At 44.8% G+C, this 227,500-nt stretch overlaps 2 protein-coding genes across 3 annotated transcripts in view; both read left to right on the top strand.

Annotated features, from left to right (window-relative positions):
• The first annotated feature begins 16,272 nt into the window (after window positions 1–16,272).
• Window positions 16,273–141,350, top strand: LOC137635552 (delta(3,5)-Delta(2,4)-dienoyl-CoA isomerase, mitochondrial-like). 2 transcript variants are annotated; one of them, XM_068368024.1, is made up of 8 exons: window positions 16,273–16,389; window positions 17,445–17,607; window positions 47,639–47,828; window positions 48,177–48,393; window positions 117,527–117,653; window positions 126,878–127,031; window positions 140,062–140,188; window positions 140,283–141,348. In XM_068368024.1, exons 3-8 carry the CDS (start codon window positions 47,647–47,649, stop codon window positions 140,382–140,384), a joined length of 909 nt encoding a protein of 302 aa, XP_068224125.1. In that variant the 5' UTR covers window positions 16,273–16,389; window positions 17,445–17,607; window positions 47,639–47,646; the 3' UTR covers window positions 140,385–141,348. The 2 variants fall into 2 exon arrangements, with proteins under 2 accessions (XP_068224125.1, XP_068224124.1); XM_068368023.1 differs by lacking the exon at window positions 17,445–17,607 and having other exon boundaries at window positions 16,303–16,389; window positions 140,283–141,350.
• Window positions 141,351–158,121: 16,771 nt separating this feature from the next.
• LOC137635551 (zinc finger protein 271-like) overlaps window positions 158,122–227,500 on the top strand; it is a 121,680-nt gene continuing 52,301 nt past the window's right edge. The window contains exons 1-3 of the mRNA XM_068368021.1: window positions 158,122–158,148; window positions 158,506–158,552; window positions 178,493–180,198. Of these exons, the coding sequence (XP_068224122.1) occupies window positions 178,662–180,198 (1,537 nt within the window). The 5' untranslated portion in view covers window positions 158,122–158,148; window positions 158,506–158,552; window positions 178,493–178,661. The remainder of the gene's footprint in view (window positions 158,149–158,505; window positions 158,553–178,492; window positions 180,199–227,500) is intronic.

Below are 227,500 nucleotides of genomic sequence, written 5' to 3'. Positions count from 1 at the left end.
ACACTATTTTATCTAATTTCTCTTTCTCTAGTTTTGTTAAAGTTTTTATAGTTTATATAGGAAATATTTATTTCAATGTTACTGTTCTTAAAATATTTTATTTTTCCTTGTTTCCTTTCCTCACTGGGCTATTTTCCTTGTTGAAGCCTTTGGGCTTATAGCATCCTGCTTTTCCAACTAGGGTTGTAGCTTAGGAAGTAATAATAATAATAATAATAATAATAATAATAATAATAATAATAATAATAAAAGAGTAAAAATTGACGAGAACCTGCTTTTTTGCCAGTGGTCAACCATTAAAACCATCCTCAATCAACAAATAAAGAACAAACGTCATGAGTGGATGACCAAGATGTGTCATGAAAGATGGTTTTCCATCCTTCAGCAGTTAGACTTCCAGGAACAGTATTCTGAGATATCAATTTATGTGAATATCTATCCAGTATTCCTGTTCATAATACAACTGTGGAGCGTGACTATTCTATGATGACTGCTCAATGGACAGATGAGAAGAATAAGTTAGATGTGTCAACTATAGAAGCTATTTTACAGTCTAAATGGAACATAAATTGCCATTGCAAAGAATTTTACAGACTTGCTTTTCATATGAAAAAGTTTATTTGTTTCATAAATACTGATTACAACTTTTCCAATTTAGTCTCGTTTTCTATAGTTTCTTGTAATATTCATTAAATATTAATTTTCCTAGTTTTGTTTCTTCATGTCCCATTAGAATGCTTGATGTTTTTTATACGTCTCTAGATTTTTATATGTTGATCTTACAATGATCTTGAGTAGTTACCCCCTTCATGACCCCATATATAAACATCTCACAGACTAAACGAAGTTTCAAATACGACAAACAAAGATAAAGACAATGAAATAGATTAAAAAGAGGAGCAACTCGAATAGTTACACAAGAATAAATATAAATCTATGAAAACGTTAATGTTCATGTATGTTACAATGATGTGCGTATGTTTATATATATATATATATGTATATATATATATATATATATATATATATATATATATATATATATATATATATATATATATATATATATATATATATATATATATATATATATATATGAGAGAGAGAGAGAGAGAGAGAGAGGAGAGAGAGAGAGGAGAGAGAGAGAGAGAGAGAGAGAGAGAGAGAGAGAATGCAGCATAAAGTAGGAACGAAAAGTCACTTGCAAAACACATACTACGTAGTGAGCCAAGGTGCCCCCTGGAGGTGGGGAAGGGAGGGGGAAGGGAGGGGCTTTTGTTGTTGCTGGGGAAATCCGGGACATCCAAATAGTGTATATCGGTACAGGAGTCACAATCTGACCTCTCTATTAAATTTTGTATTTATTAAGATACCATTTTTTGAAAAAGTCATTTATTTCTGATCATAGAAAGTGGTAATAAATATAATCAAAATTTCATCGGCATACGTCTAGGTACTTTCATCACTTATATATATATATATATATATATATATATATATATATATATATATATATATATATATATATATACTGTATATATATATATATATATATATATATATATATATATATATATATATATATATATATATATATATATTATATATATATAAAGTGGGGATACCTTAACGTGATGAGAGAGTTTGTGTATCGCCATGATCAGCAAAGCTGTATTAGTCAGGGCCACCCATACTAGGTTGATTTGCTGTAAGCGACCAGACTATAGTCTCCCACCATCACCAGTCTTTAGTGGCTTTCGTGCTGATGAAAACTTACCAAACCCCAGATATGAATAAGGACATATCTGAGGCATTTGTCCTGCAGTGGACTACAAATGGCTGCATTGGTTTTTGTTTATATATATATATATATGTGTATATATATATATATATATATATATATATATATATATATATATATATATTATATATATACATGTATATATACAGTATGTGTCGAAAAGGGAAATGATGTATGATCTTAAATTTTCAAAGAAAAAATTTCTCCAGTAATTTTAAAGTTAATTTTTTCGTCTTGACCCCTTTGGATATTCAAACTGAAAATCATATTCGAAAATATCCCAAACATATATTAATAAAGTTTCTCTTATTTCACAAAATTCACGAAAGAATAAGAAAGAATTAGATTGAAGGATCTAAATAAAGATATTCCCAAAGAAACACATCTTAAGAAATATGTTTGCAATCCTGTTCATCTTAGTCAAGATTATCCTGTAGGAAACTCTGAGATCCTTCATGTGACTTTGTCATCCTATTGTCCTTTGCCACAAATAATACCCAACAAGAATCTCATCATCATTGATCATTTTCTTATTCTGTATCGAAAACATAAACCCAACGAACAGGACTTTTCACTCATCTCTCGTTATTTCTTATTTAGTCAATAAAAGGTATCTTCGACTGCCATTCTCTGGGGACTGACGTCTGTCCATTGTCAGTAATACATCTTCTATGTGAGTTATGAAAATGATTATTCATTTCTTTCATCTTTCTGTTGAGAGATGGCGTCAAAACTGTTTCAGAAAGTTTTTAAGATTGATCACAATGAAAAGAAAAAAATCTCTTTTAAGACAGATTGGCTTTCAATATATAGAATGGAAGGGTACTTGAGCAAGTACTAAAACTAATGACAATAGTTAATCAATGTCTTACCACCTCTCTCTCTCTCTCTCTCTCTCTCTCTCTCTCTCTCTCTCTCTCTCTCTCTCTCTCTCTGAAACTGCCGCCAGAAGCAATGTTCTCTGGAACATGGCTGAGGAGAAGAGTTTCGTTTCGGACCTGCAAAGAGAGAGAGAGAGAGAGAGAGAGAGAGAGAGAGAGAGAGAGAGAGAGCGATTTGACAAGTCAAAAACGTAGTCTTTTTCTTTACAGAAGAAGATTAATTTAAATATGTGATATAATAAACAAAACAAAAAATAAAAAAATGCAGAACAAAATAAGAAAAGGAATAAGGATGAGTAAAAGCGATCTCTTGTTACTCTATGGACATGAGTCATGGTATGACAATGAAACAATCTCCAATAGATTTAGTAGATTTGAGAACAAGGCCCTCAGAAGGATATTGAGAGTTAAATGGCAGGACAGGATTAGAAATGAAACTATAAGAGAGATTACTCGAGTACCATATGTGGATGAGATCATGATGAGGGGTAGATGGAGATGGTTTTGGTCATGCTCTTCGCACTCCCCAAGAGAGATTAGTTCACCAAATGTTTAACTGGGCTCCACAAGGCACTAGAAGAACTGGAAGACCCAGGCTTACATGGCTTATGACTATAAAGCGTGAAGTAGGAGATGATGAATGGAGAAGAATTGAATTAAAAGCTCAAGACAGAGACGACTGGCGAAATCTAACCGAGTCCTTTTGCGTCAATAGGCGTAGGAGGAGATGATGATGATGATCTCTTTAGACTTTGAGTAGGCCTACCACACGATGTAGGAGCGAAGAAGGTAAAATAGTTTTAATATGCAAAACAAAAGAAGAAGAAGAAGAAGAAGAAAAAGCAGCAAAGCAAAACAAAAGAAGAACAACTCCAACAAGGAATCGAAGTCTTTATAGGAAGGTTTCTTCTTCGGTTTCCATGGGAGTAAGCCAAGAAAGCCGTTGGGTGGGTGGGGGGGGGAATGGCTCTGCCGGGACACGTCTACCGGACAATTGCATCAAATGTACGAACATTTCTATTATTCGTATTTGTATTCTTTTGACGTGAAATGAATCAAGGTTTCATCGTATCATGATCGCTCTGATAAAAACTAATAACAATTTCAAGATGAGATGCAACATCTTTATACATTTGGAAACTGGAAAGGAACAAAATTAGGATAGTGAAAGGAAGATGTCAAATTTCATCCAATGAAACCTGAATGATATATATATATATATATATATATATATATATATATATATATATATATATATATATATATATATATATATATATATCTTAATGATCATTTCTGTGCAGATCTGGTATCATTATCATTACTTGCTAAGCTAAAACCCTAGTTGGAAAAGCAGCATGCTATAAGCCCAAGGACTCCAACAAGGAAAATAGCCTAGTGAGGAAAGGATACAAAGAAAAATAAAATTCTTAAGAAAAGTACCAACATTAGAATAGATATCTCCTATATAAACTATAAAAACTTTAACTAAACAAGAGAGAGAAAAACAAGACTGAACAGCGTGCCCGAGTGTACCCTCAAGCAAGAGAACTCTAACCCAAGACAATGGAAGACCATGGTACAGAGACTATGGCACTACCTAAGACTAGAGAATAATGGTTTGATTTTGGAGTGTCCTTTTCCTAGAAGAGCTGTTGACCATAGCTAAAGAGCCTCTTCTACCCTTACTAAGAAGAAAGTGGCCACTGAACAATTACTGTGCAGTAGTTAACCCCTTGGGAGAAGAAGAATTGTTAGGTAATCTGAGTGTTGTCAGGTGTATGAGGACAGAGGAAAATCTGTAAAGAATATGCCAGACTATTCTCTGTATGTGTAGGCACAGGGAAAATGAACCGTAACCAGAGAGAAGGATCCAATGTAGTAATGTCTGGCCAGTCAAAAAACCCCATAACTCTCTAGTGGTAGGATCTCAACGGGTGGCTGTTGTCCTGGCCAAACTACTACCTACTTAGACTCTTTCTATCTTGGATTGGTACTTCACACTTTAGAATCCAAAAGATGATGGAGGATTTGAATAGGGAAAGCGGAAATGTAGGAATGAAAATTGATCCAAGTAAAACTGAGATAATGTTCAATGAAAATTCAGTGAGACAACAAACGAGGGTTATGGATGAGCATCCAGAGATCGTTAATGAATATACATACTTAGGACAGACAGCAAGTGTTTCCCCAGGACACGAGACCGAAAATAAAAGTTGGATAAGCAGGAAATGGAGAGCTTTTGGTAAATAAGACGAAAACATAGAAATTGTCTTTACAGAAGATTAAATCGAAAATAAAATGAAATAAACTTGAAAAGAAAAAAAAAAGGCAAAACAAAATAAGATAAAGAATAAAGATGAGTATTCCCCGTAGATGGAACAGATGTTGCCATTAACAATTTAGGCCCAAGATCTGATTAGGCCTACCACACGACGTAGGGGCGAATAAGGAAGAGGAGAAAGTAGCCCTAATGTTAATAGGAACTGATTATGTGTCAACATTAACAAGAAGAATAGGCAATGCAAAACAAAAGAAGAAGAAGAAGAAGAAGAAAATTAGGAAGGATTCCTCTTCTTCAGTCTCCAGGGGTGTAGACCGAGACAAAGATGAGGGAGGGAGGTGTGGGCCGCCTGGTCAAGGCCGTCTCGAATACAGTCCTGGTCTGTTGGTCAGTGGGTGAGTGGGGGAAGGAGTCGGCATGAGTAAGTCGATTGATTATAAGGAATGAATGTGGTTCTTTACTTGAAATTTTTGACAGATTTATTTCCATTTTTCCACTGTTATTGTTTGCAACTCTCTAAGCTATGGGTTTCTTCCGAACTGTCTTATCAAAGAGGGATGTCTCTGATTCAATAGTAAGTAGCAAGGGGAAAAGTGTGTGAATACCAAAGTAATTTTGTAAACAGTTCAGTAATCTTTTCATCCTTATAAAAGAGGCTGATATACCGTGACCAACACCACATGAACAATATAATGTAATTGTAATGATTAAAACAATAAATATAGTGATTCCCCTACTATTATAGTTAGGAACATATCTGGCTCTCTTGATGGCGTGCTTTTTCTTCATCAACATTTGGAAAGGAAAACACTCACTTTCGGTCCAGTTCGTTAATTTCCTTTGCAGTTTGGCGTACAGCACATGAAAGGAATCAGCCTGGATTCCAAAAACAGTCAAATCTTCTGGAATAACAGCAGAAAACTTTGAAGAAATCGAGCGAGACCCCTCGACTCACAGCCTATGGTAGCTGTGTGAAAGCAGTGCTCGTATCACGTGGACCTTTCTAACCCCCAAATGACCCGGCCTTCACTAGAGACTGTAAAAAAAAAAGGGGGGGGGAATTTACATCTATCCAATTCTGAACAATAAACATATCGGTGTTGTTGTGTAGGTAGAAACCATAACATTGTTTTCTTTTCTATTTTTTGAAGAAAATCAAAGTTACATCAGTCATTTTCTTTTCCGGATCTGGGTTGACTTTCTCTCAGGTTATCCAATTGGAAACAGGAAGCAAGTCCTTTATACTCTTGGTCTTTTGTGGAGATTAATGTTGCTTACTTGATTTTATTTTTATTACATAGGAAAACTTATTAATAATTAACAAGTATCAATATTAGTTCAAGACGATTATTTTGTGCATGTTAGCATCACATAAAAATGAGTGCAAGATTCTTATCTTACTGTAGATCTGGAGGAAGTTTTTTTTTTTCTTTTTTGCCTGTGAAAGTTATAATAGTATTTTTTTTCGATTTTCGATGATGCTTAAAAGTGAAAGCACCTCTTATCAGCATCTTTATTTTCTATTATGTAATTTTTTTTTTAATTTTCTTTTTCGAAAGTTTTATAATGGAGAAGATTTTTTAATTGCAAGTCCTTTTGACAATTTCTTAAACTGATATATTATATAATGGTAAAACAACTTAAGAAAGTTGTCTGTGGAATGCATAAGTAAAAATAGAAAGGGAAGATAAAAAGCTAACACTTTCAACATGGATTAATAACAAAATAATAGCAAATGATCTCCATGTACATCTAAATTTGATCCTGATTGACATAAGATATCGAGTATCTATTAGCAAAAAAATGTCAGACGCGATTGTTTCTCTCTTTCAAATGTTAATATGATTTGTGATAAAGATAAATGGATTAAACGTTGGGAATATGTTTAGAGCTAATTCGATGTGGAAATATGGTTTTGGATTTCTTGGTCTATTAAATGTTTTTCTTGAGCTTCAGTTCGAAAGGTTGCCATATGGGTTTCGCGTTTCTGTACACGGTACGAAGGCCTCAAGCCGATGACCCTGGACTTGGTAGAGGGAGACAGCTACGGCTATCTAATCCTGCCCAGAAGGTTCAAAATCCTGTAAGATACCCTAGGCATCGAGAGAGAGAGAGAGAGAGAGAGAGAGAGAGAGAGAGAGAGAGAGAGAGAGAGAGAGAGAGAGAGAGAGAGAGAGAGAAGTTTCACGATTTTATTAAGAGACTAAACAAGACAAAGACATAGAAATTGTCTTTAAAGAAGAAGAAACAGAATATACAATGAAATAAACTTAAAAAGAGAACTAAAAAAGGCAAAACAAAATAAGATAAGGAATATGGATGAGTATTCCCCGTAGATGGAACAAATATTACCATTAACAAATTAGGCCCAAGATCTGATTAGGCCTAACACACGACGTAGGGGCGAATAAGGAAGAGGAGAAAGTAGCTCTAATATTAATAGGAATTGATTATGTGTCAACAATAACAAGAGGAAGAGACAAAGCAAAACATTAGAAGAAGAAGAAGAATAAGTCGAAGGAATCGAAGAATAGGAAGGATTCCTCTTCTTCAGTTTCCAGGGAAAAGGAGAGGTGGGGGAGGTGTGGGCAGCCTGGCGGAGTTCATCAACACCTGGGGACTTATAGCAGACAATTGCTTCGTATTTACGAACAATTTAGCGTGAGATGGGCTCTGATCCCGAGGTCGTTAAGGGAATCAAGACATTAATGTATCAAAAATATATGGCTTATTTTAATATGAAAAACACGTCTAAATGTGCAAAAATTTATCATATATATATATATATATATATATATATATATATATATATATATATATATATATATATATGCGTAAAAATGACAGGAAAACGTAATGCTCAGATATATATATATATATATATATATATATATATATATATATATATATATATATATATATATATATATATATATATATATATATATACATAGACACACGCATGCACAAGGAACAATATGCAACACGGATACGAGAGCAAACTATATTCGAGAACATTCTCACAAGTAAGAAAAAGAAATGAACGTAGGCAAGATATAGAATGAGAATGACAGATAATAGATAGACATTAAGAACAATAACAAATTGGGTGCCTAGAGATTGCAAAAGAACCAGGGGAAGGAAGAGAAGTTGATGGATTGACGAGCTAAGAAAACTTGAGGGTATGGACTGGCATAGAGAGACCATAAACAAAATTGCGTCCTCCCAAATGGGAAAAGGAACTGACTCTCAGAAATGTCTATAATTGTAAAATGCAAAGACTTTTTATTCGGTTTTAAATAATAATTGCTGAAGTCAGCGAAAATCAGTTAGATTCAAATGGTGATAATTACTTCAGACGAATTGAAATCACTTCTCCAACGATTTCAAAGTAACAATAAATATATTATCATTTCCAAAAAGGCCTGGAGTTTGCATCCCAGAATCATGTGCTTGTGGTGTGAGATTTACTCCTTATTCACTGCAGGCAATAAAAGCACTTGTAACCATGACTCTAATTTCCTTGAAATCACAAACGGACAAGAGGAAGAATACCAAATCAGTGCTTTTAGAACAACGATAGAAATGATTGCCGAAACGTGGACTAATTTCTTGTCTGCAAACAGATCTCGGCTTTCCTGATAAAACCAACAGTTTATCTTTAGACTGGAATAATTATCTTGTATATAAGATGGTAATATTGATCAGTTTCTGATAAGCCAGACGTTCAAAGAAATTCGGAAATAATATCAACGGTGCAACAAGAAAAGAACGACATTGGAAAAAGGTTTGTTTTTTCTTCGAACAATATTTGAAATGAACACCCCCCCTCTCTCTCTCTCTCTCTCTCTCTCTCTCTCTCTCTCTCTCTCTCTCTCTCTCTCTCTCTCTCTCTCTCTCTCTCTCTCTCATGTTTTATTTTAATTTTCCTGAACTTTTCTTCACTGAATTTCTTTACAAACTAACAGAAGACCTTAATTTTTCAAAATTTTGAAATTTATATCTTTATAATTTTTTTTTTTATCAAAATCAAACTTTGATAAAATCTACGGATAATTTACTGAATATTTCACTAAGTTTTATCCAAACATTCCTTTTCATTTTTTTACCATGTGTTCTTGCTAAAAAGTCAGCTGATTTTTATTTCACCAATTGATATTTGCAATGTAACTTTAATATATAGTGTTTTAAAGGCAAACAGAGAATTATTGGAATAGAATATCTGATAATGCAAATTTTTAAGATTCATTTACTACATATCCTATAAAATAAACATTTATTATTATTATTATTATTATTATTATTATTATTATTATTATTATTATTAGCTAAGCTACAACCTAGTTGGAAAAGCAAGATGCTATAAGCCCAGGGGCCCAAACAGGGAAAATAGCCCAGTGAGGAAAGGAAAAAATGAAAAATAAAATATTTTAAGAACAGTAACAACATGAAAATAAATATTTCCTTTATAAACTATAAAAACTTTAACAAAACAGGAGGAAAAGAAACTAGATATAACAGTGTGCCCGAGTGTACCCTCAAGCAAGAGAACTCTAACCCAAGACAGTGGAATACCATGGTAATAAGGTTATAGCCCTATCCAAGACTAGAGAACAATGGTTTGATTTTGGAGTGTCCCTCTCCTAGAAGAGCTGCTTACCATAGCTAAAGAGTCACTTCTACCCTTAACAAGAGAAAAGTAGCCACTGAACAATTAAAGTGCAGTAGTTAACCCTTTGGGTGAAGAGGAATTGTTTGGTAATCTCAGTGTTGTCAGGTGTATGAGGACAGAGGAGAATGTGTAAAGAATAGGCCAGACTATTCAGTGTATATGTAGGCAAAGGGAAAGTGAACCGTGACCAGAGAGAAGGATCCAATGAAATACTGCCTGGCCAGTCAAAAGACGCCATAACTCTCTAGCGGTAGTATCTCAGCGGGTGGCTGGTGCTCTGGGGATAATCCTAAAGATTATACAATAGGTATGTTATAAGCAAGTTAATATGTGCAATTTTAGTTGTTTTAACTGTCAGTAAGGGCTCGGCCACACCGAGCGCGATGAGTGTCGCGGTAGAGGCATGACTCTGGCGGCAGGCCAGCGACACACCTCTCTTGCCTCCTCACTCCCAGCAGTCAAAGATAGCCTTCCTCGCAAACATGACACGATGATGTTTAGAGAGAAATTATTTCTGAATGAAAATCTTTATTTTAAACTGAACAATATATTATACAAGAGTCTGGATTTACGATTTTAATAAACAGAGAAGGGAAAATAAGTTAGTTTTAAAATTAATGTTGCCAGTTTCGTTTGTATGACGACAGATTTAATGAATATCTGCGTATTACACAAGTTTTTTCATTCCAGAATTAACTAGCATTTGCGTAAGATATATTGTTTAAAGGTACATACGATTCTTTTTACATTTGAAATTTCTCTACTTCATCTTTTAGATTTGTGTATATATATATATATATATATATATATATATATATATATATATATATATATATATATATATATATATATATATATATATATATATAATATATATATATATATATATATATATATATATATATATATATGTATATATGTATATATATATATATATATATATATATATATATATATATATATTTATATATATATGTATATATATATATATATATATATATATATATATATATATATATATATATATATATATATATAACTAAATGGTGATTAAATAGATTGCAAAGCACAAAAAGGCGTAGGCCTACCCACTATTTTATCATCATCCATTTGCAGTTTATTGCCATAACTTCCATTTATTTCATTTATTTTTGTTCTCCGAAACACCTCCCAATAAATTGTTGATTAGTTGTGGCAGGAAACTAAAAACTGAAAGCGTACCCCTTCAGGAACTGATGAAAAATGGCGTAATCTTGGGTGAAGACGCTCGGAACTGCCGCGGTTTTTTAAATCATGGAACATAGCTTGGCGGCAGATGCAGCGGTTTCAGGCTTCTCGCGCCTCCTATCTGGCCAGATAGTAGGTTGGCCAGGGCACAAGCCACTCGTTGAGATACTACCACTAGAGAGTTATGGGGTCCTTTGATTAGCCAGACAGTACTACATTGGATCCTTCTCTCTAGTTATGGTTCATTTTCCCTTTGCCTACACATACACTGAATAGTCTGGCATATTCTTTACATACTCTCCTCTATCCTCATACACCTGACAACACTGAGATTACCAAACAATTCTTCTTCTCTCAAGGGGTTAACTACTGCACAGTAATTGGTCAGCGGCCACTTTCCTCTTAGTAAGGGTAGAAGGGACTCTTTAGCTATGGTCAGCAGCTCTTCTAGGAGAAGGACACTCCAAAGTCAAACCATTGTTCTCTAGTCTTGGGCAGTGCCATAGCCCCTGTACCATGGTCTTCCACTGTCTTGGGTTAGAGTTCTCTTGCTTGAGGGTACACTTGGGCACACTAGTCAATCTTATTTCACTTCCTCTTGTTTTGTTAAGTTTTTATAGTTTATATAGGATATTTTTATTCTAATGTTACTGATCTTGAAATATTTTATTTTTCCTCGTTCCCTTTCCTCACTGGGCTATTTTCCCTGTTGGAGCCCCTGGGCTTATAGCATTTTGTTTTTCCAACTAGGGTTGTGGCTTAGCAATTAATAATAATAATAATAATAATAATAATAATAATAATAATTAGGTTTCAATTTGCCACGGGAACCTCTTCCCTCTAACCTCGCTGCTGGTCGCGTTCGGTGTGGCCGAAGCCTTTAACGATGAAAAGCCTTTTCATCGTTGAGGGACAACAAACATTTGGAAGTATTTTGTTTGACCGTATATTTATTTCTTTTATTTATTCCACATATCATTTGTTTATTTGGGTATTAGAATGTATTAAGTTTCCATAATCTATTTTATTTTTTCTTAAATTTAAATGTCACAGAAGAAAAAGTAATGTTAGGTAAACTAAATAAAACAAACAACAACGAGCCGAATGCTTCTTCTTCTTCTTCTTCTTATTATTATTATTATTATCATTATAATTATTATTAATATTAATTGCTAAGCCCCAACCCTAGTTGGAAAAGCAGAATTCTATAAGCCCAGGGGCTCCAACAGGGAAAATAGCCCAGTGAGGAAAGGAAACAAGGAAAAATAAAATATCTTAAGGAGAGTAACAACATTAAAATAAATATCTCCTATATAAACTATAAAAACTTTGACAAAACAAGAGGAAAAAATAAAGGATAGAATAGTGTGCTCGAGTGTACCTTCAGCAAGAGAACTCTAACCCAAGACAGTGGAAGACCATGGTACAGAGGCTATGGCACTACCCAAGAATAGAGAATAATGGTTTGATTTTGGAGTGTCCTTCTCCTAGAAGAGCTCCTTACCATAGCTAAAGAGCCTCTTCTACCCTCACCAAGAGCAAAATAGCCACTGAACAATTACAGTGTAGTAGTTAACCCCTTGGATGAAGAAAAATTGTTTAGCAATCTCAGTGTTGTCAGGTGTATGAGGACAGAGGAGAATCTGTAAAGAATAGGTCAGACTATTCGGCGTATGTGTAGGCAAAGAGAAAGAACCGTAACCAGAGAGAAGGATCCAATGTAGCACTGTCTGGCCAGTCAAAGGACCCCATAACTCTATGGTGGTAGTATTACCAACAAAGGAAAAGAAAGAAAAGAGATTAGAGCACAATTGAAGAATTGTCCAGTAAGTATAGTTAAGGAGTCGGTTCATAAGCTAAGTATCTGGGAGAATAGTACACAGAGAAAGGAAAGAAAGAAGTGCACGATAATAAGAAACTCAAAAGGGTCACGTAATTGGTCAAAGGAATATGTAAATAAGGAGACAAAGAGAGTAGGAAAAATATAATTGAAAGTCAGAAAAAAATATATGGAATAATGGTTGTACAAAATTTGCTGATATAGAAACCTGGATTGAAATAAGAGATAAAGAAATGAAATATATAGAAAACTTACAATGCAGAATAATAACAAATATGTATGAACAACCGTCAACTGGGCTGCTTCATACTGCTTCATAGTAGAAACAGTGATATGGCTCGCAGGGTCTTGCAGAAAGAACATAAAAGATTAATTCTCTCCCATAATAACATCATAAACTGATGGAAAGAGAGAGAGAGAGAGAGAGAGAGAGAGAGAGAGAGAGAGAGAGAGAGAGAGAGAGAGAGAGAGAGAGAGAGAGAGAGAGAGAGATGACACCAGAAGGAGAGAGAGACCGAGTAGTCAGAGAGATAATTGTGGGTCAGTTGAAGAACCCCTAATGGAAAGTGTTGGAGTAGCAGAATTGAAGATATTCGTTGTAAATATAAAATGAAAATTGGAGAATTGATAAATTGTGGGAAAAAAGACCTTGAAAAAAATTAAGGAAATAATTATGGAAAAATAGAGGAAACTATTGAGAAGAATAAGATATATAGAAGAGAGTGGCTCACAACCTTCTATTATACAAATGGATATGGATAAGACAATACCAATAATAAAAGAAAAAGGTTAAAAATGTTCAAAATAAAAGCAAATTTCAGGGGTAGGCTATAGGCATAGAGTATGTATTTGACCTGTGCAAAGTATAAAGAGATAACAAAGAACGTATCTTTTCATAGTAAAAATTAGGAAGACTAAAAGAACATGTTGTGAATTCTTAGCAGAAAGCTGACACAATACATGATAATAAATTACAAACTTCGGTTTTCAATTAGGAATATTACTTGAAATACTATTCTTATTGGTGTTTAGTCACCAATTATGGGTGATTTTTTTATCAACCATAAATTTCTGTATTTAAGAAGCTGTTTAGCCTTTTTTTATATAATTTATTACTTAGATAACCTTTGTAAACATATAGAACCATTGAATTTTATAATTGATATAAAAAAATTAATCAAAACCTGAAAACTACCGATTCATTTAACTGAACAATCTTAAACACGAGTTTATTTATATATGTAAAAGTTTAAAATGGGAGTTATTTAACTGATAAAAAGCTTGAATATGCACAAAAGCACGATTTTATTGTAGTGTATGTGATAAGATATCAAGAAACTTACTTTTACTTTTACTTTTATGGGTTTATTTCTCGCCCTCCATCAGACACTAAAGGTCTGTTCAGGCGGGCCTTGGTGTGTGAAAAAATAATTTCTTTCCAGTTAATATTTTGCTCTGTATCGTTATCAGTTATTTCACTAACATTTGTATTCAGGCTTAATAGTTTTCAGGTCACTATTATAACACTTTCTAAAAAGATAAGTTTTCAGGTTTTTCTTGAAAGCTGCCACATTATTGCTATTCTTGACATCGAATGGAAGGTCGTTAAAGAGTCTCGGCGCAGCATAACTGAACGTTCGCCTCCTATTGCATGATTCACACTAATTTCGAATAGTCTATGTGGGTCATCAGCATGTCTAACTCTTACAGCGGCGCTGGTAGCTTCAGGGTAGAGGACCAAGCAATCACGAAGATATTTAGGCTTATCACTTGTTAGTGCTTTGTGAGTCAACAAGCAAATTTTAAATTCAATTCTAGCCTTAACAGGTAACCAATGTAGATCGATCAATGCAGGAGTTATTCTCTCCCTTAGTTTAATGCCTTTTATCAGTCTAGCCGCCCGGTTTTGCACATTTTGAAGCTTTCTTAGTAGTGTATTGGGCAATTTGTAGTACAGAGAATTGCAATAATCAAGCCTTGATATTACGTGACTCATCACTAAAATTTTTGTACTGCCCTCTGTTAAATATTTTCTAATAAATGCTATGTTTCTCAGGTGATAGTTACACACTTTCACTGTGTTCACAATTTGGTCCCTCATTGACAAATTACAATCTATCAGTACACCCAAATTTTTCATAACAGGCACAATCCCAACATCAGCATCACCAATTTTTATACTTTGAATTAACTGGTAATTCTTCAAAGACACCTTTGTGCCAAAAAACATACATTCTGTTTTATCATCATTTAATTTGAGCTTTTTCCTCTGCATCCATGTTTTTATTTCAGTCATTATCTCATCAATTTTCTTCCCTGTATCTTGTGTTGTTGAAATTGAGAGGTAAAACTGAGTATCATCTGCATATAGTTTAAAGCCCACGTTTTGTTTTTTCAAGATGTGTGATAGCTTGATAGTATATATGTTAAACAAGATAGGGCACAGAACACTACCCTGTAGTACACCTTCATAAGAATTCTCTCATTGGATCGGTTTCCAGAAACTTCTACAACAGTCTTCCTATTCACTAAGTAACTTCGCATAAATTTCAGTGCTTCCTCGGTCACTCCAATAGACTTTAAGTCGTCAAGTACGTACTCGTGCACAATAGTGTCAAAAGCAGCACTAAGATCTAACATAATCAAAATTCCACACTTTCCCTCATCAAGAGGTAGTTTCCCTCATCAAGAGGTAGTTTCTGTAGAATGATTAGCTCTGTAGGCCGACTGATTTTCCGGGAATACCTCTAACTCATCAATATGCACCCATAATTGCTCACTTATGACTTTTTTTTAATAAGCTTTGACATGTAGGATAAATTTGAAATGGTACAATTTAATTACAATAAAATTTAGATATTGGCAAGGAAAGATCCAATAAAATCTATCGAAGTCTACCATAAAAACGTTTTCTTTAAATGAATCGAAATGTCAAGATACACTGTCAGACGTACGATAAAATATAGTTTCAAAATTCCTTGATAAATAAATAAATATCAGATTTTATTGATGTAAAATTAATAGAATCTGTCTATTTAACTTTTTATTATCGAGGTTTATCATAAACCGTTTTCTTTAAATAAATCGAAATGTCAAGAATTTATTGTCAGACGTACGATAACAAATAGTTTCATAATCCTTAATAGATAAATATCAGATTTTATATATGTAAAATTAATAGAATATGGGTATTTCACATTTTATATAAGAATAAATATTACTGAAAATGATTCTATACAAAGTTTCGTTCATGAGGTTTGACATTGTACGACAACTTCTCATTTTTTTCAAGCCACTGCCGAGTAGGGGTGCTATCGTACGATAATTATTATACATGTACGACTATTTTAGGTCCGGTATGGTGTACGATACATACCTTAGGTATATACATATATGTGTGTGTTTTTAATTAAACAATTATAAAAAAATATTTTGAAATAAGTTAATCATGTAACTCCTTAATGTTGAAAGTGTGTACGATAAATTTGGTTGAAAAACGACAATTTAATGCTTGTGTACGATAATCCAGTGGAAATATTCTGGAAAGCTGGCAATCCTGCTGCTGCTGCCGAGTGCCAAATGTAAACAAACAATCTATCATGCTGGACAAATCGAATCTCCGCCAAGTTAATTCTTCGATTTTTCGTAAATTCTTCGTCAATTCCACCTTTATTATCCACAAAAGTAAGTTTATATCACAAATGAATCTCTTTTATTGTTGTTTATGATTCCGTAATTATGTTTTCTAATGTACAAGTTCAATTTATGACAGGACCGGCTGAAGCCCTTACAGTGACCCTAAGCAAGATTGGATCTATGGCGTCCATTGGTCCACAACAGCACCTGTGCTTAGTTATTACGTTTGCTTGATCATTTCATGCAATGTAAAGGCACGACTAACCGAATGGAGGTTGCTAATTCCTAAAATGGTACAGAATTCAATTTTCAATTTAAACTTCAACTGCCTACTTTATGCCTTATTGGGTTGTTATTGTAGTTTAGTACAATATTATTTAGGACATTGGAACTTGCATAATCTAATAGATATCTCTAAATACAGTTTTTTGAACCCCATGGCCTACTGTCGGCAGCCACTGTTAATGGAGATACAGAATTTAATAAAGAAAAGTATTTGATTTATTAAATTGAACATTTAGGTTTTATTTTACATTAACACAATTTTCCCAAAACTATTTCAGTAATTTCAAGCAAATTTTAATCAATAATTATTATGACGTTCATTTAAACTGATAACCATGAATCGCTGGGTTATGATTATCGAGGGAATCAAATTAACTTGTATAATTCATAACCCCGAAATACTAGCCCACGAGCTGATGCCGGTAGCAATACGTTCCGCCTGCCAGAACATTTGAGCAATGAGGTCATGTTTAATCACTAGCAAAGCGAGCTTGCATCAGAGAAAAAGCGGTAAAATTGGAGTTATGGACGTGACAACATTTTGATCATATAATTTTTCCTGTAGTAAATACTGAAATGTGCTTTCACTGGAATTGATCTGAATTTCAACAGCAAATAAACTGAAAACCCATTAGACAGTCTTAGACCGCGGATATTTTTTAGATGATATCGATTAAAAATTTTACTCTGAAGATAGATATTCATTATGCATATACATAGATCTGGTATGTGTTTAGATGCATTACTGTATTTTCGACATTGTATGTTATTGATAAGTGTACTGTATTACGCACTGATATTCCATTTGACAATTTCAGGACCTTTTGCCACGACATCGAAGATGTACGACGCCATATGCAAAGCTCTAGGCACGTCACGTTTTGACGCCTCAGGTCAGATGGGAGGCGGATGCATCAATGAGGGGACGTCTATGAGGTGGAGGACACAAAGGTCTCTGTGAAGAGAAGCTTCAATGAAAAGGTACAGCATTTTAAGTACCTTTACCCCTTCACATAAATCCTATAGTTCATGGAAAAGGTATTTCATCCTTATCACAGTTTTAAATATTTAACTTAGCCGGTGAATATATAATAGCTGCAACTCTGTTGCTCGACAGACACATACATAAAAAACTCGCGAGCGATCGCTATGCAGGTTGCGGGTGTGCCCACCAGCGCCAACTGTCGGCCAGATACCACTCTCGGATGTAAACAAAACCTTCAATTTCTTCTCTGTCGACGTGTCGAAAAGACGTACTTTTACTCGCTGTTGAACCTGGAGTTTTTCCCATCATATTTGGTGAAGTACTTTAATTTGGTTTGAGCTTTCGCAGTACAGGTGTTTTTCTTCAAATAAATCCTTGAACTCGTTTTTGGATAGATTTAATTTTTGATGACAAAGAGAGTATGGACTTTCTTTGACTCTTAAATGGCCGACCCTTCCCTTAGACGGAAGTGTGTTTAGGCTTTTAGCAATTATCTTATCACGTTATAAATTAATTATAGATTTTCCTCTATATACTTTATATCTCACCGCCTTTATTAGGCCTCTTCGATTAACTTTCCATTTATAATAAACATAAAAATAAATTTTAATGATTTGTTTATATGCGACCTTTCCTGAGAGTAGGCGGTCCTAACTTGGAAACCGAAGTTAAACAACGTTGAGCCCTTTCAATCGTAAATAGCTTTTAAAGAGCTAATGATTTAAAACTTTTTAAATGAATATTTTTTAATAGATATTTTATGAAAGATTTTCTTTGAATAGTCTTCGTACTGTTTCAAAGATGAACTAACGTTTAGTTTATTTATGCTACGCAGTTTGCGCTCTATCGTTACGATAGAGAGAGAGAGTATCACGGTTTCACTTTGCAGAAAGAGTAAATTGATTCTGACGTTTTGTTCATTCTTCTTTCAAAGCTTAAATGTTTTAAATTCTATTTTAAAGGAACTTTTTAATTGAAAAACCTTTCAGTTTTTTCCTTTGGTCAAATAACATGTTTTTTTGACGAAACGTAAGTGGGCTCTTCTCTTAGGTGCGAAATCAAGAGAGAGAGAGAGAGAAAGATAGAGACGGAGGGAGAGAGAGGAGAGAAAACGTTCCGTTCAAGCGGGTAACGTTCTCGAGTTACTCTCGTCCCTAGTCTCTGTACGGGGAGAAAGGATAAAACGTTTTTAGTTTTTTATTCTCGTCCCCAGGCAATGTACGGTGAGAGATTGAAAACGTAGTTTTGAATGAACTAGTGTTTAGTCTCTTCCCCAGCCACTGAATTTTTTATCTTAAAATATGTTTACTGTTTTTTGCTGGTATTAATGTGCTTGCATTATACGACTGATTTCGCAATTACTACCTTTTGATGAGGGTAGAATTGCGTGCTTCAGGTAGAAATCAGTAAAAGTTTCGATTTCGGTGAAATAAGTGCAAAACAGAAAATCGTAGTGATAAAGTGATATTGCGCAAAGTGTTATCAGTGTTGCGACCGAGGGTTCGTCTGTTCGTGCCTGTCGTTCGCCTAGTCCGGGACCTCTTGCAACCTCCCAAGCCCAGGGGAGAAGTAATGTCGTACGACTTATGGGTTCGAGAGGCCTTGATCAGCGAACAGACGTTCCCTCTATGGTATCGGGTGTATCTTACCAAGATCACCCCTACCATAAGGCGAGAGAGACGATTTTCTCCTCGTCATCCGAAGGCTTTTCGCATAAGAAACCTGAAACAAGGTTTCGAGGCCCTTAAGCGAAAGTCAGTCCTTTCAGGACGGGTCCAGCGTCCTGGTTGTAGCCATTAGGACAGCTCTGACCCTATGCAGTCATCGGAAGACTGCTCGCCGCCTAACAAAAGCGTAACACAGACTCCGAGAGTCTTTTTGTTGGCAAGGTTTTGCGGTCACAGACGTTACCCTCGTCTCTTACCGCAGCCATTTCCGTTGATCCTAAATGGGTTGTACGGCAAGACATGCAGAATAAGCTTGCCTCCCTTATGGAAGACTATTCTGCCGATAAGTCCGTTGAGCCTAGCCGTTTATCTCATCGAGATCCTGGCTTTCAGCCACCCTAACGATCCTTTGTGCGTCCTGTTGACGTTGGCGTAGCTAAGTCACGTCAGTCAGGTTGTTTAGAACCACACTCGATGCGGTCTCGTGTGGATTTTCAGCCACATTTGGACGTTAGGCCACTTGCTGATGCTCCTGTTGACGTTCAGGACGTTCGCTAACAATCGGAGTTGACTTGTTTTGACGCTGAGCGTCAACCTCCGCATTCTAGAGTTGTTTTGACTGCTCAGTCTAGGCGGTCAAAGCAGTCTCGAGTGGACGCTGTGCGTCCTCACGCACCTGTTGTTGTTGACAGTTCACAGACTGTCAAGCAGTTACATGACGTTGCGTCCTGGTCTCTCGCACCTGTTGTTGTTGACAGTTCACAGACTGTCAAGCAGTTACATGACGTTGCGTCCTGGTCCGCTACTAATGCACCAGTGCGTGTGGACTCTGCTTGTAAAGCATTGCCACCACGGTAGGTCTCTCCCTTGCTTAAGACTCAGCTATTATCGGACAAGGTTCCTTCAGATGAGGAAGTTGCTGTTCCCCCTCCTACTGATATTCCCTTGAGGACTCTGTCAGACGGAGAGGAGCCTAAAGCTGCTTAGCCCTCTATGGACTTTAAATAAATCATGCTGATTTTTAAGGATCTTTGTCCGGATCTTTTTGTAACTGCTGCTCCTCGTTCGCCTAAACGTCAGAGCTTACACTAGGCCTAGCTACTTCGAAGCCGTTGTTTTATAAGCTAGTGCTCTCTCGCTCTCCAAGAGAGCTTTACGTTTGCTAGGCGACTGGTTTATCACCAGGAGGAGTTTGGGGGATACAGCCTTTGCTTTCCCTTCTTTTAAACTGGCTTATAGAGCGAGAGTCTGATATGACACGAGAGAAGTTCTCGGCTTGGGAGTTCCTGCCTCTGCCCAGATAGACTTCTCAAACCTCATAGACTCTCCCTGGCGCCTGGCCATGAGACGCTCCAAGATTTTACAGGTCAACTTCACAGCTGTTTTCGAGCCTTTGAAGTTTTGCTGTACAATTATGTCATGCATAAACAAGGCTTTCAGGGATGGCTCCAATGATCTGACAGCCACGTTCTCTGCAGGAACAAGTCCCTCAGGAATGGCTCCATGATTTGGCAGCCATGTTCACTGCAGGAGTACGTAAGAGGCAAGTGCGCTCAATGTGTTCATTGTCAAGACAAACTTCACGATGAAGTCTTCCAGGCTGTCTTGACAGCATTTATGGAAGGCGACTGGATGGTCTCTCTCGACCTTCAGGAGACATACTTCCACATTCCTATACACCCGGATTCCCAACCGTTTCTGAGGTTTGATTACAGGAATGTGGGGTACCAGTTTCGAGCTATCGGGGATCCGAGCCTCCCTGTACTTGGACGACTGGCTTTTCAGAGCATCGTCCAGCCTTCACTGTCTGCAGGATCTACATTGGACGTTGAGTCTGGCCAGGGAGTTGGGACTTGTGGTCAACCTAAAAGTCCCAACTGATCCCATCCCAGATTATTCTATTTTTGGGGATGGAGATTCGCAGTCAAGCCCTGCTCGAAGTCCAACTAATGCTGAAAAGAAAACGTTTATTCAGTCAGGAGTTGGAACAGTCTCGTAGGGACTCTCTCATCCCTGGAGCAGTTTGTCTCACTAGGGAGACTACCCCTTCTGCCTCTCCGGTTCCATCTAGCCTCTCACTGGAACTAGGACAAGACATTAGAGACGGTATCATTCCCAGTCTCCGAACCAATAAAGGCATGCCTGAAATGGTGGGACAGCAATATCAGTCTGAGAGAGGGACTTTCCCTAGCAGTCAAGAATCCAAACCACGTGTTGTCCTCAGACGCGTCGGGTTTGGGTTGGGTGCGACCCTGGACGGTCGGGAATGCGCTGGTCTGTGGACCTCAAGTCAGAAGAGCATGCACATCAACGGCAAGGAGCTATTAGCAGTCCACTTGGCCTTGATGATATTAGGAAGCGTCTTCGAAACTAAGTGGTAGAGGTCAACTCAGACAACACCACAACTTTGGCGTACATCTCCAAGCAAGGAGGCACACACTCCTTCACGCTGCTCGAGATCGCAAGGGACCTTCTCTTATGGTCTAGAATTCGAGGCATCTCCCTGTTGACGAGATTCATCCAGGGGGACTTGAACGTCTTGGCAGACTGTCTCAGTCGGAGGGGTCAGGTGATACCCACGGAATGGACCCTCCACAAGGACGTGGGCAAGAGTCTTTGGGCTTCTTGGGGTCAACCAACCATAGACCTCTTTGCCTCCTCGTTGACCAAAAGGTTACCAATCTTTTGCTCTCCAGTCCTAGATACAGAAGCAATCTACATAGACGCGTTTCTACTGGATTGGTCTTTTATGGACTTATATGCATTCCCACCATTCAAGATAGTCAACAAGGTACTGCAGAAGTTCGCCTCTCACGGAGGGACAAGGTTGACGTTGGTTGCTACCCTCTGGCCCGCGAGAGAGTGGTTCACCGAGGTACTTCAATGGCTGGTAGACTTTCCAAGAAGTCTTCCTCTAAGGGTAGATCTGTTACGTCAGCCCCACGTAAAGAATGTCCTTCAAAGCCTCCCCGCTCTTCGTCTGACTTCCTTCACACTATCGAAAGACTCTCAAGAGCTAGAGGTTTTTCGAAGGAGGCAGTCAGTGCGATTGCAAGAGCTAGGAGAGCTTCTACCATTAGAGTATACCAGTCGAAGTGGGAAGTCTTTCGAGACTGGTGCAAGTCAGCATCTGTGTCCTCGTCCAGTACCTCTGTAGCCCAAATCGCAGATTTTCTTTTACATCTGAGAAAGGTTCGCTCCCTTTCAGCTCCCACGATTAAGGGCTACAGGAGCATGTTGGCTTCGGTCTTTCGACATGGAGGCTTAGATCTTTCCAACAATAAAGATCTCCAAGATCTCCTTAAGTCTTTCGAGACCTCTAAGGAACGTCGTTTGGCAACTCCTGGATGGAACTTAGACGTGGTCCTAAGGTTCCTCATGTCAGACAGGTTTGAGCCATTACATTCAGCCTCCCTGAAGGATCTCACCCTCAAGACACTTTTCCTAGTGTGCTTGGCTTCGGCTAAAATGGTCAGTGAACTTCATGCCTTCAGTAAGAACATCGGCTTTTCTACAGAAAAAAGCCACTTGTTCACTTCAACTTGGTTTCCTGGCCAAAAATGAACTGCCTTCTCGTCCTTGGCCTAAATCTTTTGATATTCCTTGCTTATCAGAGATCGTAGGCAACGAACTGGAAAGAGTATTATGTCCTGTTAGAGCTCTTAAGTTCGATTTAGCTCGTACTAAGTCATTACGAGGGAAATCTGAGGCATTATGGTGCTCAGTTAAGAAACCTTCATTGCCTATGTCAAAGAATTCTTTGTCATATTTTATCAGATTTTTTTAATACGAGAAGCTCATTCTCACTTGAATGAGAAAGACCGATGTTTGCTTAAGGTTAAGACGCACGAAGTTAGAGATATAGCAACCTCCGTGGCCTTCAAGCAAAATAAATCTCTGCAAAGTATTATGGACGTGACTTCTTGGAGAAACAAGTCAGTGTTCGCGTCATTTTACTTAAAAGATGTCCAGACTCTTTACGAGGACTGCTACACACTGGGTCCATTCGTTGCAGCGAGTGCAGTAGTGGGTGAGGGTTCTACCACTACACTTCCCTAATTCCAATATCCTTTTAATCTGTCTTGAAATGTTTTTAATATTGTTTTATGGGTTGTTCGGAAGGCTAAGAAGCCTTTCGCATCCTGATTGATTTGGCGGGTGGTCAAAGTCATTTCTTGAGAGCGCCCAGATTAGGGGTTTGATGAGGTCCTGTTGTATGGGTTGCAGCCCTTGATACTTCAGCTCCTGGGAGTCTGTCAGCATCCTAAGAGGATCGCTGGGCTCCGTGAGGAAGACAGACTTACAAGGCAGAGTAATCGTCTAAGTCAACTTCCTCACCAGGTACCTATTTATTTTGGTTTTGTTATATTGATAACTGCCAAAATGAAAAAACTCTTAGCTTATACGCTGTAAACATAATTAACTCTGGTCTCTACCCACCTCCTTGGGTGTGAATCAGCTATTATATATTCACCGGCTAAGTTAAATATTTAAAAATGATATTTTAATTATAAAATAAATTTTTGAATATACTTACCCGGTGAATATATAAATTAAATGACCCTCCCTTCCTCCCCAATAGAGACGCAGTGGGATGAGAAGAAATTGAAGGTTTTGTTTACATCCGAGAGTGGTATCTGGCCGACAGTTGGCGCTGGTGGGCACACCCGCAACCTGCATAGCGATCGCTCGCGAGTTTTTTATGTATGTGTCTGTCGAGCAACAGAGTTGCAGCTATTATATATTCACCGGGTAAGTATATTCAAAAATTTATTTTATAATTAAAATATCATTTTTATAAAAAAATCAGTTGTTCTGTCACTAAATACAAACCCTCCGCTATTTATAGGGGATATTACTTTCGGCGAAGCTGAAAGATGAGTCGTGATAATTTTAGCCAGGGAAAACCACCCCAACCACTAGTTAGTGGTAGGGGTAGCTGGCTAACGTGCTCACTCACACACCTTTGCTGAGCAACCACTTTGCTTTCTGGCTCGGTAGCAGACGGACGTTGCTGCTCTCTCCCTAGTCACTCCGGCCCCTAGCTTTTCCGGCTCCGGTCACTCCGGCCTCCCCCGCGTTCGACCCAGGTCACTCCGGCCTCCCTGGAGTGTGAAAAGTTAGCAATATATATTGTTTGGTTGTTTGAGTGTGTGTGTGTGTGTTTATATATCCATATATGTAATTATACTTGTTTACAACTTTTATTGTACATTTATTATGTCCACGGAGGCTAGATAAGAAAAATAAGAACAAGAGAGGTCTGGTAAAAGGTGGGTCAAGTCACAGTCACAACAACCTGACATTCTCTCTCTCTCTCTCTCTCTCTCTCTCTCTCTCTCTCTCTCTCTCTCTCTTTTCCTCCGTATTAATAAATATTAATAATGATGATAACGATTATGATAGAGGTAAAAATTTACTACTACTAGTAGTAGTATTAGTACACAGTAGTAGTATGATTTACTACTACTACGTATACATAGATATTTTAGTATCAGTAGGCTGCCTGATTTTTGTTTTTGTTTTTGTTTACTTAGACGCATACTTTTGTATACAGAAATATTTTAGTATCGGTAGGCTGCCTGATTTTTTTTTCACTTAGACGCATACTTTTGTATACAGTTAATTTTTCATATAATTTAAACTATTATATCGTACTATATTATCTCATTTTATGTAATGTTAATAGCAATGTATTAAAAAAGTAAAGAGAAGGCCAAACTAATTTGTTACTATATTATCAGAGCTTTGAACTAGGAAGGCGAGACGTTTACATCACGCTAAAGCCAGTCAGTGCTCCCATGTTGTGGTCAGGGTGTGGTGAGCCTTGTTTGGTTATTTCTGTTATTATATATTCTTTCTAGATTACATAGTATTATGTAGTTATTGCATATGTGTATGACTATACTGCATAATTATTTAATAAAAGAGAAAGTCTGTTGTTATATATTCTTTCTAGATAACATAGTATAATTAGTGGGCCGGAGTGACTAGGGTGATAGGCCGGAGTGACTAGGGAGGTAGGCTGTAGTGACTAGGGTTGGGGGCCGCAGTGACTGAGGACCGGAGTGACTGTAAACCATACTTTTATGCTTTTACTTTTCCAACTGTGTGTAGACCTTGTTCCATGCATACCTGTCCTGGTCCCAAAGGCCGCTCTTACAGTACCATTATATCCTCCCTTGAGACGGGACCCCACAGCCTGGTCCCGGCTTGCTGGGACCATCAGTGTGATCGGGACAACACCTGTGATGAGTGTAGGGAGTGGTCTGCCTCCCAGTGGGAGAGATATGGGCGTAGGAAAAGGAAGTCAAAGGGAGATTCTTCGCCTTCAGGGTCTTCCTCAAAGTCGAAGAAGTCTTGGACTCCTTTTTTGACTACTCGATCTCATCCTGAATCTGCTCCTCTGCCGGTCCTCACTGGGGAACGGCTGATTTGCAGTGCAGCCCTGTTAACTCTAGGTCAACCTTGTGGACCAAAGGATGGTACTGTTTCTCCTAGCATTTCAGTCCTGCCCCATCCCCACGGAGCGCCTAATCTCTTTCTGATTTGTCAGTGTTTTGGCCATCTTTGGGCGTTGATGGTCCCCCTTTGAAGGAAGTTCTGTTTGAACTCTTTTAGTTTGGGGGGATGAGGGGAAGCGCACTCCAACTCTCTCGGAGGTGGAGCCTTCCGCCAGTCTGACTTTTGGTCTCCTGTGGCTGAAGCCGAAGACTATACTTCTCCTCCGGGGGCGGAGGGAGAGCAAGGTCCTAGGCATGTTCCTCCTTTGGGAGTACTGTATATCTCTCTCTTCTGCGAGAGAGGGTAATTCGTGACCAGCATGTGGATTATGCCTATACTTCTCCCGCTAGTTCTGGGGGAAACCATAGTCCTAGGCGCAGTTCTCCTTCGGGAGGACTTTTCTCTCCTTTGAGAGACCAGGCTTGTGAGCAGAGTCCTCCCCTGAGGAATCTGCTTGACGTTCCCCTTCGGGGGTCTGTCAAGTGAAGGAGTCTTTGACCCTTCGCCACCCCATGTGTGCTCCTCCCCCTGACATAATGAGATGCCTGTTTGAACCTTCATGTTCTTGTCTTGTGATTCCTTCTGGTTCTTATGACGGTTACACTGAGCCTCTGGGCTCCTGAATCCCGGGCTTTTGGGTTCTCGTTACGCCGAGCCTTCTGGCTCGCAGGACTCCCGTTACGATGAGCCTTCGGGTTTCGTAACCTGGAGCTTTCTAGCTCCTGTCTTGATGAGCCTTCGGGCTCTCATAACATTGGTCTCCAGGGACCTTATCACGCAGAACTCGCGGGTTTTCATGACATGGGTTTTTGCAACCCAGAATCTCTGGGTTCTCGTCGCACGGAACCTCTTGGTTCTCGTGCCCGTGAGCTTTCTTGCTCTTGTGACATTGGACTTTTGGGCTCTCGTCATGTTGAACCTTGGGGTTCTCGTGACTTATAGCCTTCAGGCTCGTGTGTCGCGGAGCCTTTGCGCTCTTGCTATGACGACCCCCACGGATCTCATTACCAGACGTTTTTCAGCCAAGAGAGATCGTATCCCTGTTCAGGAAATCCCTCTCTCCAGACGAGATGCCGCTTACCACAAACCAGGAGAAGGTTGCGAAGTATGCCATGCAGGCTACTTCATAGCTGGACCTTTGGTTGGGATCTGTGGGCCACTTGATCAGGTCTCAGGACTGGTCTTGTGAGTCCACAAGGAGGTTGATGGAAACCTTCCTCTTGTCTGGCATCAGAACGATTAAGTTCCTCTCCCACCTGTGGGCGAATACCATCCTCAAGAGATGGGATTCGATCATTGAGAAGTTCCATTGATAGCTCCCACGGCTGAGGTTTCTAGGCTGAAAAGCTCATCTTTTGAGGGGAGTTCTCTTTTCGAACCAGTAGACGTTGAGCTGGTGGTGGAAGTCCAACCAGACCAGGACTCCTTCCTCCAAAATGCCTTGACATCACGGCCGTACCAACCTTTGTCCCAGAAGAAACAGTCTTCTTCCAAACCGCAGATGAATGGGGCTAGGATCCCAAGACAGCAGGGCCGTAATGTGTCTAATAATTCCTTTCAAGGTAACAGTAGAGTTTCCAAGTCCTCCCGTGGAGGTAGAGGGAACGGGATCTGGCAGAGGCCAATCCTGCTAGGACCAGCAGTCCTCCCACCTATCCACATCCTTGGGGGATGCCTGCAAAGTTGTTTGCTAAGGTGGCTGTAGCTTGTGGCCGAACCCTTGACAGTCAATGTGATTCGTTCAAGGTATCACATCCCGTTCATTGGATCTCTCCCTCTACTGACTTGGGATCCAGTCCCAATGAGCTCCTATGTGAAGGGGTCCGCAAAAATACTGGCCCTTCGGGCTGAAGTCCAGACCATGTTGGATAATGGTGCTCTCCAAGAGGTCTTCAGCGGGTCTCTAGGCTTCTTCAGTCGACTCTTTCTTGTGATAAAGGTATCTGGAGGCTGGAGAGGAGACCAGTCATCGACCTCTCAGCCATGAACAAGTTTGACAGTCAAACTTCGTTGTAGATGGAGACAACCGACACGGTCAGACAAGGGATAAGACATCAGGACTTCATGTGTACACTGGATCTTAAGGACGCATACTTCCAGATCCCAGTCCATCTGTCTTCCAGGAAATATATAAGAATCATGCTCAATCAGAAACAAGACCAGTTTAAGGTGCTGTGTTTTGGTCTTTCCTTGGCACCTCAGGTCTTTTTTAGGGTGTTTGACTTATTGTTATCTTGGGCTCACAGAACCGGCATCCATCTTATATAAGATATCCAAACGACTGGCTGATTCTAGCAGACTCGGTGGCGACCCTTGTTCAACAACAAGACAAACTTCCAAGGCTTTGCCAAGATCTGGGGATCATGGTAAACCTCAAGAAGTCTCATCTGCTACCCTCTCAAAGACTGGTATACCTGGGCATGATAATAGACACCAAATGGCACAAAGTATTTCCATCAGACGAAAGAATTCAGATGCTGATGAAGGTAGCACGGCCCTTCCTCAGACGAGAAGAGCTACCAGCGCAGAGCTAGTTAAGTCTTTTAGGCCACCTATTATCTCTGTCCTGTCTTGTACCCAACAGTCTCCTCAAAATGCGATCCCCCAGTAGCGACTCAAGTCTCAATGGAATCAGGCCTCCGATTCCCTGGACACCTTAGTTCGTCTAGGATCAGAGGTACAGACGGACCTCTGGTGGGGGTTGGCAGGAGAGAGCCTCTGCAAGGTGGTCGATCTTCTCGCCCCTCTCCCGAAATTGATGCTCTTTTCAGATGCATCAAAAGGAGGGTGGGGGTCCACTTGATGCACCACACCATCTCCGGCCAGTGGTCCGAATCAGAAAGATACCAGCATATAAATCTCTTGGGAGATGAGGGCAGCCCCCCTTGCCCTCCAACTGTTCCACCAGTTTCTTGCGGGTCTCTCCGTGGTGTTGACGAGCGACAAAACCACGGTAGTAGCTTACCTAAACCAGCAAAACTGTACCTTTTCGCTGCCCCTGTGCCATTTAGCAATAGAGATCCTCGGATTGCTCGCTTCTTTCCAGGCACGAGGAATGTGCTTGCAGACAATCTAAGCAGAGCGACTCAGATAGTGGGCTCCGAGTGGTCTTTGAATCGTCTAGTAGCCAACAAAGTCCTGACTTTGTGCGGTTCCCCCTACTGTGGACCTGTTCAGGACTGTCCTGAATTTCAGTCTCCCACTCTACTTTTTCCCAACCCTGGACCCCCAGGTTCTCTGGCGAGATACATTCCAGCAACAGTGGGCCAGCATCGATGTGTACTTATTTCCCTCCTGCTGACTAATGAGAAAAGTCCTTAACCAAGTCAGGATAAGCTAATATCTTCGCTATGGCATCACACAGAGGGGTTCTTAGACATTCTGCAGCTCTGTCCGAGGGAACTTCCTCCACGACATGATCTACTCAAACAGCAACATGCCAACACCTTCTACAGAGCCATAGCATTGCTTCGACTTCATGCCTGGAGACTGTCCGGCATCTCCTCTCTCAGAGAGGGTTTTTGTAACGAGTTGCAGAAAGGATGTTTAGACACCTCAGATGCTCTTCAGTGTTAGTCTACCAGGCTAAGTGCTGTGTTTTCTGTGGGTAGTGTCGTGGAAGGGGTATCACTCCCCTCGATGCCTCTATTCTAACAATAGCGGAGTTCCTTTTACACCTTTGGGAAGAAATGCTTCTCTCGGCTACGGTAGTCAAAAGCTACCGCTTAGCATTAGGTCTCACCTTTAAATTGAAAGGAATAGATATTTCCTCCTTGTTGGAACTTTCTCTACTCACAGCCTTGAGATTACTTGTCCCCAGTCAGAAGTTAGACTGCCTCCTTGGAACGTGGTTTTTGTCCTTCAGTCCCTGAACGGTGCCTCCTACAAACCATTACGGCAGGCAGCAGATCGCCACCTTTCCTTAAAGACGGTGCTCCTACTTGCTTTGGCCTCAGTCAAGTGAGTCTGTGAACTGCATGGTCTATTATACAACATTTCCCATTCAAGGGGATGGGGAGAAGTAATACTCAGCGTTGTCCCCGAGTTCATTGTTAACACTCAAAATCCTGGGGTATTAGATCCTAGATTCAGTCCCTTTAGGATCGAGAGTCTCTTTTCTGTTAATGAAGATCCAGACCAACTGGTACTTTGCCCAGTAAGGAGTCTGAGGTGTGTCAGCAATGTTTGTCAGCATGGGAAAGGTCAAGAGAAGGGTCACAAAGAATACAATTTCTTCTTGGGTTCGCAGGGTCCTTGACCTTACACTTAGTCCTGACCCTCCTCTGACCCAGAGCTCATGACATTGGAGGCATTGAAATGTCCCTGGCGTTCAAAAAGAGCTACTCTGTGGCGCAAGTACTGCAAGGGGGCGTGTGGAAGTGTCAGACGACCTTCACCGCCCACTTCCTGGAAGATGTACCCAACAGGAACATGGATATGTTTTCCATTGGTCCTGTAGTGGCTGCACAAATGGACTAAATACCTCAAGCTCCTTGATGGACAAGTAGCAGAGGGTTGAGGGCTGAAGTTACCTGGGTTAGTCTGGGAGGAATGAGTAGAATGAATTGCGCCTTTCTTTCCTTCATCTTTTCCCCCTCTGGGGAATCAGCACCAAGGTACTCAGCACAGCTGACCTCACCTCTCTGTAGGTAAGTTCCGTTTCCCTTGTGTAACCCAAGTATAGGAATGATAATACTTGTTGCGTCCCCAATACCTCTTGCGGGGGTGGCCATTGGGTAGTCTCAATACTCTCAGATTCCTATGACTCGAGATCCTATAACTAGACCAGCCACATTGCTAGTATCACAAACACAGCTTGCGCAGGCTGCTAATAGTGCAGAGCACAAATATTTTAGCGAGGGCAGGGTCCTTACTTCCTACGATCTATATAGTATGGGAGAGAAGCCCAGGTCAAGTGCCGAAAGCCTGTTGGTACAGATTTCTCCCTCGTGAGAGGTAAGTCATCTCCTATAAATAGTGGAGGGCTTGTATTTAGTGATGGAACTAATGACAAATTTGAAAGTAATTTGTATTTTTCCTAACGATGCTTGCCTTGTCTCCGAAGAAGTCGTGCCAGAAAGCAAAGTGGTTGCTCAGCCCAGGTGTGTGAGTGAGCGGGGTAGCCGGCTACCCCTCACCCCTCCCACTAACTAGCGGTTGGGGTAGTTATACCTCGCTGAAATTTTCATGGCTCGTCTTTCAGCTTCACCAAAAGTAATATCCCCTATAAATAGCTCCAGGTTTGTATCATGAGGAAAACTACAAATTACTTTCAAATTTGACATTTCAATGGTTTTTATATGGTATTTTTGGGCTAGGCCATGTCGTCCTGATGGAAGGTTCCTTTAGGTAGCTTTCTAAGGGATATTTGCTACAGTGATACTCCCAGAGAATTAACCATAGGTCTCCAGAATTCTAACTCCTGGCGCGAGTATCCTTAATATATCTTTAAGGGTATCGCATAATATCAGGGGATGTATTTTTTTTTCATACGACGCATAGCAATCTTCACCCCGAATAGGTTTAACTCTTTGAGGGGGAAGAGTGGCGAATGAAAAGGGAGCCGTTATCAAGGTACCCGGTGGACCTCCTCTCCGTACTACTACGGCCCATCATTCCTTTAAACTGTAGCATTTAAGCTAAGTGTGCTCCCACGCTTCTCTCGGTGTTTGTTACTGTTTTCGGAATATTATCATGATCTTTCCTGTGTATAATTTTAAGGCTCCCTTCTCACAGTTTAATTCGTATAATTTAAGTGTGTTTGGTGGAGCATAGCCGACACCGGAGGCGGCCATTTTGAGACCGCTGTCGCACGTCATAAATGCATTTTTTGTTCCGTGACTGATATACAAACCACGCTATTTAATATTGGTTATTACTTTCGGCGTAGCTGAAATGACGAGCCATTAGAATTTTAACGAGGGTTTACTACCCAACCGCTAGTTAGCGGGGCATAGGGATGGTAGCTTGCTACCCCCCCCCCTCACACACTCCTGTGCTTGAGCTCACTTTGCTCTCGGCTCGGGTGGTAGTCGGACGTGTCCGCTCTCACCCTCGCCTATCTGACAGCCATTAATGTCTTTTTGCTTTCTCTTCTACAGGTTTGAGTGTGAAGTTGGCCTCTGCGGTCATGCGCAAATGTCCTGGATTACCCGACCGCCCTTGTGATACATTTATGTCGGCGGTCGAGACGGACCCTCACACCCTTTGTCCTTACTGTAGGGGCCAACGGTGTGATAGTAGTAATAAGTTTGGTGAGTGTAGGGAGTGGTCTGCCTCCCAGTGGGATATTTCTCCTTCAAAGATTTCTTTGAAAGGAGAAAATCCCAAGGACTCTTCTTCCGTTGCCCAAACCTCCTCCGAAGCTACCACTCGATCGGTTTCTCTCGAGAGACCGTCGAGTGGTAGCGTAGACCGTGGTTCTGTTTCCCGACCTTGGGGTTCGAGAGATGGCGTTGCCTCCCCTAGCGAGGCAGCTCCACCTCTTCCCCCGGGGGAGGATTTAAATGTTAATGTAACTGATTTATTACAGCTTTGGTCTTCCTTGGGGCTCGAAGGTTTGCCCTCCAAGGAAGCCTTGTTTGACATCATCCGGTTGGGTGCCGCTGTCAAGTAATCGCCGACTTTGGAAGAGGTTGATCCTCTGTCTATCGTCGACGTTGTGGTGGCAGAGGTATCCAATGCGGTATCTCCTAATACCTCTGCAACTTATCAACCCGCAGTAGCTGAAGGCTTAGTTTCTCCCGTTCCTGCTCAACCTACAAGGGAGGAACTAAGTCCGACAGTCTCTCCTGCCGGTGATTCTCTCCCTCGGGGGAGTTCACTCACAGAGACTCCTCTTCGGAGGACTGCTGATGGTCAGCCTGCTGACCCAACGGCCCTCAGAGGGTGCATACATCGGAAGGCTCCCCTTCCTCTTCGCCGGAGAGGCCTTCCTTCACCTTTATAAGTCGGTGAGGAGGGGCCTCTTCAGTTCCTCATCATCGTTGCAGTCCGCCGCAGAGGAGCCTTGTCATCGATCTCCGACTGTTCCTGCTACAACCCTGGACCTCTCTGCGGATCGTTCACGGTCCCCTTCGGTGGAAGGTCGTCCTTACAAAGGGCACGCCGACCTTCTACCCGTCAGACCTGCCGTCGTCGATCCTGGCTGCTGATGCGCTTTGGGCGACAACTAAACCTGTTTTTATAAAACAGGCAACGGTCCCTTCGGGGCAACAAGGGCATGCGCGCAAATTTGCGCACACGTCTCTTACGCGCCATGCCAAGCATACGCGCCAACGTTCTCCTGACCTCATTGAGGTTTCGGAGATAGCGCGTCAGCGGTCTCCTGCTGTTGCTGATATAGCGCGCCAGCGCGCACCTGCCGATGTTCCTGTTAAAGCGCGCCAGCTCTCACCTGCTCCCCAGCGCGCCCTCAACCTACTGCGCGCCAGCACTCACCAACGCGCCCACGATCTTCGGATCTGGGCGCAGTAGGGAAGAGTAAGACTTTCCCTACTCACCAGCGCTTGCCAACGCGCCGTCGGCTTTCACCTGCGCGCCATCCCTCGCCAGCGCGCAGTCACCTACACGCTCCCACAAGGATGCGCGCGCTCATGCCCATGCCCATCTCCCACAGCAGTGATGCATCGCCAGCCTGATGTGCGCCCACAAGAGGTGCACCAACGTGCGCAGGTTCCAGCTGCGCGCCCGTGCGCAAGAGATATCTCTCCTGCGCACGTGCGCCCAACGACATCTTCTAGAGAGCACGATCCCTCGCCCGCACGGGCTCTTCATCCTGATACTGCGTGCCCGCGCGCACGAACATTCACCCTCGCGCGCGCAATCTGCTTCCTGCGCACTCTCCGATGTCCCCTGCGCACGCTTCTACGCGCCTTCGCAATCGCGTGTGCGCCCATCAGTAGTCTCCCGCGCGCGACCCCGGGTATTCCCCAGCGCGATCGTCAATATCCTCCCACGCGCGAGGCTGCAGGACAACGCGCGGCAAGGTCGCCATCGCCATATCCCCCCTCCCCCACAAGCGCAGGACAGCGCGCTCCCCGGGGGGGGTGAAGGTTCCAGAAAGGTCCAGGGACATTTTTTCTTTGTCTTTTTCTTCTTCTTTTCAGGCGAACCCCCCCTATGTAAACTCCTCCCAGGGATCAGTCGATCCCTGTCCCTCCAGAGGGAGTGTCTGACAGCGTAGCCATCAGCCTTGGTTTGGGGCACTGATCAGAGCGGTCACACAGGCTTTCAAGCCTGTTCTCTCTGAATTGGGCCACAAATCCTTGGCTGCGTCTACTCCTCTGAAGAGAAAAAGAGGAGTTTCGGACGCGGTGACTTCTCCGAGGACTAAGCTGTCTCCTCGTAAGCCTTCGAGGCAGGCCCCCTCCCCCCCAAGACTTTTTCTCCCTCCCCTTCGGACGAGGACTTCTCGTCCTCAGGGGAGTCACGGGAGGTGAGACGTTCCCCCATTACACCATTGAGGGAAACCCCACCTCGCGCTGAAAAGTCTTCTCGGGTAGGGGTGGAGAAGAGTATACCTCCGTCGTTGTTGGAGTCCTGCATCTCTCCCAGGAGGGAGTCGAAAGACTCCAAGACGGTACTGAAGTCCTCGTCAAGACTTAGACCGGAGCCACCCAGTCACTCGGAGAACGTCCGCGAGTCTCCCCAAGAAGGGCCTTTGGGAACAGGAGACTTCGCTGCTAGTCCTTCAGGAGGATAGCTGCAGGAGTCAGAACATGCGTTTTGGCAGATTCTGACCCTTATAAGGACTCTCAATGGGTTTGCTGACCCAGAGATTCCTCCTCGAGAGGGCAAAGACACGGTCTTGGACCGAGTGTTTGGGACTCAAAATTCCTCTAAGGCCAGTGCAGCTCTGCCCTGGTCTCAAGGGGTTAAGAGTACCATGGACAATATCGCAGTCCAGCTCTCCGAGCTAGCCTCCTCCAGCCGATCCAGTGCCGGCAACAAGCTTCTCCCACCTCCTCATGTACAGCAGAGGAGGTACTTCTAAATCTTAGAGGAGCCTTGTTTAGCTCTTCCCTTCACCATTCTTTGGAAGAGCTTACTAGGGGAGTCCCTCTTGAGAGACTCTCCAACCGACATGTCTCATTCTCGGCAACTGAGATCCTTAATCAGGAGAAGGTTGCGAAGTGTGCCATGCAGGCCACCTCGTGGCTGGATATCTGGTTAGGGACCTTAGGTATCCTGATACATTCGGAGGATTTATCCAAAGAACGTATCAGGAAAGCTATGGAGACCTTTCTACTCTCAGGCACTCGCACGATCGAGTTTCTGGCCCACCAAGTCTCGAATGCGGTGTCTGAGAGGTTCCATCAGAAGGTCCCTAGCACCGAGATCAGCAGGCTCAGACATTCTTCCGTGATGGGAACGAATCTGTTTGAGCCTAAGGACATATAGAATGCCGCTGAGAGGTGGAGGAAGTCCCACCAGGACTCCCTCCTACATAGGACTTTGACATCCAAGCCCTATAAGCCTCCAGCACCCCAGCAGCCCTGTCCTACCAAGACCACGAAACCGACAGTGGCAGTGAAGACAGTGTTGTCTAAGCCCTTTCCTGTCAAGTACAGGAAAGGCAAGAAGCTCTCCAGGGGAGGGAAGAATCCTAGAGGGAGCAGCTGAGGCTGCAAATGCTAGGATTGGCAGTCCCCCTGCATGTCCACCAGTGGGGGGATGCCTTCAAAGTTGCGCAGACAGGTGGCAGCAACTCGGGGCCGATTCCTTGACGATATCGCGTCCCGTTCACAACATCTCTACCTCCCCTGACGACGAATCCAGTGTCATTGAGCTCCTTTCCCATGGGATCAGCAAGGGGGCAGGCCCTTCGGGCAGAAGTCCAGACCATGTTGAAGAAGGGCACACTCCAGGAGGTCCTTGACGGGTCCCTAGGCTTCTTCAGTCGACTCTTTCTTGTAAAGAAGGCGTCTGGAGGCTGGAGACCAGTCATCGACCTCTCGGCTCTGAACAGGTTTGTCAAGCGAACTCCGTTCAGCATGGAGACCAAAGACACGGTCAGACTTGCAGTGAGACCTCAAGACTTCATGTGCACACTGGATCTGAAGGACGCGTAATTCCAGATCCCAATCCATCTGTCTTCAAGGAAGTACTTAAGATTCAGCCTAGACAACAAGGAGTACCAGTTCAAGGTGCTGTGTTTCGGTCTCTCCACAGCACCACAGGTTTTCACCAGAGTGTTCACCCTAATATCATCGTGGGCACACAGGATCGGCATCCGTCTCCTCCGTTATCTGGACGACTGGCTGATCCTAGCAGACTCGGAGTCATCCCTTCTTCGACATCGAGACAAACTTCTGGGACTTTGCCAGGATCTGGGGATCATGGTAAATCTCGAGAAGTCCTCTCTGCAGCTGTCCCAACGACTGGTATACCTAGGCATGATCATAGACACCAATCTCCACAAAGCCTTCCCATCAGACGACAGGATAGCAAGGCTGAAGAAGGTCGCAAGCCCTTTTCTCAGACGAGAAGAGCTTCCAGCCCAATCGTGGTTACGTCTGCTCGGTCACCTCTCATCTTTGGCTCCTCTAGTTCCCAACGGTCGCCTCAGGATGAGATCCCTCCAGTGGCGACTCAAATCCCGGACGTCATGATCCCTGTGGGACCTGCGGAACGGACGGACCTTCAGTGGTGGGTGACAGACGAGAACCTACGAAGAGGAGTGGATCTTCTCGTCCTCCCCCCGGATTTGATGCGGTTTTCGGATGCCTCAAAGAAAGGGTGGGGGGCCCACGTTCTACACCACAGGACCTCAGGCCTGTGGTCAGAATCAGAAAAGTGCCTCCACATAAATCTTCTAGAGATGAAGGCCGTTTTCTTGGCCCTTCAGCAGTTCCAACAATACCTGGCGGGTTACTCTGTGGTGGTGATGAGTGACTTACATCAACAAGCAAGGAGGTACCTTTTCGAAGCAGCTATCCCATCTTGCAGTAGAGATACTGAGGTGGACCAAAGTCCACTCGATTCCACTATCGGCACGCTTCATTCCAGGCAAGAGGAATGTGCTCGCCGACAATCTGAGCAGAGCGTCTCAGATAGTGAGTACCGAGTGGTCTTTGGATAATCTAGTAGCTAACAAAGTCCTGACTTTGTGGGGTTCCCCGACTGTGGATCTATTCGCAACAGCTCTGAACTTCAAGCTTCCGCTGTACTGCTCCCCAGTCCCGGATCCCAAGGCGCTCTGGCAAGATGCCTTCCAACAACGGTGGGACAACATCGACGTTTACGCCTTTAGCCCGTTCTGTCTGATGAGGAGGGTGCTCAACAAGACCAGAATATCGGTCAATCTTTCAATGACCCTCATAGCTTCGCTATGGCATCACGCGGAATGGTTTCCGGACCTTCTGCAACTCCTAACGGAACTACTGAGAGAACTCCCTCCACGACACGATCTACTCAGACAACCACATGCCAACATCTTCCACAAAGCCGTAGCTTCGTTACGACTTCACGCCTGGAGACTATCCAGCATCTCCTCGCTGAGAGAGGATTTTCGCAACAAGTTGCGATCAGGATGTCTGGACATCTGCGAAAGTCATCCGCAGCTGTCTACCAGGCAAAGTGGAAAGTCTTCTGTGGTTGGTGTCGTGGAAGGGGTATCTCTCCACTCGATGCCACTGTTCCAACAATAGCGGAGTTCCTCGTGTATATGCGGGAAGAAATGCGCCTTTCAGTCTGGGCGGTGAAAGGCTATCGCTCAGCCTTAAGTCTAGCCATCAGGCTCAAAGGAATGGACATTTCTTCTTCGCTGGAACTTTCCCTACTCGTACGAAGTTACGAACTTACCTGCCCTCAGTCGGAAGTGAGACCTCCTTCATGGAACGTGGTACTAGTTCTCAGGTCTCTTAAGAGACCTCCCTATGAACCATTACGCCAGGCTTCAGACCGCCACCTAACTTGGAATACGGTGTTCCTCCTAGCTTTGGCTTCGGCCAAGCGTGTTAGTGAACTTCATGGTCTCTCGTATGACATCGCCCATTCAAGGGGATGGGGGGAGGTAACGTTCAGATTCGTCCCTGAGTTTATTGGTAAGGCTCAGAATCCAGGAGTAGCGGACCCTCGGTTCGACTCCTTCCAGATTTCGAGTCTCCGTTCTGTAACAAATAACCCAGACCATCTCCTACTGTGCCCAGTAAGGAGTTTGAGGCTATATCTCAAAAGAACGGCTGCAGTCCGTCCTCAGGTGCCAGCGTTATTTGTTAGCACAGGGAGGACTAAGAGGAGGGTCACCAAGAACACCATCTCGGCATGGATTCATAGGGTGATTCATCTGTCCCTGAATCCAGACCCTCCTCCGTCACGTCGCCTTAGAGCACATGATGTCAGGGGCGTAGCTACGTCTCTGGCCTTCAAAAAGAATTTCTCAGTGACGCAGGTTCTTCAAGCTGGGGTGTGGAATCGTCAGACAATGTTCACAGCCCACTACCTGTAAGACGTGACCCACAAGAAGCTCGATACGTTCTCTATCGGCCCTGTGGTGGCTGCACAACAGCTGGTTCAAAACCTCAAGCTCCTTGTTGGACAAGTAGCAGAAGGTTGAGAGCATTGTTACCCAGTTTTAGTCTGCGTGAATGAAAAGGTTTGTCTGGCCCTTATTCTTTTCTTCATCTTCCCCTCTCTTGGGGAAAGCAGCATCCTGGGTTCTCTGCATAGCTGACTCAAACCACTGCAGGTAAACTATGTTTCCTTGTGTTCCTAGTATTAAGCTAATACTGTCACATCCCCATACCCTGACGAGGTGGTATTGGGAGAGTCCTAGCCTAAAGTTTCCATCTAAAGAACTTCAGGTCAACTTCCTAGGACGAGTCACACTTCATTATACCTTCACACACAGCTTGCGTAGGCCGTAGTCCTTGCGTAGCAAGGTTCTAGCGAGGTGCAGGGACTCCTTATTTTTAGCCCCTGGGCAAAGCCAAAAAGCCAGTACTGGCTGGGATGTCCACCCTTCCTAATGGGTGAGTCACCCCTATTAAATAGCGTGGTTTGTATGTCAATTACGGAACAAATGACAAATTCGTAGATCATTTGTATTTTTCCTAACTATACAAATCTTAGCTATGTAATTAAACTTGCCCGCCAGCCCTATCCCCCTTGAAGTCCTACCTCTAAGCAAAGTGAGCTCAAGCACAGGTGTGTGTGAGGGGGGGTTAGCAAGCTACCCTCCCCTACCCCCGCTAACTAGCGATGGGGTAGTAAACCCTCGTTAAAATTCTAATGTCTCATCATTTCAGATACGCCGAAAGTAATACCCCTATTAAATAGCTAAGGTTTGTATAGTTAGGAAAAATACAAATTATCTACAAATTTGTCATACTTATCTGGATGATTTATCTAGCTCCACCACTCTTCACCATAATCTGTCAGGCACAATCGATTTTCAAAAGGGGGCCTGGATAGTTCGAGGGACAGTGTTCCCAACTGGGGACAGAATAGGAGGCAGCGTGGTTGCCAATATGGTTAAATTTCTGGGCTCCGACCTGTGCCGCCCAGTGAAATACTCCTAGAGCACTATTTCTAAGGAATATAACTGCTATATATTACCAGAGAAAAAAAGCATAGGAATGCCAGGTTGAACCCAGCTCGCTCACCTATATAAGGTGTCGGTATAAAATACTGGGGCGTGATAATTCACAACCAGAGGTCTCGCACTATTTAGATATCTCCTCTTCAAAATCCCCGCCACAGCGAGGTGCCGATCAACACTACTACCACTAACCCAACCCACGCCAGTGACGTCACTCCTTTATAGCATTTGTTGTTATTAAGTCCAACATGTTTTTTCTCGTGTTTACCCTTGGATTTATCATTATTTTATAATCGATGGCCGATTCCCATGATACCCCATCGAAGTTAAGTACTTTATCCATGAGTTTTAGCGAGATTGGGCAGGGTAACCTCTGTTTTTATTGATTGAGAAGTGTTTATATATGAACGGCGTCCCCGTTCTTACCGTTCATGGTTCGGCTCTGCCCTTTTTCTCGTTAGTTCGTCCGTCATTAATATTTGTTCGAACTTTTAGGAGTTTTTTCCTTACATTTATATAGTACACCGTCTTTATGCTTTCATCTAGCATTAATTTTATGTTATCCTATGATATCAGTGTTAGCGTTTCATCAAGGAGTAGGTTATGTTGGTATGCCTGCATTCGTGCATGTTGGTGGATTGCGTCACCTTTGAGATTGTTTCGCTAGTTCTAGGAAGACGACCATCTCACTTATTATTATTAAACCTTTTAGTTTTATTACGCTCCACCTAGTTTTACATTTGGTTCGAGTGGGACTCTCGCGTATTTTGTTGTTTTTACTGTTCGATCTACCGCTTCAGTAACTAGGTTGGTACCCCTGCTTTCCATCTGCTGATGGCGTCATGCTCCTCCCTTACCACTCGCCCGAGTCCCTCTCTAGCCTTATTATTTCTGCATGCCTAACCTTACTTACGTGATTTCGCTTTTAATTCATTATTTTTATGTATTTGTGCATTGATATTATATTTATTGCTTTACTCCGTTATGATCATATTTTTGGGATTTTCATGTCATGTTGAGGGGATCTCCAGTTGGTAGCTCTGTCTACCACTACGCACTGGTGATTCCCCGGTACCATACCCCCCCCCACAGGTTGGGGAGGCTATTCCATCCCCCCCTCCTCCAGTGTACACCCTTCCTCTCACTCGATGGTTGTTGGTTATGACATACGGGTCAAGTATGCTTGTTCCGTAGTCTTCCCTCAACGTTCCGACATATTGAGGACTGAGTGTACCCACGGGGTGTGACTTAGTCTCATTCATTCATACCGGGCGGTTTCGTCTCCTCCCCTCCCGTCGCCCCGATTGGCCATCGGTCGGGGGAGGGGGAGGGCCGGGACCACCGGGGACTATCACACGTGATTAGTCGGTATGACTGCACCTTGGTGTAACTTTTGCTTTTAGCTATGGTTGTAAGAATGAGCACTTATATTAGGAGTGTCCCCACCTATGGTACCTCCTGCTATTATCGTCCGCATAGGACTTATTAAATATACCATATCATTATATTATATTCTACATGAATCATTACCTTCGTCCCGGTACCTCCGGTTGGGTAGTGGGGGTTCCATTGGCTCCCCCCGCGCTCTCCCGTGGTACCCTCCCGTCATCAGACATCGGAGCCTCCGGGCTCTTAAATACAAGATCTGTTGACACTGACACAGTTTTGATTAATATCCTCCCTCCGGGAGCCCTATTCAATTACAGACATTAGTTTTAGATCATAACTGGAGTTTTCTATTTATGTATTTTAAGGATGTATCTTAGGTTACTTTAAGTTTACTTTAAGTTACTTTAAGTTTACTTTACCAACCCTGTTCCCCGGCCCCGGGGGCCCCGGAACTAGTTTTGATTATATTTATTCATCACTGTTTTTTGCATCCTTTTTCATCCCTTTTTATTTTATACCTCCCTGGTAATGACGGGATGGTATATTCCTCGCTATGACAATATTATTTCATTGATAATCTTAACTTATTACGGAATTGTTTCAACAATGTCTGTTAATTTTTATAATTTTTTCCCCGGTTACTATACCGGTTCGAAATTTTGTTCATAGCCTTTTGTCCCGATTTCATATCGGTCTATTTTAAGAATCCGGAACACCCGGATCTTTTTAGGTTATTAACCTATTATGGGATACTCACGTATCTGTATTTTATTCTATACTTCCCAAGTAGCGACGGGATAGTGTATTTCAAGCTATGACAATATTATTTCATTGATAACCTTAACTTATTACGGGATTGTTTTAACAATGTCAGTTTATTTATAAGTTTTTCCCCGGTTACTAAACCGGTCCTAGAGTTGTTCATAGCCTTTTGTCCCGGTTTCATATCGGTCTACTTTAAGAACCCGGAACACCCGGATCCTTTTAGGTTACTAACCTATTATGGGACACTCACGTATCTTTATTTTATTCTATACTTCCCAAGTAGCAACGGGATAGTATATTTCTCGCTATGACAATATTTTTTCATTGATAATCTTAACTTATTATGGAATTGTTTTAACAAAGTCAATTATTTTGACAATGTCAGTTAATTTATGAAAAGTTTTCTCCCCAGTTATTATACCGGTCCGAAATTTTGTTCATAGCCTTTTGTCCCGGTTTCATACCGGTCTATTTTAAGAATTCGGAACACCCGGATCTTTTTGGGTTACTACCCTACTATGGGACACTGTAGGTGCCCCTGTCGTTACTATCTATAATTATAACTTCGGATATATTATTTTGGGATTTTCATTTTATTTCCTTTGTGATTGATCGATTTAAACATTTATTCTCGATCTATTTATTTTACATTCCCAACGGAGTTACCTTGTTCATTAGTAACGATATACCCTCTTTCGGAGCTCGCAGTCTTCCATGACTTCTACCTTGGCGACTCTTTAGATATGGGTTGGCGGGTTTGCCTGGAGTGTCAGGGCAAAGAGACCCTGTGTCTCTTCCTTTTAGGGTTTTCAAGGAAGCATGTGGCTGATGTCGGGCCACGTCCCGTTGTCCCTAAAGTTAAAGCTACCTGCCAGCCCTACCAAAGACTCATAGGTCTTCCAAATCACCAAACCAGTTAAGACTTCTCTTGGGTCGAGAGCGAAGCCCGGCCTGAAACCTACGACCCCGGAGGCTCCCTTCGATCCGGCAGCCCTTTCAAGATTGATGCATGGCCTCTCGTGGCATGGTTAGTTTCAACCTGACCTTTCATTAGAAGAGGCCAGCGACCGATCCCAGGGATGAGGTAGAAATTTATTTCTATTTGAACACGATGTTGTGCTGATATTTATCCATATATATACATATATATATAATTTACGGACCTCTGTAGCTCACTGGCTCAAACCTCGTGTCACATACCGAGTCACCACGAATTATAGGATGGAAGATTCCTGGTGCCTCTGTGAACTTGACAATTGAATGGAATTATTGCCCATTAGGGGGAAGAGAGAGTGCTAAACCAGATAGCCTCATACAGGGTCTCATTTGTTATGGGCTACCTCAACAGCACAATATATCATCCCGGATGCCTCTAAGCTCCCGGAATTCGTCGAAAGCAATCCGTGGAAGGGGGCCTTGCGCTCTCCCTTCAAAGATGGTATGTTAACCATCGAAGGGTTTGGCACCCGGACTGTAGAAGATTTTGAATTCTACCCGCCGGGTCTACAGTTCCCTCTCTCTGGTTTCGCATGCCTTACCGAGGAGACACTCGTAAGGTTTGACAAGGTCCCCAAAGAAACCGAAATGTACCCAAAGGGGCAGGCTCAGTCCACCTGGGTCCGGCCCTTAAACGAGTGGGAGTGTGTTAACACTACGTTAACACCTCACAAGAGCCCGTACACGATGTTTCTAGTGGAGGAGTAAACCCCTACTCCGTGTGTCACTAAGATATCGGACCTTGCTCAGCAGGCAATAAACGAGGACAAGCCGTTACCGCAGCTGAAGGAAACGCATCCGACCTCCCTCCTGTCCCTGGGGGATCACGATTGCTGGACTAACGCCCCGGCGACCTTCACATCGGGTAAATTAAGCGCTGACTGTGCTCCCATTCAGTTCAGTGAGTGGCTACCCAGGCTTCCGGAATCCCTGATATGCCTCGAGCTCGAAGCCTGTATGCGCCTGAGTAGACCTATCAACTCGGCTACAATGGCAGAAAAGACCTCTTTAATGTATGAAGAAGAACCACCTTTTAAGGTCTTGACGAAGTCATTACTTCAAACCTTACTGTCTGATTCCTACGACTCCTTTGCGGCCAGACGTCGTTGCTGTAGGCATGTCTTGTCTGAGGCCACTATCAGACATGAGTCTAACAAGCTCATTAAAGCCCCAGTCTGGAGCTGCTAGGGTCAATCAGAGACTCAAGGTTCGATGGGCTTAGTCCCCAAGCACAAGTTCGAACCGGCCAGCAACCAATCTCGAGGTAGAAAGAGTCTGAGATCTTTCCATTCCTTCCAAACCGGCGGTCCCAACAGGTGGTTCAAACCATCCCGGTGGCACAAGGGAGTCAACCTTTCACTTCGAAGGGTCAACCCCAACAGCAATACGTGCTGGTTCCTCAGTCCCAAGTAGCAACTACCTCCTATGCTACTTCCCCAGCCCTTAGGCCCACCTTTGAAACTCAGGGTGCTTTCCAGGGTTACCAGCGCCCCAGAGGCGCTAGCTCGAGAGGAACTTTTCGCAACAGCTACTCTCGAGGCCGAGGAGGTAAATCCGCAGCAAATCATTGGGAGTTCTCAGGTAGGGGTAGGACTTTACATCTTCCGGAACCGTTGAACGTTCAACATTTGGGCTTTCAGTATAATTTCCAAAGGTCTGGGGTGGAGTTGGATAGAAAGGCCCCCTCCACCAACCAGTTTTCATCAACATCCAACGGAAGAGCTAGTCTTATATGAAAACAATTTATTGCAAAAGGAAGCAATAAAAGTAAATCGTTTGTAATTTCAGGATCACTTGTTCAGCGGTCCAAAGAAAGACTCAGAATAGCGAAGAGTAATCCTAGACCTGTCGCTTCTGAATTCTTACATTTAATGCGACAAGTTTCACATGCTGACCATCTCTCAGGTGCGGACCTTGCTTCTCTGTGGGGCCGTCACCTCCTCTATGGATCTTGCAGACGTTTGCTATCATGTTCCGAAAGCAAGGCATTTTCGTCCGTTTCTAGGCTTCAACTAGGCAAACTGCCTCACAGCAACTACAGAGTGATAATCTCTTACAACAGTTTTGGTTCCAAATCAACTTCGAGAAATCTCGTTTGGTCCCGAGGACAAGTTTCAATGGTTAGGATTCAATGGGTTCTATGCTCCCACACACTGTCTCCCAACAGCCAAGAGGAACGATATAGCAAAACACAATACGTTTTCTCAAAGACAAATTGTCTTCCAGAAGAAATCAAGAGAGAATCCTGGGTGCCCTCCAGTTTGCCTCAGTAACAGATATACTACTGAAGGCCAAACTGAAAGATATAAGCCGAGTATGGTGCTCCAGGAAAACGAGTAATATCGAGACAAAGGGCTCGACTCCAACCAATTCTGAAGAAAAGACTTCAACCATGGACAAAGGTCAAAATCTGGTAAATCCGTTTCCTTACAATATCCACCCCCAAGCTCGTCATTTACACAGACGCCTCCCTAACAGGCGGGGGGGGGGGGGGGATACTCTCAGTACAAGAAAGTCCTGGGACTATGGTCGACAATATTCCGCCAACTTCATATCAATGTTTTAGAGGCCATGGCGGTATTTTTGACCTTAAGCAACCGGCTCCAGCCAAAAACCAACATATCAGGTTTCTTCTAGATAGATAGTGGCGGACGCACTTTCGAGGACAACTCCGCTGGAGTCGGAGTGGTCACTAGACCCAATGTCCTTCAGTTGGATTCTTTCTCAGGTTCCGGATCTCCAGATAGATCTGTTTGCAACAAAGTCCAACTACAAACTAGAGTGCTACGTAGCTCCCAGCCCGGATCCTCGGGCTTACGCCACAGACACAATATCATTAGTCTGGAACACTTGGGAGAGAATTTACCTATTCCCACCAATAAATCTGTCGATGAAAGTGTTAGACAAGCTCAGGACTTCAAAGGCCAAGTTGCTCTAGTAGCCCCCATCTGGCCCAAGCACAACGGGTTTCCCCTTCTGGTGGAACTGGGTCTCCACCTCGACAGATCCCCAATCCAATACTAACACAAGCAGTACAACTCGCTCTGTGTTAGCTTCCTCAAATTCAGAATGCCCTACCTTTCTGGACTTTATGAAATTTGCAGCTCAAGAGGTGCAGATATTGATCCTCAAATACGTTATTTTTAGAATCAGATAAGAGGGGATCCACCCTTCGACAGTATGATTCGGCTGTTATGAAACTTGCCAGTTTTTAAGGGACTCAAAGGTTGAGACGATGACTATGAATCTGACAGTAACCTTCTTCAGAATTTTATTTGAATCAGACTTAGCGACTTGTACTATTACCACAAATTAAGTCAGCCTTGAAGGTTTTACAATTGGCTTTAATATTGCCCTTACAGATTCATACTTCTCATCCATCCCGAGAACCTGCGCCAGATTGAAACCATCAACTCACCCTAGCTCAGTTTCCTGGTTTCTGAATGACGTACTTAAGTTGGCTTCAGACACTCTTAACGAGACTTGCCATTATATTCCATTGGTTAGGAAATCCTTGTTCTTAATGAACCTGACTTCTGGCGCCAGAATATCAGAACTTTCAACCTTGTCTAGAGATCCAGGTCATATTGAATTTCTCTCGTCAGGGGAAGTACTCCTTTCCCCTGACAAAAGATTTTTAGCGAAAATGAGGACCCCCAGGACAGACGGTTCCCCTGGAAGATTGTCCCACTTCCGTAGGACCCATCTTTATGTCCAGTAAACACTCTGGAAGCCTACTTAAACATATCTCCCGTTCAGTCCTCGGGGCCCTTACCCAATAGAGAAGGTGAAGAACCATCATCCTGAAAGGACTCAGACAGAAGATTCTGCATTTCATTAACGGGCTACCTAGAATCATTCCCACATCACTCCCTCACGTCCATGATATATGAGCTGTAGCTACCTCAGTTAATTACTATGAACTTCACTGGACTTACTAAATATACAGGCCGGAAGTCTCCAACAGTATTTAAACGCCACTGCTTAAAACCTCTGGAAGCCTTATATTTGCTACAGTGGCAGCAGGGAATGTGATTCCTCCTGAACATAGTGAAACTTAATCAACTATGTCTTGCTATCCTCTTACCTGTTATTTTGGATTTTATTTTACTTCCTCAGGTATTGTTCCAAGATTTGGGACCATTTCTCTGGTACTATTTCACTGGGCGGCACAGGTCGGAGCCCAGAAAAGGGATTTTGACGAAGGAAAAATCTATTTCTGGGCGAGAGACCTGTGCCGCCCAGTGAACCCTCCCTTGACTTCCCTCCCAACATGGGCCCCAAACCTTGGGTGCTATGAGGAGTGACGTCACTGGCGTGGGTTGGGTTAGTGTTAGTAGTGTTGATCGGCACCTCGCTGTGGCGGGGATTTTGAAGAGGAGATATCTAAATAGTGCGAGACCTCTGGTTGTGAATTATCACGCCCCAGTATTTTATACCGACACCTTATATAGGTGAACGAGCTGGGTTCAACCTGGCATTCCTATGCTTTTTTTCTCTGGTAATATATAGCAGTTATATTCCTTAGAAATAGTGCTCTAGGAGTATTTCACTGGGCGGCACAGGTCTCTCGCCCAGAAATAGATTTTTCCTTCGTCAAAATCCCTTTTTTGGGGTGTTTTTTGAAATTTAGGGCTAGATGAATTATCCTAGTGAGTGTATTTTATGATAGAAATAGCATAGTTTTCAAAATTCTTTTTATGTATCTAAGCTTTCATAAACTCTTCTTGTTTTTATCACAGAAATAATTAAAATCTAAAAAACAAATGTAATTGTATAACTCACAGAAACTTGTGGTATACAGTACAGTACTTAGGGTGCTATCGATGAACTTTGATATGACGAGGTATTACTGCATTGTCGAACAGAAGTACAAACAAAGCCTTGGGACTGGTTTCCTTAGATTTTGGATTCCCCAATTAAGATTATCAATATTTGTCTTCCCTCTTCAAGGCTCATTGACCCTTTATTGGTCAAGTCGTTACAGGTAATCAACAAAATTGGATCATGGTTTTCTATCCCTAAGTCAACTGAATAGAAGATAAATATCAAGTGAAATTGAAACTAAAATTGAAAATCTAAATACCAAAGAACTTTATGAAAGTTTTACATGTAGAGGAAAATAGCATGAAAGCAGTATAATGGACAAATTTATTTTTCCAGGTCTGACAATGATGAGCCAAGCACAGAGAGCAGTCCCCCGCCCGTCTGCCGTCGTTCGGGCAATGTGCTCGACTTCGAGCAAAGGCTACTCCTTTGAAACGCTGGCGATGACGTCGCCGAGGGAGAACGTCTATCACGTGGAGATGAATCGGCCGGATAAACTGAATGCCATGAACTCGACCCTTTGGAAGTAGGTGTGGGGCGGTGGAGATGTTGAGTGGCTACTGCTTACAGTGGGCCCTATCCCTCAGCCTGTACTACATTGCCCTTTAGCCCTGTCCCACCAAACTTTATCTTTTTTTTTGTGTGTGTAAAAGTTTTAGTCTCTTATTAAACATGAAAAAGAAATGAAAAGTACTGTAAAATGGAGTACCTAATCTATGAAGAGACTTTTATCACAAACTAGAAACTGGTAAAATGTAGGTGAGTCTCTCTCTCTCTCTCTCTCTCTCTCTCTCTCTCTCTCTCTCTCTCTCTCTCTCTCTCTCTCTCTCTCTCTCAATTCAGTTCTCTTTATCTGATGATTTTCATTTTGCAGGGATATTGGCGCTTGCTTCAGCCAACTCGCTGTTGACCCCGATTGCAGGGCGGTGGTACTTAGCGGCTCGGGGCGGCTCTTCACAAGCGGTCTCGACATGTCCGACCTGGGAGACATGGTCGGTGTCGTCATGAGCGATGACGACGTGGCCCGGAAATGCCGCAAGCTCCTCGCCATAATTCAGGAATTCCAGGATTCGTTCACGATGATTGAGAAAGTAAGTGAGCCTTTGGATCGACGGCGAGGTAGGTAACGGCAGGTTGGCGAGGGAGAGCCACCTACCTGGGGGCGTGAGTCATAGGACTTTCTTCTTACTCAAGTTTGTTATAAATTTTTTCATACATGTAATAGAAACCTTAGACCTCAAATAGGAGTGCGACCTCAGTTGCCCCGCCCACCCGACCTGTGGAACAATCTCTACTTTGACTTCGGCTGCAGTGTTGTACTGCTTTGGTTGGTTAACACTTTCTTGTTGATAGGTAAATACAAACCATTGTCCTTTATTATAGGGGATGATAAAAGTGTAACCTGAAACATAGCAGTTAAAAACAATTACTTAATTACCTGTCGGCAGCCGGGAGGCAATTGCCCCCCTGCCAGCTCACAGCTTCTCACTTTGATTTCAGCTTAGGGAGAGTATAGACATACGCTCATGGTGTGGAACTTTTGGAAGACTTTTTTTAAATCTTTATTTTTGCTTTCTCTTTTCACGATTACTTCTGTTTAGGTCTGGTATGCGGACGTGCCCAGGAGTATCACCGAACATTTTCGGTACTTTTTATAAGTCGGGGTGAGGTAGATCCTCATACAGTTGCTAGTCTTGCAGATGCCACAGCTGTGCGGAGGACTGCCCTTGTGTTGAGTGTGGGGAATGTCTGCCTTCCGAGTGGGTGAAGTTTGGCAGGAGGAAGATTAAAAGCCTAACAGGGATTCCTCACCTTCGAGGTCCTCCTCGAAATCAAAGAAATTCAGGCTTTCATTTTCTTCACCTAGAACTTAACATTCTGACTTTTTTACTAGTCTCTTTTGGGCTACCACTCGATTAAGACTGGCAAGAGGGTGTTGGCGTCCCTAGTGAAACGGAGGATCCTCCTCCTCAGGAGGAGTCTGCTATTTCTCTTTCACAGAAGGCTGATCCTATTGGCTAGCGTTGGGCATTCAGGGATCCCTGTCGGAAGATAACCTTCAGTGGTTCCTGGATTCTAAATGACCTGCACAGGATATCATGCCTTTGCAGGAACAGCTGTTAGTTGTCCCCCTCCGGCAGATGACGCTACAGAGGTATTTCTTCCTCTTCCTCTTCAGTCTCCGACGTTCCAGAAGGCTTCGACAACAGCAGCAGACGCTCATCCTCCTGCATCGAATCTCATCAAATTCCATGCGAGTCTTCCTCTTTGGAGGGTGCCCGCATGCCGTCTCATCTTCCTTTTAGACCTTCGCCTTCATCCAGAACTTCGAGACGGACGTTCAGGCCTTTTTCCAGTGCAATCCAGTCTTCATTCTTCATCACGTTTCGCTCGGGTTTCGTTTTCACGCTCCGTTAGGCACTACAGATGCTCTTCTTTGTTAGAGGAGGAAAGTTTCCCCTCGTGCTATCCATTCATGTTCCAACCATGGTGATCACTCCCCATCTAAGGAAGACGATGATAGGCAATGACCTTCCAGGTGTTCACCAAGCCCTCCATCAGGAAGAGGTAGTAGAGAGAAGATCCTGTTGAACCCTGCTTTGCGAAAACAAGTGCCCCTCCTCGTTCGAATGTTTGCTGTTTGCCCATCACTCCTCAGGACCTGTCAGCCCTCTCAAAAGTCAACATCTCGGCTTCAGGAGTTGGGTTCAAACATCGGTCCCCTTTTAGACTGGGTGATCATCTTACACTCTTTTCATTACCCACGAACAAGAGCAGCTACATCCAAGGGATGTACGGCTTAGATGACATTCTCTGGTCTCCACTGAAAGGTAGGAAGGCCTACATAGATCTTGTGTCATGCCCCCTTCCAATGCTAAATCTCCTCAGGAACTCCTCTGGTCAACCTTGGCCAGGGATGTTTTGGAAAAGGATGAGAATCAGGTAGCAGGGGAGAAAGACTGGTAAGTCTTTTCGTATGGTCCCTATCTCCATTACCATAGCCATTAGCTCTTGACCCCCAGATTGCCGTCATTACTCCGGGCTGCTCTTCGAAAGGTTTCTTTGCCGCCGTCGTAGGCACTTGCAATGGAAGTCATTGCAATGAACACCCTTCAAGCCACTTCCTGGTTTGATCACTGGTGTGGTGCAGTTGGTTACCTCGCAGACATGGGGGACTTAGTTAACCCGGGAAAGAAGCCTGTGTTGAAAGGTATTGTTTTGCGAGATGCCAGGACGGTCAAGTACTACATCTTATGCACCAGGCCACCGACCAGTGGACAAACTGAGTGCTAAAACGCTGTGAGTCCATGACTTCCAGGATGCATAAGCATATCGGTTGATGGGAGAAGCTGGATCTTCTAAACGCCTCCTTGAAGACGATCGCTTTTTCCTCCAGAGGACAACACAGCAACAACAAAGGACTGGAGACAGGGAACGCATGACTCGTAAATGCAGAGGGCTGTATTCCTATTTGGCACCACAGTCATCCACCTCAGGACAATTGAAGCCATAGGGTCAGTCCTCTCAGTCCTCAAAGAAAGGAGGTCTCCAGTCTCAACCCATCCTCGAGGAGCTCTCTCTGTCATTTCCCTCTCGTCAGTCCCAGGGACGCAGCCGAGGCAGGGGAAGAGGTAGGGGAAATCGTATGCACTAGGGGGGATGCCTACAAAGAATTGGAAACGGTGGTGGACTCTTCAGGGTTATCGCTCAAGGTACCTCCATCCATTCACCAGGTCTCCCCCCCCCTCTGATTCCTCCTCTGGCGTCAACATCATCTTACTGTTGGGGATCGGTAGACCATCTAGCCCTTCATCAAGAGATATCCAAGATGTAAGAGAAGAATGCCTTGCCTTGCGTGAGTTTGGCGATGGGTTACCCAGCTTCTTCAGTCAACTTTTGTGTATAAAAGGCATCTGGAGACTGGAGACCTATCATTGATCTCTTGGCTTTGAACGAGTTCATCCATCAGACCACGTGTTGGATGGAAACACCAGTTATAGTTATCCTTTCTATAAGACCTTGGGACTTCCTGATAACATTGTACTTATAGGACGCCTACTTCCAGATACTGTATAAGTTTACCCATCGCCGCAGAAGTATCTTTGAGACATAGTCGACAGGAAAGTCTTCCAGTTCAAGGTCCCCTGCTACGATCTGTCGATAGCTCTGCGGGTCTTCACGAGGGTGTTCAAACTCATATCTTCCTGGACCCACATCAACAAGATCTGGTTTCTTTTCTACCTAGACAACTGGTTGATTTTAGCAAAATCAAAAGAAATCTTCGACAATTATCAATATCTTGGGATTTTGATAAATCAAGAGAAGTCTGTCCTCATCTCACCCAGAGGCTGGTTTACTCGGGGATGGATCTAAATACTATTCAAGGGAAAGTTTTCCATCACAGGATAAGATATCATAACTAAGAGAGTTAGCTCTTTCCTTCCTACACCAACCATGTCTGCCAGCTCATCACTCAACAGAAAATCATTGGTCATCAGACGTCTCAGGAGCATTTGGCTCCCAGAGGCAGACTCCACTTAAGATCCCTTCTATGGTAGCTGAAGTCATCATGGTTGCAATATCTCGACAATCTTATGTCTCTGGTGGAAGTCAGGGAGACTTCCAGAGGAGATCTCAAGTGGTGGCTGCTAGAGTCTAATCTTCAAAGAGGAACAGAGCTCTCAATTTCTGCTCCTGAGTTTCACCTGTTGGGAACTCACCTAGGTTATTGCATGGTATCAGGGACATGGTCGGAGCAAGAGAGACAAGCCCTCATCAGTTTATTGGAACTGAAGGCAGTCTGGGTGGCTCTTCAGGAGTTTTTCCCTCTTCTAAAAGGACACTCGGCAGTGTTGGTGAGCAACAGCGCCTCTGTAGTGTCCTACATCCTCAAGCATTAAGGAACAAGGTCCCTCTAATTGTGTCAACTAGCTGTAAGAACTCTGGTGGGTAGAAGCCAACTCGATATCTCTATCAGCCCAGTTCATTCCGGGAAGGAAGAATGTCATAGCGGACAAGTTGAGCAGGAGGATGCAGATCGTTTGTGCAGATTGGGCATTATGTCCTCGGATGGCGACGGAAATCCTTTTGGTGGGATTCACTGTCAATAGAACTGTTCGTAACAGCTTTGAACAAACAAGGTTCTTATTACTACTCTCCTGTTCTGGATCCAGCTGTAGTGTTTGTGGACACATTTTAACACTCACGGTACAACTTCTACTACAATGCTTTTCCTCAATTCTGCCTTCTCAGTAAAGTAATTAACATAGTTCAAGCATCTTGGAATAAGCGCATGACCCTCATAGCTCCAAAGTGGACACACATGGAGTGGTACTCAGATCTTCTGCTGCTGTTGTCAGAGACTCCGAGTGAACTTCCTCAACTCCCAGACTTTCATCAACCACAGGGCACTGAAATCCCTACTATTTCATGCTTGAAGGTTATCCAGTATCTCTCCTCAGAGAAAGGCTTTTCTCAAAAAGCAGCACACCAGATATCGGGATACCTCCGTACATCCTTAACTGTGGTCTACCAGCCCAAATGAGCCACCTTCTGTGGTTGCTGTCGTACAAGGGGTGTGTCTCCTTTCGCAGCCTCTGTCCTATTAATTTCCGATTTTATGTACTACAGAACCTCCACAAGGAGAAACTCTGCTCTGTTTCTTTGGTAAAAGTGTAATCTTCAACCTTGAGCCAAGTCTTTAGACTTAAGGTGTTAGACATTTCTTCTTCTGAGGAACTCTCAATGCTCATACACAGCTATGAGCAGTCCTGTCCTTCAGTTGAAGTGAATTTGCCATACTGGAACGTCGTCAAAGTCTTGCGTTCCTTGAATGGGGTACCCCATGAACTGTTGAAGCTAGTCTGACAGCGACCTTATGTCGAAAGTGGTGTTTCTGCTCGATTTAGGCTTGGTTAAAGGGGTCATTAAACTTCACAGGCTCTTATTCAATGTCACCCATTCAAGGGGGGTGGAGGGAGGTTTCTCTCAGCTTTGCCCCTTTGTTCGTTACCAAGACCCAGAACCCATCGTCTAGCGACCCCAGATTTTTATCGTTTCAGTTTGTAAGTTAGTTAGTTAACTGAAGATTCTAGCTTTGTCCTGTAAGAGCATTAAGGTCTTAGTGCTTGGTAAGTCAAACAACACCTGTAGCACCCATTTGTCAACACAGGGAGAAAGAAGAAATTATCTAAAAACACCATTTTCTTCCGACTCAGGAAGATTATCTGTACTATAGATCCTTATCCCCATCCCGAGATGGTTTTAGGTTAAAGCTCATGACATCGTAGGTGCTAGCTCTTCTCTGTGGCTCAATTTCTTCGGGCAGGTGTCTGAAAACGACAGACAGCCTCCCCAGACCATTACCTGCTGGATGTGACCCATGGGTCCTTGAACACCCTTACAATAGGACCTGTCGTAGCTGCTCAGCTGCTGGTCTAGCTACATCAGCTCCTCTGACAGAACAAGTAACTTTAGGTCGAGAGCTAAGGTTACGAGAAAGTCTGGGATGAAAGTAATGATTGACTGGCCTTTTTAGTTCTCTTTAGAAAAATACATATAATAATAAGTTTCATATATTTTATATTATACATACATACATATATCAAGGCACTTCCCCCAATTTTGGGGGGTAGCTAACATCAACAAATGAAACAAAACAAAAAAGGGGACCTCTACTCTCTACGTTCCTCCAGCCTAACAAGGGACTCAACCGAATTCAGTTGGTACTGCTAGGGTGCCACAGCCCACCCTCCCACATTATCCACCACAGATGGAGCTTCATAATGCTGAATCCCCTACTGCTGCTACCTCCGTGGTCATCTAAGGCATCGGAGGAAGCAGCAGGGCCTACCGCTCGCCATTCATTCCTATTTCTAGCACGCTCTCTTGCCTCTCTCACATCTATCCTCCTATCACCCAGAGCTTTCTTCACTCCATCCATCCACCCAAACCTTGGCCTTCCTCTTGTACTTCTCCCATCAACTCTTGCATTCATCACCTTCTTTAGCAGAGAGCCATTTTCCATTCTCTCAACATGGCCAAACCACCTCAACACATTCATATCCACTCTAGCTGCTAACTCATTCCTTACACCCGTTCTCACTCTCACCACTTCGTTCCTAACCCTATTTTATATTATACAAAACATTATACATCAATGAAAGAAAACAAAGGAAGTGAATTATTTAAGCAAGTTGATCTTCCCTTCTCTTGGGGTACGGCTTCATAAGCCTCGCCAGCAGGACTTGACTTGAAGTGGAAGGAAGATCACTGAGCTTTCAGCTACCTTGTGTGTAAAGACGAGGGAGTCTTTCCCCCACACTTCTTGCGAGGGGAAGTGTCTTGTATCGAGGCAAACTTAGTAATTTATATAATACCTTTCGTCGAACCCGTTCCTTTTGCCAGGACTACAGCATAGAGTTTCCTCTCTCAAGCTTAACTACTTTGAGGCATGGGCCGTGATTCTCCACTAACTTGCTTTGGTTCACGAGGTGTAAGGAACCCAGAGTTCTTGGATAAAGTTCCAGCCAGTTGGGAAGGGTACTTCCACCAATTTAAAATTGAGTGTGCCATCGTAAAGGATGACAGTTAGTATTCGCACAATAGCAAAGAAATTTTTAAGACTAATTTATATTTTTCCTAATTATACAAACCGGGGTCCTTTACTCAAACTTTCCCGCCAACACCAACCCCCGAGTAAGTCCTTGGTGCAATCAAAGTGAGTAGATGTGAGCTGACAGGGGGCTGGTTGCCTCCTTGCTGCCGACAGGTAACTATCTAGCTGTTTTTTACACCTTGGAAAAGTTTTAACTGCCATTTTCCAGGTTACGCTTTTATTGTGTTCTATAGTAAGGGACTCGGGTATGTATAATTGGAAAAAATACAAATTACTTTTAGAAATTTTGTCATTTTATTTCTCTCTTCAGTGTGGTTGTCCATACTGTATTGTTTGTTGATGAATATTATAATCTCAGAGTCGTTACTGTTTCTTTCAAACTCTACCACAAAAAAGATTTGACAACAGCAATTGAAATATGGGACACAAATTTAAAAAGAAACACATGACAAAAACCACAACTTTTATTTTCAAACTTATTTACAAATTAAATAAGTGTTGCTTTACCATTATACTCCTATAATTAAGTTTAATTCAAGATATTTAAGAACGTATGGAACGAGGTAGAACGTATAGAAATAAAATACTTAAATGGAGAGTTTGCGAGTTATCTCCAGTTGCCGAAATGTTCCTGACGTGGTGTCGTTAGGCTTGATATCGTTACAGATGGGATAGCTGCTCTCTTGGTCACTGATTTAACAAAAATATTTGAGATAGGTATTTGTTTTTTGAACTGAAGGGGAAGACTGTTACTGGAAAGCTAACTATGTCTACCCTCTGGAGTTCTTAATGCTCTCTATCTTGTTTCTCTATGCTATTATACCCGTGTGTTGGTGGAGCTAATCAAAATTACCATATGAGGGTTTTTTTATATCCTTCTCCCCGTTTGTTTTCCTTTAAGGCTCCCATTTTGATCATGCCAAAGAAGCTTCTAGAGCAAGTCTTTGGGTGCAATCTGGACTCAATGTGTCGCCTTAAAAAAAGCATAGCATGCATAGGCACACTTCCAGAAAGAAAAGCATTTTCATTGAAGATCAGTTGCTTCCGACAGTAATAAAGGTGATGAAGTCTTTGTCCAAACACTAGCTGGATTCTTTTCTTGGAAGAGATATGATGTTTTTCTAATATTAATATGTATTCATTTTACTGTAATTGTATCTATTAGATGTTAGATCCTTGCACAGACATTAGAATTTACCAATTGACGAAGCAGCACTTCAGCTACTTTATCCCAGCTTCGGATATGATGCCCTCTGTGTGTCTGTGTATTTCAGAAGGGGTAGAGAGTTCCTACTCCAGGATCTGGGAGTCCTTTGAGTGAGACAGTAGTAGTGTCTTCCACCACGAAGATGATAATCCTTGTCTTAATTTCAAAATACTTTTATCGCTGTACTTGTTGTAGGTGATTCTTGCATTGACCGCGATTTTTCAATATTAAACTTACCCGATAATCATGTAGCTGTCAACTCCGTTGCCCGACAGAATTCTATGGAGGGATACGCCAGCTATCACAATACTAGAAGGGGGTGTACTTACTAGCGCCACCTGTGGCCAGGTACTCAATCATTTGTTGTTGACACCTCCTCAATTATTCCTCTGTCGTGCTTCCGGCTAGACGTTCTGGGATACGCTTATGGTCTTCGAGTTTATTCACGGATATTTGGTGAAGTATTCTCTCAGATTAACGGCTGTCGCTTTACTGGAATCCTTCTTATATTAGCTAGATAGCTTTTATATAATACTGATATAACGGTTAACGAATTTTGCTTGTTTTTGGATCACCCTTTGGCTAACTCTTTGAAACAAGATGTCTGACGTTTCGCAAGCCCCCTCCCATAGACGATGTAGGTCTTGCAATAGGCGTATTCCGAAGGCCTCGGTAGATCCTCACACCGCTTGTTCTGACTGTAGGGACAGGCCCTGTCTATTAGAAAATCGATGTGAGGAATGCGCCGGACTTTCGGAATTGGAATTTGTCCGTCTTTTAAAATATTCATCTAAGTTAGAGAGAGGTAGAGTTAGGAGAAGTTCTTCTCACTCTTCTATGTTTTCCTCACCTCATGATCCCCTACCTTTTCCTACCCCTGTAGTGGCTACCCCCGAACCTACTGTGTGCCCTCCGCCTGATATGTCAGTTGTTTTGCGTGCTATTCAGGCTTTAGGCGATAAAGTAGAATCAGTGGTAAGTAACCATAAGTCTCTGATGGCCGAAGTTAAAGAACTGAAGGTCAAGAGTGCAGTGGGTGGAATTAGTGCCAGTGCTGTGACGAGTGCTAGTGTCGGTGCAGTGCCAAGTGCTAGTGGTGCCAGTGTGGTGCGTGAGGATTTTTCTGTGCGAGCCAGTCGTCCTCCCAGTCCGGGACCTCTTGCAAGCTCCCATGCCCAGGGGAGAAGCAATGTCGAAGGGCTTAAGGGTTCGACAGGCCTTGTTAGGCGCACAGAACTATCCTCGGTGGTTGCGGGCGTGTCTTCCTTAGACCGTCACTCCCACCTGCAGACGATTGAGCCCGTCTTATTCTCGTCCGCTGATCAACTAGCAGGGAAGAAACGTTGGTCTCAGGTCTCGAGACCGCTTAAACGTAGAGTCCAGTCCGCGAGTGCTCAGCCAGGTTGCAGTCATTGGCTCAGCTCTGACTCGCCTCAGTCATCTGTCGACTGTACTCCGCCCAAGAGGAGTAAGGTTCTGCCAAAACAGAGCCCGACTGTGTCTTTACCTCAGTCTGTTATCGTTTCTGCCGATCCCAAGTGGACCCTGCTTCAGTCCATGCAAGCTCAGCTTTCGGACTTGATGCGTGAGTGTCGGGCTGAGAGTGTTGCACCTCCTCCTCCGCCTACACTCCCTCCGCCTGTTCTCGCTCCGCCTGTGCTCGCCCCGCCTGCACTTGCTCCGCCTGGTCGCAGCACCATCTGCCAGGCGTACGATGTTGAGCCACTTTCGGAGTTCGCTGTTCCCAGTGGTGTTCAGCCTCAGCCTTCTTTAAGGCAACCCTTGCTTTGGGATCAGGAGAGTTATTCCACTCTTCCTCCGCCTCCCCTTGCTGCTCCACCAGTGGTGCAACTCTCGGTTGGGGTACAACAACCTCTCCCCTCCGTGAGTCTGTCTGCTCAGCCATCGCTGCAGCGAGCTCAACCCTCCTCAAGGCAAGCTCCTCTACACCCTGGACTTGCGCCTCAGGAGCCTCAGCTTGCGAGAACTTTACCTTGTTCTGCGCAGCCTCAACCTCATCATGCTCCGCTCATCTCACAGGAACAGGAACGGACTACTCCGCCTCCGTCCTCCGCTCAGCTTGTGCAATCCTTGGGTTCAACCTCTCTTGCTAGGAGTCAACCTCCTTCACCCATGCGCCTGCCTTCTGCTTCGTCTGTTGTTCAGCCTTTGCAGTCTGAGCCTCAGGTTTTCCCTCAACAGTTACTGGAAGAGGAAACCACTGTTATTGTTCCTACCCGGTCTGACTCTGCGGTTCAGCATTCTGGTCCGATCGCTTCGCTACCCTCTGCTGATGAGGTGTCGGATGATGAGGAGGCACACCTTGATCCCTCATCAGACGTGGACGAATCTAAGCTTTCTCCATTGTCGATTGATTTTCGTAAGGTCTTGGCTCTACTCAGGGAGATTTACCCAGACCACTTCGTCTCTGCTATTCCCCGCTCTCCACCATCTGAGTTTTCGCTGGGCGTACAACAAGCTAAGTCCAACTATACTAAGCTTGTCCTAGCTAGATCCTCCAAGAGGGCTTTAAGGATCTTAGGGGAGTGGCTGCAGTCTAAACAACACCTTGGCAAGACTTCCTTCATGTTCCCTCCAACGAAGCTCGCTTCGAAAGGTTGCGTTTGGTATGCCACAGGGGAAGCACCAGGCTTAGGAGTACCTGCCTCTGCCCAGGCTGACTTCTCAAGTCTGGTGGACTCGCCTCGGAGAACTGCTATGAGACGCTCGAAGGTTTGTTGGACCTTCTCAGACCTGGATCATTTTCTGAAAGGGTTGTTCAGAGCATTTGAAATGTTCAACTTTCTCGACTGGTGCCTGGGAGCCCTCAGCAAGAAAACCTCTCCTGCGGACAAAGATTCTGCCATGCTAATAATGTCCTGCATGGATAAGGCCATCAGAGATGGATCGGGTGAGCTAGCGTCGTTATTTGTATCAGGGGTGTTGAAGAAAAGGGAACAACTGTGTACCTTCCTTTCCGCCAGCATTACACCTTGCCAACGGTCACAACTCCTTTTTGCTCCACTCTCAAAGTTCCTCTTTCCCGAGGAGCTAGTTAAGGACTTGTCGGCTGCCCTGATACAAAAGGACACGCACGATCTTGTAGCCTCATCGGCTCGTAAGTCTAAGGTTGCCACCTCAGTCCCCAAGACTTATCGCTCCCCAGTGGCTGATACCCCGGCTACGAGGTTCATACCGCCCTTTCGTGGTAGAGCCCCCAGCCGAGGAAGCTCCCGTCCAGACTCTCACAGGAGCAAGTCTAGGAAAGGATCCAGGACATCTAAGGGAAAGAACTGACTCTCAGATTCTCCAGACAACAGTAGGAGCCAGACTCAAGATCTTCTGGCGAGCCTGGGAGAAGAGAGGTGCAGACGCACAGTCTGTCAGTTGGCTGAGGTACGGTTACAGGATTCCATTCTGCCTCAAACCACCTCTGACCACATCGCCCATCAACCTCTCTCCCAACTACAAAGAAGAGGACAAGAGGCTAGCATTGCAACAGGAGGTGTCGCTACTTGTGCAGAAGAAGGCAGTGGTTATAGTCCGGGACCATCAATCCCCGGGCTTCTACAACCGTCTCTTTCTTGTGGCCAAGAAGACAGGAGGTTGGAGACCGGTGCTGGACGTCAGCTCTCTCAACGAGTATGTCACCAAGCAGACGTTCACGATGGAGACGACCAAGTCGGTCTTAGCAGCGGTCAGACAGGAGGACTGGATGGTCTCGTTGGACTTGAAAGATGCATACTTTCACGTTCCCATTCATCCAGACTCCCAACCTTTCCTGAGATTCGTTTTCGGAAAGGTTGTCTATCAGTTCCAAGCCCTGTGTTTTGGCCTAAGCACAGCTCCTATGGTCTTTACTCATCTGATGAGGAATGTAGCGAAATTCCTACACTTATCGAACATCAGAGCCTCCCTCTACCTAGACGACTGGCTGTTGAGAGCCTCCACGAGTCGTCGTTGTCTGGAGAACCTCAATTGGACTTTAGACTTAATCAGAGACCTAGGTCTATTAGTCAATATAGAGAAATCTCAACTCATTCCCTCCCAATCCATTGTGTACCTGGGAATGGAGATTCAGAGTCAGGATTTTCGGGCTTTTCCATCGGCCCCCAGGATAAACCAAGCCCTAGAGTGCATCATGAGCATGCTGAAGAGGAGCAATTGCTCAGTGAGACAGTGGATGAGTCTCACAGGGACCCTCTCATCACTGGCCCTGTTTGTCGAGCTAGGAAGACTCCACCTCCGCCCTCTTCAATTCCATCTTGCTGCTCATTGGGACAAGGGCTCGACTCCAGAAGCAGTCTCTATCCCTATCAACCAAGAGATGAAGACCACTCTCCTGTGGTGGAAGCACAATCTCCTTCTCAAGGAGGGTCTATCATTGGCCATCCAGACCCCCAATCTTCATCTCTTCTCAGATGCATCGGACTCGGGCTGGGGTGCGACCTTGGACGGACGGGAATGCTCAGGAGTATGGAACAAGGAACAAGGTTTACTCCACATCAACTGCAAGGAACTGTTAGCAGTTCATCTAGCCCTGTTGAACTTCAAGTCCCTCCTGCTAGGCAAAGTGGTGGAGGTGAATTCAGACAACACCACAGCCTTGGCTTACATCTCCAAGCAAGGAGGGACCCATTCGAGGAGCCTTTACGAGATCGCAAGGGACCTCCTCATTTGGTCAAGAGGTCTAAACCTCACTCTGGTCACGAGGTTCATCCAGGGCGATATGAATGTTTCAGCGGATCGCCTCAGCAGAAGGAATCAGGTCATTCCCACGGAATGGACCCTACACAAGAGTGTGTGCAACAGACTTTGGACCTTGTGGGGTCAACCTACCATAGATCTGTTTGCCACCTCCATAACCAAGAGACTTCCGCTTTATTGTTCCCCTGTTCCAGACCCTGCAGCGGTTCATGTGGATGCTTTTCTTCTGAACTGGTCCCATCTCGACCTGTACGCATTCCCTCCGTTCAAGATAATAAACAAAGTTCTGCAGAAATTCGTCTCGCACGAAGGGACACGGCTGACGCTGGTTGCTCCCCTTTGGCCTGCAAGAGAATGGTACACAGAGGTACTTCAATGGCTAGTCGACTTCCCCAGGACTCTACCTCTAAGAGTGGACCTTCTACGTCAACCACACGTAGACAGGTTGCATCCAAACCTCCACGCTCTTCGGCTGACTGCCTTCAGACTGTCGAAAGATTCGCTAGAGCTAGAGGCTTTTCGAAGGAGGCAGCCAGTGCGATTGCCAGAGCTAGAAGAGTTTCCACTCGTAGAGTCTACCAGTCTAAGTGGGAGGTCTTCCGAAGCTGGTGTAGAGCCAATTCAATATCCTCTACCAATACCTCTGTGATCCAAATAGCTGACTTCCTTCTACATCTTAGGAATGAGAGATCCCTTTCAACACCTACGATTAAAGGATATAGGAGCATGTTGGCCTCAGTTCTCCGCCACAGGGGTTTGGACCTGTCTTCCAACAAGGACCTTCAAGACATTCTCAAGTCTTTTGAGACGTCTAAAGAACGTCGTCTTTCCACTCCAGGCTGGAATCTAGACGTAGTCTTAAGGTTCCTTATGACATCTAGGTTCGAACCTCTCCAGTCAGCTTCCTTCAAGGATCTTACCCTCAAGACTGCTTTTCTCGTTTGCCTTGCAACAGCTAAGAGAGTCAGTGAGGTTCATGCCTTCAGCAAGAACATTGGTTTCACAACCGAATCTGCAACATGTTCTTTTCAGCTTGGATTCCTAGCAAAGAACGAGCTTCCTTCACGTCCTTGGCCTAGATCGTTCGAAATACCTAGCCTCTCCAACATGGTAGGTAACGAACTAGAGAGAGTTCTTTGCCCTGTCAGAGCTCTCAAATATTATCTGAAGAGGTCTAAACCTATTCGAGGACAGTCAGAAGCCTTATGGTGTGCCATCAAGAAACCCTCGAGACCCATGTCCAAGAATGGGCTTTCGTACTATATAAGGCTTCTGATCAGAGAAGCACATTCTCACTTAAAGGAGGAAGACCTTGCATTGCTGAAGGTAAGGACCCACGAAGTAAGAGCTGTAGCTACTTCGTTGGCCTTTAATAAAAACCGTTCTCTGCAGAGCATAATGGATGCAACCTATTGGAGGAGCAAGTCAGTGTTTGCATCATTTTATCTGAAAGATGTCCAGTCTCTTTACGAGAACTGCTACACCCTGGGACCATTCGTAGCAGCGAGTGCAGTAGTAGGTGAGGGCTCAGCCACTACATTCCCTTAATCCCATAACCTTTTTTAACCTTTCTCTTGAATACTTTTATTGTTGTTTTTTATGGTTGTTACGGTAGGCTAAGAAGCCTTCCGCATCCTTGGATTTGGCGGGTGGTCTATTCATTCTTGAGAAGCGCCTGGGTTAAAGGTTTGGTAGAGGTCCTTTAGTAGGGGTTGCAACCCCGTGTACTTTGGCACCTTTGGGTTGATTCAGCCTCCAAGAGGAACGCTGCGCTCAGTAAGGAAGACGAACTTTAAATAAAGAGGCAGAGTAACGGTTCTATTCGACTTCCTTACCAGGTACTTATTATTTCATTGTTATTTGAGATAACTGTTATATGAAATATGGGATACTTAGCTATCCTTTAATCTTGTACACTGGTTTTCACCCACCTCCCTGGGTGTGAATCAGCTACATGATTATCGGGTAAGTTTAATATTGAAAAATGTTATTTTTATTAATAAAATAAATTTTTGAATATACTTACCCGATAATCATGATTTAATCGACCCTCCCTTTCCTCCCCAGAGAGAACCAGTGGACCGAGGAATAATTGAGGAGGTGTCAACAACAAATGATTGAGTACCTGGCCACAGGTGGCGCTGGTAAGTACACCCCCTTCTAGTATTGTGATAGCTGGCGTATCCCTCCATAGAATTCTGTCGGGCAACGGAGTTGACAGCTACATGATTATCGGGTAAGTATATTCAAAAATTTATTTTATTAATAAAAATAACATATTGGTAATTTGCGGTCTTCTTAAGGTATTGATGGTTCTTTGCCAACAGAGAAGCTTTTTGAAGCACTGGCTGCTCCAGATACCCAGAAGACTTCCTAGTTACTCCCTCCTCTTTGGCTGTACCAACTGCAGAGGAGAGAGAGAGAGACGTGATCAGGCACACCTGCTATCAGTGCTCTATCTCTGCCTGAGCGCTGTTGGTCAGGATTTAGAGCATCACTCTCATCTCTTGCCACCCCTGAGATGCTTCTGTAAACCCCTCGTCACATGCACAAACATCAAAAGCTTCCCCGAAGATATCTGCCGGAGGTGCTGAGACTTCAGCTCTACTCCTCCGAGCACTGAGAATCTTCCTCAGGCTCGAGTGAAGAAGGAATACCAAATCAAGGTTCTCGTCCTCCACCTTCTCCCAGAGATGGTCGCTGATACACACGAGTGCCACGATATCCTTGTGCATCGTGAGCACGGTAACCTCCTCGATCTTCGCCACGCGCACAAGTACCTTATGCACATGATCACCTTCAGTCTCACAATCACTTGTATACACACCATCACCAACACCTACGCGATCCACTTCGGGCTTGAAATTGTCTGTAGCAAATCTATGCGATCTGGGTTTCCAAAGTCAAGTGGTCGTAGCATTCCAGACCTTCATGCTTCCAGTCCCCATACGATCCATAACTGAACGATCAGTCACCTCATGACCAAGCACTGGGTCATGCGTGAATACGCAATAGGACAAGTGATAAGACCCTTGACCTCCAGCTTCTCATGACCCAGATGTTAGCATGTCTAAGCATTACATGAATCAGTCTCCTGTTCTTCCCCATCAATGGATGACATCCCATTGACAGCCCAACCACCAAGATCGTCCACCTCGCCGAGACCAGCCTAAGCTACAAGGATTCTCGTCGAAGCAATTTCTGTCAGTCTCCTGAGATCCCCTACACGAAGAGATCGTGCCTCTCAGTGACATCATGGAACAGCTCCTATCCCTCCTCAGAGCACAAAGAGACTTCTTCTCGTCGGAGCCGTCCTCCTGCAAGAATATACACACTTCATTGCTCCTTTGAACTGTTCAGTGTCATACTCTCCCTCCCGCCCTTATAGTGGTCTGCAGACTATGGCCAGACGTAGCATGCAGACTACCCAATGTCTCTATGCCGACCACACTTGAACACTACAATACACAAAAGAACTGTGAAAGGCCCCAGAGATCTGGGCGAAGGGGAAAAAAAAAAGGAAAATGGGCACTGGGCACCACCCCTTAATTTTATTCTGGCAAGGGGACCCAGCGAGAACCTTAGTACTTCCCTATCACTTTATCGTCAGTATGTCGACTCCACTCCCTCTGTAGCATGGAGTTCACAGATTTACTTAAAAAATATTGAATAGCTAAAACTTCAGGTAAGATTAAAAAAAAAAATTAATAACACATCAAATATTGTTGATGAAACAAACCTTATGATAGAAAACACATACTATACAAATAAAAAAGATATTTATTTCAAAAGGGAAGAAAAAAATTAGAAAAAATTATATCCCAAAATTTGGAAAAAAAATAAAGGTTCCCCAGACATTTGGTAGTCTTAAGCACAGTATCCTACATCTGCTGTATAAAACTACAACAACAACTACCAAGAGAATAAGTTCACACCAATCTCACGTAACATAAAACCAATATTTTTTACTGATATCGAACACCGCTGTGGAAATTTGGCAAGATTATAAATAGACTAAACTAAATTGGAGTCATGATAAACTATCACTGACTTTGACATGAAACTTTGTACAATCCAACAACCTAAAGATCATAGACAAAATTAATTCCAATATCAATTTTTAAATATACTTACCCGGTGAATATATAATAGCTGACGTCTCGGACGGCTCGACAGAAACACAAAAACTCGCGAGCGATCGCCATGAAGGTTGCGGGTGTGCCCACCAGCGCCGACTATCGGCCAGATACCGCATATACTTGTAAACAGCTCCAGTTCTTCTCTGTCGGTCTTATCGACAAGTTGATTCCATTACTCGCTGTTGACCTGGAGTTTTCGTCATTTTTGGTGAAGTACTTCTTTTTGGTTGTTTTGAGCTTTCGCTGTGACGGGTGTTTTTCTCTTCAATTAAAACTCTTGAACCCTTTTTTGGCTAGTGTTTATTGTTGATGACTTTGGATTTGTTTTGGATTTTCTTTGACTGTTCAATATGGCTGACCCTTCTCCTATCCCTGGACCTAAATTTCGCAAATGTAATGCTAGGGATTGTAACAAACGTCTTCCCAAGGCCTCTCTCGACCCACATACCGTGTGTTCTAATTGCCGGGGTAAAACCTGCCAATTAGGAGATCGGTGTGATGAGTGCGTGGTCTTGTCGAAATTCGACTGGCTTGAATTTGATAAATATTCTCGTAAGCTGGAGAAAGATAGGGTGAGGAGAAGCTCCTCTAGGTCGTTGGAATTTTCCTCCTCCCATGCCCCTGAACCTAATCCTTCCCCTGTAGTAGTTGTTCCTGAACCCTCTACTAGCACTCATGAACCGTCCATGCGGGATATGTTGCTTGCCATTCAAGCTTTAGGCGAGAAAGTTGAGTCCTTAGCATCGGACCGTAACCAACTCATGTCAGATGTGAATTTATTGAAGTGTCAGAGTGCCAAATCAGAAAATCGTGGTGATAAAGTGATAAGTGCGCAAAGTGTTTTTAGTGTTGCGACCGAGGGTTCGTCTGTTCGTGCTTGTCGTTCCCCTAGTCCGAGACCTCTTTCAGGCTCCCCTGCACCAGGGAGAAGTAATGTCGTAGGACTTAAGGGGACGAGAGGCTTTAACCAACGTACAGACGTTCCCTCTTTGGTATCGGGCGTTTCTCGTCAAGATCGCCCCTACCATAAGACGAGCGAGGCTGTTTTCTCCTCGTCATCCGAAGGCTTCTCGCAAAAGAAACCTTGGCGCAAGGTTTCTAGACCCTTGAAGCGGAAGTCAGTCCCTTCAGAACAGGTCCAGCGTCCTGGCTGTAGCCATTGGGACAGCTCTGACCCTTTGCAGTCGTCGGAAGACTGTTCGCCTATTAAACGTAAGCGTAACACGGGCTCCGAGAGTCTCAGTAAAGGCAATGTTTTGCCGACACAGACGTTACCATCGCCTCGGCCCGTCCCGACTCGGAGGTAGAGCCTTCCGCCTTAGGCGCAGGTGCTGTTGCCCGTCAGTCAGACTTCTGTGGCTGAAGCCCAAGGCTATACTTCTCCTGGGGCAGAGTGAGAGCAAGGTCCTAGGCGCCGTTCTCCTTCGGGAGAACTTTTCTCTCCTTTGAAAACCAGGCTTGTGAGCAGAGTCCTCCACTGAGGAATCTGTTAGACGTTCCCCTTGAGGGGTCTGTCAAGTAATGGAGTTTTTGACCCCTTGCCATCCCGGGTGTGCTCCTCCCCCTGATGTAATGAGACACCTGTTTGAACCTTTATGTTCTTGTCTCGTGGTTCCTTCTGGTTCTCATGACGGTTACGCTGAGCCTTTGGGCTCCTGTTATGCTGAGCCTCCGGGCTCCTGAATCCCGGGCTTTTGGGTTCTCGTTACGCTGAGCCTTCTGGCTCGCAGGACTCCCGTTACGATGAGCCTTCGGGTTTCGTAACCTGGAGCTTTCTAGCTCCTGGCTTGATGAGCCTTCGGGCTCTCATAACCTTGGTCTCCAGGGACCTTATCACGCAGAACTCACAGGTTTTCATGACATGGGTGTTTGCAACCCAGAATCTCCGGGTTCTCGTCGCATGGAACCTCTTGGTTCTCGTGCCCGTGAGCCTTCATGCTCTTGTGACATTGGACTTTTGGGCCCTCGTCATGTTGAACCTTGGGGTTCTTGTGACCCATAGCCTTCAGGCTCGTGTGTCGCGGAGCCTTTGCGCTCTTGCTATGACGACCCCCACGGATCTCATTACCAGATGTTTTTCGGCCAAGAGAGATCGTATCCCTGTTCAGGAAAACCCTCTCTCCAGACGAGATGCCGCTTGCCACAAACCAGGAGAAGGTTCCGAAGTATGCCATGCAGGCTACTTCATAGCTGTACCTTTGGTTGGGATCTGTGGGCCACTTGATCAGGTCTCAGGACTGGTCTTGTGAGTCCACAAGGAGGTTGATGGAAACCTTCCTCTTGTCTGGCATCAGGACGATTAGGTTCCTCTCCCACCAGGTTGTCAACCTGTGGGCGAATACCATCCTCAAGAGATGGGATTCGATCATTAAGAAGTTTCATTGATAGCTCCCACGGGCTGAGGTTTCTAGGCTGAAAAACTCATCTTTCGAGGGGAGTTCTCTTTTCGAACCAGTAGACGTTGAGCTGGTGGTGGAAGTCCAACCAGACCAGGACTCCTTCCTCCAAAATACCTTGACATCACGGCCGTACCAACCTCTGTCCCAGAAGAAACGTTCTTCTTCCAAACCGCAGATGAATGGGGCTAGGATCCCAAGACAGCAGGGCCGTAATGTGTCTAATAATTCCTTTCAAGGTAACAGTAGAGTTTCAAAGTCCTCCCGTGGAGGTAGAGGGAACGGGATCTGGCAGAGGCCAATCCTGCTAGGATTGGCAATCCTCCCACCTATCCACATCCTTGGGGGATGCCTGCAAAGCCGTTTGCTAAGGTGACTGCAGCTTGGGGCCGAACCCTTGACAGTCAATGTGATTCGTTCAAGATATCACATCTCGTTCATTGGATCTCTCCCTCTACTGACTTGGGATCCAGTTCCAATGAGCTCCTATGTGAAGGGATCCGCAAAAATACTGGCCCTTCGGGCTGAAGTCCACACCATGTTGGATAATGGTGCTCTCCAAGAGGTCTTCAGCGGGTCTCTAGGCTTCTTCGGTCGACTCTTTCTTGTGATAAAGGCATCTGGAGGCTGGAGACCAGTCATCGACCTCTCAGCCATGAACAAGTTTGACAGTCAAACTTCGTTGTAGATGGAGACAACCGACACGGTCGGACAAGGGATAAGACATGAGGACTTCATGTGTACACTGGATCTTAAGGAGGCATACTTCCAGATCCCAGTCCATCTGTCTTCCAGGAAATATATAAGAATCATGCTCAATCAGAAACAAGACCAGTTTAAGGTGTGGGGTTTGGTCTTTCCTTGGCACCTCAGATCTTTTTTAGGGTGTTCGACTTATTGTTATCTTGGGCTCACAGAATCGGCATCCATCTTATAAGATATCCGAACGACTGGCTGATTCTACCAGACTCGGTGGCGACCCTCCTTCAACACCGAGACAAACTTCCAAGGCTTTGCCAAGATCTGGGGATCATGGTAAACCTCAAGAAGTCTCATCTGCTACCCTCTCAAAGACTGGTATACCTGGGCATGATAATAGACACCAAGTGGCACAAAGTATTTCCATCAGACGAAAGAATTCAGATGCTGATGAAGGTAGCACGGCCCTTCCTCAGACAAGAAGAGCTACCAGCGCAGAGCTGGTTAAGTCTTTTAGGCCTCCTATTATCTCTGTCCTGTCTATTACCCAACAGTCGCCTCAGAATGCGATCCCCCAGTAGCGACTCAAGTCTCAATGGAATCAGGCCTCCGATTCCCTGGACACCTTAGTTCGTCTAGGATCAGAGGTACAGACGGACCTCTGGTGGTGGTTGGCAGAAGAGAGCCTCCGCAAGGTGGTCGATCTTCTCGCCCCTCTCCCGGTATTGATGCTCTTTTCAGATGCATCAAAAGGAGGGTGGGGGTCCACTTGCTGCACCACACCATCTCCGGCCAGTGGTCCGAATCAGAAAGATACCAGCATATAAATCTCTTGAGAGATGAGGGCAGCCCCCCTTGCCCTCCAACTGTTCCACCAGTTTCTTGCGGGTCTCTCCGTGGTGTTGACGAGCGACAAAACCACGGTAGTAGCTTACCTAAACCAGCAAAACTGTACCTTTTCGCTGCCCCTGCGCCATTTAGCAATAGAGATCCTCGGATTGCTCGCTTCTTTCCAGGCACGAGGAATGTGCTTGCAGACAATCTAAGCAGAGCGACTCAGATAGTGGGCTCCGAGTGGTCTTTGAATCGTCTAGTAGCCAACAAAGTCCTGACTTTGTGCGGTTCCCCCTACTGTGGACCTGTTCAGGACTGCCCTGAATTTCAGTCTCCCACTCTACTTTTTCCCAACCCTGGACCCCCAGGTTCTCTGGCGAGATACATTCCAGCAACAGTGGGCCAGCATCGATGTGTACTTATTTCCCTCTTGCTGACTAATGAGAAAAGTCCTTAACCAAGTCAGGATAAGCTAAAACTTATCAATAGCCCTAATATCTTCGCTATGGCATCACACAGAGGGTTTCCTAGACATTCTGCAACTCCTGACGGAGCTTCCGAGGGAACTTCCTCCACGACATGATATAATCAATCAGCCACATGCCAACATCTTCCACAGAGCCATAGCATTGCTTCGACTTCATGCCTGGAGACTGTCCAGCATCTCCTCTCTCAGAGAGGATTTTTGTAACGAGTTGCGGAAAGGATGTCTAGACACTTCAGATGCTCTTCAGTGTTAGTCTACCAGGCTAAGTGCTGTGTTTTCTGTGGGTAGTGTCGTGGAAGGGGTATCACTCCCCTCGATGCCTCTATTCTAACAATAGCGGAGTTCCTTGTACACCTTTGGGAAGAAATACTTCTCTCGGCTACGGCAGTCAAAAGCTACCGCTCAGCCTTAGGTCTCACCTTTAAACTGAAAGGAATAGATATTTCCTCCTTGTTGGAACTTTCTCTACTCACATCGTTGAGATTACTTGTCCCCAGTCGGAAGTTAGACTTCCTCCTTGGAATGTGGTTTGTGTCCTTCAGTCCCTGAACGGTGCCTCCTACGAACCATTACGGCAGGCAACAGATCGCCACCTTTCCTTAAAGACGTTGCTCTTACTCGCTTTGGCCTCAGTCAAGTGAGTCTGTGAACTGCATGGTCTATTATACAACATTTCCAATTCAAGGGGATGGGGAGAAGTAATACTCAGCGTTGTCCCTGAGTTCATTGTTAACACTCAAAATCCTGGGGTATTAGATCCTAGATTCAGTCCTTTTAGGATCGAGAGTCTCTTTTCTGTTACTGAAGATCCAGACCAACTGGTACTTTGCCCAGTAAGGAGTCTGAGGTGTGTCAGCAATGTTTGTCAGCATGGGAAAGGTCAAGAGAAGGGTCACAAAGAATACAATTTCTTCTTGGGTTCGCAGGGTCTTTGACCTTACACAGTCCTGACCCTCCTCTGACCCAGAGCTCATGACGTTGGGGGCATTGCAATGTCCCTGGCGTTCAAAAAGAGCTACTCTGTGGCGCAAGTACTGCAAGGGGGCGTGTGGAAGTGTCAGACGTCCTTCACCGCCCATTCCTGGAAGATGTACCCAGCAGGAACATGGATATATTTTCCATTGGTCCTCTAGTGGCTGCACAAATGGACTAAATACCTCAAGCTCCTTGATGGACAAGTAGCAGAGGGTTGAGGGCTGAAGTTACCTGGGTTAGTCTGGGATGAATGAGTAGAATGAATTGCGCCTTTCTTTCCTTCATCTTTTCTCCCTCTGGGGAATCAGCACCAAGGTACTCAGCACAGCTGACCTCACCTCTCTGTAGGTAAGTTCCGTTTCCCTTGTGTAACCTAAGTATAGGAATGATAATACTTGTTGCGTCCCCAATACCTCTTGCGGGGGGGGGGCCATTGGGTAGTCTCAGTACTCTCAGATTCCTATGACTCGAGATCCTATAACTAGACCAGCCACGTTGCTAGTATCACAAACACAGCTTGCGCAGGCTGCTAATAGTGCAGAGCACAAATATTTTAGCGAGGGCAGGGTCCCTACTTCCTACGATCTATATAGTGTGTGAGAGAAGCCCAGGTCAAGTGCCGAAAGCCAGTTTGTACAGATTTCTCCCTCGTGATAGGTAAGTCATCTCCTATAAATAGTGGAGGGCTTGTATTTAGTGATGGAAAAAATGACAAATTTGAAAGTAATTTGTATTTTCTTAACAATACAAACTAGCTATTTATACAAATTGTTCCCAAAGAAGTTCTGCCAGAAAGCAAAGTGGTTGCTCAGCCCAGGCATATAAGTGAGCAGTGTTGCTGGCTACCCCTCACCCCTCCCACTAACTAGCGGTTGGGGTAGTTATACCTCGCTGAAATTTTCATGGCATGTCTTTTCTTTCAGCTTCACCAAAAGTAATATCCCTTATTAATAGCTCCAGGTTTGTGTCGTTAGGAAAAATACAAATTAATTCCAAATTTGACATTTCAATGGTATTTTTGGGCTTGGCCATGTCGTCCTGATGGAAGGTTCCTTTAGGTAGCTTTCTAAGGGATATTTGCTACAGTGATACTCCCAGAGAATTAACCATAGGTCTCCAGAATTCTAACTCCTGGCGCGAGTATCCTTAATATATCTTTAAGGATATCGCATAATATCAGGGGATGTATTTTTTTTTTATACGACGTATAGCAATCTTCACCCCGAGTAGGTTTAACTCTGAGGGGGAAGAGTGGCGAACGAAAGGGGAGCCGTTATCAAGGTACCCGGTGGACCTCCTCTCCGTACTACTACGGCCCATCATTCCTTTAATCTGTAGCATTTAAGCTAAGCGTTCTCCCACGCTTCTCTCGGTGTTTGTTACTGTTTTCAAAATATTCTCATGCAATCTCCAGCATCTTCATCCTCTGGAAAGTTGAGTATTTGATCTTTCCTGTGTATAATTTTAAGGCTCCCTTCTCACAGTTTAATTCGTATAATTTAAGTGTGTTTGGTGGAGCGTAGCCGACACCGGAGGCGGCCATTTTGAGACCGCTGTCGCACGTCATAAATGCATTTTTTGTTCCGTAACTGATATACAAACCACGCTTTTTCAATATTAAACTTACCCGATAATCATGTAGCTGTCAACTCCGTTGCCCGACAGAATTCTATGGAGGGATACGCCAGCTATCACAATACTAGAAGGGGGTGTACTTACCAGCGCCACCTGTGGCCAGGTACTCAAGTACTTCTTGTTGACACCTCTTCAATTATTCCTCTGTCGTGCTTCCGGCAAGACGTTTTGGGATACGCTTATGGTCTTCGAGTTTATTCACGGATATTTGGTGAAGTATTCTCTCAGATTAACGGCTGTCGCTTTACTGGAAACCTTCTTATATTAGCTAGATAGCTTTTATATAGTACTGATATAACGGTTAACGATTTTTGCTTGTTTTTGGATCCCCCTTTGGCTAACTCTTTGGATTACAAGATGTCTGACATTTCGCAAGCCCCCTCCCATAGACGATGTAGGTCTTGCAATAGGCGTATTCCGAAGGCCTCGGTAGATCCTCACACCGCTTGTTCTGACTGTAGGGACAGGCCCTGTCAGTTAGAAAATCGATGTGAGGAATGCTCCGGACTTTCGGAATTGGAATTTGTCCGTCTTTTAAAATATTCAACTAAGTTAGAGAGAGGTAGAGTTAGGAGGAGTTCTTCTCACTCTTCAATGTTTTCCTCACCTCATGATCCCCTACCTTTTCCTACCCCTGTAGTGGCTACCCCCGAACCTACTGTGTGCCCTCCGCCTGATATGTCAGTTGTTTTGCGTGCTATTCAGGCTTTAGGCGATAAAGTAGAGTCAGTGGTAAGTGACCATAAGTCTCTGATGGCCGAAGTTAAAGAACTGAAGGTCAAGAGTGCAGTGGGTGGAGTTAGTGCCAGTGCTGTGACGAGTGCTAGTGTCGGTGCAGTGCCAAGTGCTAGTGTTAGTGCCAGTGTGGTGCGTGAGGATTTTTCTGTGCGAGCCAGTCGTCCTCCCAGTCCGGGACCTCTTGCAAGCTCCCATGCCCAGGGGAGAAGCAATGTCGAAGGGCATAAGGGTTCGGCAGGCCTTGTTAGGCGCACAGAACTATCCTCGGTGGTTGCGGGCGTGTCTTCCAAAGACCGTCACTCCCACCTGCAGACGATTGAGCCCGTCTTATTCTCGTCCGCTGATCAACTGTCAGGCAAGAAACGTTGGTCTCAGGTCTCGAGACCGCTTAAACGTAGAGTCCAGTCCGCGAGTGCTCAGCCAGGTTGCAGTCATTGGCTCAGCTCTGACTCGCCTCAGTCATCTGTCGACTGTACTCCGCCCAAGAGGAGTAAGGTTCTGCCACAACAGAGCTCGACTGTTAAGGCTTTACCTCAGTCTACTATCGTTTCTGCCGATCCCAAGTGGACTCTGCTTCAGTCCATGCAAGCACAGCTTTCGGACTTGATGCGTGAGTGTCGGGCTGAGAGTGTTGCACCTCCGCCTCCGCCTACACTCCCTCCGCCTGTTCTCGCTCCGCCTGCGCTCGCCCCGCCTGCGCTCGCTCCGCCTGGTCGTAGCACCATCTGCCAGGCGTACGATGTTGAACCACTTTCTGAGTTCGCTGTTCCCAGTGGTGTTCAGCCTCAGCCTTCGTTAAGGCAACCTTTTCTTTGGGATCAGGAGGGTTATTCCACTCTTCCTCCGCCTCCCCTTGCTGCTCCACCAGTGGTGCAACTCTCGGTTGGGGTACAACAACCTCTCCCGTCCATGAGTCAGTCTGCTCAGCCATCGCTGCAGCGAGCTCAACCCTCCTCAAGGCAAGCTCCTCTACACCCTGGACTTGCGCCTCAGGAGCCTCAGCTTGCGAGAACTTTACCTTGTTCTGCGCAGCCTCAACCTCATCATGCTCCGCTCATCTCACAGGAACAGGAACGTGCTACTCCGCCTCCGTCCTCAGCTCAGCAAGCGCAATCCTTGGGTTCAACCTCTCTTGCTAGGAGTCAACCTCCTTCACCCATGCGCCTTCCTTCTGCTTCGTCTGTTGTTCAGCCTTTGCAGTCTGAGCCTCAGGTTTTCCCTCAACAGTTACTGGAAGAGGAAACCACTGTTATTGTTCCTACCCGTTCTGACCCTGCGGTTCAGCATTCTTGTCCGATCTCTTCGCTACACTCTGGTGATGAGGTGTCGGATGATGAGGAGGCTCACCTTGATCCCTCATCAGACGTGGACGAATCCAAGCTTTCTCCACAGTCTATTGATTTTCGTAAGGTCTTGGCTCTACTCAGGGAGATTTACCCAGACCACTTTGTCTCTGCTATTCCCCGCTCTCCGCCATCTGAGTTTTCGCTGGGCGTACAACAAGCTAAGTCCTCCTATACTAAGCTTGTCCTAGCTAGATCCTCTAAGAGGGCTTTAAGGATCTTAGGGGAGTGGCTGCAGTCTAAACAACACCTTGGCAAGACTTCCTTCATGTTCCCTCCAACGAAGCTCACTTCGAAAGCGAGCGTTTGGTATGCCACAGGGGAAGCACCAGGCTTGGGAGTACCTGCCTCTGCCCAGGCTGACTTCTCAAGTCTGGTGGACTCGCCTCGGAGAACTGCTATGAGACGCTCGAAGGTTTGTTGGACCTTCTCAGACCTGGATCACTTACTGAAAGGGATGTTCAGAGCATTTGAAATGTTCAACTTTCTCGACTGGTGCCTGGGGGCCCTCAGCAAGAAAACCTCTCCTGCGGACAAAGATTCTGCCATGCTATTAATGTCCTGCATGGATAAGGCCATCAGAGATGGATCGGGCGAGCTAGCGTCGTTGTTTGTATCAGGGGTGTTGAAGAAAAGGGAACAATTGTGTACCTTCCTTTCCGCCAGCATTACACCTTGCCAACGGTCACAACTCCTTTTTGCTCCGCTCTCGAAGTTCCTCTTTCCCGAAGAGCTAGTTAAGGACTTGTCTGCTGCCCTGATACAAAAGGATACGCACGATCTTGTAGCCTCATCGGCTCGTAAGTCTAAGGTTGCCACCTCAGTCCCCAAGACTTATCGCTCCCCAGTGGCTGATACCCCTGCTACGAGGTTCATACCGCCCTTTCGTGGTAGAGCCCCCAGCCGAGGAAGCTCCCGTCCAGACTCTCACAGGAGCAAGTCTAGGAAAGGATCCAGGACATCTAAGGGAAAGAACTGACTCTCCGTTTCTCCAGACAACAGTAGGAGCCAGACTCAAGTTCTTCTGGCGAGCCTGGGAGAAGAGAGGTGCAGACGCACAGTCTGTCAGTTGGCTGAGGAACGGTTACAGGATTCCATTCTGCCTCAAACCACCTCTGACCACATCGCCCATCAACCTCTCTCCCAACTACAAAGAAGAGGACAAGAGGCTAGCATTACAACAGGAGGTGTCGCTACTTGTGCAGAAGAAGGCAGTGGTTATAGTCCGGGACCATCAATCCCCGGGCTTCTACAACCGTCTCTTTCTTGTGGCCAAGAAGACAGGAGGTTGGAGACCGGTGCTGGACGTCAGCTCTCTCAATGAGTATGTCACCAAGCAGACGTTCACGATGGAGACGACCAAGTCGGTCTTAGCAGCGGTCAGACAGGAGGACTGGATGGTCTCGTTGGACTTGAAAGATGCATACTTTCACGTTCCCATTCATCCAGACTCCCAACCTTTCCTGAGATTCGTTTTCGGAAAGGTTGTCTATCAGTTCCAAGCCCTGTGTTTTGGCCTAAGCACAGCTCCTATGGTCTTTACTCATCTGATGAGGAATGTAGCAAAATTCCTACACTTGTCGAACATCAGAGCCTCCCTCTACCTAGACGACTGGCTGTTGTGAGCCTCCACGAGTCGTCGTTGTCTGGAGAACCTCAATTGGACTTTAGACTTAATCAGAGACCTAGGTCTATTAGTCAATATAGAGAAATCTCAACTCATTCCCTCCCAATCCATTGTGTACCTGGGAATGGAGATTCGGAGTCAGGATTTTCGGGCTTTTCCATCGGCCCCCAGGATAAGCCAAGCCCTAGAGTGCATCATGAGCATGCTGAAGAGGAGCAATTGCTCAGTGAGACAGTGGATGAGTCTCACAGGGACCCTCTCATCACTGGCCCTGTTTGTCGAGCTAGGAAGACTCCACCTCCGCCCTCTTCAATTCCATCTTGCAGCTCATTGGGACAAGGGCTCGACTCTAGAAGCAGTCTCTATCCCTATCAACCAAGAGATGAAGACCACTCTCCTGTGGTGGAAGCACAATCTCCTTCTCAAGGAGGGTCTATCATTGGCCATTCAGACCCCCAATCTTCATCTCTTCTCAGATGCATCGGACTCGGGCTGGGGTGCAACCTTGGACGGACGGGAATGCTCGGGAGTGTGGAACGAGGAACAAGGATTACTCCACATCAACTGCAAGGAACTGCTAGCAGTTCATCTAGCCCTGTTGAACTTCAAGTCCCTCCTGCTAGGCAAAGTGGTGGAGGTGAACTCAGACAACACCACAGCCTTGGCTTACATCTCCAAGCAAGGAGGGACCCATTCGAGGAGCCTTTACGAGATCGCAAGGGACCTCCTCATTTGGTCAAGAGGTCTAAACCTCACTCTGGTCACGAGGTTCATCCAGGGCGATATGAATGTTTCAGCGGATCGCCTAAGCAGAAGGAATCAGGTCATTCCCACGGAATGGACCCTCCACAAGAGTGTGTGCAACAGACTTTGGACCTTGTGGGGTCAACCTACCATAGATCTGTTTGCCACCTCCATAACCAAGAGACTTCCGCTGTATTGTTCCCCTGTTCCAGACCCTGCAGCAGTTCATGTGGATGCTTTTCTTCTGAACTGGTCCCATCTCGACCTGTACGCATTCCCTCCGTTCAAGATAATAAACAAAGTTCTGCAGAAATTCGTCTCGCACGAAGGGACACGGCTGACGCTGGTTGCTCCCCTTTGGCCTGCAAGAGAATGGTTCACAGAGGTACTTCAATGGCTAGTCGACTTCCCCAGGACTCTACCTCTAAGAGTGGACCTTCTACGTCAACCTCACGTAGACAGGTTGCACCCAAACCTCCACGCTCTTCGGCTGACTGCCTTCAGACTGTCGAAAGATTCGCTAGAGCTAGAGGCTTTTCGAAGGAGGCAGCCAGTGCGATTGCCAGAGCTAGAAGAGTTTCCACTCGTAGAGTCTACCAGTCTAAGTGGGAGGTCTTCCGAAGCTGGTGTAGAGCCAATTCAATATCCTCTACCAATACCTCTGTGATCCAAATAGCTGACTTCCTTCTACATCTTAGGAATGAGAGATCCCTTTCAGCACCTACGATTAAAGGATATAGGAGCATGTTGGCTTCAGTTCTCCGCCACAGAGGTTTGGACCTGTCTTCCAACAAGGACCTTCAAGACATTCTCAAGTCTTTTGAGACGTCTAAAGAACGTCGTCTTTCCACTCCAGGCTGGAATCTAGACGTAGTCTTAAGGTTCCTTATGACATCTAGGTTCGAACCTCTCCAGTCAGCTTCCTTCAAGGACCTTACCCTCAAGACTCTTTTTCTCGTTTGCCTTGCAACAGCTAAGAGAGTCAGTGAGGTTCATGCCTTCAGCAAGAACATTGGTTTCACAACCGAATCTGCAACATGTTCTTTTCAGCTTGGATTCCTAGCAAAGAACGAGCTTCCTTCACGTCCTTGGCCTAGATCGTTCGAAATACCTAGCCTCTCCAACATGGTAGGTAACGAACTAGAGAGAGTTCTTTGCCCTGTCAGAGCTCTCAAATATTATCTTAAGAGGTCTAAACCTATTCGAGGACAGTCAGAAGCCTTATGGTGTGCCATCAAGAAACCCTCGAGACCCATGTCCAAGAATGGGCTTTCGTATTATATAAGGCTTCTGATCAGAGAAGCACATTCTCACTTAAAGGAGGAAGACCTTGCATTGCTGAAGGTAAGGACCCACGAAGTAAGAGCTGTAGCTACTTCGATGGCCTTTAATAAAAACCGTTCTCTGCAGAGCATAATGGATGCAACCTATTGGAGGAGCAAGTCAGTGTTTGCATCATTTTATCTGAAAGATGTCCAGTCTCTTTACGAGAACTGCTACACCCTGGGACCATTCGTAGCAGCGAGTGCAGTAGTAGGTGAGGGCTCAGCCACTACATTCCCTTAATCCCATAACCTTTTTTAACCTTTCTCTTGAATACTTTTATTGTTGTTTTTATGGTTGTTACGGTAGGCTAAGAAGCCTTCCGCATCCTTGGATTTGGCGGGTGGTCTATTCATTCTTGAGAAGCGCCTGGGTTAAAGGTTTGGTAGAGGTCCTTTAGTAGGGGTTGCAACCCCGTGTACTTTGGCACCTTTGGGTTGATTCAGCCTCCAAGAGGAACGCTGCGCTCAGTAAGGAAGACGAACTTTAAATAAAGAGGCAGAGTAACGGTTCTATTCGACTTCCTTACCAGGTACTTATTATTTCATTGTTATTTGAGATAACTGTTATATGAAATATGGCATACTTAGCTATCCTTTAATCTTGTACACTGGTTTTCACCCACCTCCCTGGGTGTGAATCAGCTACATGATTATCGGGTAAGTTTAATATTGAAAAATGTTATTTTTATTAATAAAATAAATTTTTGAATATACTTACCCGATAATCATGATTTAATCGACCCTCCCTTCCTCCCCAGAGAGAACCAGTGGACCGAGGAATAATTGAGGAGGTGTCAACAAGAAGTACTTGAGTACCTTGCCACAGGTGGCGCTGGTAAGTACACCCCCTTCTAGTATTGTGATAGCTGGCGTATCCCTCCATAGAATTCTGTCGGGCAACGGAGTTGACAGCTACATGATTATCGGGTAAGTATATTCAAAAATTTATTTTATTAATAAAAATAACATATTTAATAGTGGTTATTACTTTCAGCGTAGCTGAAATGACGAGCCATTAGAATTTTAACGAGGGTTTACTACCCAACCGCTAGTTAGCGGGGCGTAGGGAGGGTAGCTTGCAATCCCCCCCTCACACACCTGTGCTTAAGCTCACTTTGCTCTCGGCTCGGGTGGTAGTCGGACGTGTCCGCTCTCACCCTCGCCTCTCTGACAGCCATTAATGTCTTTTTGCTTTCTCTTCTACAGGTTTGAGTGTGAAGTTGGCCTCTGTGATCATGCGCAAATGTCCTGGATTACCCGACCGCCCTTGTGGTACAATTATGTCGGCGGTCGAGACGGACCCTCACACCCTTTGTCCTTACTGTAGGGGCCAACGGTGTGATTGTAGTAATAAGTTTGGTGAGTGTAGGGAGTGGTCTGCCTCCCAGTGGGAGAGGTTTTCTCGGTGACGGAAGAAGTCTAGGCGGGATATTTCTCCTTCGAAGATTTCTTTGAAAGGAGAAAATCCCAAGGACTCTTCCGTTGCCCAAACCTCCTCCGAAGCTACCACTCGATCGGTTTCTCTCGAGAGACCGTTGAGTGGTAGCGTAGACCGTGGTTCTGTTTCCCGACCTCGGGGTTCGTGAAATGGCGTTGCCTCCCCTAGCGAGGCAGCTCCACCTCTTCCCCCGGGGGAGGATTTAAATGTTAATGTAACTGATTTATTACAGCTTTGGTCTTCCTTGGGGCCCGAAGGTTCGCCCTCCAAGGAAGCCTTGTTTGACATCATCCGGTTGGGTGCCGCTGTCAAGCAATCGCCGACTTTGGCAGAGGTTGATCCTCTGTCTATCGTCGACGTTGGGGTGGCAGAGATATCCGATGCGGTATCACCTAATACCTCTGCAACTTATCAACCCGCAGTAGCTGAAGGCTTAGTTTCTCCCGTTCCTGCTCAACCTACAAGGGAGGAACTAAGTCCGACAGTCTCTCCTGCCGGTGATTCTCTCCCTCGGGGGAGTTCACTCACAGAGACTCCTCTTTGGAGGACTGATGATGGTTAGCCTGCTGACCCAACGGCCCTCAGAGGGCGCATACGTCGGAAAGCTCCCCTTCCTCTTCGCCGGAGAGGCCTTCCTTCACCTTATAAGTCGGTGAGGAGGGGCCTCTTCGGTTCCTCATCATCGTTGCAGCCCGCCGCAGAGGAGCCTCGTCATCGATCTCCGACTGTTCCTGCTACAACCCCGGACCTCTCTGCGGATCGTTCGCGGTCCCCTTCGGTGGAAGGTCGTCCTTACAAAGGGCACGCCGACCTTCCTCCCGTCAGACCTGCCGTCGTCGTTCCTGGCTGCTGATACGCTTTGGGCGACAACTAAACCTGTTTTTATAAAACAGGCAACAGTCCCTTCGGGGCAACAAGGGTATGCGCGCAAATTTGCGCACACGTCCCTTACGCGCCATGCCAAGCATACGCGCCAACGTTCTCCTGACCTCATTGAGGTTTCGGAGATAGCGCGTCAGCGGTCTCCTGCTGTTGCTGATATAGCGCGCCAGCGCGCACCTGCCGATGTTCCTGTTAAAGCGCGCCAGCTCTCACCTGCTCCCCAGCACGCCAGCTCTCACCTGCTCCCCAGCGCGCCACTGCGCGCCCACGATCTTCGGATCTGGGCGCAGTAGAGAAGCGTAAGACTTCCCCTACTTGCCAGCGCGCCATCAGCTTTCACCTGCGCGCCATCCCTCGCCAGCGCGCAGTCACCTACACGCTCCCACAAGGATGCGCGCGCCCACGCCCATCTCCCACAGCAGTGATGCATCGCCAGCCTGATGTGCGCCCACAAGAGGCGCACCAACGTGCGCAGGTTCCAGCTGCGCGCCCATGCACAAGAGATATCTCTCCTGCGCGCATGCGCCCAACGACATCTTCTAGAGAGCACGATCCCTCGCCCGGACGGGCTCTTCATCCTGATACTGCATGCCCGCGCGCACGAACATTCACCCTCACGCGCGCGCGCTCCAAGACAGTACTGAAGTACTCGTCAAGACTTAGACCGGAGCCAGCCAGTCACTCGGAGAACGTCCGCGAGTCTCCCCAAGAAGGGCCTTTGGGGACAGGAGACTTCGCTGCTAGTCCTTCAGGAGGAGAGCTGCAGGAGTCAGAACATGCATTTTGGCAGGTTCTGACCCTTATGAGGACTCTCAATGGGTTTGCTGACCCAGAGATTCCTCCTCGAGAGGGCAAAGACACGGTCTTGGACCGAGTGTTTGAGACTCAAAATCCCTCTAAGGCCAGTGCAGCTCTGCCCTGGTCTCAAGGGGTTAAGAGTATCAGGGACAAGATCGCAGTCCAGCTCTCCGAGCTAGCCTCCTCCAGCCGATCCAGTGCCGGCAACAAGCTTCTCCCACCTCCTCATGTACAGCAGAGGAGGTACTTCGAGATCTTAGAGGAGCCATGTTTAGCTCTTCCCTTCACCATTCTTTGGAAGAGCTTACCAGGGGAGTCCCTCTTGAGAGACTCTCCAACCGGCAGGTCTCATTCTCGGCAACTGAGATCCTTAATCAGGAGAAGGTTGCGAAGTGTGCCATGCAGGCCACTTCGTGGCTGGATATCTGGTTAGGGACCTTAGGTATCCTGATACGTTCGGAGGATTTATCCAAAGAACGTACCAGGAAAGCTATGGAGACCTTTCTACTCTCAGGCACTCGCACGATCGAATTTCTGAACTTGTGGGCAAACACCATCCTGAAACGTCGGGATGTGGTGTCTGAGAGGTTCCATCAGAAGGTCCCCAGCACCGAGGTAAGCAGGCTCAGGCATTCTTTCATGATGGGAATAAATCTGTTTGAGCCTAAGGACATATAGCATGCCGCTGAGAGGTGGAGGAAGTCCCACCAGGATTCCCTCCTACATAGGACTTTGACATCCAAGCCCTATAAGCCTCCAGCACCCCAGCAGCCCCGTCCTACCAAGACCACGAAACCGACAACGGCAGCGAAGACAGTGGTGTCTAAGCCCTTTCCTGTCAAGGACAGGAAAGGCAAGAAGCCCTCCAGGGGAGGGAAGAATCCTAGAGGGAGCAGCTGAGGCCGCAAATGCTAGGATTGGCAGTCCCCCTGCATGCCCACCAGTGGGGGAATGCCTTCAAAGTTGCGCAGACAGGTGGCAGCAACTCGGGGCCGATTCCTGGACGATTTCCATAATCAGTCAGGGATATCGCGTCCCGTTCACAACATCTCTACCTCCCCTGACGACGAATCCAGTGTCATTGAGCTCCTTTGCCATGGGATCAGCAAGGGGGCAGGCCCTTCGGGCAGAAGTCCAGACCATGTTGAAGAAGGGCACTCTCCAGGAGGTCCTCGACGGGTCCCTAGGCTTCTTCAGTCGACTCTTTCTTGTAAAGAAGGCGTCTGGAGGCTGGAGACCAGTCATCGACCTCTCGGCTCTGAACAAGTTTTTCAAGCGAACTCCATTCAGCATGGAGACCAAAGACACGGTCAGACTTGCAGTGAGACCTCAAGACTTCATGTGCACACTGGATCTGAAGGACGCGTACTTCCAGATCCCAATCCATCCGTCTTCAAGGAAGTACTTAAGATTCAGCCTAGACAACAAGGAGTACCAGTTCAAGGTGCTGTGTTTCGGTCTCTCCACAGCACCAAAGGTTTTCACCAGAGTGTTCACCCTAATATCGTGGGCACACAGGATCGGCATCCGTCTCCTCCGTTATCTGGACGACTGGCTGATCCTAGCAGACTCGGAGTCATCCCTTCTTCGACATCGAGACAAACTTCTGGGACTTTGCCAGGATCCGGGGATCATGGTAAATCTTGAGAAGTTCTCTCTGCTTCCCACTCAAAGACTGGTTTATCTAGGCATGATTATAGACACCAATCTCCACAAAGCCTTCCCATCAGACGACAAGATAGCCAGGCTGAGGAAGGTCTCAAGCCCTTTTCTCAGACGAGAAGAGCTTCCAGCCCAATCGTGGTTACGTCTCCTCGGTCACCTCTCATCTTTGGCTCGTCTAGTTCCCAACGGTCGCCTCAGGATGAGATCCCTCCAGTGGTGACTCAAGTCCCGTTGGAACAAGGTTACGATTCCCCGGACGTCATGATCCCTATGGGACCTGCGGAACGGACGGACCTTCAGTGGTGGGTGACAGACGAGAACCTACGAAGAGGAGTGGACCTTCTCGTCCTCCCCCCGGATTTGATGCTGTTTTCGGATGCCTCAAAGAAAGGGTGGGGGGCCCACGTTCTACACCACAGGACCTCAGGCCTGTGGTCAGAATCAGAAAAGTGCCTCCACATAAATCTTCTAGAGATGAAGGTCGTTTTCTTGGCCCTTCAGCAGTTCCAACAATACCTGGCGGGTCACTCTGTGGTGGTGATGAGTGACTTACATCAACAAGCAAGGAGGTACCTTTTCGAAGCAGCTATCCCATCTTGCAGTAGAGATACTGAGGTGGACCGAAGTCCACTCGATTCCACTATCGGCACGCTTCATTCCAGGCAAGAGGAATGTGCTCGCCGACAATCTGAGTATCGAGTGGTCTTTGGATAATCTAGTAGCTAACAAAGTCCTGACTTTGTGGGGTTCCCCGACTGTGGATCTGTTCGCAACAGCTCTGAACTTCAAGCTTCCACTGTACTGCTCCCCAGTCCCGGATCCCAAGGCGCTGTGGCAAGATGCCTTCCAACAACGGTGGGACAACATCGACGTTTACGCCTTTAGCCCGTTCTGTCTGATGAGGAGGGTGCTCAACAAGACCAGAATATCGGTCAATCTTTCAATGAGTACAATTTAACCATAAAAGAAACACTTTCTGGTACAACTCAGGAACATAAATGGTGGTCTACCCTTAAATCTGCACTCTTTGGTGTAGATGCAACAGTTCCTCCTTTACTTAAACCAGATGGCTCAGTCACTCACTGTCCAAAGGAAAAAGCAACCCTTTTGGCTGATGTTTTTGACAGTAAACAGAGTAATGGAAAACTTGAACTTCCTCATTCCTGTTTTCCTGAGGCTAAACTAACTAGTTTAGCTTTTCGATCTCGTGAGATTAAAGCTCTGTTGATGGACCTTGATGCTTATGGAGGTGTAGACCCAAATGGTATTTTCCTTTGTTTTTTATAAAGACAGCAGATTTCTTAGCTCCAAAGTTATCTGTTATTTTGCGCAAGTTAGCAAGAAGAGGAGCTTTTAGCACTAGTTGGAGAATTGGTAATGTTACTCCTCTATGTAAATGTGTTTGTGGTAGCTCAAGTCCCACTGATTACCGCCCAATTTCCATAACTCCCATATTATCTAAAGTTTTTGAACGTCTTCTGGCAAAACGTCTTAATAGGTTTGCTGAAGGTAATCATCTACTCCCTAGTTTGCAATTTGGTTTTCGTAAAGGCCTTGGAGCATGTGATGCCCTTCTTACAATCTCCAATGCTGTACAGAAATCCCTTGATTGTGGTCGGGAAGTTCGTATGATTGGCCTTGATTTTAGTGCTGCCTTTGACCGTGTTAATCATGAGGCCCTTGTTTTCAAACTGAAACAGTTGGGAGTGGGTGGGTCGTTTCTTAGCATTATTATTGATTTTTTAAGTAATAGATCTCAAAGAGTTGTTGTTGATGGGCACCATAGTGATTATAGGAATGTGATATCCGGTGTTCCACAGGGTAGTGTTCTTGGCCCATTACTTTTTATACTATATACACATGACATGTGGTTTGGCCTAGAAAACAAGCTTGTTGCATATGCAGATGATGCTACTCTGTTTGCATCAATTCCATCCCCTGAATGTAGATCTAGGGTTGGTGAATCCCTTAATAGAGATTTAGCTAGAATTAGTGCATGGTGCAAATTATGGGGTATGAAGTTGAATCCTAACAAAACTCAAAGTATGATTGTAAGTAGGTCAAGGACGGTGGTTCCTCAACATCCGGATCTCAGTATTGATAATGTTTCTTTAAATATGTATGACTCTTTCAAAATTTTAGGTGTGATTCTCGACAGTAAATTTACTTTTGAGAAACATATAAGGTCTGTGTCTTCTTCAATTTCACAAAAAATAGGCTTATTGAGAAAGTCTTTCAAGATTTTCGGTGATCAATCTATTCTGAACAAGTGTTTTAATTCTTTCATTCTACCTTGTTTTGAGTATTGTTCTCCTGTCTGGTGTTCAGCTGCTGATTCTCATCTTAATTTGTTGGACAGAAACTTACGGTCTATTAAATTTCTTATTCCTGATCTAGATATTAATCTCTGGCACCGTCGATCAATTAGTTCATTATGCATGTTGCATAAGATTTTTCACAACTCTGACCATCCTTTACATTCAGATCTCCCTAGACAATTCTATCCTGTTCGTAATACTAGGCAGGCAGTTAATTCTAATAGCCAGGCCTTCTCCATCACGAGGCTCAATACTACGCAGTACTCTAGAAGTTTTATTCCAGCTGTGACCAAGTTGTGGAATGATCTTCCTAATCGGGTGGTTGAATCAGTAGAACTTCAAAAGTTCAAAGTTGGAGCAAATGCTTTTTTGTTGACCAGGCGGACATAGTCTTTTTATAGTTTATTTATGACATAATTGTTTTTGATGATGTTGATAGTTTATTATATGACATGTCTGTTTTGACGTTGTTTCTTATTTTAGAATGATTTATTGTTAAATTGTTCTCTTCATTTATTTATTTCCTTATTTCCTTTCCTCACTGGGCTATTTTTCCCTGTTGGAGCCCCTGGGCTTATAGCATCTTGCTTTTCCAACTAGGGTTGTAGCTTGGATAGTAATAATAATAATAATAATGACCCTCATAGCTCCGCTATGGCATCACGCGGAATGGTTTCCGGACCTTCTTCAACTCCTAACGGAACTACTGAGAGAACTCCCTCCACGACACGATCTACTCAGACAACCACATGCCAACATCTTCCACAAAGCCGTAGCTTCGTTACAACTTCACGCCTGGAGACTATCCAGCATCTCCTCGCTGAGAGAGGATTTTCGCAACAAGTTGCGATCAGGATGTCTGGACATCTGCGAAAGTCATCCGCAGCTGTCTACCAGGCAAAGTGGAAAGTCTTCTGTGGTTGGTGTCGTGGATGGGGTATCTCTCCACTCGATGCCACTATTCCAACAATAGCGGAGTTCCTCGTGTATGTGCGGGAAGAAATGCGCCTTTCAGTCTCGGCGGTGAAAGGCTATCGCTCAGCATTAAGTCTAGCCATCAGGCTCAAAGGAATGGACATTTCTTCTTCGCTGGAACTTTCCCTACTCGTACGAAGTTACGAACTTACCTGCCCTCAGTCGGAAGCGAGACCTCCTTCATGGAACGTGGTTCTAGTTCTCAGGTCTCTTAAGAGACCTCCCTATGAACCATTATGCCAGGCTTCAGACGCCACCTAACTTGGAATACGGTTTTCCTCCTAGCTTTGGCTTCAGCCAAGCGTGTTAGTGAACTTCATGGTCTCTCGTACGACATCGCCCATTCAAGGGGATGGGGGGAGGTAACGTTCAGATTCGTCCCTGAGTTTATTGGTAAGGCTCAGAATCCAGGAGTAGCGGACCCTCGGTTCGACTCCTTCCAGATTTCGAGTCTCCGTTCCGTAACAAATAACCCAGACCATCTCCTACTATGCCCAGTAAGGAGTTTGAGGCTATACAGTATCTCAAAAGAACGGCTGCAGTCCGTCCTCAGGTGCCAGCATTATTTGTTAGCACAGGGAGGACTAAGAGGAGGGTCACCAAGAACACCATCTCGGCATGGATTCATAGGGTGATTCATCTGTCCCTGAATCCAGACCCTCCTCCGTCACGTCGCCTTAGAGCACATGATGTCAGGGGCGTAGCTACGTCTCTGGCCTTCAAAAAGAATTTCTCAGTGACGCAGGTTCTTCAAGCTGGGGTGTGGAAGCGTCAGACAATGTTCACAGCCCACTACCTGCAAGACGTGACCCACAGGAAGCTCGATACGTTCTCTATCGGCCCTGTGGTAGCTGCACAACAGCTGGTTCAAAACCTCAAGCTCCTTATTGGACAAGTAGCAGAAGGTTGAGGGCATTATTACCCGGTTTTAGTCTGCATGAATGAAAAGGTTTGTCTGGCCCTTATTCTTTTCTTCATCTTCCCCTCTCTTGGGGAAAGCAGCATCCTGGGTTCTCTGCATAGCTGACCTCAAACCACTGCAGGTAAACCATGTTTCCTTGTGTTCCTAGTATTAAGCTAAAACTGTCACATCCCCATACCCTGACAAGGTGGTATTGGGAGAGTCCTAGCCTAAAGTTTCCATCTAAAGAACTTCAGGTCAACTTCCTAGGACGAGTCACACTTCATTATACCTTCACACACAGCTTGCGTAGGCCGTAGTCCTTGCGTAGCAAGGTTCTAGCGAGGTGCAGGGACTCCTTATTTTTAGCCCCTGGGCAAAACCAAAAAGCCAGTACTGGCTGGGATGTCCACCCTTCCTAATGGGTGAGTCACCCCTATTAAATAGCGTGGTTTGTATGTCAGTTACGGAACAAATGACAAATTCGTAGATCATTTGTATTTTTCCTAACTATACAAACCTTAGCTATTTAATCAAACTTGCCCGCCAGCCCTATCCCCCTTGAAGTCCTACCTCCAAGCAAAGTGAGCTCAAGCACAGGTGTGTGTGAGGGGGGGTTAGCAAGCTACCCTCCCCTACCCCTGCTAACTAGCGATGGGGTAGTAAACCCTCGTTAAAATTCTAATGTCTCGTCATTTCAGCTACGCCGAAAGTAATACCCCTATTAAATAGCTAAGGTTTGTATAGTTAGGAAAAATACAAATTATCTACGAATTTGTCATACTTACCTGGATGATTTATCTAGCCCCACCACTCTTCACCATAATCTGTCAGGCACAATCGATTTTCAAAAGGGGGGGGGGGGGGGCGGATAGTTCGAGGGGCAGTGTTCCCAACTGGGGACAGAATAGGAGGCAGCGCGGTTGCCAATATGGTTAAATTTTTGAGGTGTTTTTTTAAATTTAGGGCTAGATGAATTATCCTAGTGAGTGTATTTTATGATAGAAATAGCATAGTTTTCAAAATTCTTTTTATGTATCTAAGCTTTCATAAACTACTCTTGTTTTTATCACTGAAATAATTAAAATCTAAAAAACAAATGTAATTGTATAAGCCACAGAAACTTGTGGTATACAGTACAGTGGTTAGGGTGCTATCACTGAACTTTGATATGACGAGGTATTACTGCATTGTCGAACAGAAGCACAAGCAAAGCCTTGGGACTGGTTTCCTTAGATTTTGGATTCCCCAATTAAGATTATCAATATTTGTCTTCCCTCTTCAAGGCTCACTGCCCCTTTATTGGTCATGGTATTCTATCCCTAAGTCAACTGATTAGAAGATAAGCTTCAAGTGAAATTGAAACTAAAATGGAAAATCTAAATACCAAAGAACTTAATGAAAGTTTTACATGTAGAGGAAAATAGCATGAAAGCAGTATAACGGACAAATTTATTTTTCCAGGTCTGACAATGATGAGCCAAGCACGGAGAGCAGTCCCCCGCCCGTCTGCTGTCGTTCGGGCAATGTGCTCGACTTCGAGCAAAGGCTACTCCTTTGAAACGCTGGCGGTGACGTCGCCGAGGGAGAACGTCTATCACGTGGAGATGAATCGGCCGGATAAACTGAATGCCATGAACTCGACCCTTTGGAAGTAGGTGTAGGGCGGTGGAGATGTTGAGTGGATACTGCTATCCCTCAGCCTGTACTACATTGCCCTTTAGCCGTGTCCCACCAAACTTTATCTTTTTTTTTGTGTGTGTGTAAAAGTTTTAATCTCTTATTAAACATGAAAAAGAAATGAAAAGTACTGTAAAATGGAGTGCCTAATCTATAAAGAGACTTATATCACAAACTAGAAACTGGTAAAATGTAGGTGAGGTACTCTCTCTCTCTCTCTCTCTCTCTCTCTCTCTCTCTCTCTCTCTCTCTCTCTCTCTCTCTCTCTCTCTCAATTCAGTTCTCTTTATCTGATGATTTTCATTTTGCAGGGACATTGGCGCTGGCTTCAGCCAACTCGCTGTTGACCCAGATTGCAGGGCGGTGGTACTTAGCGGCTCTGGGCGCTCTTCACAAGCGGTCTCGACATGTCTGACCTGGGAGACATGGTCGGTGTCGTCATGAGCGATGACGACGTGGCCCGGAAATGCCGCAAGCTCCTCGCCATAATTCAGGAATTCCAGGATTCGTTCACGACGATTGAGAAAGTAAGTGAGCCTTTGGATCGACGACGAGGTAGGTAACGGCAGGTTGGCGAGGGAGAGCCACCTACCTGGGGGGGTGAGTCATAGGACTTTCTTCTTACTCAAGTTTGTTATAAGTTTTTTCATACATGTAATAGAAACCTGAGACCTCTAATAGGAGTGTGACCTCAGTTGCCCCGCCCACCCGACCTGTGGAACAATCTCTACTTTGACTTCGGCTGCAGTGTTGTACTGCTTTGGTTGGTTAACACTTTCTTGTTCATAGGGAAATACAAACCATCGCTCTTTATTATAGGGGATGATAAAAGTGTAACCTGAAACATAGCAGTTAAAAACAAGTAGTTAATTACCTGTCGGCAGCCGGGAGGCAATTGCCCCCCTGCCGGCTCACAGCTACTCACTTTGATTTCAGCTTAGGGAGAGTATAGACATATGCTCATGGTGTGGAACTTTTGGAAGATTTTTTTAATCTTTATTTTTGCTTTCTCTTTTCACGATTGCTTCTGTTTAGGTCTGGTATGCGGACATGCCCAGGAGTATCGCCGAAGATCTTCGGTACTTTTATAAATGGGGCGAGATAGATCCTCATACAGTTGCTGGTCTTGCAGATGCCACAGCTGTACGGAGGACTCCCCTTGTGTTGAGTGTAGGGAATGTCTGCCTTCCGAGTGGGTGAAGTTTGACAGGAGGAAGATGAAGAAGCCTAACAGGGATTCCTCACCTTTGAGGTCCTCCTCGAAGTCAAAGAAATTCAGGCTTTCATTTTCTTCACCTAAAACTTAACATTCTGACTTTTTTTACTAGTCTCTTTTGGGCTACCACTCGATTAAGACTGGCAAGAGGGTGTTGGCGTCCCTAATGAAACGGAGGATCCTCCTCCTCAGGAGGAGTCTGCTATTTCTCTTTCACAGAAGGCTGATCCTATTGGCTAGCGTTGGGCATTCAGGGATCCCTGTCGGAAGATAACCTTCAGTGGTTCCTGGATTCTAAATGACCTGCACAGGATATCATGCCTTTGCAGGAACAGCTGTTAGTTGTCCCCCTCCGGCAGATGACGCTACAGAGAAATTTCTTCCTCTTCCTCTTCAGTCTCCAACGTTCCAGAAGGCTTCGACAACAGCAGCCGACGCTCATCCTTTTGCATCGAATCTCATCAAATTCCATGCGAGTCTTCCTCTTTGGAAGGTGACCGCATGCCGTCTCATCTTCCTTTTAGACCTTCGCCTTCATCCAGAACTTCGAGACGGACGTTCAGGCCTTTTTCCAGTGCAATCCAGTCTTCATTCTTCATCACGTTTCGCTCGGGTTTCGTTTTCACGCTCCGTAAGGCACTACAGATGCTCTTCTTTGGTAGAGGAGGAAAGTTTCCCCTCGTGCTATCCATTCATGTTCCAACCATGGTGATCACTCCCCATCTAAGGAAGACGATGATAGGCAATGACCTTCCAGGTGTTCACCAAGCCCTCCATCAGGAAGAGGTAGTAGAGAGAAGATCCTGTTGAACCCTGCTTTGCGAAAGCAAGTGCCCCTCCTCGTTCGAATGTTTGCTGTTTGCCCATCACTCCTCAGGACCTGTCAGCCCTCTCAAAAGTCAACATCTCGGCTTCAGGAGTTGGGTTCAAACATCGGTCCCATTTTAGACTGGGTGATCCTCTTACACTCTTTTCATCACCCACGACCAAGAGCAGCTACATCCACGGGATGTACGGCTTAGATGACATTCTTTGGTCTCCACTGAAAGGTAGGAAGGCCTACATAGATCTTGTGTCATGCCCCCTTCCAATGCTAAATCTCCTCTGGAACTCCTGTGGTCAACCTTGGCCAGGGATGTTTTGGAAAAGGATGAGAATCAGGTAGCAGGGGAGAAAGACTGGTAAGTCTTCTCGTTTGGTCCCTATCTCCATTACCATAGCCATTAGCTCTTGACCCCCAGATTGCCGTCATTACTCCGGGCTGCTCTTCGAAAGGTTTCTTTTCCGCCGTCGTAGGCACTTGCAATGGAAGTCATTGCAATGAACACCCTTCAAGCCACTTCCTGGTTTGATCACTGGTGTGGTGCAGTTGGTTACCTCGCAGACATGGGGGACTTAGTTAACCCGGGAAAGAAGCCTGTGTTGAAAGGTATTGTTTTGCGAGATGCTAGGACGGTCAAGTACTACATCTTATGCACCAGGCCACCGACCAGTGGACAAACTGAGTGCTAAAACGCTGTGAGTCCATGACTTCCAGGATGCATAAGCATATCGGTTGATGGGAGAAGCTGGATCTTCTAAACGCCTCCTTGAAGACGATCGCTTTTTCCTCCAGAGGACAACTCAGCAACAACAAAGGACTGGAGACAGGGAACACATGACTCGTAAATGCAGAGGGCTGTATTCCTATTTGGCACCACAGTCATCCACCTCAGGACAATTGAAGCCATAGGGTCAGTCCTCTCAGTCCTCAAAGAAAGGAGGTCTCCAGTCTCAACCCATCCTCGAGGAGCTCTCTCTGTCATTTCCCTCTCGTCAGTCCCAGGGACGCAGCCGAGGCAGGGGAAGAGGTAGGGGAAATCGTATGCACTAGGGGGGATGCCTACAAAGAATTGGAAACGGTGGTGGACTCTTCAGGGTTATCGCTCAAGGTACCTCCATCCATTCACCAGGTCTCCCCCCCCCCTCTGATTCCTCCTCTGGCGTCAACATCATCTTACTGTTGGGGATCGGTAGACCATCTAGCCCTTCATCAAGAGATATCCAAGATGTAAGAGAAGAACGCCTTGCCTTGCGTGAGTTTGGCGATGGGTTACCCAGCTTCTTCAGTCAACTTTTTTGTATAAAAGGCATCTGGAGACGGGAACCTATCATTGATCTCTTGGCTTTGAACGAGTTCATTCATCAGACCACGTGCAGGATGGAAACGCCAGCTATAGTTATCCTTTCTATAAGACCTTGGGACTTCCTGATAACATTGTACTTATAGGATGCCTACTTCCAGATACTGTATAAGTTTACCCATCGCCGCAGAAGTATCTTTGAGACATAGTCGACAGGAAAGTCTTCCAGTTCAAGGTCCCCTGCTTCGATCTGTCGATAGCTCTGCGGGTCTTCACGAGGGTGTTCAAACTCATATCTTCCTGGACTCACATCAACAAGATCTGGTTGATTTTAGCAGAATCTAAAGAAATCCTCGACAATTATCAATATCTTGGGATTTTGATATATCAAGAGAAGTCTGTCCTCATCTCACTCAGAGGCTGGTTTACTTGGTGATGGATCTAAATACTATTCAAGGGAAAGTTTTCCATCACAGGACAGGATATCATGACTAAGAGAGTAAGCTCTTTCCTTCCTACACCAACCATGTCTGCCAGCTCATCACTCAACAGAAAATCATTGGTCATGAGACGTCTCAGGAGCATTTGGCTCCCGGAGGCAGACTCCACTTCAGATCCCTTCTATGGTGGCTGAAGTCATCATGGTTGCAATATCTCGACAATCTTATGTCTCTGGTGGAAGTCAGGGAGACTTCCAGAGGAGATCTCAAGTGGTGGCTGCTAGAGTCTAATCTTCAAAGATGAACAGAGCTCTCAATTTCTGCTCCTGAGTTTCACCTGTTGGGAACTCACCTAGGTTATTGCATGGTGTCAGGGACATGGTTGGAGCAAGAGAGACAAGCCCACATCATTTTATTGGAACTGAAGGCAGCCTGGGTGGTTCTTCAGGAGTTTTTCCTTCTTCTAAAAGGACACTCGGCAGTGTTGATGAGCGACAGCGCCTCTGTAGTGTCCTACATCCTCAAGCATTAAGGAACAAGGTCCCTCTAATTGTGTCAACTAGCTGTAAGAACTCTGGTGGGTAGAAGCCAACTCGATATCTCTATTAGCCCAGTTCATTCCGGGAAGGAAGAATGTCATAGCGGACAAGTTGAGCAGGAGGACTCAGATCGTTTGTGCAGATTGGGCATTATGTCCTCGGATGGCGACGGAAATCCTCTTTGTGGGATTCACTGTCAATAGAACTGTTCGTAACAGCTTTGAACAAACAAGGTTCTTATTACTACTTTCCTGTTCTGGATCCAGCTGTAGTGTTTGTGGACACATTTTAACACTCACGGTACAACTTCGACTACAATGCTTTTCCTCAATTCTGCCTTCTCAGTAAAATAATTAACATAGTTCAAGCATCTTGGAATAAGCGCATGACCCTCATAGCTCCAAAGTGGACACACATGGAGTGGTACTCAGATCTTCTGCTGCTGTTGTCAGAGACTCCGAGTGAACTTCCTCAACTCCCAGACTTTCGTCAACCACAGGGCACTGAAATCCCTACTTTTTCATGCTTGAAGGTTATCCAGTATCTCTCCTCAGAGAAAGGCTTTTCTCAAAAAGCAGCACACCAGATGTCGGGATACCTCCGTACATCCTTAACTGTGGTCTACCAGCCCAAATGAGCCACCTTCTGTGGTTGCTGCCGTACAAGGGGTGTGTCTCCTTTCGCAGCCTCTGTCCTATTAATTTCTGATTTTATGTACTACAGAACCTCCACAAGGAGAAACTCTGCTCTATTTCTTTGGTAAAAGTCTAATCTTCAACCTTGAGCCAAGTCTTTAGACTTAAGGTGTTAGACATTTCTTCTTCTTAGGAACTCTCAATGCTCATACGCAGCTATGAGCAGTCCTGTCCTTCAGTTGAAGTGAATTTGCCATCCTGGAACGTCGTCAAAGTCTTGCGTTCCTTGTAGGGGGTACCTCATGAACTGTTGAAGCTAGCCTGACAGGGACCTTATGTCGAAAATGGTGTTTCTGCTCGATTTAGGCTTGGTTAAGGGGGTCATTGAACTTCACGGGCTCTTATTCAATGTCACCCATTCAAGGGGGGTGGAGGGAGGTTTCTCTCAGCTTTGTCCTTTTGTTCGTTACTAAGACCCAGAACCCATTGTCTATCGACCCCAGATTTTTATCGTTTCAGTTTGTAAGTTAGTTAGTTAACTGAAGATTCTAGCTTTGCCCTGTAAGAGCATTAAGGTCTTAGTACTAGGTAAGTCAAACAAGAACACCTGTATCACCTATTTGTTAACACAGGGAGAAAGAAGAAAATATCTAAAAACACCATTTTCTTCCGACTCAGGAAGATTATCTGTACTATAGATCCTTATCCCCATCCCGAGATGGTTTAGGGTTAAAGCTCATGACATCGTAAGTGCTAGCTCTTCTCTGTGGCTCAAGTTCTTCGGGCAGGTGTCTGAAAACGACAGACAGCCTCCCCAGACCATTACCTGCTGGATGTGACCCATGGGTCCTTGAACACCCTTACAATAGGACCTGTCGTAGCTGCTCAGCTGCTGGTCTAGCTACATCAGCTCCTCTGACAGAACAAGTAACTTTAGGTCGAGAGCTAAGGTTACGAGAAAGTCTGGGATGAAAGTAATGATTGACTGGCCTTTTTAGTTCTCTTTCGAAAAGTACATATAATAATAAGTTTCATATATTTTATATTATACATACATACATATATCAAGGCACTTCCCCCAATTTTGGGGAGTAGCCGACATCAGCAAATGAAACAAAACAAAAAAAAAGGGGACCTCTACTCTCTACGTTCCTCCAGCCTAACAAGGGACTCAACCGAGTTCAGCTGGTACTGCTAGGGTGCCACAGCCCACCCTCCCACATTATCCACCACAGATGAAGCTTCATAATGCTGAATCCCCTACTGCTGCTACCTCTGCGGTCATCTAAGGCATCGGAGGCAGCAGCAGGGCCTACCGGAACTGCGTCACAATCGCTCGCCATTCATTCCTATTTCTAGCACGCTCTCTTGCCTCTCTCACATCTATCCTCCTATCACCCAGAGCTTTCTTCACTCCATCCATCCACCCAAACCTTGGCCTTCCTCTTGTACTTCTCCCATCAACTCTCGCATTCATCACCTTCTTTAGCAGACAGCCATTTTCCATTCTCTCAACATGGCCAAACCACCTCAACACATTCATATCCACTCTAGCTGCTAACTCATTCCTTACACCCGTTCTCACTCTCACCACTTCGTTCCTAACCCTATTTTATATTATACAAAACATTATACATCAATGAAAGAAAACAAAGGAAGTGAATTATTTAAGCAAGTCGATCTTCCCTTCTCTTGGGGTACGGCTTCATAAGCCTCGCCAGCAGGACTTGACTTGAAGTAGAAGGAAGATCACTGAGCTTTCAGCTACCTCGTGTGTGAAGACGAGGGAGTCTTTTCCCCACACCTCTTGCGAGGGGAAGTGTCATGTATCGAGGCAAACTTAGTAATTTATAAAATACCTTTTGTCGAACCCGTTCCTTTTGCCAGGACTACAGCATAGAGTTTTCTTTCTCAAGCTTAACTGCTTTGAGGCTTGGGCCGTGATTCTCCACAAACTTGCTTTGGTTCACGAGGTGTAAGGAACCCAGAGTTCTTGGATAAAGTTCCAGCCAGTTGGGAAGGGTACTTCCACCCATTTAAAAATGAGTGTGCCATCGTAAAGGATGACAGTTAGTATTCGCACAATAGCAAAGAAATTTTTAAGACTAATTTATGTTTTTCCTAATTATACAAACCCGGGTCCTTTATTCAAACTTTCCCGCCAACCCCAACCCCCGAGTAAGTCCTTGGTGCAATCAAAGTGAGTAGATGTGAGCTGGCAGGGGGCTGGTTGCCTCCTTGCTGCCGACAGGTAACTATCTAGCTGTTTTTTACACCTCGGAAAAGTTTTAACTGCCATGTTCCAGGTTATTCTTTTATTGTGTTCTATAGTAAAGGACTTGGATATGTATAATTGGAAAAAATACAAATTACTTTTAAAGATTTTGTCATTTTATTTCTCTCATCAGTGTGGTTTTCCATACTGTATTGTTTGTTGTTAAATATTATAATCTCAGAGTCGTTACTGTTTCTTTCAAACTCTACCACAAAAAAGATTTGACAACAGCAATTGAAATATGGGACACAAATTTAAAAAGAAACACATGACTAAAAACACAACTCGTTTATTTCAAACTTATTTACAAATTAAATAAGTGTTGCTTCACCATTACTCTCCTAGGATTAGGTTTAATTCAAGATATTGAAGAAAGTGCGGAACGAGGTGGAACATATACAAATAAAATACTTGAATGGCACCTTAGAAAAAGCATGGTGTGCATAGGCACACTTCCAGAAAGAATCTCAGTTGTTCCCATCAGTAATAAAGGTGATGAAGTCTTTGTCCAAACACTAGCTGGATTCTTCTCTTGGAAGAGATATGTTTTAATAATCTATCTATATCTAAATACCAAGGCACTTTCCCCAATTTTGGGGGTTAGCCGACATTAAACAAATAAAAAAAAGTGGGACCTGAAAAAAAATATGTATTCATTTCACTGATGGATTCTTGCACAGACATTCAAATTTACCTTGGCAGGCCCAACTGACAAAGCAGCACTTCAACTACTTTATCCCAGCTTCGGATATGATACCCTCTGTGTCTCTGTATATTCCGAAAGGTTAGAGAGTTCCCACCCCGGGCCCTTGGGGTCCTTTGAGTTAGACAGTAGTAGTGCCTTCCACCACAAAAATGATAATCCTTGTCTTAATTTCAAAATACTTTCATCACTGTACTTACTGTAGATGATTCTTGCATCGACCGCGATAGTAATTTGCGGTCTTCTTAAGGTATTGATGGTTCTCTTCCAGCAGAGAAGCCTTTTGAAGCACTGGCTGCTCCAGATACCCAGAAGACTTCCCAGTTACTCCCTCCTCTTTGGCTGTACCACCTGCAGAGGAGAGACGTGATCAGGCACACCTGCTATCAGTGCTCTATCTCTGCCTGAGCACTGATGGTCAGGATTTAGAGCATCACTCTCATCTCTTACCAGCCCTGAGATGCTTTGGTAAACCCATCGTCACATGCACAAACATCAAAAGCTTTCCCAAAGATATCTGCCGGAGGTGCTGAGACTTCAGCTCTACTCCTCCGAGCACTGAGAATCTTCCTGAGGCACGAGTGAAGAAGGATTATCAAATCAAGGTTCTCGTCCTCTACCTTCTCCCAGAGATGGTCGCCGATACACACGAGTGCCACGATATCCTTGTGCATCGTGAGCACGGTAACCTCCTCGATCTTCCCCACGCACGCAAGTACCTTATGCACATGATCACCTTCAGTCTCACAATCACTTGTATACACACCATCACCAACACCTACACGATCCCCTTCGGGCTTGAAATTGTCTGTAGCAAATCTATGCGATCTGGTTTTCCAAAGTCTAGTGGTCCTAGCATTCCAGACCTTCACGCTTCTAGTTCCCATACGATCCATAACTGAACGATCAGTCACCTCATGACCAAGCACTGGGTCATGCGTGAATACGCAATAGGACAAGTGATAAGACCCTTGACCTCCAACTTTTCATGACCCAGATGCTAGCGTGTCTAAGCATTACATGGATCAGTCTCCTGTTCTTCCCCATCAACGGATGACATCCCATTGACACCCCAACCACCAAGATCGTCCACCTCGCGAAAACCAGCCTAAGCGATTTCTGTCAGTCTCCTGAGATCCCCTACACGAAGAGATCGTGCCTCTCAGTGACATCATGGAACAGCTCCTATTCCTCCTCAGAGCACAAAGAGACTTCTTCTCGTCGGAGCCGTCCTCCTGGAAGAATATACACACTTCATTGCTCCTTTGAACTGTTCAGTGTCATACTCTCCCTCCCACCCTTGTAGTGGTTTGTAGACTGTGGCCAGACATAGCATGCAGACTACCCAATGTCTCTATGCCGACCACACTTGAACACTACAATACACAAAAGAACTGTGAAAGGCCCCAGAGATCTGGGCGAAGGGAAAAAAAAAAGGAAAATGGGCACTGGGCACAACCCCTTAATTTTATTCTGGCAAGGGGACCCAGCGAGAACCTTAGTACCTCCCTATCACTTTATCGTCAGTATGTCGACTCCACTCCCTCTGTAGCCTGAAGGTCACAGATTTACCTAAAAAATATTGAATAGCTAAAACTTCAGGGAAGATTTAAAAAAAAAAATTAATAACATCAAATATGGCTGAGGAAACAAACCTTATGATAGAAAACATACTATACAAATAAAAAAGTTATTTATTTCAAAATGAAAGAAAAAAAATTCGAAAAAATTATATCCTAAAATTTGGAAAAAAAATAAAGGTTCCCCACACATTTGGTAGTCTTAAGTACAGTATCCTACATCTGCTGTATAAAACTAAAACAACACCTACCCAGAGAATAAGTTCACACCAATCTCACGTAACGTGAAACCAATTTTTTACTGATATCAAACACCGCTGTGGATTTTTGGCAGGATTATAAATAGACTAAACTAAATTGGAGTCATGATAAACTATCACTGACTTTGACATGAAACTTTGTACAATCCAACAACCTAAAGATCATAGACAAAATTAATTCCAATATCAATTTTATGGTACTTCTTTTGTTACATTGGGGGGACACTGAAGTGCAGTTCTAATGCTGCTTTTCAATCCAAACAGTACCAATCAACTAAATTTTCACTAAAACATGAAATACTGAAATTTAATTTTTTTTTCATCAAATTTATTATACATACATACATAATACCAAGGCACTTCCCCCAATTTTGGGGAGTAGCCGACATCAACAAAGAAACAAAAACAAAAAGGGGACCTCTACTATCTACGTTCCTCCCAGCCTAACAAGGGACTCAACCATGTTCAGCTGGTACTGCTAGGGTGTCACAGCCCACCCTCCCACATTATCCACCACAGATGAAGCTTTATAATGCTGAATCCCCTACTGCTGCTACCTCCGCGGTCATCTAAGGCATCGGAGGCAGCAGCAGGGCCTACCGGAACTGCGTCACAATCACTCGCCAATCATTCCTATTTCTTGCACGCTCTCTTGCCTCGCTCAAATTTATTACATACATACATATACCAAAGGCACTTCCCCCAATTTTGGGGGGTAGCCGACAACAACAAGAAACAAAACAAAAAGGGGACCTCTACTCTCTACGTTCCTCCAGCCTAACCAGGGACTCAGCCGAGTTCAGCTGGTACTGCTAGGGTGCCACAGCCCAACCTCCCACATTTCCACCACAGATGAAGCTTCATACTGCTGAGTCCCCTACTGCTGCTACCTCCGCGGTCATCTAAGGCACCGGAGGAAGCAGCAGGGCCTACCGGAACTGCGTCACAATCGCTCGCCATTCATTCCTATTTCTAGCACGCTCTCTTGCCTCTCTCACATCTATCCTCCTATCACCCAGAGCTTTCTTCACACCATCCATCCACCCAAACCTTGGCCTTCCTCTTGTACTTCTCCCATCAACTCTTGCATTCATCACCTTCTTTAGCAGACAGCCATTTTCCATTCTCTCAACATGGCCAAACCACCTCAACACATTCATATCCACTCTAGCCGCTAACTCATTTCTTACACCCGTTCTCACCCTCACCACTTCGTTCCTAACCCTATCTACTCGAGATACACCAGCCATACTCCTCAGACACTTCATCTCAAACACATTCAATTTCTGTCTCTCCATCACTTTCATTCCCCACAACTCCGATCCATACATCACAGTTGGTACAATCACTTTCTCATATAGAACTCTCTTTACATTCATGCCCAATCCTCTATTTTTTACTACTCCCTTAACTGCCCCCAACACTTTGCAACCTTCATTCACTCTCTGACGTACATCTGCTTCCACTCCACCATTTGCTGCAACAACAGACCCCAAGTACTTAAACTGATCCACCTCCTCAAGTAACTCTCCATTCAACATGACATTCAACCTTGCACCACCTTCCCTTCTCGTACATCTCATAACCTTACTCTTACCCACATTAACTCTCAACTTCCTTCTCTCACACACCCTTCCAAATTCTGTCACTAGTCGGTCAAGCTTCTCTTCTGTGTCTGCTACCAGTACAGTATCATCCGCAAACAACAACTGATTTACCTCCCATTCATGATCATTCTCGCCTAACAGTTTTAATCCTCGTCCAAGCACTCTAGCATTCACCTCTCTCACCACTCCATCAACATACAAGTTAAACAACCAGGGCGACATCACACATCCCTGTCTCAGCCCCACTCTCACCGGAAACCAATCGCTCACCTCCTTTCCTATTCTAACACATGCTTTACTACCTGTGTAGAAACTTTTCACTGCTTGCAACAACCTTCCACCAACTCCATATAACCTCATCACATTCCACATTGCTTCCCTATCAACTCTATCATATGCTTTCTCCAGATCCATAAACGCAACATACACCTCCTTACCTTTTGCTAAATATTTCTCGCATATCTGCCTAACTGTAAAAATCTGATTCATACAACCCCTACCTCTTCTAAAACCACCCTGTACTTCCAAGATTGCATTCTCTGTTTTATCCTTAATCCTATTAATCAGTATTCTACCATACACTTTTCCAACTACACTCAACAAACTAATACCTCTTGAATTACAACACTCATGCACATCTCCCTTACCCTTATATAGTGGTACAATACATGCACAGACCCAATCTACTGGTACCATTGACAACACAAAACACACATTAAACAATCTCACCAACCATTCAAGTACAGTCACACCCCCTTCCTTCAACATCTCAGCTTTCACACCATCCATACCCGATGCTTTTCCTACTCTCGTTTCATCTAGTGCTCTCCTCACTTCCTCTATTGTAATCTCTCTCTCATTCTCATCTCCCATCACTGGCACCTCAACACCTGGAACCGCAATTATATCTGCCTCCCTATCATCCTCAACATTCAGCAAACTTTCAAAATATTCCGCCCACCTTTTCCTTGCCTCCTCTCCTTTTAACAACCTTCCATTTCCATCTTTCACTGTCTCTTCAATTCTTGCGCCGGCCTTCCTTACTCTCTTCACTTCTTTCCAAAACTTCTTCTTATTCTCTTCATATGACTGACCCAGTCCCTGACCCCACCTCAGGTCAGCTGCCCTCTTTGCCTCACGTACCTTGCGCTTTACTTCCACCTTTTGCTCTCCATATTTTTCATACTTCTCTATACTATTACTCTGCAGCCATTCTTCAAAAGCCCTCTTTTTCTCTTCCACTTTTACCTTCACTCCTTCATTCCACCATTCACTGCCCTTCCTCATGCTGCCTCCAACAACCTTCTTGCCACATACATCACTTGCAATCCCAACAAAATTTTCTTTTGCTAACTTCCACTCCTCCTCTAAATTACCAGTTTCTCTTACTCTCACCTCGTCATATGCCATTTTCAACCTTTCCTGATATTTACTTTTTACCCCCGGTTTTATTAGCTCTTCAACCCTCACTAGCTCCCTTTTACATCCACCTACTCTATTCCCCCACTCTTTTGCTACAACTAATTTTCCTTCCACCAAAAAATGATCAGACATACCGTTAGCCATACCCCTAAACACGTGCACGTCTTTCAATCTTCCAAACATTCTTTTAGTTATCAACACATAATCCATTAATGCCCTTTCTACTACTCTTCCATTTGCCACTCTTACCCATGTATACTTATTTTTATCTTTCTTTTTAAAAAAGCTAGCACTTATTACCATCTCTTGTTCAACACACATATCTACCAGTCTCTCACCACTCTCATTTTCACCTGGTACGCCATATTTCCCAATGACACCTTCTACCTCTCCAGCACCCACTCTAGCATTTAAGTCACCCATAACAACTACATAATTCCTTCTACCCAGTCCTTCTACACACCTAGTTAATTCATTCCAGAACTCATTCCGCTCTTCTTCACTTTTCTCACTACCTGGCCCATACGCACTGACAAACGCCCAACATTCCCTACCCAACCTAACCCTTACCCACATTAACCTAGATGATATCTCCTTCCATTCCACTACTTTACCTGTCATCCATTCACTCAACAATAAAGCCACACCCTCTCTCGCTCTTCCCCTTTCAATCCCAGACACTCTACCAGACATTTCACCAAACATCACTTCACCCTTTCCTTTCATCTTTGTCTCACACAAGGCCAATACATCCATCCTTCTACTTCTAAACATACTTCCAATCTCACATCTTTTAATCTCTATCGTACTACATCCACGCACATTCAAACACCCCAAAACTAGAGTGCGGGGAGCAGTCACTCTCCCCCCAGCTCCATCTCTTTGTTGCTGTCTCACAGGATACTTTTTCAAATTTATTAGATTGACATATTCAATATGTACAGTACTGGATTGGCTAAAAATATTCTTCATGATTCTGATAGTGCAGAAATAGAAAATGTTACATGTCCCTGCAACAACATTCAGTAATGAAGCATCCACAGTAATAATGAATGCTTAGAAACTCCAAGAGGTTTCAGTTAATTGGTCGTACACGTCAACAATGCTAATCAAAGATGGGTAATTGTTTAGTTCCTTGGGCCCCACTGTGAGCAGGGAGCAGCAGGGAGCAACCGTAATCCTGTATCAAAAAAATGATTAGTTAATTGATGATCAGACGTGCAAATGAGATTTAAATTCTATACAAAATTATTTATATGTAAAATATGATTCCATAGTCAAACTTTTTACAACCTCCTTGGGCTCATTTTAGAAAGTGAGATGACAATCTTTGGTTCCTTCTTCCACTGTGTAGCATTGGTCTGGTACCATGCTTTCTCTGTTGGGAGAGTACTTCAGAGGGAAGGAAGAACTGGTAGTGGTGTATGTGGAGTCCTCTCTCTCCTTGCTAGGGGCAAGGGGTCTCGAACTTCATGGCATTTCATATTCCATTCACCATTACGAAGGATGGAAGATCTCGACGACCTTCGTTCCAGAGTTCATAGGTAAGACACAAAACTCAGCAATCCACGACACAAGGTTCGAGTCCTTCTCCATCGCTTTTCTCCTCTCCTAGATGCGACTAGAAGTTGGCATGACCTAATTCTCTTGTCTTGTGAGGGCCTTACCTCAAGTTCACTTTGGACTAAAGCAGAAAACATTGTGCCTTAGCACTGGTAGGGTGAAAAAGCCGATTTCTAGGAGCACCCTCTCCTCTTGGCTTTGTTAAACCATGAAATGCACATACCCAACCCCGAAGGAAGCCACGAGTGACGCTTCAAACGCGCGACCCCACAAAGTCAAGTATCGGCTCTACCCTCGCCCTCAAGAAGAATCTGTCTGTGGTACAAGTACTGGAGGCAGGAGTCTGGAATCGCCTCACAACCTTCGCCGCCCACTTCCTGGACGCATCCTCCTTAGTACCTTTGACAGATGCTCAGCAGGTTGTGCAATAAAGTCCAAGTATGAAAGGTAAGAATATCTGGCCCTTTCTTCCTTCCTTCTCCTCTCTAGGGGTTCTAGCAGTCGCTCTGTTATGGTGTTGGACCAGACGATCTATGTAGTTAGGCTACTCAATACAATACATTTTCCTTACATTGGTTTCATTGAATTATTTCAACCATTCTTCTTTATAAGGGGAAGGATTGAGAGATAGTGTGCTTTTCCGCTTCATTCCGACACTCAGTCCCAAAGGATTTAGATTCTCCTAACAGCGTCAATGACCTTAGATGTCAGCATGCCAGAAAACCTCAAATCAATCAATCAATCTCTTAACACCTCCAACATATCTATGCTCAGTTAGTTTTGGGGATTGAATAGGAGTCATGACTTTCACTCCTTTTACAGGACCAAAGTACATTGACAATTCCCGGTTCAGTAAAACCAGTCAGTTTGATCAGGTAGGGGCTTCCACGCCTCCCAAGGATACGTATCGAAGAAAAGGTCAGGGGTTTGTATGACGTATGGGAATAAATCACAAACTTTTAATCACTTGGGACTTTCAAGTTGCGACACCTACTGCCTGATCCACCCCGCTAGTCCTAGTTAAAGCTGTGTTTATCATCTCTGAAGCTTAATCATATTAAAGGTCTCAGGTTTGTATGAATATTTAGAGATTTTTAACATTTTGAGAAAAGAAAACAAACATATTTCTATTTGACTCAAATGTTGTGTTGGAAAATTGGATAAAACTAGCTGGTCTCACCAGGTAAATTTGTAAACTATTGGTATCTCTTGGTATTCTTTAGATTTTCATCATACTGTAGTTGCATACACACACACACACACACACACACATATATATATATATATATATATATATATATATATATATATATATATATATATACAGTATATTTAGATTTTTCAATATTAATCTTACCCGATGATCATGTAGCTGTCAACTCTGTTGCCCGACAGAAATCTACGGTCGGGATACGCCAGCGATCGCTATACAGGTGGGGGTGTACACAACAGCGCCATCTGTGGTCAGGTACTCCAGTACTTCTTGTCAACAAGACCTCAATTTTTCCTCTGTCGTGCCACCGGCAAGACCTACTTGGATACGCTGTTGATTCTGGAGTTATTGTTCACGATTTGGTGATGTATTTGCTCTAGAGTTTAGCCTTCGCTATTCAGGAAGCTTTATCATTAGCTTAGCAAGCTTTTGGAATTAATTTGATTTAATTATGGTGACGAAGAGAGTATGGACTCTCTTTCACTTTTAAATGGCCGACCCTTCCCTTAGACGGAAGTGTTGGTGTCGAAGAGAGTATAGACTCTCTTTCACTTTTTATGACCGACCCTTCCCTTAGACGGAAGTGTGTTTATGTTTTTGGTAATTTTGCTTAACAAAGTTATAGATTTAGTTTATATCTCTCCGCCATTTATAGGCCTCTTCGATTAACTTTCCATTTATTATAAACTTATAAAACTTAAATTTTATGTTTGTTTATATGCGACCTTTCCTAATAGTAGGCGGTCCTTACTTGGAACCGAAGTTAATTAACATTGAGCTCGTCATATCGTTTTTCCTGTTAAGAATTTATGCTATTTTAATTTTTAATTTTATGTTTTTGAAAGAATTTCTTTGATAAGTCTCGTACTGTTTTCAAAGTTGAACTAACGTTTTGTTTAGTCTCCGCAGTTGTTGACGTTCAGAACGTTCAACTTGCGCTCTATCGTTACGATAGAGAGAGAGTATTCACGGTTTCACGTTGCAGTAAGAGTAAACCGATTCTAGCGTTTCGTTCATTCTTTCTTAGCTTAAATGGTTTTTATTCTAATAAAGGAGCCTTTTATTTGGGAAACCTTTCAGTTTTTTTCCTTTAACAAATAATATGTTTTAACGATATATATAATTGGGCTCATCTCTCAGGTTCTAAGTCAAGAGAGAGAGAGAGAGAGATAGAGACGGAGAGAGAGAGAGGAGGATAAACGTTTCGTTCAAGCGGGTAACGTTGTTATCGTTTTTGCTCTTCTCCCTAGTCTCTTTAGGGGAAGAAGGTAAAACGTTTCTAGAGTTTTATTCTTGTTCCCAGGCTTTATGCGGTGAGAGATTTTAAACGTAGTTTATTTGATCTAGTGTTTAGTCTCTTTTCCAGCCACTGAATTCTTTATCTTTCATTATGTTTTTCTGTTACATTGTAATACTGTTTTCGCAATTACTACCTTTTAATGAAGGATAGGATTGCGTGTTTCAGGTACAAACCACTTAAAGTTTCGAGTTCAGTGAAATAAGTGCAAACAGAAAATCAAAAGTGATAAAGTGATATGCGCAAAGTGTTACAGTGTTGCGTTCGAGGGTTCGTCTGTTCGTGCCAGTGGTTCACCTAGTCTGGGACCTCTTACAAGCTCCCAAGCCCGGGGGAGAAGTAATGTCGAAGGACTTATGGGTTCCTCAGGCCTTGATCGACGAACAGACGTTTCCCTCTGTGGTTTCGGGTGTATCTACACACGTCGCCGACGTGATCACCCCACCCACACAAAGACGAGAGAGCCCATTTATTCCTCGTCTGCGGAAGAGGTTTCTCGCAGAAACCATGGACCAAATCTTGCAGCTTTTAAGTGCAAGTCGGTCCCTTCCGCGCAAGTCCAACGGCCTAGGTGTAGCCACTGGGTCAGTTCGGACTCGCTGCAGTACGACAACTGCACACCTCCTAAGAGAGGCTAGGTGGTACCGCAACAGGCAGTAACTCCGTCTGTTGCCGCACCAGCTGTTTTAGACCCTCAGTCACAACGGACAGTAGCTCCGTTTGTTGTTGTCTTTCATAGACCTTAGTGGTCCATGCTGCAGACTTTACAGTCTCAGCTTGCTCCTTCATACAGGAGTATCATGCTGGAAGGTTGACAATGCAGCCTGTTTACCTACAACCCGCCGAGGTTGTGCGCTCAGCAGATACTGCGGCTGCCTGCTCCCACACCACACCTGTGGCAGTCCTCACTGCCAGACGCATGTTCTTGCTGCACCATCTGCTAACATGCGTGAGCTGCCGCATCAGGAGTTGCCGGGTTCCAGCACTATGCGGCAACCTCCTCAACCCATGAGGCAGGAGCCTCATGCTATGCGACAACCTCCTCAACCCCTGAGGCAGGAGCCTCAGGCTATGCGGCAACCTCCTCAACCCTTGAGGCAGGAGCCTCATGCTATGCAGCAACCTCCTCAACCCTTGAGGCAGGAGCCTCATGCTATGAGGCATCCTCCTCAACCCATGCAGCACGAGCCTCATACCATGCAGCAGCCGCATTCTAGGCAGCATGAGCCTCATCCCATGCAGCATGAGCCTCATTCCATGCAGCATGAGCCTCATCCCATACAGCATGAGCCGCATACCATGCAGCATGAGCCGCATACCATGCAGCATGAGCCGCATGCCTTACCTCATGCTCTGCATACAGCATGCTCTGCATACCATACCGCATGCTCCTCAACCCACCGCAGCCCCTCCCACGCACCAGCACTCTGCTTTTGTTGTTGCCAGCTCCCACACTCCGACTGCGGAGAAGGTTGACGATGCACCCGTGGGCCTACACCTCCCACGGTTGTGCGCCCGGCATGGCTTCATGCTCTCACACTCTTGTTGTGAGAGCTCCTCCACCCATGCACAGTCAACCCTGCCAGATGTTTGATGACTCCCACACACAGAGCACTCCGTTGCCGTGCGGGAGCTACCACAAGCTGCCGTGTTTTGACACGGTGTGTCAGCCTCCGCAACACACTGTGGTTACCGCCACTCGCCAGCAGCAAACTAGTCAGGCAGGATTTGAGGCTTACCCTCACTGAGAGAACTTAGCTTTTCTCGGATATGGTTCCTGTAGATGAGAAAGTGCTGTTCTCCCTCCTTCTGATATTCCCTTGAGGACTCTGTCATTTGGAGAGGAGCCTTAAGCTGCTTAGCCTCCTATGGACTTTTATTTAAGCATAACATGCTTCCAGGGAGGGTAAATGGTTCCGCTTCAGTCGCTAACCCCGTCTGTTGCCACACCTGCTCCCATAGACCTTGAGCTTTGTTGCAAGACATGCAGTCCAAGCTTAGTCCTTGATAGAGGATTTCTTTTTACGGAGTCAGTGTGTCACTGGGAAGATGTTCAACAACCAGCAGAGGTGACTTGTTGTGACGCGGTGCGGCAACCTCAGCAACCCGATAAAGAGTTGTCTGTACTACCCAGACAATCTAGACAGTTTCGGGTTGTCGCTGTACTTCCTCGCTTCCCCATGGTTGACAGTTCACAGACTGTGCAGCAGTACCATGATCTTGTGTCCGGCTCCATCAGACGACTGGCTTTTAAGAGCTCCCACAAGTCGTCGCTGTCTGGAGAATCTCAGATGGACTATGGATCTGACCAAGGAACTGGGCCTCCTGGTCAATTTAGAGAAGTCCCAGCTCGTCCCATCCCAGACCTTTGTCTACCTGGGTATGGAGATTCAGAGTCGAGTTTTTTTTTTCGGGCTTTTCCGTCGGCCCCAAGGATCAACCAAGCCCTAGAATGCATCCAGAGCATGCTGAGAAGGAATCGATGCTCAGTCAGGCAGTGGATGAGTCTAACAGGGACACTTTCATCGCTGGCCCTGTTCATCGAGTTAGGGAGACTCCACCTCCGCCCCCTTCAGTATCATCTAGCTGCTCACTGGATAAAGGACATGACGCTAGAGACGGTCTCAGTTCCTGTTTCCGAAGAGATGAGGTCTACTCTAACGTGGTGGAAGAACAGCTTTCTTCTCAAGGAAGGTCTACCTTTGGCTGTTCAGAACCCCGACCGCCGTCTCTTCTCGGACGCATCAGACACGGGCTGGGGTGCGACATTGGACGGACAGGAATGCTCGGGAACATGGAATCAGGAGCAAAGGACACTTCACATCAATTGCAAGGAGTTGTTGGCGGTTCATCTGGCCTTGATAAACATCAAGTCCCTCCAGCTAAACAAGGTGGTGGAGGTGGACTCCGACAACACCGCAGCCTTGGCTTACATCTCCAAGCAGGGAGGGACTCATTCGAGGAAGTTGTTCTAGATCGCAAGGGACCTCCTCATCTGGTCAAAAGATCGAAAGCTCACGCTGGGAACGAGGTTCATTCAGGGCGATATGAATGTCATGGCAGATCGCCTCAGCCGGAAGGGTCAGGTCATCCCCACAGAGTGGACCCTTCACAAGAATGTTTGCAGCAGACTTTGGGCCCTGTGGGGTCTGCCAACCATAGATCTGTTCGCTACCTCGATGACCTAGAGGCTCCCGTTGTATTGTTCTCCGATTCCAGACCCAGCAGCAGTTCACGTGGATGCTTTTCTGCTGGATTGGTCCCATCTCGACCTGTATGCATTCCCGCCGTTCAAGATTGTCAACAGGGTACTTCAGAAGTTCGCCTCTCACAAAGGGACACGGCTGACGTTGGTTGCTCCCCTCTAGCCCGCGAGAGAATGGTTCACAGAGGTACTGCAATGGCTGGTCGACATTCCCAGGATTCTTCCTCTAAGAGTGGACCTTCTACGTCAACCTCACGTAAAGAAGGTACACCCAAACCTCCACGCTCTTCGTCTGACTGCCTTCAGACTATTGAAAGACTCTCAAGAGCTAGAGGCTTTTCGAAGGAGGCAGCCAGAGTGATTGCCAGAGCAAGGAGGACTTCCACTCTCAGAGTCTATCAGTCTAAATGGGAAGTCTTCCGAAGCTGGTGCAAGGCCAATGCAGTTTCCTCAACCAGTACCACTGTAAGCCAGATTGCTGACTTCCTGTTACATCTAAGGAACGTAAGATCCCTTTCAGCTCCTACGATCAAGGGTTACAGAAGTATGTTGGCAGCGGTTTTCCGCCACAGAGGCTTGGATCTTTCCACCAACAAAGATCTACAGGACCTCCTTAGGTCTTTTGAGACCTCAAAGGAACGTCGGTTGTCCACTCCAGGCTGGAATCTAGACGTGGTCCTAAGGTTCCTTATGTCATCAAGATTTGAACCTCTCCAATCAGCCTCTTTTAAGGACCTCACATTAAAAACTCTTTTCCTCGTGTGCTTGGCAACAGCTAAAAGAGTAAGTGAGATCCACGCCTTCAGCAGGAACATAGTTTTCACATCTGAAACGGCTACATGTTCCTTGCAGCTCGGTTTTTTGCTAAAAACGAGCTTCCTTCACGTCCTTGGCCTAAGTCGTTCGAGATCCCAAGCCTGTCCAACTTGGTGGGGAACGAACTGGAGAGAGTACTTTGCCCAGTTAGAGCTCTTAGGTACTATCTAAAAAGGTCAAAACCTTTACGAGGACAATCAGAAGCCTTATGGTGTGCTATCAAGAAGCCTTCTCTTCCAATGTCTAAGAACTCAGTTTCTTACTACATCAGGCTTCTGATTAGGGAAGCACATTCTCATTTGAAGGAAGAAGACCTTGCTTTGCTGAAGGTAAGGACACATGAAGTGAGAGCTGTGGCTACTTCAGTGGCCTTCAAACAGAACCGTTCTCTGCAGAGTGTTATGGATGCAACCTATTGGAGAAGCAAGTCAGTGTTCGCATCATTCTATCTCAAAGATGTCCAGTCTCTTTACGAGAACTGCTACACCCTGGGACCATTCGTAGCATCGAGTGCAGTAGTAGGTGAGGGCTCACCCACTACATTCCCATAATTCCATAACCTTTTTAACCTTTCTCTTGAATACTTTTTATGGGTTGTACGGTCGGCTAAGAAGCCTTCCGCATCCTTGTTGATTTGGCAGGTGGTCAATTCTTTCTTGAGAAGCGCCGAGGTTAGAGGTTGTGATGAGGTCCTTTAGTATGGGTTGCAGCCCTTTATACTTCAGCCACCTAAGAGTCGTTCAGCATCCTAAGAGGACCGCTACGCTCAGTAAGGAAGACGTACTTATTAAAGGCAGAGTAATGGTTCAAGTCGACTTCCTTACCAGGTACTTATTTATTTTTTATTGTTATTTTGAATAACTAATAAAAATGAAATACGGGATACTTAGCTTCTTTGTTAACATGTATACTGGTCTCCACCCACCACCCTGGGTGTGAATCAGCTACATGATCATCGGGTAAGATTAATATTGAAAAATGTTATTTTTCAATATTAAACTTACCCGATAATCATGTAGCTGTCAACTCCGTTGCCCGACAGAATTCTATGGAGGGATACGCCAGCTATCACAATACTAGAAGGGGGTGTACTTACCAGCGCCACCTGTGGCCAGGTACTCAAGTACTTCTTGTTGACACCTCCTCAATTATTCCTCTGTCGTGCTTCCGGCAAGACGTTCTGGGATACGCTTATGGTCTTCGAGTTTATTCACGGCTTATTGGTGAAGTATTCTCTCAGATTAACGGCTGTCGCTTTACTGGAAACCTTCTTATATTAGCTAGATAGCTTTTATATAGTCCTGATTAACGGTTAACGATTTTTGCTTGTTTTTGGAACCCCCTTTGGCTAACTCTTTGGATTCAAGATGTCTGACATTTCGCAAGCCCCCTCCCATAGACGATGTAGGTCTTGCAATAGGCGTATTCCGAAGGCCTCGGTAGATCCTCACACCGCTTGTTCTGACTGTAGGGACAGGCCCTGTCAGTTAGAAAATCGATGTGAGGAATGCGCCGGACTTTCGGAATTGGAATTTGTCCGTCTTTTGAAATATTCAACTAAGTTAGAGAGAGGTAGAGTTAGGAGGAGTTCTTCTCACTCTTCACTGTTTTCCTCACCTCATGATCCCCTACCTTTTCCTACCCCTGTAGTGGCTACCCCCGAACCTACTGTTTGCCCTCCGCCTGATATGTCAGTTGTTTTGCGTGCTATTCAGGCTTTAGGCGATAAAGTAGAGTCAGTGGTAAGTGACCATAAGTCTCTGATGGCCGAAGTTAAAGAACTGAAGGTCAAGAGTGCAGTGGGTGGAGTTAGTGCCAGTGCTGTGACGAGTGCTAGTGTCAGTGCAGTGCCAAGTGCTAGTGTTAGTGCCAGTGTGGTGCGTGAGGATTTTTCTGTGCGAGCCAGTCGTCCTCCCAGTCCGGGACCTCTTGCAAGCTCCCAAGCCCAGGGGAGAAGCAATGTCGAAGGGCATAAGGGTTCGGCAGGCCTTGTTAGGCGCACAGAATTATCCTCGGTGGTTGCGGGCGTGTCTTCCAAAGACCGTCACTCCCACCTGCAGACGATTGAGCCCGTCTTTATCTCGTCCGCTGATCAACTGTCAGGGAAGAAACGTTGGTCTCAGGTCTCGAGACCGCTTAAACGTAGAGTCCAGTCCGCGAGTGCTCAGCCAGGTTGCAGTCATTGGCTCAGCTCTGACTCGCCTCAGTCATCTGTCGACTGTACTCCGCCCAAGAGGAGTAAGGTTCTGCCACAACAGAGCTCGACTGTTAAGGCTTTACCTCAGTCTACTGTCGTTTCTGCCGATCCCAAGTGGACTCTGCTTCAGTCCATGCAAGCTCAGCTTTCGGACTTGATGCGTGAGTGTCGGGCTGAGAGTGTTGCACCTCCGCCTCCGCCTACACTCCCTCCGCCTGCTCTCGCTCCGCCTGCGCTCGCCCCGCCTGCGCTCGCTCCGCCTGGTCGCAGCACCATCTGCCAGGCGTACGATGTTGAACCACATTCTGAGTTCGCTGTTCCCAGTGGTGTTCAGCCTCAGCCTTCTTTTAGGCAACCTTTACTTTGGGATCAGGAGGATTATTCCACTCTTCCTCCGCCTCCCCTTGCTGCTCCACCAGTGGTGCAATCGGTTGAGGTACAACAACCTCTCCCGTCCATGAGTCAGTCTCCTCAGCTCTCGCTGCAGCGAGCTCAACCCTCCTCAAGGCAAGCTCCTCTACACCCTGGACTTGCGCCTCAGGAGCCTCAGCTTGCGAGAACTTTACCTTGTTCTGCGCAACCTCAACCTCATCATGCTCCGCTCATATCACAGGAACAGGTACTTGCTACTCCGCCTCCGTCCACCGCTCAGCAAGCGCAATCCTTGGGTTCAACCTCTCATGCTAGGAGTCAACCTCCTCCACCCATGCGCCTTCCTTCTGCTTCGTCTGTTGTTCAGCCTTTGCAGTCTGAGCCTCAGGTTTTCCCTCAACAGTTGCTTGAAGAGGAAACCACTGTGATTGTTCCTACCCGTTCTGACTCTGCGGTTCAGCATTCTTGTCCCATCTCTTCGCTACACTCTGGTGATGAGGTGTCGGATGATGAGGAGGCACACCTGGATCCCTCATCAGACGTGGACGAATCCAAGCTTTCTCCACAGTCTATTGATTTTCGTAAGGTCTTGGCTCTACTCAGGGAGATTTACCCAGACCACTTTGTCTCTGCTATTCCCCGCTCTCCGCCATCTGAGTTTTCGCTGGGCGTACAACAAGCTAAGTCCACCTATACTAAGCTTGTCCTAGCTAGATCCTCTAAGAGGGCTTTAAGGATCTTAGGGGAGTGGCTGCAGTCTAAACAACACCTTGGCAAGACTTCCTTCATGTTCCCTCCAACGAAGCTCACTTCGAAAGCGAGCGTTTGGTATGCCACAGGGGAAGCACCAGGCTTGGGAGTACCTGCCTCTGCCCAGGCTGACTTCTCAAGTCTGGTAGACTCGCCTCGGAGAACTGCTATGAGGCGCTCGAAGGTTTGTTGGACCTTCTCAGACCTGGATCACTTACTGAAAGGGATGTTTAGAGCATTTGAAATGTTCAACTTTCTCGACTGGTGCCTGGGGGCCCTCAGCAAGAAAACCTCTCCTGCGGACAAAGATTCTGCCATGCTATTAATGTCCTGCATGGATAAGGCCATTAGAGATGGATCGGGTGAGCTAGCGTCGATGTTTGTATCAGGGGTGTTGAAGAAAAGGGAACAACTGTGTACCTTCCTTTCCGCCAGCATTACACCTTGCCAACGGTCACAACTCCTTTTTGCTCCGCTCTCGAAGTTCCTCTTTCCCGAAGAGCTAGTTAAGGACTTGTCTGCTGCCCTGATACAAAAGGATACGCACGATCTTGTAGCCTCATCGGCTCGTAAGTCTAAGGTTGCTACCTCAGTCCCCAAGACTTATCGCTCCCCAGTGGCTGATACCCCTGCTACGAGGTTCATACCGCCCTTTCGTGGTAGAGCCCCCAGCCGAGGAAGCTCCCGTCCAGACTCTCACAGGAGCAAGTCTAGGAAAGGATCCAGGACAGCTAAAGGAAAAAACTGACTCTCCGCATCTCCAGACAACAGTAGGAGCCAGACTCAAGATCTTCTGGCGAGCCTGGGAGAAGAGAGGTGCAGACGCCCAGTCTGTCAGTTGGCTGAGGAACGGTTACAGGATTCCATTCTGCCTCAAACCACCTCTGACCACATCGCCCATCAACCTCTCTCCCAACTACAAAGAAGAGGACAAGAGGCTAGCATTGCACCAGGAGGTGTCGCTACTTGTGCAGAAGAAGGCAGTGGTTATAGTCCGGGACCATCAATCCCCGGGCTTCTACAACCGTCTCTTTCTTGTGGCCAAGAAGACAGGAGGTTGGAGACCGGTGCTGGACGTCAGCGCTCTCAACGAGTATGTCACCAAGCAGACGTTCACGATGGAGACGACCAAGTCGGTCTTAGCAGCGGTCAGACAGGAGGACTGGATGGTCTCGTTGGACTTGAAAGATGCATACTTTCACGTTCCTATTCATCCAGACTCCCAACCTTTCCTGAGATTCGTTTTCGGAAAGGTTGTCTATCAATTCCAAGCCCTGTGTTTTGGCCTAAGCACAGCTCCTATGGTCTTTACTCATCTGATGAGGAATGTAGCAAAATTCCTACACTTGTCGAACATCAGAGCCTCCCTCTACCTAGACGACTGGCTGTTGAGAGCCTCCACGAGTCGTCGTTGTCTGGAGAATCTCAATTGGACTTTAGACTTAATCAGAGACCTAGGTCTATTAGTCAATATAGAGAAGTCTCAACTCATTCCCTCCCAATCCATTGTGTACCTGGGAATGGAGATTCGGAGTCAGGATTTTCGGGCTTTTCCATCGGCCCCCAGGATAAGCCAAGCCCTAGAGTGCATCATGAGCATGCTGAAGAGGAGCAGTTGCTCAGTGAGACAGTGGATGAGTCTCACAGGGACCCTCTCATCACTGGCCCTGTTTGTCGAGCTAGGGAGACTCCACCTCCGCCCTCTTCAATTCCATCTTGCAGCTCATTGGGACAAGGGTTCGACTCTCGAAGCAGTCTCTATCCCTATCAACCAAGAGATGAAGACCACTCTCCTGTGGTGGAAGCACAACCTCCTTCTCAAGGAGGGTCTATCATTGGCCATTCAGACCCCCAATCTTCATCTCTTCTCAGATGCATCGGACTCGGGCTGGGGTGCAACCTTGGACGGACGGGAATGCTCGGGAACGTGGAACGAGGAACAAGGACTACTCCACATCAACTGCAAGGAGCTGCTAGCAGTTCATCTAGCCCTGTTGAACTTCAAGTCCCTCCTGCTAGGCAAAGTGGTGGAGGTGAACTCAGACAATACCACAGCCTTGGCTTACATCTCCAAGCAAGGAGGGACCCATTCGAGGATCCTATACGAGATCGCAAGGGACCTCCTCATTTGGTCAAGAGGTCTAAACCTCACTCTGGTCACGAGGTTCATTCAGGGCGATATGAACGTCTCAGCAGATCGCCTAAGCAGAAGGAATCAGGTCATTCCCACGGAATGGACCCTCCACAAGAGTGTGTGCAACAGACTTTGGACCTTGTGGGGTCAACCTACCATAGATCTCTTTGCCACCTCCATAACCAAGAGACTTCCGCTGTATTGTTCCCCTGTTCCAGACCCTGCAGCAGTTCATGTGGATGCTTTTCTACTGAACTGGTCCCATCTCGACCTGTACGCATTCCCTCCGTTCAAGATAATAAACAAAGTTCTGCAGAAATTCGTCTCGCACGAAGGGACACGGCTGACGCTGGTTGCTCCCCTTTGGCCTGCAAGAGAATGGTTCACAGAGGTACTTCAATGGCTAGTCGACTTCCCCAGGACTCTACCTCTAAGAGTGGACCTTCTACGTCAACCTCACGTAGACAGGTTGCACCCAAACCTCCACGCTCTTCGGCTGACTGCCTTCAGACTGTCGAAAGATTCGCTAGAGCTAGAGGCTTTTCGAAGGAGGCAGCCAGTGCGATTGCCAGAGCAAGAAGGATTTCCACTCGTAGAGTCTACCAGTCTAAGTGGGAGGTCTTCCGAAGCTGGTGTAGAGCCAATTCCATATCCTCTACCAATACCTCTGTGACCCAAATAGCTGACTTCCTTCTACATCTTAGGAATGAGAGATCCCTTTCAGCACCTACGATTAAAGGATATAGGAGTATGTTGGCTTCAGTTCTCCGCCACAGAGGTTTGGACCTGTCTTCCAACAAGGACCTTCAAGACATTCTTAAGTCTTTTGAGACGTCTAAAGAACGTCGTCTTTCCACTCCAGGCTGGAATCTAGACGTAGTCTTAAGGTTCCTTATGTCATCTAGGTTCGAACCTCTCCAGTCAGCTTCCTTCAAGGACCTTACCCTCAAGACTCTTTTTCTCGTTTGCCTTGCAACAGCTAAGAGAGTCAGTGAGGTTCATGCCTTCAGCAAGAACATTGGTTTCACAACCGAGTCTGCAACATGTTCTTTTCAGCTTGGATTCCTAGCAAAGAACGAGCTTCCTTCACGTCCTTGGCCTAGATCGTTCGAAATACCTAGCCTCTCCAACATGGTAGGTAACGAACTAGAGAGAGTTCTTTGCCCTGTCAGAGCTCTCAAATATTATCTTAAGAGGTCTAAACCTATTCGAGGACAGTCAGAAGCCTTATGGTGTGCCATCAAGAAACCCTCGAGACCCATGTCCAAGAATGGGCTTTCGTATTATATAAGGCTTCTGATCAGAGAAGCACATTCTCACTTAAAGGAGGAAGACCTTGCATTGCTGAAGGTAAGGACCCACGAAGTAAGAGCCGTAGCTACTTCGATGGCCTTTAATAAAAACCGTTCTCTGCAGAGCATAATGGATGCAACCTATTGGAGGAGCAAGTCAGTGTTTGCATCATTTTATCTGAAAGATGTCCAGTCTCTTTACGAGAACTGCTACACCCTGGGACCATTCGTAGCAGCGAGTGCAGTAGTAGGTGAGGGCTCAGCCACTACATTCCCTTAATCCCATAACCTTTTTTAACCTTTCTCTTGAATACTTTTATTGTTGTTTTTATGGTTGTTACGGTAGGCTAAGAAGCCTTCCGCATCCTTGGATTTGGCGGGTGGTCTATTCATTCTTGAGAAGCGCCTGGGTTAAAGGTTTGGTAGAGGTCCTTTAGTAGGGGTTGCAACCCCGTGTACTTTGGCACCTTTGGGTTGATTCAGCCTCCAAGAGGAACGCTGCGCTCAGTAAGGAAGACGAACTTTAAATAAGAGGCAGAGTAACGGTTCTATTCGACTTCCTTACCAGGTACTTATTATTTCATTGTTATTTGAGATAACTGTTATATGAAATATGGGATACTTAGCTATCCTTTAATCTTGTACACTGGTTTTCACCCACCTCCCTGGGTGTGAATCAGCTACATGATTATCGGGTAAGTTTAATATTGAAAAATGTTATTTTTATTAGTAAAATAAATTTTTGAATATACTTACCCGATAATCATGATTTAATCAACCCTCCCTTCCTCCCCAGAGAGAACCAGTGGACCGAGGAATAATTGAGGAGGTGTCAACAAGAAGTACTTGAGTACCTGGCCACAGGTGGCGCTGGTAAGTACACCCCCTTCTAGTATTGTGATAGCTGGCGTATCCCTCCATAGAATTCTGTCGGGCAACGGAGTTGACAGCTACATGATTATCGGGTAAGTATATTCAAAAATTTATTTTACTAATAAAAATAACATTTTTATTACTAAAATAAATTTTTGAATATACTTACCCGATGATCATGATTTAAATGACCCGCCCTTCCTCCCCATAGAGAACCAGTGGACCGAGGAGAAAATTGAGGTCTTGTTGACAAGAAGTACTGGAGTACCTGACCACAGATGGCGCTGTTGTGTACACCCCCACCTGTATAGCGATCGCTGGCGTATCCCGACCGTAGATTTCTGTCGGGCAACAGAGTTGACAGCTACATGATCATCGGGTAAGTATATTCAAAAATTTATTTTAGTAATAAAAATAACATTTCACACATTTACTTATATAGGATATACTTACCATAACTAATCCCATTAAGGTTCAGGAACCAGTGATGTCAAACCCTTTTTTTTGTATGAAAACGTTTTCCATTTTTCATATTCCTCGACTTACGTATTGATATTAAACGAAACCTTGCATTTCCCCAGTGCCCGAAGCCTGTGATAGCTGCCATTCACAATGCGTGCGTTGGAGGTGGGGTGGACCTCATCTGCTCGGTTGATATACGTTACTGCACGTCGGATGCCTGGTTCCAAGTGAAGGAGGTTGATATTGGTGAGGAACTCTCTCTCTCTCTCTCTCTCTCTCTCTCTCTCTCTCTCTCTCTCTCTCTCTCTCTCTCTCTCTCTCTCTCTCTCTCTTTCTTTCTTTCTTTTACAGATATATGGGTGTTCCATCCCTCTTGTTTATTTTTGAATACAAAACAAACATTTCACAATTCACTTCCAGCATTATGGAATACTGCCTCATGATCAGTTGTTGTTTATTTTATTTTAATTTGTTACAACACAAAGACAAACTATCGTCCTTCACAGTAGGAAAAGGGATAACAATAAAGCTGGAACACTTCACAAAGGTGTAAACAACCAACAAGGAGGCAGCCGCCTCCTCTCCATCTAGCTGTAACTCCACTTGATTCCAGCCGTCAGAGGGGACAATTGTATTCTCTCTTCATGGAAACTTTTTCTTTTTCAATTTGTTCTTTTGTGTGATTGTCTTCCTCTCTACTTGTCATGCGGACATGCCCGTGGGTGCTGCCCCATACTTGCAGCGCCTTCATGCGTAGCGTAGAAGTAGATCCCCACAGGCTGTGTTGGTCCTGCAGAGGCCACGTATGTTCCAAGGCCATGCAGCGAGTGTAGGGAGTGGCCATCCTCCTAGTGAGTGTTGTTTGGCAGTAAGGAGAAAAAAGTCCAAGAGGGATTCTTCCCCTTCAGGGTCACCCTCAAAGTCGAAAAAGGCCAGGGCGCCCTTTTCATCCTCCAGAACTCCCTATTCGAGTACGAGTGATGGTTGTTTAAGCCTTGGACAAGCATGTCATGCTATTTTCCCTTGCAAAATGGCAGCACCTCCTCCTCTAGGGGACTCACCATCTCTTTACACAGCTGATGCCTCATAGTGCTCTGGCCTTCTCGGGAGATTGTGGACTTCCTTTCAGAGAAGCTCTAGCAGTTCCTGGAGGTGAAATATCACCTGTAGGTCATTGCCCTGGTGATGTCTTCTCCTCAGGAGCAGGCGCCCTCGCATGACCGGCCCATCCCGAGCCTTCTCTTTACCCTCCAGCTTGTCATAAGGTCTCTACTTCAGCAGTAGCTTGGCACCGTACGAGGTCGTCCTCATTGGACCTTCGTAGCTCTTTGGAGCCCTATCACTAGGTTGTTTCTCAGCTTCAGCGTGATCTCTCCTCTAGTAAGAGGTCACCTTCTGCTAGATCTTAGCCTTCCTGAACTTCACTTGTCAGACCTTCTCCATCCTCTAGATCTTCACCCAATAGATCTTCTAGACGTAAAGCATTTTGTGTGGTAAATACAGTTGGAACAGAGACTTCCTCCCACCTAAGAGAATACTTCAACATCAAACCATTGTTCCCTCTCCTTGGGTGGTGTCATAGCCTCTGTATCTTGGTCCTCTACTATCTTGGGGTAGAGATCTCTTACTTGAGGGTACACTCAGGCACACTATTCTATCTTATCACTAATTTTTCTTATTTTTTTATTTTTTATAGTTTAAATATGAAAGATCTATTTTAATGTTGTTGTTGCAGTACCAGCCGAACTCGGTTGATTCCCTTGTCAGGCTGGGAGGAACGTAGAGAGGAGAGGTCCCCTTTTTTATTTCATTTATTTGATGTCGGCTACTCCCCAAAATTGGGGGAAATCCCTTGGTACATGGTATGTTTTTAAAATATTTAAATTATTTAATTTTGATTGTTCATTACTTCTCCTGATGTCTGTTTATTTATTTCCTTCTTTCCTTTCCTCACTGGGCAAATAGCATCTTGTTTTTCCAACTAAGGTTGTAGCTTAGCTTGAATAATAATAATAATAATAATAATAATAAGGATGAGTCTCCTATAGTAAAGGTTGATGGTTTGTATTTGTGTTGGAATGAATGAAAAATTTTTAAGAATAATTTGTATATTTCCAAACTATACAAACCTTCACTAAAACTTTCCCGCCATCACCAACCCCCAGAACAAGTCACGGCTGCAATCCAAGTGAGGTTACAGCGAGCCGCCTCCCTGCCACCGACAGGCTGTTTACACCTCGTTAAAGCTTCAACTGCCTTTTATCAGCTTCGCCATTATCCATTCTCCTATAGTAAAGGACTCGAGTTTATATAGTTAGGAAAAATATAAATCAACTTGTAAATTTTTCATGTTCATATTATTGAACGACCATCACCATCTCTCTCTCTCTCTCTCTCTCTCTCTCTCTCTCTCTCTCTCTCTCTCTCTCTCTCTCTCTCTCTCTCTCTCTCTCTCTCTCTCTCTCTCTCTCTTCTTCTTCTTCCTGCTTTTTTAAATATTTAACTTAGCTAGTGAATATATAATAGCTGCAACTCTGCGGCTCGACAGAAAACACACTCAAGAAACTCGCGAGCGATCGCTATGAAGGTTGCGGGTGTGCCCACCAGCGCCAACTGTCGGCCAAATACCACTCTTGTATGTAAACAAAACCTTCAATTCTTCTCTGTCGACGTTGACGACAAGACGTATCAATACTCGCTGTAGAACCTGGAGTTTTCTCAACATATTTGGTGAAGTACTTCATTTTGGTTTGAGCTTTCGCAGTGCAGGTGTTTTATCTTCATCTTAAATCTTGAACTCGTTTTTGGATAGATTTAATTTTTGATGACAAAGAGAGTATGGACTTTCTTTGACTTTTAAATGGCCGACCCTTCCCTTAGACGGAAGTGTGTTTAGGCTTTTAGCAATTATCTTATCACGTTATAAATTAATTATAGATTTTCCTCTATATATTTTTATATCTCAACCGCCTTTATTAGGCCTCTTCGATTAGCTTTCCATTTATAATAAACATCAAAATAAATTTTAATGATTTGTTTATATGCGACCTTTCCTGAGAGTAGGCGGTCCTAACTTGGAAACCGAAGTTAAACAACGTTGAGCCCTTTCAATCGTAAATAGCTTTTAAAGAGCTAATGATTTAAAACTTATTAAATGAATATTTTTTAATAGATATTTTATGAAAGATTTTCTTTGAATAGTCTTCGTACTGTTTCAAAGATGAACTAACGTTTAGTTTATTTATGCTACGCAGTTTGTGCTCTATCGTTACGATAGAGAGAGAGAGTATCACGGTTTCACTTTGCAGAAAGAGTAAATCGATTCTGACGTTTTGTTCATTCTTCTTTCAAAGCTTAAATGTTTTAAATTCTATTTTAAAGGAACTTTTTAATTGAAAAACCTTTCAGTTTTTTCCTTTGGTCAAATAACCAGTTTTTTTGACGAAACGTAAGTGGGCTCTTCTCTTGGGTGCGAAATCAAGAGAGAGAGAGAGAGATAGAGACGGAGGGAGAGAGAGGAGAGAAAACGTTCCGTTCTTTATCTCGTCCCAAGCGGGTAACGTTGTTCTCGAGTTACTCTCGTCCCTAGTCTCTGTACGGGGAGAAAGGATAAAACGTTTTTAGTTTTTTATTCTCGTCCCAAGGCAATGTACGGTGAGAGATTGAAAACGTAGTTTTGAATGAACTAGTGTTTAGTCTCTTCCCCAGCCACTGAATTTTTTATCTTAAAATATGTTTACTGTTTTTTGCTGGTATTAATGTGCTTGCATTATACGACTGATTTCGCAATTACAACCTTTTGATGAGGGTAGAATTGCGTGCTTCAGGTAGAAATCAGTTTTATTCATACCTGATGTGAATTGTTAAAAGATTCGATTTCAGTGAAATAAGTGCAAAACAGAAAATCGTAGTGATAAAGTGATATTGCGCAAAGTGTTATCAGTGTTGCGACCGAGGGTTCGTCTGTTCGTGCCTGTCGTTCGCCTAGTCCGGGACCTCTTGCAAGCTCCCAAGCCCAGGGGAGAAGTAATGTCGTACGACTTATGGGTTCGAGAGGCCTTGATCAGCGAACAGACGTTCCCTCTATGGTATCGGGTGTATCTTACCAAGATCACCCCTACCATAAGGCGAGAGAGACGATTTTCTCCTCGTCATCCGAAGGCTTTTCGCATAAGAAACCGTGAAACAAGGTTTCGAGGCCCTTTAAGCGAAAGTCAGTCCTTTCAGGACAGGTCCAGCGTCCTGGTTTTAACCATTAGGACAGCTCTGACCCTATGCAGTCATCGGAAGACTGCTTGCCGCCTAACAAAAGCGTAACACAGACTCCGAGAGTCTTTTTGTAGACAAGGTTTTGCGGTCACAGACGTTACCCTCGTCTCTTACCGCAACCATTCCCGTTGATCCTAAATGGGTTGTACGGCAAGACAGGCAGAATAAGCTTGCCTCCCTTATGGAAGACTATTCTGCCGATAAGTCCGTTGAGCCTAGCCGTTTATCTCATCGAGATCCTGGCTTTCAGCCACCCTAACGTTCCTTTGTGCGTCCTGTTGACGTTGGCGTAGCTAAGTCACGTCAGTCAGGTTGTTTAGAACCACACTCGATGCGGTCTCGTGTGGATTTTCAGCCACATTTGGACGTTAGGCCACTTGCTGATGCTCCTGTTGACGTTCAGGACGTTCGCTAACAATCGGAGTTGACTTGTTTTGACGCTGAGCGTCAACCTCCGCATTCTAGAGTTGTTTTGACTGCTCAGTCTAGGCGGTCAAAGCAGTCTCGAGTGGACGCTGTGCGTCCTCACGCACCTGTTGTTGTTGACAGTTCACAGACTGTCAAGCAGTTACATGACGTTGCGTCCTGGTCTCTCGCACCTGTTGTTGTTGACAGTTCACAGACTGTCAAGCAGTTACATGACGTTGCGTCCTGGTCCGCTATTAATGCACCAGTGCGTGTGGACTCTGCTTGTAAAGCATTGCCACCACGGTAGGTCTCTCCCTTGCTTGAGACTCAGCTATTATCGGACAAGGTTCCTTCAGATGAGGAAGTTGCTGTTCCCCCTCCTACTGATATTCCCTTGAGGACTCTGTCAGACGGAGAGGAGCCTAAAGCTGCTTAGCCCTCTATGGACTTTAAATAAATCATGCTGATTTTTAAGGATCTTTGTCCGGATCTTTTTGTAACTGCTGCTCCTCGTTCGCCTAAACGTCAGAGCTTACACTAGGCCTAGCTACTTCGAAGCCGTTGTTTTATAAGCTAGTGCTCTCTCGCTCTCCTAGAGAGCTTTACGTTTGCTAGGCGACTGGTTTATCACCAGGAGGAGTTTGGGGGATACAGCCTTTGCTTTCCCTTCTTTTAAACTGGCTTATAGAGCGAGAGTCTGATATGACACGAGAGAAGTTCTCGGCTTGGGAGTTCCTGCCTCTGCCCAGATAGACTTCTCGAACCTCATAGACTCTCCCTGGCGCCTGGCCATGAGACGCTCCAAGATTTTACAGGTCAACTTCACAGCTGTTTTCGAGCCTTTGAAGTTTTGCTGTACAATTATGTCATGCATAAACAAGGCTTTCAGGGATGGCTCCAATGATCTGACAGCCACGTTCTCTGCAGGAACAAGTCCCTCAGGGATGGCTCCATGATTTGGCAGCCATGTTCACTGCAGGAGTACGTAAGAGGCAAGTGCGCTCAATGTGTTCATTGTCAAGACAAACTTCACGATGAAGTCTACCAGGCTGTCTTGACAGCATTTATGGAAGGCGACTGGATGGTCTCTCTCGACCTTCAGGAGGCATACTTCCACATTCCTATACACCCGGATTCCCAACCGTTTCTGAGGTTTGTTTACAGGAATGTGGGGTACCAGTTTCGAGCCCTGTGCTTTGGCCTCAGTTCTGCGCCTCTCGTGTTTACAAGGCTCATGAGGAATGTGGCAAAATCCCTCCATCTATCGGGGATCCGAGCCTCCCTGTACTTGGACGACTGGCTTCTCAGAGCATCGTCCAGCCTTCGCTGTCTGCAGGATCTACATTGGACGTTGAGTCTGGCCAGGGAGTTGGGACTGGTGGTCAACCTAAAAGTCCCAACTGATCCCATCCCAGATTATTCTATTTTTGGGGATGGAGATTCGCAGTCAAGCCCTGCTCGAAGTCCAACTAATGCTGAAAAGAAAACGTTTATTCAGTCAGGAGTTGGAACAGTCTCGTAGGGACTCTCTCATCCCTGGAGCAGTTTGTCTCACTAGGGAGACTACCCCTTCTGCCTCTCCGGTTCCATCTAGCCTCTCACTGGAACTAGGACAAGACATTAGAGACGGTATCATTCCCAGTCTCCGAACCAATAAAGGCATGCCTGAAATGGTGGGACAGCAATATCAGTCTGAGAGAGGGACTATCCCTAGCAGTCAAGAACCCAAACCACGTGTTGTCCTCAGACGCGTCGGGTTTGGGTTGGGGTGCGACCCTGGACGGTCGGGAATGCTCGGGTCTGTTGACCTCAAGTCAGAAGAGCATGCACATCAACGGCAAGGAGCTATTAGCAGTCCACTTGGCCTTGATGATATTAGAAAGCGTCTTAGAAACTAAGTGGTAGAGGTCAACTCAGACAACACCACAACTTTGGCGTACATCTCCAAGCAAGGAGGCACACACTCCTTCACGCTGCTCGAGATCGCAAGGGACCTTCTCTTATGGTCAAGAATTCGAGGCATCTCCCTGTTGACGAGATTCATCCAGGGGGACTTGAACGTCTTGGCAGACTGTCTCAGTCGGAGGGGTCAGGTGATACCCACGGAATGGACCCTCCACAAGGACGTGGGCAAGAGTCTTTGGGCTACTTGGGGTCAACCCACCATAGACCTCTTTGCCTCCTCGTTGACCAAAAGGTTACCAATCTTTTGCTCTCCAGTCCTAGATACAGAAGCAATCTACATAGACGCGTTTCTACTGGATTGGTCTTTTATGGACTTATATGCATTCCCACCATTCAAGATAGTCAACAAGGTACTGCAGAAGTTCGCCTCTCACAGAGGGACAAGGTTGACGTTGGTTGCTCCCCTCTGGCCCGCGAGAGAGTGGTTCACCGAGGTACTTCAATGGCTGGTAGACTTTCCAAGAAGTCTTCCTCTAAGGGTAGATCTGTTACGTCAGCCCCACGTAAAGAATGTCCATCAAAGCCTCCCCGCTCTTCGTCTGACTTCCTTCAGACTATCGAAAGACTCTCAAGAGCTAGAGGCTTTTCGAAGGAGGCAGTCAGTGCGATTGCAAGAGCTAGGAGAACTTCTACCATTAGAGTATACCAGTCGAAGTGGGAAGTCTTTCGAGACTGGTGCAAGTCAGCATCTGTGTCTTCGTCCAGTACCTCTGTAGCCCAAATCGCAGATTTTCTTTTACATCTGAGAAAGGTTCGCTCCCTTTCAGCTCCCACAATTAAGGGCTACAGGAGCATGTTGGCTTCGGTCTTTCGACATAGAGGCTTAGATCTTTCCAACAATAAAGATCTCCAAGATCTCCTTAAATCTTTCGAGACCTCTAAGGAACGTCGTTTGGCAACTCCTGGATGGAACTTAGACGTGGTCCTAAGGTTCCTCATGTCAGACAGGTTTGAGCCATTACATTCAGCCTCCCTGAAGGATCTCACCCTCAAGACACTTTTCCTAGTGTGCTTGGCTTCGGCTAAAAGGGTCAGTGAACTTCATGCCTTCAGTAAGAACATCGACTTTTCTACAGAAAAAAGCCACTTGTTCACTTCAACTTGGTTTCCTGGCCAAAAATGAACTGCCTTCTCGTCCTTGGCCTAAATCTTTTGATATTCCTTGCTTATCAGAGATCGTAGGCAACGAACTGGAAAGAGTATTATGTCCTGTTAGAGCTCTTAAGTTCGATTTAGCTCGTACTAAGTCATTACGAGGGAAATCTGAGGCATTATGGTGCTCAGTTAAGAAACCTTCATTGCCTATGTCAAAGAATTCTTTGTCATATTTTATCAGATTTTTTTTTAATACGAGAAGCTCATTCTCACTTGAATGAGAAAGACCGATGTTTGCTTAAGGTTAAGACGCACGAAGTTAGAGATATAGCAACCTACGTGGCCTTCAAGCAAAATAAATCTCTGCAAAGTATTATGGACGCGACTTTTTGGAGAAACAAGTCAGTGTTCGCGTCATTTTACTTAAAAGATGTCCAGACTCTTTACGAGGACTGCTACACACTGGGTCCATTCGTTGCAGCGAGTGCAGTAGTGGGTGAGGGTTCTACCAGTACACTTCCCTAATTCCAATATCCTTTTAATCTGTCTCTTGAAATGTTTTTAATATTGTTTTATGGGTTGTTCGGAAGGCTAAGAAGCGTTTCGCATCCTGGTTGATTTGGCGGGTGGTCAAAGTCATTTCTTGAGAGCGCCCAGATTAGGGGTTTGATGAGGTCCTGTTGGTATGGGTTGCAGCCCTTGATACTTCAGCTCCTGGGAGTCTGTCAGCATCCTAAGAGGATCGCTGGGCTCCGTGAGGAAGACAGACTTACAAGGCAGAGTAATCGTCTAAGTCAACTTCCTTACCAGGTACCTATTTATTTTGGTTTTGTTATATTGATAACTGTCAAAATGAAAAAACTCTTAGCTTATACGCTGTAAACATAATTAACTCTGGTCTCTACCCACCTCCTTGGGTGTGAATCAGCTATTATATATTCACCGGCTAAGTTAAATATTTAAAAATGATATTTTAATTATAAAATAAATTTTTGAATATACTTACCCGGTGAATATATAAATTAAATGACCCTCCCTTCCTCCCCAATAGAGACACAGCGGGACGAGAAGAATTGAAGGTTTTGTTTACATACAAGAGTGGTATCTGGCCGACAGTTGGCGCTGGTGGGCACACCCGCAACCTTCATAGCGATCGCTCGCGAGTTTTTTGAGTGTGTTTTCTGTCGAGCCGCAGAGTTGCAGCTATTATATATTCACCGGGTAAGTATATTCAAAAATTTATTTTATAATTAAAATATCCTTTTTTTTATCATCTTATCCATCATTATATCCAGACCATTTCAATTTTCAAGAGTCAAAAGAGTCCTTCTGCAGAATAGTAGTAAGCTAACATTTGAGTAACAAAATGCCATTACAGAAAGTCCTTAACTTACAAACTTAATAGGTTCTAAGAAGGTAGTGGTAAGTCTAATTTATTTAAATCTTTGGTCTGGGGTAGGTTTCACCTTCACCCAACTCACATGCATACGATTTTCAGCTGTAAAAGTCAACAAATGATTTGGTTTCATATTGCAAATGTCCTCTTGCTTACTGCATTAAATTATATAATATCCCTATATTGTTTTATTACAGTACAGTATTTCATTATGAACATGTGATACAGTATCCAATTTTTATGGTTTCAATTGGATCAAGTGTTTGCATTTCTGAATGTTTGTAAGTTTAAGACCTTCTGCCTCAAAGGCATTCTACAGCAAGCTCCCTTCTTCCAGGACTGGCCGCCGACGTGGGAACTTTGCAACGTCTTCCGAAGATCATTGGCAACGAGAGTTTGGTTCGGGAGTTGGCCTTCTCTGCTAGAAAGATATTCGCCAGCGAGGCAGAAAAGTGTGGCCTGGTGTCCCGCATATTCGACAACAAAGAGAGGTTTGTCCGTGGCTCGTCGGCGTATCTGACTACCTACCATTGAATTATTGAGTCAATTATGTCTTCTGTGCATTTAATTACAGATGAAATGTAATTGAAGAACCCTGTTTGCAACTGCACCCTCACAAGCTGAAGGCTTTACCTGCCTCGCTTGCTCACCAGTAGCAAAATGTCATATTATTTGTCCTCCAAGTTTGGAAGGTGGGGAAACTACGGGACAGTATAGTGGCATGCTCTGATTCCTTAGCTTATTATATGATCTGGAGCTGAATGGATAGAGCTTTGACTGGCTACTTTAGTTTTCTCAAAGTTTTTCATTTTCAGTTCATTCTCCAGTTTATTTGATACTTATTAAACATTGCTTTGTTCCTCTGCGACATATAAACCCTTGTCCTTTAATTAGGGAGATTGTTTCGGTGCAAGTTGGAATCGTTCGTTGAAGTTGGTTAACGACCAGTTATCTAACCGGCCAGGTGGTGGGCTGGTAAGTTGCGCTCCTTCTCCAGTTAAAGAAGACTCACTTTAGCTTCAGTCGCTGAGGTGTCCAGATGGACAAAACATCTTCCAAAACTTCTAATCCTTTCTCTTTGCAGTATGATGGATGAAAACAAAATGGAAGCAGGGACTTAGTGTTTGGCAGGGGGAAGGGTAGACGCTGCAATTGCTTCGTGTCGAACCCGGTTGTAGATCTTTACTCCCTCTGTGCCTTTTGTAGTAGGCATGCCATTCACAGGCATCCTCGTGTTCTGAATGTCGATTGAAAAAGTATTATAAAGGTAGCATATTAAGAAATATCTCAAATCCTTATGAAAAGATTATTACCTGTTGCCAAGTTCTAAGGGTTGAGTCAGGCATTCCAATGACACTTGGCTGTTCACCAAAGTTCATAGTCTTCGTAATATCTTTTTCTCCACATATAATTACGTGAAAAACATTTCTTCAAGCTTCAGATCAGTGCATAAAACCTGTGTTGGGATCCAAGATGATGGACCTCTCGGTCTAAAGCATTGTTTATTATGCCGATACCAATTTGAATTTTCTCACAGAAAATCTGATCACTTTTCTATTGGTAATGCGTCGGAATCTTTGGTGGGGTTTACTCCCAAGTTCGCAAAGTTCAGTCCAAAATGACGGACGTCGGTTCAAAGCAGCGCTAATTACATTATAGTATGTTGGTACCAATTGGAATTTCCACAAAAAAAGTCTGATCACTTTTCTCTTGGTAAAGCAAAGGAACGTTTACTAGGTTTTACTCTCAAGTCAAATCCAATAACTAGGATCTCTGTGTTTCTTTGTGTCACTTTCTGAGCACTTCAAGATCTTGAAAAACCATTTCATTTCAGGTCAAATGTTTTACAGTACCTTTAATTGAATTGATTTTGAATAGGAAACCATCATTGGAAAATGCCAGAGTAAATGGAGCCCTTTTCATTTGATATCCTTCGAAAGTTGCAGTTTCAAAGTTGATGAATATTAATGCTAAAGCTAACAGGATTTCTGGTACATTATTGCTTTTATATATGAATTGGAGTATAATGGTAAATTACACTAGCTTTCATTAACTTCAGCGTGTGATTTTTTCATTATAATACAACCATCCTATTTACTATCAAAGTTTGTCAATCCCCACACCAGACCATTTAGGAGTCCCTCTGATTCATTTTATATTCCACAGGATTGGAATGCCTTCAGGCAATCCATAGAAATTGCTTCGGAGAAATCTCCTTATGACTAACGCAAAACCCTACGGATAGAATGGTAAGCTTCCACATCACTATAGTTTGTAGTACTGTGTTAGAGAAAAAAATTACATTGAGATCATACGATGATAAAAGGAAATGAATATGTACATAAACAGAAAATTAATTTGTCTTCCTTTGCCATCATAGACTTTACTAAGTTTTTTCCATTAGACTTTACTAAGTTTTTTCCAGTCCTATACAGGAAATACAATCAATATACAGTACTCGTGTACCTAATCAATGGACCTTCAGACTCAATTCTTTATTCTAAACGTGACAGAGTACATCAGATAGTTCTGCTAACACAGTCTTTTCCTCATGTAACCTGCCCTTTTTCTCAGCTTTTAAGTATCGGTTCCAAAAAATTAATATACAAAAAAAAAGATTTTCAAGTAAAAAACTTCTGTACTTTATAGATTTTATAGGCTGCTTCCGAGTCTCAAAATTCTGTCTCTGAACACGATGGAATTCAGTGATTTGCTGGTGAGCAGTGTTGGTCTTTCTCGGCAATAGAAATAAGCTAAGACGGCTACTCTCCAGATAAAGACTGGGTGCCTCTAACTGGTTGATAACCTCGCAGAGAAGCTTGTACTTGCAAATTAACTATGATCTCTGATGTCGACTCGGAAGAAAACGATTAAAGCCCTGAGAAGTCAGACGTCGGTTTAGGAGGTAGCTCTGTTCGAGAAGACTCAAAAGGAGCTGTCATATTCATATTAGGTAAACCAGACTGCTCCACTTTAACCTCAAGTTCTGACCTGTGTTTCAAGCTTCCATTGAAATGATGGAAAGGGTCAGGATTCTGAGGAAGCTCAGGAATGGAAGACAATTCCTTATCCGCAAATTCATTCTGATTGAAAGTGAGACGAGTTCTCCACTCATAAGACGAGGCTGTAGTAGAGGCAAGTAAAATATTGAACCTTTGGATGTAGTCCAAGGGAGACTAAATTCACATGAAACAGAACTCTTGGGCAACCGTCGATCCTCAAAATAAGGCTGTAAAAAGCCGGAGAAGCCATAATCTGGATGAGTGGACACTGCTAAGTCAGAAAGAGGGCTTTCTACACTAGTAGGTCTAGATAAGTCTGCTGGAACTCTTGGAACCATTAGAAGGTTGTTCCAGCAGCAAAATACTGGATGCTTCCCAAAATTCCAAACTTGCTTGGTAGGAAAAACATCTTCCTCCTGGAAAGAGGAGGTTAAGAAATAAGGTGCTGGAACTTCTGGCTTAGGAAAGTGAACCACCAATTTAGGAGTCAAAATTTTGGTGCATCACCCATTTCAGTGGAACTGATCTCACACAGTTGGAGGACCATAAATTCCTGATCTATTTCCAGCTTTAATACAGGAGTCTCATTAAAATCTTCAGGTGAATATAACCAAGCATTCAATGTCCTCTTTCACTCATAAGTCTTAACTGATTTGAGGATGGATTTGAGGATGGGCTTGGGCTTAGTAAGACTTCTTGTAGGACTATAACTTTTCCAATGCCTATGGGATTTGTTAGGATCTAGAGTCAAAAGATATATGCAACTACAACAGCCACACCATGACTAATGGAGTCAGAACTATCTGAGATATCAGAAAGAAGTTGGACTAGTATCAACAATCCCTTAACTATCCGGAGTCTCTGTTGCCGGATACAAGAGAAAGGGCCTCCTGAGATAGGCTGGAATCTCTAACCATGCTTTTAGTGATATGGGGAGCCCTTACTAGTTCACCATCAGTCAGTTCCTTATGCTCATAGGTGATCTTATTCTCTTGTACCTTAGTAACACGGAATACCATCTCAAACCTCGGGGTGATCTTATTCGTCCGAAGGTGTCTCAACAAGTGCACCTTCTGAAGAACCCGAAAACCCTCCTTAAACGGTTTGTACTAAGGATGTCCTTCAGCCCATGGGTCTCTCGTTGCTATTGAAAGCAATTCGATACTATCAACATTGTGAGCAGCCTTCAGTATGTTCTCAGCTGGAGTACAGCCAATCTTAGCGTGATGGGAATGATTGTAGCTGAGAACGGCTCTGGATAAATACCAGTCCCATTTACGAGATTCCCCCAGAAATCACCCTCAGTAACTTGACAACAGTACGATTCAGCCATTCTACATTACTAGAGGCTTTGTACGGAGTTGATTTCACTTGTGCAACATTGTACTGCTCCAACAACTAAATAAATTCCTGGGAAATTAACTCAGGGCTGTTGTCAGTCAATATCTGGACTGGAACATGCAAAATAACCGGAAAAACTCAGTCTTCATGTGCTTGGCATATCATGCTGCTGCTCATATTCCTTATGGGTACTGCCGTCACAGTGGTCGACCACCATCAGACACCCAATAAAACCAGTACTAGTTGGGAGACTCACAAGGTCCATAGTGGCCAATTCAAAAAGAGAAGAGGTCAGTATTTTCAAAGTTGGCAGCGACAACAATCTTCCATGAGATCTTAAAATTCTGACATTTTCAACACGTTCAGTACATATCCCTGATTACACTAATCGAGGATTTGTGCCAAACGCGTTGACGGAGCATTGCAATCATTTTACCTATTCCCTAGTGAGCATTTTGCAGGTGTGTCTGCAACCAGGTCTATCAGGAAATTGAAGTTGTCTACAGGTACTGCTGAGCTATTTGGGCTCTTGTTTCACTAGCAGACCCTGGAGCACCTCCAGGTCAGACCAACATCTATATATGGCAGATAATGAGCGTGGAACCTGAGATGCAGGAACTCTGGGGTAGATCATTTTAATGACAGATTAGATTTGTCAATAATCTGTTTAGATCTTAATCACCTGACTAAAGGACAGAAGAGCAGTCCCCAACACTACATGGTCAGGTTCAGGGTCAGTCACCTTCATGACGGTGGTCTCAGTATGCAGTGGTGAGACTGTACCTTGAGGGAAATTTGAAGAACAGTAATGTGGTCCTACATCAACTGTTCTTGAGGCAAATCCAGGATCAGGTAGACTGCATCCAGCAGATTTCTGTCAAGGAAAAAAGAAAAGTTAATGTCTCTGGCAGCTACCACTGCATTGTCAAACAGTGGATGTTTCCACACAATGGGACACTTTACCTTTTAAGTGAATGTAGCATAGAATGCTGGTACAGGCACCAGTCAACCCCTCTAACTGTTTTCCAGACAGTACCTGATACTCTATGGCTATGCCAAGCTGGCTGAGTATGGACTCATTAACAAGGCAGCCTGTGCCCCTGTATCAACAAGGGCACAATATAAGATTTCCTGGTGTTGAAACACTTACTTACAATTGAACTGACAAGGTGTCTTTTCAATCGCGTACTGGATTACAGAACAATCCTCTGGTACCTCAGGATTATGAGTGGTCAAGTCCTCAGCATGAGGCTCACAAGCTTCCACCTCTGTCTTATGCCCCAGAATTACATCTGTTGGAGGAACGTAATTGCGGCTCTCGATCAGAGGGATAAAGTACACTCCAGAAAGACACTGAAGATGCATACACTGAGATTAGAAGGAACCCAGATTTCCAGGTTCAGTAACTTAGAAGTGGCAAAAAGCCTTAATCCGGTTCCTGCTACGCTTGTCCAGTTTGAAGCCTAGTCGACCGACGTCTTTCAGAAAATGCTGGACTAAGGCATCCCGGAGCTTGGCTCCCTTCAGCTAAGAGTCTGGTGCAACACCTGACCCTTCCATCCAGCAGTTCATGGTCAGCTCCAAAGATTACGAGAAAATCTGGACGACTTCGGACTCCCTTGTTATTATTATTATTATTGCTAGCTAAGCTACAACCTTAGTTGGAAAAGCAGGATGCTATAAGCCCAAGGAGCAGGGAAAATAGCCCGGTGAGGAAAGGAAATAAGGAAACATAGAAAAGTGCACCTGAGTGTACCCATAAGCAAGAGAATTCTAACCCTAGACAGTGAAGATGATGGTACAGAGGCTATGGCACTATCCAAGAATAAAGAACAATCGTTTGATCCCAGAGTGTCCTTCTCTTAGAAGAGCTGCTTATCAGCTAAAGAGTCTCTTCTACCCTTATTAAGAGGAAAGTAACCACTGAACAATTACAGTGGAGGAGTTAACTGGCCCTGAGTAAAGAAGAATTTTTTGGTTATCTCAGTGTTGTCAGGTGTATGAGGAAAAAAGAGAAGGTGTAAAGATTAGGGAAGATTATTTGGCATATGTATAGACAAAGGAAAATTAAACCATAACAATAGAGGGATCTACAGTAGTACTATCTGGCCATTCAAAGGACCCAATAACTCTGTAGTGGTAGTATCTCAACGGGTCACTGGTACCTGTCGTCTCAGTTTACTAGGCAACTTGGAAATTGAAGATTCAATAACAGTCATGCAGTCAGTTAATTCAGGCCAACAGGATAATCAGTCTCCTGTGGTGGCATTCTGAACTTGCGGACAGTCATCATCTCCTACGCCTTTTGACGCAAAGGACCTCGGTTAGATTTCGCAATTTGTCTCTATCTTGAGCTTTTAATTCAGTACTTATCCATGCATCATCTCCTACTTCACACTTCATAGTCCTCAGCCATGTAGGCTTGGGTCTTCCGACTCTTCTAGTGCCTTGTGGAGCCCAGCTGAACGTTTGGTGAATTAATCCCTCTTAGGGAGTGCGAATAGCATGCCCAAACCGTCTCCATCTACCCCTCATCATAATCTCATCCACATATAGCACTCTAGTAATGTCTCTTATAGTTTTATTTCTAATTCTGTCCTGCCATTTAACTCCCGATATTCCTCTGAGGGCTTTGTTCTTAAATGTACAGTATTTAACAAAAAAGTTAAATTTGAAAAAGTCCTCTAGTGTCCGTGTTAGACAACTGTCCACCAGATTTAGGTCTCCTAAATACATCAGAGGACGGAGATCAGAATGGATCACGAAGAACTAGCCATAGACGAAGGCCCTATGAAGGTTTTCATTCCCCATCACAATGGTGGAGCAATGGGTCTTGTAGTCGAAGAAGGTCATGAAGTCATAAGCTATCACCTGATGTTCCCCTGGATGCTCCAAGGATTAACCTGGCACAGACAAACATCCCCACCCTCACCTGAAGCGTCAACAAACAACTCCATGGGTTTAGCATCAGCAGAGTAGTCAGGGTACGACAAGATAATGTCCTCCTTGATCAGTTCCTTCAGAGGCTCAGAGATACAGTCCATCTCTACTGTCCATATCAGTTTCCTGGTCCCATGGGATTTCCATCCTCCAGTCTTTGCGGAAAACGGTTTGGCTATCTGTGAGCACGTCGGGATGAACTCCCATTGGAAGTTTATCAGTCTCAGAAATCCTTGTAGCTCATGCACAGTAGTAGGTCTAGGGAAATCCTCCAGTTTCTCAATGTGTTCTGGTAGCTTATGCATACCAGAACATTCAACATATTAACCTCTGCCTGAACCCAATTACACTTCCTGAGTTTTATTTTGAGCTCGGGCTTCTGGAGTAGCCAAAATTCATACTACCAGTTTCAGATGTTCCTCGAAACACTCCCTGAGGATGAAGATGTCATCAATGTAAGCAATCATCTTGGTCTTCAGGAACTCTTGTAGAATACTCTGCATTTCTCTCTGGAACACTGCAGGTACATTCTTCAGTCCAAATGATGAAATTCTAAATTGCCAGTGTACAAAAGTGGCAGAGAAAGATTTGTACTCTTTACTGTTTTCTACTAATGGTAACTGGTAGTACCCATGTACTAGGTCAAGGGTTGTGAAATACTTGACAATCCAAATACAGAATCTACCATGTTTAGCATTGGGAAACTGAGAGACCATCACTTTATTCAGTCTATGGTAGTCCACATGCAACCGTATTCTGTTGTCCTTTTTGCTGACTGGAACAAAGGGCAAAGACCAAGGAGAGATGCTGTGTTCAATAATACCTACTTCATGCAACTCCTTGCATTGTTTCCTCAATGGCGTCAGCGATAGGTTTTGCAAACTGTCGGACCCTCTGATAAATGGGTGTCTCATCATACAGGTGGATACGTTTTGGTGTGCTCGAGCACTCTCCCACATCATCGTCACCCTTACTGATGACTAGAAGATGACAGCGAAGCATTTGACAGAACTGTCCCTTCTGAGAAGAATCCAGTTCATCTGTGATAGACAGTCAGCCTATCTTTATGAATACGCTTGGTTCAGGTAGCAGGTTGCACTCCTGTGCTATCAGGCAAGATGAGGATCATCCACCATTACCATGGTGAATACCTTCCCCAAGAGATCACCCTTTTTGATCTTTGCAGTTTCTTCTGGTAAACCATTGATTAAAACTGAGGCTTTGCCATCTTTTAGTTCTAGGATGCCAGATATCACTGTAGCTTTCCTTGACAGATCGGGAGGTATGATGTCGCCGTAATAATACATCTCCAGCCAACAGTTGGACAGACAGGCAGGGCACCTAAAAGACGTGTCAAGCCTTCAGGAAAATCTACCGTGACAGGAAGAAGTACGGGCTCAGTACCGGTAATCCTAATTCAATTGGCTGCTTGCTTTTCAAGTCTGTAAAGCACTTGCTGACAACAGACTCTTCGTATTGATACATAATACCCCAAAGGGGCCCACTGGGAGTACCGCCAACGCTTAGCCAATTGAGGGCTCTGTCAACTATCACCCCATTTACCCTCAATAACTGGTAACTCAGCATCTTTTGCTCAGCCATAGTCCCTGAAGGCACTACATGGAACATTCTGAGGGTGATTGTCATTCCGTGCAGTATGGGGTTAGCAGTACAGTACCTAAGGTGTTAGGTCCTGCTTGCCCTATACTCTTCAGTCCAGTAGTGTTGGGCACCATCTGCAGCTGGTAATCCTGCACTACACTTGATGACAGGAGGTTGACCTCGGCTTCAGAGTCAATGAGAGCATCCAACACTTTGGACAGAACCTCAGACAAGGTCACTGGGACAACCATGAGTGGGACAGGTGTCAACTGCGCTAGGTTAAGCCTATGAATGGTTTTCAGTACAGCTTAAGTTTCTGCCTCTTCCTTGTAAGAGTTAGTAGGAGAAGCTTTGGAAAGTGTCCGAGACAGGTCATGACTGGCCAGTCCTGAAAGTTTCATTGGATGCACAATGACCTATTCAAGTTGTGGGATGACCCCAGAAATCAAAATTTCCAAGGCTGCCACTGGATTACTAGATGTAAGCTTCCTAGCACTCACCCTCCTTCAATGTAGCCCCATTTTATACACCGAAGGTCTGGTGTTTAATGCCCTATGGTACACCTCGTTACTAGTGAACTTCTTTGCCTTTGACTTTTTACTTATCTTCTCAACCATCCAAGAAATATTGGATTCACTCCCACTTCAACTCTCCCTGCTACTGGTCGAATCAGAGCAGGATGACTTAATAGGTATTGCTCCTCACCTAGGAGTCTGGACAGCAGTGGTTTCCTTCCCAGGGCTGTGGGCAGTAGCCAACTTCTAGATGGGTGACCTATACTGACGCGGTGGCTAGCTGAGCCACAGCATAAGCGCAGGTCCAGTCACCTGTTTCATGTATTCATTGTGTGGCCTGGTTTCTCGCACCAAGTGCAATTCCTCCTCTGGAACTGAGGAGACCTGTCCTGGGTGTGCACTGGTGGGAGGTGCAGGCTTTGGGACAGATCAAGGAGGTATGCTCAGGTGGGCTTGCACAGGAGCAGGTTAACACGTGGGGGCAGCCATGGCAACCCTGTTGGCATACGAGCGGTGCCATGACTGTTCAACAAGACTAATGACTAATTTCTCTGGCTTCTGGCTCCACTGACAAGTTGCCTCATTGAGGACACCCAGCAGGCGTAGGACATCTTGGCAAGTGACCTAACCATAGGCAGTGACATTGATGGTTTACATGTCGCTCATGAGTGGCAGAGGCAAGGGACAGTGACATTGCCCTAGCAGCACAAGGCCCAAGAGATTGACCATATATCCATATGATCAGGGCCTTAGTCCCCTCTCCACCCAAGCTAGGGCCAGGCAATGGCTGGTGTAGGATTGCTCTAGCCAACTCGCCGCTTCACTGGGGACAGTTTTGAGGAGCTTTCACCTCAACCTCTTCCCATCTAGGTTATGCTGACTTGTATAAGGAGGCCAACTGCACAGCATAGATTTTCAGTAGTTCGCCCGAGTGGTGCTGGTGAAACTAGCTTTCCTCCCAGAGTCACGTCTCTCTTAGGCTCCTCGGTACCAGTTGAGCAGATCCTTCATTTACAGGTAGGTCTCCTCAGTTAAAGCCTACTTGATCTCCACCATCAGGTACCTTCCAGGCTCAGCGGTCCACTGACCAGAGCTTCTTGTTGTATACCTACTAGCACAGTAGGCCTCAAAATCCCTGAGGAATCGGGTGAAACTTTGGCCAGTTTCCAACCGTAAGACCCCTTTGCTTGGGGCTCTTCCAAGAGTCAAGGGCCTTGACCAAGTCAAACAGAGGGTTCTGATTGGAGGTATTCTCAACAGAGACGCTGTCAGCTGAACTGACACTGAAGCAGGAGCTAGAGTTGTCGCCAGAGAAATCACTACCGGAATCTTCACTGTTCGACTCTTGGTCGTAGGCTGCATTACTTGCATGTCTCGTCTATTGTCAACCTTGGCATGTCGTCTACGTTCTAGAATGGCCCCGTTGGCAGCATCTGCCTCTGCAGTAGCGGCTGGTACCATTTCAGGTCAGCCTGGCTTTGCCTGGACATCCAGGAACTGACTCCCCAACACACCTGTAGGAGTCTCTAGCAGACTGAATGGATTAGTTGCCAGAACTGGTTTGTAAGGAAGAGGTCCACACCAAGTAGGAGACTCCCAGAAACCTGGTACAGGTGGGATTGCTGTCATGAACCCTGGAGGAGGCTGGAGTTCAATCTGAACCCTCTCTAGTCATGGGAATTGCCAAATCATTGACATTTGACCAAGTCAGGGACGTAGGAGGGGCACCGGTGGTCACTACGGATGTGACCCCAGTGGCAACATGACATGATAGCCACGACCCAACATTGTCTTGCGCTGCCAGCCGGATCTACAGGGATCTGATGTCAGTAAGTAGGTCACTAACAATATCTGAGGCTCTGCAAATCTCTTCTAAGACTTATGACCCTTGGCCGAAAACGATGTCATACCCAAAGGTTGATTTTTCCTGGGTCTAGGCAAAATGAATTATGTAGTGTTAAGCGGTCTGCGGCTGGACATAGCACGCAGACTGATTGCTCGGGATACTGACACCACTCCAGCTGCACTACATTATAGGTTCTAGGAAATTCAAAGGAAAATTCAAAGTAATATTAACTCTGGGCACCAGCCCTTGATTTAGATCTGGGCAAGGAGACCCAGCAAGCTATTTAAATCTACAGGTAAGATTTTCCTATGTGCAAAGGTTATACTAGAAATCATACAGCTAGTATCTCAGTAAAATGCACTGCTTCACACCGTCCAGAAAATCAAATTGAAAATGTCCCAACTAACACTTACAACCATTCTTTGTAATGTCTGTCTATCTATCTATGGTACAGCCTTTAATCATGACATCACTGAAAAGAGTACAGTAGTCCAGAACCTCAGCAAACCCATACGCAAACTATATTCCTTATATATTCTAGAGGAGGTCAGAGTTCTCTATTTTAAATCTCCTTCAAGCCTTTTTTTTTCATAGATTTTGAATATCAAATTCTTGTTTACTTCAATTATTATCATTGGCCATAGATCTAAGTTTTGTACATGGCATCTTACTAACCTAAAAGATAATAAAGTAGTTATGAGATAACCAAATGGCTGATGTCGAAACTGTAGTAAAAAAAAAAAAAACTTTACACTACTTTTTGATGGAGTTAATAGCCAACTGTGCATTTAACTGTCCCGAGAATCCATAGTGACACCAGTGATGAAGGATGTGGTGGCTCCCTTCAGTGTAAGGGAAATCAGAGGTTCTCTCAAGTAGAAGAAGAAGGGTAAGTCTGGTTGTCCCCAGTCTCCCTAATAAAGGACGTAGGTTTTTATGTCATGTAGGAATAAATAAAGACTTTCAAAGTAATTTGTATTTTTCATGGCAATACAAAGCTGATCCTTTGATCCAGCTCTTTCCTCTTTAACCATCCCCCTAAGTTTTGGGTTGAAAGGTCAAATATGAGTATTCTCTGACTGGAGAGGGGGCGGAGGTTCTCGCCCCGCACCCTCCTAGTTAGATTGAGGCCTATTATCCAACTTCAACGACCAATTCTAACTCGTGCCGAAACCATCTCTTGTTAAATTTCTTATTCCTGATCTAGATATTAATCTTTGGCACCGTCGTTTAATTAGTTCATTATGCATGTTGCATAAGATTTTTCATAACTCTGACTATCCTTTACATTCAGATCTCCCTGGACAATTCTATCCTGTTCGTAATACTAGGCAGGCAGTTAATTCTAATAGCCAGGCCTTCTCCATCCTGAGGCTCAACACTACACAGTATTCTAGAAGTTTTATTCCAGCTGTTACCAAGTTGTGGAATGATCTTCGTAATCGGGTAGTTGAATCAGTGGAACTTCAAAAGTTCAAAATTGGAGCAAATGTTTTTATGTTGAACAGGCTGACACAAGTCATTTTATAGTTTATAAATGACATATCTGTTTTTGACGTTAATAGTTTATACTGTATAGGACATATCTGTTTTTGACGCTGTTACTGTTTTAAGAATGATTTATTGTTAATTTATTCTCATCATTTATTTATATCCTTATTTCCTCTCCTCACTGGGCTATTTTTCCCTATTGGAGCCCTTGTGCTTATAGTATCTTGCTTTTCCAACTAGGGTTGTAGCTTGGCTAATAATAATAATAATAATAATAATTAAAGGACTCAGGTTTGTATGGCTCCGAAAAATACAAATTACTTTTAAAATGTCATATTTCTTTCATAGTTTTATCCTTTACTTCAAGTAATTTCTTTTTCCCACTTGGCTACTTTTCCCAACTATTCCCTGCTTCATGTCTTACAGCAGTGAGTAATAATGATAATGTACCATGGAAAAGACATCCTCCAGCCCTCCATTTATTAGTTATACAGTACAGTAAAGGACAGCGCAGCTAAAATAGCTATGTATGTATGTATGATTTCCAAAATTTATTCATTCTAGTTTATTCAAATTTATGTACACAACAGCTTATAATCCTTATATGATCTTGAAATTAAACTTTTCAAAGCAAATGAAAGATTTAAAAATGTTTTTTTTCGTATATTACTGGCATTAGCAGCAGCCCAAGTTTGAAATGAAATGTAAAGTGAACAGTGAAACAGAAGTATGAAATGACATAACCCATGCAATGAGACTTCTCAACCCATCCGAATTTTTGCAGCATGATGAGCGGTGCGCTTGATATGGCCGAGACGATCGCCAGCAAGTCCCCCGTCGCAGTGCAGAACACCAAGACGTCGCTGATCTATGCGCGGGATCATTCCGTGCAAGAAGGGCTTGATTACATGGTTAGTAATTTAGTTTGTTTGTTCCATGTGTAGAGTAAGAGATGTGTCAGTGCAAGATGGAACCAAGTACTGATTGTTTTCTTTTCTCTTGCAGAAGCTTCTCAACATGACTATGCTGCAGAGCGAAGACCTGCGTATCGTTGCGATGGCTCAGATGAGCAGGGATAAGAAGAAGCCCTTATTCTCCCACCTCTAAGGTCCCCTTTTCCCACTAAATTTGACAGGGAATGTGAACATCGAATTTTTTCGTTAGGGAGCTTTGGGTAATTGCGAGAAAACATGTTTTGATGTCTCCTCCTTTTTATTTTGACACTAGTGTACGCAACCTGCCAAGTGACGACTAAATATACATACGCACACAAATTCAACCCTTCCCACTCCCTCCCCCTTTCTTAACTACAACACGCCAGTTTGGGCAATTTGTAGATTTGTTTTCTTTAATGGTTTCCCATCAGCATGACATAAAGGAAATATATATACTGTATATATTTACTTTATATATATAACCAGACACTTGCTTTTTATTATCTAGGAGAGATAGTGTCTTAAGGAACAAAATGTTATTCACAGCTACCATTGAATACAAATTATTATTTTGATGCACTGGCTTCTCCAGTTTTGGTCTCAAACCAGTGGTTGCTGATCGAAGAGTCGAAACTCTTGATATTATTGCTTTTATTTCATATATGTCTTATTCAAAAGTTTAAATCTACTTGAATGGTGGTTATATGAAGAATTGCGTTTGTGTATTGTAGAAATTTTACTCTTTTCTTTTTTGTTAATAAGATTTATTTCCAAATGTGCAGAGATTTTATTGAATCAAACAGGTGGGTGTTTTAACTGTATAGATATTTCCTTTTGATGACGATGGCTACAATTTCTTGACAATTTCTATTACGGGTGTGATTGCATAGATGGGTGTGTGATGTACAGCAATGTTTATTAAGAACAAAAACTGTTTTTGTGATGTACATATTTTGTAATATATTCGTAATAAACATCACAGGAATGTATATATTTTAGTACACATAATATCTGGTCTCAATCTTACTTAGTTTAATCCTGGATTAGAAAATAGTTAATCCTTATGAAGTGTAAGACTTACCTTAGCTTTGGTTGTATTGTCCCGCTACTGTTCAGTTCATAGTTGGCAGCATTACCTCAGGGGTCTTTGCATAGTGCGATGATTGCTGTTGTAATAAAAGGATTGAAGATGATGTAATTTTATAGAACACATGGGGTTATTGCTCCTTTTTTTATAATTACAGTACTATGAGCAATGCTGATGTGGCCTGCATTTGGCAGTAAGACAACTGATGTGATTTTTGGTCCCCCCAAAAAAATTTCTGCTTATATTATTATCTAGGTAACAATATTAGGTAAAACATCCCAATTTCAAGTTTCCTTTTGCGCCTCGTCCAATCCTTGAGCCAAAGGTGGAAAGTGATGTGGAAGGGCGTGGCAGGTAGGTGTCTCCTTGAGTCAAAGGTGGAAAGTGATGTGAAAGGGCGTGGCAGGTAGGTGTCTCCTTGAGTCAAAGGTGGAAAGTGATGTGAAAGGGCGTGGCAGGTAGGTGTCTCCTTGAGTCAAAGGTGGAAAGTGATGTGAAAGGGCGTGGCAGGTAGGTGTCTCCTTGAGTCAAAGGTGGAAAGTGATGTGAAAGGGCGTGGCAGGTAGGTGTCTCCTTGAGTCAAAGGTGGAAAGTGATGTGAAAGGGCTGGGCAGGTAGGTGTCTCCTTGAGTCAAAGGTGGAAAGTGATGTGAAAGGGCGTGGCAGGTAGGTGTCTCCTTGAGTCAAAGGTGGAAAGTGATGTGAAAGGGCGTGGCAGGTAGGTGTCTCCTTGAGTCAAAGGTGGAAAGTGATGTGAAAGGGCGTGGCAGGTAGGTGTCTCCTTGAGTCAAAGGTGGAAAGTGATGTGAAAGGGCTGGGCAGGTAGGTGTCTCCTTGAGTCAAAGGTGGAAAGTGATGTGAAAGGGCGTGGCAGGTAGGTGTCTCCTTGAGTCAAAGGTGGAAAGTGATGTGAAAGGGCTGGGCAGGTAGGTGTCTCCTTGAGTCAAAGGTGGAAAGTGATGTAAAAGGGCGTGGCAGGTAGGTGTCTCCTTGAGTCAAAGGTGGAAAGTGACTTGAAAGGTTGGGGCAGGTAGGTGTCTCCTCTGCCTCCCAATACTACCGCTCCTACTTGTTAAAGACTCATTGGCCATTGGCCATTCTAACTCAATCCAAATACACATTCCCATTTAAAGGCCTTATTTGTTCGTATGCATATACAGTACAAACCCTTTGTCCTTTAAAATAGCTATCATTTATGCAACTAATCGTGCCGTTATGGAGTGTAACCGACTGAGCTCTCGTGGTTTGGGATCATGCGCTTCAACTGTTCACATTTCATCTCCTATGGAGATTTCTCACCTACCGGTACTTTCCGGGTTGGTCAAAAAGGTGAGACCAGTGCAACAGTGGCTATTATTTGCACCAGTATCGGGTGATTGGTCCTTCTGGAATGAACACCAATTTCTAGGTGTTTAAGGAAAAGGATATGCTGTCATGCAAAGTTATTCTCCTTCTCTTCACTCCCTTCTGATTTTGGTAATTCTTCTCAGAAGAAGTCAAGGAAAGCTAATTAAAGAAGCCCCACAGGACTTTGAGCGATCTCTCCTCTTTTGGGAGGAGTGTATGGTTCCCAGCCAGCACCTGATCGCAAGAAGATCAGGGCATCGGACCATGTCTCCAGTCCAGCTGCCCTCTTAGGAGGGGAATGTTGTGTGAGCAGTGGAAAGGGATGATGGTTCTGGTTTTACGACATCTTAGTCGTCTTAGGTCTGCCATGCCACTTGGCTCGGGGTAGGTGAAAGTCTGTGTTCTCTAATATGCATCAGTGACCACCTTCACCTTCTTCCTCCAAAAGAGGTAGTATTTTGCTCCACCCCTTCTCTCCCCGGTTCAGTTCAGGAAGACTACCTTCGCCTCCTTTTATATTTGAGGCCATACCTTGGACTCCTTTTGCATGTGTCTAGTGACATCTGCTTTCAAATTAGGAATATCATTCCAAAATAGCTGAGTAAAACTTCTAGAATGCTTTTTTAATTTAACTTTTGATGAAGAAGTCATGGCTGTTAGAACTAACTGCATACCTGATACAGGATAATAAAGTCTGGGAAGATCAGAGTGGAATGGATAATCTGAATTATGAAAAATCGTATGTAACATGCATAAAGAAGTAAATGAATGGCAGTGGCAGTAATAAATATCCAGATCAGGAATAAGAAATCTAGTTGACATTTCTATCCAACAATTTAAGATGAAATTCAGTTGCTGAAGACCTTAGAACAGTACTCTAAACAAGGCAGAATGAAATGATTAAAACATAGATTGAAAGGAAGAAGTGCTGGATGAGACGTCTGATACTGGTAAGATTCCCAACTGAGGAACTGTTGTTCTTCATAGACAGGATCTGTGAAGAGGTATTCTCTCCAAGGAAAGGATGGTTGAATGTATGCCGAAACCCTTCTTCATAAAATATGCCTGGTACATACATACATATACCAAGGCACTTCCCCCAATTTTGGGTGGTATCCGACATCAACAAATGAAACAAAACAAAAAGGGGACCCCTACTCTCTACGTTCCTCCCAGCCTGACAAGGGACTCAACCGAGTTCAGCTGGTACTGCTAGGGTGCCACAGCCCAGCCTTCCCCGTTATCCACCACAGATGAAGCTTCATAATGCTGAGTCCCCTACTGCTGCTACCTCCGCGGTCATCTAAGGCACCGGAGGAAGCAGCAGGGCCTACCGGAACTGCGTCACAATCGCTCGCCATTCATTCCTATTTCTACCAAATCACATAGGGATCAGGTTTTTCTATGACCTAGTATCGGATTTCATAAACCAGGTACGGGTGCAGTAGGCCCTAACAGCATGTACATCATCCCTGTGATTAGCTGTTTAGGTGTTTGCTGGAGTCTCCTTCCAGGAAGGACGATGACAGTCTGCTATTTTAAAGGATGTAAGGTTTATAATCACATCAGAACAAATATATTTTGAAAGTCATTTGTATTTTCCCTTTCTACGCAATCCTGATATATTAAAGTTACACATCCCCCTTAACAATCCTTCAGAGTCCTCATGTGGGCCCCAGCGCCGGGATATCCTAAATTCCTATTTCAAATCCTTGGGGTCAAGGTCAAAAGTGGACTCTCTCTAACAGGCAAGGGGGCAGGACTAGCCCTCTTGTGCCAACTGTTAACTAACTACCCTGTTAACAATTTAGTGGCAGTTCCAGCCGACATTGAAGTGCTTATCTCCCAATGAAAGGGACACAGGTTTATATTGCTAGGAAAAACACAAACTGTTTTTAATGTTTTTAGGTAAAATCTTAGTATGTTTTTTATTGGTTTCTGCCCATCACCAGAGTTTCTCTGTCTCCCTGGTGCTTGCAAGAGTTGGGGCAGGTGTGATCCAACAGTGACAGGATCAAGTTACAAACGTTAGAGAGGAAGGAAAATGGAGACGAGATTCCAGTGAAGAAGAAGAATAAGCATTCCTATAGAGATTTATATCAGAGGAAACTTGGAAAGTCAAAGAGTAAAAGGGAGAGAGAGAGAAGTGGGTTTTCTGGTAAACAAAAGAATATCTTCATAGGAGGAAGAGTAATAATAAGTCAAGTGGTGGATTGCAACACAAGTATAGAACCTGAAACACTGGTTTTATTTCAGCAACATTATTTTGACTCAAGTTATTTTGAGAGCGCGGCGGGATGTGAATCACGTCGCGACCAGAAACTTACTGAGGAGCACGACCTAATCTAGCACGCTCTCTGACCCCGGGTCGCCTGAGGTCACCCATAGAAAATGGGAATAGGGTAAACTACACAAAATTCTGGTTGGTTGGGAAGAGTTACCAGTAACTCCTAAGAAAGTAGTTCTAGGTAAGTATGTTAGGAAAAATACAAATTACTTAAAATTTGTGATTTTTATTTCAGCAACATTATTTTGACAAGTTATTTTTGAAGATGGTAACAGAGGACAGCTGTCAACATTGCACAGGAGTATCAGAGGGGATTTTGGTTATTATTTGTGTCAAGAAGAAGCAGATTGAGGACCATCAGCTCGAAGAGAATGGCAACATACCAACTTCTTCTTCCTTCTAGAACTCAGCCATCTGAGCAGTGATCGTTTTGGTAAGGAGATAAAAGAATAAGGTTATGTGAGACATAATCGAACTTCTTTTTTTGTAACAAGAAAAAATAATATTTCAAGAGAGGCAAGAATCATTCGTACATTTAAAAGAATTATCAAAACGATTCTCGAAATGATTGATGACAGTTGGCTTGATTCTGCAACCAAGAGAATTACAAATTTTAAATTCCTTTAGACCTAAGAACATGGAAATTCTAACTGATGATAACATTGCTGGCCTGCTAAAGTCCAAGATTAGTGAGACAAAAATGATACCTGTACAGTATTCAGGTTTGGTTTTTGGGAAAGTTACATAAGAATGAGTCCGCAGTTGACAATCTGGACAGTTGTGATGTTTGGATACCACGATATGGTATCTCCGTGCATCCAGTCCTTCCTCTGCAATCCCAAAGCAATAGTTATAAATCAAAATGGAATTATCTCTGGTGAAAATATAGAACTGTGTAGAACTTCCATTTGATGAGAATATCCTCATTTCTTTTGCCTTCTATGTCGTACATTTGTAGATCTCCCTCTGTTCCTCCTTATTGCAATCTACTTTCATTACTGATGTTTGGACGGATACATTCAACAGCTCTTGACCATTACAGTCTGTGCAGCCATGAAGAAGGAGGACTTCATCTTTTCCGTCAATCTCGAGGAAGTGTATTTTCAAATACCGATCTGTCGGTCAGACAGAAAGGACCCCACTTCGTCCTTGATGGAGTCGTGTACAAATTCAAACTCCTGTGCTTCGGACTGTGTGCCAATCCCTAAGTGCTCTAGCTGATTTCAGCTTGGCCCCCCCTGAATGGGATCTGTCTGTTGGGGTATCACAAGGATTGGTTGATCATGTCCTCACGGAGGACGTTGCTCCAAAATCAAGGCAAACTTTTTTTTTTCCACGACAGATCAAGTACAGCACCTGGGAATTATTGATAGACACAGCAGCAGTGAGTCTTTCCATTAGACAATGGCCTCAACTGACCGTTTCTTATCGTTCCACAACTTCCGACATGGCAGTGAATACGTCTTCTAGGATGAATTTCGTTCAGTGGCAACTGAAAATCCACAAGTCTCAAGACAGTGATTTCTCCGGAAAGCAGGTTCCGATAGGGAAAGAGCAGATGAGACATACAGTAATGGTTGGATGAAACCAATCTCCTCAAGAGTTCGGCCCTCCTCTCATTGTCTCTGGAACCGAGACTGTTCACGGATGTGTCAAAGGAAGGGTGGAGGCCGCACCTCTTGCAACATCTGGCATCAGGACAGTAGTCAGACGAGGAACGTCGGTGCCACATCGTGTTAGAGCTCAAAGCAGCTGTACTTGCCTTACAACACTTTTGTCTTTATATGACGGGCCATCTGGTGGTGTTGATGAGTGACAACACCACAGAGGTGGCTTACATAAACAAGCAAGGAAGTACTGTTTCACTGCAGCTTTGGAAATTTTGGAACAGGTAGAGACCAACCCGATCACTTTGTTGGTTCACTTCATTCCAAAAATATAGAACATTGTAGCGGTCAAGTTGAGCAGGAAGACGCAAATAGTTGTATCCGAGGGGTCTTTGCATCCTCGGATAGAGAACAAGATTGTGACTTTGTGGGGTTCGCCGACACTAGACCTGTATGTGAATTCACTCAACTGGAAGCTTCCTGTATACAGTACTGTACTGCTTCCCGGTGCCAGACCCTGGAGCAGCGTTTGAAGACGCCTTATAACGTCCTTGGGATGGCCTCGACGTGTATGCTTTCTGCCGCCTTTGCCTAACAAGGAGTGTACAATACTCAACAGGGTTCGAGTCACTCCCAACCTCAACTTGATACTCATTTCTCTGAAATGGCCCAAGCATAATGGTACCCAGACCTTCTACTTCAGCTAATGGAGACTTCAAGAGAATTGCCTCCCCTTCCCGACCTGCTATGCCACAGCTGGGTGGAATCCCTATGGCTTCACGCTTGGAGGATATCCAGCATCTCCTCTCTGAGAGAAGATATTTGCAAATGGTTGCGAGGCAGATGTCTGGATACCTCAGGAAATCCTCTATCTCAGTGTACCAAGCCAAGTGGGCCTTCTTCTGTGGTTGGTGTCGGAGCCTCTATACCTTTGATAGTCGAGTTTTTGCTTTATCTCCGGGAAGTAAAAACTCTGCTTAGTATTGGCGATGAAAGGCTATTGCTCAGCCTTGAAACAAGTCCTTGGGCTGAAAGGAGTTGATATTTCCTTCTTGGTAGAACTGTCCATGCTTATACGAAGTTTTGAACAGTACTGCCCTCTGGTGGAGGTGAGATCACCACCCTGGAATGTGACCAAGGTTCTCCATTCCTTGAAAAGGACTTGGTAAGAACTGTTGAGTTTAGCTATAGATAGGAACTTCATCCTCAAAATGTTTTTTTTCTATTGCTCACCTCGGTCAAGAGGGTCAGCGAGCTGCAAGTTCTCTCCTCTATCGTCTCTCATTCAAGGAGAAGGGGCCAGGTCTCCTTTGTCCTTAAGTTTGTTGCTAAGACCCAGGAATTGGCATACCTGATTCCAGGTTCACTTCTTTTCAGATCTCAAGTCTTAAAGAGGTAACCGATGATCCTGATCAGTTGGTTTTGTGTCCTGGGAGAGTGCTGAGGTCCAATCTCAAGCAAACGCACACAGGTCATCCCCATATACATCTCTTCGTAAGTACTAGTAGGGTAAAGCAGGAGATTACCAGGACAATTTCTGCATAGATCAGAGGGGTCATCAACCCCACAGGTAGACCCTCATCACCTGCCTCTCTAAGCGATACACGAGTCAAAGCACATGACGTTGTGGGAATCCATACAACTCTAGCATTCAGAAAGAATCTCTGGCACAGGCACTACAAGCAGACATTTGAAAATGCTGAACAAGGTAGACAGTTCACTACCTGCAGGACTCAACCCACAGGTCCTCGGATATGCTAGAACTATTGTAACTGTACAGCAGGTGGTGTAGCTACCTTAGCTTCTTTCATGGCACCATTAGCAACAAAACAAGGACAGCAGTTACGTGTTAGTCTTGAGGGAAATTAAGAATGATTGGCCTTTTCTTTTCCTTCACCTTCCCCTCTCTTGGGGGACAGCATCTGATACCCTGTCAGCTGGATCTGATTTGTTGCAGGAAAGCCCCACTCGTCTTGTAGATGTTCAATATCATGTTATGGAAGTGTCGTCCCCACACTCCTTGCAAGGGCGAGTGGGATGTAACTATGTAAACCCGTCACTATACGAGTGCCAAATGAGTGTCAAACCCATTACATAATGATGCCCAATGTTATAACAGAGTAATTCTTCTCATTAACCATTGTTGGAAGGGCCATGGACCTGCTGCTATTGCTAAATCATTGTTACACAAGGTGTAAGGGTCCTTCACTGTCTAATTCCAAGCACACAAGTGTTGGCTTCCTGTGATAAATTTTCCAGACAGTTGGAACTGGGACTTCCACCAAAGAATGAGTCTCCCACATAGAGGACGAGGATTTGTCCAGCTGCAACCAAAGTGTTTTATCAGTGAACATTCGGGGGAGTGGTCGGTGCTTCCCCACTACCGACTGGTAACTGTTGATGGGTTGTTTACACCTCATTATAAAATTTTAATGGCTGTATACTCCAGCGTCACTGTTATCTCTCCTATGTAAAGAACTCGGGTTCATATAGTTAGGAAAAATACAAATTACCTCCAAATTTGTCATTTCTCTCTCTCTCTCTCTCTCTCTCTCTCTCTCTCTCTCTCTCTCTCTCTCTCTCTCTCTCTCTCTCTCTCTCTCTCTCTCTCTCTCATTGTGACATCTTTCTTTGATTTTGCTATGTGCACTAGGTCACTTAACATAGCAACTCTATAAGAAGAATGAAGATCAAAGGGCAAATCACCATCACAATGGACAACAAAGCATTCATATCGAGTCCCCTGACATTATCCTTAACAATTATTGTCAATCTGTTTGTGTAAAAGTGGACCTCAGACAAAGGTAGGTCGTGTCTTTAAAGCCAGTTAATATCTGCGTGGATGGCATACTAAAAGTCAGGTAAGGGACAGATGATAATGTTTGGTAGAGGGGCTGCAGCTATTGTTAGCAGACAATGCATTGTTGACAGAGGATACTAAAGTGAGACAAGAGAAATGTATAAAGTAAATGTGAGGAAAAGAACTATTTTGAGGGAAGATGGAATAATGAATATAGAAATAGTTGATGGAACTTTGCAAGTTGATATGTGTTGTGGGTAATTGGGAGTAAATGCGATGGATTCTGGTAGGATGAGGGAAGAGAATAGTCACAGAATAGATGAAATAAGGAAGGCATCACTGTGTGCACCTGTGACTTAAATAGAAGACGAGTGATGAAGAGGAAGACGTAGGGTATATGAAGTGGCACAGACATTTGAATAAAAGGGCTGTAATATTTTAAAATGTAGAAGTGTACACAAAATAGGTAAATGGTGTAATGTTTGTCAGGGTTTCGACAGAGAACTGAAGAACCATTTTGATGCAAAAAGAATGTATCTGTAACTTCCTTTTCATTTGGATTCCAGGAAAGGAGCTGGGGAAAGATACTCCAAAATTCAACGGATACAGTTTTGTAAGCGCTCCTTCTCCAGTGCCTGGGGTAGATACCTCCCTCTTCATGACGCGGATTGAAGTTGACAAAATTGTGATATAATTGGATAGAACTTGATCTCCTCTGTTAAGGAGAGACACTTTAGCACTGTAGAGTACACAAATTGCCTAACAGGTTTGTATCCTTTTTATGTACGTATTCAGTTTTTTATATAATGTACGAAAACAAGTTGAGAGATTTACCAGAGCATTCGGTACTTTCCTGTTATTGCCCCACCACTAATTTACGATATAACCCCAATACTATTTTTTAGGTTAGGTTAGGTTAGAATTTTATCCACCTACAGATTAAATAATTAACCTAACCTAACCTAAAAAATAGTATTGGGGTTACATCGGAAATTAGTGGAGGGGCAATAACAGGAAAGTACCGAGCATTCTTCTTCTCAGTACAGTGAAATTGAAGCACAGTCCATGTAATGGACTATGGTAGACTATTGAAAGCATCACTGTCTACCAATCTTTATAGCTTGTAGTGTCTGCAATCTCGTCATCCTTGAGAGCTAAGGATGGGAGATTTTCGGGTAGTTTATAGGTATACTTGCTGAGGAGTCATCAGCAGCCATTTTCTGCCCCCCTCTGGTCTTAGCTTGGGTTGAGAAAGGCTTGTTCAATGATCATATGTACATATGGTCAGTGTCCCTTGCATCTGCTATTTATGAGTGACCTTTAATGGAAGTTTTCTGTTTTATGAGAATTTCTCATCTCTCAGGGGAGTAAAAGAAGGTAATTTTCAGTTTTGACATTTTTTCAGTGATAACTTTGCATTCTTGAGGATTGGATAATTTCTCTCTCTCTCTCTCTCTCTCTCTCTCTCTCTCTCTCTCTCTCTCTCTCTCTCTCTCTCTCTCTCTCTCTCTCTCTCTCTCTCTCTCTCTCTCTCTCTCGTGTTCAACCCCCATGAAATTCACAGGAATTCTTTAATGTGACACTGAAGAATTGTGAAAATGTATAGGAAAGACCATTCACTTTTCTCTTCACAAAATGGCAGTACTTAAGATTCAACTAAAAAAAAAAGCATTGATTTCCTGCTTTCTCATTAAGTAATATGCATAGAATGACAGAACTTTGTATAGTGAATGAGATTTTGGAAATTATAGTACAGTACTTCAGTATTACAGTTAACTAATATACTTTATACATGTAAGAATATGATGGAAAGACTTTTTGCATAAATGAAGATCAGTAGGATAGGTAATGAACTCTTAAATAGAATAGGTTTCAAATATAAAGACAATTTATTCCAACACGGATACAAATTCTGAGTCATTTAACGGGGTTACATCTGGTTTTGTTTTCTGCGGTCAGACAATCAAAAGAAATCGGTAGATTACGTCATGTTACATTGCTATGGGCAACCGCAATCCACGATGTAATACGCTTGGATCGAGCCTTCCCCCATAACGCTTCTGACCATGGAGGTAGTTGGATTTAGCCTGCCTTCACTCCAACGATCAGACAACCGCTTCGCCCACTCTTCTCCCTTATAGTGCTTGTGCATATGTCTTGATATTACTGTAGCTCACCTTCTTGTTCATTATTTGTGATTAGTGTGTGTGTGTCTTTTGACTATGTCGAATACGATAAGCTCCTGTCCAAGTGTAATGGTCGCCCTTACTGTACATTCACGAGGCGAGTAGAAGTGGACCCTTACCCGATATGGCCAGTGTGTTGAGGAAAAAGATATTCAGTAGAATTCCCATGTCGGTATTGTGAGGAGTGGTCCTCTTCCCAGTGGGATAGATCTCGTTCCTGCAGAAAGAATCAGGCCAAAATGGAATAAATGAAAGGTAGGTGCAGCATAAAACATTATCTTCCCACCAGGTCCTTAGTGTCAGGTGCCCTCTGGGTTTTCTGTCACGGAAGACGAGGGCCATTTAGTTAACATGTTATCACTCAGTGTTAATAATAAGCATTATGAAGTGGAACCTGTTCTTACTGCGGATTCCCTGGCTACAGAAGCTACGCTTACTGTTAGATTTTTCGATTCCTGATCTTTCTGTTATGTCTAGATCTCCCCCGGCTTCCACAAGTGCGCTGATTAGAGAGATGTTCACCCCAATAGAAGTGTCTCCTATCAGAAAAGTGAAAGCATCTCCTCGTTCCTGGAAGACCTTAGAGTAGAGCCTGTCATTTTTCCCCGTACCGAGGCAGCCTTATTGAAAGACCCTTATTACCAGTATCCAATTCGTGTTAGCAAGAAATGCTTGCCTCATGTGCCTAGGGGTCCTTGGCAGAGAACTCCTCTAAAGAGTGCCCAGAATGAGTTGAGAGATTTGTCCTCTCTACTATCAGGGTGGTCAGACCTCTTCAGCTGTGGCCCCCCTCCAGAGTTGCTAATTCCTTCATGCTCTAAGCAGGCCTCTCCTCCCAAACTTCCTAAAGCTGGGGAGTCAAGTGTAACAATTCCTGCTGCACCGAGAATATCCTCCAGGAATACTTTCAGGCCAAACATTGACATTCATAAATCTGACTTATCCAAACACAGTGAGTGTGTGTGAGGTTAAGCTCTCCGTAGCCTAGCCAGGCTGACAGGTCCAAGCAAGTTGTCACCCCTAGGCGTCATGACGTCACTGAACACGCTGCCATCTTAACATGTGATGGTATTCCTCCGCAGCAACATGATGCAATTAAGAATGTGACATTTTGCCCTTCAGATAGATGTAATATTTCATCTATTAAATCCAGAGTTCCCCCCGGAGTTTTATAAACTCTTGGCCTGGAACAAAAGAGATGGAATCTCACCCTATGTGAATAAGAACCATGTGTCTTATGCTAGAAGCAAACCCATTAATCATCCAGGCCGTGTTCTTACACTCGGTCTGACGATCATGAATTTCAGGATAAGCATTCTTCAGAATGCTATTCCTTTTCAGATAACTCTTTTCAGGTACAGGAAGTGGATAAGGGCCGTGGAAAATTTCCCTCCTTCCCGAGGATCTGATGTGGATTAACGGGTTGGCAGATGTCGTAGACGTGGACCTTGACGTAGGCGTTCAATATGGCAGAGTTTTGAGAAATCTCTCTAGCCTCGTAAAACGAGTTCCGAGAGACTTCAACTCCTCGGCTTCCCGATTTCGATGTCGTTGTAGAGATGAATGTTCTTATGATGGGAGTGAACTAGATTCTTCCCGTTCTTTCTCCACCTCCTCTCCCTATTATCACTCAAGGGAAAGGAAGGATATTAAGATAAAGGATTAAGAGCTTTATTAAGACAACATTCTCCCAGAGATATCATTACCATTAATGACTCTCCACATAATCTCTTGGTGCGTGCGAGTATTGAGCTCGGAAGCCTCACACTTGATTAAGATCTGGAGACTAATCCGACGCTCGAGAAGCTTAAAGGAACCTCCCTTAGCGTAGACCGCTAATAGATGGTGCAGCATTAATGATACGTTTCCGTGGTCTCAGGGTCCCAGACTAAAGTTTGATGTGCCCCTCTCCAACCAGACTAAGGACACGCCCAAGATTTTAAACTCGCAGATCCCAGCTGCGGAAAATTTGCGAAAGGCGAGTAGGTCATCGAAACTTTTTTCCGACTGGAATAGAAGATGTACTCCTGTTTTTTTTAGATCGTCTTGTAAATTATATCTGGCCATTGTCACATGATGTGATTGTGCTCCAAGCAAAACCAGGCATCAGGTTGCTAAAATCCCTCTTGAGATACTGCGTGAAAATAACAGACTGATGATATATGTGTGTTTGCTTTTCTTTGTCTACAAAATGTCTACTGTGATATGGTTGGTGTGATGAGGATTAGCCCATCTCCAAATATAACATCTGTTGCATCCTTCATATCTACCTTTTGTGCTAAGATAAGGTCTTGCATCACTGAACACAAGGACTGTTGTTTAAACCCAAAGATTGTTGTATAAGGTTTGATATTTTTATGTCTTGCCGTTACAGTTACCTCTTAATTTCTTTGGCTGATCTTTTGAATTCTTGAGTTTTGTATATTTCAGATAAATTGGAAACAAACTATGGAGTTTTCCTTGAAGGAACTGGAATTCATAGGGCAGCCTGCCCTTTTCTTTATTATATACAAAGAAAGAGTGGAAAACTTAATGGGAATCTTATGGGCAAGTGTTTGTTGATAATACGTTTCAGCTACTACAGAATCTTTCATCTTGATGATATTCTAAATTTAAGTGTCGCATTTGTTTTACATGTGAAAATGGATGAATATGATTGCCTTGTTCTAGGTCTGAATATCAAGATACAAACGGCCTGTGAAGTAATTGACAACCTGATATATTGTACGTTTATTATTATTGTTATTATTACTGTACTTGCTAAGCTATAACCCTAGTTGGAAAAGCCGAATGCTATAAGCCCAGGGGCTCCAACAGGGAAAATAGCCCAGTGAGGAAAGGAAACAAGGAAAAATTAAATATTTTAAGAACAGTAATATTAAAATAAATATCTTCTAAAACTTTAATAAAGCAAGCGGACGAGAAATAAGATAGAATAGTGTACCTGAGTGTACCCTCAAGCAAGAAAACTCTAACCCAAGGCAGAGGAAGACCATGTTACAGAGGCTATGGCGCTACCCAAGACTAGAGAAAAATGGTTAATTTTGGAGTGTTTTTCTCCTAGAAGAGCTGTTTACCATAGCTAAAGAGTCTCTTCTACCCTTACCAAGAGGAAAATGGCCACTGAAAAATTACAGTGCAGTAGTTAACCCCTTGGGTGAAGAAGAATTATTTGGTAAGTTTAGTGTTGTCAGGTGCATAAGGACAGAAGGGAATATGTAAAGAATAGGCCAGACTATTCAGTGTTTGTGTAGGCAAAGGAAAAACGAACCATAACCAGAGAGAAGGATCCAATGTAGTACTGTCTGGCCAGTCAAAGGACCCATAACTCTCTCATGGTAGTATCTCAACGGGTGGCTGGTGCCCTGGCCAACCTACTACCTACAAATGTAATTTCTTTTTTATGATAGGACATTAGTCTTGTTTTTCTTGAAAAGTTGCTGATAGAAATAAATTTATTTTATTTCTATATTACTATATTTCTTTTCCTACTATAAGTTTTCCCATTCCTCAGCCGTAGTTGAGAACAATGATGCTCATGTACCCCACCTTCGCTTAAAGTACTGTAAATGTTTTCTGTAAAGAAATCATACCCGAGATTCTAGCTATGCAGTATTTTTACAGAAAGTAACCTGCAAAATGTACTGCAGGTGGAGTGGGGCCAGCATACTAAACAATAAGTCTGTGCGCTTTGTCCAGCCAATGTCTGCTAACCACTACAGCAAATGGGGAGTAACAGCATGTACTAAAAACTTCAGTGCGTACTTCTCACTTTTCCCCCGAGAGCAAGAGAGAGATCATTATTATTACTATAACTATTATTACATGGCAAGCTATAACCCTAGTTGGAAAAGCAAGATGCTATAAGTCCTATAAGGGTTTCTTAAGGGGAAATAGCCCAGTGAGGAAAGAAAATATGGAAATGGGTAGAATAGAGGCTAAGTGTACCATTAAGCCATAAAGCTTTAACCCAAGACAGTTGAAGACCATGGTACAGAGACTATGGTACTACCAAAGACTACAGAACTATGGTATGATTTTGAAGTGTCCCCCTCCTAGAAGAGCTGCTTACCATAGCTTAAAAGTCTTCTACGCATACCAAGTTGAAAGTAGCCATTGAACAATTTCAGTGCAGTCGTTAACCCATTCAGTGAAGAATATTTTGGTTATCTTTGTGTTGTCAAGTGTTTGAGGAAAGAGGATTGTGTAAAGAGAAGGCCAGACTTTTCAGTATATGTGTAGGCAAAATAAGAATGATTCATAACGAGAGAGAGAGAGAGAGAGGGATCCAATGTAGTCCTGTGCTGTACTGTTTGGCCAGTCAAAGGACTCAACGACTCTCTAAGGATAGTATCTCAACGGATGGTTGGTACCTCACTCAATGAGCTATCCGAGAGTTGTTAGAACTGATGTTTCTTCCCACAATGGGACAACTCAAAGAACTCACTCCCTGCACACGACGTTGCAAAAGGAAAAGGGTGTGAAACACCTTTGCATAATATCAGACACTCCCAAGGATGACTGCCAATGTCTCTTCCCTGCTAATGGACAACTCCCATGGTTAGAAAGGTAGAGATGATATACAAAATAACAAGGACAAAAGTAATAACAGCCTTTGGGGAAGCAGAAACCTTTGAAGTTATTGTTGGATCACACTAGGGATCAGCATTAAGTCTGTTTTTATTTGTGTTGGTCTGGGTGAGCAGTAAGAAAGGTAGGGACAGTAGAGCCATACAAGAAGTAGGGATCAGCTATAAAAAGAGAACAATTTAGGTGATTGAGATCTACTCTAAATCAGGAAAGAGGATGTGAGACTAAAGTTGAGAATAAAATAAAAGCATCCTTGAGAGGGTGGAGGGAGGAGGTAGCAGTAGAGGTATGTGATAAGAAAATGCCAATCTAGGTAAAAGTAAAGATCTATAGCACAGTAATAAGACCAGTTTCACTATATGGATCAGAAATTTGGGCTTTAAGGCGAAAAGAGGAAGCAAAGATTGAGTGAACAGAGATGCGAAGGCCAAGGTGGATTGTGGGAATATTGCTGTTTGAAAGATTGGAAAAATAACGAAATAAGAAGAATGGCAGGTTAGTAAAGATTACAGAGATGATAAGTGTCACGACTGAGATGGTGTGGACACGGGTTAAGGATGGATGGTGGAGAGAGGGTGAGGACTGAGGAGGGGTTAAGAGAAACCTTTTTTGGAGGGAGAAGATCAAGGAGGCAGAGAATTCGATGACGAGATAAGGTGAAGGATGATATGGAGAGAAGGGGATGCCTTTGATAGAAGGCATTGGAGAGGTCGCATCAGGCAACCAATCCCTTAATGTAGGGATAACGTTGGGGAAGAAGAAGAAAGGTTTAGTAAATGAGTTCCTTGTGAAAGACACAAACCCTCTTACAGTATTACTTGCTAAATTGAGTTATTATTACAAATTAACCATAAAAAGTCTCGGCAATTCTAATCCGTATATTGATAGATAATGTATGAAAGAGAGAAAAGAAAATATGAATATGGCAAAACTAAATGACGACTAATGTTTTTGTTTCAATTATGATCAATAGTTAAGTGTTTTTGTATCATTTGCGAACTCTTTGGAATGAGAAGAAATTTCCTATAAAATTAGCTCGTAGTTCAAATTTGTTATTTTATCATACAGCTAAAGTGGTTTCATTGGCAATAAGAATGATTATCTTGAATAAAGAATAAAAACTTTAGACCAATAATGTTTGGAAGAGATAAAAGAAACAAGAAATATTGTCAAACTAAACAAATAGTGTTTGTTGATCGTGTTAAGATTTAACTTTTCGTAACATTTGCGAACTCGTTTGAACCCAACTGGAGAAGTTTATTTTAATTAGAAAATTAATTCTTAATAATTTTTTTTTATTGCCTGTAAGAATTATTATTATAAATAAGAATCAAGAAATTAAAGGAAATTCAATAGACAAATAATGTATGAAAGAGATAAAAAATAGAAAAATAGTAAAGCTAAATAAGTGTTTTCGTATTATTTGCGAACTCATTTGAATGGGACGAGAGAAGTTTCTTATAAAATTAGTTCGTAGTCAAAATTTATTATTCTATTATACAAGTAAAAGAGTTTTATTGACAATAAGAATCATTATAATATAAGAATAAACATATTAAATAATTCTAATATTTATATAGACGCATTATCTGTGAAAGAGATAAAAATAATAGAAATATGGTCGAACTAAACCACTCTTGATGCTTGTTGGTTTTGTTAAGTTTTAAGTGTTTTCATGTTAATTGCGAGCTCGTTTGAACACAACGGGAGAGGTTTCTTGTAAACATAATTCGTAATAAAAATATATTTATTACACAACTATATTGGATTTATTGCTTATAAGAATTAATAAAATAAATTGAGGATAAAAATATGTAATTTCAATCTGTGTGTAGACAAATAATGTATGAAAGAGATAAAAGAAATGGAAAAATGATAAAACTAAACGCTTCCCAATGTTTGTTGTTCCCAGGGTTTTGTCATTCGTATGACAATTTTGGATTTTGTCACTCGTAGTTCGTAATTTGTCAGTTATTAATCTGACAAATCTTCAGCTTTGGCCTTGCTTCAGCCGAACATTGTCGTCGAAGCTGTAAGTATACGTTAAGTGTTTTAATTGTTACAATAATAATAGGGAGTTTGAAGAAGTGATATATTCAAGTAAGTTCTGACCGTTACTTTTAACTTGCAATGCTTTGCCATCGATACTAAAGTATTCTATCCCATCTTGGGACACTTGTATTACTTAACATTATAAGTACGTACGTCTTTTTTAAGTCTAAAGTATGTCGCTGAAACCTTTTTATGCTGCTAAATATACTCATAACTCGTTACCTAAATAGTTGTGCCCTCACTTCCCTGGTCCTGCAACTCCCCCCTTAATTACTTTTCTCTATAATGTTAGATCCCATTATTTATTGAATATTAAGTAAAGGATTTTTTTTTACAGGACAACAAAGCACATCTTGGAAAAGTTAAATGGATGACAGTTGATGGGTAAGTATAAGGTTGCTTTAAACCACATATACAGTATTTATATTTGTATATATATATATATCCAAATTCTGATGACTTTACCAAATGACACAGTGATGTAGGTAAAATTTTTGGGGCCCACCCTAGGTTAACAGATATCTGATAAAAAAAAAACGGTACCTAACCCAACCTGTGTCCGCCAATCTACAAATCATCCAGATTTTATAATTATTTCTATTTATCAAAATATTCAGATGCCTCAATAAGTAAGGGAACTTGGGTGCTATTTATTTTAATCTGGTTTGAATGGCGAATAATTATGACAATGTTGAATTCTAATTGAGGTGAAGCATCAGCCATTAAATGTTTACTATAGTTGTGTGGGCAGAATGAGTCTAACTTCACACCTATGGAAAAAAATGCGAAGCAAATGTTGTTTGTTTAAAAATAAATTTAAGCTTGGGTAGCTTGGTGTATATTTACCCATGCACCGCTCAGATTCTACGATATTTGTAGAATAAGAAGGTATCCTGGGTCAGGTTAAGTAAGGTTAGAGCTTCAGTTCCTCATGAGTAAGGACTGTATTCTAGGTTATGTTAGAGAGTTCTTACTCGAATGTGAACCATCATTCTGTAATTCTAAATTTCTCTCTCAGTCTTTAATACTACACTACCACTTTTAATTTGGCTGGACGCAGTGTGCACATATTCTTATACAGCCTTTCAAATGTGGCTTTGTTCCTACACGTAACACAAACTGTGGACCTTTGATAGGAGCATGACGTTGGCAAAGTTGAGATGTCCATTAGACTTTTAACAAGGTAGACACAGTTGGTCGCAAGTGCCGAGGAAGCCTCGTCTACCTGACAGGTAGAACAACCTTCAGTTTGACTAAGGCTGTCGGAGAGTTCAACTGTACTTGGCACCCTTATCTGTCATTTTAATCTTTGCTTTTATTTTAGTTTGTACAGTTGGTCTTGCAGTTTTGTCGTAGGGACTTCACAATTGGTTGTGCAGGGTTTCCTAATACCTGTAATTGTGTGAGTCATAGTTTCTGTGCTACATGCAACTATCTAAAAAGCTTTTGTTCCTACATGCTTATAAACTATTCATTCTTTTCTATAGGAGAAAGAGAACAGCAAAGACTGGAATACGGCAGTTAAAACTTTTAACGAGGTATATAAAACTGCCAGGTAATTACCTAGACGGTAGTGGGGAGGCAACCGCCTACCCTGCAGCTCACTGAAACCTCTATTGGATTTCAGCCATCAGAGAGTGAACTTGTTCCTCTCTGCTGGAAATTTTGGCATTTTTGCTTTGGAAATTAGCTTTGAAATTTTCTTTAAAGATTTCTTTTCAGCATTGCATGTGTGTGTGTTTGTGGTTACTCGTCATGTGTATTTGACAGCACTTTAGGACCTATTGGTAACACTTGTGTGTATTGATGGCCCTTTGATTATGCTTCTGCTTGGCAATCATCGGGGCCGGGAAGTTATCCTTCAAATTATTATTATTATTAGTGTATTATTACTAGCTAAGCCACAACCCTAGTTTGTAAAGCATTATGCTGTAAGTTGGAATTTCAGCAGTTTTTGCTTTGTTTACCTTAGGAAATTCTAACATTTATTTTTTTTTTTTTCATGCGTGTGCCTATTCATGTGATACCTCATCATGCATACATGCTTTGGAATGCTGCCCAAGACCTGCGTCACATTAATGAGTAGTTTAGAGGTAGATCTTCATAGGCTTCCAGATCTTCTGGACCATTGACTCTTGGATCTTCTTCAGTTTGCGCTCCCCCTCACTTTTTGCGCAAGGGAGGAACCACAGCTCCTTCAGACCCTCTTCCTCGTCACTTTAGTGGTTTGTGGACTGCGCCCGGATGTAGTACAGTACACTGTATTTTTGTTCCGTATGCTGACCTCACTCCAGCTGCACTACATTTCACAGAGTTCTTTAGAAAAACATAAGGAATGGCTTGAGTCTCGGGTAAGATTGTCTACTTGCCCATTTCCCAACTTACTAATTTCTCATTGTTCCGTAACTGGAATACAAACCTATGCTATTTATAGGGGTATTATTTACAGCGAAGCTGAAAGGAGAAGCCATTAGAAATTAGCGAGGGTTAACCACCCATACCACTAGTTAGCGGGAGTTGGTGGGGGTTAGTAGTTACCCCTCTCACTCACACACCTGTGATTGTACTTCACATTGCTTTAGGCCTGGATAGAGAGTGGTTGTTACCGCTCTTCCTCCTCATGTTTTGGACTGCCATTAATAATCTTTTTTTGCTTTTTCTTCCCGTTTGTGTGTGTGCTTGTGCCTTCATGCCGGCCAAGCATACCTGCCATGGTCCCGAGTGCTGCTCTTGCGGTACTTTTATGTTTGCTGAGGATACTGATCCCCACCATTTATGTCTGGTTTGCAGGAGCCAGTGGTGTGATGAGAGTAATAAGTGTAATGAGTGTCGGGAATGGTCTGCTTCCCGGTGCGAAAGGTTTGGGCGACGATGGAAGAAGTCTAAATGGGATTCTTCCCCTTCGAAATTTTCTTCGAAGCAGAAGCCTCTTCCCCTTTCCTACCTTCCTCCAAAACTTCTGTCGAATAGTAGCGCTGGCCCTTTAACCCCTGGACAATCTCGGTCCTCGAGAGACAGTGTTACTTACCCTAGCGAAGCAGCCCCGCCTCTTCCTCCGAGGGAATCCTTGTCTCTGTCTCCTTTTTTGCAGGTGTGGCTGTCCCTGGGATTGCCCGGTCCATCTTCCAAGGAGGTTTTACTACAATTGCTTCAGCGAGGTGCAGAGTTGCAGTGTTCGTCTGCTTCGAAGTTGGATTCTTTGGCCCTTGTCAACCTAGTGTTGTACGAGAATTCGTCTGCTGCCCTGCCAGCGGACTCTGTTCCTGCCTCATCCTCTACTCCTTCTGCTGCCTCCAAGGACTTTGCTACCCCCCATGCTGACCATCCTCTGGGGGTTGAGCAAAGTCCAAAGCATGTCTCTCCTGCAAGTGACCACCTCTCTTGTTCGTGCGAGTGGCCACCTCTCTTGTTCATGTGAGAGATCACTCAGAGACATCTCTTCGGAGGCCGGCTGGAGCTCATCATCGTGGTCGCCGCCCTCACCGAGCTCGCCCTCCTCTCCGCCTCAGACGTGCTCCTTCACCTTTAGTGAAGAGACGTCTTTTTGGCTCTTCTGCTTCTTCATCGCAGCACTTCTCTTCAGAGGATCCTCCTCTTCATGGTTCTGGTTCCTGACCTTCGACCATTTCTCTGGACTTGCGGTCTCGTTGTTCTTCTGCTCTGCAGCGTTTAACGGACCTCATTGCCTCGTTTCCTGCTCGTCAACGAACCCTTGTTTGTGACTTGCAGTCTAGGATCCGTTTGCTATCCTCTCTTGTGGTTGTTCGTCCTTCGAAAGGTCACATCCCTTCTCCAGGTCTTCGATCAGCAGCCTGCTGATATCCTGCTCACTGTTCTCCTGCTCGCCGATCTCCAATTCATCGATCTCCTGCTCGCCGATCGCCGACACACTGATAACCTGCTCATTTACTGCCAACTCGCCGTTCGCAGAAGCACCGTTTGTCACCTCGCCGTTCTCCAGCGCAGCGATCTCCAACTCACTGGTCACCAAAGCACCGTTCGCTAGCTTGCTGATCTCCGTCTCGCTGATTGCCAATTCGCCCATCGTCAAATCACAGATCACCCTCCCGTCAAGCACCAGCGGCTGGCCTCGTGGCAACCCGTCAGCTCTCGCCGACTCGTCAGAAACCTTGGGTTGTTTACTGGCCCTCTAATCGTTTGCTAACGACTTGTCACTCTCCACCACAGGAGAACAAGCATCGCCATTCACGTGTTGCTCGCCGGTCACCAGTTCTCTCACCTGAGAGATCGTTCAACAAACGGCAGGTGTCTGCTTGTTAGGTAGATTCGCATGAGCGCTCTACCATGGAACATCAGTCAGTATTGGCTCTTGTTCATCAACATTCTTCAGAGCACCAATCATGAGGTAAGCGGCTTTCCAGGTCTTCGCCACCTCGAGCTTCGGCTCTCTCTCCGAGGAAAAGCAAGCTTCCTCCTCATCGTTTGCCGTCACCCCATTTCCCTCCCCGCAAACGCATAATAGCATGACTGCCGGGGAATGTGGAAAATGGCAATCTTCATGAATTTAATTTTAAATATTTAACTTAGCCGGGGAATATATAATAGCTGCAACTCTGCGGCTATTATATATTCACCGGGTAAGTATATTCAAAAATTTATTTTATAATTAAAATATCATAATTCCCAAAATTTGGGCTACCAGAAAGGACCCTAAAGCACAGTGGCCTTCTTCAAAGACTCCTTTTTCAGAAATCAAGACTCCTTTGTGGGATCCCTCTTCGTCGTTCCCTTCGGAGGAACTCTCCGACAGTGCTTCCATCGGTCAGCAGCCGTGGTTCGGAGCCCTGGTTACCCAGGCCTTTACGTCGGGTATTCCATCTTCACACCCTGCGGAAGCTCCCAGAATTCCCCTGGAGGAGTCTTTATCATCAACTTATCCAAGGCGAATAAGATCCACAGTTCTGTCTCCCCTGAAGAGGAAGAGAGGAGTCCCTGATGAGGTTTCATCTTCCAGGGTCGAGTTGACCCCTGTCAGGTCATCTAGGATTAGGTCAAGTGCCACTGGTTCTGCTTCTCCTCGCTCTCCTGCTCCTCAATCGCCTCCTCAGCAGCCAGAGGTTTCTCGCAGGGAAGAGTCTTTCCCAGACTCTGTCTGATCCTCCCTCATAGGAGAATTCTCATGAGATGGCAGGATAACGGCCTTGAAACCTGTGGAGGTTTTAATCCTTCCCCCTTCATGTGTCCATCAGAAGGTTTCCCCATTAAAACCTTCGTTACTGGAGACCTTTTTCCCTCCTAGGAGGGAGTCCAAAGACTCCAAAACACTGCCGAAATCCTTTAAGAGGATTTCTAGACCCACAGCGAGGGTCAAATCATCTTCCAGCTGCTTCAAACATCGACCACGACCCACCCCAAGATGCCTCGTGGGTGGTTGATAACGACCAAGCTGCCAGTCCTTCTTCGGAAGTGGAGCAGAGGAGTCAGACCACACCTTTTGGCAAGTTTTGGTTTGCATGAGGGCCCTCAATGGGTTGGCAGACCTGGCGATGGCTCCTCAGGAGGGCACTAACACGGTCCTAGACTATGTCTTTGGCACTCAGAAGCCCCCTAAGTCCAGTGCAGCTTTGCACTGGTCTCAAGGACTGAAGATTGCTTGACGTAAGGTTGCTGCCAAGCTCTCAGATTCCTCTGCATCGCTTCAATCGGGCTTGTCCTCAAAGCTCTTCCTACCACCAGGTGTCCAGCAGAGGAGATATTGTTAGGTCCTTGACGAGCCCCTCCCGGCTCTTCCTCTTCACCATTCCCTAGAGGAATTAATGAAGGGTGCAGACTGAGGATTTCTCCAAGGAAGGCCCCAGGAATGTGATGGAGGCTTTCCTGCTTTCTGATACTTGTACTATTGAGTAACTTGTCCATCCATTGACCTTGTGGAGCCACACCATCCTGAGGCGCAAGGTCTCGGTAGTCGAAAGGTTCCATCGCTATGTCCCACATGTTGAGATTGCGAGACTCAGGAACTCCCCTCTAGAGGGCAACTCTTTGTTTGAGCTGAGAGACGTCGAGCAGGCTGCGGAGAGGGGGAGGAGGTCCCAACAAGACTTCCTTTCCATAGGGCCTTGACATCTCGGCCTTACAGACCACCAGTTCCTCTGCAGATCAGCCAGCCGAAACCATCCTTGAACAGGACTGCAGCTAAAGACAACATGGTGTCTAAAAAGCCCTTTCCTGCCAATGACAAGAAAGGCTCCAAGTCCTCTTGTGAAGGGAAACCCCCCAGACTTGGCGGCTGTGGCCGCGAAATGATAGGATAGGGCGACACCCCCCCCTCGCTTGTCCACCAGTGGGGGGATGCCTACATTGCTGTTGGAAGAGGTGGATGCAGCTCGGGGCTGAACCCTGGACAATCTCTGATTCGTTCAGGGTATCGCATCCCATTCATTTCATCTCTGCCTTCACTGATCGAGAATCCAGTGTTGAAGAGCTTTGCGATGGGATCCGCAGAGGTCAGGCCCTCCGGGCCGAAGTCCAGACCATGTTGGAAAAGGGCGCTCTCCAAGAGGTCCTCGACGACTCCCCAGGCTTCTTCAGTCGACCTCTAAGCAAACCTCGTTCAGCATGGAGACGGCTGACAAGTTCAGACAAGCGGTAAGACCACAGGACTTCATGTGCACACTGGACCTAAAGGACGCATACTTCCAGATCCCAATACATCTGTCTTCAAGGAACTATCTGAGATTCAGTCTGGACAACAAGAAATAGCAGTTCATGGTGCTGTGCTTCCGTCTTTCCACAGCACCCCAGGCTTCATGGAGTGTTTGACCTTGTGTCATCCTGGGCTCACAGGTTCGGCATCCGTCTCCTTCGTTATCTGGACGACTGGCTAATACTAAGCAGACTCGGTAGCAACCCTTCTTCAGCACCAAGACAAACTTCTGAGGCTTTGCCAAGATGTGGGGATCATGGTAAACATCAAGAAGTCATTCCTGCTTCCCACTCAACGACTGGTACCTGGGAATGATCATAGACACCAATCTGCACAAAGCCTTCCTATCAGACGACTGGGTATTGAGGCTGAGGAAGGTCCCAGCCCTGAGGTGGTTATGTCTCCTCGGGCACCTATCAGCTGTGGCCAGTCTAGTTCCCAACGGCCACCTCAGGATACGATCCCTCCAATGGCGGATAAATTCCAACTTGAATCAAGCCTTCGATTCCCCGGACATTCTGATCCCTATGGGACGAGAGGAATGGACGCACCTTGAATGGTGGGTGGCAGACGAGAATCTCTCTAAAGGGCGGCAACCTTCTCATCCTCCCCCCGGACTTGATGCTCTTCTCAGATGCATCAAAAGAAGGGTGGGGCCCCCACATGCTGCAGCACTTGACCTCAGACCTTTGGTCAGAGTTTGAAAAAGTACCAACACTTAAATCTCTTAGAGATGAAGTCTGTCTTCCTGGCCCTTCAGCAGTTCCATCAGTTCCTGGTGGGCCACTCAGTGGTGGTGATGAGCGACAACACCACAGTAGTGGCTTACATAAACAAGGAAGGTGATACTTTTTTTGCAGTCCGTATCCCATCTTGCAGTAGAAATACTGAGATGGGTAGAAGTCCACTCAGTGTTCCTATCAGCTCTCTTCATTCCCGGCAAAAGGAAGGTGCTTACGAACAACCTGAGCAGAGTGACTCAGTAGATTCCGAGTGGTCTTTGGATCATCTAGTAGCCAACAGAGTCCTGACTTTGTGCTGTTCCCCGACGGTGAATCTCTTCACAACAGCCCTGAATTTCAGGCTCTCGTTGTACTGCTCCCCAGTCCCGGACCCCAAGGTTCTCTGGCAAGATGCATTCCAACAACAGTAGGACAACATCGACGTTTACGCCTTTCCCCTGCTGATGAGAAGAGTACCCACAAGGCCAGAACTTGGTCAATCTTTCAATGACCCTCATAACTCCGCTATGGCATCACGCAGAATGGTTCCCAGACCTTCTGCAACTCCTGTTAGAGCTTCCAAGAGAATTTCCTCCATGACACAATCTACTCAGAGAACCACATGTCAACATCTACCACAAAGCCATAACTTCACTACGACTTGACGCCCGGAGACTATCCAGCATCTCCTCACTCAGAGAGGATTTTTGCAACAAGTGCAAAGATCGTCAGCCTTAGTCTACCAGGCGAAGTGGAATATTTTCTGTGGCTGGTGTCGTGGAAGAGGTATCTCTCCACTCGATGCCACTATTCCAGCAATTGATTGATTGATTGATTTAAAGTTTTCAGGCATCTATTCCAGCAATAGCGGAGTTCTTTGTGTATCTGTGGGAGGAAACGGTCATCTCAGTTTGGGCAGTAAAACTGAAAGGAGTAGACATTTCCTCTTCGCTGGAAGTTTCCCTCCTCATACTGAGTTATGAACTTACCTGTCCTCAGTCAGAAGTGAGACCTCCTCCAAGGAACGTGGTTCGGGTCCTTCGGCCCCTGAAGGGTCCTTCCTACGAACCATTATGCCAGGCAACAGATCGCCACCTCACGTTGAAGACGGTGTTCCTACTCGCTTTGGCTTCAGCCAAAAGAGTCAGTGAACTTCGTGGTCTCTCATATGACATCGCCCATTCAAGGGGATGGGGAGAAGTAAGCTTCAGCTTCATCCCTGAGTTTGTAGCGAAGACTCAAAATCCGACGACCCAGATCATCTATTACTATGCACAGTAAGGAGTTTGAGGCTCTACCTCAAATGAACAGCAGTAGTTCGTCCCCGAGTGCCATCGCTTTTTGTCAGCACAGGGAGGATCAAGAGGAGGATCACTAATAACAACATTTCAGCGTTGATTTGCAAGGTCATTGACATAGCATTGAATGTAGATCCTCCTCCAACACGTCAACCCAGACCTCATGACATCAGGGGCATTGCTACGTCCCTGGCCTTCAAACGTAACTACTCTGTGGCGCAGGTTCTACAATGGTGCGTATGGAAACGACAAAAAACCTTCACCGCCCATTACCTGCTAGACATAACCCACAGGAAACTCAATACGATCTCTATCGGTCCTGTAGTGGCAGCATAACAGCTGGTTTAATCCCTCAAGCTCCTTAAGGAACAAGTAGCAGGAGGTTGAAGGCATTGTTTACCCGGTTTTAGTCTGAGTGATTGAAAAGGAATGACTGGCTCTTTTCTTTTCTTCATCCACCCCTCTCTTGGGAAATCATCATCCAGGGTCCTCTGCACAGCTGACCTCAACCACTGTGGGTAAACCATTGCTCTCTTTTGTAACCTAGTATTGTTTCAATACTGTTGCGTCCCCATACCTTGGCGAGGTGGTATTGGGAATGTCATGGTGACCCCGGACGATTCCTAAGTGTCGAAAGAACTCTTACCTTGACATTCACATTGCTAGTATCTCAACACACAGCTTGTGTGGCCGCAGACCATGCATAGCAATGTTTAGCGAGGTGTTAGGGTTTCCTCTTGTGTGCTAACACCCAAAAGCCAAAAAGCCAGATTGGCAGGGACATCCACCATCCTAATGGGTGAGTTAACCCTTATAAATAGAGTAGGAATAAATGATAAATTTGGAAGTAATTTGTATTGAAACCTGTAGCTATTTATACAGATTTGACCACCAACCCAGTCCTCCTTGAAGTCTTGCCTCCAAGCAAAGTGAAGTACAGTACAATCACAGGCGTGTGAGTGAGAGGGTAGCTACTCCCCCACCCCCACCCCCGCTAACTAGCGGTATGGGTGATTAACCCTCGCAAATTTCTAATGGTTCGTCCTTACAGCTTCACCGAAACTTATAACCCTATAAATAGCTACTGGTTTGTATTGTTAGGAAAAATTCAAATTGCTTCCAAATTTGTCATACTAACTAATTCAAAAAATCAAAAAAAAATATTGAATGGCTGGGATTCGAGTCAGGTTCTTGGAGGTGAACAAAAATACTGAGTATATCATAATTTTTTTAGTTTCGACACTAAATACAAACCCTCGTTATTTATAGGGATTATACTTTTGGCGAAGCTGGGAGATTAGCCATAAAACTTATAGTGAGGTGTAAACTACCCTACCACTACTTAGCAGTGGGTAGGAGGGGTATCCGGCTACCTTGCTCACACACATCTGCGTTGTCTCATCACTTTTTACTTTGGTTTGCAGAGAGTAGATGTTCGTCTCTCTCTCCTCCCAACTCTTTTTATTGGCCTTCGACTTTTCTTATGTTTTTTCTTACTGATATAAGCTTTCATATATATTTAAATATTCGTGTAATATATATATTCCTTCATCATTACAGTGTGAATGTTGCTATCAATGTAGTGCGGCGTTCTCCAAGGCGGAGAAACCTTCTCTTACGGCTTCTCCCCTTTTGACGCCAGACAACACGTAGGTGGATAGCCTCCCCTTTTTCTCAAAGTACAGCGACCCTGCTTCTCCCGCAGGGGAATCAACCTCATGTGAATACTCCTTATCCATTTGGCTGTTATCGGCGCTCGCTCCCTGCGAGTTCATTGAAGGGAAGACCGTTTGTGGCTTACTCAGTGCTTGACTTCGGTCTTGCTCCTCTTCGCTGACGACGCCGCTCTCCCTCGTTATGTGGGTAGCCGGCAGAGCCTGTGACTATCGAGGTACACCTTTCCCGCCAGAGGGTTAGGTTGTTCTCCCAAGTGCTTTTTCTTCAGCAAATTAATTTTGTATTTATTTGTTTTATTCTAACTTTTCTACAGCATTAATGATGCCGCTCTCTTCTGTTATGTGATGGCAGCTGGAGAAGGGAATGCTTAGTCCAAATAAGCATGTTTACAATCATCATTGAACCTTGGTTTGTTTGTCTTTAACTCGGTACCCTAGCACATGAGAGGGATACGTCTATCAATTATGTTGACTAAATTATCATTCAAAAGGAAAACAGGATCAACACTGCTATGCAATTGTGACCAACTCAAGACCAAAAGATCACTCAAAATCCCATTCCAGTCTGCTTGAGATTTCATATGAATCTTACATGAGTATGATACATCAGGGACAGGCTGCTCAGTCTTCACTACTAATGAAATCAAGGCATGATCAGATGTCCCAACTGGAGAACCAACCTTACTTTATTTATTTATTTCTTTATTCATAACAAATAATATCAGCGTCAATGACCTTAGATGTCAGGATGCCAGATAACTCCTAATCAATCAGTCAGTGGTCACAGACATCGAACCTTCCTGCAGCCTTAGTAATGTTGTCCCGATGTGAGGTGACAGATCTTCAGTGGTGGTTGAGTCAGGAGGACCTATTAGCGAGCACTCCCCTACAGGTCCCCTCTAGAGTTTCTACTCTTCTCAGAAGAAGCAAATCTCAATCCTATTGTCACAGAAAGATAGGACCATCCACATCAGTTACCTACTGTAGAGATGAAAGCAACGTACTTGGTTTTATTCTACTTCTCGGAGACCATAAAAGGTCATTCCGTGGTGTTAATGAACGACAACTCTGTGGTAGTGACGTGCATCAACAAGCAAAACAAGGAGGTCTCAATATCCCACCTGCTTTTTCAACTGGCAATGGAAATCCATCATAAGGCTCAAGTCAGTACGATCTTGCTCTCAGCTTGCTTCATTCCCGAAAAGAGGAATGGTATTGCGGACCATCTGAGCCGACAAGGGATGACAGTTGGTTCATAATGGTCTTTGCTTCCTCAAATGACGAAGAGTCTTTTGACTTTGTAGGATTCCCCGACTCTAAACATGTACACCGATCACTTGAACACCAAAATCCCAGTGTATTGCTACCCAGTTCTGGACCCAACAGCGCCGATGGAAGATGCCTTTCAACATCCGTAGGACGGACTAGACTTTTACACCTTTCTGCCATTCTGTCTGATTCGTCAGGTACTGAATAAAATCTGTCTGTCTTGAGATGTCAGAGTAACTCTAGTTGTCCAAAGGTGGCTGCTGGATCTTCTTGCAATAATTCCAAGAGAACATCCAGTATGGGCCAACCTACTTCCTTCATCAACTTCATGTAAGAAAGTTCCACGAGGTGCTTTTCACGGCTGCAGGTTATCCAGCACATAATCCAAAAGAGAGGCTTTCTGAGACTGACTGCGAAGCAACTTTTAGGATACCTCCGGAAGTCCACCACAGCCATTTATCAAGCCAAGTGGTCAATTTCTGTGATCCGTGTCGTACGAGGAATATTGCTCCTTTGAAAGCCACTATTCCTTTGATAGCAAACTTTTTGTTGTTCTTAAGGAAAGAGAAATTACTCTGTCACAGCAGTAAAAGGCTATAGTTTGGCCTCAAGCTAAGTCTTTAAGCTGAAGGTAATCACTCTCACCTCCTCAGAGGACCTCTTAGCTCTAATCAGGAGCTTCGAACAGACGTGCCCTCTTTGGGAACTCAAATCTTCATCTTGGAATGTGATAAAGGGTCTTAGGTCCCTTAAGATGGCACCTTATGAACCTTTACATAAAACCTTTGATAGGGATCTAACCTTGGAGACAGTTTTTCATCTTGCCCCCATCATCGGCCAAGAGATAAGTGAGTGACATGGCTTGTCATACCTTGTTTCGCATTTCAAGGAGTGGAAAGAGTTATCCTTCTCTTTTGTCCCTAAGTTTGTGAGAAAAACCTAGAATCCGGCTATCATTGGTACTAGATTTAACACTTTTACAATCTTGTCTCTCTCGTGGTGGCTTATTGGAAATGTCCCAGCCTGGCGATCTATCGCACTGGGGTTAGAGTCTCGCTCAAACTCGTTAGTTTCTTGTAGTGTCTGCAACGTCACCATCCTTGAGAGGTAAAGATGGGGGATTTGGGATAGTCTATAGGTCTACTTGCAGAGTCATCAGCAACCATTGGCTGGCCCTCCCTGTTCATAGCTCGGGTGGAAAGGGGGCTTGGGCACTGATCATCATTAGGTTGGCCAGGACCCCAGCCACTTGTTGAGATACTACTGCTAGAGAGTTATTAGTTCCTTTTACTGGGTAGACAGTATTACATTGGATCCCTCTCTCTAGTTACAGCTCATTTTTCCTATGCCCACACGTACACCTAATAGTCTGGCATATTCTTTCTACATTCTCCTCTATCCTCGTACACCTAACAACACTGAGATTACCAAACAATTCCTCTTTGTTCAAGGGATCATATACTGCACCGTAGTTGTTCAGCGGCTAAGTTTCTCTTGGTAAGGGTAGAAGAGACTCTTTAGCTATGGTAAGCCGCTCTTCTAGGAGGACACTCCGAAATCAAACCTTTGTTCTCTAGTCTTGGGTAGTGCCCTAGCCTCTGTACCATGGTCTTTCACTGTCTTGATTGAGGTAACACGCAGGCATACTATTCTATCTTATTTCTCTTCTACTTGTTATTTTGAAGTTTTTATAGTTTATATATAAAAAAAGTGTTTTTATTGTTCGTAAACTTCTCTTGTAGTTTTTCTTATTTACTTTCCTCACTGAGCTATTTTCCCTGTTGAGGCCCTTGAGCTTTTAGCATCCTCTAGCCTGTGAATAGTGGCTTTCACGCGCCTCTGCTTTATACACGACACCCACAAGGTGCTCGCGCGAGGGTAGTAACCTCTGCATTCCATGCTTTTATCTTTCTCTGGTATATTTGGAAGGTTTATATCAGAAAAGTGTAAAGAAGGACCCTTTTCACCGGCCGTCACAGGTCGACCCAGAAATAATGATAATTGAACTTTGGTCCTGCTTGCTAGGGCAAGGTCACTCTCCCTTGCCTCTGCTCATTCATGAGTGGCCTTTAAGAGGTCATTGATAATCTGGATAATCTGTTGCTCTGTCCTGTAAGAGCAGTCGGGAAATACCCTAGACCAAATATCCCTATCCTCTTTATAAGGATCCTTCTAAGAATACTCTCACCTCTTGTTGCGAGAGGTTATTCTGAAAGCCTATAAATTTATAGGGGAAGAAGCACCGCTAGGGACCCCTCCCTCTCTCAAGCTCATGTCATTCGGGATCTTGCTCTACTTGTCGTTCTGCAAGAGCCACTCAGTAGCCCAGGCCAGACCACTGTGGCCACTACCTGAAAGACTGTCCCCATAGATCCCTGGATACTTTGTCCTTTGGGCCCTATTCTTGCGGCATAGCAACCAATTTAGACCATGCTCTAATGGGACACTTAACTTTTTTCAATATTAATCTTACCCGATGATCATGTAGCTGTCAACTCCGTTGCCCGACAGAAATCTACGGTCGGGATACGCCAGCGATCGCTATACAGGTGGGGGTGTACACAACAGCGCCATCTGTGAGCAGGTACTCAAGTACTTCTTGTCAACAAGAACTCAATTTTTCCTCTGTCGTGCCACCGGCTAGACCTACTGGGATACGCTGTTGATTCTGGAGTTATTGCTCACGAATTGGTGATGTATTTGCTCTAGAGTTTAGCCTTCGCTATTCAGGAAGCTTTATCCTTAGCTTAGCAAGCTTTTGGAATTAATTTGAATTAATTATGGTGACGAAGAGAGTATGGACTCTCTTTCACTTTTAAATGGCCGACCCTTCCCTAGACGGAAGTGTTGGTGTCGAAGAGAGTATAGACTCTCTTTCACTTTTTATTTTATATCTCTCCGCCATTTATAGGCCTCTTCGATTAACTTTCCTTAAAAAAAAAAAAAAAAAATATGCGACCTTTCCTAATAGTAGGCGGTCCTTACTTGGAACCGAAGTTAATTAACATTGAGCTCGTCATATCGTTTTTCCTGTTAAGAGTTTATGCTATTTTAATTTTATGTTTTTGAAAGAATTTCTTTGATAAGTCTCGTACTGTTTTCAAAGTTGAACTAACGTTTTGTTTAGTCTCCGCAGTTGTTGACGTTCAGAACGTTCAACTTGCGCTCTATGGTTACGATAGAGAGAGAGTATTCATGGTTTCACGTTGCAGTAAGAGTAAACCGATTCTAGCGTTTCGTTCATTCTTTCTTAGCTTAAATGGTTTTAATTCTAATAAAGGAGCTTTTTATTTGGGAAACCTTTCAGTTTTTTTCCTTTAACAAATAATATGTTTTAACGATATATATAATTGGGCTCATCTCTCAGGTTCTAAGTCAAGAGAGAGAGAGAGAGAGATAGAGACGGAGGGAGAGAGAGGAGGATAAACGTTTCGTTCAAGCGGGTAACGTTGTTCTCGTTTTTTTTTTTTTGCTCTTCTCCCTAGTCGATAGAGGGGAAGAAGGTAAAACGTTTCTAGAGTTTTATTCTTGTTCCCAGGCTTTATGCGGTGAGAGATTTTAAACGTAGTTTATTTGATCTAGTGTTTAGTCTCTTTTCCAGCCACTGAATTCTTTATCTTTCATTATGTTTTTCTGTTACATTGTAATACTGTTTTCGCAATTACTACCTTTTAATGAAGGATAGGATTGCGTGTTTCAGGTACAAACCACTTAAAGTTTCGAGTTCAGTGAAATAAGTGCAAACAGAAAATCAAAAGTGATAAAGTGATATGCGCAAAGTGTTAGTGTTGCGTTCGAGGGTTCGTCTGTTCGTGCCAGTGGTTCACCTAGTCTGGGACCTCTTACAAGCTCCCAAGCCCAGGGGAGAAGTAATGTCGAAGGACTTATGGGTTCCTCAGGCCTTGATCGACGAACAGACGTTTCCCTCTGTGGTTTCGGGTGTATTTACACACGTTGCCGACGTGATCACCCCACCCACACAAAGACGAGAGAGCCCATTTATTCCTCGTCTGCGGAAGAGGTTTCTCGCAGAAACCATGGACCAAATCTTGCAGCTTTTAAGTGCAAGTCGGTCACTTCCGCGCAAGTCCAACGGCCTAGGTGTAGCCACTGGGTCAGTTCGGACTCGCTGCAGTACGACAACTGCACACCTCCTAAGAGAGGCTAGGTGGTACCGCAACAGGCAGTAACTCCGTCTGTTGCCTCCTCTGGGGGACCTAGATTTTACTCCCAGGTACTAGAATTCCCATTCAACGGATTCGTTCGATTGAAAGAGATTGCCTTGGTTAGCTTAGACAAGGTACCGAAGGTAACGGTATTATTTCCTAAAGGGCAGGCCCGATCTGTCTGGACCAGGATGTTGTCAGCCTGGGGGGTACGATAATTCCAGGCTCTGCCCTTCCAGTTCGACCTACACGTTTGTTGGTCTGATCGGGTCAGTTGTGGGAAGTACGTTCTGTCTGAGACCTCTATCAGACAGGAATTGATAGTCGGTTTCCCACTCGTCATCACAGCCTTCCTCTGGTTCGACGATTTTGTATCTGACCCCCCATCATCAGGTGGTCTACCTCACTGATTCCCCAGGTACACAGCCCAACTCCGTTGGGATGTTTTGCCTGCATGCAGCCCTAGATCCGAACCCTCAGGCTCCTTTCATGGACACCAGAGAGGAAGCTACAGGAGTAGAAGACAGTCCCGACATCAAGGCGGACCTAGGAAAAAGGGGGCTCGGAGAAGGGAAGGACCTAGATTCACTCCCTCACAACGCGGTGGTCCTGGTAGAGGGAAGACTTTACCACTTTCGTGACCATTGGACTCGGTCTGTGGGATCATAGCATAGTCTCTAACGGTTTGAGATGAAAATGGCCTCAAGGTCCTCCTCCTCCGCCAGTGACCTTCTCCCAGAAATACACTCCCGTCCTGAAAGAGTACCCCACAGGGTTACTCAAGAAAAAGCAATCAAACGACTATCTCTTAGGTATGGAACTTACTTCCCCGTGGGACCGTCACCACCTCTGTCGATCTTACCGACCGCTATTAGCTTGCGCCTATAGCTCGAAACTTTTCTTCTTATCTGGGTTTCCACCTAAGCAAGAAAGCCTTTGTGTTCAAGACATGCCCTTCGGCCTCAACATTGATCCCAGGATATTCACGAAACTGGGAGAGGCAGTGTTAGAACAACTCAGGAACCAAGAGATACAGATCATTGCTTATCTGGCCGGTTGGCTCATTTGGGCCCGGCCGGCCATAGAAGGTAACAGAGCTACGAAGGAATTTCTTCGATCGCTCGACAACCTGTGATTTCGGGTCAATCTCCATAAGTTTCGCCTGCGACCATCAGGCCACTTAGAATGGTTAGCCATTCAGTGGGACCTTTCGAAGCACACGTTGTCTCTCCCTTCCAAAAGTAAGAGGAATAGGTTCCAAGATCAAGAATTTCTCAAACACAAACAGGTGTCCAAAGAGCCTAGAAAGTATCCTCGGCCTTTCCCAATTCACTTCAGTAACAGATCTCCTAATAAAGGCCAAACTCAAGACATCAATCGATTTTGGAGAAAGAGAGCTACAGTACCTATAAGAAGACAAGGTCTCGAAGATCCCCTCTGTCGGGAAAATGAGACTACGCCCATGGTCAGAACCGAAGAACCTCTCCAAAGCGGTTCCTCTACAATTCCCACCTCCACAAGTGACATTCCATTCAGCCGTGTCTCTAAGTGGTTGGGGGGATTTCTCCGAACATCAGATGTTTCAGGTTCTTGGTCACTAGCCATGAAACAGTCCCATATCAATGTTCTCGAAGCCATGGCAGTGTTCTTGACCCTGAAGAGAGAGACTCCTCCGAGGTCGACCCACATCAGAGTAGTGTCAGACAGCACAGACGAGGTACACTACGGAAACAGGGGAGGATCCAAGTCACCCAACCTGAATCAGATCCTGGTCACTTTCTTCGCCTGGGCAACAGAAAAGAACTGGTCCCTGTCAGCACCTCACCTAGCGGGAGGCCAGGATGTGAGAACGGGCTCAATATCCAGGACGAGTTCCCTGGAGTCAGAATTTCACTCCGGTGGATACTCAGGTTCGTTCCAGGCATCCAGGTAGATCTATTCACATCTCAGATCAATCACAAACTTCCTTGTTATGTGACCCCAATCCTGGACCCTCGGGCTCATGCCATGGACGCATTACCCCGGGATTGGAACCATTAGAGGAAGATTTCCCTATCTCTCCCAGTGAATCTTCTAAAAACTTTAACACCGACTGCGCTCCTTCCGGGGCGCAGTGGTTTTAGTACCACCTCACTGCCCAAGAACAGTTGGTTTCCTCTCCTCCTCGAGTGGAAACTCCGTCCCATCCGGATTCCGTTCCTCAAACTGACCCGAGTATTCCAAACTCACTGTGTCAGATTACTCAAGGATGTCCAAAACCCTAACTTTGTGGACTACAGGAAGTTGGCAGCTCGTAGAGACTCGAACATTGAACCGGAAAACGATTTCTTCATCGAATCAGTCAAAAGGGACTCGACAATTCGCCAATATGATTCGGCCGTTAACCCCCAAAATAGGTGGTCCCCTTGGAAAGTTATTCCTCTTCTCCAAGATATTTTTCTATGTCCGGTCACCACTCTCAGGGCCTTTTTAGCCACGACTGCTACCCGATCGTCTGGCCCCTTGTTTATCAGGGAACAAGGAGGTACCATTCCCATGCGTGGTATTAGGCTATAGATCCTATACTTCGTTTGACAAGCCAATCCGGGATCATTTCCCCCAGAAGATGGACTTTGATGACCTTATAAAGTTCACGGGTTGAGATTCTCCTATGGTCTTCAAACGCCACTACCTAATGAGCTTACAGGCTCTTAAATACTCAACAGTTGCAGCTGGGAGCCGTATCTCTCCCCAGTGATCTTTTGTTCTTCCTTTCATCCATCTCTTTTCTTCTCCCTCCTACCCGCCACTCGCACCACGACGCCGCTTCCTTGGTGGTTCGTTAGCCCTAAGTTTATTACATATTAGGTTATGTTTGTAACTATTATTGATTACCGTTGTTACAGGGTTGGGATATTCTTAGCCATGTCAGTTTTGTAGCATGTTTCCTCTGATACTCGGAGGCTTCCCTGTTATCATGTTTGTTTACCTTAATTATTTATGATTTTCTTTACATGGTGTTGTTTCTCTCCCCTCATTAAATTAGTTATTGTTGGGCTTGGAAGGCATTCTCTGGTACATTTTCACCCGGCGCCACAGATCGACCCAGAAAAGGGATTTTGACGAAGGAAAAATCTATTTCTGGGGAGAGACCTGTGGCGCCCGGTGAAACCCTTCCCCTTTATTTTACACAATCCCACCCTTTCCTTTCCAAGCCATCATGGCCAATACAGAAGGATGTTGTTCAGATGGCGCTCGCGTCGTGGCGTGGGTGGTGTGGCGCTGGAGGTTGGCAAGGGCCTTTGTATCGGCCCATCCCTTTGACGAAGGAATTAACTAAATGGAAGACAACCTGTGAATAGTGGATTTCACGCGCCTTTGCTTTATACACGACACCCTAAAGGTGCTCGCGCGAGGGTTGTAACCTCAGCATTCCATGCTTTTATCTTTCTCTGGTATAATTGGAAGGTTTTATCAGAAAAGGTATTTAAGAAGGACACTCTTTTCACCGGGCGCCACAGGTCTCTCCCCAGAAATAGATTTTTCCTTCGTCAAAATCCCTTTTATGTCTGCCTATTCAACCTAAAAATATTTTCTGCAAATTTGAACTTTTGAAGTTACTGTGCACCAATTCATTTACCTAATTAGGAATATCATTCCACAACTTGGTTGCAGCTGGAATAAAACTTCTAGAGTACTGTGTAATATTGGGCCTCATGATGTAGAAGGCCTGACTATTAGAATTAACTGCATGCCTAGTATTACGAACAAGATGGTACTGTCCAGGAATATCTGAATGCAAAGTATAGTCAGAATTAGCAAAATCTTAAGAAAAAATGAACCATAACCAGAGAGAGGGATCCAATGTAGTACTGTGTGGCCAGTCAAAGTACCTAATAACTCTAGCAGTAGTATCTCAACAGGGGCTGGTGCCTTGGCCAGTCTACTACCATATAGCTAAAACTAAATAATACTTGAAATCTATTTGATTTTTCCTCGCATTGAAAACCTTAGTCCTTTAGAATTAAACTTCCCACTTAAACCACCCTCGTCAGTCCTTAGCCAATGGTCAACAGTGAAAAGTCTCACTGGAAAGAATCGGGGCTACTCGTCCACACGCAGCACTTGTCGTCAACAACCTTGTTGATGAATCAACATCCTTTCCAGCTCCGCTGAAGACGTACATTTTTTAAAGGACTTAAGGTTGTATTGCCAGGGAAAATTAATATCAATTCTAAAATATTTCATCTGGCCTTTTTGAAAAAAGGGTTTTGAGGTGAATAGTTCTGTAGTGTATACCCAATGTAACTGATGGTCTTACAGAAGGTGCTCTGCATTATGAAATATGTAATAAAGTGTAGGAAGGGATTTCAGATTTTTAGATGCCTAAAATTTATAACTAGGACAAATAGAGAAGACAAGAGAATAAAGTCTAGTTTGCACATTTTGGAAAATTACTGTTTAGATTAGAAAGTTGTCCTGTTATTTAAGAACACTTCATCATATTCACCTTTAACTTTTCCAATGATAGTTGTTCTCCATCATTTCAGAATTTTCATCCCAAAGAAAATGATCATCCAACTCTTGTGGCAAGATTGTGTAAGCTACTGAAGATATCTGCTAAAGAAGGGTCCATGTGGGCTCATGTTATAAGACTGATGCAATTTATGTTGTCTCAAAATAGCTGGCTTAACATTACTTTCTCTTTGTTGGCTGTTGATGATAATATTGAAAAGGATGTCATCTTGTGATAGGAAAAGGATGAGGAATTCTGAATCCATAGAATTTCCAATGAAAAGTGAAAGTGAAGATTCGTCTTCACTTTCTGCAGTCAAGCTGGAAAATAACGATTTGGTTGACAATATTGCACTCTTTGATGATGACTCTCTTCTCATGGATCCGGCCATGGAATTCAAAGCAGAGCCAGAGTTCAAAGCAGAGCCAGAAATATTTAAGTCAAGCGTCAATGTCACGAAATATTCTTACGACTGTAATGTATCAGTGAGTAAGGGGGATTTACAAAGTTGCCGAAAGGAAGCCAACAAAGAGGATAAAAGTGTAAATACCGAATTATGGACTGAAGTAGATTTCAAAGAGGAATGTAGCAAAGGGGAAGTCGGTGAAGAAGTGAATCGAATAAAAGAGAAGATTGAAAACAGTGACTCTGACACATATCTATGTCAGGAAAATGATCCAAAAACTCACACAGATGTTGGTATGACAGAGAATTATGGGAAGAAATTTAGTGGAATAGTTAACCTCAATACTCACCTGCTAATTGACTCCGGAGGTCAGTTTATATGCAGAGAATGTGGTGAAATATTTTCCGAGCAAAGTGACCTCATAGTACATCATAGAATTCATACTGTGGAGAAGCCTTTCAAGTGTAATGTCTGTGAAAAAGCATATTTTGAGAAACGTCGTCTCACAGAACATCATAAAACTCATACCGAGGAAAGGCAATTCAAGTGCAGTTTATGCGACAAAATGTTTTATCATAAAAGTGATCACACGAGACATTATAGAACTCACACTGGGGAGAGGCCTTTTAGGTGCAATTTCTGCGACAAAGCATTTTCTCATAGGAGTAATCTAGTAAGGCATTATAGCTATCATACTAAGGAGAAGCCGTTCATGTGCAATGTCTGTGGCAAAGCATTTTGTCAAAGAGCTGATCTGAAAAAACATTTTATAATTCACACTGGGGAGAAGCCTTTCAAGTGCACTGTCTGTGACAAAGCATTCTCTCATAAAAGTAATCTCCTGAAACATTATAGAAATCACACTGGCGAGAGGCCTTTCAAGTGCGACATCTGTGACAAAGCATTTTCCCAGGGAAGTGATCTCACAAACCATTTTAAAATTCACACTGGGGAGAAATTCAAGTGCGCTATCTGTGACAAAGCATTTTCTCGGAGAAGTAATCTCACAAAACATCATAGAAATCACACTGGCGAGAGGCCTTTCAAGTGCAATGTCTGTGACCAAGCATTTTCTCAGAGAAGTCATTTCATAAAACATTATAGAATTCACACTGGGGAGGAGCCTTTCAAGTGTGATGTCTGTGACCAAGCGTTTTCTCAGAAAAGCAATCTCACAAACCATTTCAAAATTCACACCGGGGAGAAGCCATTCAAGTGCACTGTCTGCGACAAAGCGTTTTCTCAGAAAAGTAATTTCAAAAAGCATTATAGGATTCACACTGGGGAGAAGCCTTTCAAGTGCACTTTCTGCGACAGAGCATTTTCTCAGAAGAGTGATCTGGAGAAACATCGTGGAAGAAAGCATTTTCTCAGAAAAGTCATTTCGCAAGATAAAATGCAATTCACACTGGGAGATTAATTGTAGCATGTGAAGATTTGCACGGGACAAAAGTTGTAAAAAAATAGGAAAGTCGTATAATCCTTTAAAAAATAGGAAAACATTTTAACAAAGTGTTTAAATGTCCATACTAGCCAAACTAAGTGAAACTACACTAAATTAATGTGTTCTGATGAATTTTTTGTTATCGGTGTTAGTATTTCCACAAGCACTCTCTCACTTTAACAAAAGTGTAAGAATTGTTCTTCAGGGAATTTCCTGTACTTTCTTGTCTTATGTATAAAATTTTGTATAACTATGTAATAAATTTACCTATAGGTTTAAAAGTCAATATCACCGTAATTAAGTGAAGTTTATCAATAGTTCAAAGTACAAAGACAGTTTATTTCATCTCATCAGTTTATCTTGGGTTCTTTTATATGAAGTCTGCACTACATATTAATATATTGCCTGTGAGCATTTGTCTTTTCTATTTATTAGTATGTCTGGGTCGATTTATTTAATTGTTTGATATTCAACATTATTTTCCAATGGCTTCTTTTCTGGGCTCAACCTGTGCCGCTCCATGAAATGCTCCTTTTAGCATCATTTCTCGGTATATAACTGCTATATATTACCAGAGAAAAAAGTTGCATTGGAATGCCAGGGATGAACCCAGCTCGCTCACCTATATAAGGTGTCGGTATGATAACTGGGGCGTGAAAACCACTGTCAGAGGTCTCGGGCCATTTAGATATCTCCTCTTCAAATACCCCCGTTACTGCGAGGTGCCGTTCTACATTCCACTACTGATCGCTACTACTACTACCTCCACCCACGCGATCATCTTCACTCCTTTCATAGCATCGGTTGTGTTCGCACACACGTTCCCTTTGATCGTGACTTTTGGTTTTGAGAGTTTTTTCCTGCGCAAGATGTCGGATATTCAAGCTTCTACCTCCAAGTTGAGTACTAAAACTATGAGTTTTGAGGTTCTGGAAGTAGCGATATCCCAGATATTCATTTTCTTAGATGTTTTTATTTCGGAGTCGGAGATGCCGCGCCGCTCCCGGTCAGCCATTTTGGTTTCGGTGTGGTGACTTCCCTTCATTTCCATGTTCTTGTGACCCCAGTGGTGACTGGTCTTGAATGGGTGGTGTGTGCCGAATAGAAGGTGGAACCTTTTTTATGTTGTTAAAGCACAATAGGAAACTTCATGTGTTTGTGTCAGTTGGGATAAGAGAGTAAGTGCAATATGCGGAAAATAGTTGCCGAATCTGCTGGATGTTATAGCAATATGTGAAAAGAAGGATGCACACATAATGAAAAACACTTGTATGGAGCTTCAGAAGTGAGTTGACTTATCTTTTCACGATTGAATTATATTTTGAGCGTCGAATCAGCTGGCATGGAAAGGGGATTCTTTGTGGCAGAACTGGTCAAACCTTGACATTCATGTATTCCCCTGTTCTCAGTGATTTTGAGGATGATAAACAATCGGTGTTTTGGGTCTGCTGGAGGACTGGTTGGTCCTTATTGGCCTCAGAGGGAACGATTGATGGATCTATGATTTCTGTTGTTAGGTTGCTCAAGAAGGTTGTTTTTCAGGACCAATTTACTCAGACAACCTGTGTGTTGAGGCGGGCACCTAAGGCCCTGTGTACTCCAGTTATCTTCATGTCTACCAAATCCTTAGAGAAAAAGGGTTTCTAGGCCCTCTAGACTGTCTATTTTAGTTTCCCAGAGACATTCCACCAATATTCTTCATCAAAGACAGTTGCATGAATATTTTGACTGGTACAAGCTCAGTGGCATGAATATTTTGATTGGTACAAGCTCAGTGGCATGAATATTTTGACTGGTACAAGCTCAGTGGCATGAATATTTTGACTGGTACAAGCTCAGTGGCATGAATATTTTGACTGGTACAAGCTCAGTGGCATGAATATTTTGACTGGTACAAGCTCAGTGGCATGAATATTTTGACTGGTACAAGCTCAGTTGCATGAATATTTTGACTGATAAAAGTCCAGGAAAGGCCTTTGGGGTGCATTACTAAGGACCAAAATCAAACATAATGCTACATACATTCTAATTTATTCAGCTATCTGCATATGCATACTATTGCATACATACAATTATATTCTTTCTGTTTCATCATCAATGATAGTTATCAAACCTAATCTTAACTAGCTTTCATACACTGGGTACTTGGCTACACCATCAAAATTTCACTTTTAATACATTGAAAACATTGAACGAGTACGACTTGATATATAAAATCCTCAATCTGATGAACTTCACACTAAATTTCATATGTAATCACAAACACCAACACTATAAACCAAAACATATTCATCAGAACCCGGCAAAATTGTTTTTCAATCCATGTAGGAATCTTTATTACATTGTCAAATGAATCACTCATCATCATCATCTCCTCCTACGCCTATTGACGCAAAGGGCCTCAGTTAGATTTCGCCAGTCCTCTCGGTAACCGCTTAATGTAACTTAACTATAAGAAATAATGTATACACTAATGACAGTTTATGCAAGCATTAGGTGAATATCTTGTGTATCCTTCTCTACATGTGTTAACACCCAGCAGAATTTCTGCTCATTCCTTTGATATGGCTACTATTTAAAAGAAAACTACTGTATAAAGGTCTATACGCATTTCATTTAAATGGTTTTTACTTACTCTAATGGAAATAGCAAAAGGTCCATAGTCCACCTTCCTTTTTTATCACCAGCTTCCCAAATACTTAGGCACACACACACAAACACACACTCCCCACGGTCCCCAACAAACGGCTCTGGTGTCTCAGAACAACAGGAAAATATCATGTAGGCCACTATCATCAGTTTGGCTCAACCTTCCTGAAAATGAAGACAGAAATGGGGCGGGGGGAGACAGGCAAATGCATATGAAGATTAAATTTTACAAAACATACAGTAATGGGAGAAAAGAAAATCTCCTTTCAGAGGCCAAAAATTAATAATAGTTAATATTACTTCGAGATTTGTACTGATATACTGACTATTTTAAGAAAAATTAGTGCCCTCTCTCAAAGGTAAGTGTGCTAGGTTACGGAAACCTTCATCTAAGCTCCCGTTCTACATCAAGGAGTGCCAGCTCATGTGACCCAATGATCAATTTAAGAAAAGCTTTTTTATATTTTTATCTTAAATTAAAGGTGGTTCTTATAAATATACAAACCTTTGTCACTAAGAGGAGGATAACTTCAGCACAACCTGATGCAGCCATTGAATTATTTACAAGGTAGTTATAACTACCTACTGGGGGTGTGATTGTGAAAGCTCATCCACCTGTCATTCAGAGAGTGCACAACTTTTGACTTCGACTGCAACAAGTACCTCTCATAAACTTCTGTAATTTTATTTTATTTTTTCTCTTTTCAGAGTGTGTTCATTGGTAAATAGAGCCTAATAAAGAGATGTGGTTTTGTCTGGAAAAATCCAGCATGAAATGTGGCAGGTTTACTGATACCAGCCATTGATCCTCATCTCCTGTGTACTTTTTACAGCTGTGATGAGTGCCATTTGTTAACTCCTCTTCAATGGTAAGATCTTGTCAAGAAGAACAAGAAGGCTAAGGGGAAACCTTCTTAATCAACTTTGGCTATGCATGAAACTGATGCTAATGAGAGACTACAGTTCATACTTTTCCTCTTGTGAAAATTGACCTGCTGTGTCCCATGGAACTTCATCATCTTGAGATGGATCCTTGCTAGGAATTTTGGGGGTTACGTAACCTCATATCACTATCGGGATGCTCTTCATGGAAAGCAGAAGAATCACCTTTCCTTATTGATGGCAATACTCTGCCATTGCTTTGAATTTTTCCCATTGCTGCTCAGATAAACGATGACTTGAATTTAAGGGAGTTGTGGCCTTCCTTGGGCATTGCTGGTGCTTTTTCAGTGGGGACGCTGTTGGGGATTTTGGCTAGCGCCATGACTTCTATGGATACCCCTGCAGTGATGAGCCCAAATCCTGCAACACTTGTGAGGGCAATTGAGTGGGAGGCACCTTTAGATGTGGTCTGGTAGGTGTTGAAGAATTCCCTGTGGCTTCTTTTTTGGAAGCATAATTGTTGGTCTCCCAGACCTTGACCTCAGCAAAAGTTGGAAAGAGGAAGAAGCATGTGCCTTTCACCTCTTCTAGTTGTTCTCCCTCTGCCTCCCTCTACGATTCTACTGTGACTACTTCTAAGAAAAAGAATAAGTCTAGTGAGGCTACGAGCAATCTCTCTCTCCGTACGATATAGAGAGGTGTTGTACTACAGAGGACTGACCCAGTGAGGGAAAGCATCTTGGTGTGCAGTACAGGACTAAGCGCATGCACTGTTGGTCAGGGTGAAGGCAGCTGCCCTTCTCTGTCCCTTACTTCTGGGAATCTCCCAAAAGATATTGGGGTATGAAATGGAGAGAGGAGGATGATGGCTTATGGGGGAGGTTCCATTGCGTACACAAGATACAGAACCAGTGGTGAGAGGAACCAGCGACCGGTGTCATTACTTGTATGAGCAATGAGACATTCCCTTGCTTGCTCCTAATTGGGACTACGATCTTCCCTGTCCTCGTAACTCTTGGGTCAGAAGAGACGTTCACACACGTTCATATGGTAGGGAACGCAGTTGCCTGTTACCTGTTCTTTTTCTGTGTGATCGGTACACACGCCAGGAACTTCCCACACGTACATCCTACCAGGAAGAACCACCCTTTATCATTCTCAGTGCTCGTACAAGCACCAAGATTTTTTCCCGCAAAAGAGCAATCAGGAGCAAGGCCCATCATCAGCTGGTCAGTAGCATGACCTATCAAGACAAAAATATGTGTTACTTCATCTGTGTCTGGGGAAGTGGATGTGGGCCAGAGACAGTTCTCTCCCCGAAGGAGTGGGTTATCAGGCCCAACTTCAGCTTCTTCAGGTCATGTCTCCAGTTCCATTCTTTGTCTGGAGTGTGCTTACACCGGGAGGAAATAACTGATTCCCAAGGTGTCTGATGAGACCTCCTCCTATCCTTCTATCCAAGGAGGCCTGAACTTGTTCCAGTTCCAGTGTAGGGAAAGAACCCTGAGATTGAGTATTCATTTGTTCATTCTCTTGATTTCATTCATTAGTATAGTGAAATGCCACTGTGGCTCCTGTTACTTTGGGGTCCTTGTTCATTGATCGGCTCTTTAATACCCCTCAAGGATCAAGGCCTTCATTGGTGTGACCATAGTCGGATGTTGATCATGGGGCAAACGACAGAGTGAATTATCAAATTTTTGGTCAGAAAGTTATCTATGGTTTAGTCATACCAGCAATTCTGTTGGCAGAGGAGGTTCTACATGCCTGAGGGCTAGAGCAATTCTCCTAAAGACCCTGGTGTAAGCTGGGATTCCTGTGGAGAGATTCAGGCCGGAGGGCACGTCATTTTCACAAAATGTTCTTCCATGGCTAGCCTCAAGGCAGCTTCTTGGATCTATTAGTGGTCTGGGTCAGTTACCTATTTTGCCACAACCTCTGCTTTGTCAGTTCCCGAGACTTGAGCAAAATACAGGAAGTTGGTTCATGCCATTGTTCACTGGTCTCTTCTTGGATCCAATCAAACGGGATATGTCTGGTTGAGCATCTAAACAATCAACTGGTCCTAACCTCCTCTGAGAGGCAGTTGTTTCAGGATTCAGCTGCTGTCTCTTTGTCGCAATGTGGGGAAAAGTTGAGTATTATGCGCAAGAAGAGGATGAAGTATCTGGCAATGCTGAGAGATATAGCAGCATAGAAAATCTCTCCTTCAAATGATCACACCAGATGCATGAGAGAAATAGCGTGACTGTTCTTGTTCAAGTAAGAACTCCCAGCTCTGCTGTGGAAATTTTTCCTCATTTGAAAATTTTGTTCCACCCAGATGTGTCCAACAGCAATTGTGTCAGTGGTGACTGAAACATCACTAGAGGCCAGCCAAATATCCCCACCCTTGTTGTTCCAGTTGAAAAGGAGGTACAAGATGATCTTTTTTAATAGATGAACAAAGGAAACATTATCATTGGAGTTTCACTCCACTTTTCTCTAAAAGAAATGCTGGATGATTAAGTTGCTTTATGAGAGTTGTCTTCAGAGGAAAAACAACTGCAAATCAACCTGTTGGAAATTTGAGTAGCATTCCTAACACTGCAAGCATTTCAACATCTTGATATGGCACTCAATAATGCTGCTAAGTGACAATACTACTGTCATAGCGTACGTCAACAAGCAAGGAGGGAATGTCGTGCACTGTCTTTACGAGGTGACAAACCAGGGGCACATCTTGGTAGTGGATGAAACACTGTGGAGCAAGGTACAATCTAGGCAAGAGGAATGTATTAGCAGGCACACTCAGTTACCAGGTACAGGTCGTAGGCTTCTTGTGGTTTGGGGATCACCAGCAATCAATGTGTCCACCAAACGGCTGCTCAACTGGACATTGATGACACCATAGTCTCAAGATGACCCCCTGTGATTCCCAGATTGCCACACGCCTAAATGTATCCAGATCTGCTGATGCTCCTTGTCAAGGTGCTGAAATAAGCACACCGGTAGCACAATCGTCCATTAGCCCCACCTTCAGAGATACCATTACTCAGTTGAGTGCACTTCACAGGTAGAGTAGACACTGTAAAGCATCTCTTCTGAAGAGAAAGCTTTTCGTTAGGCACTGCACATGACATGTCTTGATACCTCCCAAGGTTATATGCAGCTGTTTACTGGGGAAAGTGGGATATCTGCAGTTTGCAATGTACGGGGGATACTTCTACAGTATGAGTTTTTGGGCTCAAGGCATGTCGTCCTGATGGAAGGTTCCTTCGGTAGCTTCCTTTGGGTATATATGACTGGTAGTCATATATACCCAAAGGAAGCTAACGAAGGAACCTTCCATCAGGACGACATGGCCATCTCACCCAAAAATAGATTTTTTGCTTCGCTCAAAATCCGTTTTCTCTTCAGTGGATTGCAGACTTCCGATGAAAGGCCACCACCCAACCCTGACCCAGGTTTTCAGACTGAAAGACCTGACCTCTCCTAGTCCTCCTCTTGAGAATTGTCTATGGTCATGAGGAGCTTCGAGTAGGGCATTAGATGGAGATCTGACTCTAAAGATGAAATTTCCTCTCCTTTTTCATCGCATATTTTATCTTTAAAATCGCACAGTATTCTACCTTATTCGTGCAATAGTATCCTGTATTCTGATAATAAACAGATACTGAAACAAAAGGGGAAAAAATAATATTCTGATAAGTTTTATGAATTCTCTTCGTAGGAAAAAACAAAGGTTTAAAATATGGATGTAGGATGAATTAAGTTGCTACTGATAATTCTATTAACTTTTGTATATCTCTCTCACCTTTACTATTGACCTTATTGGTAATGAAATTGAAACTTGTCAAAGTGGAAAATGAAGCAGAAAGTGACAGACAAACAAGGTCAACCAGAAACATAAATAAATTACCCTCTTAGTATTCTGATTATGAACTGTATTGATTTTGTACATATTTTCTTTCAAGTCATATAAATATTGTGACTATGAAGCGTATTGATTTTGTCTATGCATTCTTGAATGACATGTCTAATTTTATACCAAGCGTGAATATTTTATGTTTTGAGCAGGCGCAGCCACATATCCATTATAGTGGTATCTAGGGCCTCCGTTACGGCCCTTCCCTTTGATGAAGGAATTATCTAAATGGAAGACAGCCTGTGAATAGTGGCTTTCACACGCCCCTGCTTTATACACGACACCCACAAGGTGCTCGCGCGAGGGTAGTAACCTCTGCATTCCATGCTTTTATCTTTCTCTGGTATATTTGGAAGGTTTATATCAGAAAAGTTTAAAGAAGGACCCTTTTCACCGGGCGTCACAGGTCTCTCCCCAGAAATAGATTTTTCCTTCGTCAAAATCCCTTTATAGTGCACAATATTTTGAATGTCAGAAACTTCTAGAACTTATTATAATCCTAACTAATAACCTATCAAAGGAAATTTAGTGGAATATTGTAACTAATAATCCATCCGAGTAAATTTAATTTGTGAAGAAGAAAAGATGTTATATTATTAATAATCATCATTCAGTAATTAGGATATTAATTGTATTGCATGAGAACGCTACCAACAGTTCCATAATTTCTAATGATTCCTAATGTTGTTGTATTCCCGCTAAGTACAATAAAGTTAAGTTCTAACATGCCAGTTTATATAATAAATATCACCTCTAAAATTAAGCATCAAGACAATAATAACGATTAAAATACTCCTAAGTAACTCCAAAAGCGATCTATTTTAATCAAACAATTCGGGAAGAAGAACTACTTTTTATTGGTTTGTTTACATTTCAAGTCACTCCAAGTCATCTTATAAACGTTTCCTCAGGCGATAAACCTTTCGGTAATGGACTCATGGACGGCAGGGTTGCCAGGTTTTCCAAGTGAAAAAAGGCCAACGTCTGATCAACTGCAGCTTTAAAAGGCCAACCTAATAATAGAAAAAGGCCGAAAATATAGCATTTAAGACTAAACAATTTCAAAAAGGCCAAATTTAGGTATTTAGCACGAAAACAGGGACAAATTTAGAGTTTTTTTTGGCCCGAAAAAAGGCCATCTGACAACCATTGTGCCAGTACAGTCAGTGTCGCCAAGGCTTTCAAGCAGGTAAGTGTTATGTTCTTTTATAGCACCGAGTTTAAGCTTAACTTTAAAATAAAAATTCTCAATTTTGTGCCCTGGTTTTCATTATTTGAAATTTATAAGAGAACAGATTTAAAACAACACTTATGCAGATGTGATAAAGTTGATTAAAAGGAATAACTAAAGTGGATGATATAAGCATTAATGAAAATATTGAAAAAAACTAACTAAATTTACTATTTTGTGATGACACTAAGGACAGAGCAAAATATTAATTGGAAAGAAATTATTTTCACACACCAAGGCCCACCTGAACAGACTCTTAGTGTCTGATGGAGGGCTAGAAATAAACCTCTAAAAGTAAAAGTATTGAGAATTCTGAGATGATAGGTAAGCAGTTGTATTTGCGCGAGCGCACACACACACACACACATATATATATATATATATATATATATATATATATATATATATATATATATATATATATATATATATATATATAAAGAACAAGTAGGAAGAGGAAAGTAGTCATACCCTGGTGAGAGGGGCTATAGTTAAGAAGGAGGGTCTCTCTCTCTCTCTCTCTCTCTCTCTCTCTCTCTCTCTCTCTCTCTCTCTCTCTCTCTCTCTGTGGAGAATTTTTATTTAATTAAATGTTTGAGTGGGAACTTAGTCCGGGAAAGTCTCCCTACGGCAGTTACACAAAGATCAACAGGGGAGGATAATGAACACTTACTCTCGGGGCACAAACGCCCTGCTAATAGCTTTACTGCCACAGTTTACTAACCGTCACTCTTAAATACAAAAGGGGGAAATTTTACTGTCCAGAGGCCGGAGGGAGAACTCCACACGTGAAAATAAAAGTAATTTATGACCTACTCTAGCTTTGTCAGGTCTATAGTCATCTCACTCTTAGGCTCTGTTCCGACTCCGTTCCAGTGACCCCAGTGAGATGCTGGACAGGTATCTTACGTTAATGCAATGAGAGACCATAAAAAATGGGAGCAGTGGAGTATAAAAGTATAAAGTAAAGTTAAATGGGGATCTTCACCTTCAAAGCACTAAGTTAAAGAGCGTACACTCGCTGATACCAACTTGCCTATATCTACAGTGGGTTACTCTCAACATCTCGGGTGCTTCTGACCCGTCCCGTAGTATAAATTGGTAAAATTCATATAATGGGGTTAAGGATACCAAAGTTTGTAATCTATTCCAAATAATTTATTACAGTAAAAAGGAATGGGAGTAACTCAATGATTTATACACATAGCAAAATTAATAATTGAAAAGAGTATCAGTAACTCAATTATGATTTATTCACATGGCAAAATGAATAAGTGAAATGAGAATCAGTTTACAACAAAAAATATTGAAAATATTAAACGGAATTAACTCGTGGGATTAACCCTCAAACGGAATAAATAGAATCAAAATATTCTGATAAACAATTTGTAATGCCAGAATAATACCTAAACTTAACTTACGAGACAAATAGAAGCTTATCTAAAGGGGGAATGGCCATTAATTGAACTCACAAGATTTTATGTTGTGGGGCGCCCGTGTCCTGAAAGTGGCGGTCTTCAGTTTTGCTTCACTAGGCCTACAGCACTTATTTTACGTAGTCAATGGCCCCGCCAACTAGCCTCCAGACTGGAACAGATGTTCTGTGGAATTAACTGCTTTTCACTGACATTCCAGTTATCTGCTTGACCTCATCCTACGTAGACTCTGGGCCCGTTATTGTGCAAGGGGACAGGGTAGTGGTGGAGAGTGGGAGCACGAGGTTGACCCTGGAGCCTGGCTTGGCAGTTCCACTTAGTACCGTGGCCTGTAACTTTGTGAGGTCGAGTTCAGGTCAGCCGCGTCCTCCTTCCTTCCCCCCCAAAAAAGGCCAATGGTCTTGAGGTGCCAACTCTCATTTAGGAAAGGCTTGAAATACTTGTGACTTGTGAGTTTTAAGCAATACACTTATTTAGAATACAAGGAGAAATCTTGCAACTCCCGGGGACAAAGATAATCCTAACTCTAAACATGTGGCATACAAAAATGTAATTTAGCAAGTCAGGCTTACGTGTGTGGACAACCATACCTCCTAGACTAGCAGACTTGAGTTGTATTAAAGAGATTTAAAGTACCTAAATACTTAAGGTAAAATAATGAAAATAAAATAAACACAAAAGTATTAATCTTGAGGCACTCGCTTATGAAAGAATCATCACTCACATTTTTCCCTGCCGTGAAGTCATTAACAATAACAAAGTCTACATATATACTGTGAAGAAGAAGAATAGTGAAGAAAATTCTTTGCACCTACTGTATATATATATATATATATATATATATATATATATATATATATATATATATATATATATGTATATATATATATATATATATATATATATATATATATATATATATATATATATATATATATATATATATATATATATATATGCTGTGTATATATGTGTGTGTTTTGTGTGTGTACGTATGTATGTATGTACCATCATCACCAGCCGTTGATAGTACACTGTAGGACAAAGGCCTTAGACAAGCTCACGTCCAATTATGGTTTTTCTATACCAGTATATACCAGCACACTTCCTTAGCTCATCATAGCTGGCAAATTCACCCCCAACCCACCACCAGTGTTGAAGGTGAAGGGTCAGTATGTAACTGAAGCAAATGATGTTAGCAATGCCCTGGCTAATCATTTTTCAGATGTATCCAGCAAGTGTGAAGGAGTCCCTGGTCACCAGTATAGGAGCATTGAAGAAAAGAAAATTTTAAATTTTGCAACAAGAAGGGATGAGTCGTATAATTCTCATTTCACTGAAAGAGAATTTGATTCCGCACTTGCTCATTGCAATGATACAGCCCCTGGACCCAATGGAATTCCATATGCAATGATTAAACATGTACATTTTAATACAAAGCTATTTATTTTAAGCATTATTAATAGAATATGGCATGATCATAGTTACCCAAGTGTTTGGGAACTAGCCATTATTTTAACCTTTTTAAAACCTGGTAAAGACAAGTTTTTAGCAGCAAACTATCGTTCTATTGCATTGACATCTTGTGTTTATGTATAATTATGGAGAAGATGGTCAATGCAAGGTTGATGTGGTACCTTGAAAAGAAAGATATTTTATCATCGATTCAATGTGGATTCAGAAAAATGCACTCAACGACTGATGTGTTGATACGACTTGAGTCTTCTATTTGTGAAGCCTTTGCTTCCAAACAGTACCCTGTTACAGTATTTTTACCTTGAAAAGGCATATGATACCACATGGAGATATGGTATACTTAAAACCATTCATGAATTGGGATTGAGAGGAGAGCTGCCACTATTTATTCAGGCATTTCTTTCACATAGAGTTTTTCAAGTGAGAGTTGGGGAAAATATCAGAGAGTAAGTGCCAGGAAGGAGTTCCTCAGGGTAGTGTGCTGAGTGTAACCCTTTTTACACTAGCAATTAATGGGATATACTCGGCCATTCCCCAGGATGTTCTCTCAATATTATTTGTGGATGATCTCTCCATATCATTTGCTGGAGCCAGAATGGCAATGGTTGAGAGAAAACTACAGCTCTCAATTGACAAAATTATCCAGTGGGCCGATATGAATGGATTTAAGTTCTCGACAAGTAAAACTACTATTGTACATTTCTGTCGTATCCGGGGAGCACATCCAGACCCGGATATATACATCAAAGGCCAACGGATTCCATGTGTATCGGAAGCCAAATTTTTAGGTTTGATATTTGATTATAGACTTACATGGGTTTCTCACCTAAAAGCGTTAAAAGCTAAATGTGTTGAAGCTCTGAATATTTTAAAAGTATTGTCCCATACATCATGGGGGGCAGACCGCAATACTATTTTAAAATTATACAAGGCCTTGATTTTTTCCAAAATTAGTTATGGATGCGAAATATACTCCTCAGCCACCCCAATCTGGTTAAAAATATTAGATTCCATACATCATGCTAGTATTAGGTTATCCACAGGAGCCTTTAGAACCTCTCCTATCACAAGTCTCCTTGTTAATGCTGGGGAGTTGCCTCTGGACTTCTATCGAATGTCCTGTATTATTCAGTATTGGTTTAGATTGCAAAGACTCCCTAATTCTTTAGCCTTTCAGACTGCAAGCCTTGTAAGGCCCTCAACATACTATGAGTTGCACCCAAAATCTCCTCAACCTTTTGGGTTTTGGGTGAAACAATTATCAAACAATCTAGATATAATTAGAATTAAGGTGCTTCCATTCAAGGTATCATCAACGCCTCCATGGAAATTACCTGAGGTATCTTTTTGTAAATACTTTATTGGAGTTAAGAAGAATATGACTGACTTAGAATCCAGGTCTATTTTTATGGAACATGTTGCAGAACATAAGGGATCGACTTTTATATATACTGATGGCCCCAAATCTGATGCTGGCGTTGGATTTGGAGTACATAGTAATGATTTTAATTGTAGAGGTGCACTTCCTCTAACAGCTTCCATATTTACTGCCGAACTGTATGGCATATTAACCGCTATTGAGAAAATAGCTTTGGAAAAGGAGGGTAATTTTACAATATTTAGTGATGCAAGGAGTGTTTTCAAGCTTTAGAAGTTTTTAATTCCAGTAACCCTATAGTTTTAAAGATTTTAGAATGGCTTTATATTATTGGACGGAGAGGTATATCAGTTCGATTTTGTTGGGTTCCAGCACATTTAGGTGTGTCTGGGAATGAGGAGGCAGATTTACTGGCGAAGAATGCGGCATCCGAGTTGCTACCAAGGAGGCATCCCATTCCCTGTAATGATTTCCTACCTTACATCAAGAAATTGGTTTGTAATAAATGGCAACAGCACTGGGATAGTCAAGATGGCAATAAAATGAGGGAAGTAACAAATATCATATCACCTTGGAGGTATAATATGATGCCCCGAAAATGGGAGACGACTCTTTGTCGTCTCCGTATTGGTCACACACGGTTGACACAAGTTTGTGCTGAAGGGCCAACACCAACCGTATTGCGAGGAATGTTTAGTACCTTTAACAGTGAAGCATTTTTTTGACCGAATGCCCTAATTTTACTAACTTAAGAAATAGATATCTGTTGGATGCTCGAGGTGAGGATGGCAGGTTTATCCATGCCAAGATTCTTGGACATGATGTGTCCTACTATGCGAGTGGAATTTTTAGATTTATTTTAGAAGCAGGTCTTCTGAAAACTATTTAACTATTATAATGACTTCTCAACTTTTATGGTTTTAATTGAATTCTCTTTTATTTTTCATATATAATAAATGCTATCGGCGTCAATGACCATAGATGTCAGGATGCCAGAAAACTTTCAATCAATCAATCAATCTTTAGCTCGTCAATCCATCGCCTTCTCTTCCTTCCTCTGTTTCTTTTACTATCTTTAGGGACTCATTCTGTTATTCTTAATGCCCATCTGCTGTCTGTCATTCTCAATGTATGTCCCGTCCATGTCCATTTCTTTTTCTTACAAGTTGTTAGACTATCCATAATTATCTTATATGATTCATTTGCAAGGAATGTTGGTCTTGAATCTGTAACTGTGGGTTTTTTAACCTTTTTTCCTTTACGTTTTTGTTTTCAATTTCCTTAAAGTTTCTATGCTTGACTTCATTCATTTATAGGTCTATAGCTTTTTGTAGATATCTCTCTCTCTCTCTCTCTCTCTCTCTCTCTCTCTCTCTCTCTCTCTCTCTCTCTCTCTCTCTCTCTCTCTCTCTCTCTCTCTCTCTCTCTCACTCTCTCTCTCTCTCTCAGGTATAGGTTATTTTCATCGTTCTTCAAATTTTCAATCGTATTAGATTTTTCGTATTCATGAACTCTAGTATTTAGTTCCCCTTTTCCAGCTCTTTGTTTAGGTTTTACTATTTACGTTTTATCTGTGAACTCACTTGAATGTAGAGGCGTTTCGTATAATATTAGTTGTTTTACTAGTAGAAATCACTTATTGCCGAAAGGAGATCATTATTTTCGCTTTAAAATCTATTTTCTTTATAAATCAAATATATAGTTGAAATTTAATTATGTTAATACCTAAATAAACAAATAATATATGAAATAAATTAAAGAATTTGAAAAACCAAACGCTTCCAAATGTTTGTTTACGTGTTATCTGGGAACGCACTTGAGTGTAGAAGCGTTTCATATAATATTAGTTAAATACTAGAAATCACTTATTACCAAAGGTAGATAATTATTTTGTCTTTAAAATTTTTAATTTTTAAACAATTAAAATAATTAGGCGAAATTTAATACATGTTAATACTCAAGTTAATAAATTATATTTGAAATAAATAAAAGAAATAAAAATATTTAAAAACCAAACGCTTCCAAATGTCTGTTGTTGTCCCTTGACGATGAAATGGCGAATCTTCGGCGCCAACATCTGAACCTTTTGATGTTATAATACTCGAGTTGAGGACGAGACTTACTTAGTTACTTAACAGAACTTGAGTCAATTAAGTAGGTGCTGCAATTGACGAAGTACAAGACTTGTGGTGTTTGATCTATTACGAGATAGATAAGTGATTTAGATAAGTGATTCATTGACGTAGAATTCAAGGAAGTTTTGCTTGTGGTTTTCGACTTGAATCAATCAAATCACTCTAACAAGGAACACCTACATTACTTGAGATTGTAAGTACATTCATCTTATTTAAATAAGAAAATGTGTCACTGGAACCTTGGTATGCTGTATAGGCTCAGCCAATTCATGAATATACTCAAGAGCCCTTAACTTACCAGTAAGCTGAGGCAAATCTGTAAAATTTCGTAAGTAACCAACAATCCTTTTGGTGAAAATAAGTTGTATTTCTGTTGTATTTTTGTTAGAATTGAATTGATTTGATGGTAACTGTTAGAAAATTGTATTTTCCAAGTTATAACAAACAATTCGTCTTCTCTCAAGGGGTTAAATATAATCAGCCCCATTATTGGGGGCTGGGGAGTTAGGTAACACAGACAGGCGCGAAGACTGTGAAACTGGAAGTACTTGCTGCCTTAAGTTGGGTTAACTCCTAATCCTACCAAATCATAGCCCTAGGGTGGGATAACTCCTAACCCTACCAACTCACAGCCATAGGGTGGGATAACGGAGCCTTTGTATATCAGCGGCCAGTTCCTCATGCGTTGATTAAAAATGGAAATCAACTAACCTAAACTTTCCCCCTTAACCTAACCTTCAAGCCATAATAATACATACAAGTGGCCGCTATCATACATACTTCCTGGGATAACTCCTAACCCTACCAACTCACTGACCATTGCTTAAGTGCAGTCTACTAAGACACAATTATTGTTTTGAATTAGTTTTTATCGCATTATGAGTATTGTGTTAGTTAATGAACACATTTCGGTAAGTGTACAGTACGTGTACACACTACGTACTGTTGGTAAATTTTTATACTAAAACAATATCCTTTATGGCTTTAAAAAATCGGGTATATGGTGTAATTATAGATGTATTGAACATTTTTTTATAAAGGTTTCTGATGGAAAGCCATAAATTTTTACTTATGGGTAGGTCAACTACCGAGTAATACTAATGAAACAAGGTCAAAACATTGGATTTTTTGTTTGCCAGGACTTCTGGACTCTTAGAAAACGTGACTTTCCATCCCATTTTCTATGGAATTGTTCGTGCAGTGTTCATCGTACTATAAATACCTCCATAATTAATTGAGCTAATGGTTTAATTGCCTTTGCTCCGTCGTATGCTCGCTTCACTTGCCATTAAACATTATCTCATCGCTCCTATGTTCTTGCAAGTGGAACACGTTTTGCTACGCACGTTAGCCCCAGGGGCTAGAATTTTTGGCGTTAATTATCAATTATACAAACTTAGATTTGCTTACCCGGTTATTCATGGTTATGGGTTTAAACGGATTTACTAGTGATTTTTTTTATTGAGATTTGCTATTTAGAATTATTTTGGGAAAATTGTGTCAATGAAAAATAACAGAATTTTACATAGGAAAAATCTATTTTAGGGTGAGATAGCCATGTCGTCCTGATGGAAGTTCCTTAATGGCAGCTTTTACTTGGGATATTTCTGCGAGTGATATACCAGAGAAATTTTACCTTAGAGGTATCAACAGAATTCTGACCTCTGGAGTGAATATCCCGGGAGATATCGTTTATAAATCAGGGACGTGTTAATAACAAGCCATGGCTATCCTTCTCTGAATAGAGTTAACCTTATCTTAAAGGATAACGGTAGAGGGAAGGACATAGGCAAGTGAGCCGTTACAACTCCCGATCTCAATGTGCTACAACTAACATGTTTCCTGTTGAACCATTCCAGGAGGAGCCATCGCATGACACGAGGTCCCACACTGAGAATTGAGAGGGGATGGAGAGTAACGGGCGGGCCATCAGGATGACATGGCTATTTCACCCAAAAAATAAATTTTTTCTATGTCAAAATCCATGCTTGTTCCGTAACTGAATACAAACCACGCTATTTACATGGGGTAATTACTTCGGCGCAGCCGATGACGAGCCATAAAGTTTTAACGAGGGTTTCCTACCCCACCGCTAGTTAGCGGGGGGGGGGGGGGGGGGTAGGGAGGGGTAGCTAGCTACACCTCCCCCCTCACACACACCGGGGATTAACTCACTTTACTTTTGGCTCGGAGAGACGACAGACCTGTTGGCGCTCTCCTCTTTGTTGACTGCCATAATTTTGTTTGCTTCTTTTCAGTGAGTGTATGAAGTTGGCCTCTATTACTCCTTATGCGTACGTGCCCTGGACTTCCCGGCCGCCCCTGTGGGACCTTTATGTTGGCCGTGGAAATGGATCCTCACTCCTTATGCCCTCAGTGTAGGGGCCAACGGTGTGATAGTTCTAATTTGTGCATTGAGTGTAGGGAGTGGTCTACCTCCCAGTGGGAGAGGTTTGCCCGGCGACGTAAGAAGAAGGCTAAAAGGGATCTTTCTCCTTCCGAGGCTTCTCGGAAGAGAGAAAATCCAAAGTCGTCTTCTTCCGCTCGGGCGGCCTCTTCCGAGAGGCTGGCGAGTGGTAGCGTAGACCGTAATGTTGTTGATGTCATTAACCGATCCCGTGGTGAGGGAGAGGTTGTTGCCTCCCATAGCGAGGCGGCTTCCCCTCCCCCCTCGGAGGAGGTGTTTGTTTCTAACAATGATCTTTTTCAGCTTTGGGCTTCCTAGGGGCTACAGGGTTCACCCTCCAAGGAAGCCCTGTTTGACAAGATCAAACGGGGTGCAGCTGCCGAACAATCGTCAACCTCAGTGGAGATAGAGCCTCTGTCTGTGGTTGACGTTGTTGTGTCGGAAACACCCCGTGGGTATGGCCAAACTCCCGTTCCTGTGGCTGCGGTAGAAGAAGGCTCTGTCTCCCCCTCCAAACATACTTCGAGGGAGGAACTTAGTCCCACGGTCTCCTTCCGTTGAGACTCCCTCTCGGGGGAGTTCTCTGGTAGAGACGCCTCTTCAGAGGCCCATTGATGGTCAGCCTGCTGATCCCACGGCCCCTCGTGGGCGTATAAGGCGGAAGGCTCGTCCTCCCCTTCGCCGTAGAGGCCTTCCTTCCCCCTTTAAAGGGGTTAGGAGGCGCCTCTTCGGCTCGTCGTCACCACAGTCCTCTGCGGAGGAGACGACTCGCCGTTCTCCTGACCTGCCTGCTACCAACCTTGACCTCTCCAGGGATCGTTCGCGATCCCCGTCGGAGGATGGTCGTCCTTCGGGACAATGTGAGCTGTCGCCCCAACCATCGACATCTAAAGCTGCTGACGCGCTTTACGCGCCGCCTGAGACTGCCACTGCGCAATCTCCTGACCCTTCGGGGTCTCAAGACCCTTCGGGATCTCAGGGTCTTGAGCGCGAAACTGCGCCTCTCGTCCCTAAGCATAAGGATCCGCCTGCGCATCCTGCTGCTGTTGTTCCTGACGTTCCTGACAAAGCGCCTCGGCGCTCACCCTTAAGCGTTCGCGTCACTGTTCCTGTTGTTCGCCAGGGTTCCCCTGCGCGCCCACGCCCATCGGCGCCCCGTCGCCCTCCAGCAGTTCCTGAAGTAGCGCGCAAGCGCCCAACTGCGCAAACGCACCCTGTTCCTATTATAATGCCGCCGCGCTCACCTGCGCACTCGCGGCCAGTTCCTGATATGGCGCCTACGCGTCCACCGGTGCCCCAGCGGCCTCCTGCGCCCATGCGCCCTCCGGCACCTCGCCGGCCCCCTGTTCCTGTTTCATCGCACGCGATCCAGGAGGTTCCTGAGTTGGCGCACAGGCGCCCACTGGTTCCTACGGACTCGTCGCGCCCTAAGGGGGATAGACGCGATACGCGTCCCCGCGCGATTCCAGCTCCAGCGCTTACGTGCACTCCAACGCGCCCACGTGTCGCTTTGGACCCATCGCGCCCACCTAAGGAGGTTTGCGATACAAGGGAGGCTCGCGATACGAGAGAGGTTTGCGATGCGCGCCCGCGCGCAGTTCCTGTTCTCAGCTCGTTGCCCCAGAGGTTGCCAAGTCAGCGCACGGGTGCTCACGGCCGCCTCTGGAACCGCGCGAATCTACTGCAGTTACGATTGCGCCCGACGCGCCCAAATCGCGCCCTGTTCCTGCTACACGCCCCGTGCCTGTCTTTAAGACAGCGGTGGTGGCGCAACTAACTCCAGAGCGCTCTCACGCGGCTCGCACCACGCGACCTCCAAAGCAGCGAACCCCAGTGCGACCTATTCGTGATGCGCGCTATGCGCGCCCACGATCGTCAGCGCAACTAGCGCTTACACAGGCGAGTAAACCGGTCCAACCAGACCGTCACCAAACCTCTCGTTCCCAGGCCTGCTCCCGCGCTATCGCGCCCTCGGCCAGTCCTACCGGACACGCCCTCGGGCGCTCCTGTTATCTCACGCCCTCCGGGGCCGCACCAGGTCGCTGCGCGCCCGCGCGTTCGGCCTCCTCCTGATCGCTGCACGCCCAAACCGTCGCCCACGCGCGCTCACGGGCATGTTCCCGCTCAAGCTTCCGTGCGCCCCCGCGCCCACGCGCCCGCTCTGTCGCCATCGCGCCATCGCTCCTGACCATCCTCCTGCGCGTCATCGCGCCCCCGCCCTCGCGGGTGCGCGCGCGCTATTTTCCAGCTTCGCGCCCTCCTCTCGCGCGCGACCCTGCTCTGGGCCCGTCACACGAGCCCCAGCGCGATCGCCGACAGGCGGATTCTTCCTTGTCGCGTTCCCCTCCCCGCAAGAGCAGACCAGCGCACTCGCCAGAGGGGGAACGCTCCTCGGACAGGTCTAGGGATTCTTCTCTTACAGCCCTGCAGGCGAACCCTCGTTTGTCAACTCCTCTTAGGGATCCCTCGATTCCCTTCCCTCCAGAGGGAGTGTCAGACAGCTCTGCTGTCAGTCAACAGCCCTGGTTCGACACCCTACTCAGAGCTCTCGTGCGGGCGATTAAGCCAGCCCTCTCTGATTCGGGTCGCGAGCCAGCGGCAGCTTCCTCCCCCCTGAAGAGGAAGAGAGGAGTCTCTCCCGTGGATCCTCCTCCGAGGCCTGTGCGGTCCCCGTGTAGATCCTTGCGCAAGGCTCATACTCCCCCCTCAGACCTTCTCGCCCTCCCCTGCGGAGGAGGATTAACCCTCCTCAGGAGAGTCGGTTGAGCAGGAATACTCCCCCATCGCACCAATGGTGGACGTTCCTCCTCTTCCCGAGAGGTCTCCTCGTTCCGAGGTGGAGAAGGACCTGCCCCCTTCGCTTCTAGAGTCCTTCATCCCGCCCAGGAGGGAACCTAAGGACTCTAAGACGATTCCCAAATCGTCTGCTAGGATCAGACAGGAACAGCCCAGAGCCGTCGAGGATGCCCACGTTTCTCCCCAGGAAGAGCCTCTGGGGCTCGGAGACTTCGCTGCAAGTCCGACAGGAGGCGAGCACCAGGAGTCAGAACACGCGTTCTGGCAAGTCCTGACTCTCATGAGGAACTTTAATGGGATTCCAGAACTTGAGGTCCCACCTCGTGAAGGTAAGGACACGGTCCTGGATCGCGTCTACGGCACTGAGAAGCCCTCTAGGGCCAGCGCAGCATTGCCCTGGTCCCAAGGGATGAAGAGTGCCAGAGACAAGATCGAGGGCCAGCTCGTGGAGCTTGCCTCCTCCAGCAGATCCAGTGCCGGGAATAAGCTCCTCCCTCCTCCTCGTGTCCATCAGAGGAGGTACTTTGAAATCCTCGAGGAGTCTTCGCTGAGCCTTCCCTTGCATCACTCCGTGGAAGGAATCACAGGGGGAGTCCCTCTTGAGAGACTCTCCAACCTGCACGTGTCCTTCTCAGCCATTGAGATCCAGAGTCAGGAGAAGGTCATCAAGTGCGCCATGCAGGCCACTTCATGGCTCTACATCTGCCTGGGGTGTCTGGGCATCCTGGTGCGGTCCGAGGACCTCTCCAAGGCAAGCACCAGGAAAGCGCTGGAAACCTTTCTCCTCTCGGGCACTCGGACCATAGAGTTCCTGTCCCACCAAGTCTCGAGCTTGTGGGCCAACACGATCCTCAAGTGCCGGGACGCTGTTGCCGAGAGGTTCCACCATAAGGTTCCCAGCGCCGAGTCGAGCAGGCTCAGACACTCTTCCGTCCTCGGTAAGAGCTTGTTTGAGCCTAAGGACATGAAGCTCTCTGCCGAGAGGTGGAGGAAATCCAGCCAGGATTCCCTCATCCATAGGGCCCTGACATCGAGGCCCTACAAGCCTCCGGCAGTTCAGCAGCCCCGTCCTGTCAAGGATACGAAGAAGACTACCGTAGCAGCGAAGCCCAAGGTGTCTAAGCCCTTTCCTGCCAAGGGTAGGAGGGGAAAGAAGTCCTCCAGGGGAGACAAGAACCCTAGAGGCTCCGGCCGAGGTCGGAAGCGCTATGGTTGGCAATCCCCCTGCGTGTCCACCAGTGGGGGGATGCCTGCAGAGTTGCGCAGCAAGGTGGCAGCAACTCGGGGCGGATGCCTGGACGGTCTCCGTGATATCCCTAGGGTATCGCGTCCCGTCCACAGCATCTCTCCCTCCCCTGACAGCGAATCCAGTGTCGTTGAGCTCTTTTGCCATGGGATCGGCAAAAGGGCAGGCCCTTCGGGCCGAAGTCCAGACCATGTTGGAGAAGGACGCTCTCCAGGAGGTCGTGGACGGGTCCCCAGGCTTCTACAGTCGACTCTTTCTAGTGAGAAAGGCGTCTGGAGGCTGGAGACCAGTCATCGACCTCTCGACACTGAACGGGTTTGTCAAGCAGACTCCGTTCAGTATGGAGACGGCAGACATGGTCAGACTTGCAGTGAGACCACGAGACTTCATGTGCACACTGGATCTGAAGGACGCGTACTTCCAGATCCCAATCCATCCGTCTTCAAGGAAGTACCTGAGATTTTGCCTAGACAACAAGATCTACCAGTTCAAGGTGCTGTGTTTCGGTCTCTCCACAGCTCCTCAGGTGTTCACCAGAGTCTTCACCATGATCTCTTCATGGGCTCACAGGATCGGCATCCGTCTCCTTCGTTACCTGGACGACTGGCTGATCCTGGCAGACTCGGAGGCATCCCTTCTTTGCCACCGAGACAAGCTCCTCGAAGTTTGCCAGGATCTGGGGATCGTGGTAAACCTCGAAAAGTCCTCTCTGCAGCAGCCCTCTCAGAAACTGCTATATCTAGGCATGATCATAGACACCAATCTCCACAAAGCCTTCCCATCAGACGAAAGGATAGCAAGGCTGAGGAAGGTTGCGAGACCTTTCCTCAATCGAGAAGAACTCCCAGCCCAATCGTGGCTTCGTCTCCTCGGCCACCTCTCCTCTCTGACCCGTCTCGTCCCCAACAGTCGCCTCAGGATGAGATCCCTTCAGTGGCGACTGAAGTCTCGGTGGAGTCAAGGACTCGACTCCCCGGACATCCTGATCCCCATGGGATCTGCGGAACGAGCGGACCTCAGGTGGTGGGTGGCAGACGAGAACCTGCGAAAGGGAGTGGATCTTCTCGTCTCTACCCCGGATTTGATGCTGTTTTCGGACGCATCAAACAAGGGGTGGGGTGCCCACGTTCTGAACCACAGGGCCTCAGGCCTGTGGTCAGAATCAGAAAAGTACCTTCACATAAACCTGCTGGAGATGAAGGCCATTTTCCTGGCCCTTCAAAAGTTCCACCAAGTCCTGGCGGGCCACTCCGTAGTGGTAATGAGCGACAACACCACGGTAGTGGCTTACATCAACAAGCAGGGAGGTACCTTTTCGGAACAGCTGTCCCATCTTGCAGTAGAGATCCTGTGATGGTCCGAAGTCCACTCGATATCACTTGCGGCTCGCTTCATTCCAGGCAAGAGAAATGTGCTCGCCGACAGTCTGAGCAGAGCGACGCAGATAGTGAGTACCGAGTGGTCTTTGGATCCTCGGATAGCCAACAAAGTCCTGACTTTGTGGGGTTCCCTGACTGTGGACCTGTTTGCTACGGCGTTGAACACCAAGCTTCCGCTGTACTGCTCCCCAGTCCCGGACCCCAAGGCCCTCTGGCAAGATGCCTTCCAACAACGTTGGGACAACGTCGACGTGTACGCCTTTCCCCCATTTTGTCTGATGAGGAGGGTCCTGAACTAGACCAGAACATCGGTCAATCTCTTGATGACCTTGATAGCTCCGCTATGGCATCACGCAGAGTGGTTTCCGGACCTTCTGCAGTTCCTCACGGAGATCCCGAGGGAGCTCCCTCCACGTCACGAGCTACTCAAACAATCACACTCCAACATTTTCCACAAAGCCATAGCTTCGCTTCGACTTCACGCCTCAAAGAGAGAGGATATTTGTAACAAGTTGCGGAAAGGATGTCTGGCCACCTGCGCAGGTCATCCGCAGGAGTCTACCAGGCGAAGTGGCGAGTTTTCTGTGGTTGGTGCCGTGGAAGGGGTATCTCTCCCCTCGATGCCACTTTACCAACAATAGCGGAGTTCCTTGTGTATCTGCGGGAAGAAATGCGCCTTTCAGTCTCGGCAGTGAAAGGCTATCGCTCAGCCTCAAGTCTTGCCTTCAGGCTGAAAGGAAAGGACATTTCCTCCTCGCTGGAACTGTCTCTTCTCATACGGAGTTACGAACTTACCTGCCCTCAGTCGGAAGTGAGACCTCCTCCTTGGAACGTGGTTCGAGTCCTCAGGTCTCTTAAGAGGCCTGCCTACGAACCATTACGCCAGGCTTCTGATCGCCACCTTACCTGGAAGACGGTGTTCCTGCTAGCTTTGGCTTCGGCCAAGCGAGTCAGTGAACTGCATGGTCTCTCCTACGACGTCGCCCATTCAAGGGGATGGGGGGAGGTAACGTTCGGCTTCGTCCCTGACTTTGTTGCTAAGACTCAGAACCCGGGAGTGCCGGACCCTAGGTTCGACTCTTTTCAGGTCTCGAGTCTTCGTTCTGTAACAGATGACTCAGACCATCTCCTACTGTGCCCAGTCAGGAGTCTGCCCCCAGGTGCGAGCCTTGTTTGTTAGCACCGGGGAAACGAAGAGGAGGGTCACCAGGAATACCATCTCGGCCTGGATCCGCAAGGTAATCCACCTGGCCTTGAACTCTGACCCTCCTCCGTCACGGCACCCTAGGGCGCATGATGTCAGGGGTGTGGCTATGTCCCTGGCCTTCAGAAGAACTTTTCGGTGACGCAGGTCCTGCAAGCTAGGGTGTGGAAGCGTCAGACCACCTTCGCGGCCCACTACCTGCAAGACGTGACACACAGAAGGCTCGATACGTTTTCTATCGGCCCTGTGGTGGCTGCACAACAGCTGGTCTAACCTCAGGCTCCTAATTGGACAAGTAGCAGAGGGTTGAGGGCATTGTTACCCAGTTTTAGTCTGTGTGAATGAAAAGATCTGTCTGGCCCTTTTCTTTTCTTCATCCTCTCCTCCCTTGGAGAAAAACAGCATCCTGGGTCCTTTGCACAGCTGACCTGGAACCTCTGCAGGTAAGCCATGCTTCCTTGTGTTCCTAGTATTAAGTTGTAATACTGTCATGTCCCCATACCCTGACGAGGTGGTATTGGGTAAGTCCTAGCCTAGATTTCCTTCCAAAGAACTCCAGGTCAACTTCCTAGGACGTGTCACTGCTCACCTTCACACACGACTTATGTAGGCCGCAGCAGCCCCTCAGCTGTCTGCGAGGCGCAGGGGCCCCAACCCTTGAGTTGCTCTATGAACTCGGGTTCGAGGCCCCCCGGGCAAGCCAAAGCCAGTATGGCAGGGGACTTGCCTCCCTTCCTAAGGGTTAAGTCACCCCATGTAAATAGCGTGGTTTGTATTCAGTTACGGAACAAATGACAAATTCGTAGATAATTTGTATTTTTCCTAACGATACAAACCTTAGCTATTTACAGTTATGTGCCCGCCAGCCCTGTCCCCCAAGATAAGTCCTACCTCTAAGTAAAGTGAGTCAATCGCCGGTGTGTGTGAAGGGGGGATAGCTAGCTACCTCTCCCTACCCCCCCCCCCCCCCCCGCTAACTAGCGGTGGGGTAGGAAACCCTCGTTAACTTTATGGCTCGTCATCGGCTGCGCCGAAGTAATTACCCCATGTAAATAGCTAAGGTTTGTATCGTTAGGAAAAATACAAATTATCTACGAATTTGTCATCCTGATGGAAGTGTACCAGAGAATTATTATTCTCAGTTGTGGTCAGGAGAGTTTTAACCCTTTACACCCCGTAGACATAATCACACCTCCTGTTGCATTGGTAAATATGATACAGTACCAAGCTATGGAGCAAGAGATATGTTTGTAAAACGTAGAAGCAAAGGAAATCAACGTCACAGTCCCACTCACTGTGGAGAAGATCTTTGTCTCCAGAAGATGAAAAGACTAAAGTCTATAAAAGGAGGGATAAAAATGGAGGTTTACTAATTTTATTTTGTACAGTAGGTCCAATGAAAGCAAATGCAAAAAGGAACAGCAATCTTTTATTGTTTCCAAACGTTGCATAAATGTAACAGTAATCAATTGTAGCATTATATGCAGTAAATATATACAGAAAACCAGAGTTTTCCTACCCCAAAATTATGTAACAGAGTAATAAAATAGTAACACTCATGACATACATAGAAAAATATCACCTTGACTCCTTATAATATTAAATAGTACCTTGAAAAGAGGAACATGAGTCCCCTTGCACAATGTAGACTGAGAAGTCCCAACCATACAGTCTATAAGAGTCCATATATATATAGCAATTAAGAAGCTGGTTTAATCACACCACCAGCAGCCACCACGAAGTCTTTAATCTCTTCCAACTCATGTAGGTAATGTTTGAAGAACACTCTTGAAGATTTCCATCCTGTGTAAGCTTGTAAACCTGTTAAGGACATAGATTGGAAAAAATTTAAGGAAGAGACAACTTTTCTTGGGTCATGACCCGCTGGAATACTTTCTGGGTCAGCCCTTCTGATGAAGCAGGTGAGTTTGGACCTTAGCTGTTTCAGAGAAAGGTTAGATCCTGTCAACTCCCCCTTTAAAAAGTTGACACCCTTTAAAGGCCCGGCTCTTGGATAGGTAGGCTTTAAGGCTCTACATGGCACACAGAGAAGGGTCCTCCTGTAGTGGAACAATTTTCCAGGGCCCCCAGCGTTTCGTGGGAAGTTCGTTTTTTGCCAGGAATGCAGAGTCTGGATAAAGGTTTACCTCTCCCGAATCCCAGAATTCAATATGGCCTTCATCCCTTGAAAGGGCCGCAATCTCACGGACTCTAGCACCAGATGCCATTTTTGAGTAAGATCCCTCAGAGGGGCAGAGGAGCTATCTATCGAAGAGGCAAAGTGCAAGACTATTCAAGGACCAAGTAATAGCCTTGGGAGGAGCATTAGGTTTCAGTTTAGCACAAGCCTTTGGGATCCTATTGAATAGCTCGCTATTAAGTTCAATATGAAAAGCATACGCGATCGGTCTAGTTAGTGCCGACTTACATGAGGCAATAGTTGTAGAGGCTAGACCTTGATCGTGTAGTGAAATGAAGAAAGAGCTGTGGTTCCCTTGAAAGTCTGCAGTTTGTTCAGTACTTTCAGTAGGAGGTTGAATGGAGGAAAAGGTAGATGAGACCACTGATTCCAATCCAGAGACATCGGATCCATTCTTGTCGCTTCCAGGTCCAAGTTTGGTGCTACATATCGGGGAAGTTTTTTGTAGAAGCTCGTCGCAAAGATTCATTTGTAGTCCCGGGACTTGCTCTAGAATGAAACAGAATGATTTAATGTCCAGAGACCATTCTGTTTCCTGAGGTTTGGATCTCGACAGGGCGTCCACCGTCACATTGCGAACCTCTTCGAGGTGAACTGCTGAAAGATGCCATTTCCTCCTTTTTGCTAACGAGAGAATGGCTAGGATTACATGGTTGATATGAGGAGATCTGGAGCCCTGTCTGTTGACACAGTGTACTATTGTATTGTTGTCGATGACCAATTTGATATGTGATTTCGTCTTTGGGCATAGTATCTTCAGAGTCAGAAACACGTCCATAGCCTCCTGAACATTGATGTGAAACTTATGGAATGCGATCGACCACTGACCCTGTACTTTCTTGGAAGAGGAGTGTCGTCCCTAACCTTGTTCCGAGGAGTCCGTGTGAATAGTCATGGAAGGAGGAGGGTACTGAAGAGGGACGTCGTTCAATAGACTCTTGGCAGTGGACCACAGCCTGAGCTTCTTCCGCAGTAAGGCTGGGGTTTTGTGGCGAAGATCTCTCCGAGCATTGGATGCCTTTCTTCTCCAGACTCTGTTGGCATCTTTAAGCCTTGCTTTCAGTATTGGGTCCGTCACGGCAGCAAACTGTAATGACCCCAAGACCCTTTCTTGTTGTCGTCTTGTGAGTACTTTTGGACGAAGTAGGCACCTGACTGAGTTTGCGATTTCCTTCCTCTTGCCTTGTGGTAAAGAGAGAGTGTGTAACTGTAGGTTCCAGTGAAGTCCTAGCCACTGGTATATCCAAGCTGGAGATAGCCTGGACCTCTTGAGGTTGATTTGAAAGCCCAGAGATTGTAGGAAGTTCATGACCTCTTGGGCTGTTTAAAGACATTCCAACTTCGTTGCAGCCCAGACTAACCAGTCGTCCAGGTACACCATCACCTGAAGGCCTCTGTTCTGAAGTTGTTGGACAATGGCTTCGACTAGTTTCCTGAAAATCCTAGGAGCTATACTGAGCCCAAAGGGCATAGCTTTGAATACGTAGGTGTTTCTTGCCAGTCTGAAACCAAGGTAGGGGGAGAAGCGCTGACCTATCGGAAGATTCCAATAGGCTTCTGTATTATTATTATTATTATTACTTACTAAGCTACAACCTTAGTTGGAAAAGCAGGATGCTATAAGCCCAGGGGCTCCAACAGGGAAAATAGCTCAGTGAGGAAAGGAAAAAAGGAAAATAAAATATTTTAAGAAGAGTAACACCAATAAATATCTCCGCCTCTTCCAGACCTTCCCGTTACCAGAGCCCTTCCTATGAGCTTTGGCAGGGTGAAAGGTGTTGGTAGCTCTGTCGTACGCTGGGTTGAAGGCTGGAGACTATGAAACGTACTGCTGGGGGACCGTGTACACAGTCTGAGGAATGGTGGCAACTGAGGCTGTCGCGACAGGAAAGGATTTCCTTCCTTTGAAGTGACTTCTGGGCTTCTTGCCCTTGGGTTGAGGTCCTTCATTGGGGGTAAATTTTTGTTAAGAGGAAAAATCCCACTTGTCAATACGGCTCTTATTCTTCTGAGCCACTTTGTCCATGACTTCTTTAACCATCTTCTCAGGGAAGAGATCCTTCCCCAAGATGTTGGAGTCGATCAGTTTTCTGGGTTCATGTCTGATTGTAGCAGTAGCTAGGACGTGTTCTTCACATGCTCTCCTGGCTAGGAAGAAAGCATGGAGATCCCTATGAAACATGGTTAGGTGAGTCTATGCCAAGACAGGGAAGAGATCAGATTTAGAATAGTTTCCAATAAGCATCTCTAGATAATATTGGAAGGATAAAGAGGCAGAAAGTCTCTCTTTAGCTTCCAGTTCTCTCTTCAATAGGGATTCGGGAATCCTAAGCAGTTTCTCATTAAACTGTTTGCCTCCGAGGTCTTTATCTAGTTTTCCAACAGTGAGTGTATGTTGGACGTCCTCCCAATTGTTCGAATTGTAAGGAAGGGTCTGTTCTCCCCTACTACTTTCAATACGGCCTCTAAGCTTTTAGAGGCAAAGAGGAAGACAGTATCTTTGGATGCCACAAAAGTGGCATGTTTCCTGCCAAAGGCAGAAAGTTGGGTATTAGTGAATTCAGCCATCTTTAACTCCCTAACCAATAGGGATTGAGCCTTGCCATGATCCAGAATGATCGTTTCCTTAGGGATCGTATCACCCCTAATGGACACATCTGCGTTGAGCCTTACGTAACAGTATAAGGATAGCTATCGATCGATGGAAAGAATTCCTAGTCTGAAACTGGCTTGGAACCCAAACCATCCCCAACATGAACGAACCCTTTGGTTAAGGCCATATTCTCAGCACATCGGCAAGGGTTCTTAACTGCATTCTGGTAGGATCGAAGTTGGGGAAGCCTTAGAAGCAGGTGCCTGTTGTAATGCTTCTATCCTCGCTGTTAGATCTGCTTGAGAACATTCATATTTGGCAGTTAAGTTTTCCATGAAAGCTTTCATGGATGCCATTAGTTCTAAATTACTGGGTAGTGAAGGTTTGTCTAATATCTGAACCGGGGTAGATAAGGAAGCTGGGGCTTGGGTAGAAAGTAAAGAGGCATTGAGAGCTGCACTCACCTAACGTACATCCAATGATTCTTCCGAGGCTTCTATGGTCAGCAGTCTCCTCTCCTTCTCTGATGAAACAGAAGAAGTAGTAGACATGTCGTCCATGTCCAGGCTCATGACTTGCAGATCGTGTTGGACTTCATCATCTACATGATCTTCTGATACCGGCGGGAGTTTGACCGTCGGTAACTGTGAAGCAAGAACGGCTCTAAATTTTATCGAGGTAGTTATTAGTTGCTGGGGGATGGAGCAACTTTCAATTGACTTTGTCTGCAGTTCAATACTCTAAACATGTTTGTTCCCGTGTGACAGACAATCCCTCGTCCTTTAATTAGGGAGATTTCTTCAGTGAGCTGGAATTGGTCTTTGAAAAGGGATAATGAGTGTTTATCCGACAGGTAATGGAGTGAGGCAAAGCCCCCCTCCCCAACAGTTGGTTCGCTGTTCAAATTTCCATTGACTGCTGTGCTGTTGGCACATATGTGATTAGCACTCTTCAAGCTGTTGATTCATTGCTTAAGTATTTTTCTTCTGCTATTGTGGTTGTTGATGATGGAATGGAAACATGACAAATTCGTAGATAATTTGTATTTTTCCTAACCATACAACCTTAGCTATTTAAATAGGGTCTTACTTTCGGCATAGCTGAAATGACGAGCCATTAGATTTTTAACGAGGGTTAACTACCCCCTTGCTAGTTAGCGAGGGGATAGGGGAGGGGTAGCTAGCTATCCCTCCCCCCCACACACACCGGTGAGTACCTTCACTTTGCTTAGAGGTAGGACTTTCCTGGGGGACAGGGCTGGCGGGCAAGTTTGTTTAAATAGCTAAGGTTTGTATGGTTAGGAAAAATACAAATTATCTACGAATTTGTCATTTGTTCCTTAGCCGAAATACAAACCACACTATTTAAATAGGGTGACTTACCCCTTAGTTAGGGTGGTAAGTCCCAGCCGTACTGCCTTTGGCTTTTTGCCCGGGGACTCGGTATCCGGATGTGTTAGCACCCATGATAAGGAGTCACTGCACCTCGCAAGTGCCTTGCTCTGCAAGGACCACGGCCTACATAAGCTGGTGTGTGGAGGAATGAAGTGTGACTCGTCCTAGGAAGTTGACCTGGAGTCCTTTAGATGGAATTGTAGGTTAGGACGTTCCCAATACCACCTCGTCAGGGTATCGGGACGTGACAGTATTAACTTAATACTAGGAACACAAGGAAACATGGTTTACCTGCAGTGGTTTGAGGTCTGCTGTGCAGAGAACCCAGGATGCTGCTTTCCCCAAGAGAGGGGAGGATGAAGAAAAGAATAAGAGCCAGTCATACCTTTTCATTCATGCAGACTAAAACTGGGTAACAATGCCCTCAACCCTCTGCTACTTGTCCATTAAGGAGCCTGAGGTTTAAACCAGCTGTTGTGCAGCCACCACAGGGCCGATAGAGAACGTATCGAGCCTCCTGTGAGTCACGTCTTGCAGGTAATGGGCTGTGAAAGTCGTTTGACGCTTCCAGACCCCAGCTTGAAGAACCTGCATCACAAAGTAGTTTCTCTTGAATGCCAGGGACGTAGCAATGCCCCTGACATCGTGTGCCTGACGTGACGGAGGAGGGTCAGGATTCAGGGAATAGTGAATGACCCTTCGAATCCAGGCAGAGATCGTGTTCTTGGTGACCCTTCTCTTCGTCCTCCCTGTGCTCACGAACAACGCTTGCACTCGAGGATGGATTGCAGCTGTTCTCTTGAGATAGAGCCTCAGACTCCTTACTGGGCACAGTAGGAGATGGTCTGGGTCATCTGTTACAGAATGGAGACTCGAGATCCGGAAGGAGTCGAAATGAGGGTCCGGCACCCCTGGATTCTGAGTCTTGGCTACAAACTCAGGGACGAATCTGAATGTTACCTCCCCCCATCCCCTTGAATGGGCGATGTCATACGAGAGACCATGAAGTTTGCTGACTCGCTTGGCCGAAGCCAGAGCGAGCAGGAACAGCGTCTTCCAAGTCAGGTGGCAATCAGAAGCCTGGCGTAATGGTTCGAACGGAGGTCTCTTAAGAGACCTGAAGACATGAACCACGTTCCATGGAGGAGGTCTCACTTCCGACAGAGGGCAGGTAAGCTCATAACTTCGTATGAGTAAAGAAAGTTCCAGCGAGGAGGAAATGTCCATTCCTTTGAGCCTGAAGGCAAGACTTAAGGCTGAGCGATAGCCTTTCACTGCCGAGACTGAAAGGCGCATTTATTCCTGCAAATAAACGAGGAACTCCGCTATTGCTGGAATAGTGGCATCGAAAGGAGAGAGACCCCTTCCACGACACCAACCACAAAAGACTTTCCACTTTGCCTGGTAGACCCCTGCGGATGACTTTCGCAGGTGTCGAGACATCCTGTCTGCAACTTGTTGCGAAAAGCCTCTCTCTCTGAGGAGGTGGTGGATAGTCTCCAGGCGTGAAGTCGCAGCGACTCTACGGCTTTGTGGAAAATGTTGGCATGTGGTTGTCTGAGTAGCTCGTGTCGAGGAGGGAGTTCTCTCGGCAGTTCCGTCAGGAGTTGCAGAAGGTCCGGGAACCATTCTGCATGATGCCATAGCGGAGCTATTAGAGTCATTGAAAGGTTGACCGATAGTCTGGTCTTGTTGAGTACTCTTCTCATCAGACAGAACGGGGGAAAGGCGTAGACGTCTATGTTGTCCCACCGTTGTTGGAAGGCATCTTGCCAGAGTGCCTTGGGGTCCGGTACTGGGGAGCAGTACAGCGGGAGCTTGAAATTCAAGGCTGTCGCAAACAGATTCACCGTCGGGGAACCCCACAAAGTCAGGACTTTGTTGGCTACTAGACGATCCAAAGACCACTCGGTACTCACTATCTGAGTTGTTATGCTCACACTGTCGGCGAGCACATTCCTTTTGCCTGGAATGAAGCGAGCAGATATTTGAATCGAGTGGACTTCGGTCCATCTCGGTATCTCTACTGCAAGATGGGATAGCTGTTGTGAAAAGGTACCTCCCTGCTTGTTGATGTAAGCCACTACTGTGGTGTTGTCGCTCATCACCACCACGGAGTGACCCGCCAGGTATTGTTGGAACTGTTGAAGAGCCAGGAATACGGCCTTCATTTCTAGCAGATTTATGTGGAGGCACTTTTCTGATTCTGACCACAGCCCTGAGGTCCTGAGGTTCAGAACGTGGGCCCCCCCACCCTTTTTTAGAGGCGTCCGAAAACAACATCAAATCCGGGGGGAGGACGAGAAGATCCACTCCCTTTCGTAGGTTTTCCTCTGTCAACCACCACTGTAGGTCCGTCCGTTCCGCAGGACCCATTGGGACCAAGATGTCCGGGGAATCGTGACCTTGATTCCACTGGGACTTTAGTCGCCATTGCAGGGATCTCATCCTGAGGCGACCATTTGGAACCAGACGGGCCAGCGAGGAAAGATGACCGAGGAGACGTAACCACGATTGGGCTGGGAGTTCTTCTCGTCAGAGGAAAGGATCTGCGACCCTCCTCAGCCTTGCTATCCTGTCGTGTGATGGGAAGGCTTTGTGGAGATTTGTGTCCAATGTCATGCCTAGATATACCAGTCGTTGAGTTGGAAGCAGAGAAGACTTCTCGAGATTTACCAAGATCCCTAGATCTTGGCAAAGTCCCAGACGCTTGTCTCGGTGTCGAAGAAGGGTCGACTCCGAGTCTGCCAGGATCAGCAAGTCGTCCAGATAGCGGAGGAGACGGATGCAGATCCTGTGTGCCCACGAAGAAATCAGTGTGAACACCCTGGTGAAAACCTTAGGTGCTGTGGAGAGACCGAAACACAGCACCTTGAACTGGTAGATCTTGTCGTCTAGGCTGAATCTTAAGTATTTCCTTGAAGACGGATGGACTGGGATTTGGAAGTACGCGTCCTTCAGATCCAGTGTACACATGAAGTCTTGCGGTCTCACTGTAAATCTGACAAACCTGTTCAGAGCTGAGAGGTCGATGACTGGTCTCCAGCCTCCAGACGCCTTCTTTACAAGAAAGAGTCGACTGAAGAAGCCTGGGGAGCCGTCGACGACCTCCTGGAGAGCGCCCTTCTTTAACATGGTCTGGACTTCTGCCCGTAGGGCTTGGCCCCTTGCCGATCCCATGGCAAGGGAGCTCAATGACACTGGATTTGCTGTTAGGGGAGGTAGAGATGTTATGAACGGGACGCGATATCCCTGACTGATTACGGAAATCGTCCAGGAATCGGCCCCGAGTTGTTGCCACCTGTTCGCGCAACTTTGCAGGCATCCCACCACTGGTGGACATGCAGGGGGATTGCCAATCCTAGCGTTTGTGGCCTCGGCTGCTCCCTTAAGGATTTTTGCCTCCCCTGGAGGACTTCTTGCTGCCTTTCATGTCTTTGACAGGAAAGGGCTGCTGCTTGGACACCGTTGCCTTCGCTGTCGCTGTCGGTTTCGTTGTCTTGGACGGGCGAGGTTGTTGAGGTGCCGGAGGTTTATAGGTCTTGGATGTAAGAGCCCTATGAAGGAGGGAGGCCTGATTGGTCTTCCTCCACCTCTCGGCTGCCCGTTCCACATCCTTAGGCTCAAACAAATTCTTCCCTAGAAGGGGCGAATGTCTGAGCCTGTTTACCTCGACTGCTGGGACCTTCGTGTGGAACCTCTCTGTCACCGCATCACGTCGTTTCAGAATGGTATTGGCCCATAAGTTCAAAACTCGGTGGGGCAGAAACTCAATGGAGCGTGTACCAGAGAGAAGGAAGGTCTCCAGGGCCTTCCTGGTGCTCTCCTTGGACAAGTCCTCAGATCGCAACAGGATGCCAAGAGATCCCAGCCAGAGGTCTAGCCATGAAGTGGCCTGCATGGCGCACTTCGCGACCTTCTCTTGGCTTAAGATCTCTGTAGCCGAGAAGGACACTTGCCGGCTTGAGAGTCTCTCGAGAGGGACTCCCTTGGTCAGCTCTTCCACAGAGTGGTGGACTGGAAGAGCTAAAGCAGACTCCTCTGTGATCTCAAAGTACCTCCTCTGCTGGACTCAAGGAGGTGGGAGGAGTTTGTTGCCAGCTGTGGAACGGCTGGAGGAGGCGAGATCGGAGAGCTGGTCCTCGACCTTGTCCCTGGCACTCTTCACCCCTTGGGACCAGGGCAAAGCCTCACTGGTCTTCGGGGGTTTCTGGATGATATCAGGGTCAGAACTTGCCAAAAGGCATGCTCGGACTCCTGTGGCTCACCTCCTGGAGAACTGGCAGCGAAGTCTCCTGTCCCCAAAGGCTCTTCTTGGGGGGACACGTGGACATTCTCCGCGGGTCATGAAGGTTCCGTTCGAATCCTCGAGGATGACTTGGGGATTGTTTTGGAGTCCTTAGACTCCCTCCTGGGAGGAATACAGGACTCCAATAACGAAGCCCGAGGGCTCTTCTCTGGGTCCACCCGGGACGATTCTCCGGCTCGGGGTGGGGTTTCTCCCATTGGTGCGATAGGAGAACGCCTCACCTCGGTAGCCTCTCCTGAGGATGGGAAATTCTCGTCCGCAGGAGAGGGAGAAAACGTCTGGGGGGGGGGGAGAAGGAGCCTTCCTCAAGGATGACTTATGGGCCAGCTTGGCCCTCGGAGAAGTCACCACGGGATCCACTCCTCTCTTCCTCTTCAATGGGGTCGGAGCCGCCATTGATTGAGTCCCATTTCAGCGAAGGCAGGCTTAAGAGCCTAGACGACCGCTCTGAACAGAGACCCAAACCAAGGCTGCTTACTGACAGTTGCACTGTCAGAGACACCCTCAGAAGGGAAGGGGATCGGGTGATCCTTCGGAGTGGATGCTACTGCTGGACCTGCCTGAAAGGAAAGGGAAGAAGAGGTTGAAGGATGGATCCTGGACCGATCTGAAACATTCCCTCCCTCCTGTGAGAGTCCTGGTCTGCGCTTGGGGGGGGATGTGAGGAGGATCTGGCTGCTCTCGTTCCTGCTTATTCCTGTGGGTGCCTCTGCGGTTGCTCGCGCGGTAGCTCGCGTTGTTGATTGCGCTGGGTTTCGCGCAGGCGCTCACGCGATAGTACCCCGTTCGAATTGCGCACGGAGAAGATGGCGAGGGCGCGCGCGGGCGAGCGTTGACATGCTGGCGAGCGATGGCGCGATGGCAAGCTGGTGAGCGATGATGGCGCGTTGGCGAGCGATGGTGTGCAGGCGAACGATGGCGCGCAGGGCGCGTAGGAGAACAACTGCGATCGGAAGTGTCCGTGCACGGGCGCGCAGGCAGTCTGGAGATAGGAGAGTGTCCGTGCTGGCACGTTGGCGAGCGATGGCAAGCAGGTGATGAAGTGCGCGGGCGCTCAGGAGAAAGATGGCGCAGTGGCGCTATCTGGCAGAACAGGAGGCACAGGAGGGCGAGGAGACTGTTCGCGGGCGCGATTGCGCGTAGGATCTCGGCGAGACCTTGGAGAGCGCACACACGCAGGGGAAATTCCCCTAGCGCTCGGGCGCGCAGAAGGGCGATCAGCTAGCGCAGGAGTCTGTGCGCGGTGGCGCGTAGGCGATCGATAGCGCGCAGGCGATGGCTGATGCGCAGGCGAGGTTTGATGGCGCGTAGGCGACCTCTGATCAACAGGTGTTTTCCCTTTTATGCTCAGATCCGGAGATCGTGGGCGCGCAGGCAAGTGAAGGCCCGCAGGAGATGATCGCTGGCGAGCAGGAAATGATCGCTGGCGAGCAGGAGGAGATCGCTGGCGAGTAGGTGAAGATCGCCGACGAGTAGGGGACGATCGCTGACGAGCAGAAGATTGTGGGCGCACAGGAGATCGTGGGCGCGCTTGGTGCGCAGAAGTATGAGGACGCGCAGGTGAGCGCTGGCGAGCAGGAGAGCACTGGCGAACAGGAGAGCGCTGGCGAGCAGATGAGTGCTGGCGAGCAGGTGAGCGCTGGCGAGCAGGAGAGCGCTGACGAGCAGGAGAGCGCTGGCAAGCAGAAGATTGGTGGTGAGTCTCTGCAAGAGGTCTCTGGGGCGTTGTCTCCGGAGATACAATAGCGCGCAGGAGAACGGTGGAGCACAGGGGAAACCTGGCCCTGAAGGGACCAGTGCCTGTTGGATAACAGGGTGAGAAGGCGTCCAAAGTGCGTCAGCAGCTAGGAACGGAGAAGGCAGGTTCGAAGGTCTGGCAGGAGACGGCGAACGGTCAGCAGACAGGTCCAGGGACGCAGCAGCAGCAACAGTCAAAGCCGGAAGTGGAGGATCCTGTGCGGGGGACGGCGAGGGCGAAGAGCCGAAGAGGCGCCTCCTAACTCCCTTGTGAGGAGAAAGAAGGCCCCTACGGCAAAGAGGCTTATGAGCCTTACGGCGAATACGACCCCTAGGGGCAGCAGGCAGGCCATCGTCGGTCCTCCGAAGAGGAGTCTCTGTTAGTGAACTCCCCCGAGGGGGAGAAACACTTGCAGGAGAGATCGTTGGACTTAGCTTCTCCCCCGAAGGATGTTCAGAGGGAGAAACTAAGCCTTCAGCTGCGTCTGGAACCACGGCAGAGGTTTGACCTTTCTCATCGGAGGCCCCTGTCACAACAACGTCGACGATAGACAGAGGATCAACCTCCGCTACTGCCGGCGATTGTTTGACAACAGCCCCCAACAGGATAATGTCAAACAGGGTGAGCCCTTAAGCCCCAAGGAAGCCCAAAACTGCAACAAATCATCATTTTGTACACTGAAAATATCCTCCCCCCGGAGTATGAGGGGGAGCTGCCTCGCTATGGGAAGCAACGCCCTCTCCCGAACCCTGAGGTCGGTCAACAAAAGAACGGCCTACGCTACCACTCGATCGAGCGGGAGCTTCGGAGGAGGTTCGGGCCACAAAAGAAGAGTCCTTGGAATTTTCTCTTTTCAAGGAAACCCTTGAAGGAGAAATATCCCGCTTAGACTTCTTCTTCCGTCGCCGGGAAAACCTTTCCCACAGGGAGGTAGACCACTCCCTGCACTCACTGCACACTTCATCCTTATCACACCGTTGACCTTTGCAAAACGGACACAAGGTGTGAGGGTCCATCTCGACCACCGACATATAAGTCCCACAAGGGCGGTCGGGTAAACCAGGGCACTTCCGCATGATAAGGTAGAGAGGCCAACTTCCAAACACACAAGGCTGAAAAGAGAAAGCAAAAAATTAAGGCTGTCAACAAGCGAGGGTGAGCAGACACATCTGACCATCACCCGAGCCAAAAGCAAAGTGAAGGTACTCACCGGTGTGTGAGGGGGGAGGGATAGCTAGCTACCCCTCCCCTACCCGGTAGTTAACCCTCGTTAAAAATCTAATGGCTCGTCATTTCAGCTACGCCGAAAGTGTTACTCTATTTAAATAGCGTGGTTTGTTTTTCAGTTACGGAACAAAGGAAATTTGAATCTGGCGGGGGAAGGGTGGGTGCTGCAATCGGTTCATGGCAAAGACGGATAATGTATAGATCCGCATTCCTCTGTGCTTCATATTAGGGCATGTCTGTACGTAGGCATCCTCTTGTAATCGAGTGTCGATTGTGGCAGGTGTATGCTCAGAGGAAGAAGCATGCCAAAAACGTTTGTTGGGGTCCGACTGGGCAATACCCAAGAAAACACCGGCGAAGGTTGCCATTGCTGCTCCCTCCAAAGGGAATGTGTGCTGCAGCTCTCTTGCAATTGTGCCCCTTGATCAGTCCCTGGGGAGTATGCCGTAGGGGTCAGGAGAACGCAAATAGATATTGGCATCTTTTCAAGATTTCGGCGCTGTGGTGTGATCCGTGAATGTTATGTTGTGAAAAGTTTGACCTAAGGAAGGCCTGGACTTGGTTAGGTCTTTCAGGTAAGCCTTTTATACCTGCTTTGAGGGATTTGGTTGCCAAGATACTCTTACCGTTTCTTTTCATGTGGGGGAGGCAGTGTGATACAGAGAAAGTTCAATTCGGGAAAAGGAGATGAGATAGTACGTACGGAGATTATACTCTTCTCGAATAGACGTATCTGTATGTGAAACAGGTGCTCACACACTTGCTACCTGTCTTCAATTCCTTATGAGAATGAGCAAGCAGACTGCCGATAGGAATGAATGGCTGCGCCCATCTTTCCTCTTGCTGGAGAATCTTCTGATCTCTCTCTCTCTCTCTCTCTCTCTCTCTCTCTCTCTCTCTCTCTCTCTCTCTCTCTCTCTCTCTCTTTGGGAATTCAAGAAGCAGTGCCTACCAAGTCCCATCCCTCATTTAGAAGTAATATCAGCATTGATTAATATTTTTCATAATGCAAACCTGGTTTTTCTGGGCTCGAACCTGTGCCGCCCAGTGAATAAGCTCCATTTAGCACTTATTCTTAGGTAATTTACTGCTAAATATACCAGAGAAAAAATGTAAAGGAGTGCTAGGTTAACTAACTCGCTCACCTATTGGTGTCGGTATAAAATTGGGCGTATAATCCAGAGGTCCCGCACTATTTAGATTCATCCACGACAAAGACCCCAATAGAGGAGAGCCGTTCAACCTCACTCGGCACCACCAACTCTGCATCCGCTCAGAACTCAACTCCTTTTAGCACGCCTTTATGGTAACCCGCTTTTTGTTTGTGCTCTCGTGTTTTTGCGATTTTCCTTTGGATTATGGCTTCTTCATCGGTTTCCCAGGAGACACCGTCTAAGTTAAGTACCAAGCTATGTTTTGCTGTGTTTTGAGCAATCTAGATCGTTTAATATTTAAATTATAGGAGTTTATTCTCTTCGTTCATATCGATCTTGCTTGATTCCGCTTACAGTTGGTACTCCTGTTTTGAGAGCTTTTAGTTTCACTCGCGGTGTTACTATGTGTATTATTTTTATTATTAATTAAATTTTATTTGTTATTGTGGATATTCATTATTTAGCGTTTAGAACCCTCGTGGTTCATTTTTAGGGCCGATATCAGTTACGTATCGTATGGCTTGCCGACCTTCGTTACTAGGCGGCAATGTTATTTTTTAAGCCATCAGGTGTGTCCTTTGTGATTTATTTATTATGTTGCATGCCTTGCCCTAAAATTTCTTATGTGTATATTTTATAATTTTTCAACGCTATTACTATTATAATGAATATTTGTGCTATTACTCCGTTTGATCTGTCTGGTTGGGGATCGTCAGTTGGTAGCCCTGCTGCTCCGTATCACGTGATCCTCCCCCAAGCTCCCCCTCTCGCTAGGTGGGCGGCTAGGCTTCTCTCCCCCCTCCCCTTGGGGACCGTTGCCTTCCCTCCTTTTAGAGGGGGTAGTTCAGTGTTTATGGACTTTGTCCTCCGGGTGTCCCGGCGGGTTCGTCTCTGTCTAGACTGGTTGGCCACCGGTCAACAGAGTTGGATCCCGGTGCACCCTATTGTATATTCACTTATCACACTTTTATTATGTTATACGAAACCCTCCGGGTTCGGTTGGCGGTTCTTATCTACAGTTCCGCCCCCCTATTAATTTATAACAGTTCCTATGATTATATATGATTATATATGACAGATCACTATCCCGGAGTTCCTATATGAATTGGTTTATGGATATACTTTTATTTCCCGGCCCGGGGCTTAACCTCGCTCCGGGAAATCAGACACCATGTGTCTTAATTCTTTGTTGCATCCTTTTTATGCTCCCGGCTCGACCGGAATGGATAGCTATACTTTAGTCTTAAGTTAGACTTATGTTTAGGCCCGGGTCCTCCGGACCCGCCCCTACTTAAGAATATTACAGTTAAGCTCTAATCTTATGTTAGACTTATGTTAGGCCCGGGTCCTCCGGACCCGCCCCTACTTAAGAGAAATACAGTTTCTCATATACTATTCTTTTTATAGATGGTGCATTGTCAGACGACGGCCTGTGCGGCTGTTCTTCATCAGCCTTGTGGCCATACCGTATGTCGGTCTCACGCCCTCTGCGGAGTTCAGCTGGAGGACATCGTGGTATGGCACCCTGATAACTGTATGGTCTGTTTTGACCTCATCACCACCCTTGGATCTGACTCGGTGAGTCCCGTTGGCTATGTTGCCTTCTTATTTATTTTACCTTTTTTTGGTATACATACACTATTTAGTAAGATCTCTATGGTCTTGAAGGACCACTGGGAGTCTTCCCTTTTATAATGCACACTATTATTTCAGGCATCCCCGGAGCAAAAGGCTGCGGCTCGGGCCACACTGAAAGTGTGGGTTGGTGGTTTTGCCCGAAACGTGAAATCCAAGCAGCCTTACGTCCTATCCGAAGACTATTGTGCCATGATCTATCCTAACGCCAAGTCTTCAGCCGCTGTGGCTAGGCATGTTGCAGCTCCCATCATTGCCCACATTGATGCCACCATAGCGGGGTTCATTGATCAAGAACAAGATCCGTCGGATGCCCCCGGAGATCTGGAAGACAATGTTGCTTCCATGAACCTGGATGTTGAACCCATGTTATTGGATGATCCGGATGCAGGTAGGGTGGTAAGTGAGGCAGGTGTTACCGGCGCTGAGATTCCTATCCTCAGCCCCGCTCTTTCTTCTTCATCTGATCGCTCTTCCTTTCATGGTTTTTCTGGGGACCGTGATTCGTCTCAACGATCACACCCGGTTCCCCCCAAGGATAAGTCTACATCTAGAACCTTACCTAAAGCTCGTAAGCCTCACAAGGCTTCCCATAGTTCTAAGCTGAATACAAACCCGTCATCTAAGGCTTCTGGCTCCTCCTCTAAGTCTCACGACCTGGGAGTACAATCCGCCACTCCTGCTCCTAGCCCGGGCCTTTCCGAATCAGCCATGCTTCGCATTGTGTCGGAGATGCAAGCTAAGTTGGTGTCGGAAATGCAGGCCAAGATGGACACGATGTTCTCTAACATCGGTCAGAGACTTGGGGCATTAGAGCAAGGTGCTCCGGAGCGAGTCCAAAGCTCTCTCATCCCGGATGCCTCTAAGCTCCCGCCGTTTACCAAGAATAATCCTTGGCGCATGGCTCTTCATTCCCCGTTCTCAGACGGAATGTTAACTTTGGAAGGTCTTGGCACTCGTCCTCTAGAGGACTTTGAATTCTTTCCTCCTGGTCTGGCATTTCCATTTCATGGATATGCCAGGCTTACCGAGGAAGCTCTGGTTCGGTTAGATAAGGTCCCCAAAGAGACTGTCATCTTCCCAAAAGAACAAGCCCAATCTGTTTGGGCTAGGTTCCTGAATGACATTGGTTGCACCAACACCATGTTGACGCCTTATAAGAGCTCCTTCACAATATTCTTAATGGACAAAAACACCGTGACTCCATGCGTCAATAAGGTAGCAGAGCTTGCTTTCCAATATGCTCTGGAGGAGAAGCCCTTGCCTCCCATCCGAGAGGTGGATCCGATCTCCCTCCTTCTTCCTTCTGGCATTGAGTGTTGGGACAATGTCCATACCACTTTTACCTCTGGCAAGCTATCAGCGGACTGTGCTTCAGTTATGTTTAGTGAGCGGCTTCCCCGTCTCCCGGAATCCCTCATTAAACAGGAGTATGATTCCCGCCTACGTGTTGGCCGTACTCTGAACTTGGCCACGTCCACGGAGTCGATAGCCTTAACTTATGATACTGAGAGTATCTTTAAGTCTCTCAATAAGGCTACGTTGCAGTCATTATACTACGACCTTTATGACTTCGCTATTGCTAAACGTAGGTGTCGCAAACACGTCCTGGCTGAGGCGACTATTAGGCACGAGCCTAATAAGCTTATCCGGTCCTCCTGCTGGGGTTTAAATCTCTTCCCTGAGGATCTTGTAGAAGAAGTCTTGGCAGAGGCCACTAGAGTCAATCAGAGCCTTAAAGCCCGTTGGGGTTTGACTCCTAAACGGAAATATGACCCCGCAAATTACCAAGCCCGGGGTAGGAAGAAGCTCCGCCCGTATACCTCCACCCAGTTCAGGCAACAGCAGAGTAGTTCGTCCAATTTCCGACTGCCTCTTCCTCCATCTCCCGTTGCTCCTGCACAGCCTTCCACCTCTCAGGCTCCTTCGGACGACTATGTCACCGTTCTGCTCCCTAAGAGCCAGCTTTCCGGTGCCTCCACCACTTCTCCTGCCTTTAACCAGTCTTATGAGGCTCATAGCTCTTCCCAGAGTTATAACAGAGGTAGAGGCTACCACCGTGGTTCAAACCAGAACAGAGGTAGAGGAAGAGTCTTTCGCAAGGGAAAGAACTTCCGAGGCGGACGTGGAGGCAACTCCTCAAGCCAATACTGAGGTGCAGCAGGTAGGGGGGAGGCTTTATGCCTTCCGCAACAAATGGAGGTTCAGTCCCTGGGCTTTCAGTATCATCTCCAAGGGACTGGGGTGGAGTTGGATTCAAGGGCCTCCTCCTCCGAACAAATTTCATCAACATTCCACTCCGGACCTAGTCGAATTTGTCCAGGATCTGTTACAAAAGAACGCCATACAAGAAACGAAACACCTGAAGTTTCAGGGTCGGCTGTTCAGTGTCCCGAAGAAGGATTCAGACAAGAGAAGAGTGATTCTAGACCTATCCCTTCTCAACTTGTCCATTCAATGCGACAAGTTTCGAATGCTTACCGTCTCGCAGGTGCGGACCTTACTTCCCCGTGGGGCCGTCACCACCTCTATCGATCTTACAGACGCCTATTATCACGTCCCGATAGCGAGACACTTCCGTCCGTATCTAGGCTTCCGCTTAGGGGACAAAAATTACTCCTTCAAGGTGATGCCTTTCGGGCTCAACATCGCCCCAAGGATCTTCACAAAGTTAGCAGAAGTCGCTGTTCAGGAACTCAGAAATCAAGGGATTCAAGTAGTAGCCTATCTGGACGACTGGCTCATTTGGTCAGACACCTCCCAAAATTGCCTAAAAGCCACTCACAGAGTCATCCAATATCTTCAATCTCTAGGCTTCCAGATCAACTTCAAGAAGTCCCGTCTTCTTCCGAAATCAAAGTTCCAATGGCTCGGCCTGCAATGGGATCTTATATCTCATACTCTGTGTCTTCCCAAACCCAAGAGGTTAGAGATTGCAAGGAACACCAAACGCTTTCTCAAAGACAAAGTAAGTTCCAGACGACTCCAAGAGAGGATTCTGGGGTCCCTTCAATTTGCCTCAGTGACGGATCTACTTCTGAAGGCAAAATTGAAAGATATCAATCGTGTCTGGCGTTCGAGGGCGAACCGGAAGCTCCGGGACAGGAAAGTCCGCCTTCCTCCCATTCTACGGGAAAGACTTCTTCCTTGGACAAGAGCCAACAATCTGTCAAAGTCAGTTCCCCTTCGATTTCCGCCTCCGAAGTTAATCATTCACACGGACGCATCCCTATCAGGTTGGGGCGGCTATTCTCAGCTCAGGAAAGTTCAAGGTCTTTGGTCTCCCTTATTCCGCCAATTTCACATCAATGTGCTGGAGGCCATGGCAGTTCTTCTAACCCTGAAACGTCTCGCTCTACCCAAGAGACAACACCTTCGTCTGGTCCTCGACAGCGAAGTGGTGGTCCGCTGCCTCAACAGAGGCGGGTCAAAATCAGGGCCTCTGAACCATGTTCTAGTAGCCATATTCTCCCTAGCAGCCTCGAACCGTTGGCATCTTTCAGCTGTCCACCTGGCGGGATTCCGGAACGTAGTGGCAGACGCCTTGTCCCGGACCTCCCCTTTAGAATTGGAATGGTCACTCGATCTAAAGTCATTCCGGTGGATTCTCTCTCGGGTTCCCGGTCTCCAAGTGGACCTCTTCGCCACGGAATCCAACCACAAATTGAGAGTATATGTGGCTCCCAATCTAGACCCTCAGGCTTACGCCACAGACGCCATGTCACAGAATTGGGACATCTGGGAAAGGATTTATCTCTTTCCCCCGGTGAATCTTTTACTGAAAGTCCTAGACAAACTGAGATCCTTCAAGGGACAAGTAGCCTTGGTCGCACCCAACTGGCCCAAGAGCAACTGGTATCCTCTCCTGCGAGAGTTGAGACTACAGTATATCCTCACCCGATACCCAATCCGGTTCTGTCTCAGATAGTACAAACACGCGTTGTGTACGCTTTCTCAAACATTCAGAGCGCCCTAACTTTATGGACTTCATGAAGTTTGCGGCCATGCATGGTGCCAATATCGATCCTCAAAACACCCTGTTCCTAGAATCAGATAAACGGGATTCCACCATCCGCCAATATGATTCTGCAGTTAAAAAGTTGGCAAAATTTTTGATAGACTCAGACGTGCACTGTATGAACTTGAACCTTACAGTCACTTTCTTTAGAACTTTATTAGAATCAGGTCTGGCAGCCAATACTATCACCACTATTAAATCTGCTTTGAAAAAGATCTTCCTAGTGGGTTTTAACATAGACTTAACCGACTCTTTGTTAGCTTCAATTCCGAAAGCCTGTGCCAGACTGAAACCGGTTACTCGTCCTACCCCGGTGACTTGGTTCCTTAATGATGTACTCAAATTAGCTTCTGATACCATTAACAGTTCTTGTGATTACATTCCCCTTCTCAGGAAAACACTTTTCCTGGTGAGCTTGGCTTCCGGGGCAAGAATTTCTGAACTGGCAGCCTTGTCGAGAGACCCGGGTCATATTGAGTTCCTTCCTTCGGGAGAGGTCCTTCTTTCACCTAACAAATTCTTTTTGGCTAAGAACGAAGACCCTCAGAACAGATGGTCCTCCTGGAAAATTGTTCCCCTCACGCAAGATCCGTCTCTGTGCCCTGTTACTACTCTTAGGTCTTATTTATCCCGGACCTCCTCTAACTCCTCGGGGCCTCTATTCATTAGAGAACAAGGTGGTACCATTACCATTAAAGGGATCAGGCAACAAATTTTGTATTTTATTAAACAAGCTAGCCCTGACTCTTTTCCTCTTGCACATGATATCAGAGCGGTTGCTACTTCGGTGAACTTTTTTCACCACATGAATTTTACGGACCTTTCCAGGTATACAGGGTGGAAATCACCGTCAGTGTTCAAGAAACACTACCTTAAACATTTGGAAGCCCTAAAATTTTCTACAGTAGCTGCAGGGAGCGTAGTTACTCCCAGGTAACTCACATGTTAATTCCTTGACATTTTATCTCTCCCCCTTACCTGCCTCATTTATACCCTATTTGTATTCGTTGGTTTCGCACCTGAATACTGTTATTATATTTGTAAATTTTTAACTCCTGAGTATCTGTATATATTATCACTCACGGCATTATTATACCTTACCTTATTTGTCAGTTGTTCTACCAAGTGGATTTATGTTCCTTTTAAGATACCCTTATAATTGTTTTTGGCACTCATCTCTGATTAAAGCAACTTGTATTTCCCTTACGCTTATGTTTTTTCCTTTATTTTGCAAGTTTGGTGACATTTCTCTTGTATATATTCACTGGGCGGCACAGGTTCGAGCCCAGAAAAGGGATTTTGACGTAGGAAAAATCTATTTCTGGGCGAGGGACCTGTGCCGCCCAGTGAACCCTCCCAGCTCCTCTCCCTTGGAGTCCCCAAACTTTGGGTGCTAAGGGGTTGGGTTCTGAGCGGATGCAGAGTTGGTGGTGCCGAGTGAGGTTGAACGGCTCTCCTCTATTGGGGTCTTTGTCGTGGATGAATCTAAATAGTGCGGGACCTCTGGATTATACGCCCAATTTTATACCGACACCAATAGGTGAGCGAGCTAGTTAACCTAGCACTCCTTTACATTTTTTCTCTGGTATATTTAGCAGTAAATTACCTAAGAATAAGTGCTAAATGGAGCTTATTCACTGGGCGGCACAGGTCCCTCGCCCAGAAATAGATTTTTCCTACGTCAAAATCCCTTTTATAAGTTACACTTCCCAACTCAACCACCCTGAAAGTCCTAGGTTAAAGGCAGAATGAAGGTTATACCTGGCAAGTGGGCGGGGCCTACCATCGCCTCCTTCCCGGTAACTATGATAACCCAATTGAAAGTTTAACAGCCATTCAAGGTATGCTGAAATCATGCTCCTATTAAAGGACTCTGGTTTGTATGATTAGAAAAATTACTACTTTTAAAATGTGCGATATTTTCCAGTGAGAGACAACCCCATAAAACTTGAATTGATCATTGCAAGATATTGTTTAGCAGGAAGTCATTTCTATTGAGTGACCAGTCAGTCATCATTGTAGTAGAAGCTTTTAGTTTTAAATCCAATTGAACAAGTCTTTAACATCAATGTAATATTTATGATTCGTGTATACACTCTAATGATTTGTTTCTCTTCTAGGTAATGAATGGAAGCTTTCATCATGAAATGAGTGATATGACTTTTTTTATCATAAGAAGATACCCAAAAGGAACAGAACGTATCCCAAGATATCCTTGAGACTTGCTTAGAAATCCCACTGGGCAAATACACTGAGTAGCATCGTAAGTGTGTGTAGGTGACTGATAGATTAATGATTAGCTTACGTTTCAAGAAATTGCAGGAGATCAATACTGCATTCATACAATGATAAAAACCAAAGCCTTACATAACATTATACTTTTGATTTCAATTGGGCAACTTAATATGTACCAAAGGAAGAGAATAGTTCTTTGTTCCGGAACTGGAATTCAAACCTACGCTATTTATATGGGTATTACTTTCGGCAGAGCTGAAAGGAATAGCCATTAGAAAATCTGTGAGGGTTAATCACCCATCCTGCTAGTTAGTGGGGGATGGGGTATAGTAGCTACCCATCTCGCTCACACACCAGTGACTATACAGTACAGTGGAACCTCTACACACGAACGTATCTACATCCGAATTTTCCAACATCCGAAGTAAAATTCTAGCATTTTTTTTACTCTACACCCGAATTTTATTTCGACACACGAAGTAAACATTATGCCATTGAGCGTCGAGTGCTCAGTTCTCTATTCTTGTGTGTATCGTGTGGTTGTCCTCTGTTTGGTCTGTTAT

This window comes from Palaemon carinicauda, unplaced genomic scaffold (genome assembly GCF_036898095.1).
Source record: "Palaemon carinicauda isolate YSFRI2023 unplaced genomic scaffold, ASM3689809v2 scaffold14, whole genome shotgun sequence".
Classification (NCBI taxonomy): Eukaryota; Metazoa; Arthropoda; class Malacostraca; order Decapoda; family Palaemonidae; genus Palaemon; species Palaemon carinicauda.
Note: the sequence above shows the minus strand (reverse complement) of the source record. Positions and strands in the feature narration are given on the sequence as shown.

Coding starts and splice junctions, on each gene's coding strand:
- LOC137635552 (XM_068368023.1), top strand. CDS start 16,305: ATGCTGGACAAATCGAATCTCCGCCAAGTTAATTCTTCGATTTTTCGT. Junction 47,829..48,176: donor ATGAACTCGACCCTTTGGAA/GTAGGTGTGGGG, acceptor TTCATTTTGCAG/GGATATTGGCGCTTGCTTCA. Junction 140,189..140,282: donor AAGAAGGGCTTGATTACATG/GTTAGTAATTTA, acceptor TTTCTCTTGCAG/AAGCTTCTCAACATGACTAT.